At 44.7% G+C, this 288,358-nt stretch overlaps 3 protein-coding genes and 2 long non-coding RNA genes across 9 annotated transcripts; 2 read left to right on the top strand and 3 right to left on the bottom strand.

The window, feature by feature from the left end:
* Positions 1-48,794: 48,794 nt before the first annotated feature.
* LOC112668241 (uncharacterized) lies at positions 48,795-57,513 on the bottom strand. Its single transcript, XR_003141604.3, has 3 exons — positions 55,442-57,513; positions 54,329-54,437; positions 48,795-48,948 (listed from the first exon to the last, which is right to left on the bottom strand). It is a non-coding gene; the product is annotated as an uncharacterized LOC112668241 (long non-coding RNA).
* Positions 55,852-90,186, top strand: ZSWIM2 (zinc finger SWIM-type containing 2). 4 transcript variants are annotated; one of them, XM_049106306.1, is made up of 10 exons: positions 55,852-57,214; positions 60,896-60,972; positions 62,980-63,020; positions 63,976-64,041; positions 68,882-69,092; positions 75,764-76,015; positions 79,422-79,506; positions 80,185-80,297; positions 87,875-88,028; positions 88,942-90,186. In XM_049106306.1, the coding sequence occupies exons 1-10, from the start codon at positions 57,209-57,211 to the stop codon at positions 89,752-89,754; spliced, it is 1,818 nt and encodes a 605-aa protein (XP_048962263.1). In that variant the 5' UTR covers positions 55,852-57,208; the 3' UTR covers positions 89,755-90,186. The 4 variants fall into 4 exon arrangements, with proteins under 4 accessions (XP_048962263.1, XP_035554234.1, XP_048962262.1 ...); XM_049106305.1 differs by lacking the exon at positions 55,852-57,214 and adding an exon at positions 59,805-60,012; XM_035698341.2 differs by lacking the exons at positions 55,852-57,214; positions 63,976-64,041 and adding an exon at positions 59,096-59,259.
* Positions 90,187-115,745: 25,559 nt separating this feature from the next.
* FAM171B (family with sequence similarity 171 member B) lies at positions 115,746-178,400 on the bottom strand. Its single transcript, XM_025460435.3, has 8 exons — positions 178,169-178,400; positions 143,659-143,892; positions 136,663-136,755; positions 133,292-133,450; positions 130,271-130,441; positions 126,491-126,607; positions 120,735-120,858; positions 115,746-120,490 (listed from the first exon to the last, which is right to left on the bottom strand). Exons 1-8 carry the CDS (start codon positions 178,383-178,385, stop codon positions 119,146-119,148), a joined length of 2,460 nt encoding a protein of 819 aa, XP_025316220.3. The 5' UTR covers positions 178,386-178,400; the 3' UTR covers positions 115,746-119,145.
* Positions 178,401-191,096: 12,696 nt separating this feature from the next.
* Positions 191,097-275,362, bottom strand: ITGAV (integrin subunit alpha V). Of its 2 annotated transcripts, none has more exons than XM_025460433.3 (30): positions 275,149-275,362; positions 265,914-266,044; positions 245,310-245,401; positions 243,648-243,762; positions 237,778-237,839; positions 235,788-235,833; positions 232,928-233,053; positions 232,301-232,345; positions 231,071-231,114; positions 230,914-230,970; positions 228,621-228,673; positions 228,047-228,249; positions 226,021-226,212; positions 223,212-223,257; positions 221,875-221,982; positions 219,586-219,644; positions 217,940-218,094; positions 209,941-210,078; positions 207,761-207,828; positions 206,958-207,105; positions 206,319-206,411; positions 205,387-205,466; positions 204,196-204,276; positions 203,571-203,676; positions 202,796-202,954; positions 201,881-201,991; positions 196,034-196,147; positions 195,822-195,929; positions 195,145-195,267; positions 191,097-194,854 (listed from the first exon to the last, which is right to left on the bottom strand). In XM_025460433.3, the coding sequence occupies exons 1-30, from the start codon at positions 275,337-275,339 to the stop codon at positions 194,759-194,761; spliced, it is 3,150 nt and encodes a 1,049-aa protein (XP_025316218.1). In that variant the 5' UTR covers positions 275,340-275,362; the 3' UTR covers positions 191,097-194,758. The 2 variants fall into 2 exon arrangements, with proteins under 2 accessions (XP_025316218.1, XP_025316219.1); XM_025460434.3 differs by having other exon boundaries at positions 265,914-266,041.
* LOC125754465 (uncharacterized) lies at positions 196,577-236,227 on the top strand. Its single transcript, XR_007408791.1, has 3 exons — positions 196,577-196,701; positions 222,678-222,886; positions 236,117-236,227. It is a non-coding gene; the product is annotated as an uncharacterized LOC125754465 (long non-coding RNA).
* Positions 275,363-288,358: the final 12,996 nt, after the last annotated feature.

The following is a 288,358-nucleotide window of genomic DNA, read 5'->3' as shown; positions in this document are numbered from 1 at the left end:
GATCTCTGTGCCTTCCTTTCCATTTTGCTGTAAACTTGAAACATTTCTAAACATTTGTCTTTAAGAAAAAAGAAGTGAAGACTGAAAAAAGTCATTTAATATGTCTGGAAATGCTTACTATTTTGTTTAAAGCAATAAAATGTTTTCTATATTTTGAATGTGACTCAACCTAGAAAATGTTTAAATGTGGTGGCTGCAGTCTCAAGTTCATTTATAAACCGGGAAAATCATCAAATTGTGTTAGATTTCTGAATAGTAGAAAATAACAGACAGAAACCATAGTTATATTTTGTGTCCCCTAATCCCTAACACTGACACAAAATAAAATCCATTGATTGACTGAGCAAACCACTGACCTCGGAATTTCCTCCGCATTATGTCACAGGTTTGGTTTGTACCTGCAGCTGCCCTTTGCAGAATCTATTCCTATTACTTGATAACTCTCATCACAGTAAAAACCCAACATCACTACACAGTATACAGAACCTGTTGACCCAGCCCTGGCCGGCCCGTCTGACTCGTATTCCACATCCTTCCCCAGAATATGCTTTACTCTCCAACAATTCTAAACTATTCTAAGGATGTCCCTCAACACACCTACCTCTTCACATTCCTCACTTTCACACGTGTTCTTCCGTCTGCTAGAATCCTTTCATCGTTTGCTCCACCTGATAATTCCCTACTCATCCTTCAAATCCCACTGAAAAGCTATGGCTTCCCATAGTGCACTGAGCAACATGGGCTGCTGTTCCTCCTTGGCTCCCCCTGCTACTGTAGGCAGTCTCCCATTGTATAAATCGCTGTACTGAATTACAGTAATTTCTCAATTATTGTCTCTCTGCCTAGACCCTAAGATCCTAGAAGACAGGAGATTTGCTTTTGTTTCTTTGTATTCCCAAGCCCCAACTGAGTGCTTTGCCCACCGTGGGCACATAAAAATGTCTACTGCAACGTAGGTACAAAAAAGCCAGGCAGCTCTTAATGGGGAAAAAGTCAATCTTGTCTGTTCTTCCATCTTGGGGCATCTCTTAATTTTGTACTTCAAGATGCCCTGAAAACTTGACCAGTATTCCTTCCTTAGTACTTGCAGAACAATGCACAGTGGTCAACTACACTGTCTGTGAAGCTCAAGAGCTCAGATTTTGTATTCTAATGCCAACCTTTATAAGATATATAACCTGAAGTAGGAATCCAAACTATTTAGTCAGTGGAATAGGGATAATATTAATTGCCTATTATTATTTACTACGTTTTAGGCATTGTTCATACAATAATTCATTTAATCCTCCCCAAAAGTCTGTGGGGTGTTATTCACCCTTACTCTCAAGAAAGGAAACTAAAGCACAGAGAGGTTAGGTGACTTGATCAAAGTCACAGAGCCCATACGTGGTAGAGTCAGAATTCAAACTCAAGCAGCCTGGCTCCCAAGCCCATTACTTACTTATGACCTTGAACTGCCCCTTCCATAGTATTGCTGTCTGTCAGGACTAGAGGAGATTTTGCAGATGCAGTTATGCTTATTGCCATCATAACAATTCACCTTTTGTTTCTTAACTACCATACCAGGCATTGATAATTCTGCATTTTTATTTATTGCTAAAAACGATGTAGTTAGAAATTGCTTAATATAAGGTTGGCCTTAAAAGGCTTAATATTCACACATGCACAGCATTAGAACTATGTCCAATTCGTGCAGTTCAATCAAATATTAATAATTTAAATAAAAAGGCTTAAGTCAAAGCATGACTGGTTCTGTGTCAGACTTTTTTCTTTTCTATAAAGGTAAGAAGATCAAAAAGTAGTTCCTCACAGTGTCTGTAACAATTTAAATTCGAATTCTAGAAGTATTTCAACTGGCAGTGCTGAAACCCTAACTTCCTCTCTAAAACCATTATCATAAAGTTTTTCCAGAGTTGATTTCAATGATGGCTCAGAATTAGAAGGTTCATGTTATTCAAGGTTAGAGGTGAGATAATTATCTAGGAAGGCGCATTGAAAAACAAGTGTGGCTGGAAGTGCAGCAGGAGAGGGAGCACTCTTGAGCTACATTACCAGAGTCCCTGGAGAAATCAAGCAATCCAATAGCCTCATCTAATATAATTGCAGCACTGGAGTCTCTGCCCAAAAGAGTTTTATTCCCACACTCACAGGGTGTGCCCTCTTGGAACAGAATATATGAAAGCAAAGGGTAGAAATAGAACCAGGAATCCCTTTCGCAAGCACTTGTATGGTAGGAAGGAAGATATGAAAGATAGAAGCATGACTACAACCTCAAATTTAAATTACTGACTGTATTAAGTGACTGCAACCAGATTATCAGTACTATTTCAGAGATTAAAAGCAAAGCATTTCAAAATATTTTATGTAGTAGAAGATACGCAGAACAGTTTGTTATTGTGTGAGCAATGTATAAATACATTCTCATATGAAAACAAATTAATTGTAGATAAGAAAAGTAAGCTACTAGAGGAGCTGTATAAAGGTTTTGAGTTTTTATAGACTAAGGTAATTAAAAACAGGATTTAACTTTTAAACAATTCCATGGGACTTATCAAAACATAACAGCCAACATTTATTTATTGAGCATTTACAAATGCCAGGTTGGTTATGCAGTTTAAATAAAAATTACATAAAGCAAGTGGAGACATGCAGTTTCTAAAATAGCAAAGCAGGACATTTTTATTGGAAGGCAGTGAACCAAAAGCCACTTAGATTCTGATCCCAGCTAAGTCACTTAAAAGTCTACATCCCCAAGTGGTTGGGTGGCTCAGTTGGGTAAACATCTGACTTTGGCTCAGGTCATGATTTCAGGGTCCTGGGATCCAGCTCCACATCAGGTCCATTGAGTGGGGCGTCTGCTTGAGGATTCTCTCACTGATGATGTTTGAAAATCTCTCTCTGTATATTACATACTTAAAAATACCCAATAGTCATAGGCTTAGAAATCACAGACCTCATTGGGTGTTTTCATATGTATGCAAAGGAATACATGATTTTTTTTAGTAAAATCTTAATTTAATATGAATTTCTTTCATAAGTAATCACCAAGCATAGTATTAGTAAGGGAATTTTACTATATATTTAATAGAAATATATATTTTGCAATAGAAAATTAATGAGCCTAAGTACATTTTTGATATTTTTTTTCAACATGCCTCCTAAGAGGAAGGCTAAGGGAACACTGCATTGTTTAACCAGATGAATTCATTTATCCAGTGCTTTTTATGAGTATCTTTGAGCACATATTAAATACAAGGCACTGGAATAGATATTGGAAATAGGACAAGTTCGAAGATTATCTTTTTAATGATTTCTGTTATCAAAAATGTTTAGAGGGGTGCCTGGGTGGCTCAGTCATTAAGAGTCCAACTCTTGCTTTTAGCTCACATCATGATCTCAGGGTCATGAAATCGAGCCCCATGTGGGACTCTGCCCCTGTCTGCCTGTCCCTCTCCCTCTGTTCCTCCCTCTCAGTTCCCTCGTGCTCTCTCTCAAATAAATAATTTAATTAATAATAATAATTAATTAATAATTAAATGTTTAGAATTCATAAGGATATTGTTTGTGGTCTGATCAAATAAAGAGTAAGGAGGTTTCAAATTTATTTTGTAACAAATTTTAAATCACAAATTGTGAGTTTTAATCCAATGAACATCTAGAAGCGAGATAGAGAATAGTTTGAAAGGGACAAAACCAGCCAGGAAGTACTGCACTAGTTTAAAAATAAAGCAGCGAGGTCCTGTGGCTGTGGAATGACATGTTAATCATGGGAAGACTATGACCTATAAAGCCTTTTTTATCATTGTATGTTATTGAATACGAACAAAAATCTTTTAATTTCTCAATGTAGGCATTTTCCCTGGTAGGAATTTTCTGTACCCACAATACTTTGACTTCACCCGTATCATAAATTTACTGTGTTGTATATTAATTATGCATTTATGTGTTTATCCCCTTAGCTAAATCACAACTCCTTGGAGAGCATGAACTGGGTCAAAATAATTTTTATTAAGTTTTTAACTTTAATTCCACTATAGTTAACATACAGTGTTATACCAGCTTCAGGTGTACAATATAGTGACTCAACAATCCGTACATCACTCCGCGCTCATCATGGTAAGTGCCCTCCGTCATCCCCATCACCTATTTCACCCATCCTCCCACCCACCTCCCCTCTGGTAACTATCAGTTTGTTCTCTATAGCTAAGGGTCTGTTTTTTGGGTTGTCTTTTCTCTCTTTTGTTTTCCTTTTCCTTAATAAAATTTGTTTTATTTCTATGTTATTCAATACATGAGTGAAATTATATGGTATTAGTCTTCTTCTGACTGACTTGCTTTGCTTAGCACAATACTCTCTGGCTCCATGCTCCATCCATGTCATTGCAAATGAAAAGATTCCATTATTTTTTATGGTTATGTATATTATATATATATACCGCCTCTTCTTATCCATTCATCTATTAATGGACACTTGGGGTACTTCCATAATGCTGCAACAGACATAGGGGTGCATGTATCCTTTTGTATTTTTTTATTAAATACCTAGTAATATGATTACTGCATCATAGGGTAGTTCTATTTTTATCAAAATCATTTTTGAATCCCAATGCTTAACATGTGACTGCAAGAAAGTAGTAACTCACTGTGAAAATATGGTTGAGGCTAGTTTTTAAAATTTATTTATGACCTGAGCCAAAATCAAGAATCACGGGTTGACTGAGACACCCCAGGAGTGCCGAGGCTATTATTTATTAAATTACACAGTGTTGTCCCTATGAGAACCCAAAGAAGAAATTCAGTTTGCTCCCACTATCATAGTTGTACTCTATTGAGAAATTGATTATTTTTTGTTACAGGGAATAAAATTTGTGTGTTTCCTTCTTTCTCATTAGCTGTTAGAAAATAAAAAATCAATTTTATACTCTCCAATAACAACTGCATAGAATGTCAGGACACTTATTTTGTATTAAATTCCTCTTCTATCTTATATTTGCTCATTATTTCTACTACTTTCTTCATCTCTTCTTCTAATTTCAAACCATTTCTCTTCCTCGATTATTCACATTTATATAAACCACTTTAAAGCCACTTTAGAACAAACTGGATTAAAATGATTAAGCAAATGGCAGATGTTCAATAAATATCTTTTCAGTGATTGAAGAATGGAATACATTGTTGGATTTAAAATTAAATTGACTTTTCACGTATACCCTTTAAAATTCTCTTGCTTTACATTAGGTAAATCCTTAGGTGTTCTTTAGCTTTCTTTTTTTATTTTTTTGTTTTTTGTTTTTTGTTCTTTAGCTTTCTATCAATACAAACTCAGTAACAAGAGCTACAGATATAACAAAGACGAAGTGCTAGGACTACTCTATAGGTCTTATGCTCTACATTTGTAATACGGTACATGTGATGAAACTGTTTCAAGAAGATAATTTTAATTTAGCAATTCACTAAATCATATGAGACTTTGGATTCACGTTATTAAAGTAAAAGTATATCTTGTATTTTCTCATGTAAAATAAGCATGATCTAACTGCTTTGTGGTCATGTTTTTAAAGTCATTTCTTTTTAATTTTACTTACAAATGACCCTTAGTATTCATACTTTCATAATTTTAAGCCATGTGAGGGAGAAAAAAAAAAAAAAGAACTGTGGGAAACTTTAAGGAGTAATGGGTGGAGTGGGGAAGCACTGTGTTTCTTCAGGATTCCCAGAAGTTTGCGTGGATTTAGCTAGCGCTTGTAATAGCTAAGGCATTACAAACAATAACAAGTGCTTCTTTTGCAGTTCACAGAGTTTAAAGATGAAAAGTAGGCAGCAAAAGTCTTCAGATGGATTGAAGCAGAAGTGACTTGTAGCCAAACCTGACAGTTTTAAAGAGATTTTATTTATTCATCTGAGGGGGGGCGGGCAACCACAGGCAGGGGAGGGTGGAAGCAGAAGCAGACTCCCACCGAGCTGGGAGCCCGACGTGGGGCTGGATCCAGGACCCACGACCTGAGCCCAAAGCAGGTGCTTAACAGGCTGAGCCCCCAGGTACCCCAAGTCCCATATTTTTATTCAATAGTTTCTATGGGTGTTTCAAAGGACAAAATTCCTGGGCCATTTAATATCTATATATTTAATGAAACATCTAAAAAGGATTAATGCATTAAGCTGCATAATTTATTTCATGTAAGTACATATCTTGCTCCCCACGTGTTATCGTTGTGAGCCTTTCAAACTGAGGGAAAAGCCTGTGGCTTCCGGAAGCCTGAAGAAATATGGGACAGCATCAGGTTATCGTGGCGCCTGACCTATACTCATGAAGCAAAGCACGCGACCCTGATTCAGTATTAAGTTTGGGGAGTTCTTTGCTTAAAGAGCCCAAGATACTTGGGTACTTTCCTATCGAGGTGGCACGAAGCGGTCCTCAGCGGAAGCTATATTCATCCTGTCAAAGAATGTGAGGCAAGAAGCCATGTGACCTTTTGGAGGCCTAACCTCTCAAGACAAAATTGCACAGATTTTTCTTTCTTAAGAACATTTTCAAAGGTCAGCGATGTTGCACTTTCCACAGCAGATATCTTACATTTTTTTACTCTAAAAACTGCTGAATAATCTGTGGAATATCAAGCTGGGTTAAAGACGGAGTGTGCTTTAGCACATAGCCTTTTAAAGGAAACTAGAAAATCAGAAGAGAAAACAGCAAATTGTCATAGGTTAGAGACATTCTAGGAAAGGAACTTCAGATTTTCCTCTAAAAGCTCTTGTACTTTTGCAACATATTTCATCATCGTGTTGCATCACGATCAATAAAACACAGCTTTGTTTGCAATCACTTCAGTGTTGAAAACACGGTGGCTGACTCAGACATGTTAGTCAAATAGTGTTTTTAAAAAATTACATTCAGCCCTTTTCAGACTGCTTGAAAATGATCCTTTACTAGACATAAAGATTCTCATAGTTGTATGAATTTAGCTCTTATTAGTTGAATACAGTGTTATATCAGTTCAAAAATTAAAAGCTGACAAAATTCCTAGACCAATTAGGGGTAAGAGAAATCATTTTGTCATTAAAACTCAAGGGGATTCTTTTCCTACAGCTTATCTTGGAAAAAAGTTTGAAAATATGTAATTTTTAGCAGTGTTCTTACTCCCTCTTGTGACCAGTAAATGAAATGTAAATGCTGCATAAAAGGTTCCATAGAGCTTTTAATAAAATTCCCCAAACTAGATTATAAAGAGCTAGATTATAGAGCTAGATTATAAATGCTCATGGAATTCAATTAATATCAAATACGTTGCACATTTAAAAAGAATTCATGGCAGACGCCTGGGAGGCTCAGTGGTTGAGCGTCTGCCCTGGGCCCAGGGCGCGACCCCGGGGTCCTGGGATCGAGTCCCACACCGGGTTCCTGCAGGGAGCCTGCTTCTCCCTCTGCCTGTGGGTCTCTCATAAATAAATAATTTTTTTATCACTTAAATATTATTTAAAAAATCTTTTTAAAAAATTAATAAAATAAAAGTAATTCATGGGAATTCATGAATTCGTCATGACGGGGCAATACCAAAAATGTACTTTTTTGCGTGTTTTGTCTTTTATATCTTATTTCAAGATGCCTATTTTTAAATGCCTAAATTCCTTGATAAATAAAACTAAATCAGAATATAAAATAAAGGCAGCCAAGTTCTCTAGATTGATTTAGCTAGACGTGACTTGTAGCCAAGGCTCACATTTTTATTGAATAATTTCCACAGGTGTCTGTACTGTGACGTGGCCCAAGAGAGGTGGTGGGAGTAAAGGACTGTTGTCCCCAAGACCTCAAAGGTCCCAGATGCACAGCCATGCTCCTGGGTGCAGAGACCAGAGCCTCGAGGTAACTGCCAAGCCACTTAAAACCGCCCTGCTCTAAAATCAAAAGAAGTTGAAGCTCAGCTTAGATGCGCTCTTCCGGCTCCACGGCTCTGCTCCTGCCCCCTCGGCAGCCCTCGCCCCTCTCTTTGGCAGGAGCCCGAAGTTCTGCAGGGGCCTGGGATGAACATCTGCGCGTAGACCTGCCCTTAGTCCAGGTCCCCTATTCCACACCATCCCTCACACGTGGCAGAAGTTCAGGTGACACCTCACCCACTCCTTTTGTGACTGGTCTTCCCTATTCGATCACCTTCGAGATGAACACACACGTTAACTGAAACTAAAAGGCACATGTTTGCCTCATATCCTCCATTTGCTTGTAACAGGGGATCCCTGGAGACGTGAACCTTTACCCCAAAACAATACAGCATTTTAGGCATGAAGTAAAAGTACTGAGTACCTAGGTTAGCAGGTCCTATAGTTGGCATTTTATATAAATTATCTCCTTTAACCCTCATCATATCCCTACGATGCCAGTTCAATTGCATTCAATTCATAGATGGAGAGACTAAGACTCAGGAAGTAACTCACCGAAGGTGACCTTGTTAATCGCGGATCCAAGTTTCACGCCAGGCTGGTCTAGCTCCAAAGTCTTTGTCGCTCACTGTTAGCAAATAATGACCCTAAAGATTTTGGCCCTAAAGATTTTTCAGATACTTTCAGACCTTAAGTAAAGGTCGTCGTCTTCCCCATTGTCTTGTGACCTTCTGCTGAGTTGTGAATTACGCTCAGTGTCTCAAATATGGAAAAAGTTCTCAAAACCAAACATATGAATATGAGATCACTAAACTGATTTTCGCTCAAGTCCCGGGATTTTCATTATTATTATTTATAGTCCTCTGTTGGGTATTTTATTGCATTATGAAATTCTGTGGAGTCCTAGTCGAATTTTATTATACATCATTAAAAGCATTTGAGCATTCAGTTAAATTTATCCAGCAATGACTTATCGAAATCTACTAAGATCGAAACCCATTATGTTATGTTATGTTAAAACCTGTGCAAATGGTAAAGATGATTGTCATGGTTTTAGTGGGGGATCCATAGAGGAAAAAAAGACTTTCAAAGCAATGGAATAAGCGCTAGGATGGAAACAGAAGAACAAAGAAGAATGAAACAAAGGGGAGCCAATCGTCCCAGACAAAATTAGAGGATGGCTTCCAGAGAAAACGATGCCAGACTGAGCAAATGAAAGAAGGGAGGAAACAGTGTTTCAGAGGGAGCAGCACGGAAAAGCAGGCAAATATTTAAGATACGCAAACAACAGGACTTTGTGAGATGTTTGATAGGAGGCAAAGAGAAAGCTGGATGGAGGACAGACTGTGGAAGACTTTTAATTCAGGCATCGGGACATCCTCCAAAGGGCAACACTGATAAACCGAGGAGAGAGAGAATGTTCTATGCATTGAGACATAATCACTCTAAGCAACTGCTGGGAGAGAGGCCAGGAGGGGAGGGAGACCCCGGTTCCAACAATCACGAGGAGTGAGTGGTTGCTTGACCCGAGGTCACAGCTGCAGCAATACGGAAAAGCAGACCAATTTGTAAAACATACAAAGTCACAGAATTTTTGATATATTGGATGTAAACAGGGAGGGGAAAAAAAAAAAAAAAAAAAAAAGGCCGAAGAGGGGATATTCCTGTTTCTGCCAATCGAATGAAAATACCGTCTGCGAGCTACAGAACCCTAAAGGAGGAGGTGCCCATGAAGGGAGAACGAGAACGTTTGATATTTCAGGACAAAGGAAGTTTGAATTCTTAAATTCTCAGATAATCCGTAGTTTGAGGAAAATGAAGCACAGCGTGAATAAGTATCGTAGAGGATGGGGACAGGGAATGAGGAGCAGAAGGAGGCAGGCTGGCCCGGGGCCCCCAGAACTCAGGTGCCGCTGACAGGAAGGCGGTGCTGGAAGCATCTGGGCCGGGACGTGAGGCCGGTGGGTCCCTGGGGCAGGTGCAGGACCGAGGCCACCAAGGAATGAAACACAGCGAGGGCAGGGCAGGAAGGTGGCATATTGGTGTCACCTGGGAGGCTTTATCGATCTACCGATTCTGGACTCACACACTGGTAGAGATTGCAGAAATTCTGATTTAAATCATCCAAGATGGGGCCTAGCCTGGGCTCTGGGAATTTTTTTTTTTTTTTTTTTTTTTTAATTTATGATAGTCACAGAGAGAGAGGGAGAGAGGCAGAGACACAGGCAGAGGGAGAAGCAGGCTCCATGCACCGGGAGCCCGATGTGGGATTCGATCCCGGGTCTCCAGGATCGTGCCCTGGGCCAAAGGCAGGCGCCAAACCGCTGCGCCACCCAGGGATCCCTGGGCTCCGGGATTTTAAAATTCTCTCCAGGTAGCGCTAATGTGCTGCGGGCATTAGAAGCTGAGAACCACTGAGCTTGAAGGATGTAAGACTGAGAACCGGTTTGTCTTGGTTTTTGTCTTTGTCTTACTTTAACCTGTGAACGGGGAAGAAGTAGTGAGTGATGAAAAGGTGGAGGATAGGGCCGGGGAATGGTGGCCTCACGTGCTGCGGGAGGACAGGTGCCTCCGGATGCGGGATCAGGGATGCGGGCAGGGAGCCGAGGGTCATCCACGTGGACACTGACAGCGCCCGGGCCGGCGGGACACCGGGAGCAGTGGCCACGGTGAGTCACAGGCTTCATTTAAATTATTTTTAGATTTTTCAAGACAAGTATAAACCAGGTGTGCATGATTCACATTATACATAATATAATGTAACTCCTGAAATGAACCTAAAATCATTTTCCATGTGTTTATAAGCCATTGATATAGTCTACATTTTTATGTATAAAATAACTTAATCCAGAACATTAAACGTGTGGTATTAATAAAATAAATTCAGATGACTCATTGACCTCTCCGGGAGGGGAAAGGATAACTGTATTTACATCACGTGTCAGTGACGGATGAAACATCATCTTCAGGAAAAAAGCAGCTTTCAGCAGAGGCCAATGTCCTTGTCTGAGTCTGAACGTTGACCCGGATGGGTGTGCCTGGGAGCGGGGCAGGTGATCCTGCTGTTCAAGGTCAGCAGCAGGAAGGCAGATGATCCTAACAATTTTACCTGGTTCCCACGAGTTGGCCCAAAGGAGAAAAAAATCGTATGTAACCCTAGATATGATCTGACAGGGTTAGGAAGGCGACTGGTCCTGGTTAGGTCAGAATGGACTGTAGGGCTTCACAGAACCACGGCGGCCAGCGGGAGGGGGGTCAGCGGGAGGGGGGTCAGCGGGAGGGGGGTCAGAGGGAGGAGGGTCAGTGGGACGAGGGTCAGAGGGAGGAGAGTCAGAGGGAGGAGGGTCAGAGGGAGGAGGGTCAGAGGGAGGAGAGTCAGGGAGGAGAGTCAGAGAGAGGGGGGTCAGCGGGAGGAGGGTCAGAGGGAGGAGGGTCAGTGGGACGAGGGTCAGAGGGAGGAGGGTCAGAGGGAGGAGGGTCAGAGGGAGGAGAGTCAGGGAGGAGAGTCAGAGAGAGGGGGGGTCAGCGGGAGGAGGGTCATAGGGAGGAGGGTCAGTGGGAGGAGGGTCAGAGGGAGGAGAGTCAGAGGGAGGAGAGTCAGAGAGAGGGGGGTCAGCGGGAGGAGGGTCAGAGGGAGGAGGGTCAGTGGGACGAGGGTCAGAGGGAGGAGAGTCAGAGGGAGGAGGAGGGTCAGAGGGAGGAGAGTCAGAGGGAGGGGGTCAGCGGGAGGAGGGTCAGAGGGAGGAGGGTCAGCGGGAGGAGGGTCAGAGGGAGGAGGGTCAGTGGGACGAGGGTCAGAGGGAGGAGAGTCAGAGGGAGGAGGAGGGTCAGAGGGAGGAGAGTAAGGAGGGGGTCAGCGGGAGGGGGTCAGCGGGAGGAGGGTCAGAGGGAGGAGGTTCAGCGGGAGGAGGGTCAGAGGGACGGTGATCCAGACGGGGGTGATCGGGCCGAGGGTGATGGGGAGGAGGGTGATGGGGCGGGGCGATGGGGCGGGGGTCGGCAGGACCTGGTCAGTGGGGGCACGTGGGCCCCGCCCGGCCTTCCCGTCCGCCTGTGACCACGTGGCTGAGTCTGGTACCAGGGAGTGGAGCAGCCCCCGTGCCCGTCCGCGTCCTCCCCATCCCCCCGTCCCCCATCCCCCCGCCCCCCATCCCCCCGTGCACCCCTTTGCCCGCATCCCCCCGTCCCCCCAGGCGGCCCGGGCTCCTGCTCCCCGCTCCGCAGCCTCCCCGGGCCGATCCCCACAGGCCCAGGGCGGCCCCGGGAGCCCCGCGCAGGTGAGGCCGCAGGAGGGCGGCGCGGACCAAGGCCCCCCCCCCCCGGCAGGGAGCCCGGGCCGGGGGGGCGTCCACGGGGTCGGGTGCCCGGTCGGCCCCCCTGGACCCTCCGCCCTCCGCCCGCCCGCCCTCGGCTCACGTCCAGAGCCACACCCCGAGGAAGGGGACAGGGGTACTTCCCTGCGGAGATGCTTCCCCACCCTCAGGGCGAATCGGCCACTTACTCAAGCATATTCCCGGGGACTTCCTGGAAAACCACCTTCCCTGTGGGGCCCCGCCGAGCCGACTGTCGCGCTCCTCCTTGTGCAGGAACACGGGGCCCTCTGACCTAGGTCCTCAGTCTCTTGTGAGTTGAGCCGCTGTGAGTCCCCCAGCGCACCTGACGGCTGGTCGGGCCGGAGCCCTTGCGGGTGCTGAGCCGGGCCGCGGTGGAATCCCCAGTGTGCTCCCACCTTGTAGGACTTGGGGCCTCTTGCAGTTGGAGCAGCTGCCCTCCCCCCCCCCCCCCCCCCCCCCCCCGGCCTGCACCTCTGCAAATCCCCGCCACGAGCTCCCGGTTGGTAGGAAGACAGCAGCCAGGACGCGCGAACAGGAAGGCATCCAGGTGTGTCGGTGTCAGCAGGTGCCACGAGGATGGCAGCTGACCCTAGCCACCGAGACCCTCCTGCCATGATTTGGGCCAGCGCTCCCTGGACAGTTTGCTGGTGTCATGACCCACGCAGGGACAGGTGCTTGCCACCCTGCAGAGCGCGCTCCCTGCAGGTGCAGGTGCAGGTGCAGGGATGGGGGATGCACATGGGGCCCGGGAAGCAGCAGCCCAGGCCCTACAGCCCGGGGCCCTGGAGCTCGGGAAGGAGCCCATGAGGTCACACGGACAGCCTCCCTGCCAACGAGACCCCAGCCTGCCTCCCTCTACCCCCCCACCCAGCCTGAAGAGAACCTGGGCCCTAACCTGGGCCCTAACCACTCTCCCCACGGCCAGAGGGATGAAGTGGAGATAAGGAAGTGGGGAATTTTCCCTGGATGCACTAACTGTATGATTTCATGGAGGAGAGAACAGTGTAGGCCCGTGTCCTTGAAGGTCCAAGGCCCATCCCCACACGACCATGGCCAACGGGTGAAGGGGAAGATGGGTGCCCTGGGCTGTGTGGTCAAGAGAGGATGTAGAGGCAGGGGTGACACAGAGAGTTCCCTGGGGTCTATGGCGGGAAGGGCAAAGCCACCCACATCGGAAGCAGATAAATCTGAGTTTAATTATCAGCTTGTCCCCAACTAGCTGCGTGGTTTCTGTGTCATCCCCATGTTCTAGCTTGTGAGACGTGGATAGAAATTTTTACCGGGGACATTGGGAAGCTTAAGTGACTAAAAGTAGTTAGGGCGCACAGTAGGCCCTCCATGAATGCGGGTTGTCATTATTAAATATTAGGGGAAACATGTGTAAACCATACACGCTTTGTTTAAAAGCGAGTTTATCTGAAAGATAGAGGCGGATCCCTGTCGTCTGTTACGCCGGGTAACCATTGATTTGCCATTTTCATCTCTACTGAAAAGAACTTGAAAATATTTCACTTAAGAATCATTTTATCAAAAAAAAAAAAAAAAAGAATCATTTTATCTCCACGACTTGCCATCCAGATGACCCAGTAAGAACCTCATTTCTAGTCTTCTAAGAACCGAATTGTTCCCTCACATGCATCCATTTCCATCAAAAATAAGAGTTTCTAAGAACGTTTGTCTCACATCCACCTAGACACATACTAAATGCATGTTCGACGTGCATTTGTCTAGATAAATATTCTTGGTCCCTAGATCATTTATTTCCTTGTCAGGGAATTATGTATGTGGCCTTTTTTTTTTTTTCATTTTCTAAAAATTAATTTTATTCAACATCTTCATCCCCTGGGATTTAGAGTCATGCCAAAGGTTGCATCGCATCAGATTATTTCATCATGGAATTGTGAAATGAAAAATTGTTCTGCCAGAGGTTCTTGGTAGACAGTAAATGGTGAAATCCAAAACTCTCTTACCAGCGTATGTCCTTAGCAGCTTGTTTTCAACACGGCACCGCAGAAGGTTCCTGCATGATGACCCCGGAGTCAACAGTGATTCACATTAAATTTCACCTGACTTTCATTCTTCTTCTTCTTCTTTTTTTTTTTTTTTGATTCATTTTATTGCGACGTAATTGACAGATAGCATTGCAGCAGTTAAGGGTAGAGGCCCTATTACCGTGACACATTTCCGTACTGCAGTGTGATTATCGCCACAGCAGGGGCTAGAACCTCCATCACGGCCCGTGAGCCTCATGTCCTTCTTGTGGTGCGAATAGTTACGATCCAGGCTCGCAACAATTTTAAGTCTATAATGTACTATTGTTATCTGTAATCACCATATTTTTCATCAGATCTCTAGAACTTATCTACCGACTAGTTGAAAGTTTATACCCTTAAACCACATATTCCAATTTCCCCACTCCCGATCCCTGATAATCAACCTTCTCCTGTTTTTATGAGTTTGGCTTTTCAAAATTCCATGTTTAAGTAATATCATGGAGTATTTGTGCTTCTGTGTCTCTTAGCATAATGTCCTGAAGCTCCATCCATGTTTCACAAATCCTTCTTTCTTGTGGTTGGATAGTACTGCATGGGCTACACACCCCACATCTTTATCCATTCATCCATTGCCAGACACTTAAGTTGCTTCCATATTTTGACTTTTGTAAAAAAAAAATTAAAAAAAAAAGAAAGAAAAGAAAGAAAAAATGCTGCAATAAATGTGGAAGTATGCTTATCTCTCAAATATCCTATTTTTTTATTTCCTTTGGCTATATACCCAAAACTGGCATTCCTAGGCATATAGGGGTTTTATTTTTGATGTTTTGAGGAACCTCCATGCCGTTTTCCATAGCAGCCAGCACCAATTCACATTCACACCGGTGGTTTACAAGTGCCCTTTTTTCCATCTCCTCACCAGCACTTGTTCACTCTTGTCTTCTCCGTAGTAGCCCTTCAAAGGGTGTGACGTAACAGCTCATTGCGATGTTGTTTTTCATTTTTCTAATGGCTGGAAGACTGAGCATCTTTTCATATACCTCTTGGCCATTTGGGTGACTTATATGTGTTCTTTATATATATTAGCTATTAACCCCTTCTCCAAGATATAGTTTACAAATATTTTCTCCCATTCCACAGGTTGTATTTTTATTTTGATGAATGAATCTTTTGCTGTGTTTTTTGTAGTTTGATGTAGTCTCTTTTGCTGTTTTTTGCTTCTGTTGCTTAGGCGTTTGGTGTCGTATTTATAAACTCATTGCCCAGACCGACATCAAGGAGCTTCTTCCATGTTTTCCTCTAAGAGTTATTATTAACATAGAGACTTTTTAGTCAGTGGTTCAAAACTGGATCAACTTCATTTTTCCGCATTGGTTGTCCAGTTTTCCCAACACAGTTTGTTGAAGAGACCATCCTTTCCCCCACTGAATTTTCTTGGCTCCCTTGTCAAAGGTTAGTGGTGGTTTATTTCTGTATTCTCTATTCTTTTCCAATGGTTTATGAGATATAAAAATATTTTTATGGGCAGCCCGGGTGGTTCAGTGGTTTAGCGCCACCCTCAGCCCAGGGCGTGATCCTGGAGACCCGGGATCGAGTCCCGCATCGGGCTCCCTGCATGGAGCCTGCTTCTCCCTCCTCCTGTGTCTCTGCGTCTTTCTCTCTGTGTGTCTCTATGAATGAATAAATAAAATGTTAAAAAAAATTTTCTTATGCCAGTAACTATACTGTTTTAGTTATTTTCGTTTGGTAGTGTCATTTGAAATCAAGAAGCGCGATGCTTCCAACTTTGTTATTCTTACTTACAATTTCCTTGGCTAATCAGGGCATTTGGGGATTATTTGCTCTATTTCTATTAAAAAATGGCTTTGAGTATCATGAACCTGTTCACAATATTAATTCTTCCAGTACATATACATGAAATATCTTTCAATTTATTTGTATCTTCTTCAATTTCTTTCATCGAGATCTCACCGTTTTCATTGTACAATTTTTTATTTCTTTGGTTATAAATATCCCTTATTATTTTTTTGCATGAGATAAAATTGACAGATGAAATTGCATTATTTTAGATGTACAGCTTAATGATTCAATATATGTATATATTGAAGAATGAGGACCCCATAACATCCATCACCACAGGTTACATATTTTTTCTTCTTGTGATGAGAACTTTCAGATTTACTTTGTTAGCGACTTTCAAATATACAATACAATATTGTTAACTATAGTCACTGTGCCGTACCTTATGTCCCAGGACTTACTACTCGTATTATTGGCAGGTTGCAGCTTTTGGTCACCTTCACCCATACTGCCTATCCCCCATGCCCTGCTTTTCGCAACCACCAGTCTGTTCTCTGTATCTGTAACTCTATTTTTAATTTCTTTTCCTTTAAAAAAAATTTTAATTGAAATATAGGTGATCCAATTAGTTTGAAGTGAACAATATAGTACTTCAAGCAGTCTATATTTTATGCTACGATCATGGCCAAGTGCAGCTACTCTCTGTCACCGTACAAACTATTCCAACACCACTGACTATATTTCTCAACGCTGTTGCTTGTATCCTCATAATTTATTCATTCCATGCCTGGAAGCCTTTGTCTCCCACTCCCCCTCACCCATTTCCCTATCTCCCTCACCCCCTCCCTTTGGCAAGTCTCAGTTTGATCTCTGTATTTATGGGTCTGTTTCTGCTTTTTTGTTTGTTCATTTATTTCATTTTTTAAGATTCCATATATAATGGAAATCATATGTTTTTTTTTTCTTTCTCTGACATTTCACTTAGCATAATCCCCTCTAGGGTCACCCACGTTGTTGCAAATGGCAAGATCTCATTCTTTTTATAGCCGAGTAATATTCCATTTCATGTTATTTTTATCCATTCATCTTGCTTCCATATCTTGGCTCTTGTAAATTAGCTGCAGTGAACAAAGATAAATCTTTTCAAATTAGGGTTTTCATCCTCTTTGGGTGAATATCCAGAGGTGGAATTACTGGATCATATGGTATTCCTCTTTAAAATTTTTTTGAAAAAGATCTTGCATGGAAGATATTTTTCCACAATAGTTGCACCAAATTGGATTTGCACCAACAGTGTAGGAGGGTTCCTTTTGCTCCACGTCCTCACCAATACTTGTTATTTCTTGCCTTTGATTTTAGCCATTCTGACAAGTATAACATGATACCTCTTTGTGGTTTTGATTTGCATTTCTCTGATGATTAGTGATGTTAAGCACTTATTTTTTTAGTTTCAGGGATAGAATTAAGTGATCCATCAGTTAATTTATCAGTTGCATATAACACCCAGGGCTCATCACATCACATGCCCTCCTTAATGCCCATCACCCAGTTACACAAGTCCCCCATGTCTTTGGGAAAATGTTGCTTCAGATCCTCTACCCATTTTTTTAATTGGATTTTTTAGGGTTTTTTTGCTATTGCGTTATATAAAGACTTCATCTTTTTTAGGTATTAACTCCTTATCAGATTTGCAGATATTTTCTCCCATTCAGTAGGTTGCCTATTCCTTCTGTTGATGGTTTCCTTTGACGTACAGAAGCTTTTTAGTATGACATAATCCCACTTGTTGATTTTGCTTTTGTTGTTAAATCCAAAAAAATCATTGTTGAACTGTAAAGGAGTTCCCCTCTATTTTTAATTCTAGGAGTTTTATGGTTTCAGGTGTCTTGTATAAATCTTTAAATCTATCTGAGTTTATTTCTGTACACGGAAGAGAGTGGTCCAGTTTCATTAGTTTACATGCAGTAGGCTGGGTTTCCCAATATTGTTTATTAAAGAGACTGTCCTTTTCCCATTGTATATTCTTGGCTCTTTTGTCTATTGATTAACCATATATGTATGAGTTTATTTCTGGGCTTCCTATTCTAATAATCTGATAATTCAATAATCTAATACAATACTATTTTTAATACTGCAGCTTTGAAATATAGCATGAAATCAAGATGTGTGATACCCCCAGCTATTTTTTTTCCTGTCTAAAGATTGTTTTAGCTATTCAAGGTTTGTTGTTCCATACAAATTTCAGGATTTTTTTTCTATTTCTGTGAGAAATGCCATTGGAGTTTTGATAGGGATGGGATTGAATCTATAGATTGCTTTGGGTAGTATGGATATTTAATAATATTAACTCTTTCAATCCATGAGCACAGGATATCTTTCTATTTATTTGTGTCTTCACTTTTTTTCATCGATCTTTTATAGTTTTCAATGTACAAGTCTTTTACTTTCTTGGTTATATTTATTACTAAGTATTCTATTCTTTTTAATGTAAATAAGGTTGTTTTCTTAATTTATCTCTCTGATTAGTTCATTTTTGTGTATAAAAATGCAACAGATCTTTATGTATTTGATTTTGTATCCTGCAACTTCACTGAATTTGTTTATTCAAATTTTTTTTGTGGAAATGTTAGGATTTTCTATATGTAATACATCATTTGCAAAAGTGATAGTTTTATTTCTTCCAATTTGGATACTTTTTTTTTTTTTTTGAAACCTAATTGCTATGGCTAAGAGTTCCAATACAACATTGGGGAAAGAGGGAGCATCCTTTCTTGTGTGTGATCTTAGGGGAAATGCTTTTAGCTTTTCACCACTTAGGATATATGATGTTAGCTGTGGACTTGTCACATGTGGCCTTTATCATGTTGAGGTATGTTCCTTCTGTTCCCACTTTGTTGAGAGTTTTATCGTAGTGGAGTTTGAGTTTTATCAAATGCTTTGTCTGCATCTAATGAGATGATTACATAATTTTTATCCTTCATTTTGTTAGTCTGGTATATTCACATCCTTGGAATATATCCTGGTTAATCAAGGTATATGATTCTATGATGAGAAAAGAGTCATTTTAAGTTACTGTGTAACTGGCATAGAGAACTGCCCTTCCTCCACCCCTTACTGCACCTCCCACACTTTCCTGTAATCTATCAGTAATAGTTTGTAACTTTTCTTCCTTTTCGTGAGTTTATTGAAACTGCGCCTTGAATCGACTCCCTGAAGTTTTCACTTCCCCACAGTGGGAGCTCACATGCTGAGAGAGCTACCTGCCTCTTCTGTTCGCCTTCATTCAGTAGGTCAGTGTCTGCATATTAACACACCAGCTATGGGGCCCCCAACACAGTTTCTTTTGATGTATTGTTAAATTCTGTTTGCTGATATTTTGTCCAGGATTTTTAAATCTATAATCATCAAGAATATTAGCCTATAATCTTCTTTTTTAGAGTCCTTGTCTGGTTTTGGTCTCAGAGTAATACTGACCCCCTAAAATGAGTTTGGACATGCTCCTTTCTCTTCTACTATTTGGAAGAGGTTGAGAAGGATTGATATTAATTCTTTTTTTTTTTTTTAATTTTTATTTATTTATGATAGTCACAGAGAGAGAGAGGCAGAGACACTAGGCAGAGGGAGAAGCAGGCTCCATGCACCGGGAGCCCGATGTGGGATTTGATCCCGGGTCTCCAGGATCGCACCCTGGGCCGAAGGCAGGTGCTAAACCACTGCGCCACCCAGGGATCCCAGGATTGATATTAATTGTTGATGTGTCTCATAGAATTCACCAGTAAATCCATCTTGTCCTGGACTTGTGTTTGTTGGAAGGTTTTTGATTACTGATTCAACCCACATACTAATAATTATCTGTTAAGATTCTCTGTTTCTTCATGGTTCAGTCTTGGTAGGTTGTGTGTGTCTAGGAATTTATGTATTTTCCTCTCTGTTGTCTAATTTGTTCATGTATAATTGTCCATAGTAATCTCATGGTGTTTTGTGTTTCTGTGATATTATTTGTTATTTTGTGGTTTGTGGTCTTTTTGTTATTGTTTGAGGGAAGAGAGAGAGAGAGAGTGGAGGGAGAGGGAAAATCCTCCAGCAGACCCCACACTCAGCATGGAGCCTGACCCAGGACTTGATCCCATGACCCTGAGATCATGACCTGAACTGAAATCAAGAGTCATATGCGTCACTGACTGAGCCATTGGGCGCCCTCTCTGTGGCATCATTTATAATGCCTCCTCTTTCACTTATGATTTCATTTAGTCCTCTTTCTCCTTTCCTTGATGAGTCTGGCTAAAGGTTTGTCTACTTTATCTTTTCAAAAGCTAACTCTTAGGTTCATTGATATTTTCTGTTACCTTTTAAATCTCTATTTCATTTATTTCTGCTCTGATCTTTGTTATTTCCTTCTCTGTATTACTGTTGGACTTTGTTTTCTTTCCCTAGTTCCTTGAGGTATAAAATTAGATTGCTCATTTTAAAAATTTGTCTCTTAAAGTAGGCATTTATCACTAGGAACTTCCTTCTTAAAACTACCTTTGCTGGGATCCCTGGATGGCGCAGCGGTTTAGCGCCTGCCTTTGGCCCAGGGCGTGATCCTGGAGACCCGGGATCGAATCCCACGTCGGGCTCCCGGTGCATGGAGCCTGCTTCTCCCTCTGTCTATGTCTCTGCTTCTCTATCTCTCTCTCTGTGTGACTATCATAAATAAATAAAAAATATTTTAAAAAAAAAACTACCTTTGCTGTATTCCATAACTTTGGGCATATTATATTTCTATTTTCACTTATCCCAAGATGTTTTTTAACTTCTGTTTGATTTCTTCTTGGCCCATTGGTTGTTCAGTAACACGGGTTTAATCTACACATATTTGTGAATTTCGGTTTCTGGTTTATACCACAGTGGTCAGGAAAGATACTTAGAATAATTTCAATCCTCCTAAATTTATTAAGACTTCTTTTCAGGACTCACATATGATCCATCCTTGAAAAGGTTCCCTGTGTGTTTGAGAAGAAAATATGTTCTGCTGCTTTTGGACGGAATGTTCTATAAATGCCTAAGTCCATCTGATCTAACATGTCATTTAAGTCCAGTGTTTCCTTATTAATTTTCTGTCTGGATGATCTATTCATTGAAAAAAAGTGGGGTGTTAAAGTATTAACACCCGCTTCTCCCTTTTGTTTGTTTTATATATTTAGTTGTTCCTATGTTGGATGTATCAACATTTACAAATGTTATGTCCTCTTGTTGGATCAACTCATTATCATTATATAATGTCCTTTTATGTCTCTTATTCTATTTTTTGTCTTAAATTCTGTTTTGTATGATATAAATATAACTACTCCAGCTCTTTTTTGGGTTTCATTTGCATGGAAGATCTTTTTCCATCTCTTCGTTGTTGGTTTGTGTGGGTACTTACAGGTGAAGTGACTCTCTTGTAGGCAGCGTATAGTTGGATTTTGTTTTTATTCATTCAGCCACTCTCTACCTTTTCACTGATGAGTTCAATCTATTTTCATTTGGAGCTATTATTGGTATGTAGGAACTTACTCGTACCATCTTAATCGCTTTCTGATGGTTTTGTCTTACCATTGTTTCTTTTTCTGTCTGTTTCTGCCTGCCTTTCTAAATTGGTAATTTTCTAGCGGTATGCTCTGTTTGCTTTTTTTATCTTTTGTGAATCTACTCTGGGTCTTTGCTTTGTAGTTACCATAAAGTTTACATAAAATATTTCATAGATAAAACAGTCCATTTTAAACAGAGAGCTTAAACTTTAATTTCCTACAAAAGCGTCATACTTTTACTCCCCCATTATATATTTTTGATGTATTATTTACCTCTTTTTATATTATGCATTTAACAAATTATAGTAGCTCTAATTATTTTTAATACTCTTCCCCTAGTGACGACAAACTCTCTCAGCTTTCGTTTGTCTGGGAAAGTATTTATTTTCCTATTTGTATTCGAGGGATAACTTTGTTGGATAGAATGTTCTTACCTAGCATTTTTGTTTTCTTTCAATGTGCTGAACAGGTCATTCCACTCTCCTCCAGCGTGCAGGATTTCTACTGTGTAATCTGCAGGGAGCCTAATGGGGGATTCTAAGTTTCAATATTTCTTTCCTCCAGCTGCTATTAAGATATTCTCCTTAACTCTGATTTTTGACAGTTTCATTTTTTTGTGTCCTGGAGGTTTTTTGAATTGAGGTTAATAGGATGATCTGTTAACTTTGTGAACTTGGATGTCCAAGTCTCTTTTTCAGGTTTGGGACATTCTCAACTATTATTTCCTTAAATAAACTTTCTGACCCTTACTTCCTCACTTCCACTTCTGGAACCCTAATATTCTAATTTTTTAATAGAGTCCTATACAACCCATACACTTTCCTTGGTCTTTTTCATTATTTATTTTTCTTTGTTCTGCCCAACTTTTTTCAAATTTCCTATCCTCTAGCTTACTTATTCTGTCTTCCTTTTGTTCTATTCTGAATTATTTTTCATCCATTGAATTCTTCAGCTCCAAATATTTTTTCTTTATGATTTCTATCTCTTTGGTAAACATCTAATTTCATTCATATTTTTTTCTGATTTCATTGAATTGATCTTCTGAGTTTTTTTATAGCTCACTGAATTTCTTTAAAACAGCTATTTTGATTTCTTTATCAGTGAGTTCTCAAACTTCTGTGCCTTTGGGTTCAGTTATAGGAGAATTAGTGTTATCTTTTTGTAATAACAAAAGAATAACAAAGAATAATGTTTCTTTGATTTTTTGTGTGTTTCCTGTAGTTTTGTGTTATTGCTTTTGCATTGACAAACATCAGACACTTCCTCATATCTTTACTAATTGCCTTCAGATTAGATACACTATCAATTGGTGCTGTAATATTTGGGTGTTTCTCTGCATTTTGGTTTTTCCAAAAGGTTGTGCTATAGCTTATGTTTGTGGTTTCTCCATTACCCACAGATGTTGTTCTTTTTTTTTTTTTTTTCTAATTGCACTCCATTTACTGGACTTGGTTTTGCCATTACACTCAGGAGCACACACAGGAAGCCAGCCATAGAGCGGAGGAAGGTGTGAATTTAGCACCAGGGAGTTGGAGGTGCTTTGGACCTGGTGGAGAAATCCTCAGGTGAGGAACTCTCAAAGACTCATGTGGAAACTTGATGCAGTCAACAGGAACCATGACCCCTTCTTTTTGTTATTCCTATTTGCCTCTTTCCTGATCTCCTCCCTTGCCCCAGTCATGGAGGTCCCACCTAGTACTGAGTGATTCTGGAAGGATCTTTTTCAGGATCTTTTTCAGCCATATCCCACTTAATGAGGGTAACCAGCCCCTCACTTACCACTATCCTTTCTCCCCAAGGGAAAGGTCACCATTGGCTGGACACCTCAGCCCAAGGCAGAGTTGGCTTGGGGATAGGGAGGGACAGTGCAGGAAAAATTCTCCTTACCATCTTCCCTTGGGGAGACTCTTGCAAATGCTATCTGGCCTGTGGATATCTGCCCCAGGTCAGAATCTCCAGGTTTGTTCCCTGGAATGAGAAAAGTTGAGGCAACTTCTCAGGCACTGCTGGTTCCATAGCCAACACTGAGGTCTGTCTGCCTATTACCAGATGCACATGTGGGCAACACTTAATCCAAATCCCCTGGCATATGATACTGGATCCCACAACTCCCAAGATACCTCTGTATGTGGACAGATCTTTTGTTTGTTGTTAAAAGGGGAAGACAAAAAGGAGGAACATCTTGCCACTATGATGCTAATATTACTCCCCTTCTATCCTTTATCATTGTTTCTGTTGCATTTGCATTTAATACAGAGAGATCCTAAAAGAAAAGTCTATGGGGGGGAGGGTCACAAGATTTATAATAAGAATATGTGAGACTCACTCTCTGATTCCAACAAATTCCAATTTTGTGACTTTAGGCAAGTTCCTTAAATAATACTCAGCTTCGGTTTCTCATCTGTAAATGTAAATAATGTATACTTTTAAGAGCTGTGGGGAGAATTGAATAAAACATCTGTAAAGCACCTTGTCTATAATAGATACCCAACAAATGCTCGCATGTATTTTTCCTTCTTTCTTTCCTACTGTCTTTTCTCTCCTTTCAGTAAATATAATAACTTCTCACCTACTTTATAGCTACTTTTAGAATATGAACAACATGGTTAATTGACAGAAAACCTAAATTAAAAGCATTTTTGCTAATATCCAACAATTTTCATTCACTTATAACTCTAATATCAGTCTTGCTACAGAGAATATTTATATATCTCAAATGGTTGTGAGAATAAGGTGAGCACCTTCAAAATACTATTAGCTCTTTGAAGCATCCTGGTGTCTGGCATTAATTAGTAATCAATAAATATTTGTTTAAAAATGCTATTAAAGGCTTAATGAACAAATGAAAATAAATGTGTTTGGTAAATTTTATTTCCCAAATGCACACAAATGTTCATCAATTCTCTAAAAGTCAAAAAGTAAATCAATTTGGATGAGTCTTCCTATCTGTTCCCTTTTGGTTTGACTTGAATAAGTTTATGGAAAATGAAACGTTATCTTAAATTACACACACAGTTTCAAAGGAGAAGACCTATCACTAATAAAATAAATCTTTAAGCCCCATTCTGAGAACATAATTGTGTTTTTCCATTTATCAGTACAAGAATATTTAAACAGAATATGAATTGCTAGAAGACTACCTAATGCTTGGCTGTGAGTACAAAGCACCGGGACTCTCAACACAGGGCTGGCTTTACTCTGGGGCTGATCATCTCAGCCCTCCTGCCTCTCCCTCAAGGTGAGCACTGCTTGGCCACAGCTTCCAGATGTTTTCACAAGCCCTTCTGGTCAGATGGGGCCCCAGGAGCCACGGTGGGCAGGGCTGTGTCTCAGCTGCTTGCCTAGGTATCGGCAAATCAAGCTGTAGAGCCAGAAAAAATGCTCATTTAAGAATCCAGTGAGGTCGATCTAAACTTCCTGATCAGCACCCCCAGCTTGGTTCTGCAGATGAGCAAAACCACAGGTTGGGATCAGTACTTGGGCCCTGCCTGGGCTTGGTCCTGCCAAGATCCATGTACTGGTCACAAGTACGCGTGTACTGGTCCCTCCCTCTTCTCCATCATAGTCAGGTTCTCACTGGTTGAGACCCATAGATTTCCCTGCAATCCCTCTGGTGTATCCGAGTAGGGACTCCCATAAAATGACTAAGGGATGCTGGTTGTCCCCACTGGGTTTTCTTTTCCACTGGAGGGATGGGGAGCAAGGGGAGAACTCTGAGTGGTGCTCTGCTGTCTGGAGAGGGCAATGTGGTCCATGCGCACTTCTCTCATCCTCTTAATGCAATCTGTCTTGGTGTCTGTGGTGCAGGGGACGCTTCTGCCTCTCCCCCATGTCCTGAGATCCTCCAATGGTGTCCTGTGCATGAATACTTATTAATTGTTCTTTTCGTGTCGGGGGTGGGCAGCAAAGTCAGGAATGACCTATAGCACCATCTTGGTGATGTCACTCTCCCAATGCTTGACTCATAGTTATAAAATCAGAATTCTATTAGATTAAATCATATCTACCACAATAGCTTCATAAATGTCATCGATGTTCCTGTTACGTTTTTGAGTATAAGAATACTCAAAAGAATACTTATAGCAATAAGAATTGCTATATTCTACTCTTCCTGGCAAAAAAAAAAAAAAAAAAACCTTAGAAACCCAATAACATCATTGCATGTGAAAATTTTAATCTGATTGTCAAGTGTCTTCCTTTACTGGGAGGGGGAGGAAGAGGAGGAAGGGGAGGAGAAGAAGGCAGCTAGTAGACAGTGATAATAAAACATAATGTCTTTAGATCCAAGAGGGCACAGAATAATGTTCCTGGGGACAATGATAGCTACTCTCTTACAAATTGTTCTTTGAACTTGCAAGATTAACCTTGTCCTCAGAACCAGGTCCCTTAAGTACTGAAACAACTACTCCATGACTCAAAGAAAGTTAGTGGCAAGGATTATTAGGAGGGATTCAAAGTATATTTTTTAAACAAGGAATAAGTGAGGGTTTTTTTTTTTACAAGTACAATAATCAGCAGTCTAATAGGTTATCTGTAAAACTAAATTTAAAAATTAATATTGCAGAAATGGAGACTTTTTTTGAACTGACAACTAAGTTGGAAGCTTGAAAGAAAACTATTGATACAACATTTGTCATTAGATTTTTTTTTTTTTTTGTCATTAGATTTCTAAAAACAAATGAAACCTTGGCAAACTGCCTGATAGCCACAAACTACACGTGTGTAAGACCAAGAAAAGGCTTTAACATTTAGGGTGAACAGATCAAGGTTACCAACTACTAACCTCAAGGAATTATTTTTGAAGTTTCTCAGGACGGGGGCAGGGGAAGAAATAGTATACTATTGACTGTCACCATCAGACCTAGAGCTCTGAGTATAAGCACTCCACCCACACACAGCTGCATGGCCCAATTTAAGCATGTGATCTTCACAGGGAAAAGTTGGAAAAAAACAGAGTCAGAGATTGCACAAGTCAGGAGATTTTTGCCAAAGTGCTCCCTAGTTTCCCTGAGACACCCTGGACCTGGCTCTTAGACATGCTGAAAGGGCTTTCCTTGATCTCCACCAAGCCAGAAGCAGGGCCTCTCTAGCAGCCAATTGATTCTCCTGGGTCAGTTAAACCCAAGTTGAACAGCCTCGTAACATCTGGGCTGCAGCAGAGAAAGACTCTTCTTCTCTTTGTTGCTGTGTCCAGCATCAGCCCAGCACAAAATTAAACTAGCTAAATAATGCTGTCTATCTTTTGATATTTCCATGTGTAATTTTCCCAAATAAAAATAATTCAGAGTTTGGTTTTTAATCAAGCTGTGTTAGTAGGCTTCTTTATATTTATATATAATTAGATATTTTTATATATTTTATATATTATATATATATATATATATGGCAGTTTATCAAAAACAATTCCTTGTGAAAAAAATGAAAGATACTCATCCAATGGTAAACTATGTGGAATCATGGCCATAAATAAGAAAAATGGAATTTTCCAATGGTAAAAACCTGACAAAGTCAACACAACATTAAAGATAAATATAATTATTAAAAAATCATTATTACCTTCGTTATTCCATGAAGGTAAAAATAACCCTGTATTCCATGATATATCCTCTAAGGCAAAAAATAGTCAACTGCTTCAGTATATTTGATTTCTTAAAAATCTGGTCGTCAAGTCCATTCCCTTAAATAAAAAGAATGGCGAGGGGAGAACAAAAAGAAGCAAAATTTAGGGAAAAATAAAGTATGAAGCAATAATAAAATTTCCTTTAGTATCAGAGGCCCTATAGTAATGTTTCAGGGCATGATGGCAAGTACCTAAAGTGCAATGTGCTTTAGGACTTTGGTACTTGGTTCTTCACAAGCAATAGCCAGAGAAGACAATCAATGTATGACTATTGGTATTTTCCTGGGGTCTGAAAAGCAAAGTGCACAACCAGCATAGTTTTCCAACACAAATAGGTATATAGAGATCACATATGCCTTAGTGTGGCTTGTAAGACATCCAAACAAAAAACATACTTTAAGACACTTGGGGGGGATTATTTTTACTTATTAACCCCAATTTTGTCTCAAACATGAGTTTTCTCTGTCTGTACTTTGGCAGGGGACCAGCTTAAAGGATGATAGATATTTTAAGCCTCTTTAGCAGTCTACAACCTTTTCTGCTTGAATCCAAAGTAGAAATGGCTCCTACATTTGTACGGAACCATGACCCTTCCTATGCAACACCCCTGGAGACAATTAACTTAATGTTTTAATATTTAACACTTTATTCTAAGGACATGTGCATTATAACTGGTCCATTAAACCCAACAGTTGATCCACATGATATGGGTCTTCCTGGTCATGTAGATAAGAAGATATAAGATATAGGGAGACACTGTCCCTAGAGCAACCAGAGATTTGAAAGAGTCCAACTAAGATATTTGTGTATCCCATGCAAATGTTCACTGAATAAATAAATTATGGCTTGTTTAATCATGAAACCTTATGCAGCCATTTAAACGGAAGATTATAAAGAATACAAAAAAATGTGAAAATGTATGATGTAATATTGATTTATAAGAAAAAGTCAAACAGAATTACAAATATGTAAATGCATTTGTATGTATGTATGTGTGTATACACATTTGACTGCAATCTTAAAAATGTACTGAAAAATATACATGGAGAGAAAATGAATCAAAACGCTGATAGAGGCTATGTCAAAGTTTAATACTATAGATTATTATTATTGTTTCATCTTCAAAAGTTTTTATAATTCACTTTGTGATCTTTTTTAAAAGAAGGGATTTGGAAATCATTTTGCAAAACTCTTCAGGTCATTTTCTTAATGAAGTTAATATGGTATTGGTAGGTATCACTCAAATACATCCACCATTAACAAATCCAATGTGATACACAAAACTACATTGGTAGATATGACTAGAATATGTCCACGACGACTCTTTAAAGCCAGATTCATCCCCCAATTAAAACTTACAACATAAAATCCATGAATGAAATGAGTTCTTTAGTTTCCAAAAGGCATGCATTCTTTATTTATGACAAAACTTTAGCCACAAAATGGAAATCCCCTTTCTTTTGATGTACGAGAATTAGAATTTTTATCATACAAAGCAGAGGGAAACAATTTTTAAGTTATTAAGAAATTGTCTAATTGTATGTTTTGAGAAATTGTGTCATTTCCTGACTTAACTATTTTTAATTTAACTGTCATTTTCCTATCAATAAAAAAATGGGTCATAATTCCAGAGTGAGGAAAGTAAAATGGCTACTCTCTAGTTTTAGAGGTTTAAGGATTTCTAAGTACTTTATAAGGCTGAAATCTAATAACACATCTCCAGTTCTGTCAGAAATATTATTAGCATAATATTCTCTTACCAGGGCCCTACCAGCTTTTAACCTGCTTGACACTTTTCCTGTATTTGTGCTCTGTTTAACACAAGCTAGCCCGCAGCTTCCTGTGTGATGGTGATAACATATGCCTGACTTTGTTGTTGGCTGCTGGAGTGAAAGGGAAGACAATGCCCTTTAACCTGTGAAGTAGAATAAAGCTTATCAGATCCTCCCCAGATATCATTAAAGGAAATGGGCTGAGAAGGCTGCCTCTGGTAGGAAACATATATTTTAGAAAACTGTCACTGCTAATCTTTTTTGTTATGGCACCAGAAAATCACTTCTATGAATTTCAGTCCTTCTAGACAATGAAACCCTACCCAGATAAACTGAAGAAAGTACCAAGAAAAGCATAACAGGCAATAAATTATCTTCTTGCAACCCCTATGGCAAATGCTCTTCACCAAAAGAATTAACTCACTATCATTGGAAATGGAGCCTGAAATCCATTAAGTGCTTAAAAGGTAAGAACTAATGCAAGATGGTATTAGACTTGTTCACAAAATACAAATATATAATATTACTTACATTTAAATTGCAACAGGTTTATTCCCAACTAAGTGTTTTCAGGCTCTCAGGAGGTTCAACCAGGTGGCATACTGACGGTCACACATTCACATCTTCTGGCCCCCTCCCCACCTCCACTTTCACATACACAAGAAAACTGTTAGACCCAATAAGCAAATGCAATAAAGCTGCAAGGTACAAAATCAACTTACCAAAATTAGTTGTGTTTCTGCACCCTGACAATAAGCCGTCTGAAAGAAAATTAAGAAAACAATACTGTTCACAACAGTATGAAAAAAAATAAAATATTTAGGAATAAACTTACCAAGGAAGTGAAAGACTTGTATCCTGAAAACTACAAAGCATTGCTGAAAGAAGTCAAAGGAGACATAAGTAAATAGAGATCCCATGTTCATGGATTAGACGACATAACGATGTTAAAATGACTATACTACCCAAGGCAATCTATAGAAGCAGTGCAATCCCTTTCAAAACATCAATGGCATTTTTCCAGAAATAGAAAAAGTAATCCTAAAATCATATGGAACCACAAAAGACTCTAAAAAAACATAATCTTGAGAAAGAATAAAACTGGATGCCTCATACTTCATTATTTCAAAACCTACTATGGAGCTACAGTGATCAAACAGCCTAGTCCTGTATTTTTTTAAAGAAAGTAAAATAAATAAATAAATAAAATAAAATAAATAAGAAAGTATCATAGTAAGTTTTTAATAGTGATTATATGTTGAACTGAATATTCTAAGATACTGAGTTAAGGAAAATTTTTACTCATTTCATCCTTCTTCAGACGAGATTGGGTGCATTCAGGGTGGTATGGCCGTAGACTCATTTCATCCTTCTTCATTTTTTAAAACATTCTTTTAGAAAATTAAAATCACATCCATGGCTTATGTTATATTTCTATTGGATGGTGCTGCTCTAAAGTAAAAGCTAGCAAATCATGCTTCGCAGGCCAAATCCTGCCTACTGCATCCTTTTGTATGGCCTGTGGACTAAGCAGAGTTTTTACATGTTTGAGTGGCTGACAATAAATCAAAAGAATAATGATTGGTGACACATGAAAATTGTATGAATTTGAATTTCAGTGTCCATAACAGCGTTTTATTGAAAAAGAGCCATAATCATTTGTTTCTAGATACCTATGGTGGTTTTTGCCCTCCCGCAACAGAGTTGAGACATTCCAACAGAGACAACCTGGCTCATGGAGGCAAATATATGACCAATGAAACAAAACATAAAAAAGAGCCTAGAAATAAATCCATACCTCAACTGATCTTCTGCATAAGTACCTAGAATACACAATGGGGAAAAGATAGAGTCTTCAACAAATGGTGTTGGGAAAACTGGATATCCACAGGCAAAAGAATGAAATTAGATTCTTATCTTACTACACAGAAATCAACTCCAAATGGTTTAAAGACTTAAACATGAGACATGAAACTATAAAACCCAGAAAATAGAAAAAACACTTGTTGATAAAGATGTAGAGAGACTGAAACACTTGTGCAACCTTGGTGGGAATGAAAAATGGTGCAGCCACTACTCAGACAATATGGAAGTTCCTCAAAAAGTTAAAAATGGAATTACCGTATGATCCAGAAATCCTACTTCTCAGTATTTACCCAAAAGAATCGAAATCATGATCAGAAGGAAGCATCTGTACTTTCATGTTCATTACACCTTTGCTCACAAAAGCTAAGAGGTAGAAGCAACCTAAATGCTCATCAACAGATGAATAGGTAAATAAAATGTGGTTTATACATGATATGGAGTATTATGCACCCATAAAAAATTATGTCGCATGCTACAAAATGGATTAACCTTAAGGACATTATGCCCAGTAAAATAAATCAGTCATAGTAGAACAAACACTACATCAGTTCACCTATATGACGTATCTAAAGCAGTCAAACTCATCAGAGCAGAAAGTAGAATGATGGTTGTCAGGAGCTGAGGGAAAGGAGAAATGTGGAGTTGACATTCGGTGCACCTGAAGTCACCATTACACAAGATAAAAGGATTCTAGAGATCTTCTGCACAAGGTCTTTGTGCTTATAGTTAGCAATACTGTCCTGAACACTTAAAATTTTTAAGGAGTAAAAAAAAAAAAAAATAGTATTCTACTTGCATAGCACGCAAAGTCACTCTACTTGATAGGGTTGTAATCTAAGGATGTAATTCAAGGACTATTTGTGTCAACATGTCCATTTTTTCTTAAGAGTTACTCGGGTAAGTTGTGATTCTCTCTGTGTCATGTAATATCTACAACAAATTTTGATCATCTTAACAAATGTCAGATAATAGCACGGCCCTCTTTTTTTTTTTTTTTTTTTCCAATTAAAAACCCCATACAGCTGACACAGCACTCCACTCCCCAGCTCTTTGATTCCAGAACAGTTTAAAATCCTGAGCCTGACTCCAGCACACATCCATTCTCAGAATTTCTAGGTTTTCAACATCAGGTGATTTCTCTTTGGGTCATTCTATCCATCTCCGGCCTTGTTTCTGAAATCTGTATTTCTGACGTCCGGTAGAGGTGGCCTGTGTTACTACCTCGTCTGCTGTTGTGCATGCTATGTCGTCAATAGCTCCGGGAGCCTGTTGGTAAACCTCTGTACAGTCCCTACCCTCAATTCCCAATTTCCCAACAACTAGGAAAGCTCCTTTGTTGTTAAGGAGCAAATAGCTCACGTAAAAAGGTGGAGAAGGAGGTATACAAAGAATCTCACAGAATCACAAAGCATGAAGAAAACCAGATTCAGAAACCAGAAAATTATTAATACCAGGCTGCTCTCCATATTTCTGCTTCTGTCACTGCTTAGGAGTGTAGGCCCTGAGTCAGACTACCTAAGCCTAGAGTCTTGTTCTGCCATTTGCTAGCTGTATTACTCCGAATAAACCACTTCCTATATTTAAGCCTTATCTTCCCCATCAAAAAAAAAGTAGGGGAGACAAAAAAATGCCTCTCTGGGGCACCCAGGTGGCTCAGCAGGTTAAGCGTCTGCCTTCTGCCCAGGTCACAGTCCCAGGGTGCTGGGCTCCCTGCTCCCTCTGTCACTCCCCCTGCTTGTGCTCATGCTCTCTCTCTCTGTCAAATAAATAAATATGTTTTTTAAAAAAATACCTTTCTGATAAGGATATGATGACATTAGAGATATAAAATTCTTAGGCTAATATTTGTAGTATGTAGTAAGTACTGCATCCGTGTAAGCTGTCAAATTATTATCTTTGCTTCTTTGTCTCCGCCAAGTCACTCAGGCTCATCGTGGCTGCAGCCCAGCCTCTATAAGCACCACCCCCTGGTCCTTCTCCCCAGGTGGTTCCTCATCTTATTTGAGAACGCAACACAAACAATATAGCTGATACTGGGTCGACTGCCCTCCGTGGTTTAAAGAACTGTTGCCCGTAGCCAGGATTTTGCGACTCGGAGGGTAGCACCGTCCAGGAGTTGTGAACACGCCAGCTTCACACAGAGGACCTGTCCTGGACCCCGTGGCCCCAACCTATAAATTACATACTCTCGGTAAGTTACTGTTCACAGGTACAGTCATTTGTCTGCTGCTGTTCCCAACACAGTGGTGGCACATACAGGCCTAGACCAAAGGGGACTGACTTCTACTTGAGGACTTTTTCTTGTATCTTATGTGTCAAAATAGCTGTTTTGTGCTAAGTAGTTTATTGTACCTCTCTGATCACTGGTTTTCTCAACTGTAGGATATCATCTACATAGAACAACGTTTCTCAGACTCTATCCCCATGCATCTGTGGCAGACAGCCGCTCACCCTTCTAGGGACTGTGCCATAAATTGGATGGACAATAGAGAATGAGGAAATCCTAGAACTCCTTCTGTTAGTTTACCCTTTTTGCTCCAACTCAAAAAACATATATATCAGTGAGTAAATCAGGACACTTGGAACAGCATAAACAGATGATCTCTAAAACCTCTTCAGTTCCAAAATTTACAACTCTAAGAAATCTCGAGACAATTCAAAGTAGATCCTTTAGATAATATAAAGTAATGTAAATTTGCTATATTTCTCCAGAATTCTGTAGACAAAGATTTGGGTAAGTATTCTCAAGAAAGAGTATTCCATATGCGTTGGGAAAAAAAGGAAAATGTTTATACCTGAGACTGGTTGAAGAGCTAATAAAGCCACAAAATCATTTCTTATCTACTAACTTTGCAGAATTATTTTATGAAATATTGATGAAGGCATATGGAGTTTATTATTCAGTTCCAAACATAGCCTACTTTCTTATTCTTAGCACTAATTCAATAAATAATTCAATGAAATATCTTATATAAAAAGAATAATTCATTTTAACATCTTTCGAGTGTATTGGGGGGGCATAGTTAAATATAGTACTTCTATCAGTCAGAAACTTTGGCCATCTTTGCTAAAGTGTTTGACATAAAATAGTCTTAAATCTAACATTATCTTCTAACCTTATTGGGACAAAAATAGTTTATTAACAAAAATATTTATGAGTTTTATATTATCTTATTCCAATATTTCGCAGGGCTGATTGCCCTCTGGGGCTATTCCCAGCGGGCACATCCCTTCATTAATGGCAGAGAGAACAATTCTTTCAGGACAGGATTTCCTGGTAAGTGACTGTAAAATTATAAAGATGTTAGTTTGGAATAACTTTGATCTAAATACTTAATAGTAAGTAATAATAGCATGTATTTGACAGACCCCAGATTAAAATGTGGGGCCTACCTACAGAAATAATTTTCATTTGTTTTCTATTTTGTTTTAAAGACATTAATTTGTGTTCCTTTAGTTCTTCAAAATAAATATGTTCTATTTTTTAAGATTAATGTAATATAATAAAGTGGACCAGTTGAGCAACCATTATGAGTCTACAGTAATGGATAGCATGGCCAATACATTCCTATCAAGGATCATTAGATTTTCTGGTTAATTCTCTCTTCTTTTCTAGAGATTGATCTGAACAAATCATGCTTAAATTTTACTCTAGGGATGCCTGGGTGGCTCAGTGGTTGAGCATCTGCCTTCAGCCCAGGTCGTGACCCCGGGGTCCTAGGATCAAGTCCCACATCGAGCTCCTTCACAGGGAGCCTGCTTCTCCCTCTGCTTGTGTCTCTGCCTCTCTGTGTCTCTCATGAAAAAAAAATTTACTCCAGAAAAAAATTGCAGTATCATAATCAGTGAACAATATAGTTTTCCCAGTTTTGCAACCAGTCCAGAAAATACTGGAGCAAGCCTACTAAGTGGATTCCAAGGCAAATCATAATGGTGTAGCATCATCATTGTTTAAGTGAACTGATGGGTTGGGGTTTTCCAGGAAAATGTTTAGGTGCCAACCCATTTGATGTACAACAGGGAATTACTATAGAAAGGAGTAGTGGAAATTTTTCTGACCATAATAATCAGAATCACAGAATTCTAAAACTGAGTTCCAATTCCAACCCAAACTGGTTTCTAGACTGGATGACACTTTCTTAACAGGGAATGTCATTGACTACAAATGACATGATAAAATGGTATAAATAACAAGCACATTCAGCCGTCATGCCGACTAAGAAATCTGAAGATGGGCAGTTTAAAGGTTTGTTGACAAGCTAAAAATGACAGGGTCCTGGAATCCTGTCTCTACAGGCCTTTCGGCCTTTCCTTCAGGCTTGCAATATGGGTTCTGTAGTTCCAGATATCATGGAATCTGGAAGGGGTAGGAAGCACACAGTGGAACCTAGAATATAATGAATTTGTGATCCTCCCTCTTTTTTGTTATCACAGTGTGGATTAAATCTTTCCTAAACGTTCTCCAACAGATTTCCCCTTTCTTCTCAATTGTCTACAGAGTGTCATCTTTTTTTTTTTTTTTTTTTTTACAGAGTGTCATCTGACCATCACTGGGCGTGCAGGGTTACGGGAAAGGTACCACTTGGCTAAGGAAAATGTGAATGCCAGACCACAAATGGTTGGTCCAGAGCACTTTGAGTCTGCACAAATTAGTGATCCCATTAGCATTAAAAGGAGGCTAATCTCAGAGGGAAAAAAAAAAAAAAGGAATAAACTGATACATGCAATGACATGGATAGATCTTAAAAGCCTTATGCTAAGTGAAAGCATTATGCCAGATTCAAAAGACCACATACTATAGGCTTGATTTTATGACATCCCAAAAAAGACAAAACTATAGGGACAGAAATCAGATCAGTGGTCTCCAAAAGTGGGAAAAGGGATTGCCCACAAAGAAACATGAAAGAGATTTTTCAGATAATGGAAATCTTTTCTATCTTGATTGTGGTGTTAAACTACTATATAAATTTGTCAAAATTTATTGAACTGTACACATAAAAAAGTCACTTTTTATTAAGTATAAATCATATTTGAATAAGCAAAAAAAAAAAAAAAAAAAGATTTTGCTTACAAAGGCCAAAGCCAGTATATATGACAACTCCACCACTATTTCTCCCTGAGACCTTGAGCATATTCTGAAACTCCTTATAAAGGTCTAGAATTACATCAATTCACTTTAAAATTGTACCCCAAAGTAGCCTAGACCTGGAAAGCCATTTCAGTAGAGACTAGTTAATTAAAAAAAAAAAAAAAAAAAAAAAAAACTCCAGGTGTGCCAGAAAGTTCCTGGAATAATCTTAGCATTTGTTTTGGCCAAAATCTGTTTCCCATGGTCAGCAACAACATGTGGAGCTGGACTTTGCCAGAAAATATTCCTCTGGCTGCTTTCTCTTTGCACAGCATTCAGAACGTTGTGTGCCTTTAGAGAAGGGCTAGTTAACATAAAAATGCGATCAATTACACATAACAGCAGTTATATTTCAGCATAAAAACTTTTAGAAAATGTTCATCTTACAAAATCCCTTTATTTTTTAAAGATTTTATTTGAGAGAGAGAGAGAGAGAATGAGCAAGAGAGGGGCAGAGGCAGAGGAGAAGCAGCCTCCCTGCTGAGCAGGAAGCCCAATGTTGGGCTCCCTCCCAGGACCCGGGATCGAGACCTGAGCAGACGGTAGATGCTTAACCCACTGAGCCACCCAGGTGTCCCCCCCCCCAATTTTTTTACATGGGAATATCTTACATAGAAAAAATTGGGACGTCTGGGTGGCTCAGGGCTTGGGTGCCTGCCTCTGGCTCAGGTCATGATCCCAGGGTCCTGGGATCGAGTCCCCCATCGGGCTCCCTGCGGGGAGCCTGCTTCTCCCTCTGCCTGTGTCTCTCATGAATAAAGAAATAAAATCTTAAAAAGAAAAACATTATTTTATCCTCTTTATACCTCTTCAATGATATCAATAATTTACTTAAGAAAGTAAAATATAAAACATTAAATATTTTCTTTTTTTAAGATTTATTTATTTATTTGGGGAGAGGGGCAGAGAGAGAGGGAGAGAGGAAGAGAGAGTCTGAAGCAGACTCCATGCTGGCCGCAGAGCCCGATGCAGGGCTCCATCTCACCACCCTGAGATCATGATCTGTGCGGAAACCAAGAGTTGGCTGCTTCACTGACTGCAGCACCCCGGTGCCCCCCTAATGTTTTCTCACAGTGGTTAAGCCTGTTCCCTAATGCTGTTAAAAGAGACACTTTAGCTTCCCATTTTTGGCTTAGATGATACTTCTGAATTAACAACTGAAATTATATTGGATTAAAAAAAAAAGAAATTATATTGGATAAAATTCTAAACATATTTCTATTTTTTTTTCTAAACATATTTCTAAATGCATATTAGCCATTAGTCTAATGCTTAAATGAAACGGTGTTGGCACAATGAGAATTGAACAGAACAGTCACTAAAACTAGGTAACAGGGACTAAAAAGCTTATAAATGACTTTCCTACATCATTATCCCCTTTGGCCTTGTTCACATGGTTCTTTACAGTCACTAACTAAATATACTAAATAAACATACATAACAAATATGAATAAAATCTGAGAAATTTGATCTTTTTCTATGATTTAAAAAATCCAGATATTTAAAACCACATAGACTAAGCATTCAAACATTTGAATATCCCTTCTTCACGTTACCTAAATGTTTTGACTTTTTAGAGCAGGAAAATTAGGAGGAAGAAATAATGGGACTAAAATGAACCAAGCAGAAATTTTTCCTTTGGGTAGATTTTGAGAAACAGCTGATAGGCATTTGAATGAATATTTGTACTTTTCAAAACAGTGGACAATCTCCAATATCCATTCTAAAATTTGAATAGTGATTTCCTACTACCTTGCCTCCAATCTTCCAATGTGGTTAATCTTGAGAGGTCATTCGGAGATCAAGAGTCCTCTGTTTGTGTAGCTGTAAAATGTACAGCAACTCCCACCAAATTTCCCAAGCTTGCTTCGGTGGGATGCATGTTTCCTAGTTGCAGAATCGAACATAATACCCTTATAAACACAGCAGTTCTGCTGAGTAACCAAACTTAACCTCTCAAAACAAAGCATTTCTATTAAAATAACTTGTTTGGCACATCATTAGGGTTGTACTATTATTAGTTCCAGGCAAACAGATGTCTTCCTGGATGAAATCCAAGCCAGGCATCTTTTCCTTCTTTCTTTCTTTTTTTTTTTTTATTTTTTATTTTTTTTTTGGCAAGTTGGTGATATGCTAAATTATACTTTTTCTAGCTCAATAAGCTTTTAGCATTAGGAAGAGCTACAATCTTGCAATTCCATTTGACTTGAATTTTTAATCTATTTTATAGTGCATATTATAGCAATTTGATTCCTTACAAAAGCAAGATAGTCAATTCCATGTTTTCTAAAAATGTAGATATACTGGTCAATGACATAAAAACATCCAAGACCAAAATACTTGTAATGTTAAGAGTATCAACAATATCCATTCTTTTACAAAAGAAAAATATGTGTTAATATTATTACTGAAATATCCATAGTAAAAAAAATAAATAAATAAAAATAAAAAATAAAAAAAAAGAAAATATCCATAGTAATGTTAAATATCAAAGCATCCTTCAATAGCACCACCATCTGAAAGGGACTTTAAAATGTACTAAACACTTATACCAGAATTCTTTCTTTTACTATAAAAAATGAAAATTCCCTTTTTTCTTTTCCCATTTAAGTACATGTTTTAGCAATGTTTGCATAGTAAAAGTAATTTAAAAATTTAAGAACCATTGCAGAGACAACTACTTTTCCCATTATACATTTTCACCTTCTTCCTTATGGTAATAGAGTGCCCGGAACACCTTGTTACCCAGGTAGATCCCATAATTACCAGCTTCCCCTAACACCACAAATGGTCCTATGCCTGTGTTCTGGCCAAGGGGACATGATCAGAAGTGATGAGTGGTGCTTCTGGATCATTTCTTTAAATAGAAGTTGCAAATAAATAAATAAATAAATAAATAGAAGTTGCTCTCTCTTTTCTTTTCTTCTTCAATATCCCCTTGCCCCCTTCCTGGGGACTGCTACCAATGAGCTAGCGTTGGCAGTTGGGAATAAGAATCAACAAAATAGAAGGAACCTCAAATTCTGACTGACCTTAAAAGCCACCATATATTTAATTATTTATTATAGCTGTTTAGCCTATTTGGTGCATCAGTTTTTATGATGTGGTTGGTTAATCAGCACAATATAAAATGCAAAAAGATTTCAGATGTCACATCATCGTGTCTGGTGACATTCTGGGGGGGATTTTCCATCCGCATGGTTCAGGAAAGGAACACCTCTTCACCGATCTTTTCTACAGAGACACAAAAACTCAAGATCTGATCACGCAGAGTACGGCACTGTGCTAACCATCGAGAAGGCTTCATGACTGGATACGTGGCCTGTGTCAGGCCCATAAAATCCTCCCCAGCTTTTTTTGTTCAAACTATCAGCAGAAAGATCCATCTTCTCCTTCAGAGTTTAAAAGCACTAAGTACTAAGCAAGTTTGGATTATTGATGTGCTCTTGGCCACCCAAGTGGGAAAATCTGCTTAGAAATAAATGCAACAGTAAGAAAACAAAGCCAAGAGCAGAAGAAAGAGGGGGAATCTTGATGATATTATTTAAGTTCCTGCATCCGGCTGTGCTAAAGCCACATGCCTTCTGGGCCTCCCACTTTTCTGGGCCAATAAATTCCCACTGATCATTAAAACTAATTAAAGTTGGATTTTTATAATTTGCAGTTAAATAACTCTAGTCATAGCTGTTAATTGTAGTCATTTTAATTGACAGAAAATATCAAGACTTTTAATCTAAAAGTAGTTCTTAACTTCAAACTCATCCCCACGTTCCCAAGCACATCAGTTGGAGGTTGTTGCTAGTCTTCTTATTTTACATGATCATTCTGGCTTATTAAAAGCTAAATCTCTGACATTTTCAAACCGGTGACACCAGGTCTAATTTGCGGTTCTAGCCTGTTCTCTGTGCTGTCATCCAGACATATAAATACTCTTTAACACATATTGCCATAAACCAATAACGATGATATATATAAAATATAACTTAATAATGCTATCATTTGAATCATATTTTTTTGGTAACTTGCAGCCCCTCTATCCCTCATTTTAGGTAATGAAAGAGATAGGAGATTTATTTGGAAGAGAATTTTCAAACGGAATTATATAAAACATAAATATGTAACCGGAACCTATTTTTGCTCTCATCTATATGGAGTGAACAAATAATATATAAGTTCAAATCGGCTTTACTGCAAACTGGCAGCACCAATTAGCTCCACTAAGTCGAGGCTCAGGTCTTGGTTTCCTCCAATCACTGACAGCTCATTCAACAGAAAGTATGTGAGCTCCCTATGCCAGGCAGTTCTCCAGGCCTCAGAACACTGCATGGAAGAAAAGTCAAGTTCTTATCTCTGAAGTGGTGAACTGAGTTCTCCTACCTGAGTGAATCTCCTTAGCCCTCCTGACGGGAGGGTTCTGTCCAGGATTCATCCAGTCACAGTCAACGTGGGTTGGAATGTCTTTCTAAATCATGAATCCTGAGGAAGAACTAGCGCTCAAGCGGGCAGCACATATATCAAAATAATGGGAACAACGCTGAGGAAGAACCAGAGTTACAGACAGTTGGCCTCATTGGACTACTCGGATCACCTGAGGTCTCTGCTAGGGTCCACTTAAAACCTTCAAGCGTAGGGACGTTAACCCCATTATGTCATATTTATCCAGTCCAGCATAACATTCACACCCTTTGCTGACCTCTTCTTTCCTCTGATACTACCCAACGCTCCAATGCTCTTGTCTTTCTGAATGCTTTCCTTTATGCACTCCGGAATTCGCCTTTCTTGTTTTGTTTTGTTTTGTTTTTAATCAGTTTACGTAACAACAAATATTATTTGTGGTAGAAGGCATTAATGAGCATGGATCTAAATCTTTGTTGTTGTTTCACCGAGCAAAATTGTTGCACAACTGTAAAATGGGACAGAAGGGAATGGGAAGTTTCGGTATTAGCAATATAAATCGACTATTTGTCCTCTTTTCAAGTTCGTGCCCAAAAATTACATGGGGATCTATTATCAAAAAGTATATTTCAATGATCTGTTAGCTGCTTCAATTGTTTTGAAAGCAAAGAATTAGAAATGCCTTATCTTTCAAATGAATTTGTTTTTGAGCCATTAAAGACGTTCACTTTCTTATCATCGATACAACTTTTCCTTTAGTTTGGTGTCCCAGGGACTTTCACACCATGAGGGGAGGAACACCAGATTGGATGTGAGATATGATTTTGTTTTCTAAAATGAGAGAGGTATGGTTACAAAAGGAAAGTGGGGGAGGAAAAACAAGCATGGAGTTTTAACTGAAGGTCTCAGGCCAGTTAATATTAGGAAACAGTAAGTATGGGAGTTGAGTAGGTGGACATTGAATCTCTTAAAATTCTAAGCCTGTGAACTTTGCAAAGTCTTTGTGGACTTCAAGAGTGTATATATTAGTTTGAAGATTGTTGATCCACTGCCCCATAAAGTCCCACCCTTAAGTCGGATGACTTTAGCAAATACTGAGTGACATATTCTCTTCTTTATTTTTTAATATCAATAGTGCATCAAAATATAGTCCACAGTCTATATCCATTAACTTTACTTTCTTACCTCCTATTTATTTCTCAATCATACAATAAGTATAAATAGTAATTCATCCACATAACTCCACTGAACTAGCCCATGTAAGAGTCAGACAATTTCCTAATTTATAAATCCATCTGCTTCTTTTACTGCTCAAATGGCATGATTTATTTGAAATATTTGACCTTGGTGACCACTCCATTTTCTTGAAATTCACTACTCTCTGAGCCTGCTGCTTTATTCCTGCTTTTCCAGTCTGTTTTCCAAGACCCTGTTATATCGTTGGTCCTAAAATATTATTCAGCAATGCTTCTGTTCTTTCTCTCCTCGTTGAACAACTCCACCTGGATGGTCTAGGCCACCCCTCTGACCCCTCCTACATCATAACTTCTGTATCCCCAGCTCAATGTTTTCCACCACATGCATGCGTTTTACAGCCAGTGCTTGTCAGACAGCTTCGCTCTGCTATCTGCTACACTGTCTCGAAATGGTAAAACCTGAACTCATTGTCTTTCCAGCCAAACTTGTACTTCTTCCTGGAGTCTCAAATTTTAATGAACGTCACCACTAAGCCTTCTACAGGTATAGGAAACCCAGAGTCCTTCTCGGTTCTTCACACTTCACTTCCATGAGTGAACAAGTCTTATTGACCAAATCTCTTACACACATATCTTCTCAATTCACATCTGTTCATTGACCCTTTTAACAAATATTTACTATACACGTATTATGTTCCAGGTACTATTCTAATCATAATGAGCAGAATGTAGAGCCAGACCTATTCCTTGTATTTTTAGATATGTGTGTGTGCATATACACATACATATGTATATATGTGTACATATCCTCCACTTTAGATTTGTAACATAAAATTTCTTCATACTAAATTTCTAAAAGATTATTTGCCAAAAAACAAATCATAAAACAGATCAATGAAATCAGGAGCTGATTCTTTGAAAAAATTAATGAAATTGATAAACCCCTAGCCAGACTTATCAAAGAGAAAGGACCCAAATAAATAAAATCACAAATGAGAGGGGAGAAATCACAACCAACACCAGAGATATAAAAAAATTATAAGAGAATATTATGAAAAATCATATATCAACAAATTATACAATCTAGAAGAAATGGACAAATTCCTAGAAATGTAAAAACCATCAAACCAAAATAGGAAGAAATAGAAAATTTAAGTAGATTGATAACCAGCAAAGAAATTGAATCAGTTATCATAAGTCTCCCAACAAACAAAAGTCCAGGACCACATAATTTCATAGAAGAATTCTACCAAACATTTAAAGAGTAAATACCTATTCTTCTCAAACTATTCCAAAAAATAGAAATGGAGGAGAAACTTCCAAATTCATTCTGTGAGGCCAACATCACTGTAACTAACACCAAAGCCAAAGATTCCACTAAAAAAGAGAATCACAGGCCAATATCCGTGATGAACATGGATACAAAAATTTTCAAATACCAGCAAATCAAACCCAATAGTACATTAAAAGAATCATTCAACATGATCAAGTGAGATTTATTTCTAGGCTGCAAGGGTGGTTAAATATTTGCCAATCAATCAAAGTGATACACCACACTAATAAAAGACTGGACAAGAACCATATGATCCTTTTAATAGATGCATAAAAAGCATTTGATGAAGTACAACATCCATTCAGGATAAAAGCCCTCAACAAAGAAGGGTTGGAGGGAACATACCTCAACATAATAACCACCATACATTAAAAAATACCCACAGTTAATATCATCCTCAATGGGGAAAAACAGAACTTTTCTTCTATGGTCAGGAATAAGATAGGAATGTTCACTCTCACCACTGTTACTTAACATGGAACTGGAAGTCCTTAGCCTCAGCAATCAGACAACAAAAAAGAAATAAAAGGCATCCAAACTGGTGAGGAAGAAGTCAAACTTTCACTATTTGCAGGTGACGTGATTCTCTATAAAGAAAATTCGAGGGATCCCTGGGTGGCGCAGCGGTTTAGCGCCTGCCTTTGGCCCAGGGCGCGATCCTGGAGACCCGGGATCAAGTCCCACGTCGGGCTCCCGGTGCATGGAGCCTGTTTCTCCCTCTGCCTATGTCTCTGCCTCTCTCTCTCTCTGTGTTACTATCATAAATAAATAAAAAATAAATAAAATCTTTAAAAAAAAAAATCCGAAAGAATCAGAGAAAGTCAATCATCATATGGTTTCACTTATGGAATATAAGAAATAGTGAAAGGGATTATAAGGGGAAGGAGGGGAACTGAGTGGGGAAAATGAGAGAGGGAGACAGACCATGAGAGTCTCCTAACTCCGGGAAAACCCTAGAGACTCCACTAAAAAGTTGCTAGAACTGATACAGGAATTCAGTAAAGTCACAAGATACAAAATCGATATACAGAAACCTGTTGCATTTCTGTACACCAAAAATGAAGCAGGCGAAAAATCAAGGAATCAATCCCATTTACGACTGCACTAAAACCATAAAATACCTAGGAATAAACCTAACCAAAGAGGTAAAAGTTCTGTACTCTGAAAGCTATAAAACATGAAAGAAATTGAGGATGACACTAGGAAATGGAAAGATATTCCGTGCCCATTAATTAGAAGAACAAATATTGTTAAAATCTCTATATCATCCAAAACAATCTACACATTTAGGGCAATCCCTATCAAAATACCATTAGCATTTTTCGCAGAGCTAGAACAAACAGTCCTAAAATTTGTATAGAACCACAAAAGACCTTGAATACCCAAAACAACCTTGGAAGAAAAAAGCAAAGCTAGACACATTGCAATTCGAGACTTCAAGCTGTATTACAAAAGGATCAAGACAGTGTGGTACTGACCCAAAAACAGACACATAGATCAATGGAACAGAATAGAGAACCCAGAAACGGACCCGCAATTATATGGGCAATTAATTGTCAACAAAGCAGGAAAGAATATCCGATGGAAAAAGAGTGTTTTCAACAAATAATACTGGGAAAACTGGAGAGCAACATGCCAAAGAGTGAAACCAGCCCGCCTTCTTACACCACACACAAAATAAATTCAAAATGGATGAAAGACCTAAGTGTGAGACAGGAAACCATCCAAATCCTAGAGGACAACCCAGGCAGTAACCTCTTTAACGTCAGTGTAGCAACTTCTCACTAGACATGTCTCCTGAGGCAAGGGGAGCAAGAGCAACAATAAACTACTGGGACTTCATCAAGATAAACACTTCTGCAGGGGAAAGAAACAGTCAACAGAACTAAAAGGCAACCTATGGAATGAGGGAAGATATTTGCAAATGAAATATCTGATAAAGGAATAGTATCCAAAATATAAAAAGAACTTATAAAACTCCATAACCATAAAACACATAACCCAGTTAAAAAAAAAGGGGGGCCAAAGATGTGAATAGACATTTTTCCAAAGAAGAATCCGGATGGTGAACAGACACATGAAAAAATGGTCAATGTCACTCATCACCAGGGAAATGCAAATCAGAACCACAGTGAGATATCCCCTCGCACCTGTCGGAATGGCTATAATTACCAACACCGGAAATAGCAGATGGTGTGGAGGATGTGGAGAAAAGAGAACTGTCCTACACTGGTTGGGGAAGGCAAACTGACGCAGCCATTCCAGAAAATAGTATGGAGTTTCCTCAAAAAGTTAAAAATAGAGCCACCCTCCAATCCAGCAATTGCCTTACTGAGTGTTTACTGATTTGAAGGGATTCAGTCGCCACGATGTTTGTAGCAGCATTATCAGCAATAGTCAAATTATAGAAAGAGCCCAAATGTCCATCAACAGACGAATGGATAAAGGAGACGTGATATAGATGCATAAATATATACACACACACACATATATATATGCTTTATATATATAGTAAATATATATATATTTATATTTTATTATATATATAATAAAATATATATTTTATTTTTATAAAAAATAATTTATTTTTATAAAATATAATTATATATATTTTTTTTTTCTCAGCCATAAAAAGAAAATGAAATCTTGCCATTTGCCACCATGCGGATGGAGCCAGGGTGTATTATGCAAGTGAAATAAGTCAGTCAGAGAAAGACAAATACCACATGATTTCACTCACATGTGGAATTTAAGAAACAAAACAGATGAATATGGAGGGAACAAAAGAGAGGCGAACTGAGGAACAGACTCTTACGGAGGAAGAACAAAGTGATGGTTACTGGAGGGGAGGTGGGGGGGGGCTAGATGGGTGACGGGGACCGAGGCGGGCACTGTGGGAGCACCGGGTGCTGTAGGTAAGTGAGGAGTCCCTAAATCTACCCCTAAAGCCACCATATCGCTATGTGGTAACCAACTGGAATTTAGGTAAACACTAGGGGGAAAAAAAAAAAAAAACTATTTTTGCCAAAAAACGTTAACAACTTTATTAAGCAAAAAGATAAAATTTGGGCATCCTAAGGAAAACAGGAGTCATATTCACGAATGTTCACCTTTCTGGCCTGTGAAGCCCTCACCCGCCGCACGTTTTCACTGTTTAGTAGAAGGTGAAGCTGATGTCCTCATGAGCCAAGGTCGCGCCCACACAAGGCCAAAGCCTCTGATGCTGCGCTGGGCCGTCAGAGAGGGAGAAATAAGTTAAAAGAATCTAATTTATGAATTACCCAACGCGTTGTCTTAACAAGAAAGCTGAGGCGTCCACACGGCCTGAGCTGGGCCGTCATTGCTCCTATTTTCCTCCAAGGCCAGTTCATGACCCAGATACCTGGAGGGGGAGGCCCTATACTCTGGGTCTTCCTGTGGGCCCAGCATCCTCATGACTCGGTGGAGAGGAAGGCCAGAGACTGAGACCCCAGATCAGGGAGGAAACAGCCCCACTGCTGAGGCTCCCCCTGATGGTTTTCTCCTTCTGTCCCCTCCAGAGCTCGGGGACTCCGGCAGCTGCTGACCGTGAGCAGGTCCTACAGGGAGCCTTTGGGGGGACAGCGGCTGCGTAAGGCCCCGGAGCTCCCAGGATGGAACCTGGGGGGCCCGGCCTCCTCCTGGGGGAGGTCAGAGGGCGCAGGGCCAGCGGGACCCAACCTGCCAACACCACCCAGTCCACGGGGCCGGCCTGACACCTAGTGGAGGGACCTGCGACCCGGGCTGCCGGGCTCCCCGGAGGCTCCGCGACCCTGCAGGCTCCGAGGCCCCGAGAAGCCGCAGCCCGGGGTGGGGGCCCCGAGCAGGGGGGTCTCCCGAGAGCCTCCGAGGCCCTTAGGGACACTTGCGCGAACTGTGAAAGTGAAATTGCTCAGACCTAAGCCCCGGAGTTTGTTCTGATTTGGCTCCAAGGTTTTTGGTTTGTTTTTTTTGTTTTACGTACCAAACACGTTTTAGACTTTTATTTGCGTATCTCGAGACTGTGTGTTCCTGTAATAGAAATCATACGAAGGAAGCCACGGCCCCGACTGCCTGCCTGGTGCAGCCGCCCCGGGAGGGGTGCGGGGGGGCAGCTGGGTGTCGTCATCCCTCCTAGGACCCGGGGGGGGGGGGGGGGAAGCTGGATGTCGTCATCCCTCCTAGGACCTGGGGGGGGGGCAGTTGGGTGTCGTCATCCCTCCTAGGACCTGGGGGGTGGGGGGAAGAAGCTGGATGTCGTCATCCCTCCTAGGACCTGGGGGGGGGGGAACAGCTGGATGTCGTCATCCCTCCTAGGACCCGGGAGGGGGGGGCAGCTGGGTGTCGTCATCCCGCCCAGGCCCGGGGGGGGGGGCGGAGGGCGATGGGGTCCTTGGGGCCGCTGGAATAAGGGAAAGGCCAGAGGGTGGGAAACCCCAGGGGCAGGTCCGAGGGCGTCAGTACCTGGACGGGTCCCACTTGGCCGCAGGTGCCCCAGCTCCCCCCCCACGCAGTCGTGGCCCCCGGGGTCTCTAAGGCCTGGCTGGAAGGGTTTGCCGGTGCGCTTCCCGGGTTTAGTGACCGTCCGGCTTGCAGACACCTGCCCAGTCGTGGTCACCAGGAGCGCCCGCAGCAGAGGGAGCAGAGGGCCCGAGGGGTGGGCGGCTCAGCTGCTGGCAGCCTGCACCTGTCTTAGGAAACAGGTGCCTGGGGCGGGAGGGGGGGGGGCCTGGTGGGGGAGCCTCCGCCTTTGGCCCAGGGCGTGACCCCGGGGTTCCAGGACCGAGTCCCACGTCGAGGTCCCTGCATGGAGCCTGCTTCTCCTTCTGCCTGGGTCTCTACCTCTCTCTGTGTCTCTCTCTCTCCCTGTCTCTCTTTCTCTGTGTCTCATGAATAAATAAGTAAATCTTAAAAAAAAAAAGAGAGAGAGACAAATGCCCAACGGCCACCAAAAGAGACTCACTGAAGCCAATTCAAGCAAGAAGATTTAGTGTAGTGACTCTTAAAAGAGAAACTGAGGCAGGTGACCTGAACCCGGCAGCACCAAGCCGGGGAGCTGGGGGCCTCTACTCCGGGCGCCAGGAGGACAGGCGCTCCGAGGGCACAGAAGCAAGGACTGTGAGTGGCTATAGCTGGGCCAACCCTATTGGGCAAAGCCTTGTTGGCTCCGATGGGCTCCTCGGAGGCCTCCTTTTCTCCGAGCTGAGGGCACGGCCTCCGCCTGAGGTTCTGGTTGGTGTCTGGCCTTGTTGTCCAACTACTGTGACCTGAGTGGGCGGGGAGTGACAAGAACCTGGAAGAAGGGCCCCTAATGGGGGTGGCCCTCTGCGATGCTGGGGCTGGAGAGTAGGAGACTCGCCGTAGCTCTGAAGACTTGGCAGCAGGATTGCCCCGGGCCCTCCCCTCGTTCCCTGCCATCGGTGTGACCGTGCAGCACCCTGCAGATCTGCTTATTACTATCCTCTCCAGAAACTTCCCTCTGAGTATAAGCTCAGTTTCTAAAAAGGGGAAGAAGCCTGGACCACCTTCATGAGCCAGGCCAGTGTCCGCTCTGCCCAACAGCTGTAAATAAGGGTGCGGTGACCTACGCTCCCTCCATTCACTGGACACGCCGGCAGGAGAGTCACTGCGGGGTAGACACGGATGTGCAGTAAAGCCCTCGCTTCTTCTTTTTGCCTTACTTCTGCTAATACTGCCTAGAGATACCCAGAACTGCACGGTGGAGTTCTAGACCTAGTGGAGGAAACAACTTTGGAGACCAAAAGATGGGATAGTATCCACGGGACTATTCGCTCCAGGGCATCATCCCACATTGGGATTTTCCACATGGCTTAGGTCGAAGCACCATGGGGTTTTTTTTTTGCTGACTATGAACACATGCACACACACAACATTTTCATTCATTTTGTTTAGAAATGTAATATTTTTCTATCTTTTAATATTCTTATGGCTTTACTCTGAGAATGTCAGGTGTTGTCATTTGTTACAAAGGTAATTTCCAATAATATATTCATATTATAGATGAGATGAATTCAGTTCCTACTATGCAGTAAAGAATGGTGCCAAGATGACATCAGAAAAATTACCATCTGGAGGGTAAAGAGAAGAAACAGGCTGAATGTATTTTCCAAGTCAATAATGAAACAATTAAGACAAAACAACATACTTTTAAAATATTATTTTTTTTCATTTACATGGACCCTGTGAAATATTTAGCCTGGTGATATTACAGCCCACGAGGTCCACAAGAAATATTCTCCAATGAGTAAGATATTTATATTTACACATCAAATATTCAAAAGTTTTGTGTATGTTTACAGAACTCTCAAAATACTTTCATGTTGATTTTCTTTTAGTACGACAACTAAGGTAGTATTCCCATTCTCCTATTTATAGGAAAGATTCGTGAGCGCTACTGAAAATTGTATAAAAGATCTCATATTAGACATAGGTTCCATCAGCAAGTGAATAGTGAGAGGCAACTAGTTCAAATAAGCTTTAAAACAACATTAGTCTGCGTAATTACGGACTCTAAGAAAGGCAAAATGTCCCTCAGAGGATATTTAGGATAATCTTTCATTTCTGCAAGCCAACCTGCAGCGCTCGTCGAATATGCCAATTCAGCATGCCTTCAAGCGTCTTCTGTGATGAGAATCTTCCAACATCACCAAAGAGGCTTTCATTCTTGGACAGTGGAACTCGCCCAAATGTTCCTTCTTAATTGAGCCAGTGCGCCTAATGCATCAAGCCCCCTTGGATGGTGGAGATCAAAGTGATACCTTTTCACACGCGTGCCTTTTAGAAGTATTCCTTCTTAGTGCTCCAAGACCCTCTCCTAAGATGTGGTGCCTGCAGGCTTCCAGATGCAGCTAGTAACTGAAACTAAAGCAGCTAGCGCTTTTGACCCCCTTACAGCATAAAGATTAAGTAAATGCAAAACGGTGCAAGAAAATCTGGAACACGGGTCTGCACTATTTGCAGAGAACTATACTAGAGGAGCCGGGGGGGACGTACCTCGTAGACTATACTGCTGACCAAGGACCTGGTCGATGGCTCTAACTCTGACTGCACGAGCTGCAGCAACAGCAGGGAGAACAAAACGACCTCAAAAACAGCTGCGTCGGAAGACCAGAAACAAGGAAAGCGCACCAGATACGGTATGAGTGGCATTGCCGTAGAGTTTCTTCCTTTAACATCAAGGTTCTTTGACGCCACGGGGAACAGACTTAGAAAGGAGCGTGGACCACACTGGCCTACAGTGATAACAGGAGGATTCTAACAAATCCAAGCAGATACCGAGGCAAAACAAGATGACTCCATTTGTTCCCTGCTTGAGGCAAATACTAAGACTCTAAGAAATTACCACCTTTACTCATCAAGGATGAATAAAAAGAAGAGGGCAACTTAGAAAAGATTCTGTAAGAACAGTAAAAAAAAAAAAAAAAAGGCACACTTTTCAAGAGGTGGACAAAGGACACGCTTTTAAGAAAGACACTTAAACCTGGAGAGAGAAATGGACATCCACATCCATGAGGCCCAAAAGACCTCAAATAGTTTGAATCAGATAGGGTTAACCTGAGGCACATTATAATTAAATTTTGACAGTTTTGACAAGTCAAAGAAAGAATTTTAAGAGCAGTAAGAGAAAAGATAGAAGTTGTATACAAGAAAAACTCCCATAAAACTAGTGGATTTCTCAACAGAAAGTTTTCAGACCAGGAGAGAATGGGATGACATATTCAAAATACTGGAAGAAAATAGCTGTCAACCAAGATTTCCAAACCTGGTAAAGCTGTCCTTCAGAAGCAGGGATAAAGATTTGCTCGAACAAACAAAAACTGAGGGAATTCATTACCACCAGACTGCCTTATGGAAAATACTAAAGAGGGTTCTTCCTTACAGGAATGCTGAAGACAGTTCTTTGAGTGGAAGTAAAAGAATTCTAATTGACATCATAAAAACTCAAAAAAGTAGCATAAATCTCACCAATCATAGTAAATATACAGTCATAGCAATATGGTACCATATTGCATATTACCATAGCAATATGGCAGTAGTGATGCATAATTCATTTACAATTCTATTTTAAAAAGAAAACAAACCATAACTACAATAATCTGTTATTAGTTACACAATAAAAACATGTCGATTGTAATAGCAAAAACCTAAAATCTGTGGGGGAGGAGAGGTAAAACTATAGTTTACAGATTCTATTGAAGTTAAATTGCTACAGTTTAAAAATAAGGTGCTATAAGTTGAGATATGCTCTGTAAGCCTTATCAACCACAAGGAAAAAATTCTGTAGTAATTATACAAAAGAACACGATAAAGAAGTCACAGTATGCTAATACCAAAAGACATCAAAACACACCAAAAAAGACAGCAGAAACATGGAAAAAAAGATCTACCAAACAAACAGAAAACGATTAACAAAATGGTAATAGTAAATTCCTACCTATCAATAATTAAAGACAAACTAATTAAATTCTCTAGTTAGAGGATAATAGAATGGCTGAATGGATAAAAAGAAAATACAAGGGCAGCCCCGGTGGCTCAGCGGTTTAGCGCTGCTTTCACCTGGGGTGTGATCCTGGAGACCTGGGATCGAGTCCCACGTCGGGCTCCCTGTGTGGAGCCTGCTTCTCTCTCTCTGTCTCTCATGAATAAATAAATAAAATCTTTAAAAAAAAAAAAAAAAGAAAATACAACAAGATACTGCCTTTACGAAACTCACTTTAGGTGTGGGTGGCTCAGTCAGTTAGGCATCTGACTCGATCTCAGCTCAGGTCTTGATGTCAGGGTCATGAGTTCAAGCCCAGCATTTATTAAAAAAAAATATATATATATATGTATATATATATATATATATATACTCACTTTAGCCTTAAAGACATATAGACTGAAAGTGAAGGATGGAAAAAGACACTTCAGAAAAATGGTAATTTTTTTAAAAAGCAATGGAAGCTAGGTTTATAGCAGATAAAATAGACTTCAATCTAAAAATGGTAAAAAAAACAAAACCAAAACCAAGTCACTATATAATGATAAATGGGTAAATATATCAAAAAGATAAAACAGTTCAAAATATGCACCCAACATCAGAGCACCTAGAAATATAAATAAAAAATTAACAGAGCTAGGGATGCCTGGGTGGCTCAGTAGTTGAGCTTCTGCCTTCAGCTCAGGGCGTGACCCCGGGGCCCTGGAATCGAGTCCCACATCGGGCTCCCTGCAGGGAGCCTGCTTCTCCCTCTGCCTGTGTCTCTGCCTCTCTCTGTGTCTCTCTTGAATAAATAATAAAATCTTTTTTAAAAAATTAACAGAACTAAAAGGAGAAATAAATAATAATACAATATAGGTGAGGATTTTGTATCCCATGCTCAACAATAGATAGTTCATCCAGAGAATCAATAAGGAAATAGTGGATTTGAACAACACCATAGACCAAATGGCCCTAACCAACATATACAGAGCACTCTACCCCAAAATGGCATAAAACATATTCTTCTCAAGAGCACATGGAAGATTTTCTAGCATGTTAGGTCTGTTTTCTAGGATATTTCTAGGCTATGTTAGGCCACAAAACAAGTCTCGGAAAATTCAAGAAGATTGAAATCATACCAAGTGTCTTCTCTGAACACAATGGCATGAAACTAGAAATCAATAAGAAGAGGACAACTGGAAAATTCATGAACTCATGGAAATTAAATAATACTCTCCTGAACAACCAATGGATCAAAAAATAAAGAAGAAATTTAAAAGTTTCTTGAAACAAATAAAAATGAAAACACATACTAGGACTTATGGGATGTAGCAAAAGCAGTTCTAAGAGGGAAGCTCAAGGCAACAAATGACTATATTAAGAAGCAAGAAAGATTCTAAATAAACAACCTAACTTTTTGTCTTAATGAACTAGGAAAAGGAAAACGACATGAGTCCAAAGTTATCAGGAGAAAGGAAATAATAGAGAAAAAAATAAGTGAAATAGAGAACAGAAGAATAGAAAAGATTACCCAAACCAAGAGTTGGTTTTTTGAAAAGATAAACAAAATTGACAAACCGTTAGCTAGACTAAACAAGGCAAAAAGACAAAGGACCCAAGTGCCAAATCAACAAAATTGTAAATGAAAAAGGGGACATTGCAATTGATACCACAGAAATTCAAAGGATCCCAAGAGGCCAACAAATCATACAACCCAGAATAAATGGAGAAGTTCTTAGAAACACAATTTACCAAGACTGACTCAGGAAGAAATAGAAAATCTGGGTAGAATTGGTACTATCACTACAGAAAATCCTCAGTCAGTATGGAGAATCCTCGAAAAATTAAAAGTAGAACTACCATGTGATTCAGCAATTCCACTTCTGGGAATACATCCAAAGGTGACAAAAGCACTAAATTGAAAAATGCACTTTTGTGTTAATAGCATTATTTATAATAGCCAAGACATGGAAACAACCTGAGTATTCACTGATGGATGAATGAAAGAGGTTGAAGGATACAGATACAATGGACTATTATTCAGCCACAAACTGACAAAAAACACAAAGAAATCCTCCCATTTGTGACAATATGAATGGATGGACCTGGAAGGCATTACGCTAAGTGAAAAAGTCAGACAAAAAGAAAAATACTGTATGATCTCACTTGTATGGGGAATCTTAAAAAATAAATATATATCAGACCTCAGACCTGTGGTTAACAGAAATGGGGAGGTAGGTGGATAGGAAATTGGAGGACGGTGCTCAAAAGGTACAAACTTCCAGCTGTCAGTCAGTACTAGGGATATGACGTACAACATGATGATGACAGCAAACACTGCTATATGATACATAGGACAGCTGTTGAGAGAGTAAACCCTAAGAACTCTCATCACAAAGAGAAAACATTTTTTCCCTTTTTTCTTTTTTTTTCTTTTCCTTTTACTGTGTCTATATAAGAAGATGGATGTTAGCTGAATTATTATTGTGGTTATTATTTCAGAGTGGACATAAATCATCATGGCATATGCCTTAAACTTATACAGTCAGGTATGTCAGTTATGCCTCAGTGAAACTTGGAAAAGTAGAGCTCTGCCAGAAAGAAAAAGAAAAAAGTTGAGGGGGAAAAAATGATGATGGGCAGCCCGGGTGGCTCAGCAGTTTAGCGCCTGCCTTCAGGCCAGGACGTGATCCTGGAGTCCCAGGATCGAGTCCCACATCAGGCTCCCTGCGTGGAGCCTGCTTCTCCCTCTGCCTGTGTCTCTGCCTCTCTCTCTATCTGCATCTCTCATGAATAAATAAATAAATAAATGATGAAAGAGTAAATAATAGATAAGAATGACCAAAATCAAGCAAATAAAACCAGATACAAAATATAGATGATTGGTATTCTTTAAGAAGAATCTGAAGCAATGGAACAGAAACAGTAATGTCACGTACTAAGACACTGGGTTGATCAAGTGCCAAAAATATTAATGAAAAACTCACGAAATGATCCTGGTTGAAGTCTTAACTATAAAGATTTGTTGTTAATGTCAGCAACACATAGAGAATAAAAAATTAGATTCAGGATTATGCCTTCGATATCACAGATCACCTGCAAGATATATAGCAATATTTTTAGAGTTAAAGGAGAAAGATTTTTATCCAAGTATTTTATAGCCAGCCAAACTGTCATTCACCTGTGAAAACAATTGTAAGATAATTGACGTTATTCAAGACTACATTTCATTCACATTGTCTTCCTGCAAAAAGTATTCAAGAAATTATTCAAACCAACCAAAGAATGAATCAACTACATAAAGAAAACAGAGAAGCTATGTCATAAAAGGACAGGTGTTGATTAATAGGAACCATTTAAGCATAAAATTAAACAACAAAAAAAAAAACATAAAATTAAAATGACCCTGACTTTTCTGATACGTGTCCTCTAGTTCCTCTCTCATTCATTAATCACTCATGGGCCATATGCCGAGTCCTACTTAGTTTGATATAAATGCAAACAAAAAATCGATGCTTACCTAATTTTTGCCTCTTTGTATCTATATTTTTTTATTATTCTGCAAACAGCGTTTCTCATTCTCTTTAGTATTCTGAAATTTATTAACTACATATCCAAGCATGGCAATAATTGCAATTAATTTCATCCTGTAACATCCGATAAGCTCTTTCTGCTTGAGGTACATATCCCTTTGTAGTGGGAACTTTTTTGTTGACGATAATTTTTAAAAACAAGAAGCTCTTTCCGATTCTCTGCTCCTTTTAGCTGGCCATCTATTTTGACCTCCCTCTCTTAGCCATTTTTCACCCGTCCAGTTTTTGTTTTTAACCATCTTTCCATAGTTCCCAGGTTTTTCTTTCTTTTGGCCTCTAGATTGTAACACATTATTACTAGCTTCTGCCCAGACCTGAAAAGCAAACGCAGAGCTCTTGAGACCATGAAGCCCAGTTAAAAATTCCAGATATGAAGTTCTTTGGTTTTCTGCAACCACAGTGGAGGCACTGAGGTCTGGTCCCTAGCTTCTTGGGTGACTCAGAGGTATTTCCACTGAAAAAAAAAAATCTCATGGTATGAATGAGCAATTTTCCTGAGTTCCTCACCTTAGTACATGGTCAAAGCCTGGTTTCTGTGGTCTTACTGAACATTCTGCAAACCTCCTTATGTCCTGTAGTACATGACTTTATACTTGGAACCAGCCAGAGTGATTCTCTTGTCCAACCCTGTGCTAGCAGATAACAAGGGGTAAAACTTTCACGTTCATATTTTTACTTATTCCCCCGAGACGGTCAGTCAGCACTCTCCATTCATATTTGTTCCTCTAACAGTTTCTGTAAATTTGTCAATGGCCGCATATGCACCTGCTAGTGGCCCTGTATATTCCTTTTCTATTGATATTTTAAAAATTCCCACAAACAGTGACTTAAGACAACACTCATTATGAGGGCACAGTTCCGTAGGTCAGAGGTCAAGGCGGGCCCAGCCGCGCTCTCTGGTCCGGGTATTGTGAGACCCAAGTCCAGAAGTCAGCAGGACCTACTCTTAGCCGGAAGCTCCAAGGAAGAATCAGATTTCAACCTGACTCGTGTCGCTGGCAACATCCGGTTCCCTGCTACAGGTGTACCCCATTACCTTTCTGGTGTCAGCCAGAGGCCACTTTGCTCCTCCTGAGGCCCCCAGCCTCCCTTCCAGGTGGCCTCCTGCACCCTCAGTGCCAGCAAGGAAACTGGGTGCTTCGCTCCGGGCCTGGCCCCCTGCCCGAGCCAGAGACGCTGCTGTGATCTTACAGGAGTCGTGTGTGTAGCTCAGGACGCCCCGACTGACCTCAGCAGCAGAGCCCTGGGCCCGCCCTTGGGTTTGCTTCTGTCGCATGGACACTGCTGAGTCTCCGCGGCCCCAGCCAGACGCCGGGGTGCGGCCTGCGGCCCTGGGCCGTGGACACACACCCCTCTCCGCAGAAGCAGCCCCCTGACCCGTGTGTCCTCAACTGGCCCCTCTATGTGCGCCTCCGGGAACACTGGGCCAAAGGCCGGGGCTCCCAGGAAGCTGCACCGCCCTGACGCCCTTCCCGAAGCAAACATCCGGAGCCACCCGCCTTCCCTGGGTGCCCTCGGTCCTCCCAAACCCGCCTCAGCGTTTCAGTCCGTGCCTGCACCTGCTGCCACCCTCACCCGGCCCAGTGCACCCTGTTGTGAGCAGCGCGACTTCCTGCACCGACCTCTGTGCACCGGCTTCCTGCACCCCACGGCCTTGTCTCCCACAGTCCAGCGACCCGGCATTCCAGGCCCCACTTTTTCTCTCTTAACCTAGGTACTTAAGATTGATTGATAAAATGTATTGGTTCTGGTCTTTATGGTGTATGTCTTTCTGGTGACATACAGCTAAACTGTCTTGCCGAAGGGACAACAACTTAATTCATGAAACTCCAGGCTTAGCAACGACTCCTTTCCCGGTCTCACCGCCTCCCTCGTCTCTGGGGCAATATGCTTCCCACTATGACTTGGAAGGGAGCACAACAAGCTGAAGGGAGAAATTTAATTCCCTGATTTACTATTTGCAAATATTACTCATGTCACACAGTCTCAAGAGATGAAGCAAACATATGGGACAGTCACCTGGCTATGAAAACGTTTGAAAGTCTCAACTGACAGACATAAAAACAAACGTCTTACATCTAGACCGAAGTTCTGTCTAACAATCTGTGCTTTCTCTTTTTAACCTCCATGAACGCATGAATATTCCGACTTTTATCACCCCCCAAAACGGAATTTGTGAGCTTTCCTCTAGCTTCCATAAAGCCTCGTGCGCCTTGAACATGTGGCCTTCCCGGAAATGACGCCTCGCACTTACAGGGGAGCAAGCTGCATCTAATGACAGTGAGTGAGCGTTAACAGGCCTAACAATTATTTGCTATTGTTCACTTCTTAAAGTTCTCTTCAAGGTTAATTCTTTAACTATATACGCTCCATATGTATGGAATGTATAGGGGAATATATATTGTCCATATATGGAGAGAGAGGGAATGACAGTTGAGTGAATGCTTTGCTCTGAAGCCCAACTCGTTCTATAGAAAGTGGAGACTGTCACTCATTTATCTGGATTTTTTAAAAATTGTAAGTGTGGATGATCTAAGTGAATTCAGTTTATGATTTCTGTGGGTCTGAATATGAGGTTACCGCGGATGTAGGGTATTTTGCCGCAACACCCGGAGCTCACCGTGGCCGGGTCGCGGCCCTAGTCTGCTCGGCGGCCGTCGTGGACGCGGGAGGGTGGAGCCGGCAGGTAAGTGGGCGCCTCGGACCCCGCGGAGGGCGCCGCCCCCGTCCGCAGCCCCGTGGCCGCCGCCCCCCCCCCCCCGCCTCCCACTGTGGGTGCCCCCGGCTCTGCCCAGGCTCGGCGGTGACCCGTCTCGGTTTCTCGGAAAGGCCGCGGGGGCCCCGGAGCGGCGCCCGACAGGCGTCCCCGAGGCCGCGGTCACAGGCCTGGGCCGGCTCAGCCCCGCGGTCCGGGGAGGTTGTCGCCCGCAGCGCAGGTCCGCGAGTGCACGACGCCCAACAGCCGCCAACACGCGGCCTAGATGCTAGATGCGCCTCGCGCCGCCCGGCCTCGGACCCGGGCCCTGGGCTCCTGCGGGGGGGGGGGGGGGGGGGCGGGCGGCACCGGGGGCACCTGGGCACGGCGCCGAGGGAGGGGTGCTGACGGCAGGGGCGGGGGTGCTGGGGCCACGGGGGAGGGGGGAGGCCGCGGGGGGAGGAGGAGGCCGCGGGTGAGAGGAGGCGGCCACGGGTGAGAGGGGGAGGCCGCGGGGAGGCGGGGGGAGGCTGCGGGGATAGGGGGGAGGCCGTGGGGGAGGGGGGAGGCCGTGGGGAGAGGCCGCGGGGAGAGGGGGGAGGCCGTGGGGGAGGGGAGAGGCCGCGGGGGGAGGGGGAAGGCCGAGGGGAGAGGGGGAGGCCGTGGGAAGAGGGGGGAGGCTGCGGGTGGGGTGCTGACAGCGGGGGCGGGGTGGGAGGCCGCAGGGGACAGGGGAGGCCGCGGGGAGAGGGGGGAGGCCGTGGGGGAGGGGAGAGGCCGCGGGGGGAGGGGGAGGCCGCGGGAGGAGGGGGAGGCCACGGGGGAGGGGGAAGGCCGAGGGGAGAGGGGGAGGCCGAGGGGAGAGGGGGGAGGCTGCAGGTGGGGTGCTGACGGCGAGGGGCGGGGTGGGAGGCCGCAGGGGACAGGGGAGGCCGCGAGGAGAGGGGGGAGGCCGCAGGCGGGGAGGACGTGGGGGAGGGGGGAGGCCGCGGGGGGAGGGGGAGGCCGCGGGAGGAGGGGGAGGCCACGGGGGAGGGGGAAGGCCGAGGGGAGGGGGAAGGCCGAGGGGAGGGGGGAGGCCGTGGGGAGAGGGGGGAGGCTGCGGGTGGGGTGCTGACGGCGGGGGCGGGGTGGGAGGCCGCAGGGGACAGGGGAGGCCGCGAGGAGAGGGGGGAGGCCGCAGGCGGGGAGGACGTGGGGGAGGGGGAGGCGGGACGCCGTGGGGTCCCGGGTCCCTAGAGACAGGTGTGGGGGGGGAACCCTGACGCCGGGCGGAGGGGGGAGGCCACGGGTGGGGGGCGTTGGCCGCGGAGGGGGAGGCGGCGGAGGGGGCGGCCTCGGCGGCGGTGGGGGCCTCGGCGTCCCGGGCCCTGGAGACAGGTGTGCGGCGCCCTGACGCGGGGGGCGGGGGCTCGGCTGCCGTCACCTGGCCGGGGCCGTCGTCAGGGAGACGCGGGCGGGGCGTGTGGGCGGCGGGATGCTGCGGCCGCGGGGCTGCGGGGGCCGCTCCCGGGAGCTGGTGGGCGGGCGGCAGGACCTGGCCCTGCGCGGCGGCCTCTACCTCCTGCGGCAGATGGGCCCCACCGGCTTCCTGCTCCGGGAGGAGGAGCCCGAGCGCGGGGACTTCCGAGTAATCACCCCCCTCGCCTCCGGTCCCCCTGGACCCCGCCCTGACCCCCGGGCCCCCCTGGCCCACCCCCGACCCTCCTGACCCCCCTGACCCTCCTGGCTCCCAGATCCTCCCGACCCCCCGGAGCCCCCTGGCCCCTCTGACCCCCCTGGCCCACCCCCCTGACCCTCCTGACCCCCCTGACCTCCCTGGCCCCCCCGGCCCACCCCCCACCCCCCACCCCCCACCCCCATGACCCCCTGTCCCACTTTCCTGACCCTCCTGATCCCCCTGACCCCCCTGGCCCCCCTGCCCCCCGGCCCTCCTGGGCCCCCCGACCCTCCTGACCTCCCTGATCCCCCTGACCCCCCTGGCCCCCCTGGCCCCCGGCCCTCCTGGGCCCCCCGACCCTCCTGACCTCCCTGATCCCCCTGACCCCCCTGGCCCCCGGCCCTCCTGGGCCCCCCGACCCTCCTGACCTCCCTGATCCCCCTGACCCCCCTGGCCCCCCTGCCCCCCAGCCCTCCTGGGCCCCCCGACCCTCCTGACCTCCCTGATCCCCCTGACCCCCCTGGCCCCCCTGCCCCCCGGCCCTCCTGGGCCCGCAGGGGATCCAACCACCCTCAGGATCCCTGCGGATTCTCACTGCCACACCCACGCACTGCGAGTTCCAGCCTCTAAAGACCCGCAGATGGCACAGGGATATAGTATGTGTTAGAAATGAGTGAAAAGTTTCGTGTTTGGAAGTCAGGACTCCAAATTGCATCAACTCTTGTAAGGTCACGGCCCTCGCCTGATCTTTAGGCTTGAAAATATGAGACGTTTTATTTAAATATAGGGTTTGTGTTGCGCCGGTCTTGGGTCCTCACGTACCTGTAACTTACTAAATCAATAAAATCGGTTTTTCTTTCTCTTTAGTTACTCTAAAACTCCAAGGAGATCCTTTGAAAGTGCTGTTTAGATGACAATTCCTTGGGAAGGCCTTAATAAAAATTATTTTTGATTTTTCTGAAAGACAACAATATTTTATATTTGCATATCCCACTCTTGCCCCTCAAAAGTCAGCCAGGTGTTGACTTGGAAAATTTTAATTCAGTGTCCTGCATCTTAAGCACCGAGTACAAATTACTAGCCTATGCTTATTTAAGATATCCTTTTTTTTTCCTTTTACGTTGTCCTTCATAACACTTACTGTAGTTAGTAATTTGTTTTAGTCAATATACACTTGGTGAGTAAAATTATTCTTCTCAAGTAAAATTATATGCCGATTTAAATGTGCAAAACGAAAATCCAGGATGAGCTACTGTATGAAAGATCTTTAGCTCCCCTGCAAGGCAGAAGGAATTTTCAGTAAGAAATGTGTAGATTTTTTTTTTTTTTTTTTTTTTTTTTTTTTAGCTCTCAAAAAGTGAGTGTAGGTCACCTAAAAACAGTCTTAGCTGATGATGCGGATCATTAACCCGGACAAAGAATATGAAGAGGCTGGTGTCCAAAGTTAAGATGTCTCCATCCACTATATGCAACCTTTGGAGTCACCTAAACTAAATTACCTCTTGAAAATCTCTTTTAATTCTATTATCTATTAAATTAGTTTTATTCTAACTCTAAAAATTAGCTCAAGAGTTTTTTTTTTTAAGTATGCATTTTTCTTTTAAAGGTTTTTTTAGGAAATCCTCATGTTTGTAACTGTTCCACATTTCTGAAAGGAGGGGAACTTTGTAAGCATATATGCTGGTAAGTAACTGTAATAAAGGTCGGCCTCAAGGGGACTTCTTACAATATTGCCTTTTTTGTGATTTGAGTACCAGATTAAAGAAATTTGGCATTGGGAGAATATTAAGGTAAAATGGCTGTAGTTTTTCAGTATATTTTGCAGTATTTTATTTCATCTTGAAAATTAAGTAAGGTCTAACTTGAGAAACATATGACCACCTCTGCAACTTTTGAATGTTTATGTTTTTATTAAGAAAAAAATCACTTCTGAGGGTCTCATTATGTACATACAAATGTGAAATCTAACTATAAAAAAGAAAAACCTCCCTGATTCATTCACATCACTACTGTTACTTATGTTCTGACTATAGGATTTCTATTTGTGGTCAGTTAAAAATAAATCCCTTCATACATTTTAATTTTTATTCTAACTGATGAATTGTTTGTTTTCTTTGTAAATACAGTACAACAAATGACTTAAAACAAAAAAATCCATTTTGATTTTTTCATTATGATGTATTTTTAACGTATTATTTTTGTTTTCAATAAGCGTTTACTATGACTCAAGACGGTAGTAGGACTCCACTGAAGGTTACTTCCGACGAACCTGAAATTTCTCCTCTAGTCTGAGAAGCTATTTGTAGAGGAATCCTAGGAATGGAAATTTAAAGACTCTTTCCACTTAGTGTTTGGAAATAATTTGGAATTTTTTCCATGTTTTTCATTCTTTCAAACTCATTTTGTTTTATTCACCTATATGTACACAAACAAATCATGAAATATACTTTTATAGAAAGTCTGATTGATCTTTGAGAGTAAAACAAATCAAACAAAAAATTGAGAGGAAAGTGTATCCCACATTTTGAGTGCTTTTCTTTATAGGTTGAACAAAACAAAACAAAACGGTGTGTATTTGTCATTTCCAAAACTTTCATTTACCTAGTTTTTGTTGTTTTGATCAGTTTCTATCCAGCATTGCTAACATAATTTGCTTTAGTTAGCATAGAAGATATAAAATATGAACCTTTCAAAACTTGCAGTTTGGTTTTATTATTAAAAATAATTACATTTCGGGATCCCTGGGTGGCGCAGTGGTTTGGCGCCTGCCTTTGGCCCAGGGCGCGATCCTGGAGACCAGGGATCGAGTCCCACGTTGGGCTCCCTGCATGGAGCCTGCTTCTCCCTCTGCCTGTGTCTCTGCCTCTGTGTGTGTGTGTGTGTGTGTGTGACTATCATAAATAAATAAAAATTTAAAAAATAATAATAATTACATTTCTTAAAATAGGTGTTTTTTTTTGTTTGTTTCTTCTTTTTTTTTTTTTTTTTTTTTTAGTGCTAGCTTCCTCGGGGCAAAAACCTTCTGTTCTCATTTTTATATAATGTAACTCGTTTTTTACAATACATTAATCAAACTAAATGGAAATATTCAAGTCCTTATTATACTAAATATATTTAATATGTTTAAGAATTTTAAATGTATTTCTCACTTTAAAAAAAGCCATAGTCCTTTTTAATTGGTGATATTTTAAGTATTTTTTCTGTCATATGTTAAAGTGCTATATGTAGGAAAGCAGCCACTTGGTACTCTCCAGAAAATTACTCCATTTCCGGGCGTAAGAAACTTCTAGGGAAGTTGAAAGGAAGTACTATGAATACCTCAATTCCCTCACTAGCCTAACTCTGTGAACATCTGTATTTCCTAGAGAAATACATGGACTGACTGGCAAATCTCTTTATTATAAATGTTTTTATGTTCATTCATCACACTTTTTTCACAATGCTTACTTTAAAACATGTATTTAACTATTATTTTTGTCTGAATTTTTTATTTTAATTTCAGTATAGTTAACATATTTGCCTACTATCATAACAAAATCAGTAAGTGTTAAGTTTATTTATAACGCTGTCAGCAATATAAGTTCTGTAATGCTGTCCCTATCCTAAAATTAAAACAAAATACATCTTTTTAGGTTCTGTCAGAAATAAATGTTTTTGTTTGTTTGTTTGTTTTTGGCCTGTGAATATTAGGGTCTTGTTGAAAAAATTCAAGCTTCCAAGGAATCATGAATGTAAGTTGTGTTTTTTTCTTTTATTATTTTGAAGTTAACATTGTTAGTAATTTTTTGTTTGGACATATTCTAAATTTAAAAAATTATTCTCCTAAACAATCTGACAACTATCTATAGCTCAATTTGTTACATTTAAGACAGTTGGAACAATTTTCTTCCTTAACAAAAAAAATGTAACTTTATCATTTCAAATTCAGTAGGACTTTTAAAAGGGTGAAACAATGACTAGTTATTCAGAAGGCAAAATTTCCCTCATGCGTTGTAAGCAAAGATTCACAGTGGTTTCTGTATTTTAAATTATTTTAATTACAGGAAAAATAAGAAATGTAATTTTTTAGGTCCCATCAATAGACAGTTGACATGGCACATAATTTCATTTAAAAATGTCTACTGACTGAAACTTGTATGCAAATATGTATATGTAAATCTTTTAAAAAATATACAAGTATACATATTTTAAGGATAAAATATTTTTATGACTACTTAAATTGAGTTTAGAGTCAAGCATATAGCTGTGTAACTTTAAGTTCTGGGGTCTATCAAAATTAAAAGAGAAAAATAATTTTGTTGCAGGTCATCTGGATTTGCAGATTTTATAAAAAAAGATATTGTCACGATGGAAGGGTTGCTCTAGTCATGTGCTTATTTGGCCTACAATAAACCCATCTAAGAATTGCAATGACATTTTAAAATTTATTAGCAAATGTTTATAATATTCGTAAAGATTAAAATGATAATAAGTGTTCGATTTTTTTTTTTTAGTTCTAAGAGTATTGTTTTTTTTTTTTTTAGTTCTAAGAGTATTGGTTTTATTTAGCCAAGTTAAATTCCCCTCAACTATCACATAAGAATAATTACAATAAACCTTTAAAAGTTGTACTAAATAGTAAATTAATGTCAGTGTTTCACAGAAGTTTATTTTTACTCTTCTCTCACTTGACACTTTCTGAGGAAGGTCTCCCATTTTCCGCATCTGCTGTTTCCTCTGTACCAGTGATTTCAGGGTCTTCTCAACCAAGAGGTATTTCCAGCTGCCTTCGGGGCAGATCCGTTTTAGAGGTTCCAGAGGTAGATATTTAAATATCAAATTTCTTCCCATTTGTGCTCCCATCTTGTACTCCCCACCCCATGTATTGGCTTTGCTGCTTCTTTAGTCTCCAAAACCAGAAAGGAGGGGACTTTTCCTGCCCCAGTTTCTTCCTTCGTATCTCTGGTCGGAGCCAGGAATCCCGTTCACGCTGTATCTCGCCTTCTTCCCCACGGGGCTCTCATCTCTCCGCCCTCTTTCTCGCTTTTCTCCAACCCTCAGGAGCTCTTCATAGTGCTGCCAGTAGCCTCCTCCTCTTCAGGGCCTGCACTTCAGGGCTTCCTCCTTCACATTGTAGACAAAAGGTTCTTCCTGAAGTGTCCCTTAATTCTCTACTTCATCCTCTCTCCCAACCCCTTCATACACCATGATTAGGTTCTATGATCTATACATATTGTTTTCTTCTCTATTCCTTCATTTTATCCACCTGAAGTTAAATGTTTTCATCCTCTCCAAGTCTTATTTGTTCTCCCCACTGTTGTACAAATCATTTCCGCAAGCGTCTATGCTAGTGCTGTCCAACGGAGACATCATGCAAGCCACGTATGTAATTTCCTAGCAGCTGCATTAACAAAAAAAAAAAAAAAAAAAAGCAAGAAAAAGGGAAATTTAATTTCAATCATATGTGTTGATTTAATTCAATACATCAAAACATTATCACATCAAGAGGCGATGAATATAAAAATTATGCAGTATTTAGTAGGCTGTCCTCAAAGTCTAGCAGGTATTTTATACTTACAGAGCATCTCATCTCAGACGCTACATTTTCATTGGAAATATTCGCTCTGCACTTAGATTTCAAAAAGTAATCAGTTGGTGAAAAGATTCATATGACACCCAAATTGTTGCAAATATAAATTTTTTAGTGACTATTATCAGTTTTCAGTTTCAATTTAAATGAAGCAAAATTAAAAATTTAGTTTTTCAGCCACGTGAGCCACATGTCAAGTGCTCAGTAGCCACATGTGGCTGGTGGTTGGCCAGTTAGACAGTGCCCCTCTGTACCACCAAAGTCAATGAATATTCACTGTACTGTGCATTAACCAAGAGCCTCTGCTTGGTCCTTTATATAAATCAAAACCTATGAATACTAACATTTCTGGGTGTTACTATTTACAAAAAATAGCAATTTGATATGGATCAACATAACATTTAACATTGTGTTACCCTTTGTACTTCTTGAGGACAGAAACCATGTTTTGTTCCATAAATATGAGTCTACCATAGTAGGGAATTTTTTTTAATGTTCAATCCTTTATATTCATTTTGAAAAATGAATGCTTCCTACTAAAATAAAAGATCTCCCATGTTTCCTATATTTAAAAGAAGTTTTAGTCAACTTTGAGAAAATCCTATTTGCACACCTTAAAATTTATCATGTAAATGGAAGCTAGAACAAACATCCATGAAAATTAATTTAAAGAAAGCTATAAACAGTTATTCATTAGGATTATGTGACGTATGTACATAATGGAGGAGATGGTTACTAGTGATGAGGGAAGAGTGTTCTGTTTTGTTTTGTTTGGGAAGAGTGTTTTGAATATCATTCCCAGATTCTTCTAAAACACATCAGAAAACAAATATTTGGACCCTAGTGTTGCATATCAAAAATATGACTTATTTTTGAAGACTTACAAAGATGATTATGCAGGAATTGTATTACAAAGATACCAGGCTTTGAGCATTGGACATTTCTTTTTTCTTATCGTCCAACAAATGTTTTTTTTTATTTTTTTTATTTACTTATGATAGTCACACAGAGTGAGAGAGAGAGAGGCAGAGACACAGGCAGAGGGAGAAGCAGGCTCCATGCACCGGGAGCCCAACGTGGGACTCGATCCCGGGTCTCCAGGATCGCGCCCTGGGCCAAAGGCAGACACTAAACCGCTGAGCCACCCACGGATCCCCAACAAATGTTTTTAAGCAAAACCTACATTTATCAACCTAATAGTTCCTTCTAAATACAATGTCTGCTTTTTGATAGTTTACTTTTTAACAGAGAGCTGAGGGACAAATAACTAAGAGCCAGAAACTTCTCCTCCTCTTCATTTTACAAATGTTGGCATAGAAAGACTTTTAGTCTATCCGGCTCCCCTCTCCTCTTTATAAGGGGGATTCTGAAAGGTCCACTGCTAACAGCAGACAGAATGCAAAGTATAAACCAGACTTTTTGAGCTCCTCTCTTCTCCCTTTCCTCTATTTCTTGTCTACTAAATACCATCTGTTCCTTTTTTAATAAAATATTTAGATAAAGTAAAAACCACATTTAAGGGAATTTTTTAAAATTCCCACTGCAAAGATATCATAAACTTTTATGCTTTCTTATTTCCTTTTTGAGTTTATATTTATGCAAACCCAGTACTCCACGGGCACCTTGTCTTCTGCTTTTTTTATCAAACACTGTTGCTTTGTAAACATTTTCAATGCTGTGTAATCTATGTAATTAAAGTCATCAATGGCTAACATTATTCCACAGAATATAGTAAATCATAATTAGCTAACATTCTTCTACCGCTAGTCATTTAGTTTATTTCTAACTACGGTTATATTCCTGGTACATGAAGCTGTCTCTTCCTTCAACTATTTCTTTAGCCCAAAATCTCATGAATTGGGTTTTAGAGTAGAAGTATTGATATTTTTAAGTCTGCCGCCCATATGGATTGCCAAATCGATCTTTAAAATACTTTTAGTTGGGATCCCTGGGTGGCGCAGCGGTTTGGCACCTGCCTTTGGCCCAGGGCACGATCCTGGAGACCCGGGATCGAATCCCATGTCGGGCTCCCGGTGCATGGAGCCTGCTTCTCCCTCGGCCTATGTCTCTGCCCCTCTCTCTCTCTCTGTGTGTGACTATCATAAATAAATAAAAATTTAAAAAAAATAAAAAATAAATAAATAAAATAAAATACTTTTAGTAATTTGCAATTTGAGCGGTGTATCAATTTTCTGCAAGTTTTGCTTTGGAATTCATGTGTTAGGTACATATTATTACTTAACCATAGTGTGAAAGGCATGAACAGAACACTTAAGTCCCCAAAGAAAATAACTTAAAAATACACAGAAATACTCTGAAACATTAATAATATTTCCATAGTTTTAGAAAAAAAAAAGAGGCTAGCCTACAAAACACGAAAAAATGCCAGATACAAGGTCCATGATAATCGGTAAATTTGCATAAGAAAATAGTTTCCATTCTCCCATGTATCTAACACACCCTTAGAAGATCTAGAATGCCTTCATATGACTTTTCTAAATATGAGAAACATTAACATTTCATTTATTTGTCATTACTTATTCAGTAGCAATATTCATTCTGTGTCTGTGCCTCATTCTTATTTCAACTCACTTGTCTTTGATGTTTAATGAAATTGAACATCTTCCATAAGGTTAGCTGTCTTGCTCTTCTCTATAAAAGAATGTTCTTTCCTAGTCTCATACATTTATTTTTTCCAAATTGATCTCAGAAGAGTTTGTTTCTCCCTTGTATCTTCCAATTCATATTACACCACATAGGACAGCTTCTGGCCAGCTCCTTTTATGAATTCCTATATTCAGTGATTCTGCTGCCCTAGAAAATCTCTATTCCCAAAAGCACAATTTTTGTTCTTCTTTTTCCTCCCCATGTTTTGTTGTTGGTGGTGGTGGGTTTTTTTGTTTTTGTTTTTGTTTTTTTGTAGAGAGCAGATGTTGCTCCGTCTCTGTGACAAATAGCCATCATCCCCCAACGTAATGGTTAATTACAGTATGTTACCCTCTTACATTCCACCTGCCACCCCATGGCATGCAAAGAACAGAGATTTCTGTACTGAAACGTATCTATGATGTTTTCAGTATTTTTAGTGTCTAATCAAGAGTCTTTCCAGAAAAAAATGAAGCTTTTCATGACCTTGTGAATGTTTTAAAAATTTATTAAAGGATGTTCTAGATATAATACAGGGTATATAACAGGAGTAGAATTCAGGGCACCAAAAACAGACGGCATTTAAATTATGGCATGTTACAGAGAGAGAAAAGGAAAAGAGCCTGAGATGAGCCAGGGAATGAAGAATCTAAGATACCCTGGTCAAAACCATATGTATTATTAGAAAATAATTTCTTATCAGGACAGCAAGATGGAGAAAATTCATAACTCAAAGGATGCATATCCCCAGGTAATAAGCAACATAGTTCATAATAGATTGTCCTGAGGAATACTGACCAAATCTGTGAAAGATGTGGCTACCAAGATCCTCTGACAGACCCTCTCCCCTCTTAAACCAGGACGGGAGAGTCGGCACCGTCAGCTGAGTCTTGCTCTCCCATTATCCATCCATTCTTTACTCATCCAGCAGATACTAATTTTACTGGCTTCCCAAATATCCCTGTTTCCCCTTTCTGCATTTGTGCCTGTTTTTGTTTTTGTTTTGTTTTGTTTTGTTTTTAATTCTATGTTGTATTTGTTTATGGAGAAGGTGAACAGGTCAGATTGTAAGATCGTGACACCGATCCAAGGAGGAACACGATCATGTAATCAGTGTAAAACCTTTATAACCCTATATTTGCACTCTTTCCGGTCACAAGGGGAAAAAAAGATAACTTTCATTCTTCTTACAAATGACTCTTTCCTGCCCTTTTGGTTCGGAATAAATACAAAAAGTGGTAAATGTAGGTATAAAAATTCAATCACAACAGTCTTTCCGATATTTGGACAAAAAATTCTAACTTTCAGCATAATCTGTTACATTTCTGTATCTCCAGTTTTGCCACCGAATTTTAATACTTTGGAATTTTTCACTAGCTGCTTTGCGGTTAGGTCTCGTGGAGAGAGAAATCAGTGACTTGCTCCAAGGAATACATCGAGTTCAAACTCCCCAAAAAAGAACAAATGGCGAAGCTGTGCACATTGAGGAAGACGGGTACATCAAACAGAAGGAAATTGGCTCAGATGATATGTGCTCTATTTGTCAAGAGTTACTTTTAGAGAAAAAGCTTCCTGTCACATTTTGCAGGTGACAAATGTTTCTTTCTTTCTCTATTTTATTGAAGTATAATTAAAATACTGCATTTATATTAGTTTCAGGTGTACAATGTAATGATTCAGTAATTCTGTACATTACTTAGTGCTCATCAAGGTAAGTGTACTCCTAACCCTATTTCCCCCGTTCCCCCGCTCACGTCCCTTCTGACAGCAACCCTGACGATTTCTGATCTTGACCATCTCCCTGTGTGTCTGTCACCCTGGTGTGTGACTGCTTTGGAAAAATGTCTATTCAGATCCTCTGACCATTTTTAATCAGATTATTTAGGGGCTTTTTGGTGTTGAATTGTATAAGTTCTTTATATATTTTGGATATTAACCCTTATCAGATAAAGCCCTTGCAGATATCTTCTCCCCTTCCGCAGGGTGCCTTTCGGTTTTGTTAATTGTTTCCTCTGCTGTGCAAAAAGCATTTAATTTTTAGGTAACCCCAATAGTTTAATTTTGCTTTTGCTTCCCCCTTGGCTGAGGAGACAAATCTAGAAAAATGGTTCTATGGATGATGTCAAAGAAATTACTGTCTGTGTTTCTTTGGAGATTTTTATGGTTTCAAGATCTCACATTTAGGCCTCTAATCCATTTTGAGTTGATTTTTGTAAGAAAGGGGTCCAGTTTCATTCTCCTGCCAATAGCCGTCTAGTTTTCCCGGCACCATTCATTGAAAAACTGTCTTTTCCTTGTTGTCTATTCTTGCCTCTTTTGTCGTAGATTAATTGGTCATCTGTGTATGGGTTTCTCTCTGGGCTCTCTCTTCTGCTCTATTGATCTGTGCATCTGTTTCTGTGCCAGTGCCGTACTGTGCGGATAACTGCAGCTTCGTGTGTATCTTCAGATTTGCAATTGTGATACTCCCAGCTCTGTCTTACTTTCTCAAGTTTGCTTTGGCTATTTAGGATATTTTGTGGTTCCATACAAATTTTAGGATTATTTGTTCTAGTTCTGTGAAAAACGTTGCTTGTATTCTGATAGAAATTATATTCACTGTGTAGGTTGCTTGGAGTCGTATGGACATTTTAACAGTATTGACTTTTTTCAATCCTAGAACACGGACTCTCCTTCCACTTGTCGTGCCATCTTCAATTTCCTTCATCGGTGTTTTAGAGTTTTCAGAGTACAAGTCTTTCACCTCCTTGGTTAAATTTATTCCTAAGTATTTTGTTCTTTTTGATGCCATTCTAAATGGGACTGCTTTCTTAATTTCTCTGTCTGCTACTTCGTTATCAGTGTAGAGAAATGCAGCAGATCTCCGTATGTTGGTCTTGTATCCCATGACCTTACTGAATTTATTTATTAGCTCTAGTATTCTTTGCTAGAGTCTGTAAGGTTCTCTATGTATAGTATTATGTCATCTGCAAATACTGAATGTTCTATTTCCTCCTTACCCATTTGAATGTCGTGTATTTATTTTTAGTCTGACGGCTGAGGCGAGGACTCTCAGTAATGTGTTGAATAAAATTGGTGAGAGTGGACATCCTTGTCTTGTTCCTGATCTTAGAGGAAAAGCATTTAGTTTTTCACTATTGAGTATGATTTTAGTGTGAGTTTTTCATATATGGCCTTTATTATATTGAGAAATTATTTCCTCTAAACCTATTCTGTTGAGAGTTTTTATCATGAATGGATGTTGTACTTTGTCAAATGCTTTTTCTGCATCTATTGAGATCACTTTCTTTGGTCCTAACTCTTGCTAATCTGATATGTCTTGTTGATTGATTTATGAATATTGAACCACACTTATATCCTTGGAATCAATCCCATTTGTTCATGGTGAGTCATTTTTCAATGTATTGTTTGATTTGGTTTGCTAATTATTTTTAAAAGATACTATTTATTTATTCATGAGAGGCACAGAGAGAGAGGCAGAGACACAGGCAGAGGGAGAAGCAGGCTCCATGCAGGGAGCCCGACGTGGGACTCGATCCCAGGACCCTGGGGTCACTCCTTGAGCCAAAGGCAGACGCTCAACCACTGAGCCACCCAGGTGTCCCAGGTTTGCTAATATTTTGATGAGGATTTTTACATCTATGTTCATCAGAGAGATTGGCCTATACATTTTTTTTGTAGTATCTTTATCTGGTTTTGGTCCCAGGATAATGCTGGCCTACTAGAATGAATTTGGAAGCTTCCCTTCCTCTTCTATCTTTTGGAATAATTTGAGAAGAATAGATATTCTTTAATTATTTGGTAGAATTCACCTGTGAAGCCATCTGGTCCTGGACTTCTATTGGGAGTTTTTTCATTACTTATTCAGTTTCCTTGCTACTAAATGGTCTGTTCAAACGTTCTATTTCTTATTGGAAGTAGATTCAGTTTAGGAAAGTGTTATGTTTCTAGGAATTTATCCATTTCTTCTACATTGCCCAATTTGTTGGTATACAATTTTTCATAATATTCTCTTTTAATTCTTTGTGTTTCTGTGGCATTGGCTGTTATTTTTCCTTCTTCATTTCTGATTTTATATATTCGGGGCCTCTCTCACTTTTTCTTGATGAGCCTGGTGAAAAGTTTATCAATTTTATTGATCCTTTCAAAGAACCAGCTCCTGGTTTCATTGATCTATTATAATGTCTGAGGAGAGGGTTTTTTGTATCTTTTCATTTATTTCTTCTTTAAATCTTTATTATTTCCTTCCCTTTACTAGCTTTGGGTTTTGTTCTTTTTCTAGCCCCTTTAGCTATAAGGTTATGTTGTTTGTTAGAGATCTTCCTTGCTTCTTGAGGTATGTCTGTATTGCTATAAATTTCCCTCTTTGATCAACTTTTGCTGCATCCCAAAGATTTTAGACCATTGTGATTTCATTTTCATTTGTCTTCACACATTTTTTTATTTCTTTTATATTTTGATTAACCCGCCCATTGTTTAGTAGCATGTTATTTAGCCTCCATTTATTTGTGGTTTTTTCTGACTTTTTTCTTCTGTTTGATTTTTAATTTCATAATGTTATAGTCAGAAAACATGATATGATTCCAGTCTTTTTGAATTTATTGAGACGTGTTTGTGGCCTAACATGCAATCTATTCTGGAGATTATTCCATGTGTTCTTGAAAAGATTGTATATTCTACTGTTTGGGGATGGAATATTCTGAATATCTATTAAGTCCATCTGACCCAACGTGTTGTTGAAAGCCACTATTTCCTTGTTGATTTTCCATCTGGCTGATTCATTCATTGATGTAAATGGGATATTAACATCCTCTACTATTATTGCATTACTGTCAATTTCTTCTTTTATGTCTGTTAATAGTTCCTCTATGTAGTTAGGTGCTCGCATGTGAGTACACAAACATTTACAGCTGTTATATCCTCTTGTTGAATTGTTCCCTATATATATGTAATGTCCTTGTTTTTCTCTTGTTACAGTCGTTGTTTTAAAGCCCATTTTGTCCAATATAAGTATGGCTACTCTGACTTTCTTTTCACTTTCATTTGCATGGTAAGTGGTTTTCCGTCTCTTCATTTTCAATCTCCATATGTCTTTCAGTCTGAGGTGAGTCCCTTGAAGGTGGCATATAGATGAGTTGGTATTTTTTATCCATCCACTCACCCTGCCTTTTGATTGGAACATTTAGTTCATTTACTTTTAAAGTAATTATTGATATTTAGGTACTTATTGCAATTTTGTTACTTGTTTTATGCTTGTTTTTGTAGTTCTTCTCCATTCCTTCCTTCTCTTGCTCTCTTCTGATGTGGTTTGATGGCTTCCTTTTGTGTCATGCTTGGATTCCTTTCCCTTTATTTTTTCTATATAATTTATAGTTTTTTTAAATGTATGATCGCTATTAGGTTCATATATAACATCATGGATATAAAAGTCTATATAACGGGCACCTTGGGTGGCTCAGTTGGTTAAGTGCCTTCAACTCCGGTCATGATCCCAGGGTCCTGGGATGGACCCCCTCTTTGGGTTTGCTGCTCAGGGGGGAATTTGCCTCTTCCTCTCCCTCTGCCTCTGCCCCAATCATGCTCTCTCACTCACCCTCACTCATGCACTCTCTCTCATAAATAAAATAAGTAAATAAATAATATATTTTTTAAAGTCTATATAAAAGTATATATTAGGGCTTCCTGGGTGGCTCAACAGTTGAACGTCTGCCTTCAGCTCAGGGCATGATCCCAGGGTCCTGGGATCCAGTCCCACATTGGGCTCCTTGCATGGAGCCTGCTTCTCCCTCTGCCCGTGTCTCTGCCCCCCCCCCCCCCGCCCGTCTCATGAATAAATTTTTAAAAATCTTAAAAAAATAAAAGTATATATAAGTTGGTCACTTAAGTTTGAACCCATCTAAAAGCACTACCAGTCTTGTAGTTGGGCAGTATTAGTGGTCACACTGGATGCCTGCCCTCATCCTACCTGTTGGGACTGCAGTCACACTGAACTCAGGGCACTCTCCTGTGTTGTCACTTGAAAGACTTTCATGGGTGGATGGGGCCAGAAGTCAGACCTCATGCCTGCCCCCAGTCTGCGAGCCAGCACTGCAGTTGCACTGGCTGGCAGGGTGGTGTCTAAGCTGCCTGCTGTAAGGTTTGGCTGCTGAGACTGTGGGTACACTGGTGTGTGTAGTTAGCTGCCTCTCTCCCCAGGGTAGGCGTCACTTTGCAATGGTGCTGGTCCCTGCTGGGACAGCTTGCAGAGTGTGTTAGACCAGGAGCTACTTTGGTGGGACACCTGCTAAGTGGGGCAAGTTGGTTGGTCTGGCTCCACAGGATAATGTGGGGGCAGGAAGCACTGTGATAGCAAAATAGGTGGAGAGTGTGTATGCTGGTTCCTGCAGGTATCTGGCTATCTAGCCTCTGGGATGGGGAAAGATAGAAATGGTGCCCACTAGCTCTTTTGTTCTTGGAGAAGTCTCCTAGTGATCCTTACTCCTCTGAGGCACGTTCTGAAATTAGTAAATCAATCTCCTTCATGATAACCCCAGTGCTTTTCAAACTGCTGCTTTTTTGCTGTATTTTGGCTGGGGCTGGGTTTTTGTTATGCTGCTCTTTAAGGGTGGAGGGTCAGTTTCCTATCACCCTGTGGCTCTCCTGGAGCTAAGCCCCGCTGATGTAAAAACTGGTAAGCCCTACTGGTTTTCAAAGCCAAATGTGGTGACTCCTCTTCCCCACATGTTCCCTGTGCCTTGGGTGCCTAGGGTTGGGGCCCATCCTGCCAGTTGTCCATGCTTGTGGTGTCCCTCGTATTTGTAGTTAGTCTCCCCAGGGGTTTAGTTCCTGAGCCTATCTCTGCTCCTCTTATACTTTTCAATGTTAAATTCCCTCCACAATTAACTGTGAAAAGCCCGTTCTGCCCATGTTCCAGGTGAGAGTTAACTGCACTTAGGTGGCTCTTGTGTCAGTGTGAGTGTCTGTTAGTCAGGACAAGGTGAGCTCAAGATTCTATTTTGCCATCTTCTCACACTTCTACATGTTTTTCCTTTGGATATTTGAAGCTTATGAAAAAAATTCTAATTCAATATGTTTGTAACTGATTCTTCTAAGACGTATTGATAAACAACAAAAAGCTTTACCTATTGCTTATTATTTAATTGTCCTTCTTTTGTTTCCTAACATAGCCATTGTAGAAGGTCCTGTTCTTATTCTAAACATTTCTAGGCTACATTATAAAGGGCGAAAATTAAAGCCTAACTCCACTTCACTCCCCTCTCTACCTTAAGTTATTAAAGTAGGATAATTTTCACATTTTTGTTTTATACACATGAATAAATGTCATGGCTTAGACCAGTTACAAAGAATTTTCTGAGAGTAAAGACAGTACTTTAATATTATAAAAATTCTTTTCAGTTTCTCAAAATTCTATCTTTAAATCTAAATAATTGAAATTTTTAGCCATACAAACATTTGTTAAGAGTGTCATATTCATACTATTCTTTGAGGCACTATAAAGTTGGACTTGGATATTTGGGTAACTATTTACTATTGAACTTTTCATTTTCTTACTCCTGATTATTTGTCAAAATTTTCATTCACGTAGTTTTTTTTTTCATGTAGTTTTTCACATGGCTGCTTCTACTGCATATTTTTAAGTTGCTAACTATTTTCCAAAATATTATTTCTCTCAGTAGATATTTGTCAGGTACTACTACATACTGTGTGATTTCTAGGAAAATAAGGTAATACCCCAATCTCAATGATGCTTTTTATTTAAAAAACAATAATTATTGCTATAATTTTCCTTTTGTTAAGATTATATTTGTTGTCTCTTTAAAAATGAAAAATATTGGGGTGCCTGGCTGGTTTAGTCAATAGAGCATGCAATTTTTGATCTTAGAGTTGTGGGTCCAAGCCCTGCAATGGGTGTAGAGATTACTTAAAAAATAAAATTTTTTTAAAAATGACAAATATTTTGATGATGCAGAATTGTTTACCACCATTTCATCAGAATGGGGGAGAGTTTATTAGGAATCCTAATGCATTAAATTAAAGATGATAGATTGGGTAGGTAGATAAGATAGTGGTTATGTGTATAATCAAGCTTTATTTGGAAAATCGGTTCAGAATCTATTTTTATGGGAAATAATGATGGTAGCACTGAAAGTGCTATATATATAGCACTTATATATATATAACTTATATATATATATATGTATATATATATATATAACTTTGGTGTATACAAATGGTAAATTCAGATTTTATTTCTGACAGGTTTGGCTGTGGCAATAGCATCCATATAAAATGCATGAAGATCCTGGCTAACTATCAGGATCCGATTTCAGATACTTCCATGTTGAAATGTCCTCTGTGTAGGAAAGAGTTTGCACCATTAAAACTTGTTTTAGAAGAATTCAAAAACTCTAGCAACCTTGTGACTGCAGCTGAAAGAGAGCGACTGGACAAACACCTTGGAATTCCCTGTAATAACTGTAAACAATTTCCAATTGAGGGGAAATGTTATAAGTAAGTGTCATCAGTAAAATTATAAACATGTATTCTGACCTTTTTTGAACTTTAGGAAACTTGGAGCACTAGGGTACTAGTCATTGAGACGGCCTCTTTCCTTCAGTGTGTGTGTATATATATAGTATGTTTGCCTTACGTGATGGTTACTTATTTAGGATTTCCAGACTGGTGATTTATGTCAGCCCAGTACCTCCAAAATTCTGATTGTTTTATTTCTTCGCTTACACAAAGACATTGGCTTTGTACTCCAGCGTAGATTGAGAGTCTGAAGTAGCATCCTGCCCTGGAAGCTCTGGACACAGGCCTGTTGCTTTGGCCTAAATGAGTTTCCAAATTCAGAAGCCTCAACTTCCAGATCTCTCAACTTCTATGACTTTCTTTGAACCATCAACTGCCAAAAGCTCCTAGGATTGAACTGGAGGGATATTGACCAGATGGACTGAATATTTAATCAAGTTTCACAAACTCAAAACTGCAATGAGTTCATGCTTTTTTCTTTAATCCTATGCCTCAACAACAATAAGATAAATATTAGAGAAATCAATTTTTGTTACTTTTTAAAGTAATCCCCAAACTTTCCCCCAGTTGCCATACTAAAACAGCAATTAATTGCTATGCTTGGGAGATTGCATTTTAATTAAAATTTTAGCTTAACTGTATGTTAAGAAAATATATTCTTCTTTTTTTTCAGTCTTCCTAGAAAAATACATTAGGATGAGCCCAATTAATATATATTTTTAGAACCCTCTCATAAAACCAAAAAACTGTTTTTATCACTCTCATCAGCAAATGATAACTCTTCTGCTCTGAAGTGTTTTAGTTCTGTTTTCTCTATGTGTCACATGGGATAAAATCAACTGGATCACTATAAGTAAAAGTATTGGAAAATGAGTGGCCTGAGAAGGCTCCAAAGGAGCATTTTAAATTGAGGAAGAAAGGAAGAATTTTGTAAAGGTTTGGCAGGTGTTCAGCTAAAGTCAGGAGTGTTGGTTAAATAGAGTTCTTGACAAAGGAAAGACTTGATCTTCAGTTTTAGCAGCCATTGCTTTTAAGAGGTATGGATTCCAACAGTAAGGAGCCAAGATAACGTGTGGAAGAGGGATTAGGAGGAACAGCTGTGGGGGATAAGGGCAAGAAGCGGCCATGGTGCAAATTTCTCCATCCTCATTGTTGCCTATTCCTCAAATGATCAGTGTGTGGCTTTAGTAGATTATTTCAAGTCTTATTTTAAGTCTTTTGTTGATGGCAGTGCACTCCACCATCACTCTGAGCTCTCTGACTGCTCTTTGTGTCTTAGTGGATGATTCTTCTTACTACCTCTTGCTCAGGAGGAAAAAATTTTCTGTAACTTTCTAGGTTCTTCTTGTTAGTCTGTTACTGTAACTGACATAAAACAGATTAATAGCAGAAAAAAATTAAACTTGTTCCTGTGGGAGCCTCCCATTGACATGAGAAGTTCACCTGAGGCTTATAAGCCATCTGGAGCTAGAAGGAGATAGGGGTCTGAGGCTTCAAAGGGAAAGAAGACTATGGGAAGATGGAAAGAGCCAATGTCTGCCATGCAGAAACAATGGAACACAGAGGGAAATTTGGACAAACAGGTCCTGCTGAGCTCCCTCCAGCTTTCCACAGTGAGCTCACACTTCTTTGCAGTTCTCTCTCCTGAAAGGTCTCTTTCTGCTAAATTCCTTTAGCAGTTGAAGGGGAGGCAAAAAAGCTCCTCCTGAGTCTTTTGGGCCTTGATGACTTCAGCTCAAAATAATCCGCATGCCAAAGTGGCACATTCTGGGGAGAATCGTTCCAAACTCAGGCTTTCTCCACTGTTTTGCTCTCTGCCCACTGCTCTACACCCTCCTTTGAGAATAACTTCTCCTCTCTAGGTTTAGCTCACAATTATTTACCTCTATATCAGTCTTTTTTACAAATTAAAGAATGTATTTCAACATCTGTGACTTCACCCTCATTGCGTTCCCTCAAATACTGACATTTAGTCATTAGACTGAAAAACTATTCCTAGTAGTTTTAGGAATGGATTGAGTAGGAGACAAACTAGAAAGCTTTTCAGTTCCTTCTTCATTAGAGTTTCACAATAGAGCTAGTTATCTTTTAAGTAGCTAATTTCACTATATATATACATATATAAAATATTTTTATAAAAATATAAAATATTTTTTTCTTGCCTAACAAAATTTGGTGTATCAAATAAACTGCACCACTGCTATGATCAATTGATGAGGATTTCTAAGAACTTTCATGGACATATAAATAGTAATAATAAATAAATTCGTGCTTGTGCCTGTAAGATATCTGAAGGATATATTTTCCCAAATTTCTCATGGAAATAGTTTTCTAAATCTCTGATAACTTGAGTAAGAAAATAAGCTCATTTGATTACTGCTCAGAATATGATTTGTCTCATGAATATTGCTGCAAGTAAATTAAAATTATCTGCTTGTTGCAAAATATTTATAAATGTAAGTTTTAGATGGAGCTTTTGTGGAAAGTGATGTTTCTGTTTATCAGCTTAAGAACTTTTTATACATACACCTTTTTTACATGTTGTGAGCAAAGAGAGGGAATATAATTCCTGTTTTCAAAAAGTATTCTGCTAAGTATAATTCTTGCATCCATGAAACAATTGGAAAACACTGGATAATCAAATGATACAATACCTAAGAGGTTACAAATCCTACAGGAATTTAGAGAAAGAAATAAAAGGAAAGCTGAGGTAATAGGGGAACACATCCCAAAGGGGATGCATGGTAGGCAAAATAATGCCCTCCCAAATATGTCGTCTGCATTCTTATCCTCAGAACCTATATATTATGTTACGTGTCATAGAGAAACGAAGATTGCAGGTGCAAATGAGGTTGCTAAACACTTGACCTTGAAATAAAGGGATTATTCTTGATTATCTGGGCCCCGTGTAATCACAAGGGTTCTTAAAAGTGGAAAGGAAGCAGAAAGAGAGTCAGAGGGAAATGTGACTTTGGAAGAAAGGCCCGAGACCAAGCATTCCTTGCTTTGAAGATGGAGGAAAAGGCCACGAGCTGAGCCCAGGAAGGTAGACGGCCTCTAGAACATGGAAAAGGCGAGGGAACGGATCCCCTCTAGAACCTCCAGAAACGAATACAATCCCGCAGACCCCTGGATTTTAGCCCCTTGAGACCCGTGTTAGACTTTTATCCTACAAAACTCTAAGATAATAAAGTTGTGTTGTTTTAGCTGCTAAATGTGTTATGATTTGTTACTGTAGCAGTAGGAAGCCAAGATGGGTGAGATAAAATGGGCCTCGTCCTATTTGCCTAGTTCTCAGGAAATTCTGGCAGGAATTGTTCACCAAAACCACCAAAAATGACTGGATTTGTGTTCTTGTCTATGTCTTGGTCTTCTGTGTTTGTAGGTGTACCAGATGCATAGAGTATCACTTATGCCAGGAATGTTTTGATGGCTGCTGCCACCTTTCTCACCCATTTGCATTTCGTGAGGTACCGTATCCATCTTGAATTTTATATGGCGCTTGTGTTTGTGCTGTTGGAAATCTAAGTGAAGTCAATCTAAGAATAGATAACACTTTCAGTAGAGCTGATTGTTTTTTAATAAAAACCTAAGACCATATTTTTACGAGAATTCTTTTTCATAGGAATGTACAAGGCAACCAGTTCTCACATTGGTAGTTTATAAAACTAACACAGTAACAAAATCTGGTGATATTATACATAAATCAGGAATTACAGCTACTAAGCTGGAAAAGTCATTCAAAGAAAAAAAAAACCTCAGTGTTTCAAATTGATATAACTTATTGACGACCACTTGTGGTTTTAAAATTTCTGACATCAACAACAATGAAATTTTATTACAATCATTTGAACTGTATACTTAGAAGTTAGTATCTCCTGTTGCTGAGATACTATTTGTTACACAAGATAAAACATCCACAATTACCATTGTTGATTAACATTTTTACCTTAAAAGTCAAGTTACAGTAGCTATGCAATCGTATATTAGACTCACTAATAACTTGTAAATTTTTTAATATTGAAAAAGGTATATTTTCAAATGAGTCTTTGTTATTCGCACTATGTTGTTGCTATGCAACTGATTTTAATGCACGAAATTAAAATTTCCGTGATTTGCAAAGTAACACCAATTTTTACCTATTACAGAAGAGAAATCAAAGATGGAGATCACTAGAAAAAAGATCAGATGAAATTGTAAAATGTGTCAATATTAAAAATGAGATAGAAGAAAAGATGCCACGTTTTCAAGGAAAGGAAGGGTGAGATTCTCAGTCAAGCTTACATTTCATTTATGATATGAGACATTTAAATAATTTTTCAGTTTGAATAAGTTTTATTCTTTCCTTTTTCAGTAAGTATGAATCATCTGCTGAGTAACATTATTATACAAGCAAAGATGAAGGCTCTAGAGTCAGATTGCCTGGATCCAGATCTTGTACAAATTGGCTACAAGTGACTTTTGGGCTCATTACTTCACTTCTCTCTGCCACATTTTTTTCATCTTTAAAATGTGAATAATTATAAAACCAGACTCATAGGAAGTTTGTGAATATAAAATGAGTTAATACACACAGTAAATATTCAAATAATGTTGTCTATTATTATTAATCCTATCAGAGATTCTACTAGGTGTTAGGGATATAGTAGTTCCCTCGGTAAATAAATGGTTGTCTAAATAAATGCAAAATTAAAACTGACATAAGTTATTTTTAAAAAGTGCAGGGGGATCTGATATTTGCTCTGAAGTGATTGACCTCTAGGGGAAGCCAGTCTTGCTCCTGATGCCCCCACTGTTTCGCCCTCATGGAGGAAGAATGCTGAGCAGATTGGTTGTATTTCACGACACTGACGGGGCTGTTTATTAGTGGATAGGCCTCCAGATTCTTTTGTCATATTCTTTATTAAAGAAAATTAAATATGCTGTGTATTATTAGCCTATTAGGTACACTATAAAACATATACAAAAGAAGATCATTTTGAAAGGACAGGATAAAATTAATCTTTAAGAAAATAATTTCAGTGAGTTATCCAAATAAAAACTGTGCTTGTTCTCGGAGCATAAAATACGTCGTGGGTGTATAATAAACCTACAGGATAAAATTAATCTTTAAGAAAATAATTTCAGTAAGTTATACAAATAAAAACTGTGCTTGTTCTCGTAGCATAAAATATGTCGTGGGTGTATAATAAACCTACGCAAAGCTCTCCATCTCCATTTCCTCTGGCTCTGGCTAGGTATCACGCCAACCCACGAGAGCGACAAACTGTATAACTAAAGGTTTTGAAGAATTTATAGGTGAAAGTGAGAGAACATTAGGGTAGAAAAGAAAAGCATTCTAGGCAGAGAAAGTAGAATGAATAAAAGATAATTTCAAGATAAAGTATGGTTACCACCTTAAATAATAAAAATATACAGTTCTTTTTGGGGGGGGGTCGACAATTAGACGACCTTGGTAAAAGCAACCGTTGTAGTGTGATGGAAGTATATCTGTAGAGTGATAAGAAATATAAATGCTTCTGAAAAATATAAGCATACCTTGTTTTTTTTTTAATTTTTTATTTATTTATGATAGTCACAGAGAGAGAGAGAGGCAGAGACACAGGCAGAGGGAGAAGCAGGCTCCATGCACCGGGAGCCCGACGTGGGATTCGATCCCGGGTCTCCAGGATCGCGCCCTGGGCCAAAGGCAGGCGCCAAACCGCTGCGCCACCCAGGGATCCCCATACCTTGTTTTATTGTGCTTGACTGTATTATACTTTACAGATATGCATTTTTTTTTTACAAACCAGGGGTTTGTGATAACCCATATCAAGCAGGTATATCGGTGCCATTTTTCCAACGGCATTTGTCTCACTACATGTCTCTGTTAACATATTTTGGTAATTCTTGCAATATTTCAAACTTTCTCAGATAGTTATATTTGTTATGGCGATCTGGGATCCGTAATCCTTGACATTACTATGTAATGTTGTTCTCGTGCCTGCGAATACAACATCCATTCTTCACCCTGTGAATTAATGAATAATTTTGACTTCAAGTCTTATTATTATTTTTTTATTTATTTATGATAGTCACACAGAGAGAGAGAGAGAGAGGCAGAGACATAGGCAGAGGGAGAAGCAGGCTCCATGCACCGGGAGCCTGACGTGGGATTCGATCCCGGGTCTCCAGGATCGCGACCTGGGCCAAAGGCAGGCGCTAAACCGCTGTGCCACCCAGGGATCCCTCAAGTCTTACTATTTAAGAAATACATTTAAGTAAACCTCTGATTCTGGGAGAGTCAACATAGAGCGTTAGCTATGTTAGTTTCAGGTGTACAATAGTCTGCACTGAGCGCTGAGCCTGACGTGGGGCTGGATCTCAAGCCCCTGAGATCATGACCCAAGCAGAAAACCAAGAGTCTGAGGCTCAACCGACTGAGCCACCCAGGCACCTCCTACCCATTTTCTAATTAAATTATTTGATTTCGGGGGATCCCTGGGTGGCTCAGCGGTTCAGTGCCTGCCTTTGGCCCAGGGCGTGATCCTGGAGCCCCGGGATCCAGTCCCACGTCGGGCTCCCGGCATGGAGCCTGCTTCTCCTTCCGCCTGTGTCTCTGCCTCTCTCTCTCTTTCTATGTCTATCATGAATAAATAAATAAAATCTTTAAAAAAATTATTTGATTTGTGTGGAGTTGTATAAGTTCTTTACATATTTTGGATACTAACCATTAATCAGATAAGTTATTTGCAAATATTCTCTTCCATTCAGTAGGTTGTCTTTAGTTTTGTTGGTTGTTTACTTTGCTGTGTAGAAGCTTCCTACTTTGCTGTAGTCCTAATAGTTTATTCTTGCTTTTGTTTCTCTTGCTTCGAGAGACGTATCTAGAGGGGCCCCTAAGTGGCTCAGGCAGTTAAGCATCCAGACTCTTGATTTTTGGCTCAGGTCAGTCCACTGGAAGTTCTCTCTCCCTCTCCCTCTGCTTCCCCCTCCCTTGTGCTCACTCTCCCTCAAATAAATAAACAAATCTTTAAAAAGAGAGAGAGACATATCTAGAAAAAATGTTGTTACAGCCAGTGTCTGAGAAATTACTGCTTATACTTTCTTCTAGCACTTTCATGGTTTCAGGTCTCACATTTAGGTCTTTAATCCACTTTGAGTTGACTTTTGTGCGTGGTGTAAGAGAGTGGTCCAGTTTCATTCTGTTGCATGACGCTGTTCACTTACCCAAACACCGTTTATTGAACAGCCTTGTTTCCAGTGCATATTCTTGCCTCTTTTGTCGAAGATTAATTGGCCATATACGTGTCGGTTTATGTCCAGACTTTCTATTCTGTTCCATTGATCTAGTATGTCTATTTTTCCGCCAGTACCATACTGTTTTGATTACCACAGCTTTGTAAGACAGCTTGAAATCTGGAATTGTGATACCTTTAGCTCCTTTTTCAAGATTGCTTTTGCTATTCAGGGTCTTTTGTGGTTCCATTCCAATTTTAGGACTGTTTGTTCCAGTTCTGTGGAAAATGATGTTGGTATTTGTATAGCTCTATAAAAATCTAGAAAAATGCATTAAATCTCTAGATTGCTTTGAGTAGTGTGGACATTTTAACAATATTTGTTATTTCGTGAGCATAAAACGTCCTTCCATTTGTTGTGTCATCTTCAATATCTTTCATCAATGTTTTCTAGTTTTCACCCCCTGGTTAAGTTTATTCCTAGGTATTTTGTTCTTTTTGGTGCTGTTGTAAATGGGATTGTTCTTAATTTTTCTTTCTGCTGCTCATTATTAGTATATAGAAATACAATGGATTTCTAAATGATTTTATATCCTATAATCTTACTGAATTCATTTATCAGTTCTAGTAGTTTTTGGTGTAGACTTTAGGGTTTTCTGTATATAGTATGTCATCCGCAAATAGTGAAAGTTTTACTTCTTCCTTACTCATTTGGATGCCTTTTATTTGTTTTGCTTATCAGATTGCTGTGGCTGGGACCCTCAGTACTCTGGTGAATAAAGGTGGTGAGAGTGAACATCCCTGTCTTGTTCCTGACCTAAAGGGAAAAGTTCACAGTTTTTCACCATTGCGTTTGATGTTAGCTGTAGGTTTTTCATATATGACCTTTATTATGTTGAGATATGTTTCCTCTAAACCTACTTTGGTGAGAGTTTTTATTATAAATGGGTTTTGTACTTCGTCAAATGCTTTTTCTATATATATTGAAATGATCATATGATTCTTATCCTTCATCTTGTTGATGTGGTGTCTGATGTTGATTGACTTGCAAATATTGAACCACTTTTGCATCCCAGGAATAAATCCCACCCGATCATGTTGAATAATCTTTGTAATGTATTGTTGTAAGTGGTTTGCTAATATTTTGTTGAGGATTTTTGCGTCCATGTTCATCAGGGATCTTGGCCTGTAGTGTTTTTTTGTAGTGACACTGTCTGGTTTTGGTATGTGATTGATTCTGGAGAATGTTCCATGTGCACTTGAAAAGATGTATTCTGCTCTTTTAGGATGAAATGTTCTGATTATATCTATTCGATCCATGTGACCCAACGTGTTATTCAAAGCCACCGTTTCCTTGTTGATTTTCTGTTTGGATAATCTATCTGTTGATGTAAGTGAGATGTTAAAGTCCCCTACTATTGTATTACTACCAATTATTTCCTTTATGTTTGTTATTGGCTGCTCATGTTGGATTCATAAATGTTTATAATTGTTATATATATATTTTTGGATTGTTCCCTTTATGATTATATAGTGTCCTTTGTCTCTTGTCACAGTCTTTGTTTTAAAATCTATTTTGTCTGATAAAAGTACTGCCTTCTTTTCACTTCCATTTGCACGATAAATGTTTTTCCATCCTTCATTTTCACTCTGCCTGTGTTTTAGGTCTGAAATGAGTCTCTAGTAGGCAGCACATAGTTCTTGCTTTATTATCCATTCCATCACACTATGTCTTAATTGGAGCATTGAGTCCATTTACATGGAAAGTAATTATTGAGAGTGTATATTGCTGTTTTTTAACTAGTTTTATGGTTGTTTTGTAGTTTTTCTCTGTTCCTTTGTAATCTTGCTCTCTCCTCTTATAGTTTGCTGGCTTTCTTTAGTGATATCCTTGGATTCCATCCCCTTTATTGTTTGCATATCTATTACCAGTGTTTGATTTGTGGTTACCATTAGGTTTATATATAACATCTTGTGCATATAGCCATCTATATTAAGGTGATGATTACTTAAGTTTCAACCTATTCTAAATGCACTAAATTTTTACCCCTCTCCCCTCTGCATTTTAGGTGTATGATGTCATACTTTATATCCTTTTATTTTGCGAATTCCTTGACTGATATTTATAGATATACTTAAGTTTACTGCTTTTGTGCTTCCTACTTTTATTACTGCTGCTTATGGCCTTTCCTTTTTACTCAAAGAATCCCCTTAAGCATTTCCTGTAGATCTAGTTTAGTGATGATGAATTCTTTTAACTTTTGTTTGGGAAACTCTTTATCTCTCCTTCTATTCTGAATGATACCTTACTGGATGGAGTATTCTTGGCTATAGATTTTTTTCTTTTACCACTTTGAATACATTATGCCCCTCACTGCAGTGCCTGGTTTGGGGCCTGGCCCTTCCCCTCCCCACACTAATGGCATTTCTCCCTCCTGCAGACAGTCTCACAGGTCAGTTTGGCTCCCAACTTGCATCTCTGCCCTCCCTACCCTCTTTGATGTAGTCTTCTATCATTTAGCTGTTGAGAGTCTGTTCTGCAAGTCTTCAGGTCATTTTCTGGGTTATTTAATCTGCTGTCAGTTTACCTAGGTGTAGACATGGGATGCAGTGAGCCTGGGATACTCTTGCTCTGCCACGTTCCCTGGAAATGGAAATTCATTTTGTAAGGCTCTGGTTGTCATAATGAATCTTCTGGTGGATCTGGGCAAAGTAAATTAAAAATCTTCTGGAAAAAATTCACCATTCTAGATGCTATTAAGAACATTATTCAAAAAAAAGAACATTATTCATGGAACAGATCATAATATTAATATTAACAAGAGTTAAGAAGAAGTTGATTCCAGCCCTCACGAATGAGGGATTCAATATTTCAGTGAAGGAAGTAACTGCAGATGTGGTGAAAACAGCAAAAAAACTAGAATTAGAGGTGGGCCCTGAAGATTGACTGAATTGCTGTAATCTCATGATAAAACTTTAATGGATGACGAGTTGCTGCTTATGAATCAGCAAAGAAAGTGGTTTCTTGAGATGGAATCTACTCCTGGTGGTGAAGATGATGTGAAGATTGTTGGAATGACAACAATGGATTTAGAATATTATATCAACTTAGTTAATTAAAGTAGCCACAGGGTTTAAGAGAATTTACAAATTTTGGGATGCCTGGGTGGCTCAGTCAGTTGAGTGTTTGATTTTTGGTCAGGTCATAATTTCAAGGTCATGAGATTAAACCCCATGTCAGGCTCTGAGCTCAGACAGGAGTCTGCTTGAGATTTTCTCTCTCTCCTTCTCCTTCTGCCCCTCCCCCTACTCACACACACAGACACACACACAGACTCTTTCTCTCTCTCTCTCTCTCTCTCTCTCTCTCTCTGAAATAAATAAGTAAATCCTTTTTTTAGAAAAAGACTATTGACAAATTTGAAGGAAGTTCTTCTGTGGGTAAAATGCAACCAAACAGCATCACATCCTATAGAAAGGAAGCATCAATTGATGAGACACTAGCTTTGTTGTTGTCTTATTTTAAGGAATTGCCACAGCCATCCCAGCCTACACCAACTAGTACCTTGATTAGTCAACAGTCATTAACATTAAGGCAAGACCAGCAAAATATTACAACTCGCTGAAAGTTCAAGTAATGTTAGCATTTTTTAACAGTACTGTTAGCATTTTTGAACAGTACTCTTAGCATTTTTTAGCAATAAGGTATTTTTAGTTAAAGCATGTACATTGCTTTTTCAGAGATAATGTTTTTGCATGCTTAATAGACTACACTATAATGCAAATATGACTTTTATTTGCCCCTGGGAAACCAAAACATTCACTTGACTTGCTTTATTGTGGTTCTCACTTTATTGTGGTGGTCTGGAGCCAAGCCCACGATATCTCCGAGGTATTCCTGTATTTGAACTTTGCTCTCAATGACTTTTAAATGATAGGAATGTGTCTAAGCTTTAATCAAGTTTTGTTTTTAAATATTTGTTTTATCTGCTTTATTAGTTGTTAATGGCATCAAAAAGCAGTTAATTTACATTAATCTCAATTTGGTTAGTTGCTACTTAATGGTACAAAAATAGGGTTGGTACTTCTAGAGTAATATTAACATAGTCTAACAATACTAAAGTAGTGAGCATATACTCTAAGGGAAAATGAGTTTCCTCCTAGATTCTCATCTACCAATTTATCACAGTAGCCCAGAGTATCTAATGTGGCTTACCATGCACCAAATGGCATCATGAATTGGATTGTATTTTTCTAAACACAAGGCGGAAGTGTTGGGTCAGACTGAAAAAATTTGAGTATACGGTTCTCATTAAAATATTGTTCTTGTTTCATAGACATTAAAAACTACAAATAAAAAAATTTCAGTTTAGTATTTTTATTTGAAATGACTAAATTTTGTTATTTATGAAGTTGGTGTTGAAATTGGATCCATCTTGTTCAACATCAATACAATAGATTTTTTTAACTTCATAATGTATGAGATTTATTACCTTCAGTTCAAGAAAATATTGAATTCATTTACATTATTTATATGGAGGTTATTTACCTGTGCTATTGATTACTTCCTGATCGATAAACACATATAAGTATTCATGTCTTTCTGCTCATTTTCATTCAGCCCAGTTTACACACCAAAACAAGTGGTGAAGTCACTGCCTCTCTTACTTATTACAAAGAATAGTAAGATGCTTGCTCCAGGCTATCAGTGTCGACTCTGTTTGAAGGCATTTCATCTCGGTCAACATACAAGATTACTACCATGTACTCACAAGGTAGCAGTCACATCATATTAGTTTGACTTTCCTTGTAGGGCCAGTTTTTGTGAATTAATTGACAATTTAAGTGTCTCTTTTCACTTTTTATTTGTGTTATGTGCAGAGATGTTCATATTGAAGAGTGTGTAAGGTAGAGCTGCAGCAGAGACCATTGAGAAGGCAGCTCTGTCCCTTATGGATGGATTTCTATTGGTTAGGACTCATTTCTGTATACTCTATCCAGGAAAGACAAAATAGCTCTTCAAATTAGATTATCTACTTTATCTACTTTAGTTACCCACAGAAAAAAAAAAAGCTTGCAGAATAATAAGGTGTTTTTGTGACTCTTTGGATGAAACAGAAATGTTTAATTTGACATAATTATTATTTCAAGTGAACTCACTGAAATTAAAGTCTAATGTTGTTCAATGACTATTGGCAACCAGGTTTTTTCTGAAATAAAGTTACTTTAAATAAGTATTTATAGCTCTAGAGTCACCTTTACTTAAAATGTCTGATAGTTTGCTTTCTTCCCAAGAATGTGATTTATTATTTTACACCTTACCATCATCAGATCCATTTCCAACTCTAGTTGGTTGTGACTATTTTTGTCATTTAATAAATTTAATTCATTAGAAAGGAACAGTGAAATTAATGGCTTGAATAAGTAATGGGATTTAATGAGGTTACAAAAATGATGTCCATAAAAGCCTTTCCATTTTAAGGTTGAAAATGGAGATCAGTCCATAACCCATTCCATTTTTCTCTTCAAATTGTTTCCATAAAACTTGATAAATTATAATTATCTTCCATTCTTGCTAAATAGTTTTAATAGTAACACAATAATGAAACTGGGAGAAACTTGCATAGATAATACACATCATAAACAAGATAATTGTATCTCTGATTAATTTATAACCTTTTTTTTAAGTTTCATAGGAAATGTATTGACAATTGGTTATTCTACAAGTGCAACTCATGCCCTATTGATGGACAAGTTATATATAACCCTTTAATCTGGAAAGATACAGCAGTAAATGGACACGCACATCAGTCCACTTCAAATGCAAGCATCACTCATCTGTCAAAACAGGAAGAACCAGAACTTTTTATTCCTGGTACTGGATTAGGCTTAAAACAAAATAGACTTGGAATTTTACCAAGCATACCTCAATGTAATTCTGGAAAACTGGATACACCTGAAAGTTCAGCAAATACCTATCAGAATATAACAATAGATGATCAATTCTCTATCAAATCAGATGATTCAAAGTCAAGGAAATTAATCTATGAATATAAAATTAGCCAACATTTTCCCAGGTATCTTCAAGATTTACCAACTAGAACTGTTGGAAAAATGTCATCTCAAACATTTCTTCCTTCTATTGCTCACAAGAATATGGTATGTTCCACTGGAATGGAAAGCCCATGTATCAGTGAAAAACACTACACTGGTCAAAGCCAGAAGATGGCCAAAGACTGTAAACGTATTAACCACAATCCAAAGAAGACTCTTGGTACTAGAATAAAAGAAGAGAAGAAGAGATCAAGTACTTTCCTCCCAGAAGATTTAAATCTTGATGTCAATCGGGGTACAACTAAGATTAGTTCGCCCAAAAGATGCAATAATTGCATGGGAAAAATTAGACAAAAATGTAGTAATCTGTCAAGAAGGCCTGAATCTCATCCTCTAAAGACAAAAAGTCCTGAGCTATCTTTAATATTGGAAGGAATTCAGTTATGAAGATGTATTTTTATTAACATCAGAAAATATTTGAATATTGAACATAAAAGTGCTTCATTTGTAGAATATAAATACTGTATACTCTTGACAAATGTACATAGACTTATTTGTCATCATTTTACCTACTTGTCTATAAATTACTAACTACTCTAAAAGAAATGACCACATTCTTTATAAGCCTTTAAGCATTAGGTGTTTTGGTGAGTATATTCGGGATGTTGTTAATTATGAATAATTTTTAGAAATTTTATTTCATATTGATAAAAATAATTATTTTTACTTAAATTAAGGAAATAGATTTTCCTTGCATTGAGCCACTGTTTTTAAATATTCCACTTGATAACATGTAATATAGAAGAATTCTTTTCAAGATCTTGTATATTTTTTGCATCTTCTTATATTAATATTCACCATAAACCTTAAGAAAATCCAGAGGGTAGTTGTCTTTTTCACTTTATTTCTCTAAAGGTATTGCTTATACATTAAATGAAAATAAAGTATTTTATAATGCTATAAGTTATGCCACATTTAGAATGGTTTTGCTGATTTTAAAAAAGATAGAAGTATAACCAAATTTCTACTATTTGTACTATTTTTGAAGCCTGAATACAATTACTTAATCCCCTCACCCCCCTTAAAATATATTTGGGGGCAAGGACCTCATTGTCTAGTTCACTGCTGTATGGTCGACATACAGTGCTTGACAAACATGGGAATTCTATATTTGTTGAACTACTGAATCAAGAAGACAAGTGGCCACATAGCAGGGAGGCAAAATGAAAAAAATACGTGATATTAGAAAACCAAAGAAAGAAAATGTCTTCAACTAGGTCAGGTAAGATCAAGACTGAAGAATGCAATTTTGCTTTAGCAATAAGGAAAATAGTCGTAACCTCAGCTAGGAGAGTTCAGTGGAGTGGTGGGAGCCAAGTCTAGGTCAGATTGCGTTGGAGAGAAAATGGCAGGTGAGCACATGGAAACAGGGAGTATATACAACTCAGCACAAGAGATTACGAAGGAAAGAAAAGTAACTGGAAGATGTTCAGGGTTTGTTTGTTTTTTTGCTTTTTTTGTTTTTGTTTTTTAAGCTGAGACTTGAACCCTTTTATATGTCACTAAAAATACAGCCTGTGTGTGTGATAATTGGTATCAGGCAGATAGTGCTGCTGATCATTGGTAATAACAGAAGGGCCCAGAGCATAGGTGTCAGGAGCCTACAGTAGGATGGAGGGACAGATCCACTATAACAAGGGAGGTTGCCGTCTAAGTCAGCAGACAGTGAGTAAAAAAGAAAGAGATTTGAGGTCACTGGAAAAGGACTCAAGAAACTGTCTTCTGAAGGGAAATGGCAAGTTAAACTAGTGAAACATGATGGCAATTCAGGCCATTTTGAAGTCCTTTTAAGTTTGGGGGCTACGGATCTATGTAATGTTACCAATCTGACTCATTCGGATGATGTTTAGCTGCAAAAACAGACTCTACGTCCACGGTAGAGAAGATGGAGCTTTACATTCATCATGGTTGCAGCTCTGGGGGGCAGTCACAATTAAAGGAAAATGAACATGCCAAGTTTGGAGCCTCAACAAGGGAGAGGTCGAAGACTCAAAATAGACTCAAAATCTGAACAAATTAGAAAAGATTTATAGGAAAAGTCTGACTCTAAGGCAGGATGAAGGAGTAAATGAGTCAGAAGACCAAGATTGGCCAAACAGGAGCAGTAGGCAGGCAAGCTGCAAAAATAGGAAGTTGGGGTCAGAGAAAGTAGTACCTGAATAAGAGATTTCAGAGGGGGGAGGCTTCAGAGAGGTTCCGGGCAGGTGGGTGGAATGGCAGAGGGAACCGACGAGAATGAAACGTGAGGGGAAGCGAGAGGCGATGGAATAACTGGGTCAGACATGGACAGTAGCATCCTTCTTCCTAAGAGGGCTGGGGAGGGAAGGAAGTGTGTGGGTCTATTGCCAAACATCCTCCGCGGTGGTGTCTAGGAGGTCTAAGAGGAAGGGGAAGGAAAGGAGAGGCAGCAAAGGAAAGGAGGTGACCAACAAATGGAAATTAGAGGCGCAGTGAACAGGTCATTTCAAAGACTGAGTTTCGGGTGCTGCTTGGCTGTGGCCAGGTGGCTGCGGCCTCCAGCCGAGGCCGCTCCTCACCTCAGCCTCTCCGTGGCGGGGGGCCAGGGTCCCGGCAGCAAAGGCAGACAGTGAGGCGAGTCTTCGTCGCGGGGGGGCTGCTGGGCGGTGGGCTGCCCACTGGTGTAGGGTCACCACAGCTCGGGGGTGGGGGACGTGGCTGGAGGCTTGGGCCCAAGGAGGCCGGAGGCTGGCGGGGCTCGAACCCTTTGTCCATGTCCCCCAGCGCTTCAGCAGAGGCACAGTGTGCAAGAGCTGAATGCTTGGAAATCCTGGGTTTTATCTAAACGAGGAAAATAAAGTGTAAAGGGCTTGCATATCTCACCCAAGGTGGGAAGCCAAAACAAGAACAGAAATGCACATTTTCTTGCTCCTAGTCTGACGCGAGAACGCAGTGCTGCTCCTTCTCAGACTCTTTCCCTGAATTTCGCTCAGCTCCCCACTGAGGGAGTATCATATCATCCCATTTTAAACCTTTTTTTTTTTTCCTGATTCTGGCTAGAGAATGCCTTCTGGAGCTTGCAGAGGCAGAAGGCTGTTCTTACCAGTGGAGTGTGGCCGCGGAGTTGGTGTTACACTGAGCAGACACCTTCGTGAGTACGATGGTGACTCATCGCCACGCGTGTAATGTGTTGCTTGTACACACGGTGATAAATATTTTATTCAAAGCAGGCATCGTGATGAAATATTCAGAGGTGGGCATTTGCAGGAACATTTTCAAAGGCGATTAGAAGATTAAAAACTGATGAACTGTTTTCTAAGTGATGTCTACTGGGAAACAAGTTCTACTTCTAACACGCTCCTTGAGGAGGAGGAGGACCGATTTTCTTTAGGCTAAAAGGTCATGACGGTTGGATGAGTGAATGATCTGATCTCGCCGGGGCAGAGGCAGCATTTTTCAAGTCGGAGATGGAAACATTGATTAGTGGAAGACAGTCTGGCCTATCAGAGGAGTGTAAGTCACTGGGGAGGCTCTCGTGTCTGAAAGTTGGATTTCAGCTCGTGAATAAATTGTACTGCTTTGCGGCCATCTGTTCCACCCTGGAGCACACGCGCACACGTAAGCTTGTTCAAACGTTTGAGATCCTGAGAGTAAGGATTTGTGCTTAAATCGTGCTTCAGACACAACTCTAACTTGGTGATGATAGGCTAGTATGTTATTCTTAGTACAAAGGAGCAAAGTAGCAAAGGACACTTAAATATTTTAAGCAGTTGCTTTTATTTAAAAAAAATGTCAGCAATGGACCAGAAGTATGTTTCAGTGAGATTTCAGTAGTATCTGGATAAGACTAGCACGGTATGCTGACAAAATTTCCTCTCTCAAAAAATACCATCAGGAGCTCCCAGCTGGCTCAGACAGTAGCTCTTTGGGTTGTGAACAAGCCCCACGTGGGGTGTAGCGACTACTTAAAAAAAAATTAAAATTAAAATTAAAAAATAAAGAAAAATAGATAATATGAATTGAAACTTTCGGAGAAATATGTGCAAGCTAGACATAATAAAATAGATCTTTTTTTATACTTTATAAAACCACTAAAATACGGCAAAGTTAATTTTCCAAAGTTCACACACCCATGTAACTGATTATTTAAAATAAGAATAACAATTTCCTCATTAGCTTTTCATTATTATGGATAATCGATGATTTTGAAATGCTTAAATTCTAGTGTTCGCTTCAGCAGCACGTATATAAAAGGCTAAAATTCTAGATGTTCATTACACAAGAAAAAATAAGACTCTAATGGTCATGGTTATCAACTACAAAATTTCTAAAAATAAGTCATTTTGAAGAAAAATCAAAATTATTAAAATACTTTGATCCTGATTGTTTCAATATATTTCGTAGTATTAAATATATAATTTTAAATAACATAATGAGGGGTGCCTGGGTGGTGTGGCTGGCTGAGAGCCGACTCCTAGTTTTGGCTCAGTTATCTCAGGGTCCTGATCTCAGGGTCGTGGGATCAAGCCCCAGGCAGCACTCCACACTCAGCACAGAGTCTGCTTAAAACTCTCTCCCTCTCCCTCTCCCCCCTCACCTGCTTGCAGCTATCTCTCAAATAAATAAGCCTAAATTTAAAAAATAAAGTAAAATAAATAAGGAAACCACATTAAATGTGGCGTAAGTTTTGAAATTAAAAATACAGTACTAGCGCTGGTTTACATTATTTTCTTAATAAAAATTTTCTTTTAACCAATATAATTTTCAAAAATTCCTTTTCCTAATTTTACTATAGACTGTAGAGGGCTAACAAATCATGTATGAGAAATAAGACAAGAATATAATAATGATAACTCTCAAATGTAATATGTATAACCTTCAATGTATTATTTTTGACAATAGGAAGCTTTAAAATATTTTATATTGTTACCAGGATAAAATTCACTCAAATTCCTTCTGAATAATATTTTATATGATCTTAAAAGAATTTAACGGGCACCTGGGTGGCTCAGTGGGTGAGCATCTGCCTTTAGCTCAGGTCCTGATCCTGGGGTCCTGGGAGGGAGCCCCTCATTGGGCCCCCTGCTCCATGAGGAGCCTGCTTCTCCCTCTCCCTCTGCTCCTCCCCCTGCCTGTACTCTCTCTCTCTGTCAAATGAATAAATAAAATCTTAAAAAGTATTTCAAAATTAAGTCTGAAGTGCATCATATCTACATGTATCCTTTAGCTTTCCAAATGCCTTCGTCATTTCAAAGGATGATATAAAAACCACAGTACCTTATTCCCTAGAAAATAGTCATAGAACTGAATGAGGGTATTCCATAATTTAATGAAAACGAATATTTTCTAGAGAAAAAAAGTGACCAAAAGAATATGAAAGAACGTATCTTTAATGTTCTATATGAGAATTTATACAATTTTTTAATAATTTTTTTAAAGAATCTGAGAGAGAGAGAGAGCGCGCACAAGCAGCAGGAAGGGGCAGCCGGAGAGGGAGACGCACAGTCCCCACCAAGCAGGGAGCCCCGGGCAGGGCTCCACCCCAGAACCCTGGGATCATGACCCAGGCCTACGGCAGATGCTTAACTGACTGAGCCACCCCGATGCCCCCGGCTATATAATTCCCAGTAGATCTCCACACAATGTACTAAAGACTGACTTTTTTTAGTTTTATTGAAGTATAATTAAATGAAACTGTACTTGAATGCGCACATCATGGGGATTTGATACATGCACACATGGTGAAAGGATCCCTCCTATCCAGTCTGCAAGTTCTAGTCTTTGAGCGAATTTCAATTCTGTAAAACAGCGCTACCAACTAGAGTCGCCGCCCCATGTCATCCTTGACGAACCTCCACACTCTTCCATACTGGTTGCACCAACTTCCAAGCCCAGCGTGACCCAGTCTAGTGTTGGTCCCCACCCCCCATCCTCACCGATGCTTGTTATGTCTTGTCTTTTTTCCTTTTTCTTTTCTTTTTTCAGTATAGCTGCACATTTTAAGTACGACTCAGTGACTTGACAAGTGTATTCATTATGCTGTGTTCACCCCACGTCGAGCTACCGTCTGTCCCGTCCCATCGCTGTTACATCATTGACCGTTCCCCATATGCTCTGCTTGTTGTTCCTGTGACTTACTCATTCCAGACCTGGAGGCCTGTGTCTCCCTTTCCTCTTCATGTCACCCAACTCGCCCCTGACCTTCCTCTCAGTTCATTCTCTGTATTTACAGTCCTGATTCTGCGTTTTCTGTGTTTATTTTAGATTCCATTGAGGAGTGGAATCACATGGTATTTGTCTTTCTCCGTCTGACTTACTTCTCTTGCCATGATACCCTCTAGGTCCACCCATGTTGTCCCAAATGGAATGGTCTCACCCTTTTTGGTGGCGTGTATATTCCGTCGTGTACGTATACCACATTTCCTTCTCCATTCATCTATCGGTGGACATGTCAGCTGCTCTCATGTCTTGGCGACAGCAAATCCTACAACAATACACATAAGGAAGGGTGCGTATATCCTTTCGAGTTACTGTTTTCACCTTCCTGAGGCAAATACTCAAGAGTAGAATTATTGGATTATTCTTTTCCACAGTCGCTATACCAACCCACGTTCCTCCCGGCAGTGCACAGTGGCTTCCTCTTCTCCACATCCTCACCGACACTTGTTATTTGTCTTCTTGATTTTAGCCACTCTGACAGCTGTGAAGTGATATTGCAGTTTTGATTTGCGTTTCCCTGATGATTAGGGATATTGAGCGTCTTTCCATGTGTGTCAACCATCTACATGTCTTCTTTGAAGAAATGTCTATTCAGGTCTTCAGCCCATTTTTTAATCAATTATTTGATTGTTGGGGTTTTATTTTGGGGAAGGTTGGGGCTTTTTTTGGTGTTGAATTATATAAGTACCTTATATATTTTGGATATTAACCCCTCATTGGATATACTATTTGCAAATATCTCTCCCACTGAACAGGTTGCCTTTTGGTTTTGTTGATGGTTTTCTCCATGGTGCAAAAGCTTTTAGTTTTGGTACAGTCTCAATATTTTATTTTTGCTTTGCTTTCCATTGCCAGAGAGGATATATCTAGAAAAAAGTTGCGAAGGTCAAAGTCAAAGAAATTACTGCCTATATTTTCTTCTGGGATTTTTATGTTTTCAGGTCTCACATTAAAGTCTTGAATTTGGGATCCCTGGGTGGCGCAGCGGTTTAGCGCCTGCCTTTGGCCCAGGGCGCGATCCTGGAGACCCGGAATCGAATCCCACGTCGGGCTTCTGGTGCATGGAGCCTGCTTCTCCCTCTGCCTGTGTCTCTGCCTCTCTCTCTCTCTCTCTCTGTGTGTGACTATCATAAAATAAATAAAAATTAAAGTCTTGAATCCATTTTGAATTTATTTCTGTATATGGTGTAAGAAAGTGATTCTGTTTTATTCTTTTGCAAGTAGATGTCCAGTTTTTCCAACACCTATTTGTTAAGGAGACTATATGTTCCCCATTGTATATCTTGCCTCCTTTGTCACAGATTGACCATATAAATTTAGGTTTATTTCTGGGCTCTCTATTCTGTTCCACTGATTTGTATTTATTTTTGAGCCAATATTTTACTGTTTTGATTACTACAGTTTTGTATATATTTTCAAATCTATAACTGTGGTATCTACAGTTTTTTTTTAAGATTGTATTTATTCATGAGAGACACAGAGAGAGAGAGCTCGAGAGAGAGACGCAGAGACACAGGCAGAGAGAGAAGCAGGCTCCCTGTGAAGAGTCCGATGGGGGACTCGATCCCGGGACCCACCCCATTTTTGCGGACCCCAATATTTATTTATATTTATATATTTTTATTTTATTTTATTTTAGGGAGAAAAAGTGTGCACAAGCCGGGGGAGGGGCAGAGTGAGGGAGGAGGGGAGAAGCGGCCTCCCTGCTGTGGAACCTGATGCAAGCTCAATCTCATGACCCTGAGATCACAACCTGAACTGAAATCAAGAGTTGGATGCTTAGGGACACCTGGGTGGCTCAGAGGTTAAGTGTCTACCTTCAGCTCAGGGCATGATCCTGGAGTCCCAGGATCGAGTCCCACATCAGGCTCCCTGCAAGGAGCCTGCTTCTCTCTCTGCCTGGGTCTCTGCTTCTCTCTCTTTCTCTGTCTCTCATGAATAAATAAATAAAATCTTTAAAGAAAAAAAAAAAGAGTTGGATGCTTAGCTGACTGAGCCACCCAGGGGCCCCCTTGTGGACTTTTTAATATTAATTCCTTCCATCCTAGAGCGGGGAATATCTTTCCATTTGTGTCATCTTCAATTTCCTTCACTGGTGTTTTAAGATTTTCAGAGTACATCTTTTTGCTATTTACTCCTAGGTATTTTATTCTTTTGGGTTCAACTGTAAGTGGAATTTTTTTTTCTAATTTCTTTGCTATTTCATTATTAGCGTATAGAAAAACAGCTCGTTTCTGTGTACTGATTTTGTATCCTGCAACTTTGCTGAGTTTACTTATTACTTCAGAAGGTGTGTGTGTGTGTGTGTGTGTGTGTGTGTGTGTGTGGACTCTCTAGGGTTTTCTACGTATAGTACCATGTCATCTGTGAATGGTGACAGCTTAACATCTTCCTTACCAGTGTGGATACCTTCATATTTCTTTTTCTTGTCTGATCAATGTGGCTAGGGGTTCTAATATGTTGAATAAGAGTTGCAAGAGTGGGCATTTTTGTCTTGTTCCTGATCTTAGAGGAAACACTCTCAGTTTTTCACCAATGATTATGATGTTAGCTGTGGCTTTTTTACATATGTTACCTTGAGGTATGTTCCTTTAAACCCCCTTTGTTGAGAGTTTTTATCCTAAACTGGTTATGAACTTCATCAAATGCTTTTTCTGTACCTATTGAAAAAATATGATTTTTATCTTTTGTTCATGTGATGTATCACATTGACTTATTGGCAAATATTGAACCATTCTGGCATCCCCAGAATAATCCCCTTTTGATCACGGTGAATGACATTTTTAATGTATTTTTGAATGCAGTTTGCTAATATTTCGTTGAGGATTTTTGCATCTATGTTCATCAGGGATAATCATATTTTTAAATAAATATTTACTAATATAGTACGATTAATACTATTAGGAATTACTGCAGGGGAATTAAGCAAATTGACCTGGATCAATTCACAAAAGAAGATGACATACCTAAGGTCACATGAATTGATTCTTGTCACCATTACATGTCAAACAGTTTTGACCTTTGTTACTAAAGGGAAACCAACTGACGTTGAGTCGAGGTAGATCATGCACGACGTTAGGAAGTTCAACATGCTGGAGTCTGGGGAACAGGTCGGGAAAAAATACAAGAGGTGAGACTACCAGTGAGGAGAGCGTTGCCATAGCCCAGGTGAGGCGAGAGTCAAGGTACAACATGGCACAATTAGCAAGCCCAGGCACTGGCTTCAGAGCGACTTTAGTTCCGATGTTGGCTCTATCACTTAGCAGCCATGTAGCTGTGAGGGGTTCGCTTCTATTTTCTCAGGGTCAATTTTCATTATTATAATGACCTTCTTTTCTGTTATCACTTTCTCCTAGAATCTCTAAGTATAACCCTCTCAGCTTCCTTCTAGTTTCCATTTGCATGAACAGCTATCTCCATCGTGATGCTTTTAGCCTGTGCGTTCCGTTGACCTATGTATTGGTGTCTGGGCCAGCACCTGCTGTTTTGATTACTCTAGCTCTATGATATAGCCGAAGTCAGGAAGTTGGTGCCTCCTGCTTTGGTTTTCTTTCTCAGGATTTTGTTGATTCTGTCTGGATGATCTTTCCATTATTGAGAATGAGCTGTTAAAATTCATATTATGGTATCACTATTTCTTTCTCCTTCCAGATGTTAGTTTTTGCTTTATATGCTTAGGTGCTTTGTTATTGGGTGCATAAGTATTGACAATTGCCATTTCTTTTTGTTAGTTTGACCCTTTTATCATTATAAAATGACTTTGTCTCTTTTTACCACTTAAAGTCTATTTTGTCTGAAGTAAGAGTACTACCCCTGCCTTTCACTGAAGGTCATTTACTTAAAATATCTTTTTTCCATCCCTTTGCTCTCAGTCTATGAGTATCTTTAAGGCGAAAGTGAGTCTGTCATAAGCAGCATATGGTTGGATCTTATGTGTAATCCATTCTGCCATTCTCTATCTTTTGGCTGGAAAATTAAATCTACTAAAGTATAAAGTACTTTATACTTTATATTAGCAAACTGATACATGTGGACTTGCTGTCGCCATTTTGTCAATTTTTTTCTGGTTGGTTTGTATATCCATTGTTATGTTACTGTTTTGGTCCTGCAGTCTCTTTAGATTTGGTGTCTTTTACTACTGGTATGCTTTAGCTTATTGTGTTCTTTTGTGTAATTTCTACAGGTTCTTTCTTTGTGGTTTTTGTGAGGACTGTATGAAATAGCTTAAAATTGTAACACCCTATGTAAAAATGATAAATTCAATACAATTCCTAAACTTTACACTTTTGCTTCTCTTCCAGCTCACATTTTAGGTTGTTGATGTTACAGTTGGCATTTTTTTTAAAGATTTTATTTATTTATTCATGAGAGACACACAGAGAGAGAGCGGCAGAGACACAGGCAGAGAGAGAACATGGGACTCGATCCCAGGCCTCCAGGATCACACCCTGGGCTGAAGGTGGCACTAAACCACTGAGCCACCCGGGCTGCCCTAGAGTTTGCATATTTTTCATATCGTGTAATAACAGATTATTGTAGTTATGGTTCTTTTTACTATGTTTGTTCCTTCACTTTTAACCTAGTTTCAAATGGACTGCATACCACCATTATAAATTATAGGATCCAGTTTTGACTATGTATTTACCATTATCATAAGTTTTACATTACTTAAGTTTTTGTGATGTGACTTAGCATACTTTTATTTCCATTCCAAGAAATTCTTTTAGCATTTCTTATAAGGCAGGTCTAGTGATACAAACTTCAGCTTTTGTTTGTTCAAGAAAGTCTTTATCTCAGGGCACCTGACTGGCTCAGTTGGAGGAGTATGCAGTTCTTGATCCCAGGGTGATAAGTGCAATCTCCATGTTGGGTGTAGAGGCTACTAAAAACAAATAAAAAATTTTAAAAAAAAGAAAGTCTTGACCTCTGGACAAGTTTAATGTGTATAGAATCTATATTGATAGTGTTTTTCTTTAATATTTTGAATATATCATCCCAATCTCTCCTGGACGGAAACATTTCTGTTGAGGAACACCCAATTGTCTTATGTGGGCTTCCTTGTATATAATTCCTTTTTTTCCTCTTCCTACTTTCAAAACCCTTTCTTTGTCTTTGTCTTGACAATTTAATTATAATGTCTCAGTGTAATCTTATATGAGTAGAATGTATTTAGGATCCTTTTTGCTTCATGGAACTAGATGTCCATTTCATTCCATGTTAGCGAGGTTTTCAGCTTTAAATATATATTTCTGTTCCTTTCTCTTCTCCTGGAATTCACATAATGTGGTTATTCTTTTGATTGTGTGCCATACATCTTATAGGCTTTCTTCACTCTTTTTCATTCTTCTTTCTTTCTGCTTCTCTGACTAGATAATTTCAAATATCTTCTAGATTATTGATTCTTCTGCATGATGAGTCCTCATGTGACGCTCTCTGTTTAATTTTTCTTTCCAATCATTGTATTTTTCAGCTCTAGGATGTTTGTGTTTCTTTGTTTTTGATCCTGTTTCTTTGTTGAAATCATTCTGTTCATGCGTTGTTTTCCTAATTCTGTTTAGTAGTCTGATTGTTCTTATAGTTCAATAAACTTCTTTAAAAGGATTATTCTAAATCTTTTGGCAGTTCACAGATCTTCATTTCTTTAGGGTCAATTATTGGAGCTTTATTAGTTCCCTTTGATGCTGTCATGTTTCCCAGATATTTAATGATCCTTGATTCCTTAAATTAGTATCTGCATATGTATGCAGTCTTCTCATCTAGACTTTACAAGTTCACCTTGGCAGAGACAGTTCATCAGTCAGTGCAGTGTGGGTTTCTGGGTAAGTCTGCTGATGATGTCCTTGGTCAGGTGGAGCTTGCTAATCTTGGTGTTTTGCAGGGCAAGGTAACTGCCCAAGTTCTGAGGTTGGAGGAGTAATACTGGCCTAGAACAGTTGGCTAGGACCTGTAGCTTGGTTCCAGCCTATGTGAGGCTACAGCATGCGTTCGGTAGTTGCTTGGGTTCCTCGATCAGGCTTACTAGCTGGTTAGAATTGGTACTATACTCAGCAGCAGGGTTCGGTTATGAATTGGTTTTCTTGCCTTGGCTGGGCAGCAGAATGTACCTCAGGGTCTGCACAAATCTGGGAAGGGTGACCCAAATCTGGCAAGACTGTCTACTGAATCCCTTGGCCATATGGGGCCATCAGTTTTGCTCAGAAGGGGAAAGCCATGGGCTGGGCTCTATTCAAGTGCCACTTGAATGGAAGGCTAATATAGGCTGCAATATAAGGCTGTTAGGGCGGCTGTACGGCCTCCCCAGGGCTCTGATGGGTTCCCTGGCCCAGGTACCGATAGCTATATTCAGCAATGGGTGGTGCTGTGAATTATTTTCGCTGCCTAAGCGCAGTGGGAGGACGAGCTCCAAGGCCAGTAAGGCTATTTGTGGCCTAGACTCGTGCCACTCTGTGTCCTAAGTTCCCTGGCCAGAGTCACTGGTTTTGGTCTGCAGACAATCGTCTCTGCCTGCTGGACTCAATTCAAGCATTGCTGGCATTTTGGCCGGGCTCTTTGGTTGGGTGGGGCTAAAAATTTCATTGAGCATTGGGTGGGAATATGAATTTGTTTCCCACCTGGGTGGGGTTGGGGAATCCTCCATGCCTGCCACTGGCTTTATTGGTGATCAGCTCTGCCTACGCTGTTTAGGGTTTGCTTGGCTGTGCTGCTTCCAAATGTTCCTGCCAGACTTTCTGGTGGGTCAAGCTAGGAGCTTTCCTCAGCAGTATGTGAAGGTTTTGACACAGCTTCCCTGTGGGTGCTGGGGGACGAGCCTACGGGACCAGCAAAACCCTACAGTTGAGGACCAGGATCAGAGGACTGTTTTTGACGGTCCTCTTCTCCGACTGTGCTACTGACGTGGGGCTGCCAACGAGCAAATCTGCTGGTTACAAGTACTGCATGGGTGCCGCAGGTAGGAACTCAGTCTACCAAGATCTGAGTGCTGGCTACTGCAAGCCCCTTCCCTTCTCCATCACAATCATATTCCTAATTTTAAAGCCCTGTGGATTCTTCTGTAATCCTTGTGGGGGAGACCAGAATCGGGGCTCCCAAGAAGTAAGCAACAATGCTGAAGGAGCTGGTTGTCCACCCTGGGCTCTCTTTTCTCAGGGGAGCTGTCTCAGGGTGTTGCTGCACCCTCCTGGGTAGAAGGCAATATAGTCAGCGTGTAGCCACTCCCCTTACCCTTCCAATGCAGGCTGCCTTGGTCTTTGTGCTACAGGGAGGTGCTTCAGCTTCACCCTGTGTTCTAGGATTCTCTTGGTGGTACCTTGTCCATGAATAATTATTAGTTGTTCTTGTGAGGGTGGATGAAGCCAGGAACAGCCCGTGTTCCCATCTCGGTGACAACACTTTCCTGTTGAGGATTTCTGTATCTGTGTTCATTAGGGATATTGGCCTGTATTTCCTTTCTCGTAGGATCCTTGTCTGTTTTTTGCATCAAGGTAATGCAGGCCTAGTAAAATGAGTTTGGAAGTATTTCTTCCTCTTCTATTTTTTTGGAAGAGTCTGAGATGGATTGGCTTTGTTTCTTCTTTGAATGTTTGGAAAAATTCACCTATGAAACTGGTCCTCGACTTTTGTTTGTTGAGAGGTTTTCAATTATTGATTCAATCTCCTTCCTGGAAATCAGTCTGTTCAGATTTTCTACTTTTTTCATGATTCAGTCTTAGTAGATTTTATGTTTCTAATAATTTATCCATCTCTTTTAGGTGGCCCAGTTAGTTTAGTAGTCTCTTATGCTCCATTGTATTTCTATGTTATCAGCTATAAATTCTCTTCTTTGATTACTAATTTTATTTATTTCAGTCATATCTCTTTTTTTTATCTGGTAAGAGTAGCTAAAAAATTTTCTATTTTGTTTACCTATTGAAAAATCCAGCTCTTAGTTTTATTTATGGTTTCTAATGTCTTCTTAGTCTATTTCACTTATTTCCTCTCTGATACTTGTTTCCTTCCTTCTACGAACATCAGGCTTAGTTTGGTCTTCTTCTAGTTCTTTGAGGAGTGAAGTTAAGTTGTTTATTTGAAATGTTTCTTGCTTCTTAAGGTAGGCATTTATCACTATGAACTTTGCTCTTAGAATCGCGTTTGCTGGATCCGATAAGTTTTGGTATGTTGCTTTTCCATTTTCATTTCTCTCAAGATATTTTTTAAATTTCTCGTTTGATTTTTCCTTGGCACATTGCTTATTCAGTAGCATGTTGTTTAATAGCTACATATTTATGAATTTTCTAGTTTTTTCATGTGATTTCTAGTTCCATTCCACTATTGTCAGAAAAGATGATTGATATTATTTCAATCTTCTTAAATAACAAAATGCATGTGACCTAACATATGCTCTATCCTGGAGAATGTTCCATGTGTGTTTGAGAAGAATGTATGTCCTGCTCCTATTGAATAGAATGTTCTGTAAATGTCTGTTAAGTCCATCTAGTCTAATACATCATTTAAGTCCAATGTTTTCTCACCGATCATTTCTTTGGATGAAATCTCCATTGATAAAACTGAGACTGAAGTTCCCCACTATAATTGTATTGCCATTTTTCCCTCCCAGTGTATTAATATTTGTTTAATATATTTAGGTTTTCCTGTGTTGTTGCATAAATGTTTTTGAATATTCTTATTGGATTGGCATCTTTATCATTGTATATTGGCCTTCTTTGTCTCATAACAATTTCTGGCTGGTAGTGTATTGTGGAGAGGTACAGAGATTTACCATATACCTCTTGCCCCCGTGCATGCATAGCTTCTCCAATTATCAACATCACTCACCAGAATGGAACCTATTTTATCAAGATGATCCTATATTGACATATCATAATCGTCCAGAGTCCACAAATCACCAAAACCCATAAAAATGAAATTTAGGGTTAATTCTTGGTATTGTATATCTGTGGATTTGGACAAATTTAATAATATATATCCTTCATTATAGCATAATATAGAATATTTTCACTGTACCAAATGTCTTCTGTGCTCTGCATTTTTACCCTCCTCACCATAACTGGTCTCCAAGGTTTTGCCTTTTCTAGAATGTCATATTTTTGGAATCACACAGTATGCAGCCTCTTCAGATTGACATCTCACTTAGTAATATGCACTTAAGGTCTTTTTATGGCTTGATAGGTCCTTCTTTTTAGCTTTAAATAATATCCCACTGTCCATTTTATCCATTCACCTGCAGAAGCCATGTAGGACATCTTGGTTGCTTCCCAAACTTCCTCTTTATACAAGATGACATTTCCAAGAATTATTTTAATTACAAAATGGGTTATTTGTGGTTACTTTGTTTCTCTTAATTTTATAAAATTTTTGCCGTGGTTAGACCCTTTCTATGGATTCTGAAGGGTTTTTTTTTTTTTTAGAGGTTTTATTTATTCATGAGAAATACACAGAGAGAGAGGCAGAGACATAGGTGGAAGGAGAAACAGGCTCCCTTCCTGGAGCCCCATGAGGGACTCGATCCTGGGATCCCAGGATCACGACCTGAGCCAAAGGCAGATGCTCAGCCACTGAGCCACCCAGGTGCCCTAAATTCTGAAGGTTTAAAGAGTTTCTCTTCTACAAATATTATTCCATTGAAGATCTATTCTTTTTCTTTTGAAAAGGCACCTCAAATCAGACAAAATATTTTTTTCCAAAAATATTTTTATTCAATTTATCACACCTGGGTTCTAAGCTTTTGACACTTAGAGTCCAAGAGACTGTGTGTGTATATGTGCGTGTACACAGGTATGTATCTTTTGAAAACTTTACTTTGAGCTTTCAGGAAATTGTTAGTTTCAAGAAGTAAACGAGTAACTACAGAAACAATTCAAAGTTGATATAATTATTCAGAAAACTAATTACTCACTATGTTTTTGAATTTCTGCTCCAAGGGACAGCGAAGGTCCTCATCCTCCAGAAGCTTAATATCTAAGGTAGATAAGTAGACAACCTAGGTAATTTTAAACATGAAAACGAACAAAACAGTAGGAGCAGAATCATAAGGTGGAAGCGTCTAAGGATTAAGGGTCAGAAGCCAACTCAGATGGGGTAAGAGAAGGTCTAAGGAATTCAGCAGAGACCTTTTTATAAGATTCATTTATTCATTTATTTCAGAGAGAGAGAGAGAAAGCACATGCATGGGTGTGCATGTGTGTGCACAGGGAGGGGGGCAGAGTGAGCCCTCCAGCAGACTCCCCGCTGAGCGCACAGCGGGGCGGGGCCCCATCCCAGGCCCCTGCGACCTTGACCTGAGCTGAAATCAAGAGTCGGCGGCTCAATCGCCGGAGCCACCCAGGCGCCCCTCCGCAGAGACCAATGTTCCAGAGACAGAAAGGCAAATGCAATATTCCAAAGCCAGAAACATCTTAGAAATTTCAAGGAATTAGATAGGGCGGCGGAGTGGGGGGGAGGGGGTGGTGGACAACCGTGAATTTAAAATACACTGTTCCGGTGTGAGGAGCAGTAGTAGGAAGAAAGGTTTTTATACGGGCAAAGGGGAGGACGGAGCACAGAGGCGCAGCACCTTTTCCAGGTAGTTGATGAGGTTCCCGTAACATGTAGTTCAGATCCTCAAAGATTTTACTTAGCAGAGGTGAGTATTGGGGTTGTGCTTCTCAAGACGCCGGGGGGGCTCGGGGGTTGAGCACCTGCCTTGGGCTCAGGGCGTGACCCCGGGGTCCCGGGATCCAGTCCGAGGTCGGGCTCCCCGCAGGGAGCCTGCTCCTCCCTCTGCCTGTGTCTCTGCCCCTCTCTCTGGGTCTCTCATGAATAAGTAAATAAAATCTTAAAAAAAAAAGAGTCTGTGCTTCTCAAACTGCATTGCTTACGCATCGCCTGGGAGATCTTATTAAAATGCAGAGATGAGGTAAGTGTGTCTGGGAGCAGCGCTGCAGGGCCTGCAGTTCAGGGTCGCAGGCGCTGCTGGAGCTGCAGGTGTGGGGGCCACATTGCGTCGGGGGAGCGTGAGGTGTTCCACCTGTGAACCCTGCTCATCGTCGAAATCACCCGTATCTGCTGGTGACCGTGTTTGTAGTGGACGTGGACTCGCCCCCTTGGAATTTCTGATAAGGGGACCCAAGAACGGGACGACAGAGACAGAAGTCCCCGGGTGGGCCAGCTGCAAAGCTTGCAGGGACCGACGAACTACGACAGGGCCGGGGAGCAGCATCGGTGACGGAAGGTGTGTGCACAAACCGAAGGCTAGAAGCGTCCGTGGTGACAGGCTGCGTCGCCGTGTGGACTCGGTCAGACACCCTCCGGCAGCAGCCAGCCAAAGATTACGTTGAAACGGGACGCTACGAGGCCCTCCCAGCTGCACCAACAACCAGATCGACGTGAGGCAGGTTCACGGGAGAAGACAAGATGCAATGGTGTGCGTGGGGGGCCTGGGCACGCGTGGGAGCTCCAGGCGGTCAGGCAGAGCGAGGCCTACGGTCCTGGACAAGGAGAGCGGCCTGGGGGCCTGGGGCTCAGGGGCAAGGGGTGCACCTCACAAGGTGACAAGAGCAGGTGTCGGGTAGGGAGGTGTCCGTCCTGCCACACAGACGGATCACTCGGGGAAGAGGTGTTTCTGTGCCCAGCGCCCCTCCGGGGAAAGGCCTCCAGCCCTCCTGCCTCTGTGGGGTCAAGGGAGGGACACAGGTTTCTCTTGAGCCCACGAGGCCTCAACCGCCTTCAACTCAATATTTCTGTGAAGACGAAGGGTGGCCCGTTGGGGTCCTGCTGATGACAGTTACAACCCATGCACCCTCCGTGTGTGTCCTCCACTGCGGACATCCCCAAGCTCCGCCAGGGACCCTCCCAGTCCCACCCAACGTACTGGAAGGAAAACCAGTCAAGTCTCCACCAGCACAGAAGGCGACGTGGGGGGACGGCTCCCTCCGCAACCCCCACCACCACCCCCACCCCCAGAAAGGTCTCGTGTGCTTCCCGGTCTTTCTCTTATATTAGCAGGATCCGGGGCGGGGGGTGAAGTCAGCCCCATTCTGCTGAGGGCAGGGCCCGACGGCTGAGCATGCTGAAGGCACGGGCGGACTCGAGTTTCCGGGCTGGCAGGGAAGCTCCTATATTGCGATACATTCTCTTAGAAGTTTAGAAATATGTGCAAAATAGGAGTAAAGACATCAAGAAGAAAATTCTCAAGGAGTATTTTCTTTGTTTCTGAAGAAAATCATGTCATTAAACATACTTTAAAGTTGTAGGACTTACACTTCGGATTAATAAAAATTTAGAAAACAAAAACAAAAAAAAGGACTGGGGTGAGGGAATGTCAAAAATTACCCGGGTCTCCCTGATCCCGCAGCCGCTGGATACCAGGCTCCCCGGAAGGTCCCCTGGATGCCCTCGTCCGGCCTCTGGTCCAGCCGTCCTGGAGAGCGGAGCCAGGCCTGGGGCTCCGGGAGGCTGAGCGGCTCCATCCCAGCAGCCCCCCGCATGACACCCATCGACGGACCATGTGTAACTTGGGGAGGCTGCGCTTAGGCCAACGGGCTTGAGCACTGGATCGCAGAAGGGGCCACGGAGCCCCGCTCAGGCGGCGCCTCATCCCCCCGGGGGCCCTCGGCAGCCAGTGGCCTACTGGGCCCGCTCCCCCAGAAAGGAGAGCTTCCACATGCAGCCCTATGTCCCCAGCTTCTCCCTTTAGGAACAGCCCCGGCCCCGGCCCCCTGCAGATTATCCCACTAATTTTATCTCCTTTGTTCGGCCTGCGGTGAATTCCTTCACGGCCTGTGCCACCCGTCCCACTCGATGGTCACCCTCCATTTGGGGCCCCCCACCCGATCAAGAGACACCCCCATTCGGGCACCACGTAATCGACTCACAGGAGGATATCAGGCTGCGACAGGGGTCCAGGGGTCCCATAGCGTTGAGCACTGTGGAACCGTCACCCCCGTGGTCCCATTCACTCTCTACCACGTCGTTAGAATACGGCTGGGCACCTGTGCTTCTGCCTGGGACCCCTTCACCTGTCCCCCCCCAACCCCATGCCCTCTGGCTACCAGAACTTGATTCTCTGATCTGTCTCTGCTTTGTTTGTTTTTTAGGTTCCAAGTGGGAGCGCAACTGCACAGCCTTCGTCCCCCCCTCCCCGGGGTGAGAACTCAGCAGAACGCCCCGAGGGGTCACGCGTGCTGTCACAAACGGCAACACGTGCTTCTGTGTCGTGACCCATCTCCCCCCGGGTGTGTACGGATGTCTCTAGCCATTCGTCTAGCGACGGACACATTCCATCAAACCACGGCCGTTGGAAAAATGCTACGGAGAACATGGGCTCCGTGGACGGGTTGAATTAGTGTTTTCATGCTCATTGAATAAACATCCAAAAGTAGATTTCTGGGATTATACGGTATAAGTGTAAGGTTAGTTTGGGATTTTTCTGGTTTCTTCAGCTAGGCCTCTATCACTATAAACTTCCCTTTTAAGAACTGCCACTGTTGATTCTTTCAAGTGTTTTGTTTTTTTTTTTTCATTTCAGTTGTGTTCAACTCTGATTGCTCCTTTTTAAATATATTTTCTCTTTGTTGAAGTTCTCACTGAATTCCTCCACTCTCCTCTCCAGTCCAGTGAGCCTAGTTATGATCATCACTTTAAACTATTTATCAGACATATTTCTTATCTCTATTTCATCTAGTTACTTTTCTCATGTTTTATCTTATTCTTTCATTTGTAGCATATTCTTCTGTCTCATTTTGCTTGTTGTTTCTATGAAATAAGTAAAATAGCTACTTCTCCTAAACTTGAAGGAATAGTTTTCTTGATGGTCATCCCCTGTGTATACTACATGCACCTGGTGACTTTGGCTGGCTGGAACTGTGGCTGGTGTGGACTGGGGCCCAGAGTACTTCATGCTGGGGGTGCCCTTGTAGGATGGCTGGAGCTGAAGTGGACATGCCTCAGGTGATCCTGAGGCTCTTCTCATAGAGAACGCCCCGTCAGGACAGCAAAAGCTGAATTGGGTATAAGCCCGGGTCCTGGGGTGATCCACACAGGGTATCCTGGCAGAGAGACTGGAGCCAAGCTGGCATGCAGGCCAGGGGCCACAGAGTGCTCCGTGCAGGGGTTGCTCTGGCAGGGCAGCTGGAGCCTAGGTGGGGCACCAGCCAGGGGGTCCTTGGGTGTCCTATGCAAGCAAGACAGCTGCAGTGGAAGTGGGTAGGGCAGGGCAGGGTGTCCCAGAGTGCTCTGTGCCAAGGGTGCCTCGGCACAGCAGCTAGAGCCAAGGTGGAGCGCAGGCCAGGGTATCCCAAAGTGCTCCATGCAGGGTGTGCGCTGGTGGGACAGCTGGACCAGAGGAGGACACAGGTTATGTGCAAGAAGCACCCTGGCAGCGTAGCTGGATCTGAAGCAGGCATGAGCTAGGTCTCAGAGCACACTGCACTGGGGGTGCCCTACGAGCCAAAGTAGAGTGGGCCTGGAGTATTTCAGGTGCTTTGCCCGCGTCACCTTGGCAAGACGGCTGGAGCTACAGTGAGCACTGACCAAGGGCGTCCCGGATGTGTCCTGCTGAAGTACCTTGGTGGGATGGCTGGGGCTGGTACGGGCTGGTGCCCGGAGCTCACTGAGGCAGTAGGCCAGCCAGGGCCCCCGGCCCCTGCTCCTGTCCATGTCATCAAGGAGAAGAAATGTAAACTGTGGTGTCTCCAACCCCTCCAACCTGGAAAGAGTTCCAGCAGCTTCCTTATCTTTGGGGGGGGGCGGTTCTGGGACATGGTTCCCTTCCTTGCTGTGTCTTTGTCTCTCTTGCCGTCCTCTATCTCTGTGCGGTCTCTCTAGCTTTTGTTGTTCAGAAGCAGTCCAGTCAGCCCTCAGTTCTCCTTCAGGAGGATTGTTCTCTAAGTAAGTGTAGGTTTGGTGTGTCCATGGAGGAGGTGAGTTAATTTACCTTCCAAGATGGAAGCCCACTTCCATCTTGGAGGGGAACCCACATCTTCTACCTTTTATTTTTTTTTCCTATCTTTTAATTTTATGTGTCTCATGTATTCTTTAACTATCATACTTTTTAAACTTTACTAATTTGTCTCTTACCCTTCATACTGGCTTTATAAGTGGTTGATCTACTACCTTTGTTTATTTACCTTAATAAAACTTAATATATTTTATTATTAATTAGCGCCTTTTCTTTTTAGCTTAGCTTTAACATTTCTTGCAAAGCTTGTTTAGTGGTGAAGAGCTCCTTTGGCTTTTGCTCGTCTGGAAAACTCTTAATCTCTCCTTCAATTCTGAATGGTAGCCTTGCCTGGGTAGAGACTTCTCCGCTGGCAGTTGTTCCCTGTCAGCACTCTGAATATGTCGTCTCTCCCTTCTGGCCTATGAATTTTCTGCTGAGACATACACTGACACCCTTATGAAAATTCTCTTAGCCATATGTTGCTTACCTCTTACTGCTTTTAAGATTTCCTCTATCCTTTACTTTTACCATTTTAACTATATCGTGTTTCATCATGTTTCTCTTTGGGTCCATCTTGTTTGGAACTCTCTGGGCTTCCTGGACCTAGATGTCTGTCTCCTTCCCCAGATCAGGAGAGTTTCCAGGCATTATTTCTTCACATAATTTTGCTGGCCCTTTTTCTCTCTCCCTTTTGGGACATCTATAATGTGAATGTTATTTCCCCTTGATGTTGTCGCAGAGGGTCTTTAATGCATCGTCACTTCTTTTCTTTCTTTTTTTTTTTTTCAGTTCGCTGTTCTGTCTGGATGTTTTCCATTGCTTTGCCTGCCAGTTTGTTGGTTTGTGCTTCTATTTCATCTGTTCTACTGTATTTTTCAGTCCGGTCATGACTTCTGTTTGGTATTTTCTTATATTTTCTATCTCTTTGTTGAAGTTCTTTCTGTGTCCATCCAGTTCTTCTCCCAAGATCAGTGAGCATTTTTATGACCATTACTTTGAATCCTTTATCACACAGGTTGCTTATTTCCAATTCATTAAGATCTTTTTCTGGGGGTGTGTCATGTACTTTGGTTTGGAGCATATTCCTCTGTCTCCCCATTTTGCCTGTTTCTCTGTCTATACTATCCGGCAAAATGGCTACCCTCTCTTAGCCTTTAAAGAGTGGTCTTGTGCCGAAGCTGTCCCATGTGGGCCAGAAGTACAATCTCCCTTGGTCACCAGAGCCAGCCATTGCGTGGGCATCCCCATGTGTTGCATGGTGGGGCTCAGGATGCTCATCCAGCTCACTTAGGGCACAGGGTAGGCCGACCATGCTCTGGTGCTAGCAGGTTAGAGGGAGGAGAGCGCCAAAAATTATGCCCTTTGGCTCTGTCACCAGCAGGTTAGAACAAGATTATAAAAACGGTATCTTCCAGAACTTCTGTCCCTGAAAGTCCCTGAAGATTCCTGCCTCTCCAGCAGCTGTTTTAAAATTAGTAAGTGGGTCTCCCTTGCTTACGGCTTAGATACTTTTCAATCTGTTGCTTTTGTGGCTGGATCTCAGGGAAAATGAATTCATGTACAAGCCTTATAAGGGTGGGATTTCTGTACCCTATGATTCTCCTGATTTTTATTGCCTGGATTTTCTTTTTTTTTTAAGATTTTATTTATTTATTCATGAGAATACACAGAGAGGAGAGAGAGAGAGAGAGGTGAAGTCACAGGCAGAGGGAGAAGCAGGCTCCATGCAGGGAGCCTGACGTGGGACTCGATCCCAGGGCCCCAGGGTCATGCCCTGGGCTGAAGGTGGCGCTAAACCGCTGAGCCACCTGGGGTGCCCTGCCTGGATTTTCAATACCAGACATTTTGGGGTCTCATCCTTCCAATACCAGCTCAGCGAGTTGGGTTGCCTAGTGTGGGAAATAGTCCCTTCACTCCTCAAAAGAGAACTACACATTTTGGGGATCCTTCCCAGTTGTGGGGTAGCTACGTCAGCAGTGGGGTCCAGAGCAAGGTCATGTCTTTGCCTCTTTTATTCTTCTTAGTGCATCTCTTGTCTTTTGTTGTGAATATATTGAATTGTTGTAAATACATTGTTCATCTAATTCTCTAGTTCCTCCTTTTCAGAGGAAAGGTATACTATAATTTTCCTTACAAGCTGTTAAGTTTGTTGTGTTCCTGAGAAGAGGTAAGTTCAGGGTCATCCTACACCACCATCTTGGATCCCTTCCTCCCTAATTTTACTGGTCCTCTTTTTTATCCAAAACCTGGTGATCCTAATGAAAAAGCACAACAATAATGGCTGTAATAATTCAGTTATCAAAGGCAGCCTTCAAATGCCAGTTAGTTTGCAGTGCTGATCATGAGTTCTTAAATAGAGATACATTTGGTTAACAAGGTTGAAACATAAAAGCAACCCCTTATCATTTAAATTCATCAAATTTAGTGTCAAAAAACAATAATATTTGCCTAGCCTGTGTTTTTCCTCTATACCACCTTAAGTTTTCCATCAGCCATGTAAGGGAGGTACATGAGAAATCTAGATGCCCCACTGATCCTTAAAATTCAGAATAGCTAAAAGAAAAGGACTGATCTCCCCCACTCATCCCAATAATCAGTAATAAACCTAAATGAAAACAATTAGTAACAATAAATTATCTATTAAAGTCCATGTTAATAATTAAGCATTTCTGTATCTAATGGACAAAAATATCTGGATATTGGGGTAAATTTAAGCTGAATAAATATACTTTTTAAAAATGCTTTCCATGTAAAACAAAAACTTATTTTTCTAGACTAAAATATATAACTATGTAAAATAAAAATTATTCCTAGCTATTTATTCCATGTTGTTTAGCAGCCACAATTACGCTTTTCAACATTGTATGTAAGAAAGGTTTTTAAGCTTTTCAAGTGGAATAAGCCCAGAGACTCCTGGGAATGTAATTATCTGGTTTGTTTTGAATCAGACTGTGTACAGTTAGTCTAGTGTTTTAATAAGGTCTCTAAGGATTAGAATCAGTCAACATATGAATTATGAAACTTCTAGTCAATCTGAAGTACAGAAAAAAAGGCTAAATCATGTAGGAAATTGGGTGTCCCTACAGGACTGTGATATGTTAGTTACAAGTGAGTATAGGTTTGAAAACTAGGAAATGTAAAATTCAATCAGGAAAGGTCACTGAAGGGAAAAAAGTATCATATACTTCTCAACTTGTAAACTTCCCCAACAGAAGCAGATAGGTATTTATCTACTATAGCTAACAAAGTGGAAAGAAGTGTTATTGCAGTTTTGACAAACCCAGGTAACTTTAAAATGTGATCTCTAAGTTTATCTAATTTAAAAAGAAAATTATCACCATTCTCTGCCTAAGAAATTGGCCATATATATTTTAGTGAAATTTTTTTCCATCATTTGCAACTTTTGGTATTTCACATTTTAAATTGATTATAATCAATGTATTTATTTCTAGATGACTTTTTTCTAATCAAACTCTGAAAATGTTTTTATTAAAAAAAAAAAAAAACCCAGTTGGACAGAAGTCCACAGACCCAAAATAAAGGAAAAAAAGAAGAAAGTCAAGGAAATAATGTATTTTGATGGAGCAAACAAATCCAAATTTAAGACAATAGAAAAGTTCTCAAAAGAATTTAACCCCACTGTTGATTCAGAGAGAGCTTACTGATAGAATTAATCTATCTCCCTGGAAACTGTACTAGAGAAATCTACCTATAAAAAGGCCAAAGTGATTTTGAGAATCCTTGATAAAGCAACACTGTGGTATAGTTTTAACTAGTGCTATATCAACAGCATGTAGTTTAGGGAAAGGTCTTTAATTAGCTGATAAGTAAATCGCTTCTGATAAATTCATTTTAAAATCTAGCTCCATCCGACTATCTTTCCTATAGTTCTTACCTATTAGTCTTCCCCTATTAATTTCCCTTCTGAGATGAGAATGTGATGACTGGTTCATGAACATCATTGTTTGGCAACCATGTTTCTGATCGTGATTTATGAAACCTATTTTCTATTATAATCAGTTCCATGTGAGCTTGGATGAGTCCAGAAACTACATTATCTCTGTCAAGACTCTGGGCTATCCGAGTGGGAGACCAGGCCCTGGAACAGAAGTAGCCACACAGCCTGGCTTCCATTCTATAGGGATCCAAATGGGAGTGTCTATCTCAAACAACAGTGCTGGGGTCATAATCTGCACTGTATCTGTAAGCGGATTCAGGGCCCAATTCCCATTAGAACTAACCACAGATATTTCTACTACCATATTAATTTATGTAAATTATACAAAATGTCTGAAAACACAGCAGCCAAGCTAATGGCTCCAAAAAGTATCCTAGGGGCGCTTGGCTGGCTCAGTCAGTAGAGCATGCAACTCTTGATCTCAGGGTTTTAGTTCAAGTGCACATTGGGTATAGAGATTACTTGAAAATAAAAAAAATATATGGGCATGTGGGTGGTTCTACTGGCTGTGTCTGACTCTTGATCTCAGCACAGGTCTTGATCTCAGGGCTGTGAGTTCAAGACCTGCAGTCTGGGCTCCACCTTGGGCATGGAGCTTACTTAAAAAATAAATAAAATTAAACTAAATTAATAAGAGGTATTCTAAAAGCCCAAAATACAAATTGCCTGAACTTGAGTATGGTTCAATTAGGTGAGCAGAAGGGCTCTTGAAGGAGATCTAGCACTCTAAGTGTGAACAGCCTTTGTGTGATTATATTGTGTTAGGTTTAAAGTCCAAATACTTTAAGTGGAGGTGGGGAGAGGATATTGTATCATTTTCTCACTCAGGTATTTTGAGTACCACAATTTTATTTTACATTCTATCACATTATCTTAACAAGTCTTTTCATTGAATGGAAAAATAATTTGTCTATACTCAGCTTTAACAGTAAAAACGTGAACTTTGGAGAATATGAAATACAGAGAGAAATCAAGTTTATTATATAAACAAAGGGTATGCAAATAATATTCATTTTGCCACCGGGAGTGTAATAATGGAAAAAGTAATCATTGATTATTTATTAGATTAAATGACAGTTTAGGCAGGAATTTTTTGTAGTTTACCCAAAATTAAAGAATATATTAAGGGGATGCCTGGGTGGTGGAGTTGGTTTAATGTCCGACTCTTGGTTTCCACTTGAGTTGTGTTCTCAGGGTCATGGAATCAAGATCAGAATTAGGCTCCAGGTTCAGCATGGGGTCTGCTTGGGATTGTCTCTCCCTCTCTCTATGCCCCTCCCTCCCCTCTAAAATAAGTAAAAAAAAAAAAAAAAAAATGCATCAAGGACATTTTTAGATTTATTATCTTTAATGAACTATGTTTAACATTTTACAAATCTTCAGATTGTTACAGTTTTCAGCAGTAAATATAGTAATAATGGCAATAAATACAGTGAAATGTGAGATTCCTCTGTTGAAATACAAAAGATAGAAATACTTAAAAACAAGAGGGCAATACGTCAACTTAGGGTCTGAGATGGAAATCAGCATGGTCAAATTCTTTACGGTGCCAATACATGGGTGAACGCAGGACTCATTCCCTACAAGTGAATACGAACTTTGAGCTTCACCTTTGTGGGAAGTTTTGAGGGACAGTATTTGACCCACGGATTCCTAAAACTCTGTATGTATTGATATCAGAGGATCCAAACACAGAAAGTGATCTGAAAATGATTGCCAAAGCAAAGAAGTGCTTTTATTCCTCAACATTTGTGACCTTCGTGGTATACTGCATATTATAAAAGGGCGTAAACCCTATACAACTGCATAAATGCCATAAAAATTGATTTTATAAAGTCTCAAGATCATAATATGTATTCAAAAATACATATAGCTGTGCTTTAGTAAACGAATCCATCAGTTAATTGAGGGATAATTTTGCTTTTAAGATATATCCAAAGTATATACAAAGGATCCACAAATGTTAACAATTTGTGATCAAAATTCCCAAGAGTTACATTTGCAAAAAACTGTTGGTTTTCCATTTAAAAATTTAAGAAAGTTGTGAACACCGTCGGCTTATTATTACTTGGGTTAAGAAAAAGTAGATGGCTTCAGCTTTTTAACAGGAAATTTGTGAACTACTCACAAACGAGAAGTTACACATTTTTGATCATTAAAAAAGGTAAATTGCCGATACTTCCCCATTGAGAACAGAATGTGCAGCGTATAAAAGAAAGTAAGATTTTCTCCTGAAACCAAAAAAATTTCTAGCAAAGACCCTGGGGATACATCTTCTCGTTTCCTTTATAGGAGAATGAGTACGTGGCATAGTTGAACGGTATACCCTTCTATCGTGTGTATTCCATTACCGAGCTAAAAGGTGGAACAGTTTTATTTAAAGGTGGGGAAAATATAAACTTAATATATCGAAGTACAACATTTTACTCTATAGTTTCTAGCTTCATTCCACCATAATTCATCAATATAAACTGGATCCAAAAAAAAAAAAAAAACCCACAAGCGTTACCTGCATGCAAAATTCATTGTTCCAACATGAAACGCGAGGTCTGTATTTTTTAATGAACAAAAACTGCACATCCGCTTAATTTGGCCAACAGAAAGAAAACGCACATTAAAGAAAGATGCTATCATATCCTCCGATAAAGCAAGTCTGTATCAAAGGCACTTCAGCAGAGCACTAACTCCGTAACCTTTTCCAAGTCATCGTCGTGTATGCCACTTTTAATGCCTCTTTCTGTAGACAAATAAGAAACCTCCTCCTCAAAAAACTAAACCTAGGTATTACCCCAAATATTTCTCTCTTCTATGGATTGGGTAAAATATGGCAAACTTTTACCTAGGTTTTTAGGTTCTTTGGGTTAATACAGAAAGGAGTATGATCTGACAGGTTTGGTGTTATAGGAAAAACTGAAGTAATTCTAGGAAAAAACTGGCTGAAGTCTACTATCCTGGGGGGAAAAAAAAGCTGTTGTCTTTCATGGACTATCCAGGTGTAGTTTGACTAATGCTAATAGGACCGACGTTGATTCTCTCAACTTGTTGATGCGCCTTGGTTGTCTATGTTGAACGAACACGGGTTCCCATGTTGAATAGAAGAAGATGAGAAAGAAAGTCATTTAGTTTTACTTTTCCCCCCAAAGGAAAGGGGAAGCTGCTTCAGATATTTGCCTTCATGGACATTTTAAGGAAAATGGGATGAGTTGATTTTAATTAACAAAGAGCTTTATTTTTAGGACGTATGAATGATGACTCAGAGTTGAAGACAATTATAATTAAAAACAGCTGTTGAGTGTGTTCATTCTGAATCCTTTGCTATGGTGAAAAGGACATGAATATATTACTTCTAAAACTAGGAAGAAATTTGCAAATGCTAAAAGTGATTTTAAAAAGACTTTTTTTTTTAAGATTTTATTTATTTATTCATGAGAGATGCAGGGGGGTAGAGAGAGAGAGAGAGAGAGAGAGGCAGAGACACAGGCAGAGGGAGAAGCAGGCTCCATGCACCGGGAGCCCGACGCGGGACTCGATCCCGGGTCTCCAGGATCACGCCCTGGGCCGAAGGCAGATGCTCAACCGCTGAGCCACCTGGGCGTCCCTTACTTCTCCATTAAATTGAAACATTTTCTAAAACATCTTTTAAGAACGTCAAGAGAAAAACATCTGGATACATACCTAATATTCTGAAGGTGTTTCTGAGTCTCAGGGAAATAGAATTTCTTTTCCTGCTTGTCGACATTAAAAAAAATAATAAATGTTTATTTCCTTTAGTTTCACGTGTTTTGTTAATAAACTGAAAGGTCTTAATGAACACAAAAGTATTAATTTTTTAAATGAAGTTTAAAAGTCTTTAAACAGGTGAACTGGGGGTGGGGGGGAGGAATAGAAAAAAATATCTTAAAGCTGATTTTAGCCTACATGTACCAGTGACTGTTAAATTCAAGATACGGTGTTTGATTGTTGTTTTTTTTTTTTTTTTTTTTCAGATCGATAAAAGTTTTCCTTGACGGCTAAGCTCATTTCACTATAGAAGCAGGGAAAAATAGAAAATTCAGGATGACTTATAAGTAACAAGTTAACCCCTTATCATTTATCCTGTGAAGTCATATCCCAAACAACCAAAGAGCTGGTGTTTCCCTCTCTGACAACCGAGTTGCTTCTTGCCCATCTTGCAGGAGTTAAGATTCGTTTGGGGGGTGACACACATGCTGTTCACACAAAGCAGGGAATCGTGGTTGGCCTTTACATTCTAGGGCAACATCAATTCAAAACACGTGTGGTTACTTCCACCTGCAGGCAGAGGAGCACACGGGGCAGCGTTTCACGGTGACGCTGCCCGGAGCGCAGCTGCGGTCCCGAAGGGTCCGCGGGGGCAGCATCGAGGCAGAGGCCACCTTGGGAGTACACACTTCACGGTTATTCTTAAGAGAGGGCTACGTTGGCTACGTGAGCAACATCTTCAGAGAACTAACGTCTTGAAACTATTTTACATTTTGAACTCCTGGATCCTTCCAATTCACCCCGCAAAAATAAACGAACAGGCCAGAAAAAGCATCCCTTGGTATCTTCGTCTGTCATCAGTGAACTGCCAGTTTGCTATTTACTCCCCTTGAGACATGTCCAGGGCCCACGGGACGGCTCGGCCTCCACGTCCTCCGAGGCTCACCCAGCAACGTGCAGGAAGCGAGACCAAGCGAGGCGGCACGGACACGGCCACCCTCGCGACGGGCTAATTTATGGGAATCAGGGGGCGTTCCTCCCGCCTCTTCCAGATATTAGTCTTGCTGTCTCTTTTGGCTAGTGCTGGTCTGCCCCTTCTTCTGGTGGGGGAGATACTGGCCTCAAGGTCTTCGACGGTGCCTCTCCTTCCCGGAGACTCCTCCCCGGGGTGTTCCAGGATGGCTCCACTCCCTGCATCGAGGATGTGCCTTAACGCTGGGTCCTCGGGGGAACACACGGTAGTCCCACTCTCACTACTGCTCAGGTCTAAATCTTCTAAGTAAAGGATCTTAGGCTGATGCATGCTCTTGATGAAAGTCTTCTCCCTCTCGAGCTTTCTGCTTGAGTGGTGCTCATTCATGTCCACCCCAGAGTCCAAACTCGTGTCGTTGCTCTGGGCTCTCTTGCCCTTTTTCAGGTCTATAAAGGAATGTCTCACTTGTGCGACCGGTTTTCCATCGAGAGACACAAACCACGCTCTGGGATGCGGGGACGGCTTTCCCCTGGACAGCTCCAGGAGGGTCTGCTCCGAGATCCCCTGCAGCTCTGATGAGAAGGGAGTCATCACAACAGCCTCGTTCAGCGTTCCGGGAACAGAAACAGATTCGAGTAAGCTGCTGGAATACCGGCTCCAATCGGAAGTCTGGGATGGCAAGCTCTGCTGGCCTTCCAGTGGGATCTTTTCTTCCCTGGCGTCCGGGGGCTGTGCATGAGAATGCACCGGCATTTTGGGTAATGTCTGTGTGAAACTCTCCCTACTGACCGGTTCCATCAACTGGCCATAGACCAGCTGTCCCTTTCGTGGCAAAGTGGCTGACTTGGCCGTAGGTAACTGCTCAGGAGTGGCGAAAAGGTCCGACGTTTGAAGGATGGCAATGGGTTGGCTGTAGATATGCATAAGCTGTTCGGGGATGTGGGAATGTCCGTATCCCTCTTCCTTACCTGTGAGATACCGCTTTTCCTCCTGAGCCTCACCTAGAGATGAAGCCAGATTGCTGTTAATAGGTCTCGGCTGTTTGGACCCTACGCTGGGCTCCAAAGACTGTGCTGGGCTCCTCGAGTAACTGTTTGGATTGGCGGATAGAAATGAAACATCCTCATTGTAGATCTTAAAATTGTCCCGAGTCTTTACCATGGAAACTCTTTCTTCCGCTTCTGCCTTCAATGGTTCCTTTTTCTGAGGGCTATAGGAGGAGTTTTTGGCATTAAATAACTGTGACTTGTCCTCGGCTTTTAACGCGACTTTGACCGAACTGATGTGATTTATGTGTGTTGTTGAAGTTGTCTGGTCTCTCTTGAGTACTTCGAGTTTAGTGATATTTCTTTCTCTTTTCTGTGGAGTACCACACTTATCCCTGGAGTAGAAGAGGTGGCAAAAAGTGTTTAAAACTTACGGTCTAGAAGACTCATTTTTTTAAGAATCTCAAGATACGCGTGTATATAGGCAATGCCACTGTTGAGTCTATCCTCTTTTATTTCAATCTACATCTTGAAAAGATCCAAGTACTGACTTTCATACTTTGTGATTCCCAGAACACACAGACATGAGGCTGTAATTGGATAGTTTTCTGTGTTTATACATAGTAGTATTTTTCTTACCTGCAATAACAAAGAAGTACAGCAAAGAATCCAATGACAATGACGATTGTTCCTCCTAATATGGCTGTGAGAAACACCGTGTGGTAGGCAGTTATGTCCCTTGAGTCTCCATTTATACCTGAACCTAAATATTTCAATATAAACAAATGGAGAAAATACATTATTTTATTTTTTTTAATTTTTTAAATTTATTTATGATAGTCACAGAGAGAGAGAGAGAGAGAGAGAGAGGCAGAGACATAGGCAGAGGGAGAAGCAGGCTCCATGCACTGGGAGCCTGATGTGGGATTCGATCCCGGGTCTCCAGGATCGCGCCCTGGGCCAAAGGCAGGCAGCCAAACCGCTGCGCCACCCAGGGATCCCAAAATACATTATTTTAGATCAAATTTTCAACCAGGTCCTATTCTGGGAAAGGCGTATGTGTACACAGTTGTGTTTGGTGGTTCCCATCCCAATGGCGGGCTTCCCTGTGGGTGGAACGTCTGTTCCCTACGTTTTGGGCTTCATCAGTTGACTTGTGCTCAATGAAATGTGAGCACCTTAACCAAGGCTGCATAACACGGCCCTGCCATCTTGCTGAGATCCTCTAATTATGGACAGTGTATCCCAAAGTGCTGCCCTTCCTTCAGCCTATACGTTCTGGAAGGAGAACAAATGATGCACAAAACCAGGCCAAGCCCAACAGTCTTGATATTGGCTTCCAGGCCAGACAGTGAGGGAAATTTGCTTCAGGAGGCAGCAAAACTGACCCAAGTTGTACGGTAGCAAAATATCTGGCAGAATAAAGTAGGAGAAAATATTTCTGTGCAAAGAGGTTTTAGAATAGAATGTTAGTAGGGAGGGTCGACTCATTAGCTATATGCAATTTATTATTTTTTTTAAAGATTTTATGTATTTATTCATGAGAGACACAGAGAGAGAGAGATTGAGAGAGACAGAGAGAGAGAGGCAGAGACACAGGCAGAGGGAGAAGCAGGTTCCCTGCAGGGAACCCAACGTGGGACTCAATCCCGGGTCTCCAGGATCACGCCCTGGGCCGAAGGCAGGTGCTAAACCGCTGGGCCACCCAGTCCTCCCAGCTATATGCAATTTAAAAATAAGTTATTTTTAAAGATTTTATTTGAGAGAGAGACAGACAGAGAGAGAGAGAGCACAAAGGGAGAGGGAGAAGCAGACTCCCCGCTGAGCAAAAAGCCTGACCTGGGGCTCAATCCCAGGACCCCAAGATCATGCCCGGAGCTGAAAGCAGAGACTTAACCAACCGAGCCACCCGGGAGCCCCTAAAGAGATGTTTTAAAGATACATTCAAAACAATTTGCCAAGGTAAGTAGGTAAGAAAGAAAGAATCCAAATGTGGGGGACTTGAAGGATTCGGGGTTTGCTCTTCCTTCAGCCTGGCCTGCAGATGGAGAAGACGCCACGCCGAGGCACAAAGGACCGTCTACCTTCCCGTGTGAGAATTCGGATACACACTGCGGCCGTCGTCTGCCGAACTGCAGTAAAGGCAGGTTAGTGCACTGGGGCGATCAGCTGCAGGCTATTAAAGATTCTGCACGTAAATAAAGGCAACTAATGAGGAGGCAGCCAGTTTTGGCGTCACCAAGACGGCCCCCGTGTACCACAAGGCTACCGATGGTTCTCAGCCCGAGCCTAGGACGTGCTCAGGATGATAAGGTGACGAGAACGAGGAGACAACTGGATTTCTAGCAACCTCTGCCGTGAGAAATGTCCAGAATGAGGCTTTCAGCTTCACCAGGGACACCAGGAAAGACTGAGGATCACAAGGTCTTCAGATCCTTTAGCTTTTGCATCATCCAATTTGATAAAAGTAAAGTACTAATGGGAGTTGTACGGGTTTGGGAGAAGCAGTGTTTGGTTATGCAACAAACTCTGGAGCCAGAATCCTAGGCTCACTCTTCTTTTTTAAGAGAAACTTAATAGTAAAGTTTAATTTTCTTTAAATATATACCTTTCTCCCACCTTCATCCCCCTCTGGGGAGGAACAGAAAGCGCCCCCCTGCTCCATGCAGGAGACTTCATGTATAAAGCCTGATGTGGTGGGGAGGAAGGAGGAAAATACTACCGACAGAGGGGAAGAAGGTACGTGCTGCTACCTTAGCCTTCAGACCCCCCCGCCCCCATCCCCACGTGACCCTTCAGCGCCTTGAGGAGCCTTTAGGAAACGTCCCTGGGACTTCACGTGAGTGTAGAGCAAGCCCTTCCTCTAGAGAAGCACCCGAACCCCAACATCACCACTTATTTCTCTGTAACTTTCTCCTTTTTTTTTTTTTTTCTTGGGCAAATTGGTGTCTCGGTTCCTGTCAGGTCTCACCTACGGGGGTTGTTGCAAGGACTGAAAAGGTAGCACAGGTGCTCAGCACATGAGAAGCAGCCGGAAGGTGTCCGCTGTAGGAACACCACTGCTGCTGAATGAAACTGGGAGGTCATGCAAGAACAGGCCACACTTTCCTACACAGCCGGGAAGTGGTAACAAAGGGCTCATCGTGTCTGATGGACAACCGGGGGCCGCGCTGAGCAACAGGGCATTCCTTCAAAGAGAAAAGAAAAAGGGGAACAGTTCTATCTGCAGATCCTTACTCAGGATCCAGAGCTGCAACGGAGTGAAGTTTGAGAATAAGTGGGTGAAACTCAACTTCTCCTAAGGGCACATGAACATATGTTTCCCCGGCAGAGAGACGCTAACAGCTTTTCACTGCACAGGATTCCAATGGAAATGTGATGCTGATACTGTTGGGTTTCCCCCCAAATTTTATATGTATGACAATAGCAAAAAGTACGCATCTCCGTGTGTGTGTGCATGCGCGTGCATGCCTAAAAAGAGAAAGGCAGAGAATTATATTTTCACTTAAATATATTTAAGTGAAATATATTTGAAAATGTGTATTTAAATGTGTATTTAAAAACAGTCGTAAGTACCTGTTTATTAAAGTCTACTATAGCAATCTATGAAAAACTACTTGATTTTAATTTCTTCTACTTATTTTCCAAGGAATTCTGTTCAAGATTAACTTAAAAAACAGATTTAGTATATTATCAACCGAATTTTAAGTAGCTCTAGCACAACAGACACTAGTCCATCGGAGGACCAATTTTTATTTTACAAAATGTGATTTTACTCATAATCTAAAATCGGGGGGGGGGGGGCGGGGGATATTAGAGATCATCATACGCAACTCCTCAATTTAGAAATAAGAAAACTAATATTACAATGGGTAAGTACCTGTTTTCAAGCTCAGCCAGATATTTACTGGCAAAGCCAGAGCTACAATAAAGCTACCTATATTTCTAGTATAATGTTCATCTGACCGTGATGCACTTGCAGGTGGATTTTTCAAAAGCATCACCAGAAGCTACTTAATTCACATTAAATGGGAATCCCACACTTGCAGTTTAGTACTCTGATTCACACAAAAGCTCTTCTGACGTATAAGCTAACACAAAACTTCCACCTGCTTTAGAAAATTATTTAGCTTTTGTAATTCATAGTCATCTTTTATAAATTGGTTTCAGGTATATTATATATATAAGAACTTTAATGTAATTTATATATATATAATGCAATTACATGTAATTTGATAAAATGTAATTATATGTAATACTATTACAGTATATGTATATGCAATAGTATATGTAATACTATTATATGTAATACATTTACAATATATGTAATATGTAATAATGTAATTATATGTAATTTAACTTTAATGTAATTTATGTATGTATATATATAAATTATATATATATATATGAAATGCAAATGTTCCTTAGGTTATTTTATTAGAAGTGAAATCACTTGGATTTAGTTGAAGTATTAAATATTAATTGCTCTTATTCATCAATATTTCATTACAGTTGCAAATCTAGAATGAAATAAGGACAGACAGCTGGCACGACTGCAGGATATTTTGCATCATGAAGAACAAAAGTAACCACCCTCTGGTTTCTGAATAAATAATCTCATAAGCACGAAGTTCAAACAAAAACCGGGACAACGTCCCTGTTATGATCCTTGATCATAATGGTTAAGGGCTCATGTTTCTTCTATCAGAATACTAAATTTTGGTTTCACTGAAATAAGAAAACATCTCATTACCTGGCATCGTTTAAAATTCAGAGGTTGCCAATATAAAATGGAAAAGAAAAGAAACTATTAAAAAAGACATTTTCAGAAAGAACTGAGACCCTTCAAATTATTAACAGGCAGCCATACAGTTAGAGGCTAGAACGCTGCAGAGGAACGAACGTATGTAAAACGTCACCCACATCCTGGGTCAGGGGGTGCAGGGGGCTGTCCCCGACCAGCACAAAACAGCCAGGGTGCAGCTGCCTCTCAGACAGGAGCCAAGACCCTCAATAAACCAAAGGAAATTTCTTGACACGTGATGAAAGATGTAGGAACTGGGCGGCCCGGGGGGCTCAGTGGTTTAGCGCCGCCTTCAGCCTGGGGTGTGATCCTGGAGACCCGGGATCAAGTCCCATGTCAGGCTCCCTGCATGGGGCCTGCTTCTCCCTCTGCCTGTGTCTCTGCCTCTCTCTCTCTCTCTCTCTCTCTCTGTATTCTCATGAATAAATAAATAAAACATCTTAAAAAAAAAAAAAAAAGATGTAGGAACAACACACACATTCAACCCTCACTCCCCCAACGCTTCACTAAAGTGAAGGTTTTGCTTTGTTTTGTTTTGATAAATAAACCAACTCACAGGTTAAAGGAGAAAAGGAAAATGAGATAAAAGAGCAAGAAGATGCCGAAGGCTGCAAAGTGGGTTTAGCAAAGCCGGCAACAGGGAAAGCCAAGAAGCAACTCAGATGATGCCTTCGAGCGCCCAAAAGGCCCGTCAAGCGGTAGCAGGCCCGTGCCGTCACCAGTCCACACCAGCACAGGTTAGAAGACCTTACGGCATGCGATGTCCAAGTATTTTGGGAGTTTGAGAGCTTTATACAACTCAAGATGCAAGTGTGATTTCCTTATGACAAATCCTATAGATAATCTGACAGCGTGTTAAATCCAGGAAAAATAAAATATTCATTTGTCCTAGAATACGAACAGATCATTGCCAGCGGACAAGTCTTAGTCTTCGCCCACCTTCAGTTCTGATGTCAGGCCAACCTTCACTTGGGGTATCACATGTCCTATCTTAAAAACAGTATGGGGACACAATTTTTCAACAGCCCCTACCCCAGGGGAGAGCTCAAGACCCAAGTCTAGGCCAACCTAATTCTTCATCCCTAAAACAAGGGAACAGTGTGAGGAAAAGACCGCAAAACGTAGTCAGCCACGTGCACAGCAGCAATCTTGCAAAGACAGTCAAGGAGGCCTGCTGCCTTGGTTCCCTAGGACCCCTGCCTTTTAGAATCTAGTTCTTCAGCCTTCCTTGGGATCCTATGAACTCTCTATATCCTAATATATTTCATGTAATTATCCAAGATCTGTTCCTGTTGCTCGCAACCCAAGGCTCTAACTGATGTGGGTTGAATCCTTGGAAAGTTAAGACATTCGACTTGAACAAAAATCTATACTTTACAGATTCATCAGACATCATAGGTATAAAGGACCTTAGAGTTCACTGAGCTTAATCTTTTCCTAAAGCTGAGATCAAGAGACTAGAAGCTTTTCTAGCATTATCCGGTTGGTAAGCGGCAATGTTTAGAATTAAAATCAAGACCTGGTGATATCAATTCCAGTTTGACTATGTGGATTTTTTTTTCAAATTGCTTTTGTTTCATCTTTACAGTACCTCTAGTTCCTGGAAGTGGAGCTGCTATCCAATAACCCAAATGTGGTGCATCGTACGTCCAAATTAAGTGATTATTATATGCCTTGACTGTTCCCCGGCCATGATTCACCCAAGCACCTAAAATGGCAAGTAAAAAATACCAATCAGTTAGATTATATAGCTTTAGCGCTGACAGATAGGAGTTTGCTGACGTTATGTATAGAATACTTTGTGGGACTCTTCCAAAAATCATGAAAACTCTGGAAATACATTATCATGGGATAATATACATTAATATTATATCATAATACAGTGCATATTGGGGCGCCTGTGCGGCTCAGTCGGTTGAGCATCCGACTCTTGGCTTTGGCTCAGGGTTGTAAGATAGATCCCCACGTCAGGCTCTGCGCTCGGCGTGGAGTGTGCTTGAGCTTCTCTCTCTCTCCCTCTCCTACCTCTCCCCCATGTTCACACGTGTTCTCTCTCTCTAAATAAATAAGCAAAATCTTCAAAATATACATATAGTGCATATTATAATACCTACAATAGAATGGTTTGAATGTTTGTTATGACTAAAGGAAATAAAATCATTATAAATAAACTAAGAAAGGACACATATTTGGGAAAATCATGATGCTCCAAATAATGTTTAAATTGGGCATATTGGGATAAGTCGTAAGGATGTGTATAGTGAAATCCAAATTTATGAGTAAGTGGTTATTTGTCACCTGTCCTGGAATTCTGATTAAACGCATAATGTTTGCTTTACAGTCTCATTAATTTTTTATTAAATACTCTTCCGGTCTATTACTGTGGGCATGGCTCTTTTAGAACCAGATTCTTAAGAATATTTTTAAAGATGCGATCTGATCTGGGGTGCTTGGGTGTCTGGGTCGGTTAAGTGTCCAACTCTTGGTCTCAGCTCAGGTCTTGATCTCAGGGTTGTGAGATCAAGCCCTGCATTGGCCCAGGGTGGAGCCTACCTAAAAAAAAAAACAAAAATCAAAAAAAATAAATTATATGCTATCTGATCTAATAAAATGCCATCCATAGAGAAAAGAATTCAGTAAAACCCAGATCTTTCATAAAGTTCAGCATGACAAAGCTTTTTAGAAGTTCAGTGTATATTTGTACACTGGTTTATCAATGCACAGTAAATCTACAACATGTACAACAGTGTTTTTAATAAGGAAGACAAACTTGATGGAAATGGATCAACTTATTGGTTTTTAAACAGTCACATTAAAATTCAGCATTACCTATACCTGATAGATGAATTCAAAAAACTTGTTACTGGAAGGTACATTAGAGACAAAGGCCTTTGTCAGGATGAACAATCATAAATCAGAACTCAAAACAGATATTCTTTGAAGTGTTTTAAAACAACTCCTTTATTCAGCAAATTAGGAAACTCAGGCCCAAATAAATGATTTGTTCAGAATCACACTGCTGGTAAATGGACTAGACTCTGGGACTTAGAGCTTTTAATCTAATGATTGTAATATACTGTATGTGGTCGTAGACCCTAGTCCTGGCACAGAGCTTCTAAAATCATTGGAGTTTCCTTGTGATAAAAGATGGAAAGGGTGCTTCTTGTGGTTCCTAACAAGCCACTTTCAACCACACCTGAGTCTATATTAACCAGGTGATTTTTGGAAAGTCCCCTGGGAGGGAGGGGGGTGCTGGTTGCCAGGGAAACCCCGTGTGATTAGAGGGTTGGAACTTTCACTTTCAGCTCCACCCTACACACTCGGAGAGAGGAGGGAGATGGGTTGAAGATTAAGTTCAATCACCAATGGTCAATGACAATGGATCATGTCTATATAATGAATATATAAAATATTATATATTTTATATATATAATATATATAAAAATCCCTGAACTACAGGGTTCAGAAAGCAGTTAGTCAACACGTGGAAGTGATGGGAGGGTGATGCACCCAGAGGAGAGGATATCCTTTTATATCCTTTAATAATAAACTGATAATCTAGTAAGTAAATTGTTTTCCTGTGAGCTGGTCTAGCAGATATCAAAGTTCAGGAGACGGTCATGGGGACCTCCAATTTCTAGCCAGTTGGTCAGAAGCATGGATGACAAACTGGACTTGCAATTGGCCTCAGAGGTGGGGGTAGGCGACAATCTTGTGGGACTGAGTCCTTAACGTGTGGGATCTGATGCTAATCCCAGGTAGATAGTATGTAAATGGAATAGAATTTTAGGGCATCCAGCTCTTGGAGAACTGCTCGGTGTGAGAAAAACACGCCCTGCATTTGGTGACCGGCAGTGAAGTACTGAGTGCAGAATTGCATGGAGAGGAGACATTTTCCCCTACAACTATCTTTTTTACTCATATAGTTTCCACTCTCTCTTAAAAACGTGTGTATATTATTATTCACTTTTTATAGCGAACATTTATTTGGATTTTTTTTTTTTTTGTTTTGGGTTTTGGTTTTTTTGTTTTTTTCTGACTACCCTTCTAATTACAGTGAAATCTCATTCCAAATCTCCTTTAAAGGTTGATGGGCTCCCTATTTTCAATCCCCATTAGTGTGGGGCTCCAACACACAACCTTAAGCCTAAAAACCAATCTGTACCTTTTTTCTTTTCTTTTCTTTTTTTTTTTTTAATGAATCTGTACATTCTGTTTGCAGAACACAATGGCTGGTTCTGAGATGGGCATGAAAACTCCATTCTAAAACTGCAGTTAATCCAAGAGTTTGTGCAATCGCTACTAGGAAAGGATCTTGCTTTCCACTGGGCTTTAACCCCGGTGGGTATAAAAGCCTGAGCACTTCCACCCTTCTTGCCACTCTGAAGGCAAATCCTATCCCAGAAAGGTATTAACACGGAGGAAACAGATGAGAGGAATCAAGTCCTGTGAAACTGTCTGGGCTCTGTATCTTGACTCACCCAAAACATTTATGGAGCATATCCCTTTTTGGAGGGGGTTACAAGTAACTTAAAGACTCGCATCTTATTTATATAGAGACACAAGAACAATATCAAGAGAAGCAGAGGAGGAAAAAAGTACGTCTACTTAGGAGGCTAAACAACTCAGGGGTCAATAATGGTATCTGGGTTTTTTGTTTTGGATTTTGTTTTGTTTTTTTAAATAACCACTCTGTATCTTAATAACATGATGTTATTTATTTTCATGAAATTAACATACGTTTCTCGGATTGCCTTAACCAACCTTGTAGATACAAGTTCATGTTGCCGATCAAGATCCTGAGGGATTATGAGCACTGGGTGTTACTCTGTACGTTGGCAAATTGAACACCAATAAAAAATAAATTTATTAAGAAAAAAAAAGATCTTGAGGGATGTTTAAAAAGGCATGGAGGGAGAGGGGGGGGCTGTCTGGCTTAGTGAATAGAGCACTTAACTCTTGATCTCGGGATTGTGAGTTTAAGCCCCATGTCCAGCATAGAGCTTTAAAAAAAAAAAAAAGGAAGGGAATGTGAGTAAATAATGCTATTTTTTAAATGTAATATAATTAATATCATTTTCCCCACAGTTACATTAATCAAAGCGGGCCAACTTTAGTCATTTTAAAGTGCTTAAAATTGCAACATTACTGATTTAATGCTCTACTGAAGATAAAACATTTAAATATAAATGACACATTTTAACATATTTTAAATAAGACCCCTTAAATTTTAAGGCTGTGATAAACATTAAAGGTTGCCAATTATACCTCAATAAAGCTGAAAAAAAATTAACAGTAATACAGAAACATATTTCTTAGATCAAACATTCAAAAGGGAAATATTCAACACGTTTTCACGTAGCTTACATACCTATGTCCATATCAAACGTCCAGGCAGGTACGGGATCCCCTGCAATTACGCCATTTGTATGTAGAAGCGGGAGGGACACTTGAATAGAGCCATCCACCTTTAATTCTTTTCCTCCGGAATATATTTTCACACATACTGCAGCAAGAGGAGTCAATTCAAGGCTTTCAAAACCTAAAAAGGAAGATGGTTTATTAAAACCGTATGTACAACAGAGGCTGTAGTTACATATTAATAACAAAGCAATACGGGCCTAAGATATCCAATTCCTTTAGTCACCTAGGGTTGCCCATTTCAGTATCACATAGATACTGGATCCTCATTAAAGAATTTTACAACATATCCTAAGTAGAGGTTATACAACCCGACAAATCAATATAAGCCTAGAGACCTAATTCTTTCAGAGTCATGTGATTTAAGGTCACTGGAATCTAATTCAACGTTTTAAAAACCAACAAAACAGGGGACCCCTGGGTGGCTCAGCGGTTTGGCGCCTGCCTTAGGCCCAGGGCATGATCCTGGGGTCCCGGGATCGGGTCCCGCGTCGGGCTCCCTGCATGGAGCCTGCTTCTCCCTCTATCTCTCTATCATAAATAAATAAATAAATAAATAAATAAATAAATAAATAATAAATAGGTAGATAGATAGATAAATAAATATTAAAAAAACAACAACAAGACGAGAACAAAAGCACATCTCAGTAGTGTCCTACCCACAGGAAGGTTCTACTGTATCGCGTCCTCAAGGCAGACAGGAGCCTAAAACCCCATCTCTCCTGCCTCCGAGAGCATCTGCTTCAAGTCCTAGAACCCCAGACCGGGCCCTACTCCTCTGAGTTACCTTGTGTAAAACACATTCTCACTCAAAATGCAAGTTTTCATAGGCCTGACAAAAAATGAAACAAAATCAGCGATATCTTCAGCTGGTGTAAAGGTAATAAGCTGTGATACACGTCTGATTAACAGCATCACCGAAAGAATGAATGAAACTTGGACTCCTATGTGTTTACAGCATCACTTAGATTTCAGAGCTTGGAAATTGAGGAAAGTGGGATTAATAGACCTGGTCATACTGTTTGCCTAAGGTCTTATTTAAAGTATGATTATACATATGATTTATAACATGCCTTTTTTTTTTAAGATTTTACTTATTTATTCATGAGAGACACAGAGAGAGAGAGAGAGGCAGAGACGCAGGCAGAGGGAGAAGCAGGCTCCATGCAGGGAGCCCGACGTGGGGACTCGATCCTGGGACCCCGGGGTCACGCCCTGGGCTGAAGGCCACGCTCAACCGCTGAGCCGGGCTGCCCATGGCTTTCTGGGGTGACTGCTTGGACTCCACCCCGACCCCCAGCTCCACGCCGTCAGTGTCTTCACGGGGTCCACGCAGCCGAAGCTGATAAGAGCACCACGCCAACACCACTTGGGATGAGGCCAACTCAACGAGGAAGGAGAGGAGGAGGGTACAAGGGGAAAAGACGACAAGACCATGAGAAGGAGGCCGCTTTAACCACCACATTCATGCTCCCGGAACTCCAGGCCTAAGCCATCCAGGACAGGACCACCTGCACCATGTGCCGCCTTAAACTCCGAGGAAAGGAGTGTTTTTGCTCCTGGGTGCACTAGTCCCACTCCCGGAGCCCAACGGGCACGTGCGGCAGGAGCTGCCATATGACACCATATGTCATAGGTGTCCATATGACCTGATGGACAGAGCACAGGAACACTCCCATCCGACAGCACTGCTCCAGAACTTTTACAATGTCAGTGGAACGCTCGGGATAACAGAAACGTCCCCGAATAAAAGCAGGTGGAAAAATAAAAAAAATAAAAAAAATAAATTAAAAAAAAGCAGGTGGAACGCTGGAAGGGAGGGTATCTAAGGTCCCCTTTTCACTGAAGCGAGAGTCTCGTCCCCATGAAGCCTCCGGGGCAACGTAAGCCTCCTCGGCCACACGGTCTGCGGGTCCCCCTCTCGCACACGGTTTTATTTGGAGCATCCTGTAACTCGCACCTGGAGAACTCCGGCAGGGATCTTCCATGGGCTTCCTCAAGAAGCTGACCTTGAGATGACAGCTTGGGGGTAAGTCCCCAGTGCTGAGGGGGTGGGGGAGCACAGCGAGCAAGAAGGAAGCCAGCAAAGGCTGTCCCAGGGAACAGACGTGCACTCTTTGTGCTACAATATTTACAATATTGTAAGAATACAGTACGTAGCACGTAGGACACCTATAAGTGCTAATCGACTGTCACTGCTAAGGCTGCTGGTCCACAGGCTCTTAGCAGTTAAGTTTTTGGAGAATCAAAATTTAACACCATTTTTTAACGGGGTGGGGAGGCAACCCTACATCGTTCAAGGGTCAACTGCTCTAAAATACCTATATATCATTTTACTCTCAGGAAATATCAAATACATCAGAAAAACTTCAAATATCAAATACAAATAGAAAAACTTCAAATTGCTTGACCTATAAACTTTTTTATGTCCGACAATTATTCATTAATAATTGACCCGGGGGGATCCCTCGGTGGCTCAGCGGTTTGGCGCCTGCCTTCAGCCCAGGGCGCGATCCTGGAGTCGCGGGATCGAGTCCCACATCGGGCTCCTTGCATGGAGCCTGCTTCTCCCTCTGCCTGTGTCTCCGCCTCTCTCTCTATGTGTCTATCATGAATAAATAAATAAATCTTTAAAAAAAATAATAATAATTGACCCGGTAAGACTGAATAGAAGGTCGGATTATCAAAACACGTATACGCTTCTTTCAATCAGATTTTCATTTTTTAAATACATCATTTAACTTGCAAAGTTATACAACGTATCACTATCGTCTATACCTCCTTTACCTCCCTTGGAAAGAAACATCCTGCACATTAAACTTTCCATTCACCCGATAGAAGGTATGCAGCGTATTCTGGTACAACTTTTCTTTCATTGGGTAAAAGGGAATCGCCTCCAAACATCTTAATAAGCAGCCCTACTACGTAATCTTCCTTGTGAATACAGAGCAGGTAAAAAATGAGATAATACCTGATTTATTGAGGGTAATTCCAGTTGTATACAGGAAATTGTCCACTTTCAAAAACTGTTGTAGGACTGTGAGATAGCCTGTTACGTTGTTAATGTGGTGGTTGTTGGGTAGTTTAATTAAGGCTTTTGAAAACTGAACACTTGGTTGAGATTTGGCATCTGGAAAAAAGGAAACTTCATTAACAAACAGACAAATGCGTATTAAGCAGAGCATCATTGCTTTAGGACGCCTTCACATCTCATAAGTATCATCTTAGATTCAGAACGGAAATAAATAAGAAATCCTCCTTCCTTTAGATCCCACAAGGAACCTTTACCCGAGAAACCGCTTCATGCTCCTGCACAGAACTTCCCCCTTTTTTGGGGTGTCCCAGTAGGAAACCACATACTGACGTCAGCCCGATGGTTCACTGGGGTCTCATTTCTGTCACAGGAGTCGAGTTAACGGCGCCTGCCAGAAAGGGCTGCAACCGACCAAAAACGGCAGGTATTCGATCCATAAATGTTATTTCACGTTAGTAACGTCAACCATCCTTTAATTGAACTCGGTGAGCATACTGATGCTTCCATAATCAATGCATTCTGAACAATTCAGGGCCAACTCTCAAATCATTAAAACTTATCAAAAACATCAACTATTGCTTTGAACCTAAGGTCACTTACTGATAAAGACAGAAGCAAAAAAAAGAAAAAGAAAAAAAGACAGAAGCAATCAGTTAAATTATTAGAATTTTAAATGTAAAGTTTCTAGTTACTGGACAACACATGATAAATGAAACATAAGATAATTTCTCAAAATCAGCGTATAGTTTACATACGAAGCTAGAAAAATAATACCTGGGAAATAAGGGCTGTAAATAGAAACAACCCATTTATATTTTTCTTGTTTGATTAAACTGTTTGAGGCTATAATCTTATACCTTCCAACCCATCGCTTTACAGATACCAACTATACCTGATCCTTTTAAAACAGGTGTCCTGAGTTTCACATTAATAGAGGCTGAGACAGGGATCCCTGGGTGGCGCAGCGGTTTGGCGCCTGCCTTTGGCCCAGGGCGCGATCCTGGAGACCTGGGATCGAATCCCACATCAGGCTCCCGGTGCATGGAGCCTGCTTCTCCCTCTGCCTGTGTCTCTGCCTCTCTCTCTCTCTCTCTGTGACTATCATAAATAAATTAAAAAAAAAAAATTAAAAAAAATAAAAAAATAAAAAAATAAACAGATCTATTTAAAAAAAAAAATAATAGAGGCTGAGACATGAAAACGGAATGTAATTCCTGACCTTTCACTGGAATGGGAAAAAAAAAAAAAAGTCAGTGGACAAAACTGGAAGTGGATGGTTAAATTATCCCATCAACATTAATTTCGCTGCCACGGCCTTTTAATATCCCTATTCTTAGGCATTGCTTGCTTAAGTCCTGAGAGGTAAAAGGCCACGACACGTGCAACTTCCCTCCAAATGGTTCAGGAAAAAAACAAACAGAGCCGAAGCACACCCAGAGCACGGATACACACGGTAAAGCAGATGGGATCAAGTGTTCTCAACGGGGGAATCGGAGTAGAGGGTCTACAGGGGTGACTGGTCTCTTATTCTTGCAACTTTTCTGTATTTTGAAATTATTTCTGTATTTGAAGCCATTTCAGATACAAAGTCAAAAACTTAAAAAAAAAAAAAAAATATATATATATATATATTATGTGCCTTAATTGTGCCGAAGCCCCCGATTTCTTAACAATGGAAAACACGTACACTAAGTGAAACGTGTGGCTAAGTTTCCCTAAGGTTCTGTACGTTCCTGAGGTTTCTGATGTCTCCTGCTCACTTCACCACAAATACACTCAAAACCTAACGCATTTTTCATCGTGCAAACCAGACACCTTTCTGGTCAAATCCTGGAAGAAAACATATAAACACTTTAGGGAAGATGAGGGATTGGGAAGGGGGTTTCCTGCGGGTAGACGGCCCTGCACAAACAGCCCGTCCGCGGCGTGGCTTCCCCCGGGCTCACCTCCCAGGGAGACGAGGCGGGAGGAGGAGGGGACTTGTGAGACCTCAAGAGGACGCGCCTCCCCGACAGGTGTCCCCTGTGGCCTCGCGAAATGCAGAGGGCGGCACGTGCACACGTGCGTACCCGCCTGTTTCATATATTCTGGGGGAATCACAGTTGGAAATGGGCTTCGAAGAGGACAGCTCGGGAAGGGGAATGACTCAAAACCGAAACAGACTGCAAGGGGGGGGGGGGGGGGGCGTGGTTTCCACCAAGGCCCAGCGGCTTGGCCCGCAGCCTCCCCTGCAGCCAGGGGCTGCCTCCTCCTCGGGGCTCCAGGCCCCGGCCCCGGCCCCAACGGCCACCGCCCAGCACGCCCAGCGGCTCCAGGTTCCGTTAAACACATTAGGCTTCTAGAGCAGGGGAGTCGGTTCCTGTCTTCAGGAAATGACTCCAAAATTAAGCATGCCCAAGTCTAATTTTTTCCATGGGATAAAGTATTTTAATACTTTTTTTTTTTAACTTTTTTGAAACTTTAGAAATAAACGAGATAGCTTCTGAGCACGAGCCTTCCCAAGCAAGTCTTTTGGCCACGACGCTTACTGGACTCCACTTCGAACATTTTCTGCCTCTACCGGTCATTCCTACTATGCTTTAGGCCTAACCATTAATTCCCCAATACAAAAAAAAAAAAAAAAAAAAAGAAAAGAAAAAAGAGAAATCGTGGCCATCTGTAGAGGTTTTATGCAAAGTGCAGTAAGAGTGACACGATGCTAGGGCCCCCCTAAGGACCACCGAGGGGGGCTGCGGCTCTTTCTCGTGGCTCGTAAAGCCAAACGGGAGGCGCGGCCTGAGCCGGACCCCAGGTAAGGCCCCACCGCCCTCCCTGCGGGCCGTGCAGGGCTGTGCAGGGCTGTGCAGGGCAGGCAAGTCCCACCTGCTGAGCAGACACCTCGAGGTCTCGGGCCTCGGCCACTCGGGCGGCAGGTCTAATGCCAGAGGCAGGGACGTGGTGGCCGCAAATCCGAGCGCCCCAAAGTTTTCCCAACCTCGGTCGCCGCTAGAGCCCTGGGAGCCGTGTGGTTTGGAAAGAAGCTGAAGCTGAGCATCTCTGCGACGTGTCCAAAAGCCAAACGTTCCCATTCAGGCAGGGGTGGGAGGTGGCGGCGCCCCAACGGCAAAGAGCGATCCCCGCGACACAAAGCCCGGTCCCCACCCCTTCAGACCGGCTTACAGCGGGGCCACCCAGCCCTGACCACTTGGGGTTTTCTCCGCGTCGTACCCAACACGGACTCGTTCGTGAAGCAGGACAGTCCCGCAACCGAAGGGCTCGCCACGGTCACCCGAAGGTCTTCCTTCCCCGCCCAGGAGTGTCGCACTTACCCGCTAGTTTTCCGGTGATTAAGACGGTGTCTTCAAACAGCCATATGTTTGCTTGGCTTTGCGGGAACAGTGAAAGAGTCACTGATGAATATACTGCAAAACAGAGCACAGTTGGAGTGTTTTACCAAGTGTGGGGGGCGCTGGGTTCAGAATGGTCTGTTCCGCAGCCCGAGAAGTGGGGGCAGGGGAACCTACAGAAACAAGGAAAAACAGGGGTAAAGTATGACAGGGGAGGAAAGGGGGGATACCACAAAGTGAGAACGAAAGGTCAGCCATCGCTCTTTTCTTTTACTAATTGTATTTCACTATTTCCTTTTACTAATTGCATTTTCCAGTAGTTGATAGCAAAGTGACTAACGATGTTCTCTAACCCCAGATATATATGGTCGGGTTAAATGCTCGAATAATCCTGAATAATCCTCTATTTCCTCCATAGTATAGCATGTATAGTATAGTATGATGTAGACAGTACTACATATACTATACTTGGTATTTCTTTCTAATGATTTAAAAAATAATCTTGGGGAAAGCCTGGGTGGCTCAGCGGTTGAGCGGGGTCCCCGGGGTCCCAGGATCGAGTCCAGTGTCGGGCTCCCTGCATGGAGCCTGCTTCTCCCTCTGCCTCTGCCTCTCTCTCTCTGTGTCTCTCATGAATAAATAAATAAAATCTTAAAACATAATAATCATCTTGGCTCCACAATCCAAGGCTCCCTGAGACAGACACCACATCCCGGGTTGGCTCTGTCAAACGTCCTGCCGGAGGGTGCACTGGTCTTCATCACGCAGCAGGTGTGCAGGCTCCGCGTTGGCCCAGCGGGAGAACAGGTTAACCCAGAGCGGGACAAAGGGTCCCGGCGACCACAGGAGGCCAGATGTGCCCCCAGAAAGAGGCACCCTCTGGGACCGGGGGGCTGACCTGGAATCACGAAATTATTTCAAGATTCATGAGCAAGAACAGATCATCTGAACTTACTACACGTGGGCTCTCGCTTGCTGGCTCTCCTCCATGCGACGGACGCCTTTAGACTTATTAGCAAGAAATTAACAGAACAAGTGGGTCTTGACCTTAGGACAGGGTAAGACCCACTTGCACGGGAATACTTTCACGCTTCAAGATCCTGCAAAGGGCTGTGAAGGAAACGTGGAAGAGAGGACAAGACACAAAAAGATACGCAGGGACGTATAATGAAATACCCCCTCTTCCTTCAAGGGGCAAAGAGGGCTGCCGAAGCGAAGCGTAATTTCAATTCAGGATGCGTTAGGGAGCCGGGAGGGAGGGAGGCAGTGGCTCGGGCCTCGGGAGGAGGGTCACGAGCGCCCTGTCCCACGCGCGGCCACTCTCTCCGTCACACGTAGCGTAAAGGGGGGCAGCCCTGACGGCCTAAGGTTACTAACCCTACAGAGAATCTTCTGAACCCCAGTAAAACGTACCCGTAGATTTCCCCTCACTGACAAAATGTGCCTCATCATAAAGGGAATAAATGTCCACTCTGGAAAAGTTGAGACGTACAGACAAGAACGCAAAGATAGGGATAGTCGTCACAACCCCAGCACAAAGACAATCTTTATTAAATACATCAGTATATGTTTTTCCTGGATTTTTTCCTGTGATTTTTTTTTAAATAGTCACACTATTATATACAGATATTATCTTAAATGAAAACGGGTGAAAATATCTGCGCATAATATGGTGTCCCTCAATAGAAACTTTTCCTAACATTTGCATGGTCACATACTTCATTTTCTTAAGTATCAAGACTTACTGAACCACTATACTAATATATATATATTATATATAAAGATTTTATTTATTTATTCATGAAAGACACACAGAGAGAGGCAGAGACGCAGGCAGAGGGAGAAGCAGGCTCCATGCAGGGAGCCTGACGCGGGACTCGATCCCGGGTCTCCAGGGTCACGCCCTGGGCTGAAGGCGGCGCCACCCGGGCCACCCTATACTAATATATATTTAGTGTTTTCATTTTCGCTGTTATGGCAAAAAAAATAATAATATTTGAATCAACATCTTTGTGTACGAATATGTGTCAATTCTAATTATTTGTCGATCTGATTTTAGGACAGAGCCCCAGCAGTGGAATACTGGTCAATGGTCATGAAGATTCTGAAGGCTTCGGACACACATATCTCTGATTGTTCTCCAGGTGCTTTTGCTGACTTGTACTCCCACCAACCCGGCTTGAGAATGCCCATCATACCTCACTTTGTCAATACCGAGTATGTTCAACTTTTCTTAAACTTTTCTAAGGTGAAAAAACTCTAAGAAATAGGTATGTCGGGCAGCCCAGGTGGCTCAGTGGTTTAGCACCGCCTTCAGCCCAGAGTGTGATCCTGGAGACGCGGGATCGAGTCCCACGTCGGGCTCCCTACACGGAGCCTGCTTCTCCCTTTGCCTGTGTCTCTGCCTCTCTCTCTCTCTCTCTCTGTGTCTCTATGAATAAAAAAAAAAAAAAAAAAATCTTTAAAAAAAAAAAAGAAATAGGTATGTCTTTAGTGTACAAATCTGAGACTGTTAGGAAAATAAAACGTTTTGTCACGTTTAGTGACAAATCATTAGTTTTTTCTTGTTTTGAACATCGCCAGGCCGATTTTGTCCATTTATCTCATTTAGCCAGGGCGTTGGGTGTTTTTTCACTAATTTGTATGAATTATTTGCCTATTAAGAATATTACTCCAAGGGGGGCCTGGGTGGCTCAGTCGGTGAGGCATTCAACTCTTGGTGTGGCTCAGGTCGTGACCTCTGGGTCCTGAGATCGGGCCCCACAGTGGACACCAAGGTCAGCATGGAACCTGCTTAGATTCTCTGTCTCTCTCCCTGCCCCTCCCCCTCCTCCTGTGTTCTCACTCTCAAATAAATAAGTAAATAAATAAATAAATAAATAAATAATAAAATCTTTAGAAATATGTTACTCCTTATTGTTTCATATTTTTCCTTAGACATATTTCCTGAGATATAATTGACACGGAACTTATTAGCTTCAGGGGTACAACGTAACGATTCAATATTTGTATATGTGGCAACATGATCGCCACAGCGTCTAGTTAGCATCTACCACTATACGCAGGCACATTCTCCCCCCGTGATAAGAACCTCTAAGATCTACTCTCTTAGCAACTCCCAAATATACAGTATGGTATTATTAACTATAGTCACCATGCTACACTGTACCTTTTTTTAAAAATAGTGAAAGTGAAATCTACTTTTTATGATCTCTTACATTGCTTTAAAGTTTAAGTAGACCATCCTAATAAAAAAAAAAAACAGTAGTTTTTATTTTTCTTATATTTAATATGATTTGATTTTCCACATTTGAACTCTATGAGCAATATATTTAGAATATAAATCCAAATTCATTTACTCCAAATAGTTAACCAAAATATCCTAACACTACTTACTGAATATTGAATTCAGCCTTTTCTCTCTGACTGATAATGGTACCTTATCATAGATTACATTTTCTAAAAAAAAAATATATATATATATATTACATTTTCTTCTACATGCTACCATCTGATTTGTACCACAGTATCACAGAGTTTTAGTTGTGTAGCTATATAATATTTTAATTACTTGAAATGGCAAATCACCTCTAATAAATATTCTTTTAAAATTATTTCCAGGCATTTTTACACATTTATTCTCCAAGGATTATCCTGCTACATTTTATTTTTTTTTAAATGCATTATCTATAAATTAGGAAGAATTGAAACTTTTACAATATTCGGGTTTTCTAAAGAACTATAACATTTTGCCATTTATTTAGATTTTTAGTTCTTTTTTTAATTTTTTTATTTATTTATGATAGTCACAGAGAGAGAGAGGCAGAGACACAGGCAGAGGGAGAAGCAGGCTCCATGCACCGGGAGCCCGACGTGGGATTCGATCCCGGGTCTCCAGGATCGCGCCCTGGGCCAAAGGCAGGCGCTAAACCTCTGCGCCACCCAGGGATCCCTAGATTTTTAGTTTTGTTAAGGTTTTTTTTTTTTTTTTTTTTTTTTATGATAGTCACACACACACACACACACACACACACACACAGAGGCAGAGACACAGGCAGAGGGAGAATCAGGCTCCATGCACTGGGAGCCCGACGTGGGACTTGATCCCGGGCCTCCAGGATCGCGCCCTGGGCCAAAAGCAGGCGCCAAACCGCTGCGCCACCAAGGGATCCCTGTTAAGGTTTATCAGTAACATTTGGTCGTTTTATTTTCCCTAACACATGGTTATTTCACACTTTTTAAAGATTTCCCTGCATATTTTGTTTGTTCTTGTTCTGAGAGGCATTTCACGTCCCATAACTGGTAACTACTTCTGGGATATAAGAATGTGTACTGATTTGTACCAATGCTTATTCCACACTCAGTAATTCTGTCAAATTCCATTAATTTCGGGAGTTTTAAGATTCATGCTTTGTAATTCTCCAGGGATGTGATGATAACGGAAAATAGTAATGGTCTTGATTCTTTCTTTCTCATAGCCATTCCCCTTTTCTGGTCTGTTGATCTATTTTTGCTGATAAGAACTTGTATAATGTAAGATTATACGGACATCTGTGTTCAGCTTATTTTAGTAAGATCATCTCTAACATTTTACAGTTAAGTATGATTTTGAGATATTCGCATGTCAAGGAGATCTTTGTGGTCCTAGTTTTCACGGAGCTTTTTCTTAGGCACAGATGATGAACTCACGAGATGCACTTCAGACAGTTGTCGATGTTATCATCTGGCAGTTCCACTGGGATCTAATAGGGTGTGTAAAGTTAACAGAGTGACACATTTGGCATCCTTATAGTCCTGCAAAGAAGAAAGATCCTACTTGGTCTTAACAGAAAGCTATATTTAAATGTGGTGAGATTCTTTTTTTACTATTCTGTTAAGGATTTTTGTACTTAGAATATAAGTTAGATAGATTGGCCTACAGAGGAGCATTTGTGTATATGACAGAGAGAGGGCACATATGAGAGCATTTAATTTTGCACTACCTTTGTTAGGTCTCAGAATCAAGGCTGCACTGGTTTTATAAAATGATTTGGAGTACCTTTTTTTTTTTTTTAATAGCCTTTGAATCAAGCTATTTTTACTCAGAACATTTTATCCATGGCTATTGGCCTACCTCATCTAAAAACAACATAGTCATTTATATGATCGCAAAATTGTTTACTAGGTTTTTTAAGATTATTATCATCCAATTTGATAGGGAACCAATTTGATCAAAACCAATTTGATATGGTTTAAAAGATTTTAGAGGGTGGCCTGGGTGGCTCAGCGGTTTAGCGTCTGCCTTCAGCCCAAGGTGTGATCCTGGAGTCCCAGGATCGAGACCCGTGTTGGGCTCCCTGCATGGAGCCTGCTTCTCCCTCTGCCTGTCTCTGCCTCTGTCTGTGTCTCTCATGAATAAATAAATAAAACCTTAAAAAAAAAAAAAGTTTAAAAAAAATAAAAATAAATGAAAGATTTTATATTTTTTCTTCTTGTACTTCCCTATTTGTTCAGATTAACGAGATACACACGTAATTTATTTTATCTCAAAGAACTAGCATTTTGTCAACGATCTCTTCTTTATATTTTCTAATTAATGCTCATCTGCTTTTATCTTTATTTCCTTTTTCCCATCTTACTTTTGGTTTCTTTCATTATTCTTCTAACTTTCATTTAATGAATAATTGTGCTTGATGTCTGTCTTTAAAAAAAAAAAAAAAAAAAAAACTAAAGCATGGAAGACCACGAATTCACCTCAGACATATCCCCACTAGATTTCTGAGTCATGATTTTATTAAATCTTATTCACATGAAGCTTGGTTTACCTAGTTCACTTTTTCATTTTCTTTCTCATTCTAAACTTGAACGATGTCTCAAGAACTCAAATGTTTCCAATATGAAACCAAATAAAGCATCTAAATCCTAATTTAAAAATGAATTAACATAACTAAACATAATTTAAAAAATTAACCATCACAATTTTTAAAAAAAGCAAGCAAGCAAGCAAGACTGACTACCTCATGTATCACACTTCCAATCAGCCAGACCTACATTCTAGGATTACAGATCTATGGTCTGTACCTCCCAATATCCAAGCAGTCTCCCTAAGTCCTATTAATTCTTATTTTTCCCTCAAATTTATTGAGCTATAGCTGACATGACAGTGTAAGTCTGAGGTGTGCATGATGATTTGATAAGTGTTTATCCCGTGAAATGATTACACAATAATTACCAATCCTTTCCTCAGTGAGTCTCTTGCACTCACCTTCTCTTCATGCCTCTCTCGCATCAGGCTCTCGTTACCGTCCACCAGGAGCACGAGCAGGGCTTTGGAGCAAGGCTCCCTGACTCCACCGTAGCCCTGCTTTTGGCCTAAATGTCATACACTGTGAAGTAAATCCAATTTCCAAACAACTTACAGTTTTTGCACTCAGGAATCTGTGATAACTGCCTTATTTTTCAGCACATAAATCTAAACTTTTTGTCTCCTCTTTTGAGAACATCCTTTGGTCATCTGGCCCAGCCTGCGTCTAACCCTCCGGCATGCCAAGGCCCCTCCGCCACCTGCAGACAAGCTTTGTCCCTGAGCAGAGCTCTTGCTCAGGATTCCTTCAAGCCTTTGTGGGGAGAAAAAAAAAAAAAAAAAAAAAAATCAGGGCCCCTGGCTGGCTCAGTGGGTGAGCATCTGCCTTCAGCTCAGGGCATGACCCCGGGGTCCTAGGATCGAGTCCCACATCAGGCTCTGCAGGGAGCCTGCTTCTCCCTCTGTCTGCATCTCTGCCTCTCTCTGTGTGTCTCTCATGAATAAATAAATAAATAAAATCTTTTTTTAAAAAATCATGTTTTCTTCAAACTGGCTGTCCTTCCAACGTCTCTGTATTGACTTCACATAGGTTTTCTCAGTTTCCGTTTACCAGAATGGAATGTTTGCCATTACATCTACCAGAATGTAAACTCCATTTACATTTAGTAAAGGCAAGACCCTACGTAAGTGCTTACTTGGCATTTTTCCAGTCTTCCAAGGCAGGGGAGTCAACACGTAGCCATCTTTGTGAGCGATAATGGTTAAGCTGAGCCCTAATTTGTAGGGTACTTTAATCAACACTGCTCCATTGTCCGTAGTTACTGCGGAGTTTGTTTTCGTGTAGTTCACAAACACTTCTACGACCGCCTGACTCAGGTACTGACGGCTGATGATGTCATTCACCTGCACTTTCAGCATAAAGACAGACACTGGAAGAGGAAAACAAGCCAGAAATGGCAGCGTGTTAGATCCCAGAATGCTGTGTGCTATCACTCAAGACATCCGAATAACAGCCCCAAACTGCTGATAAAATCTGGAAATCCATATATGTATGGATGGATTGCTAGGACGAGGTATAAAAACATCCCGACTAATTCATTATTCCTCCTAAAACTGAATAAGTAAAATTTGAATTTATTGTTAATAAGACAGTATTCCAATTTTTTTCTACCAATGAAAATTATAAAAATAAAAGGAAGCAGGGAATAAGGGGACCACAGAGGTTCTCTCTTCAGAAAAACACACTTTGACTTGGCCTCACTAATTTTAATGCTATCCATTAACGAACTCAAACTATAGTCCACGGTCCTAGAATAAAATGCAGTCTCCCCAAACCTAGTGCGTGGCTAGCTCCTTTATTTTGTGCTGTTGCCTGGAAAGCAAAGGGACGTGTTTCAAATGACAAGATATCAAAACGACATCGTTAAAATATCAAGAAGCCTTATCTGTTAAATAAACATAACAAAGTGTAGTAAGGTAAGAAATTGAGAACAATCAAAACCGACTTGTTTCTAACTTAAACCTCCAGCTTCACAGATCTTGATAACACGCTCGTGAGTTTCCCAACACTGAGGTCTTGTTATAAAAGAACTTGTGGGGATCCCTGGGTGGCGCAGCGGTTTGGTGCCTGCCTTTGGCCCAGGGCGCGATCCTGGAGACCCGGGATCGAATCCCACATCGGGCTCCTGGTGCATGGAGCCTGCTTCTCCCTCTGCCTGTGTCTCTGCCTCTCTCTCTCTCTCTCTCTCTGTGACTATCATAAATAAATAAAAAAAATAAAAAATAAAAAAATAAAAGAACTTGTGTCACCACGGAGATGCCTTTGCAGAGCCTGCATCACAACACCTTTGCCAAAGATGCCTTCTCTTGCACCATTAATGGTGCAAAAGCCATCCCTATAGACGTGACTTGGGGGCAGCTACTTCTCAAAGGCCCTTTGCTCCTCTGTAAAATCAGAACAGTCAACTACTTTGAGGTTGAAATGAAATCATGCAAATAATGTGCTCAGCACAGTGGTTGGTTGTCACTTAATATCATTATTAATAATGATAATCAGTCCGTAACTGGAGACCCTCTCAACACACATCAGAGGCATCAGTAAGGAATCACGAGGGCAGCCCGGGTGGTTCAGGGGTTTAGCGCCGCCTTCGGCCCAGGGCGTGATCCTGGAGACCCGAGATCAAGTCCCGCATTGGGCTCCCTGCATGGAGCCTGCTTCTCCCTCTGCCTGTGTCTCTGCCTCTCTCTGTGTGTCTTTCTTGAATAAATAAATAAAATCTTTTAAAAAATAAAAATAAAAATAAGGAATCACGGGGGGCGGGGGGAGGGACACCTGGGTGGCTCAGTCGGTTAAGGGTCTGACGCTTGGTTTCCGCCCAGGTCACGACCTCAGGGTCCTGAGATGGAGCCCTGCATCATTACTATTATTACTTTTTATAGATAAATTCAGGAGTATCAGGTATGCTAAGCCTTGGGCTTTAGCACCTGCTGTTCCTTAAATTATTTAGCTATTTTCTCATCATTTTGTAAGTTTAGCCCATTGCTCAAAAAAAAAAAAAATGTTCGTAACACTTAAAATCAAAATATGAAGAAGGACTGGGGATAAACGCGTTCCTGATGCCAAGCCTCGCAGGTCTGTTATCACAAAAATCTCACTGTACCTGTGACACCTGTGATATCAAGTCCGCTTTGCCAGTGAAAGCATGAGAATCCAGACGGGTCACGCGGACCCACCCAAGCCTCACACATGGTCGAGGCCTTGTCAGCCCTCAGTGTCCCTGCAAACGACTGCGAAGGCATCTTCAGGCCCTGCAACAGGGAGTCCTGGGGTCCCACTACTCAAGTCCATTCACGGAATACAGCGTTGCAGCTGCTGAGCAAGGCTTGCGTGACACCAAGTACACAGGACAAAAGGGCGCTTGTTCCCCAAGGCACAGGCTCAGGCTAACCCGCGGCCTCACACTCCAGTGGGAAACGCAACTGGGGTGAGCGCATCGGTAAATGAGAGGTAGTACTCCATGCCCCACGACGGCTGCCCGGGGCCCAGCTGTGCGGTGGGACGGCCAGCAGCTGCCCCTTCAAAACCAGTCCCCCAGCCATACAGCCCCTGCCCCGGGATGAGGCCAGCAAAGGGGCCCGGGAGCCGCCAGGAGGTACCCCTGTCCCTGGGCGCCCCGGCTGGTGCCTTCGCAGGCCTGCGGGCTCCGGGGCTGCGGCCCGGGCCTCTGCCGTGGGGGTCGCCTTCGGGGTCACGGTCAGGGTCACGGTCAGGGTCGCCGTCCAGTTCCTCCCCCCACCGCAGGCCCCGGCCCCCGCAGCCAGAGTCACACAGGGCAAGCACCTGTACCTGCACCCGCACCTGTGCCAGCACCAGCACCTGCACCTGCACCCGCACCCACACCTGCAGCCACACCTGTACCCGCACCTGCACCCTCATCTGCACCTGCACCCGCGCACCCACACCCGCAGCTGCACCTGCAGCAGTGTGGGGGCAGCCACACCCGCACCCACACCCGCACCTGTAGCCACACCTGTACCTGCACCCACACCCTCATCTGCACTTGCACCTGCACCCGCACCTGCAGCCACACCTGTACCCACACCCGCACCCTCATCTGCACCTGCACCTGCACCCACACCCACACCCACACCTGCAGCCACACCTGTACCCGCACCCACACCCTCATCCGCACCTGCACCCGCACCTGCACCTGCAGCGCCGCGGGGCTGCCGCAGCCACCAAAGGCCGCTTCCCGGCCCCGTCCTCCCCGGAGGCTGCGGAGGGAAGGGTGGGCTTGGAGCCAGGACAGGACCCGGGGGGGCGGCGCCCGAGGGCGCGGGCTTCATGTGGGCACCCCCCCCGCCCGCGGCCCGGCCGCCCGGCTCCACAGCACGCAGCAGCGGGAATCCTGAGCTACTCGTCTGCTCCGAACACCCGCTCCCGAAGTTCTCAGCCTCGCAGCCCAAGCCCGAGCGCAGCAACCGGAGCTAAGCGCCTGCGGCCACCCTGCGTACCCGCGGCCCCGTCCCGCAGGAGGGCCGGCGGCCGAGGCCTCCCGAGGGCGGCTGCTCCCGAATGTTCTCGGCGCCCTGTAAGCCCCAGTGGACGCTTCTGCTGCTCCTCGGCAGCCCCATGTGCGGGGCTCAAGTGGATGAGGAGTCGGCCGGTCAAACCCGGGGGCAAGTGCTCTGCAGAGGCCCGCCCAGGCCCGCACAGCACGGCGGCCCCGAAGCGACGCTGGCCCAGCGCGGGTCCCCCCACAGCGCCGGGCCCCGGGGCGGCCGGGAAGCAGAGGCCGCCCTGGCTCCGAGCGGGCAGACGAGGTGTCGTGCTCACGCTCGCGCCCCCAGGCCCGGTGCTGAAATGTGACGCGTGTTGTCCAGGGTCACCCCAAGACAGGCCCGCACCCCCGTCCCCGTTTTACGGCCGGGAAACCGGCTAATGCACAACTCGGGAAGCGTCGGGGCAGGTCACAGGCTCCTGCTACTCCAGGGCCCAAGCACTCCAGGGCCCCAGCCCGGGTGGAAAAGCCTCAGGCGGGGGTGCCGCAGGCCCTGGCCTCCCGGGGGGGTGCACCTGCCGCCCGCGTGGCCTTGCCCCCGCCCCCGCCCCCACCGGCTGTTGGGTCCCAGCCTGAGCAACAGCAGCAAAGCAGCATTTAGGACAACAGACACAGGGGCGCCCGGCGGCCCAGCCGTTGAGCTCCTGCCCCTGGCCCAGGGCGTGACCCCGGGGTCCCAGGATCGAGTCCCGCGTCGGGCTCCCTGCCTGGAGCCTTCTTCCCCCCCCTGCCTGGGTCTCTGCCTCTCTCTCTCTCTCTCTCTGTGCCTTTCATGCATAAATAAATAAAATCTTTGAAAAACAACAACAAAGACAAAAAGCCTCAGCGGGAGGCCTGCCCACTGCAATTCAAGGAGCCCGAACACTTCCCTTTCCTCCAAATGAAGGGAAAAGTCGTCCAGAACCGCCTGCCTGTGACTTAAAGAGGAGGCTGCTGAGTCCAGGAGGCAGACAGGGCTGGCGGCCAGAAGGTATCCACGTACACCCACCTCTTACCTCTCTGCCTCCGTGACGATCCGCACCCCCCCCCCACCGCCCTGGCCCAGGCCTCTCCTCCAACAGAAACACTTCGGCGTTTAGATGGGGCAGATTCTGTGATTAAATATATAATCCTCAGCCACAGGGGCCCCGGCCTCCATGAGCCACCCACTCTCCACTGCACTCTGCAGCTTTCCGCGCACTTGGTATTTTCCCTGTCACTTAATTATAATCATTATGTGTCGCCCACATAATCTTCTTCTCAATATGTCACTGTTACTTTTTTTTTAAGGTTTTATTTATTTATTCATGAGAGACAGAGAGAGAGAGGCAGGGACACAGGCAGAAGGAGAAGCAGGCTCCATGCAGGGAGCCCGACGTGGGACTCGATCCCTGGTCTCCAGGATCGCGCCCTGGGCTGAAGGCAGGTGCTAGATTGCTGAGCCACCAGGGCTGCCCCCCCAGGGCTTTTAGGAGCGGTTCGGTATCAAATGATTCCAGCTGAACACCCAGCAAACACGTGATCTAGATGCTGAGAGAAACAAAGGAAAGCTAAAGTACCCACGGATGAGGATGAGGATGAGCACGGTGCTCGGGCCGCCGGGGAAAGTCTAACCCTCACACGCTCCAAACGCCCGTTAGGTAGTGAGAACCACAAAATCCAAGAGGCTGCTCCACACGTGCTCCTGGAAAAGCACGTTAGAACAAGACTGCATCGGGATCCCTGGGTGGCTCAGCGGTTTGGCGCCTGCCTTTGGCCCAGGGCGCGATCCTGGAGACACCTATTTTCACGTTTCTCCAGGACAAAACTAGCCCTGCTTCTTTTCCATTATATTTCAAGCAACTACAATGACTTCGTATGGAATGATCTTTTTTTTTTTCTTTAAGGAATATCATGCTAAAAACCTGCTAGCTTTATGAAGAAGCTTTTGTAGACGGATCACAGATCAAATTTTATCTAGCAGAGACTCTAACGAATTTTAAGGTTTCAGTGAGGTTTATTATGCACGCTCATGAGAACTAGAAATGAAAAGCATAAAAATTAAAAAAAAGAAAAGCATAAAAATATACTGGGATGAAGTGGTTGGTGGGGGACGAGTGGAAATATTCACCTACGGGGTCACCTGGGGGCTCAGTCTGTTAGGCGTCTGCCTTGGGCTCGGGTCATGATCTCAGGGTCCTGGGATCGAGTCCTGCATCGGGCTCCCTGCTTCTCCCTCTGTCCCTCCTCACCCAGCTCATCATGTTCTCTCTCTCAAATAAATAAAATCTTTAAAAAAACACAAAATATTCACCTACATTATCTCATCCATCAAATATTCATAGCCCACTTCGGGCTAGATCTGCACTAGCAGGTATTGGGGACACAAACATTAAAAAGACACAGTGTTGGGACGCCTGGGGGGCTCAAGGGTTGAGCATCTGCCTTCGGCTCAGGTCGTGACCCCGGGGTCCCGGGATCGAGTCCCACATCGGGTTTCCTGGGTGGAGCCTGCTGCTCCCTCTGCCTGTGTCTCTGCTTCTCTTTGTGCCTCTCAGATAAACCTCTTTAGATAAAATCTAAAAGAAAATAATATGTCCATCCTGAAAAGAGGTACCTGTACCCCCAGGTTCACTGCAGCATTATTCAGAATAGCCAAGATATGGGAAGAACCTAAATGCACAACAGTGGATGAATGAATCAAGAAAATATCTATACGTACAGTGGACTATTACTCGACCTTAAAAAAAGAAGGAAATCCTGCCGGTTGCTACAATACAGATGGACCTGGAGGATGTCATGCTAAGGGAAATAAGGCGGACACCGAAAGATAAATAACATTATGATCTCGCGTATACGTGGAATCCAGAATAATGAAGTTGATAGAAGCAGAGAGTAGGATGGTGATTGCCAGGCCTGAGGGGAGGTGGACGTGATGCTCAAAGTACAGTAAGTTCCAGTTTTATAAGATAAATAAGTTCTCAGGATTCGCTATCCAGCACAGTGCCTACTGCTAATGATGCTGTATTACATATTTAAAATCTGCCAAAAGGGTGAATCTCTAAGTGCTCTTACCACAAAAAAAAAAAAAAAAAAAAAAAAAATGACAATAATACTAATAATAGGGATGGGAAGAAACTTTGCAAGGTGATGAATATGCGTATGGCCTTGACGCTGGTGGTGGATTCACGGGTGTAAGCCCAAACGCGTGGAGTGTGTACATGGAACATACACAGCTTTTTAATGTGTCAGTCATACCTTGATAAAGGTGGTTTTTAAAAATATCCAAAAACGTGAATTTAATATTTACTTTAAAATCAGTTTGCACCATCATTTCTGAATGGGGACTATGTCAAACATTTTTAGTCCAGCGCCTGCCCATTCACTCTCTCCGGTTTTCCATAATCTGACTTTTTTGGTCCATTACAGTAGAGACTTTGTGGTGAGAACCCAAAAGATGACAAATTTCTGGCCACGGCCCAAGTCAGGCTTTGTTCATTCTTCACCATTTCCCTACAAGATACCCAGTCACAGAAATCTTAATTTAGAGCTGACCATGCAAATACTTTTAAGACATAAATGGAAAACATCCGGCCCCAAACTTAAAGGCCCGTGTATTTAAGACCTTCAGGAGAGACAGACGCAGTCGTCACGGTTGCCTGCGGATGAGTCTGAGGCCACAGTTCCCAGTGAGAGATACATGATCACACCGATTACAACCACAAATAACTATTAAAATTCCTTTTTCCTTTTGGAAATTAATACTTTGCCTTCCTCTTCGTAAGAACATTTAACTTGGAGATTTGGACTAGAGGATAATGCTGACGACGACGACGTAGCAAAACTTGCTAAATAAATATAAGGCAACTGTAGTACAGCAAAGATCAAATGTAGAATTTTTACTCTTACTGTTACAAAGCGATACCGACTCTTTCTCCCAGGGTCCCCAGCACCATTTCCCTATTTTAATTGGAAGGGTCGAAAGTTGAGGAAAAAAGCAAGGACGACAAAGAAGCTTATAAAGACAAAGGACCATATTGTTCCATATTCTATAAAGCGGAGCGGAAGGGGCCAGGGCTGCAATGGTTTGGTCTTTACAGCTCTTCACATATGGACACACGGCCTTCTTCCTTTACAGGAACAAAAGAGGATCCCCGGGTGGCTCAGCGGTTGGGGATCGGCCTCCAGCCCAGGGCGTGACCCTGGGGACCCCGGATCGAGTCCCACGTCGGGCTCCCTGCAGGGAGCCTGCTTCTCCCTCTGCCTGTGTCTCTGCCTCTCTCTCTGTCTCTCATGAATAAATAAATAAAACCTTTAAAAATTAAAAAAAAAAATAAAGGAACAAAAGACGGCTGAATTAAAACAAAACGAAACAAGCAAACCTCGCTAAAATAGAAAAGCCTCCTTTTCATCGCTTAAGTACCAGACTGGGTCCATGATTCTCAATGGCTCTGGAATTGAACAGAAAAAAAAAAAACAGAAACAAAAAACAAAAACAAAAAAAACAAAAACTGTTCCTGCTTGAAGCAGAAACAAATTCGTTTGCAGTAAATTAGTATTACAGAGAAAATGTCGAATCTAAGAAGGAATCAAAGAAAGAGAATAAGGACATTATCTCCAAAGGTGACACATGTTACAAAGCAAATAAAAAACACATTTTCTCCATTACGACCAGAGGCTTATTAAGTGAGTAGGAATCTCCAAAACGAGTGGCGTGGGTAACAGGAAAGAGTCCTTCTGACTTAAGAAGAAGCACACAGCGCGGGCGCCTGGGCGGGCGCCTGGGTGGCTCAGTCGGTTAAGCAGCCGACTCTTGATTTAGGGGCTCAGGTCCTGATCTCAGACTTGTGAGTCCAAACCCACTTGGAGCTTCATGCTGGGCAAGGGGCCTACTTAAAAAATAAAAAATAAGGGCAGCCCGGGGGGCTCAGCGGGTTAGCGCCGCCTTCAGCCCAGGGCGTGACCCTGAGGTCCCCGAATCGAGTCCCACGTCGGGCTCCCTGCATGGGGCCTGCTTCTCCCTCTGCCTGTGTCTCTGCCTCTCTCTCTCTGTCTATCATGAATAAATAAATAAATTCTACGGGCACCTGGACGGCTCAGTTAGTTCAACGTCTGACTCTTGAGTCGGGCTCAGGATATGACCTCGGGGCCCTGGGACCAAGCCCCCCTCGGGCTCCAGGGTCAGCAGGGAGTCTACGTGTGGAGTCTCGCCCTCTGCCCCTTCCCCACTCGCATGCATGCTCACGCTCACTCTCTCAAACAAACAAATCTTAAAAAACAAGAAAAAAAGGGGGGAAAAACAAGAAAAGCAATTATATAAAGATGAGGTTCCACCAATTATTACTCAACTTTACATCATCTGTTGGATAATACTCTCGTTAATTAATCACCAAGAAATCAAAATTGGAGTTGGAAATAAGACTGGAAACACGTAACAGAGATGAAAACAAAGCAAAAGCTGCTATCGGGGAGAAAAAAAAAAACCCATTTGGGAAAATAACGAAACATTTTTAATATAAATAGTATTTTGTGAAATCCACTGCACAAAGACTTGTGTGTCTTGGTGAATCGCTATTAAAAGGAATAAATATCCATGAGGAATCTTTGACTAGTTCGTGTTTTCCCCCGGGTGTGTCAAATATATTGACGAAGGCGCATGGGAGAAAGGGGGGCCCTGGAGAGCCATCGCTGCTGCCTGTCACCGACGTGGCGCCGGGAACTGTGCGGGCCGTGCGGGGTGTGCGAGGCGGGGCTCGGCGGCCGCTGGAGGTTCCCTTCGGTCGCTTCCCTCGGACGCACAGAGCCACAGCCTCCTCTGCCATTTAGCGGCTCAGCGTCAAGCACCCCAGGTGGTGGATCTCCGAAGCCTGGAGGGGACCAGCCGTCCAGGGAGAAAGGGAACCCACTCGGTGCTATGTATAAGCCGCCCGGAAAAGGATTCAGCCACCAAACTAAGAATATCCCCGAAACACCCCCCAGAAGTCCCTCCCCCCAGGCTCCCAGCCAGGATGCAGAAGCTGCAGAGGGCCCAGGACCGCCCCCTGGGCCGCCCAGCGCCAAGCCGGGGACCCGCAGCAGGAGAGAACGCACACGGCGTCCACGGCGCGGGCCCCCAGCCTGGGCTCCGGGTCCCCACCCGGCCCTGCCAACCGCCTGCAACGGGCCCTGGTCCTCGCTCCCGCAGGCCGGGTCTCCCGAGTGCGGCCCTGCGGGGCACCAGCGGGGCACCTGCGGGGACATGCAGGGCACCTGCAGGGCACCTGCGGAGCACCTGTAGGGGACCAGGGGGCACCTGCAGAGCACCTGCGGGGACCAGCGGGGCACCTGCAGAGCACCTGCAGGCTGCCGTGCACCCAGCTGCCCCCCCGGAGCACCTGTCTCTGCCGCTGCCCAGGGCTGCGGGGAGGAGCGTGCACGCAGGCCGGGCCCCAGTAGGGGACCACCCGCTCCAGGGCCACCATCACCCCGGGGCGGCCCCAGCACGGCCTGACACAGGAGGCACCAAACACCAGGATCTGGGCCCTCAGGTCCCGAAGTGCTCCCCGGGCCCCAACAGGCCCTCACGTCTCACGCAGGCACCACAGTGGCATCCGCGGACCTGGCGCGGCCCGGGACCCGGAAGATGCACGGTGCTCCCCTCCAGTCACAGGCAGGACATCACCGGGCGCGGGGGGCAGCGACTGCCCGACACCAAGCACAGGCGTGAAAACGGAGGAGCCCCGGGTCACTGTGCGGAGCCCCCGGGTCACGGCGGGAGGCACGAACGAGTCACACGGGGGCTCTGAAGGCACGCCCTCCTACAAAGGGCCCGCTCCCTGAGTTGTCTTAGTCTCAACACTCCCAGAAACCCCTGGTTTTCAAAACACAAGGGTGGCAAAGCCCCCGTGTCCACTTGCCCCCCCTCCCTGAGCGCGTGGCTGTCGGAACGGACATTGGGTGAAATAGTAAACGAGCAGCCCGCGAAGCCTCAGCAGGGTCAGCCTTCCCAGGACCCCACTCCCCGGGCCTAGGGCAGCGGCTCGCAACCTGGGTAAACATGAAATCATCTGGGGAAACCTTTGCTAGAGCCCAGCCCCTACCCCGGTCCAATTAAGTCAGAATCAGCGCAGATGGGGTCCGGGGAATCACATTTTTTAAAAGGTCCCAGATGATGCTAATTCACAGTCAAGCTGCGAACCACTGACCCAGGATTAAAAAAGCAAGCACGTCCCAGGGGGAGAGGGAGACGACCTAAGGCCATCCTCTTTGGCTCCACTGTCCTGTGTCTTTTAATATAAAAGGATTTAAATTACTTATGTTGGGGCAGCCCGCGTGGCTCAGAGGTTTGGCGTCTGCCTTCAGCCCAGGGCGTGACCCCAGGGTCCCGGGATCGAGTCCGCTGTTGGGCTCCCCGCAGGGAGCCTGCTTCTCCCTCTGCCTGTGTCTCTGCCTCTCTCTCTGTGTCTCGTGAATAAAATAAATCTTTAAAAGACAATCAAAAACTGAAATGTGTAGTTTTTGTAATTAGAATAATTTATTAGGGGATCCCTGGGTGGCTCAGTGGTTTAGCGCTGTCTTCAGCCCAGGGCCTGATCCTGGAGACCTGGGCTTGAGTCCCACGTCGGGCTCCCTGCATGGAGCCTGCTTCTCCCTCTGCCTGTGTCTCTGCCTCTCTCTCTCTCTCTGCATCTCTATGAATAAATAAATAAAATCTTTAAAAAAAATTTTTTAAAATTACTTATGTTGGACGGCAGTGGGCTCGGTGGCGGTCCCCCCTTTGCTGGCCCCACAGGCGCGAGCACCCCAGGGAATCAGAGACGCAGGACCCGGGCACGAAAGAGCCCCCACCTCAGGCTGCATCTCCTGATAGTCGTTGCCACTGGGTCTGTCTGCGTCCTGCTATTTAAAAGGGGTTGAAAAAAATAAAAAATAAAAATAAATAAATAAAAGGGTTTGGCTTCACTCAATATTTTTTAGTAGTTTTTATTTTCTAACATATATAGAAAATTTAGAAAATAGAGGGAAAAAAATAGAAGAAAAATAAAAGCTATTTCCTAATTCAATGTCTCAGAAGTAACTCGGATTCCATGTGGTCCTTTGTTATTTTTTTTTTTTGGTTGTTTTTTTTTTTTATAAATTTATTTGTTATTGGTGTTCAATTTGCCAACATGTGAGACATGTGGTCCTTTGGAAAGCATACTGGGAAAAGGAATAGATTCACCAAACTAAGATTCTGTTGCGTGTACGTGTCACTACGTATATGGTGATGCAAGCGTGACGTTAGGCGGGAAGGAAGGTCAGCAAACTGATACTGGCCCCATCACCCGGGTCGGGGGTCAGGGGTCAGGGCAGCAACAGGACGCGCTCGCTCGCGTTGCAGGTGGGAGAGAAGCGGCCGACGGAGCCGGTCACGAGCTGCGTGAGACCACGGGTCCGTGGTATTAAATACTCGTGAAAACTGCCACATTTTATTACTGAAGAACCTTCTCTGGTTCTTGGACTGTTCGTTGGACCTTCTCCCATTAGCGTTCGCTCAGTCGCTTCTATTTCTCACGTTTGCCAACGATGCTCTACTTAGAAACCCAGGCACCTGCACGCTCCTCTGAAATCTCGACTATTTCCTTGGGAGGAGAAATAACAGGTCAAGAGTATAAACGGTTGAAAGCGTCTCGACTTGTGTCACTGAAACGCCATCCAGAAAGCAATTCCGGTTTATACGGTGAACGGGGCAGCCACGGCGGGCAGGTGAGCAGGTGTGCCCCCACCTGCCCAGGGAGCTCGCGCGGGAAAAACCAACCTTCAGCAAAGCTCCCAAATCATCCCAGTTTCCCTTAAACAACCTTCAGCAAAGCTCCCAAATCATCCCAGTTTCCCTTAAACAACCTTCAGCAAAGCTCCCAAATCATCCCAGTTTCCCTTAAACAACCTTCAGCAAAGCTCCCAAATCATCCCAGTTTCCCTTAAACAACCTTCAGCAAAGCTCCCAAATCATCCCAGTTTCCCTTAAACAACCTTCAGCAAAGCTCCCAAATCATCCCAGTTTCCCTTCAACCAACCTTCAGCAAAGCTCCCAAATCATCCCAGTTTCCCTTCAACCAACCTTCAGCAAAGCTCCCAAATCATCCCAGTTTCCCTTCAACCAACCTTCAGCAAAGCTCCCAAATCATCCCAGTTTCCCTTAAACAACCTTCAGCAAAGCTCCCAAATCATTCCAGTTTCCCTTAAACAACCTTCAGCAAAGCTCCCAAATCATCCCAGTTTCCCTTAAACAACCTTCAGCAAAGCTCCCAAATCATCCCAGTTTCCCTTAAACAACCTTCAGCAAAGCTCCCAAATCATCCCAGTTTCCCTTAAACAACCTTCAGCAAAGCTCCCACGTCATCCCGATTTCCTTCCTGCTCCCGCAGATTCCCGACTCACGCGCTGCCCCGTCCGGCCCACGTCGCAGGCGGGAGGGCCCCGGGGAGGCCACCAGGCCCCGCAGCGGCCCGACCTCGCCCTCTCCTCCCGGGGCCCTCCTGGCAGCGAGGGGCCCGGAGTGGCCGCAGCCCCTGCCCGCCCGGCCCAGGCGGCCCTCCCGGGCTCCGAGGCCAGCCTTCCGCAGCCGCGACCCGCATCTGCCCCACGCTTCTCGCCCCCCGTGGTGGACGCAGCCTCCGTCCTGCAGCCACACCTGAGGGGGTCAGGGGCCCAAGCCGCAGGACACGCAGCCGCCGCGGGCCGGGGAAGTGTAAGCACCACCAGCCTCTCATTAAGTTATGGGGCGGGGGGACGGTGAAAAAGCAGCAGGAAATGGGGCGATGGAAAGCTTCTAGAAGACCTACCGTATGGGAGGATGCGCAGGCAGCAGGGCCCGTAGGAGAGGAAGGTCCGCGGGTGGCGCTGCCGTGGTTCCCAGACGTCAGGGATCGATTCCTTCACTCGAGGAAGCCTCCCCTGAGCACAGGTCACTGATCTGACCTTTCTGGGGATTCTCTTCTTTTACTCTAAGACGCTTACAAGAAGTCTGTTTGTGGGAAACTAAACCGCCTCAAATAAGATATTTTCACGTGAAAGGCAAATTATATAAACATGATGGAATAGAGTAAGTGATACCGGCCAAAGAGTCTTAGAGCAGATTTTGATGAATGATCCACACTTGTGAGTTGCCAATTAGAAAAAAAGACTTCGTTTGTCTTTATCGCTGCTGTTCGGCAGGGGGACGTATCACACATTTTAACCTCCACTTAACGGATCTGGAACGACGTGGGTAGAAAAGGAAGCCCAGTGCAAAGAAGAGACTTCCCGTGTTCAATAAACTGAGCAAAACACAGTCGGCACTGGGCGCCGGCGGGACTGCCCCGTTCTGAGCTTCTTGTCTCTCTCGACTCATCTCAAGTCCCACAAACCCATTTAAAGTATTATTACTCTTCCCATTTTAAGAATGAGGAGACCGGATTTTTAAAAAAGGAAACTGGGGGTTCCTGGGGGGCTCAGCGGTTTAGCACCTGCCTTTGGCCCAGGGCGTGATCCTGGAGTCCCGGGATCGAGTCCCGCGTCGGGCTCCCTGCATGGGGCCTACTTCTCCCTCTGCCTGTGTCTCTGCCCCTCTCTCTATGTCTATCATGAATAAATAAATAAATCCTTAAAAAAATAATAAAATAAATAAAATAAAATAAAATAAAATAAAATAAAATAAAATAAAATAAAATAAAGGAAACTACCCAACCCTTCGTGGTGAGAAAGTAGTGAAGACACTGTGGGGCTCATTAAAGATATTATCCTTTCTCAAGCAGAAAGTTGAGGCGTCCAAGAGGTGATATCAGCCATCATGGAAGATTCCAGAACATTAGATGAGCTCATTTGGCCTTCTCTTCCCTACCTCAAGCCATGCCAAAGCCGTACAGAGGAAGATTAATGACCAAACTCGGCACACTGCTTTTTGCCACCCCCAAATCTGAATACACGTTTCCCCGAAGAAGCTACATAACCCAATTTCTGAAGCAGTCAGCGCTAAAAACAAAGCGTACATGCAAGAATAAAAGGGATAGCCTCACTCCTAGGACGGGCTGCTCGGTAACCAGGGTAACAGGTAGACACGACAAGAATTAAATAAACATGCTTAATCGACATCCGGCTCTACGGCCTTAGAACCATAAAACAGGTTCGAACCTCCTTTGACCCATGAATCCCCGACAACCTGCTCACTGCTCTCCTCTCCATGGGGCAACCACTCAGCGTCAAACATCAGTCGCCAGGCGGGTCCCCTGGGCTCACAGCGCCTGCAGCAGCCACCCAGGCAGGTGGCCTGGGCTCACAGGGCCTCCAATAGCCACCCAGGCAGGTCCCCTGGGCTCATAGGGCCTCCAATAGCCACCCAGGAGGGTCCCCTGAGCTCACAGGGCCTCCAGCAGCCACCCACGCAGGTCCCCTAGACTCACAGCACCTGCAGCAGCCACCCAGGCAGGTGGCCTGGGGTTGCAGGGTCTACAGCAGCTGCCAGTCGGGTCCCTGGGACTCATAGGGCCTCCAGCAGCCACACAGGCAGGTGGCCTGAGCTCATAGGGCCTCCAATAGCCACCCAGGAGGGTCCCCTGAGCTCACAGGGCCTCCAGCAGCTGCTAGGCAGGTCACCTGGGCTCACAGGGCCTCCAGCAGCCACCAGGCAGGTCCTCTGGACTCACAGCACCTGCAGCAGCCACCCAGACGGGTCCCCTGGGCTCACAGTGCCTGCAACAGCCACCCAGGCGGGTCCCCTGGGCTCACAGCACTTGCAGCAGCTGCCCAGGCAGGTCCCCTGGGCTCACAGCGCCTGCAGCAGCCACCCAGGTGGGTCCCCTGGGCTCACAGGGCCTCTAGCAGCCACCAGGCGGGAGGTCTGGGCCACCAGACGGGTCCCCTGGGCTCACAGGGCCTCCAGCAGCCACCCGGGTGGCAGAAATCCCAGGAGGCCAGCTCTGACCCTCAGGTCCCCATCACCTCTGCTGAGAGCTCGCTCCCCAGGCTCTGAGCTCAGGTCTCAGCTGGAAAAACTCTCTAAAAGTTCAGCCTCTGGCTCTGCCGGGAAACCTGTACCTGCCAGCCAGGCTGTCCCTACTGGTCAGCAAAGGAGCCCGCACTCGCTCGGTCCTTTGTTTCCGAGGTGAACTGGTAGTGTCCCCCCGACACCCCGCACGCCCCGTCAGCCTCAGCAGACCCGGAGCACAGCATCGCCCACAGTAGAATGATTCGCTGACATCCTTCTAGGATAGTCCTGCGGCGTCCTTCACACCTGTATTACATCGGCAAGGACCATTTTCTTTCTTTTTTTTTTAGGACCATTTTCATCTTAAAAGCTTTGAAAGCAGTATTACTGTATAAATAAATAATTCAGGAGAAAAGAACACGTATTTAAACCAATCTGATGCATCCAATACAAATTCCTGTACATCCTGCATTAAAGTATAGCTACTTTTTAAATGTTCTAATAGTTCTTGAAGCCCACAGTGAACTAAAAACAGAATAAAGAATGTAATGTGTACAGGTATTGAAGGACATTTGAAAAATTGATATTATTTCGTCTATGTCTATACCTCACTCCTTACACAAAAATAAATTCCAGATAGATTAAACACTTAAATAAGAACAGGAAAACTTTTAGAATTAAACTCAGAGGGTTTTTAAAATAACATTAGATTAGGGAAAGAACTCGTAAGCTGGATACATAAATGCGACGAATAAAAAATTTCGCTACGTCAAAATATCGAAAATTTTCCACAAAAAGACTCTAAAGACTCTAAAAAAATATTGGTAAAAGACAAGCCAGACACTGGGGAAAGGAATCTGCAAAAAATATAAACTACAAAGATTGCTGTTCTAAAGATATGGGAAAAGTACAAAATCTAAGGAAGAAAAGGGAGAAAAAGAAAGAAAAGAAAAAAGAAAAAAGAAAAGAAAAGAAAGAAAAGAAAAGAAAAGAAAAGAAAAGAAAAGAAAAGAGAGAAAAACAGACCATGCCTACAGAAAAGACATCTCACAGAGAAGAAAAGTAGAAGAAAAATTTGGAAAAAAAAAAAATGTTAGGCGCCTATATCATCAGGAAAATGCAAACCCTACAGCTACGTTCGAGAAGCACTTGGACAGACCTGGAAACAGGGAAAGTGCACGCCCATCCCATGTGGCGATTCGATTTCTCTGCACGAAGAACATATAAATTCTTGGACTCGTGTGCAAGCAGACACCCGCTAGCCTGAGCCCCGTGCGCTGCAGAGACAGCCTTGCCGGGCGCCAGCGTGCCCTTCTGCTACCGCCAGGTACCGCGCAGCAGGTAAGCCGGCCTAATGGTGTTCATGTGCCGACAAGTCCCCCCAACCTGCTGTCACATGAAAAAGAAAAAATCAAACTGCAAAAGATACGTATGTACCTACGCCTGTTACGGTTTTCTGAACAAACAGATGGACACTTCAGGATAATTGTGATAGGACATATAAGACCTGATCATAATTCTGGATAATGTGGATAAAAGGAGGAAAGTGGGGCTTGATGCACCCTCCATTTCTATTCCTTAGAGAGGGAGAGGAAAATCCGAAGCAAGTGCAGCCCAAGGCTAATACCCGGTGAGCTGGGAGGGGAGCGGGACGTGCATCCTACACGACGGCGCGGCCGCGTCTGAAATGGTCCGTGATTAAGATGAAAGTGTCTTAAACCAAAGCGGAAGCAGGAGAACCTATTCGTACCGTGAAGATGCGAGTCACTTCAAAGGCACCAACCCCGGGATCCCTGGGTGGCGCAGCGGTTTGGCGCCTGCCTTTGGCCCGGGGCGTGATCCTGGAGACCTGGGATCGAATCCCACGTCGGGCTCCCGGTGCGGGGAGCCTGCTTCTCCCTCTGCCTGTGTCTCTGCCTCTCTGTCTCTCTCTCTGTGTGACTATCATGAATAAATAAATAAAATCTTTAAAAAAAAATAAAGTCTTTAAAAAAAAAAAAAAAAAGGCACCAACCCCAAATCCTAGGCTGTGTGTCCCGCCCCGGGTTCCACGAGCCGAGCCTCCTCGCAGGTGCACGGGGGACGGCGGCCACACCTGCCCGGGCCCGTCTCCGGGGACCCCACACCGGGGCCAGGGGCCACCGCGAAGGAGCCCGCGTCCTCCCCTCCGGGCCCAGCCCCTCCAGGGTCCCGGGGGCACCTTGCGCTGCGCTGCACATGGGGCCCGGCCCGGAGCAGCACCTGCCTGCGCAGCCTGGGGGCCTCGGGGGGCCAGGGAGAGCCCAGTCGCTGCCCCCCCGCCTCGGGCTGCACCGCATTCGGGCTCCGGGCGTCCCGGACCCAGGAACACCTCGTGTAAAGGCCCATTCGCGCCTGCGGCGGAGCCCGCGAGGCTGGCCCAGGCCGCCAGGCCGAGGGGGGTCCCAGCTGCCAGCCGGCGCCGCCACTCCCGCCCGCCACTGCTGCCCACGGAGGACGGAGGACGCGATGCCCACCTGCTCGCCCCCTGTCGGCCCTTGTCCTCCCAACCGCCCGCGGCCGGCGTCGCCAAGGTCTGCACACGGGCCGCCCATGGCCAGGAGTCTTGGCAAGGCCCCGCAGCGCTCCACCTGCCCTACCTGGCCCAGGGCTCCCCGGGCCCCCACCGGCCAACGGGCGCGGCGAGGACTGCGGAGACTCGCTCCTGGCGTGCGCTCTGCAGCTCCGGCCCAGGGCCCCCGGGGCTCACGGGTGAGCGGCTGCCTTCGCGACCCCGGGGTCCTGGGTTCGAGTCCCGCATCGGGCTCCCCGCGTGCAGCCCGCTTCGCCCTCTGCCTGGGTCTCTGCCTCTCTCTCTGGGTCTCTCATGAAAGAATAAATAAACTGTTTAAAATAAAATAAAATAAAATTCTAGTCCAATCTTTCATCCCATCTTTTAAGGATAGATGCTTAAATGTGTTTTATTCGGGAATGTGGCTGACAGCAGAAGATTCTGAACCTGTGCCGTGCAACTGCCCTACCAACTCCAGAATTCAGTCAGCCTCGGGTTTCACAGAATGCGATCCTCTAAAACCAATCAATAGGTTAATCAATCAGCTGCTTCCATTAGGATTAGGATGTGAATGACCCTCTGTGCTGTGGAGGAGCACCTGGCCTGGGGAGTACCTGGCCGGGGGAGTACCTAGCCGGGGGAGTACCTGACCTGAGGAGTACCTGGCTGGAGGAGTACCTGGCCAGGGGAGTACCTAGCCTGACAAGTACCTGGTTGGTGGAGTACCTAGCCTGAGAGTACCTGGCCTGAGGAGTGCCTGGCCGGGGGAGCACCTGGCCGGAGGAGTACCTGGCCGGGGAGTACCTGGCCGGGGGAGCACCTGGTGCCACTAGAGGAAACACGATTTACGCCTCCTCTCTATAATCAAAAATACATAAGATTTCGCCTGCCTCACAGCAGAGGCCTTTTCTGAGGAGAACGTTCGCGGACACCGTTCGACCGGACAAACACTCCTCCCCGACACCCGCAAAACATTCTCGCTCCTTCCATAGAGAAAAAACACTATCCAGTGAATACAAAGTTTTCCGAAGAACCAGAGCCAGTATCATCGGCCTGTTGCACCTGAGCATATTCTCACTCAGGCTAAGATCTCTGGACGGGAAAAAATAATAATAAAGACTAGTGTGTGAGTTCAGTCTTTTTTTTTTTTTTTTTTTTTTTTATGATAGGCACACAGTGAGAGTGAGAGAGAGAGAGAGAGAGAGAGGCAGAGACACAGGCAGAGGGAGAAGCAGGCTCCATGCACCGGGAGCCCGATGTGGGATTCGATCCCAGGTCTCCAGGATCGCGCCCTGGGCCAAAGGCAGGCGCCAAACCGCTGCGCCACCCAGGGATCCCGTGAGTTCAGTCTTAAAAGCCAGTTTGTCTTCTCAGCGGAACGGCGACAATTCGGAGCTCGCGGCTGAACCGCTCGCCAGGCTTTGCCCACTTGCTCGAGGACCTTCAGGGGACACTTGTCGCTCGGCTGGTGTAACGGGAAAGCGGTGACCTTACCCCACGGTAGGCTGCAGGACTTCCCATGACAGAAACACTTAGGCGCGTGGAGAGCCGGACTGACCAAGGAACACGAAAGCCCATCCTGCCTCGGTCGCTAGGCGGGTCGTGAGGGCGGCAGGTCGCCGTCCCCGTGGAGCTGCACCCACGGGAGCACAAACGACAGCAGGCACCCCGGCGGCCCGGTGCTGCCGCTACGAGAAGTGTCCTCCGGGAATCACGCTGCCGGACGGGCACCCGCGGGCCTCCAGGAACGTCGCACGTGTCACCAGATACTTGGCAACAGCTCTGCGGGCGCACCTGCGGCCCGGGCCACGCACACGGCATCCCCCGACAGGGGGACGCGAGGCCACACGCACCCTCTGCCCCAACCAGGGACGCGGGGCCCGGGCGCAGACCCACCCTGCCCCAGCCTCATCACCCCCCGGTCCCAAGGCCGCCCCACCGGCTCTCCGTGCCCGGGATTTTCCAGGGCAGCCCCCCTCCCACCCTCCAGCCGTGAACTAATGTTCAGCTCATCATCCGGCTCTTTAGTGCCGACAAGCGGGTTTGGTGTCGGGCCCTCTGGGACAGACGGCTTCCGCTGGAGGGTCTTCGAGGCCACAATCACTGAGGGCTCTTGTTTGCCAGGGCGACTTAGAAACCTGTTTATCATCAGTGGCCGCGGGGCAGTATTTTGAGGAGATGAGAAGGTCCCTTCTGCAAACCAGCGCCTGAGCGAGGGACGCGAAGGTGGGAAGAGGAGCGGGGGCGGGAGTGAGAGGCATGAGAGTCTCATCATGGTGCAAACTGTGACAAAACAAAGTGTGAGAGACAAAAAAAAAAGAAAAAAAAAAGTAAAAATGGAAGGAAACAGAAATATAGGGCAGGACAGGCCGGCCTCTATAGAGGGCCCAGGTGTAAGCAATCCACTTCGGTAGGTCAGTAGCTTGACTGCGCGACGGCTCTCCATCCTAAAGCATCACAGCATTTCTCAATTCATCCGCTTCAAATTCATTTTAATACCATCAGCATTTATCCCAAACTCCTAAGTCTAAGAACAAACACACACACACACACACACATATATATATATATATATATATATATATATTTTTTTTTTTTTTTTTTAACAACCATACGTTTTGGGAGTGCCGACTACGTGTCGAGCCCTGTGATGGGCATGAGGAGTAGATACACGAATAACGAAAGATACTCGGATTTCCTTCGATGCTCCTGTCAATAGGTACAGTCAAAATGACACTATGGATCAACACACTTTCCCTGAGCGCTTCCTGAGCACGAGGATTCCGGGGCAGGAAATGGTGAATGCACACATCTGTGCCCAAAGGGAGTTCAGAAGCTCAAGAGAAAGACAAAATAAGCGCACCGGGAACAAGGACAGACTAAAGCACCAGGTTATCAAATACTGTGTCTCCAAATAGAGGCCCGAAGTGATCTAGAAGGAGAAAAATAAGCATGGCCTGGAAGCTCTGTGGAGCAAGTGGAGCTCAGCCAGCTGGGCCTGGGGGTAGTTAGAGGTGACAGAGGGAGGCAGGACAGTGCCCCTGGGGAGAGAGATGCCAACACATTTAACATCTGCGTGGAGCTGGGACTCAGGGCAGGAAACAACATTCGGGGCCTGCTCTGGCTTCTTGGTGATCAGAAACCCAACCAGAGCCTGCTGAGGCAAAAATGGGAATTTATCAACTTACACAGGGAAAGGCAGTGCAAGCCAAACACGAGGGTAACAGCTCTGTGGCCAGGCGCGGGGAACACCTGGACCCGGGAGCTCCACCTCCGTGTACGGCTTCTCGTCTCCGTGCACACGGCGAGGCGCAAGGCTGACGAGAACGCTTAGGCCTCACGTCTTCTCATGCCCACCACCAAACGTGGACGGATGCGGGCAGCGGAAGAAACGGGAAGAGATGTGCCAGAGAATTCTACGTTATGACCTCGCCGAAGTTACTTGTAAACAATCGACTCTGGCTGGAAAGACATGACCAAAGAACAAAATGAACTGGAAGCCTCGTAGAACGTATTCCGGGGAGTCACGGACGACAATGCTACCTTCCCGCGAGGCACAGGCGTAGCACAACGAGGTGCACCTGTAGTGTAAATAGAGCGTTACCTGCACAGATGTAACAAGCCAACCACACAGAGCCCTTAAAACTTTGCCACATACGGTCTATAAGATTCACTCATTCGTTACTTGAAGCCCTACCGTCTCCTCGTTAATTTTTATACAGTTCACTAAAAAGTCGTTACCTATTTTACCATTTCCGAAGGATTACTGCTTGTCCAGTGACCTACATGTTGAGAGAGGCAGGCTGACACTTGCAGGGATCAAAAGTCAAGAGCCACACGGCTACACTTTTTTATTTTATTTTATTTTATTTTATTTTATTTTATTTATTTTATTTTACTTTATTTATTTATTTATTTTTATGGCTACGGTTTAATTGGCTCCTCAACACCAAGTGCGTGCACGTGCATGTGGGTGCGTGTGCGTGTGTGTGCGCGTGCGCGCAGAGATAAAGAAAATTGTAACAGAGATAAAGCAAATACGACAAAATTTTGACAACCGTTGCATGGTGGTGAAGGATACGCAGATATTCATCCTACTATTTCAATTCTTCAGTACATTTCAAAATATTCATTACAAAAAGTTGGAGGGAAGTGGAAGCCTGTCAGAAGACTTCACATTTGCATGACAATACAATGAAAAGCTTAAGAAAGCAAAGCTGCAGGAAGAGGCCCAGCAGTAAGGGATGGTCTGAGTGAGAGGGAGGAAAAGAAGAGGGAGACCTAATGAGTCACTACTACAGACCCAACATATGTGGGGGGGGGGGGGGGCGGTGGCGCTGGGCAGAGCAAGCGGCTGTGAACAAAACTGAAGCAATGGATATTAAAGACACTGTGGTGCGTACTTGAAAGACCTCACGGAGTGACAGGTGAGTGTAAGGGGGGGATGCCAGCTTCTCCAGGTCAGGTGATTACAAAAAGGACCGAAGAGATTCAATGAGCACCATGGGGGTGGGAGGGTGGATCTGCTGGGTTAAGACCATGTCTTCCATTTAGTAGATTTATAAGTTGCCTCTTCCATGTAAATATAGTTCACATTCTGAATGGCGAGGCATGTGGCACGATGGGTAAACGAGAGCCCCGAGAGACAACACACCACACAAGAGCCCCGGGAGGCAGGCAGGCTGGGGCTCTAGCCCAAGGGAGAACAGCCACGGGAGGCCCATATGCTCTCCCTGGTGAGCCACCTGTTTCAGCGTCTCAATTCCCCAGCCTGGAAGAGTGACAAAATTTCAGGAGCTTAAAAAAAAAAAAAAAAAAAATTAAGAAACTGCATTACAGAAGGCTTCAGTGGTAAGAGCAAATTTCAACGATATCCACAAAAATACATCAGTGCCTATAGCTTAAGTCACGGCGAGGCCCTTCCTCCTGCTTCGGTAGACTTCAGCTAAATGGCCTCTTGCTACGAGCACATCTCTAGATTAACCTTAACGGAGAAAAACTCCCTGAACACATAAAATTCCTATCTATTAGGGTTTCATAAACTTTCTAATTTAGCAAGACAACAAGCAGCGGCTTCGTGTAATTACATTTTGTAAAAGTCTCAGTTTGGATGGTCAACCATCGTTAACAAGATATGGGTTAAGTCGCTTTTTTTGGTGGGGTGTGGAAATGGAATTTGGGGCCACTGGAGGGGGAAGAAGAGGAGCCAGGGTGTCTTCATGACAGATTTGGGGAATGGCCACCAGGTTGGCACAGATGGGAAAGAAAGACGTTATAGGAGGCGTCAAGACACATCGGGCCTGGGACGCCTGGGCGGTGCAGCGGTTTGGCGTCTGCCTTCGGCTCAGGGCGTGACCCCAGGGTCCCGGGATCGAGTCCCACGTCGGGCTCCCTGCATGGAGCCTGCTTCTCCCTCTGCCTGTGTCTCTGCCCCTCTCTCTCTCTCTCTCTCTCTCTGTGTGTGTCTCTTATGAATAAATAAATTAAAAATCTTAAAAGAAAAAAAAAAGACACATCTGGCCTGCACTCTGTTCATATTGAGGACGGACATATTAAGAAAACAGCACAATTTGGCCAAGGTGGTGACACGCCATCTGTTTTAATGGCAAAGTATTTGTGCTATCAACATAAATGCAAAAAGTACTGATTCCTAGGTCACGGCAAATCTACACTGGAAGAAACGGGCTTAGGCTTGAATTCTGAATTCCATTCCTCTATTTAAGAGACAAGAGTGTGTCATCAGTCTGGTGTCTTCAAGAAATTCATGCACACTGTGGAAGAACCTGCCTTATTTTTTTTCTCTTTTCTAAAAAAAAATCTCGAAATGATGAGTCATAAAAGCAGGAAATAAAATTCCAGAGAATACCAAAGATAAAAGGGAACAGAAAGGAAAAAAAAAAAAAAAAAGGAACAGAATTACATTGTTATCACAGAAAGAAATGGGGAAAAAAAAAATCTAAATCAGATGTAAGAAAATCATCTCCTTCATTTGCCTTTTTACATCACTTTGAAACGCACTTGCAGAGTGCTTTCTTCCAGGAAACAGACCAAACGATTTCCCCTAAACCTGTGTCTCCGCGGTATCCTCTCCACGCCTGCAACACAGCACTTACCACGCTCTATTCTCATCTACAGTCTCTTGATCTAGTCCCCACTGGGTGTCCTGTGCAATCAGTGGTGAGGGAGCACCTGGCTAATAGTAGGTACTTGGTGAGCTTTATTTTTTTTAAAAAAAAAGGATGAATGAAATCAGTCACTGTAGGAATCCCATATATTACCTCTGGCCCCATATATAAACCAATATACATTGTACTGAATTGGAGTACACACGTTTCCTTTTCCCATATATATACTTTCCAAAGAGGCACTCTCCTGATCCCAAACGTGTAAACCTTGGCCAGTTCTTTCCAAAAGCCCTACAGCCTCTTCCCTATATGATGCCCTTTCCCTTTATATCCTCTGTAGAGAAGCTACCTCAAGCATGGGAATGAAAGAAGAATCTAATTAAATATTTCTCTACATGGGGTCATCCGCTTATTCCATAAATATTTACGCGGGACTACAACCCCAACCAAAACAATTATTGCACCTGGTCTCATCCGGCTTCTAATCTGGGGAAGGCAGATATGGAAATCTGGGGTGGGTGCCTGGCTACAAATCAACCGCCTACATTGAACAAGCTTACGAGAGCACATCACCGAGGAACCCAGCTCAGTTTGGAAAGTCTAAGGAAACCTGTTTAGAAGAAGTAGCATTTAAGCTGACATCTGGACTTTGGGTGAATTAGCCAGGTGAACCCCGAGCGTGTGTGTGTGTGTGTGTGTATGTGTCAGAGGCCCCGAGGTCTCACTCAAGGGGCGGAGAACTACAGCTGAGACTGGAATAGTAAATCCTGCAAAGCTTCGTAGGGCACGTCCAGACCTTTGACTTGGTTCTCAATGTCCTGGGAATCTTGATCAGATTTGTATTTAAAAATAAAACGACCCCTACGGGGTGGGGAGCAGATGATCCCCGTGGTTGCTCTGGGGAACGTGGATTTAGAGCATCAAGAATGGACACTGGAAGGCCATCCGTATGCCGATCTGAACTAAGGCTGAAGAATAAACGGAAGCGGGGCAGGGGCAGGGGCAGTGAGGACGGGGAACGCGACCAGGGGAGGAGGACTCGGAGACAGGCGGGGTCTGGTGACAGGCAGATGAAGGGGGAGGTGCAGGCGACGGCAGGAGGGTACCCCGGCTCTCCCTCGCGGCCCAGCGAGGCGCTGCATTGGTTTTTAATAACAAGAAGCAAGGAGGGAAGGTTGAAGAATGTGGTCAAAGTTAAAAACTCCCACTTCTAAGAAACATAAATTCCAAGGGATTATAATTAAAGAAAAGAATAAAAGAGGAGATTTTTCTATTCTGGAAGGTGTGGGGGGAAAATGCAAGTGTCTAGTTTTAGACGCGCTTACACGGAAACACCTGTGATATACCCACAGAAAGGTCAAAATAAGTGGCCGATATATACGGGGTGAGCTCTGGGGAGTCTCAGCACGGAGATGGCACCTAAAGCAATGTAAGGGGTGAGACCACCTCGTGAGACAGGAGTGAGAAGACCGTGAGAAAGCGTTAAATGAAATGAAACCATGAACTATCTTTTCCTATTGTTGTGTCTTGGGATGTAAAGATATTTTAGCGACCTATATATTGCGGCATCAAACACTTCATGATTGCGATATTAGTCCTCGAGCATTAGTTCTTAAAAACAGCATAATTCTTGCCTAGCAAATCAGCCAAAGCCATAGACGCGATGCTGTATTACCGGTAGGAGACGCCGGCGGAGGGAAGGGCAGTGCATGGGTCAGTACATCTTCGTCCGCCTCCGTCAGGCCGACCTTTAAGCTGCTGGATCCGTGATGCCCCCCCTGCCCCCCCACCCCCCAGCAGCCCCTGCAGAGCTCCGGACCCTGAGCCGGTCCTTACGTCCACGGAGCGGAGCGGTCACAGGGAGACCTGCGTTGGCCAGCGGTGCCTATTTCTTTTTTGCAACACATGCTGCTGTCCCTTTGGAACATCAGAATGTGTTGAAACACAAATCTCTCCAACCGGATTTTCAAATGGAAGGAAAAAATTCTGCGATATAAAGTCGTCCCTCAAAACAAACTCCGCACTCTGCTGACCCACTCTCCGCAGCATCTAAACTTGCCCAATGTAACCAGTTATTCGTGAAAACCAGGGGAGGCATGCGTCAAAAAGGGTGAGTAGGAAAACCAGACAGGTTTCCGCGGGTTTACAAACACTATTAACTCAGAAAGCCCAGAGCAGCTCTGGGAACGGAAGCAGCAAGTCCAACTGCCGGCGGACTTAAGGCATTATAAGCCGAAATGACTATTTTGACCCCAAAGGTGTTTAAAGACCAAAGATTAATACATGGTTTTTTTTTGGTGGGTGGGGAAAGGCTTAGGATTTTATAAATGCCTTCTTGGGGAATTACGAACCACCAGGGTAGGTCCTCCTCTGCTAAAACTGATTGAGGTTTAGAATCAGGCCTAGAGGGATTAGATGACTCACAGAATCATCAGAGCCCTTATTAAGACTATTGACTTAATCTCAGTGACCCCATCCCTCAGTGGAAAGGCTAAAAGCCAAGATGCAGAGGGTTTCGGGGCTGACAGGCAAAGACTCGTGAGCGGAGGATTTTTTCGGGTATAAGGCATCCCACCAGTTGACCATACAATGGAACGTGGACATAAAGCAACGCGGAGCCGTGCGACTCAGCCCAAGGTGTCTGCTGCGCATGGGTGGCCGTTCCCCAAATGGGACGGAGAAGCCAAGGGATGAAAGGGGACTGCCCAAGGCACGTGCATCCGAAGGCACCAGCTGTTTTAAGGGGTAAGGCCTCCCGGCAGGACCAGTCACACTGCCGTCCCACTCACGAACCGGACCGGGTGCAGAGGGCAGTGAGCCCCCCCCACCCCCCGTACACCCAGGAGGAGGGACAGCCACAGCCCGTGAGCACCTTCCACTCCCCGGACCCTCCCTCGTTCTCGTCCTGGGGAGTCAGACCACTCCGGACTCCTTTCTCTCCAGACCCCAGGTTCACACCCCGCACTCACCCAAGCTCGGGCAATCACGACCCCTTCCCTGGTGGAAAGACAGTGGCCCGGAAGCAGCTGTAAACCACACGTTCTCTTGATTCTCCTCACTCAACTCACAAACGTGAATCCGTTGACGGGGAAAGTTTAGCGGATTTAAAAATCACTCATCTTGGTCATATTTTTCAAGGAAATCATCAAATTATCCTTGCTTATCAGCCTTATCAGACTCTGTACCTGCCGGGGGGCACCTCGACGTCTGTTCTAGCTCCCATCATATAGACGTGGGTGGCCGTTCCATCCCCGCCGGGCAAAGCACTGGGGGCCCGGTCATCTCTACCTCGTCCTAGTTCCAAGAGCAGAGGATTTCAAAAGGGCTTATTATAATCTGCAGAGTGAAAAATTCGTATTCTTAACTATCACATATATATTTTTTAAGATGTTATTTATTTATGCATGAGAGACACCGAGAGAGGGGCAGAGACACAGGCAGAGGGAGAAGCAAGCCCAATGCAGGACTCAATCCCAGGACCCCAGGGTCACGGCCTGAGCTGAAGGCGGCACTAAACCCCTGGGCCACCTGGGGATCCCCTACTATCACATATTTTAATTGATATTAAACACTGCTCCACTCTAAATAGCACTGGAAGTTCAGATTAGCTGCTTCATACCTTAGTATTAAACAATTTTCTTAAAAATAATAAATAAATAATAAATAAATAATAATAAATAAATAAATAATTTTCTTGCTCGTGATTATGAATGAGAGTTAAACTGATTAATTTGGGGAGTAGTAAATCATAGCTTTGCTGCTCAAAGTCCAAAAACTAATAGCACAAGTACATTAGAAGTTATACTCTGACAAGTACTTATTTTATGAAGAGACGTCTCTAAATGCAAATATCTGGAACACACCAATTCATTTAAATACAGAAAACAGATAGATATTTTGCAGTATGTTCAAAGTGTTGAAGAAATAGAACCCCCTTAACGATACTGAGCATATTTTGACAACTTAATTTCTATCATTTCCAAAAACAGGAGAGCAAGCAAGGGTGGAACAGGTCACAGGATCCAGTTAGCCGGCGATTCCAAGACACCTGCGACTTCTCATCAACTCCCAGGCATAGTTAGTCCATCAGGAAAAACAAACCGTCCACGCGTCCATCCTGCTTCTGTGTCTGTTATAGAGCAGCGGACGAGGTGGGTGGGAATAAAACCACGGATGCTGGATGTATTTTATCTCAGAAAATCCAAAGGATATGGAATTCGACAACATCCCCGGAGTACTTGCCCCAGGGATAAGCCAGGGCCCTCACGACGGGAGCTCCGCGTTGAGTCTGGGCATTTCCCCCAGCTTCCAGCTAACTGGTCCCCTAAAGCCAGCGAGCATTCAGCTCCACACACGAACTGGTATTGCCGTCGCTGAGTAAGCGAGTCCTAAAGGTCGGCAGAGCTAACAAGTCAATGAAAACGACGTCGTTCTTGATTCCTATTTCTTTACTGAACGGAAGCAAACCTGAACCAAGTGCGATAACTGATCGTGCTAATGCATACTGGCCTCTCAATTATTTTGGTTAGGAAAGCTCCTTTGGGGGATCCCTGAGTGGCGCAGCGGTTTGGCGCCTGCCTTTAGCCCAGGGCGCGATCCTGGAGACCCGGGATCAAATCCCACGTCAGGCTCCCGGTGCATGGAGCCTGCTTCTCCCTCTGCCTGTGTCTCTGCCTCTCTCTGCCTCTCTCTCTCTCTCTCTGATTATCATAAATAAAAAAAAAAAAAAAAAAAAAAAGAAAAGCTCCTTCGGAAAAGAAGTACACGAGATAGAAATCAAGTTCTCGCTCCCGCAGATTTAAGATTTCATAAATTAAGACTTAAATCTTAATCTGTTTAAGACATAGAACCTTAACATGGAGATCTCTATTTAAGGTTTTTGTATTTATTTACTTGACAGAGAGCGCGAGCACAGCAGGAAGGGGAGCAGTAGGTGCAGAGGGAGGGGAGGCAGGCCCCCCCCCACCCCGAGCAGGGCGCGTGATGCGGGACTGGACCTCAGGGCCCAGGATCCTGCCCTGAGCGCTGCAATGCTACCAGGCCTCAGCAAGCCTGGGCGTGGGTGCAGCGGGACCCACCGGGCCGGGACACTCTGGTTGCCTGGATCCCAGCGGCATGAGACATGGTGGCAGGGACACAAAGCGATTACCTCATCCTGACACAGGTGACCCGATGTGGAAGGAATCCCCTCCCGGGAATCACAGGGCGCCCAGGAGCTCCGCAGGCCTGGGACCTGGGACCTGGGACCTGGGACCTGGGACCTGGGACGCCGAGGCACAGGGATGCTGCTCACGGGGATATTGCTCGCAGGGTGCTGCCTTCAAGAGGCATCTCCCACGCTCTTTGAAGCCCACAGCAGCCCTGAAAGCTTCTGATGCACTGCCATACAACACCTAGCTTTCAAAGTTCCAGAATTTTCCAGGTAAATACTGAGGCATACCTCTCCCCGAGCTGATGGAAAGCACCGTACCCACTTCCCAGCCAAGGCCACAGGGTGCAAAGGAAATTAAGACGCATGACACTAAGCCACAGGGATGGGCATGACAGGGCAGCTGACCCAGTTCGCCGGTTGCTGGAGGAGAACCCAGGTCAGTACTCTGAAGGAAAACCTAGTTCAGTACTCTAAAGGAGCAGCCAGGTCAGTACTCTGAAGGAGCACCCACATCAGTACTCTGGAGGAGCACCCAGGTCAGTACTCTAAAGGAGCACCCAGGTCAGTACTCTGGAGGAGAACCCAGGTCAGTACTCTGGAGTAGCACCTAGGTCAGTACTCTGGAGGTGCACCCAGGTCAGTATTCTGAGGTAGCACCCAGGTCAGTACGCTGAAGTAGCACCCAGGTCAGTCCTCTGGAGGAGAACCCAGGTCAGTACTCTGAAGGAGCACCCAGGTCAGTACTCTGGAGGAGCACCCAGGTCAGTCCTCTGGAGGAGAACCCAGGTCAGTACTCTGAAGGAGCACCCAGGTCAGTACTCTGGAGGAGCACCCAGGTAAGTACTCTGGAGGTGCACTCAGGTCAGTACTCTGAGGTAGCACCAAGGTCAGTACTCTGAAGTAGCACCCAGGTCAGTACTCTGGAGGAGCACTCAGGTCAGTACTCTGAGGTAGCACCCAGGTCAGTACTCTGAAGTAGCACCCAGGTCAGTACTCTGGAGCAGCACCCAGGTCAGTACTCTGAAGTAGCACCCAGGTCAGTCCTCTGGAGGAGAACCCAGGTCAGTACTCTGGAGGAGCACCCAGGTCAGTACTCTGGAGGAGCACCCAGGTAAGTACTCTGAAGGTGCACTCAGGTCAGTACTCTGAAGTAGCACCCAGGTCAGTCCTCTGGAGGAGAACCCAGGTCAGTACTCTGAAAGAGCACCCAGGTCAGTCCTCTGGAGGAGCACCCAGGTAAGTACTCTGGAGGTGCACTCAGGTCAGTACTCTGAGGTAGGACCCAGGTCAGTACTCTGAGGTAGCACCCAGGTCAGTACTCTGGAGGAGCACCCAGGTCAGTACTCTGAAAGAGCACCCAGGTCAGTACTCTGGAGGTGCACCCAGGTCAGTACTCTGAAGCAGCACCCAGGTCAGTCCTCTGGAGGAGCACCCAGGTCAGTCCTCTGGAGGAGCACCCAGGTCAGTACTCTGAAGGAGAACCCAGGTCAGTACACTCAACTGCAGGCGAGCTAGAGCTTTGTTCCAAAAACCCTATTGGGTCGTTCCTCCTCGGCCACATTAGAAACATTACAAAACCTGCACCGACGCAAACTGAGCTCCAATTCAGCACAGAGGCACGTGCTTCGCAGCCAGTAGCCAAGAGCAAGCAAGAGCTCCCTTGGGTCACTAAGGTCCTGGAAGGAGCCGGGATTGCCCCGCCCGGGGTGATTAGGGGAATTCGAGCAGTAGCTGTGTCTCGCTGCAGGCCAGGGCTGGCCGGGGAAGGAGGCCGGCGGGGACCTTCTACGGCCACGTGCAGGGGGTGGTCACGGAGCCGATCCGCGTGCCAAAAACACAAAGTAGTACAGTTAGGGTGCGTCCACCTCAAGGCTGTCAGTCCTCCCCACCCCGGCCCCCCAGAGCCCGCAGTGGGTCTGGCTGCACGTGCGGGGAGACAGCGGCGCGGGGGCTCCCAGGCGGCGCTTCTAAAGGCTCCTCTACTGACCGGTACATCCGACGGTCTCCAGACCCGAAAGGCCACAACACGGTCAGTGAAGCGTACGAACGTTTCACACCACGCATCTCTGTCTCTCCAGAAGCTTCTTCTGCATGCAGAAGACCTTCACAAAGGTTCGAGGAGGTGCCCCGTGTCTGTGCCTCACGCGGAGAATCGGAAACGGGGCTCGTGATTTTCTCCAGCTCCCCTCGCCCCCCAGCAGGCCGCCCGCCTCAGGGGCCGTCGGAGCGGGCAGGATACGGTTTCCAGCTACCGCCGGCGCCCAACTTAATTCTGCCCCCTGGTCTCTCGGTATTTATTTCTAACAAACGCTGGTGCCGGTGGGGAAACCCGAGCTGCCACGTGCAGCGGCGGAGCCACCGGGCGGCCCCCAGCCCTGGTCCCTGCGCCCACCGCTCTGCAAAGACGGCGTCGTACAAGGTAATGAGAAAACAGACAATTTTTTTAACCCGCTGATTATTGTAATCCCATATTCAACTCCTTCACCCCCACCTCTAACTGCTCAGCAACACGGACATAGAGCACAGGAACCTTGAGACTGCGGGAACCCAGGATACGCAGCCCCGTCAACGCTCAGCTCCTCCACGACGCCCCGACGAGGCTCACACACCGGTCACTTTTCTGAGTTTTGCCCGTGACAAGGCCCGTCGTTCTTCACGTAACACGTCCAGAGAATCAGAAGCACCAAACGGAGTCGAGGAATTAACTCAAGTCCCTGCCAGGTATTTGGAGGTGTATTAATACCTCCTGGGTCAGAAGAGGATTGGAAGTGCCCTCGGGTGAAGACTGGCGACAGGCCGCGCTCAGAGGAGGATAAACACGAAAGTAGCTAAAGATCTAAACTTCTTTTTTTTTTTTTTTAATTTTTTTTTTTAATTTTTATTTATTTATGATAGTCACAGAGAGAGAGAGAGAGAGAGAGGCAGAGGGAGAAGCAGGCTCCATGCACCGGGAGCCCGACGTGGGATTCGATCCCGGGTCTCCAGGATCGCGCCCTGGGCCAAAGGCAGGCGCCAAACCGCTGCGCCACCCAGGGATCCCTGTCTAACATTTCTTTACTTTTACATCATCCCCTGCTGACCCCCGGGACGGAATTTCACAAGCTACCCCAGCAGCACAGACTTGATGCCGGCAGCTGTGCGCGTTCACTTTACTCACTTGTTCAGCCGACTGAGCCGAGCCTCGGCGCAACCCGCGCTCTTCCAAGTACTTGGAACACGGATAACCGGACGGACCGTGAGCAGGGCGCGGGCCCGAGGGCTCCCGACGTTCCGGGAGGAGGAGGCGGGCCCGCAGGACAGGCTGCAGGTAGCCAGGGCCCCGGGAAGAAGCCACGCAAAGGGGTAGCGGCGCTGCTCAGGAAGGGCGACTTCGCCACAGTGACAGCCAGCACGCCCGGGACGTCAAGCCTCGGAATTCCAGAGAAAATGGCAGGTGCAAAGGCCCCGCTCGCAAATGGACCACACGGAGCCCGTGTGCTGTGGCTGTTCCGGACTGAGACCGGGTCAGAGACGGAGGGGGGTGCATAGGGAGGGTCTACGCCTCGGGGCCTGGCATCTGGTGTGAAGGGAAAGGGCGGCCCCTGGAGGGCCGTGAGTGATCCTATGTCCCGTTTCTCAAAAGGTCACCAGCCGTGAGGGAACCGCAGGACAAAGGTTGCAGAGAGACATCTTCACTCGTCTATTGCTTGTATCTCCCTATAGGACTCATCGATGGACACCGCAGGGACCAGAACCCCAATCAACTGAACGGCTCCCTTGTCTGCCCCTGGCTCTGGGGAGTTTGTGGTTCAGGGAAGAGCCCAAGTCACAGTAGGTCACTCCGCAGGCCCTAATGGGATCTACTAGAGAGTGATCCCTTTATCCGGGTTGAGCTAATACATAAATAAGACAAACATTGGGACAAACATTGGGACGCCCCGGTGGCTCGGCGGTTGAGCGTCTGTCTGCCTTGGGCCCAGGGCGTGACCCTGGAGACCCAGAATCGGGGTCCTGCACTGGGCTCCCTGCATGGAGCCTGCTTCTCCCTCTGCTTGTGTCTCTGCCTCTCTCTCTCTGCCTCTTTCATGAATAAATAAATCTTTAAAAAATAAAAATAAAAATAAGACAAACACTGCCAGGCTGTGGAACAAGGACGGTTTCCAGAGACATTTTCACAGGTGTCCTCATCTGCAGCTCGGTGCCACAGTTCTCCCGCCGTCGCAGTTTTTCATGACCCGCATCTGCACACAGACCCGCGGGGTCAGACCCGGGGTCACGGATTACGGTTCCTGGGGGAGGCCGGGTCAACACGGGGTCGCTCAGGGGTGCGGGTGCCTGGCCGGGGTGCCCCACGCTGGGGCTGGGCCTCCTGAGCATGCTCTGGGGTCCTGGGGTCCTGGGATCCGGGCGGGAGACCCCTGGGGGGCTACGGGCCTGCAGCGCGCGGGCGGGGGGGCTGGGTCACCTGGGGGGGGGGGTGCTGAGCTCTACCCTGCAGGCGGACGGGGGGGGGGGGGGGGGGGGGGCTGAGCTCAACCCTGCAGGGGGACGGGGGGGGGGGGCTGAGCTCGACCCTGCAGGCGGACGGGGGGGGTGGGGGGGGGCTGAGCTCGACCCTGCAGGGGGACGGGGGGGGGGGGGGTGGTGGAGCTGAGCTCGACCCTGCAGGGGGACTGGGGGGGGGCTGAGCTCGACCCTGCAGGGGGACGGGGGGGGGGGGGCTGAGCTCGACCCTGCAGGGGGACGGGGGGGGGCGGGTGGTGGAGCTGAGCTCGACCCTGCAGGGGGACTGGGGGGGGCTGAGCTCGACCCTGCAGGGGGACGGGGGGGGGGGACTGAGCTCGACCCTGCAGGGGGACTGGGGGGGGGGGGGCTGAGCTCGACCCTGCAGGGGGGCGGGGGGGGGGTGCTGAGCTCGACCCCGCAGGCGGACGGGCGGACTCCACCCCTCCGGCCCACTAGCAGCACCTTGCGCAGGACCAGGCAGCAGGATGTTTGCACAAGAAGAAAGGTGGGAGCGCGGGTCGCGGTGCGGGAGCCGGGGCGCAGCGGCCCAGCCTGCCGGAGCCCTGATGCTCGCTCTTCCTCCTCCCCCCGCGGGCAGGCGGCCTGGGCGGGCCCCCTGCTGCCCCGCAGCCCGCCCCCGCCCCAGAGCCCCGGCACCTGCGCGCTCGGCGCCGCCAGCAGGGGACCAGCAGGGGACGGCCGCGGGGTCCCGACGGCGCTGAGGGACGCGGCCTCGCCCCCGCCCCGCCCCGCCCCGCCCCGTCCTCCATCTCCCGGGCTGTTCCATCGTGTCTCTCGGCGGGTCCGTGGAAGGAGGCCTGCGGGCCGACGTGCAGCCTCCCGGGAGGGGCGGGGGGCGCGGGGGCCCCGGCAGGTGGGCGCGCACCGGGCGGGGCGGGGCGAGGCGAGGCGAGGCGGGCCGGGCTCCCTCCCCCCTCCCCCTCCCCCTCCCCCCCCCCGGCGGCACCTACCTGCGGCGGGCGCGGTGGGCGAGGGCGCCGGGGGCCCCGGCCCGTCCCGCGCGGCCTCCTCCCGCTGCCGCTGCCGCTGCCGCTGCTGCTGGATGAGGCTCAGGTCGGAGCGGCCGAGCTCGGCGCGGGCGGCCGCGGGGACCAGGCGCGCGCTCAGCAGCACCGCGGCCAGGCCCAGCAGCACCGCCCCGGGCACGCGCCGGCCGAGCCCCGCCATGGCCGACAGCCCGCGGGCCGCGGGGGCATATTGCGGGCTCCGGCGGCGGGGCCCGGGCTGCGCGCTCCCGCTCCCGCCCCCGCTCCCGCCCCCGCTCCCGGCCCCGCTCCCGGCCCCGCTCCCGGCCCGCTCCCGCTCCCCGGCTGCCTCGCTCCCTCGCGCTCGCGCTCGTGCAGTCTGCGGCACCCAGCCTCGCTGGGAGGAGGAGGAGGGGCGGGAGGAGGGGCGAGGAGGGCGGCGAGGGCGGGGAGGGGACGGGAGGAGGGAGGGAGGGAGGGAGGGAGGGGAGGGGAGAAGACAGGCGAGGGATGGAGGACAGGGTCTGCAGGAAGAGGGAGGGGTCCGGGGAGGAGGGGGCGGGGCTTGTGGGAGGAGGGGAGGGGTCCACGGGAGGGGGGGGGGAGGGGAGGGCGGGCGCTGGAGGAGAGGGTCTGCAGGAAGAGGGAGGGGCCCGCGGGAGGAGGGGCGGGGCTTGCGGGAGGGGGAGGAGCCCGCGGGAGGGGGGAAGGGTCCGCAGGAGGAGGGGAGAGGAGGGCGGGCGCTGGAGGAGAGGGTCTGCAGGAAGAGGGAGGGGCCCGCGGGAGGAGGGGCGGGGCTTGCGGGAGGGGGAGGAGCCCGCGGGAGGGGGGAAGGGTCCGCAGGAGGAGGGGAGAGGAGGGCGGGCGCTGGAGGAGAGGGTCTGCAGGAAGAGGGAGGGGCCCGCGGGAGGAGGGGCGGGGCTTGCGGGAGGGGGAGGAGCCCGCGGGAGGGGGGAAGGGTCCGCAGGAGGAGGGGAGAGGAGGGCGGGCGCTGGAGGAGAGGGTCTGCAGGAAGAGGGAGGGGCCCGCGGGAGGAGGGGCGGGGCTTGCGGGAGGGGGAGGAGCCCGCGGGAGGGGGGAAGGGTCCGCAGGAGGAGGGGAGAGGAGGGCGGGCGCTGGAGGAGAGGGTCTGCAGGAAGAGGGAGGGGTCCGGGGAGGAGGGGCGGGGCCCGCGGGAGGGGGAGGAGCCCGCGGGAGGGGGGAAGGGTCCGCAGGAGGAGGGGAGAGGAGGGGTCTGGGAGGAGGGGAGAGGAGGGCGGGGCGTTGAACGAGACGTCTGCAGGAAGATGGAGGGGTCCGGGGAGGAGGGGGCGGGGCCCGCTGGAGGAGGGGGCGGGGCTTGCGGGAGGAGGGGAGGGGCTTGCGGGAGGAGGGGCGGGGCCGCGGGGGAGGGGAGGGGTCGGGTTCGCAGCGCGGCCCCGGGGTGCGCGGATGGGGCGGGGCGGGGCGCTGCCCGGAGGGTGGCAGAGAAGGGAGAGCCCCGGGGGAGGGGGAGGGGAGGGAGGGGAGGGGCCGCCCCGGGGGCGCGGACGCGAGCGGGGCCCCGGGGCCGGGCAGGTGGCTGCGGCGAGCGGCGAGCGCGGCTGCAGGCGGCAGGTGCCTCCACGGGGCCGCACGGTCGGGAAGGGAGGACGGACGAAGGCGCGCGGGGCGACGGCGCGGAGGTGCCGGGGGAGGCGGGAGGCGGGAGGCGGGAGGGCCCGCGAGGCGGCTCCAGGCCGCGGGCGCACAGGTGCTGGGGTCAGGTGGGCGCGCGTGTGCAGCCGGGGGCGGGGGGTCGCCTGGACGCCGCCCCGCCCCCCGTAAGGTCAGCCGTGGTCGGTGACAGCCCGTCGTGCACCCTCGGGGCTCAGGTGCCCATTTCCCTGATTGGATCGCCCCTTTGCACGCTCAGCATCTTTCTGCATGTAGCTCGCGATACTGACTCCCTGGGAAAAAACCCAAACAGTTGTCAGTAGCGACCACGTCCGCTGCGCTGCAGGGTATGAACCTACATGACCGCAAAGGAAGCAACACCAGCTGCGGGAGCCACAGGCAGGCAGCTCTGTCCCACCCCCCCCCCCGCCCCCCTGTACCCTCAGAGCAGACCCCACGGGGAGCTCGCAGCGTCCTACCACGTGGTCCCCGGGGAGCAGCGCGGCTGCGGCCTGCCCGACCCTGCCCCAAGTGCCTCCACCTCACCTCTCTGCACCGCTGGAAACGTGTACTCACGTTTGCATTGCTTGTTAGTGATTTTTAGACAAAAAGGAATTACGTGAGCTTCATAGGTTTGGGGAAATATGCCCAGGTGAGGCCCCTCACACTGAACAGCACTGCAGCCCCCCGGCTCCGCCTCGCTTCTGTGGCCAAGAGCTCCCGGGTGGGAGGCTGAGTGCACAGGCCCCTCGTGGGCCCATCAAGCTGTTTCCGTTGCATTTTCTTCCCCGTTGCCTCTGCTCCTGGAGGGAGGAAGGGGGAATGGAGACAGCTCCAGGAACCTGCGGGGCAGACCAGAAGGAAGGGAATGCGGCCAGGATTTCTGTCCTCTGCCTCCGAGTCTTCTGGAGTATGTTAGAAACTGACCTTCCAGAGGCAAAACCGCTGATTCCATGGCCCCAGTCGAGCGTGGACATCAAGTCTTTGGACACTATGGACCGTTTAAAAAAATAAACTTTATCAAGATGGTTTTCAGATGATTTTTAAATGCAACATTACTCATAGAGCTTAGGCCCAATTTCAGTGCAATATGCAAAAGCCGTATTATCTGATGCAACCAGAGCCAGTAGTGAATCCAAAATAAGAGGCCAAAGAAATAAATATATCTTAAATATGTTTTTTTTTATTTTATTTATTTATTCATGATAGAGAGAGAGAGAAAGAGAGAAAGAGACACAGGCAGAGGGAGAAACAGGCTCCATGCAGGGAACCCGACATGGGACTCGATCCCGGGTCTCCAGGATCAGGACCTGGGCCAAAGGGAGGCACTTAAACCGCTGAGCCACCCAGGCTGCCCCTTAAATATGTTTTAGACTGCTTATTTTACCTTAAAGTAGGCAAATGGACATTTATTTACCAAACTTCTAATGTAGGACCAAGGTTTCTTTTTAAGTATCTAGCCACAGCCTAGGGTTTGAAGTCATAAACCACAATCATAATACACCTCTGTGATTTGCAGTTTAAATAGAAAGTTCTTAAAGCCTCTTGACAAGCAATCCGAGGGCTGAATCTGTTGAAAGTTTTCCCCCAAATTTTACAATTTTCTCACCCACTTAATATTAAACTTTGCTTTCATAGAAAAATACACTGTTCAAATTTATATTTCATCCATTCCTTAAAATACATAGAACTGGCAAAAACGACGGACTTTCGGCACACACACAAAGCGACCCGGGCGAGCAAAACCGAGCAAGCATTCAGGAAGGTGTGTCCTGCTAACCGCCTGTGCGTTACCCGCCAGCCAGCGTGTTTTACAAAGGAATGGCAGGTGCCAGCACCATCACGCAGCAAAGCACACCACCGTGTATATATCATGTAATCATTCTGCCCTCCCTGAGATCTACTGGTACCTCCCAACTGCTCTTGGCACTAGGTCCATAATCCCTGATAGACTTAGAAAGCCATTTACAATCTGTCCCCTAACTACCCAGGCTCACACACACACACACACACACACACACACACACAGCTCTCCAGAGAGAGAAAGGGGATTTGTTTTATCACCTTAAAGCTAGACTTATTTGACTTGCCCCTGGACCTTCACATATTGGCTTTTTGCGCCTGAAACTCCAGTCCTCACCTCTTTAATTGATGAACTCCCAGAGAGCCTTAAGGGTTAGTTTACACCACATTAACAAAATGAAGAACAAAAATCATACAATCATCTTAGTAGATGCTTTAGAAAAAGCATCTGACAAAATTCAACATCCTTTCATAAGAAGAAAAAAACCTCTCAACAAATTAGATATTGAAGAAATGGACCTCGATATGATAAAGGCATATATGACAAGCCCACAGCTAATATCATATTCAATAGTGAAAGCTGAAAGCTTTTTCCTCCAAGATTAGGAACAAAACAAATATGCCCAATCTCGCCATTTTAAATAAATATAGTACTGTGGGGGAATCCCTGGGTGGCTCAGCGGTTTAGCGCCTGGATCAGCCCAGGGTGTGATCCTGGAGTCCCGGGATCGAGTCCCGCATCAGGCTCCCTACATGGAGCCTGCTTCTCCCTCTGCCTATGTCTCTGCCTCTCTCTCTCTCTCTCTCTCTCTCTCTGTCTCTGTGTGTCTCATGAATAAATAAATAAAATCTTTTTTAAAAATTTAAAAATAAAATAAATAAATATAGTACTGGAAGTTCTAGCCAAAGCAATTAGATAAGAAAAGGAAATAAAAACCAAGCCAGAGAGGAAGAGTAAAATTATTTGCAGATGACATGAACTTACATATAGAAAGTCCTGAAGATTCCATCAAAACTGTTTGAACTATTAAATAAATTTAGGAAAGTTGTAGGATACAAGATTAACATAACAAAAATCAGTTGCACTTCTATACACTAATAATGCACTATTCAAAAAAAGAAATCAAGAAAATTCCATTTACAATAGCCTCAAAAACAAAAGCAAACAAACAAACAAAAAACCTTAGGAATAAATTTAACCAAGGAGAGGAAAGATCTGTACACTGAAAACAGTAAAACATTGGTGAAAAAAATTAAGACACAAAAGTGATGGATAGATATCCATTGTTCATGGATTGAAAAAAATTAATATTGTTTAAATGTCCATACTCCCTTCAGCAATCTGCAGATTCAATGCAATACCTAATGAAAATTCTAGTGGCATTTTTCACAGAAATAGAAAAAATAATCCTATAATTCATATGGAACCCTAAAAGAATATGAATTAGCCAAAGCAATCTTGAGAAGAAAAAAAAAAAAACCAACCTGGAGACATAACACTACTGGATTTCAAAATATGCTATGAAGCTATAGTAGACCAAACAGTGTGGTACTGGTGTGAAAACACACTGGGCAAAGGGAACAGAATAAGGAGCCCAGAAATAAATCCAAACATTCTTCAATAAATGGTAATGGGAAAACCAGTTATCCACATACAGAATAATGAAATCAGACCCTATCTCAGTCTATAAACAAACAAAAAAAAAAAAAAAAAACAACTCAAATGGGTTAAAGACAGGGCACCTGGGTAGTTCAGTCAATTAAGCATCTGCCTTCAGCTCAGGTCATGATCCTGGGGTCCTGGGATGGAGCCCTGCATTGGGCTTCCTGCTCAGCGGGGAGTCTGCTGCTCCCTCCCCCTCTGCTCCTCCCTGCCACTCATGCTCACTCTCTCTCAAATAAATAAATAAATAAATAAATAAATAAATAAATAAATATCCAAAATGGGTTAAAGACTTAATTACACTACCTGAAACTATAAGACTACTGGAAGAAAACATAGGGGACAACTTCTTGATATCACTTTTGTCAATGGTTTATTGGACATGACACCAAAAGCACCAGCATTAGAAGCAAAAAACAAGTGAGACTACATCAAACCAAAAATCTTCTGCACGGCAAAGAAAACAATCACCGGAGTGAAGAGACAATCTATAGCATGGGAGAAAATATTTGCAAACCACACATCTTCTAAAGGGCTAATATCCAAAATACATGGGGAATTTAAACAATAGCAAGAAAACAATCCAATTTAAAAATGGGCAAATAAAATAGCCCAGAAATTGACTATGCAAAAATTGTCAATTAATTTATGACAAGAGACAGGAATATGCAACAAGGAAAGGACAGTCTCTTTAATAAATGGTGCTGGAAAGGCTGAACAGCCACATACAAAAGAATGAAATGACTGTTATTTGACACTATATACAAAAACTAACTCAAAATGGATTAAAGAGAGGAGGGGCAAGTGGCTGGCTCAGTCGGTGGAGCATGCGACTCTTGATCTCACGGTTGTGATTTTGAGCCCCATGGTGCGTGTAAAGAGTACTTAAAATATATTTTTTAAAAAAAAAGATTGAAGACTTGAGTATAAGACTAAAACGCCTAGAAGAAAACCTAGGCAATAAGTTCCTTGACATGCACCTTGACAGTGAGTTTTTGACTTCTGAAAGTCAAAAGTCTTGTGAAGTTTTGCTTCTGACTCCAAAAGCAAAGGCAACAAAAGCAAAAATTACAAAAATCTAAGTACATCAAACTATAAAGCTTCCACACAGCAAAGGACACCCATCAGCAAAATGAAAAGGCAATCTACGGAACAGGAGAAAATATTCATGAATAACATATCCAATAAGGAGTTAATACCCAAAATATATAAAGAACTCACAGAAATCAGTAGCAAAAAAATCCAAACAGTACGATTTAAACGTGGGCAGAGGATGTGAACAGACATTTTACAAAGACGACAGGCGGACGGCCACCGGGCGCGTGACGAGGCTCACCGTCATGATCCTCAGGGAGACGGGAGCCAAAACCACGGCGAGCCTTCACTTCACACCTGCTAGAATGGCTCTTCCCAAAAAGACAAGAAATAATACGTGTTGGCAGGATGTGGAGAAAAGGGACCCCTCGGGCACCGTTGGTGGGAATGTAAATTGGTGCAGCCTCTCTGGAAAACAGTGTGGAGGGTCCTCGAAAAACAAAACAAAACAAAACAAAAATAGAAATACCGTACAATCTAGCAATTCTTCTTCTGGATCTTTACCCAAAGAAAATGAAAACACGAATTCGAAAAGACGACCGCACCTCCAGGTTCTTCGCAGCCCTGTTTCGGTAGCTAAGATACGGGAACAACGTGAGTGTCCTCCGGTGGATGGATGGACAAAGAAAATGTGTTACACACACACACACACACACACACGAAGTACAATACATTTTAACCATAAAAAAGAATGAAATCTTGCCGTTAGTGACAACACGGATGGACTCTGAGGGTGTCATGCTAAACAAAAGAAGTCAGAAGGACGAACGCGTGTTTATGGGGAATTCAGCAGGAACAACAACAGGGCGAGCTCTCGGTACAGGGAGTGGGTTGGTGGTCGCCTGAGGCAGGGGATGGAGGTGGGAAGAACAGGTGAAGGTGCCAAAAGTTCCAAACCTCCAGTTACAGCATAAATAAGCTGTGGGAACGTGCTGTAGCGTGGTGCCCGTAGCGCAATGCTGCGTTGAGTCCCTGAAGGTTGCTAAGGGAGCCGATCTTTACATGCACGCGTGTACATGAAGCGTATACAGCGACTGCTCATGCTGACGGCCATTACCTAGGCCGAGTGCGATGATCATTTTGCAATATATGCAAATATCCAATCATTATGTCATACATCTGCAGCTAATAAACATAATGCTAAATGTCAAGTATACCTTAATTAAAAAAAAAAAAAAAAAAGAAAACACAGAACTCTCCAGACTGATCCACAGAATCAACGCCATCCTTATCAGAACCCAAGATGACTTCTCTGGAGAGACCGGCAAGCCGATTCTAAAGTTCCCGGGAGATTGCAGGGGAACTGTGACCCCATTACAGCCGCGACGACAAGCAGCGGCTGGGCTCGCCGGCGTCCCTGCTGCCCGCAGAAGGCCCAGATGGGCCCGGCTGCAAAGCGTTTGCCTGAACCGAGGAGACGTGTCTTCCAGGACCAGCCCCGCAGGACGTCTGACCCGAGGGTGCGCGCCTAGGAGAGAGGAGCAGGGCAAGGCTGGGGGGCCCTGAGAGGCCTGAGCAGGGCGATGGGCAGCGCAGCCCCTGCCTGCCGGGAGCCTCACTCCGGCTTTGGGATCTGGCGGGTGCCTTTCAGGGTTGGGGTGTATGGAATTCACGGATGGGTGAAGAGCAGCCAAGCCCGAGGCAACGCCCGGGAGCAGTGGGACGGGGTCCCCAGCAGTGCTCTGAGTGTGGCAGTGAGCGGGGAGAGGGGGCACGGCACATGAGCAGGTGTGCTACAACCCCCTGGGGCACCAGCTACAGCAGCTACGGTCGCTCACAGAGCACTCCAAGCACCCCGAGCACCCCGAGCACCATGAGCACCACTAGCACCCTCAGCACCCCAAGCCCCACGAGCTCCACGCATACCACAAGCACCCATGAGCACCCTGAGCACCACGAGCTCCATGAGTACCACGAGCACCCTAAGCACCACCAGCACCCTCAGCACCCTGAGCACCAAGCACCCCAAGCCCCACAAGCACCCCGAGCACCACGAGCACCCCGAGCACCATGAGCACCACCAGCACCCCATGCACCCTGAGCACCACAAGCACCACAATCTCCACGAGCACCACGAGCACCCTAAGCTCCATGAGCTCCACAAGCACCCTGAGCTCCACGAGCACCCTGAGCACCCCGAGCACCACGAGCACCATGAGCTCCACGAGCACCCCGAGCTCCACGAGCACCCCAAGCACCATGAACACCACGAGTACCCTGAGCACCACCAGCACCCTCAGCACCCTGAGCACCACGAGCACCCCAAGCCCCACAAGCACCCCAAGCATCCCGGGCACCATGAGCACCACCAGCACCCCATGCACCCTGAGCACCACAAGCACCACAAGCTCCACGAGCTCCACGAGCACCCTAAGCTCCATGAGTACCACAAGCACCCTGAGCACCCGAGTACCATGAGCTCCACAAGCACCCTGAGCTCCATGAGCACCCTGAGCACCCCGAGCACCATGAGCACCATGAGCTCCACGAGCACCCAAGCACCCCAAGCTCCACGAGCACCCCAAGCACCACGAGCACCACACAGACGTGACGAGACGGGATAGCGCACCCAGTGACCCAGTGCCACAGTCGCCTGGGCTCGGGGGCTGCCAGACGCCCCGGGGAGGGGGGGGGCGTTAAACCAACGACTGCTGGTAATCAGCCGTCCCTGAAACTCTGGCTGTCTCTGCTCTGCTGCGGCCGCTCATCTGACCGAGAGCCAGCCCATCCGAGTTCGAGAACCGACGGACCGACCACTGGCGAGCATCGACCAAGGTGGTTGGTTGCTTGCCCAGTTAGGACCATCCACGTCCTGGACACAGGGACGGTTTAGGATTATTAGCCGAAGGGGATCGTGTGATTGGAGCAATTACTGAATCTGAGGTGTAGAGGCCTCGTCAGGGAACGGGCCGGCAAGTCCTCGGGTGGCCGCCCGCGCCTGGGTGACCTGCTGTGCACGGGAGAGCGGGCGCCGTCTCCACGGCATCGCGGGTGGCCCTGTGCGTGCAGGCCCGCCAGAGCCACTCCTGTGTTTCTGGGCCTAAATTGCATACATTCATTAAATAAGTATAAATTTTAAGAGAAAGAGAGAGAGAGAGAGAGAACTCGGGAGACCGGGGCTTTACGACCTGGGAAATTCTCAGCATCTCCGGGGTGAGAGGACGCCAGAGTGAAGAGGTTCCCCGTCAGGAAGTTGGCTGTGGAGGGGACACGGAGAGCCCAGAAAATTTTCTTTGAAGAGACTTAAATATGTGACTCGCAGATCCCCTCACACATCCCAAAGGAAGCCCCAGGTAGAGACGGGATGGTTGCGGCAAGGTCCGCGGGGCAGCGACCGGGGTGGCGGGTGAATCTGCCCGACACACGCGGGACGCCCGCAAGGTTCCCGCAGGTCCGTTACCAGCAGAAGCACCGTCTAAGAAGGACGGGGCACAACCTGGAAAAGCACCCCGGGCCCCCACACCGGCCGAAATAAGTCAAAAACACCCCTTAACTGCAGACATGTGCTACGTGTCATGGTGGGGGGCTGGGGGGGCGGGTAAGGAAAACTCAGAGGGTGGAACCCGGAACCCCGAGCCACAGGGAGTTGTCGCGGTCTCTGAAACCAGGTGGAGTTTCCCCAGCTGGACTCTGAAGGTGCTTGGGGCCGGTGACTTCTTTTCTTTTTTTCTTCTACTTTTTTATTCCTTTTTTTGAACCAGAACATCTAAAATTATCATACACCCTCCCCCCCCCGCCCCCCCCCCCCGGCCAAGGTGGTATGTTGGGAGCAGAGGACCCTGTTTCTTTAGTTTCAGGGTCCCCACAGAGAGCGAATCCCAGGAAGGCCTCGCTCACACCTAACTCAGACGATGATGAGATTCGGGGCATTGGCCCTGATGAGTCAAGGAGGGATTTGGGGACTTTGAGTCGATGCTGTGATGGCTTGACTTTTGGGGACTTTGGCGCGGGTTTCCTGAATTTTGTATGAGGCTGAAGTGAATCTCTGAGGGCCAGAGGGGACTGTGGTGGACCTAATGCAGCAGCCCTCCCCCCGCCTGCACACACACAGAAAGGTGTCCTTGACCTCAGCCCCTGGCTCCCGAGGTCACGTTACCCTTCACCGCAAAAGGACCTCACGGTAACGGAAGACTAATGTATCATCTAGGCCGCGATAAAATAATGGGGCTCATGCAGTGACCGAGCCCGAAGGGATCTAGGAGAGGGTGTGGAGCGGATACAGTGAAGAACTGGATTTGAGGGATTTAGGGTGAGAAGAGGAGACCATGTCTGCAGGCTGGGCCCACCACGTTCCCAGGCCTGCGGCTGAATCACGGCTGCTTGTCGTGCAGGCGCTTTCAGGCTCCCCTTGAGCGGCCAGGGCTGCCCGGTGGGAATAGGGTGAAATTAGTTACCACCGTGTCACCTCTGTCACCTGGGGATCACCCAGTACCTGTGAGCTGAGGAAAGGCTCCCGAGGTCCCTTGGTGCCAGTAATGTACCAGCACAGGTGGCAAGTGCTTGGCTTTGGTGTAAGCGGTAAAGGTTCAAGTCGAAGCCGATGCTGATGTCACCGTGAAGGAGGACATTTGCTTATTCTTTAATAACCTCTTCCCTTTCATTTCCTCACTGACGTGTCCTGAGAAACTCAAAACCATCCACCTGCCTGCCAGCTAGGCGATGATATTCCTGAATTTTGAAGGCATCTATGTCACCCGTCATCTCGAAAACAACTTCAACTGCACTGTTCAGAGATGAGAAAATTTATAAGCCACCAACCCTCCTGTCTCCCACGGGACATTTACCACAAGTACCTTCCACAAGATCAGGAACAATGTCTGTGACTCAGGCGGGACCCCGACTCTGAAGTCGGTACTAATACGTATCATTCAGCACCGTTGACGAAGAACCTTGTAGTAAGTAACGTTCTGAGCACGAAACTGGCTAAAGAGTAATCCCTCAAGATGCCATTTCCACACTCAGAAATGGCAGAGAAGAAAAAGAAAGAAATGGCAGAGAATATTGAGGTTGATTATTTTGAAATCAGTTAGTTTTTTTTTTCTTTTTTTTTAATATCATGAAGGTAAGTCACTGTGTAGAGTTTGTGTTCAAAATCTACACGCTCCTTTGCATAAACAGCCCCAATTTCCGAGTCACTTCTCGGAGCAGGGCTGGCACGGGATGGACCGGGCCGGGGTGCTGAGGGAACCTGGCCAGGGCCCCAGGCAACCGCATGGTTCCCGCTGGACCCCAGTGGTGCTCAGGGGGTCCCCTGTTGCCACGGCTGCTGCTCAGGCCCCGCAGGCCCCCCTACAAGGGCATGTCCCGGGCCAGGGGGACGGAAGTGAGCTTGGGACACTGGCCCCGGTCCCGGGGGTGGTGCAGACCCTGGCTCCAGAGGCCCTTGGGGGGGGGGGGCGAGTGTCCTGTCCAGGCTCCGCTGAGCCTCCAGAATGGCTCGGTTGCTGCATTTACAGCCCCCGGCCCCTTTCTGGTCTGCAGTCAGCCCCCCATTTCTCTCTCCTGCCTCCTTCTTTCCCGCCCAGACTGACCCATGGTTGAGGCTGTTCATCCCGTGACCCGCACCTGCTGCAGTGAATCCGGGGCCCCCGAGACTCACCGGCTCTTCCTTGTCTTCTGTGCACTTGGAACCCCCTCCCATGAGTGTGATGCCAGACTTTGCATGTTTTTGAGTCCTAAGGTTCCCACCGGAGTCCTTTACTCACTTCCAGTCTCTCCTGAAGTGCCCATCATTTTGCATCTTCCTAGAGTCGCCAACATAGTGGTCACGGTGACGTGAAGCTGCGTGTGCTACGGTGTGTGCGGGGCCCTACTGACTCCCCGTCAAGCTAGGAGTACGGTCGCCCGGTCTCCCCATGTGCGCCGACACCCACGTGCACTGTGCGTGGCCGTGGCCGCCCGTGGGAGCAAGGGGCTCCCACAGCAGGACCCGGCGTTACGGCCTGCTCTCCAGCCCGGGGCGGACACGGTGGCGGCCAGCACTTGCCCTCGGTGCGGCCTCCCCGCGGCCTCCTGGGTGACCCTCTGACCCCGGCCCGTGCCCCGGCGGCCACTAGCTGGACGCCCGCCCGGCTCCCCCACCTCCCACGGCCGGTTCCTCCGGGGCTCCTTGGAGTCTCGCTGCAGGACCAGGGTCAGAACAGGGTCGGGGAGGCGTCCCTCCGGCCCACAGGGTGGCCCCTTCCCTTCGTCGTTCCCACCGGGCGGTGGGCCCGTCACTCCAGGACACCAGGGCCCCTGGGCCCGCGCCCTCCAGCGACACCAAGCAACTCCGGGCGAGAGGGCGCTGCCCTCGTAGTAAGGCTCACATCCCCTCCAGTTTCTGCCAGCTTTGGGTGACCTCAGTGTTTCCAAAAAGGCTTTCTGTGCCCCCTTATTTTGTTCATCGCTCGCCACTGTCACCTGATAAAAGCGGCCCTGCCATTATCGGAACTGGAAACCCCTTTTAAATCTTAACAGGTCTAGGATTCTGGGATTTGTGACCGGTGTATTTTAACATTAGCTTCCTTTCGCTCTTTTTGTATTACTTTTTTTTTTTGTTTTGTTTTTTGTTTTTTTTTTTGTATTACTTTTTTTTCAAATAACTATCACTCGTATTTCAAGAACTCAGACATCCAGAGGTACCTCTTTGAGGGCATCCTCTGGGCGCATTACTGAGGGCTCGCGTGATTAAAAAGACGACGTCACGGGGGAAGATACAAGGTCCGCACACGAGAGTGGCACCATATGCTCAAGTTTATTGAACAGACACAAGCTACACAGTGGAAACGAAGCCGTACCGGTTTTCACTAACTCCAGTCAAGTCAGCAAATGACAAGTTTTAGAAGACGCGCGCTTTAGGTCTCACCCAATGTGGGTGATCATAAGAGAAGCTAAACAAAGAAAACCACTTTCTATGTTATTAGGCAGCAAGTTAATTCCATATATATATATAGCTTCCAGGCCACTTCAAGATATTTCAAAAGTGTTTCAAAACTAGTAGGTAATAGTTCATGCCCTGGAATAAAGCGTAGAACGCACCTCTTAGGGGTAAGTAACTTCATTCGTTCATCCATAGCAGAATCACTCCTTCCTACGAACCAAAATTTTAATGAATCTGTTTAGTTTAGGTTTACTACGTTAATAGCGACTCTGAAAATGCACGAGGTTTGGTTATATTGTTATATTGCACTTGAGAACAATGACAACAGAAATCAAGGACTTGACGCCTCCCCCAAGAAGTTCATTACAAATCAGAAATCGCAATGAAATACAAGCGTAGAGGCCTGGGGTGTGTTGTTCAAGCTAGCTGACCGACAAGGTAAAAGGGCTGGTCTCCAAAACACTGAGCATTAGGTTATTTATCTATTTATCTATTTATCTATTTATCTATTTATCTATTTATTTATTTATTTATTTATTTATTTTTGCCTTTTTTGAGCCTATAATCAATTTTTGAATTTCACATTTGTTGTTGACCAAACTAACCGCACATACAAACCACCCAAGGGTACAGACAGAGTGACATTAAGATCGGCGAAGGTCGTACCCGGGTTTCAAGAAGGCCTTCCTCTTCTCCGAGGTTGGCACGCGACACCGGACCGTCTATCACCTCGGAGGTCGCCTTATAAAAAGTAGCTGATCTCTTATATGCTCTACTTTTGCCACTTAACTCTCCCTCGGGGCCATCACTAACCATCACAAACCTTCCGTGGCCCTCTTAGGAAGCCGGTAGAAGGGCAGTCTCTTCTACAAATGCTTACATTTTCACTTTATATGAAGTATTGGTGAAAATTCGCTACGAAGCAGTAGTTCCAGAACACAGGTAAGACTGTGGGACGCAAGTTTTAACTGTTTTACACTTTGGAATTATGAAGACCTATATGACGATTATAATAATGATTCATTACAAGAGAAAGATAAAGGGGAAAAGAGGGAAAGAGTGTCCCTCTCTCAAGCTATCAATTCTGGAATAAATGCCTACGTGAGAAATTGACAAGAGTATCAATATTTCTTACCAATATTACATGCTTTAAATACTGTTTTTTAAGACTCATCAGGTTATTCAAATTTTACTCAAAATGCATTTTAAATCTCAATGAATCACAAACACAGTAGTATTTAAAAATGTTAAAAATGTTTGAAAATTGTAAGTTTTCATAGAACTGTTGCTTGACGTTTTTAACCAAATACGTTCACATGCTGCTTTGGGGTAAAAATAATCCCAACATTTTTTCCCAAACATTTTCCTCGAAGTGTAAGCTTCCAAATCATACTTCTACCATAGTTCCGTAGAGATACACGTTTTCATTTTTTAAAAGAAAATACTATTGCTCAAAACTACATTTCATAAAAGGGAACTTAAAACATCATGCTTCCAACACCAATATCCTTCAGTCTCCCACACACGATTATACCTTGAGCTACAGGCCACAGGAGGAACAGACCGTGCAAAAGCAAACTAACATTTCTTGTGAAGAGTGGATTTCTATCCAACATCTACTTTCAGGGATGACTACCATTCAGTGGGGAAACAGGTATAAAGTGAAAGTCGTCAACTTAGTGACTGTTTGGTGAAGATCCTAGGATAAAAATATTTTTTCTTAAAAAACTTTAGACTTACTGGTAATAAAAATAGTTATTGCATATGACTAAGATCTTTTGAGCTACTAGCAAAACCTATGCTACAAAATCTATTAATTTTGAAATTCATCTAAGCTGAATACAGGGTCTTGTCACGTTCTAACGTATATAACTCACGTTCCTCTGTTTTACAAATATATTCTAGCTTAGCCCCTTGTGTGAGGAATTCGAACACAAGACATGGCACGATAAATTTCAATTATTTTTAAATCATAGAAAAATATTCAATTATTTAAGGGAAATATTTATCCTTGCCTAATGAGGACAGCAGTTAAAAACCTATTAAACTCTCAATTTCTAAAGCACAACATGATGTAATTGCACAAAAATAGGTATAATTAATAGTCGTTCCCAGACCTTGAGGAACTGTGACTAAATCACATTATTCCTCTAGAAGAATCATCACCCTCCAGGCAGATAAAATTACAATGTGCTACCTGTGCAGCTGTTATATAAAAATTCTAAAAAAGTAATTTATGTTAATAAAACTATAAAAGTTTTAAAAGGCTCCCAATAACTTGTATTGCTTATAAAAGTCACTACTCTACGTTATTTTGGTAGCTGAGACTGGTTTTACAGATGATACCCTTGCTAAGCTAAGGTAATGTCCGTGTGAGCATCATGCTATTATTGCCGGAAGCAAACCAGCAAGCTACTTTAAGAATTTCAATTCCACGCATTTCTCATGGGGTTGGAGGTCGGGTGCAGGTTCCTGCACATTATAAAGATTCTTCATTGATCTTAACCCATTCTCAGTAAAGTTTTAGAGATAATAAGGAAGATTACATATATAGGAAGAAAATAAATTAATCTAGACTCAAAATTCTTGCTCTAAGAGCGTACGATTAATAAGCAAGTCTATCAAAGAACTACAGTCTTTTAACTTAAATGATATATATATATATATATTTTTTTTTGTATTGCAGATAGCCAGACTAATACAATGGAATTTCTGTACTTCAGAAATGATTTCCAAACGCATATGGCTTTAAGCATGATGATGAGTAGCGGAAATTAAAACTATTACACAAAAGAGGCATTTTTGATCATAGAGTTTTTAGTATAGGTTGGCTTAAAGGATTTGAAATAGAACCTAAACGTATACAAACTGAAATGTAAGGAAATGGAGTGGATTAAACAAAAATAAAAACACAATAGCATGTACCCAACTTTCATATTAAAATACTATACCTTTGCTATTACAGGAAAGAACCTGGATGGATCATGCTTTTTTTTTTTTTTTAAAGTTCTACGACACAGGTAATATTAAAATCCAAGTTCATGCAGTTATAAAGTTAGTAGCTTAAAAACTCAACTGTAGTGTAATGTGTATTAACAGTAAGCTCCTGTACAAAAGATGTGGCTCCTAAGGTCCAAATATGGATTGCCTTAAAACCACAAAAGCAACAACACACAAAATCACACAAAATCAGAAATAATCATCGTAGGAGGTCCTGTCTTATAGAAAGTGGTAACTCAGGTGCTCCTTGTCTTATGTACATTGAAGAACGACTATTGCTTAAAATTTCATTATTTAAATACCTAAAAACGCAAGTCAGTGGTGTGTATTACACGTACGTTTGAACTTAGTAATGACAAAAAAGTTGACACCCATTGCCCTTGTTGTGTGGTTAACACCAACGGGCACCGTCAGCAGTACAGTCTTGGAATTTTTATTCCTCGCAAAGGAAACTGAAACCTATGATGAAGTCGGAAACTCTGACGGGTCAGAGCGTAGCATGACTTAAAAATGACCGTTAAGTTTCTGAGTTTCCTTCGCCATTTTCATGAGGTTGAAGCTGTTCCCTTTCTTGCTCTTCCTGCGGTGGCCGGACACGTTTAAAAAAGCCCATCTGAAAAAAAATAAAATATAAAAAATAAAAAATAAAAAAGCCCATCTGTCAGTCGAAGAAAAACCAACATTACTGAAGCAGATTACAAGCACCGAGGGCCTGTCCGACCACCGGGGGAACGTCAGTGCACCGTGTGCAACTCTTCTCCTTCAGATACGTGATGCTCATCACGCACTATTAAAACCGCGCCCTCCCCTCCTTCCCTTCTTTTCTGTTCCTCCTCCCTTCCCGTCCTCCCTCGCCCTCTTCCTCGGCTTCGCCTTCCCCTGCCTCCCAAGCCCGCCACTTACCCTGTGCATCACAAACACCAGGACAGCCAGCAACAGCAATCCCGCCAGCACCGCTAAAATGATCACCCACACGGGCACGGGCATGGGTGCGGGCTGGATGCCCCAGGTGACGTTAGTGGTAACCTGGTGGGGGGAAGTTCTGAGTTTTAAAAGCAGGTCGCTGACTTACCCGGCAAATGTCTGAATGCCCATTACATTTTGTTTTAACGGTATTCACGTTTTCTTTTCTTACATGTGGTCATTTGTGACGATACACTTGGTACCGACAGCATGCAGCTGCCCAACGGCAGGTGAACGTCAAGGTACCTCTGAGGTGATTTTTAGATAATCAAATCCAACTGCGATGTGTCTGTCCCATTTTTTAATCCTCAAATTATAGATCTTTAAAATCTTTAGCCTTCACCTATTATAGCTCATTTCCAACTTTCTAAACTTTGCGAAGAAAAATTCCCCAAGCTCCCTCCCCTGGAATCTCTTCCATAGGGATGCTAAAGCAAAGGTCTACCTTTCCTAATTGTAGGGCGAGGGAGTAAAATGATATTAAACTAGGTTATAGGCCTGGTAGGTACTAAATTATCAAAATAGTTAAGGTGTCATTATTTAAAGTAAATTTTTAAAAAATATCTACGGCATGGTACTGGGTGTATTTATTCCATTTCCCCAAATCGGTGACTTACTAATGTGGAGTTGAAGATATCCTCAATTGGAAGGTTCTTATAAGGAAATTCAATGACATTGAAAGAAGCAGATGACTTCAGAGAATATGAATGGTTCTGGTTTTCTTTCTGTATGGAAATAACAGTAAAACGATTTCCTAGATGTGAGGCCTTTTTCATGTCTTGGAGAAAATGGATAGACTGGCAAATGCTCTGTCCGTCTACCTACTTACGTTCATAAAGGTCTCCGTCCACAGCAGGGACTTCACATACAAGATGGCACTCTTTCCTCGGTCCAGCCGTCCAACCTGGCAGACGATCTTCAGGCACTCAGCAATGCCACAACCCTGCCGAAACAAGTTTTTTGCTTATAAGAAAAGATCTATCATCTCCTGAACGCAGGAAAATTAGGCATTTTAGTTGTTTTATGGGAAGGCTGAAGAGCTGATAGAGGTCCCTTTGCCTTCTAAGAATAATGAATAGGCTAACCATGGAATCTATGAACGCTTTCTGTGAAAAGCGGTTGCTTTTAGGGGCGTCTGGGTGGCTTAGTTGGTTAGGGCGCCTGATTCTTGATCTCAGGGTTGTGAGGTCAAGCCCCATGTTGGGCTCCAGGCTGGGCAAGGAGCCTACTTAAAAAAATAAAGTCAAAATAAAGGGGTTGGTTTTAACGTGATTTGTTAGATAAGGATAAGATCTATAATATTAAAAGATGTTATTTTTGTGGCCAGAAGTCAATTCTCTTGGAACATTCTAGGATTCTGGAAGTCAACATTCTTCTAGAGGTTGACATTCTCAGGTAAACCCAGAGCACGATGCTACAGTAGGACCGAAAAATCAGATCACAATATACCTGCGAAAAGGAAGAAGAACCAGGATGAATCTTGAATAGCCAATCCAGGTCAGACCTATAGAAATCAAGGGGCATGCTGATGGTCTTTGCTACACTCTGTGTTTTTATCAGTAACTTGAAGGCAGGCGGGTAAAGATAGGAGATAATAGCCACCTTGTATGTGTTGGTCAAACCGTATTAAACATGTCAGTGCTATCTAGTAAGTGGCACTTCCAGTCAATGACAAGGAATAGCCAAGCTTTCTTGACCTAAGGAAGGGCGTCTGTGAACAGCCTGTGACGGAGATCATACTTAATGGTGAAAGGACAAAAGCTTTCCCCTAAGATCAGAAACAAGACAACAGTGCCCACTCATCACGCTATTTTTTTTTTTTAAGATTTTATTTATTTACTCATGAGAGACGGAGAGAGAGAGAGACAGAGAGAGAGAGAGAGGCAGAGACACAAGCAGAGGGAGAAGCAGGCTCCATGCAGGGAGCCCAACGTGGGACTCAATCCTGGGACCCCAGGATCACGCCCTGGGCCGAAGACAGGAGCTAAACTGCTGAGCCACCCAGGCTGCCCCACTCATCACACTTTAATTCAGATTGTTTAGAAGGTTCTAGGGAGTACAATTAAGCAAGGAAAAAGATAAATAAATAAAAAGTATCCCAGTTTGAAAGGAAGAACTAAAACTGTCTGTATTCACAGATGACAGGCTCTTATATACAGAAAACACTAAAGAATCCACAAGAATACTAGTAGAGCTAATAAGTACAGAAAAGGTACAGAATACAAGATTGATATATAAATAACTTGTGATTATTTAAATACATTTAAAGTTATACATATTATATTTAAAGCTATATATATTACACATTTATATATATATAAAGTTACATATATTATTTTATACCAGTAATGAAGATTCTGATAATGAAATTAAGAAAACAATTCTATTTAAAAGAGCATCCCAAGTAAATACATAGAAGTAATTTAAAAAAAAAAAGAAGTAATTTAAACAAGAAAGTGCAAGACCTGCATACACTTAAAAGTACAAAATATTTTTGAACAAAATCAAAGAAGACCTAAATAAATAGAAAGATATCTCATGTTCAAGAACTGAAAGACTTAATGTTTAGACAATACTCCTAAATTGTTACAGATCCAACAAAACTGCTACCAAAATTCCAACTACCTTTTCTGTAGAAATGATCAAGCTGACCCTAAAATTCGTATGGAATTGCAAAGAACCTCAAACACCTAAGATAATCTTGAAAAGGAAGAAAATATTGGAGGACTCCCACTTCTCAATTTAAAGACTTACTGCCAAGCTATAATAAAACAATTTGGTACTGGAACAAGGATACATGTATAGATCAATAGAAGAGTCAAAAGTATAAAATTTAGGAAACCAAAAAACTTAGGTGTAAATTTTCAGGATCTCAGGTTCGGCAATGGTTTCTTAACTGTGACAGCAAAAGTAGAAGCAACAAAAGAAAAAAAAAGACTTGACAATCTGAACTTCTTCAAGTTTGACAACTTTTTACTATCAAGAAAGTGAAAAGACAACTTACAGAATGAGAGAAAATATGTGCAATAACAGCTCTGAAAAGGGAAGTATCCAGAATATATAAGGAACTCCTTAGGAATTAACGACAAAGGCAAACAACCCAATTTAAAAATGGGGCCCTTGGGTGGCCCAGTTGGTTGAGTGACTGACTCTTGGTTTCAGCTCAGGTCATGATCTCAGGGTCATGGCATCAAACCCCCAGGTGGGCCGAGTGCTCAGTGTGCAGTCTGCTTAGGATTCTTTCCCTCTCTTTCTCCCTTTCCCACTTCTCCCTGCTTTCTCTTTCTCAAATAAATAAATAACATTTAAATAAACCAACAAAAAATAGGGCAGACCCAGTGGCTCAGCGGTTTAGTGCCGCCTTCAGCCCAGGGTGTGATCCTGGAGACCTGGGATTGAGTCCCATGTCAGGATCCCTGCATGGAGCCTGCTTCTCCCTCCCTCTCTCTCTCTCTCTCTGTATCTCTAGTAAATAAATAAAAAAATCTTTAAAATAAAATAAAATAAAACTGGGCAGAGAATTTGAAGAGACATTTCTCAAAAGAAGCTATAACTCAGAAGATGCTCAACACCATTAGTTGAAAATACAAGTAAAGTTACGATGAGGCAGCACTTCACACTGACAAGGATGACCATAAAACAAAGAGAATTTTCTTTAAGGCGATAGCAAGTGACGGCGAACCTGGAAGAACTGAAAGACTCATCCAGGGCTGGCTGAGAATGTCGAAGGATGCAAACACTTTGGAAAAGTTTGGCAGTTCCTCAAAAGTTAAACAGAGTTCCCATATGACCCGGCAATTGCACTCCTAGGTTTGTTCCCAAGAGAACTGAAAACATGTCCACATAAAAACATGTACCTGAAGAGTCCCAGCGGCACTATTCAAAATAAACAGAAAGTAGAAACGATCTAAATGTTTGACAACCAATAAATAGGCAAACAAAATATCACATATCCATAGAATGGAATATTATTCAGCCATAAAAATGACTGAAGTACTACGACGTGCTATGACACGGTGATGCTGAAAAATCACCGCACAGAGTCAAAGAAGCCAAACACGAAAGCCATGCACGTATTGTATAACTTCATTACATGAAGTGTCCAGGACAGACAAATCCTTAGAGACAGAAAGCAGACTGGTGGTGGCCAGGGACTGGAGGCAGGGAAGGATGGGCAGCAACTGCATAACGGGTACAGTATTTCTTTTTAAAATAATATAAAAAATAGATAAAATAAAATAAAATAAAATAAAATTAAATTAAAATAAATAAATAAATAAAATAAAATAATAAAATAAAATAAAATAAATAAAAAAATAAAATAAAATAAAATAAATAAAAGAAAAGAAATAAAATAAAATAAAATAAATAAAATAACAAAATAAAATAAATAAAATAAATAAATAAATAAATAAAATAAAATAATAAAATAAAATAAAATAAATTAAAAAATAAAATAAAATAAAATAAAATAAATAATAAAATAAAATAAAATAAAATAAATAAAAAATAAAATAAAATAAATAAAATAAAATAAAATAAAATAAAATAAAATAAAATAAAATAAAATAAAAGTTTTGGAATCAGAATGGTGGTGGTTGCACAATGTTGTGAATATACTAAAAATCACTCAATCACACACTTTAAAATGGTGAATTTTATATTATGTAAAAGTTTTATCTCAATTGTTCTTTAAATGTAGGTTCTGTAGGAGGATAGAGAAGAGGGTCAAAAGGGGGGCGAGGGCTAAAAGTAACTTCAATTTCACACGGGTGGGTTAGGGGAAGTCCTGTCATAATCTGCCATTTAAGGACACTGGCAGGAGATGGGGACATAAGCCACAGGGATATCCGGACAAACAGCATTTCACCTAAAGAGCACATTCCAGGCAGACAGACAGTTTTTGAGGCCTAGATGTAGAAGCACGTTTGGGAATGTCCATTCAATGAAAAGTAAGGTGGGCAAAACACGAGGAGCAGGGTAAGGAGAGGAAATGCAGCCAGTAAGCTGTAAGGGCCTAGATGCTGTAGGGCTTCGAGGCTTTGCATGCTCTGGTTTCCTGTGATGTAGACGGGAAGGCCCTGGAGCAACATGACCCGTTCTCTATCTGAAAGGATTACCGTGGCTCCTATGTGCCAAATAAACCAGTGGGCACAAAGGCAGGTATGGAACAAGCGAGAGAGGAAGGTGGCCTGGGTGAGGCTGTAGCAGTGCTACAGCTGCTGAGAAGGGGCCAGATTCAGGATGTTCTGAAAGTGGAAATCGACAGAATTTGCTAATATAGAGGACGTGAAGTTTAAGGGAGAAAGAGGAGTCCAGCACAGTTACCAGGTTTGGGACAGAGAATGGGACTGGTTATTCGCTAAACTGGGGAACACTGCAGAAGGAGCAGGGCTGGGAAAACTCAGGGGTACCTTCTTGGGATTAAGGTTAAGACTCCTATTAAATATTTAAGAGGAGTTCCAGGAGGCAGCTGGATAATGGAGTCCAGAGCTCAATGCATAGGATCAGGTTGGAAATATAAATCAAAGCCATCTCCACAGAGGGAGTATTTACAGCCCGGAGAGTGGAAAATGTCCTCTAGTGCAGCAGCGTCTGATTACAGCTTCCTACAAGGATACGACTCACGAGTACGGAGCTAGCTCTGCTGCCCCAGGTAGCAGCCACCAGCCCCGGGTGGCTCCTGAACACTTGAATGTGTCCGGTGTCTCTAGTATTGGACAGCACAGATCCGGTGAAGGACTGTTCGTGGAGCAGCTAAGAAACCTGAGATGTGAGCCCGGCAACACTCTACAGAATTAAAGGTCTGCGAATGGAGATTAAGAAGTAGCCGGTCGTTGGAGGTGAAAAACCAAGAGAATAGTGTCTTTAAGAAAGAGAATGAGGGGTGTTCCACAGAGGAGGATGTGCTTAATCGTGCCTGACGTCCCTGGGGGTTGAGGTGGATGGAAACTAAGAAGCCCTATGGAATCTGGTGACGGGAATGTAACTGGTATTTGCTAATGAGCATAAACACAACGCCGGATTCTCCACCAGCTGTTGGGTTGCAGATCTGTTAAATTTCAAAAACTTATTTTTTTTTTAAAGATTTTATTTATTTATCTGTAAGAGACACACAGAGAGAGGTAGAGACACAGGCAGAAGGAAAAGCAGGCTCCATGCAGGGAGCCCCGATGTGGGACTCGATCCCGGGACTCCAGGATCACGCCCTGGGCCAAAGGCGGGCGCCCAACTGCTGAGCCACCCGGGCATCCCAAATTTCAAAAACTTAAATGATAAGCCGCTTGATAAAACTATAGTCCTTACACAGGCTGCCTCAACCAAGGTTGATCACAATGCTGATTATTCTTGTAATATATTTTTGTAGTGGCCTCCTGGGTTTATCTTGCAAGAGTGCACCAAGGCCTCCAGGATTAGGATGAGGTCAGTTAGAGTCCAGCCGGAGAATGAGTGGGAACATAAATATTTTTATCAGCAATCTATAAAGACCATTTGAAGAAAATCTGGTGTTAATTTGACTAAGAGCAAGGAAAGTAAGAGGAGTGAAAAATAGTGTAAAAATATATGTAGCTCTCCCAGGCACAGCTGTTGTTATTTTTGAAATGTTCTCTGGCATCGGTTCTATAATCACATATTTTTAAATGTTGAAAGTGCTTGTTGTCGAGGTGGCGCTTACCAAAGTGTGAACGTCTCCTTCACGGAGGGTGAGATCCCGCTTGGTGATGACATGGTTCCGGTCACCTTGCCCAGCAACGGTGTCATTCTTTTCGGTTTGCGAATTTGAGATCTGGGGAACCGAGAAACGGGTGGGGAACGGTGACGGAAAACATCCTGCCTTGGCATTTTGGCATCGACTGCTATCTCTGATTAACACAGGGTGACTGAAAGCGTGTTGTGACAAATTCACCACTTAATTCATGGTGGAAAGTAAGCACAGAGAATAAAGATTCGAGTCCTTAATATGTGGAAAAGGGTCACGTCTGCCTAGCCATGACTTTCTCCCTCGCACAGCCAGAGAGGAATCTGATAAAACACAGGGAAACAGCCTGAAATCTCGCGGTGCACAGCTGTGACGAGTGTCAGTCAGGACTATACACTTTTTGTTCTGTTTTCTTAACTTTCCTTACTCCACATTGGGCAATAGCTTCTTATCCAAATACATGCGCTAGGATGGAGAGGACTTAGGTCCAAAAGTACAAAATTCCACAAAATGACATTTTTCTACGTCGCGGAAGTCAAAAGAGCCAGGTTAAGTAAAATGTTAGATCTTTAACCCGGGACAAAAATTTCAACAACCAAACACGCCTGACACAACGTCGTAGGTGGATAAGCCACAATGCAACAGAACCAACGTCAAACCGGGTCACCCCATAAATACATGCTTCAGTAGGACTTTGCGGGGTGAAGAATTAATCCTCAGTCGTCATACAAACAAACGATTTAATCCTTAGTGTAGTGGGTTAGGAAGTAAAATAATTTCGTAGAGTGGATTTGTATCTTAATTGTTTTAACTTCATGCATTTCTCTCATAGATTTAGAAAGAAAAGAAAGAAATATCATCATAATAAAGAGTTGCTGTGGAGCACCTCACCTTAATTCTCAAAGGGTTGATCTCCATATCCGAAGTGCAGTTCATTGGCCCATCAATATCATATTGAAGGATGTATAACAAAGTGTTATTGTTATATTTGTAAGGCCACTGAAGATTTAGCATTGCCTTGCTGAATGAACTTGGGCCGTTGTTTCTCAGCTAGGGGGGAAAAGAAAATGTAAATACTCTGAGCAAAAATCTATTCCATAATCCTCCTCCTACATCAACGTTAGGAATCACCAGCAAGGGGATGTGAGTAACGGCAGTTTCCATAGTTACTCTGACATTACAACATGATCATTACTAGGCAAAGGAGCTCAAACTCAACATCTGTCTCTAGTGTAGGGCCATACATGTGTCAGGATGAAAATGTGAACAGGAGGGAAATATGAAAAGTTTTCAGTGAAAGATGGCAGAGGCAGAAAATTGGGAAGATCTGCTACAGGCACGTTCCATTTTCAGTCAGAACTGCAAAATGTCCCTAGGAAAATACTCAACGATGGCCTATTGCTTTTATGCAAGTAGAACTCAGTGGTTTTAAGGCAACAATTCGTATAAAGTGCATTCTTTAACCACTTGAAGCTACTCGTCAAAAAAAAAAAAAAAAAAAAGGAACTTTTGAATAGGGAAAAAATTCAAAGACATCTCTGATACGTCTTGAAACTATGCAGAGTTTTCATAATCATTGATCAGACTTGTTTTTTTATAAGTCGCCTTGCTGTTCTCCCCTTTAGAGGCTCTCTACCATGCATCGGTTAAGCTAACAACTGCAAACCTCATAGATGTGCTGAACAACTGGCCCAACATCTTCTTCAGTCTCAGGGTTCTCCTTATGCTCCCAGTTTGGAATTGGAAGAAAGATATGATCAGGACTGGAGACTCTAAACAATGACCAAAGAAAATCGACCATGAATACCAAAATGATATGGTCAGTTCATTTTCAAAAGTACCTGTAACTAAATAAATAAAATCAAAACTATTAAAATACATATATATATATATATATATATATATATATAATTTAAAAGAAAAAGAAAAAGCCACCTGTATACATGAACAGGCACATACACCTACACGCAAACTACTCTTTATTGAATCTCATGCCACAGTGAAGGGGTAAATGAATTTGCATAAGAAATCAACACACTTATTTTGTGCCTGCCGTTGCCACGTCTGGTTCATTTCCAGAGGGTTACCAAGTAAAGATCTGGGGGCTCTGGAATGCAGCTACGAGCTTCTTTCCACAGAAGCTATAGCCCTAGCAAAACTACCGTGAAACTCGAAGGGATACTCCCCAAAAACAAGTGACTGGGCCTAGTAGCTGCTTTTAAAAAGTAATTGCATTTTAAAGCAGTTTAAAACTCCCAAGAATGAGACACTCAAGTCATAATCATACTGACCCTCTTATCTCAACAGCAGCTAAGACAGCGAGGTCAACTTTGTAAGACACAACTGGGCTTACTTTGTCAAAGAGATTGGAGCTGAAAAAGAGAAATACATATTTAGGCCTGAACGGAGCATGCTCATCCTCATCATCAAAGACATACAGAGGCAAGTGCAGAGAAACTAAAAATGAACGAATTAAAAGCGACAAAGGAAAAACTTTCTGAAATAACTTTCATTAGCACTTCATTCCAAGAAGATGACCAAATTTTACTTCTTTACTTTTGTTTTACAAGCATGAAACTAACAAATTTTTCTTATGATAGAAATGCTGATTCTAAAAACAGTATAATGAAAAACATATTTTCTACAAGGATATTCATCACAGTTTGAAAAAAAAAATTAGAGGCAGGGGCGCCTGGGTGGGTCGGTGGCTTAAGCGTCCGACTCGATTTCACCTCAGGTCATGATCTCATGGTCACGAGGTCAAGCCCCACGTTGGGCTCTGTGCTGAGCACGTTGTCTGCTTGACAGTCTCTCTCTCTTCCTCTCTCTCTGACCCCCTCCTGCTCATCTGCTTGCTTCCTCTCTCAAAATAAAGTCTTAAAAAAAAAAATTAGGGGCAACTTAAATGTCCACCGATAAGGAAATGGTTAAACATACAGAGATGTGTTCAGGTAAAAAAAGAATTTTATTCTGTAAAAGAAATTGATAATAATAAACAACAAAATGTTCACAAGAGTATGGGTAATTATTACTTTCTGTATGTTTCTAGATTTTCCATATTTTAAGCATTTACTTCGTTAATATTTATACAGAACAATGAATGTTGTTTTATTTTAAAAAATGGTATAATCATGGGGCAGCCCGAGTGGCTCAGCGGTTTGGCACCACCTTCAGCCCAGGGCGTGGTCCTGGAGACCCGGGATCGAGTCCCACGTCAGGCTCCCTGCATGGAGCCTGCTTCTCCCTCTGCCTCTCTCTCTACCTGTGTCTTTCATGAATAAATAAATATTTTTAAAAATAAATAAATAAATAAATAAATAAATAAATAAATAAATAAATAAAAAATAAAAAATGGTATGATCAAATACCAAAATTTTAGCCTATTCTCTTCCATAACATTCAGATTATATTACATTGTATGTTTATGAACAAACAGTATTTCCTCAATAGTTACTACAAGCCAAGAAAAGTCGTTTTCAAACCTTTGGATTTGTAAGTCGAATTTCACGGAAGTATCCATCTCTGATTGCTGGTGCACACTGAAACGAAGCCCAGCTAGGAGCTGCAGGGGGAGGAAGAAATAGTGATGTTCATTAAAACAATGTCCAATCAGTGAAATCTAAATTCCATGTTCAAATTAAAAAAAAAAAAAAATTTGTTCCAAAATCGGGTTTTTTTGAGTTTGTAATAAAACTGAAAGCACTCCAACAAAGAATTAAATCTGATCTTCTATTGCATCTCTTTAAGATACGTGGGCCAATCCATAAAGGGGCCCTATTTAACAATTATTAACAGATTGTAATTTTATCTCCCCATAATAACACCCCATATTAATTTTATTTAAAAAATGCCAAAGTAAATATTTTTTGATTTAGTGAAAAGTACAGCAATTCTGCAGACTGATTTGGTGACAGGAACTTAACAACTTAATGGAGCAGGAAGGAATAAGTGATTGGGTTTAAAGAGCGAGAGAACCTGACTACACAAGGCAGGAGAGGAAGGGCTACCACCCGAACGAACCTCTCCACGCCCATCACAACTCTTCCGACCACAACCATCCCAACTCCAGCAGGGGAGAACTGTTCTTAAAGGAAATCACTGAACTAACAGAGTAAGAGAAGGCAGGGCTTCTGGAGGTCATTTAGGAAACAGGATCCTTGTCCTTAGTTTAACCCGTGTTCCCAACCCCTTTGGCAAGTTGAAGACCGTGTAACGGCACAAGCCATCGCTGGATCATCTTAGTCAAAACCAAACAAACTCTGCGAATCATCACATTCTAAACCAAAACCAACTTAACAAAGACATGTTCTGAAGTATTTATAAAGATAATTTCTCTGGACAAACCTATAGAAAAATATGCGGTTTTTTTTTTCTTTAAAAGAAAAATAAAATCCATTTAGTTTAAATGTCTTACTTGAGTTCCAGCCTTCATTGGGTTTCCAAGGTCACATACTACCTGGCGGGTTTGGTTTTCCGTCTTAAATGCGCAGGAAAGTCTCGCTAAGGCCTTTGATAGACAAAAAAAAAAAAAAAAAAAAAAGACAAAAACAAACAAAAGATTGAAAGGAAAATAAATTAATGACAAAAAAAAAAAAAAAGAAGAAGCCACACACTATAAAATTCCTAGATAATATAATGCAACTTTATAGTTCAGTTTCTTGTTTTATAACTTCATCCATCTATTAGGGCAAATAGGGGGCAGGTCTGAGAGAAGCCTGAACTGTGTACAGGGCCACATAGGAGGATATTTCTGAGAGATTCCTAGGGGATTTAGATAAATAACCTTATTACTCCTAACAAATTATTTGATGGAGAGGCACAGGGACTTTATCTATCTGACCTCGTTTCAGGCACTTAGCTGGCAATTCTAAAAATGTCCTCTCAATGCATTATGCAAAGTATTAGGCTTGAGAGGAATTAAGCAAGACAGCCACTGCGGCCCAGCTTTCAGCCTTGAGGAGACCAGCGGGCCAGCGGACTCATTAGGGCTGACTCATTAACGTTAACGAGACCCCTGAGTGCATTTCGATTTTTAAAGAGGCAGCCTGCTTACTTCGCTATTGCGGACGACCCCGATGAAATCAGCCTGCGGGGGGATGGACACGATGAGCTCAGCTTCGTAGGCACCTTCTCCTTGATTCTGGGCCTTGACGATCAGGGTCAGAGGATTGTCGTCCCCGATGTAGATCTTCTTTTGATCACTACGAGTGAACACGAATCGACACAATGAAAGAGGGCTGCGCGGGGAGGGCCCGGTTGTTCAAAGAAACAAGAGAAATGCACAGGCAGCACTGACATGTTCAAGATATTTTAAGACCATTTCGCAGCTCAACAGAAAACTGGAAACAGCACGCTGGGTGCAAATCCAACGCTCCTCTCGGTAACAGAAAGCTCTCACGCCACTAATAGAGCAGCCCCAGTCATAGGATGACTCAAGTGATTTTGTATCTCTTGGCAGGTGCTGATTAATTCTCTCATTTTTTTTTTTTCCTAAAAGCTGAACTAATCCCTGCCATGATTCTCACAATGGTCATGGAGATTTATAAATCATAAAATACTAATCGGATTCCTGTAGTTCACGAGGTATCTACAATGAAATAGGCCTTTAAGAGGATACGACGTTTACTATGCTAACATTACTCACCCCGCATGGAAATGGATCTGTCCACCCAGGCAACGAGTGAAAACAGCATTTATTTTTCTAAAGTCCAACACTGATAGTTTTACTACTACAGACGTCATGAATCATCCTCCAATAGAACTAGTTCACATTAAAATATACTATTGCTTCGCATAGAAGAGTGTGTTCCTCCATTTAAATCTGTTGGAGTGTTTACTGCTTGGAGTAAGGCTTACCTATCTACGGAAACCTCCAATTTGGGTTTGCAGATGTTGTCCTCACCGCAGTCTAGCAGAATATGGGCCTAAAAAAGAAGAGCATTTGTTTGCATCCCTGAATATAAAAAGTATCATGGCTGCTTTAAAAAAATTTTATTTTAAAGAAAGTGCGAGCACGTGTGGGGTCATGGGGGGGGTGGGGAGGGAGGGACAAAATCCTCCAGCAGACTCCCCACTAGGCACAGAGCCCAACGCAGGGCTCCATCCCAGGACCCTGCACCCTGCGATCATGACCTGAACCAAAATCGGGAGTCGGACGCTCAACTAACTGAACCACCCAGGAGCCCCATGGCTGCTTACTTTTGAACAGGCCAGTGCAGCTAGTCAAGAATGGATAAAGAAGACGTGGTTTATGTATACAATGGAATATTCCTCAGCCATTAGAAACGACAAATACCCACCACGTGCTTCTACGTGGATGGACCTGGAGGGTATGATGCTGAGTGAAGTAAGTCAATCGGAGAAGGACAAACATTATATGGTCTCATTCATTTGGGGAATATAAAAAATAGTGAAAGGGAATAAAGGGGAAAGGAGAAAAAATAAGTGGGAAATATCAGAGAGGGAGACAGAGCATTAGAGACTCCTAACTCTGGGAAACGAACTAGGGATGGGGGAAGGGGAGGTGGGTGGGAGGATGGGGTGACTGGGTGATGGGCACCGAGGGGGGCACTTGATGGGATGAGCACTGGGTGTTATTCTATATGTTGGCAAATTGAACACCAATAAAAAATTAATTTATTAAAAAAAAGAATGTAAAAGAAGAAAAACATTCATAGGCTATAATGCAATTAGTTGGAACCTTTTAGTTCTATCTCAAATTAAGGCGTCATGATTTTAGAATGAAGTGCCCTATAGACGGGAAACAAAGTTAAGAAATGAGGGTTTAAAAGAAAAAAGAAGAGAAGTGAGGAGTCAGCCTGAACCTGCTGCTGCTAAGTTGTGTGATCTTGGGCAAAACAAATTTCCCTTTTAGAATTTCCTGTTACATACGATGCCTCTGCCAACATCATGGAAATAAAGCTGCAGAGCGTAAAAGAATAAGGAGCAACGGGTACCCAGCAGCAATTGTGCAGGAGGACCAAAGGGAATGGAAACTGGGCGTGAGCCCGGCATATGCAAGGCCATGAGGAAGGCGATGAAGGAAAAGGGACGAGAAGCACTGCAGTCAACCACCCCAGGGCAGGGGAAATAGGCAAAAACCGGAATTTTCTCCCTTTAGATCTGGAGGCTGGGGCAGCATGGAAAACCCAAAAGAGAAATAGTGGGAAGTAGCAGAAGATGTTGGGCGGAATGTTAGAGAAAGAATCTAAAAATTTTCTAAAGAAGAAAGAAAAACGGATGCCTGGGGAGCTCAGCAGTTGAGCATCTCCTTTTGGCTCAGGTCATGACCCCAGGGTCCCGGGATCGAGTCCCACGTCGGGCTCCCTGCATGGAGCCTGCTTCTCCCTCTGCCCGGGTCTCTGCCTCTCTCTCTGGGTCTCTCGTGAATAAATAAATAAAATCTTTATTTAAAAAAAAAGAAGAAAGAAAAAAAAAAAGATGAGGCCATTCTTGGTTTGTCTATTGTTAATATTCAAAAAGCTTCAAGGCCAGGGGCAGACAACAAGAGAGAACATGATTTAAAGGGGGAAAATAAAGAAAGGTTTAATTTACTCTTCCAAATCACACGGTATATGCAGCTACACTGAGTAAAATTACAGGATACAGATCTTAAATGTCAATTTAATTAGAATGAAATGACGACATACACGAATTGGTTAAATGACACAGATTCAGCAGCTGCGTATGTGCACGCATACAGCGTTCTCTACAATTAAAATGTAAATCAGAGAAAACATAGATATAAAGCTTGTTCATCAAAATACTAAAATACTAGGTAAACACACTGGCACTTTGTTCTCCTTCAACTATGTCACTGTTTCATGTGTGTGAAATTCGACTCTCTCTTCCTCTGCATGTAACTGAGCGGCTTCAAATAACTCTGCCGCGAAAATTCGGATTCCCTCCCCGCGGGCGTCTTTGACCGGAAACCCAACATTGTAAAAGCAATCCCTGATGATACGTAAAAAGATGAACCGTAAGACTTTCAAAAATTAAAACATAAAAGCAGCGGTAAGTGGGAGGTAGCAGAGTACCTGTCGACTGACGTTGGCCGGAGTGAACTGGTTAAGAATGGGCTGCAAGCCTGTCGCATCCGCAGCCGTTCTGTAATCCAACCGGTACTCCATAAAAACAGTAATCGGGGTGAGTTTGTCTCTGAATTCAGATTCATCCTAAGAAACAGAGAAGCTTCCCATCAACGAGGACCTCAATCTATGACGTCAAACCACCCAGAGGAATCTGTGAGCGCACCACACAAAGCCAGCCGCGTTCGGGCCTGGTCCAATTCTACCGGAACCCTGAAAGGCTGCACTTACGTAAGAGCAAGAAGAGCATCCGGAAACGCTGGTTTCTCGGGGAGAACCCTTAACCCATTTTGGTTTATGATAAAATACTTGATTCATACAAAAGTACACAAGGCACGTCAATAAGACGGGCACGCCGCGCTCAAAATAACTAGAACATTCCCCATGATGCTTAAGCTCCCCGTGTTCCCTTCTCGTCTCTTGCCCTGGCCTTCCTTCTCCGGTGACCACCGTCCTAAATTTTAAGTACATCAGTGTCTTGTTTGTTTTCGGTAGTTTTACTACATCATATATTTTTCCTTAATTTATTTTTCAGTTTGCTCTTCCTTTTCCGTGTCCTTCAGAGTGAGGTCATATGTATGCTTCTGGGATTTGCTTTCTGGTCAACACTCTTGTTAAGATCCGTCCGCGATGTTGCAAGCAACTGATGTTTTTACTGTGGAGAAATATTTCATTATATATTGAACCCACAATGTATTTATTTATCCATCCTCCTGTCAAAGGTTATTTGGCTTGCTTGGGGATTGATTTTTACTATTATTAGTAAAAATTTTCCTATTTTTAAAATTTCACTTTTTACTATTATTAAAAAAATAAGAGAGAGATCATTCTACATACTGGTAAATAGCTTTCTGAGGTCTGGAAGATCGCAGTCTTCACGACGTACACTGCCACCAGCAATGTGGAAGAACTCCATTGATTGACATCTTGACCAACCAACAGGTATTGGCGAGCTTTGTTTGAATGTAAGAGGATGGTGTTTGTTCACAGTTACAACTTGAAGCTTGTTTATTTTTTCAAACATTTTTTTAGAATTTAAATTCAATTAATTTAACATTAGTGTATTATTAGTTTCAGAGGTAGAGTTGGAGGACTCATCAGTCTTACATAACCCAGGGATCATCACATCACAACCCCTCCTTAATGTCCACCACGCAGTTACCCCATCCCCCCACCCCACTGGAGGGCCAGGAACACACATTTGATTCCTATGATTAAGAGTTTCTTATGGTTTGTCTCCCTCTCTGATGTCATTATGTTTTATTTTTTTCTCCCTTCCCCTATGGTCCTGCTTTCTCAAATTCCACATATGAGTGAGATCATATGATAACTGTCTTTCTCTGATGGGACTTATTTCAATTAGCATGATACTGGGATGCTTTTGTTGTTGTCTGTCTGATTGCTGAGGCTAGGACTTCTAGGACTGGGCTGAACAGCAGCAGTGAGATGAGAGTGGACATCCCTACCGTGTTCCTGACCTTAGGGGAAAAACTCTGTTTTTCCCCATTGAAAATGATATTCACTGTGGGCTTTTCATAAATGGCTTTTATCATATTGAGGTATGTTTGCTCTACACTGTGAAGAGTTTTAATCAAGAATGGCTGCTGTATTTTGTCAAGTGCTTTTTCTGCTTCTATTGAGAGGAACATACAGTTCTTGTCCTCTCTTTTATCAATGTCCGTGTATCACATTTATTGATTTGCAGATGTTGAACCACCCTTGCAGCCCAGGAATAAATCCCACTTGGTTGTGGTGAAGAATAATCCATTTAACGTACTCTTAGATCCTACTGGTTAGTATCTTTTTTTTTTTTTTTTTTTTAGATTTTATTTATTTATTCATGAGAGACACAGAGAGGCAGAGACACAGGCAGAGGGAGAAGCAGGCTCCATGCAGGGAACCCGACGTGGGACTCGATCCTGAGTCTCCAGGATCACGCCCTGGGCCAAAGGCGGCGCTAAACCACTGAGTCACCAGGGCTGTCCCTGGTTAGTATCTTGATGAAAATTTTGGCATCCGTGTTCATCAGGGATATCGGTCTGTAATTCTTCCTTTTGGTGAGGTCTTTGTCTGGTTAGGGGATCAAAGTAATGCTGGCCTCATAGAAAAGAGTTTGGAAGTTTTCCTTCCATTTCTGTTTTTTGAAATAGCTTCAGAAGAAGAGGTATTAATTCTTCCTTAAATGTTTGGCAGAATTCCCCTGGAAAACCGTCTGACCCTGGACTCTTGTTTGCTGGTAGATTTTTTTATTATTACTTCAATTTTCTTACTGGTTATGGCTCTGTTCATCAGGTTTTCTATCTTCCTGCTTCAGTTTTGGTGGTTTATACATCTCTAGGAATGCATCTCTTTCTTCCAGATTACCTAATTTGTTCGCTATGTTGCTCAGAATATGTTCTTACAATAGTTTGGGAAGTTTGGCCAGGAGTTTATCCATCTTACTAATTCTTTCAAAAAACCAGCTCCTAGTTTCATCGATCTGTTCTACTTTTCTTTTGGTTTCTATTTCATTGATTTCTGCTCTCATCTTTATTACTTCCCTCTCCTGCTGGGTTTAGGCTTTATTAGCTGTCCTTTTTCCAGCTTCTTTAGTATAAGGTTAGGTCATGTATTTGAGATCTTTCTTTTCTCTTGACAAAGGCTTATATTGCTACATCCTTGCCTCTTAGGGCCACCTCTGCTGCATCACAAAGGTTTTGAATGGTTTTATTTTCTTTTGTTTCCATTATGTTTTTTTTAAATTATTCTTTAATTTCCTGGTTGACCCATTCATTCTTTAGTAGGATGCTCTTTAACCTCCATGTATTTGAGTTCTTTCCAAACTTCCTCTTGCAGTTGAGTTCCAGTTTCAAAGCATCATGGTCTGAAAATATTCAGGGAACGATCCCAGTCTTTTGGTCCTGGGTGAGACCTGATCTGTGACCCAGTATGTGATCTATTCTGGAGAATGTTCCACATGCACTCGAGAGGAATGTGCATTCTGCTGATTTAGGATGGAATGCTCTGAGTTTTCTGTGAAGTCCATCTGGTGCAGTGTGTCATTCAAAGCCCCCTGTTTCCTTGTTCTGCTCTGATGATCTGTCCACTGCAGTGAGTGGGGTGTTAAAGTCCCTTACTATTCCTGTATTATTATCAGCGTGTTTAATTTTGTTACTAATTGGGTTATATAATTGGCGGCTCCCATGTCAGGCGCATAAATATTTACAATTGTTAGACCTTCTTGTTGGATAGACCCTTCAATTATGACACAGTGCCCTTCCTCATCTCTTAGTAGAGTCTCTGGTTTAAAATCTAATTTGTCTGATAGAACCATTGCCACCTCAGCTTTCTCTTGATGTCCATTAAGATGATAAATGGTTTTCCACTCTACTTTAAATCTGGAGGTGTCTCTGGGTCTCAATGAGTCTCTTGCAGACAGCATATCGATGGATGTGGTGTTTTTATCCAATCTGACATGCTGTCTCTTTTGATTGGAGCATTTAGGCCATTTATATTCAGAGTAACTATGGAAAGATACGAATTTAGTGCCATCACATTACCTGTAAAGTCACTTTCTGTATGTTGCTCTGTTCCTTTCGGGTCTGTTACTTTTGGGCTTTCTGTTCGCTAAAGGATCCCTTTTAATATTTCTTGTAGGGCTGGTTTAGTGATCACAAGTTCTTGTAGTTTTGTTTGTCCTGGAAGCTTTTTATCTCTCCTTCTATCTGGAATAAGAGCCTGGCTGGATAAAGTATTCTTGGGTGTGTATTTTTCTCATTTAGCACCTGAATATATCAGGACAGTGTTTCCTGGCCTGCCTGGTCTGAGTGGACAGGGCTGTTGCCAGTCTAATGTTTTTACCCTTTTACGTTACAGGCCTCTTTTTCCCCTGAGCTGCTTTCAAGATTTTCTCTTTGTCTCTTGAGATTTGTAAGTTTCACTATTCTGTGTTGGTGCATTGTCCTATTTTTACTGATTTTTGAGGGGAATTCTCTGTGTCTCCTAGACTTGGAAGCCTGTTTCCTTCCCCAGATTAGGGAAGTTCTCCAGTATAATCTGCCTCTCTCTCTCTCTCTCCTTGCTCTTCTGGGATCCCAATTATTTTGCTTTATGGTATCACTTATCACTCGAATTCTCCCCTTGTGATCCAGTAGTTGTTTATCTGTCTTTTTCTCAGCTTCTTTATTCTCCATCATTTTGTCTTCTAGATCATTATTCTCTCTTCTGCCTCATTTATCCTAACAGCTAGATTATATATTATTGCATCTCAATAATAGCCTTTTGATTTCAACTTAATTGGATTTTAGTTCATTTCTCCAGAAAAGGATTCTCTAGTTCTTCTATGTTTTTTTCAAGCCCAGCTAGTATCTTATAACTGTTATTCTGAACTCTAGTTCCTACCTCTTACTTATGTCCATACTGATTAGGTCCCTGGCAGTCAGTACTGCCTTTTGCTGTCTTTTCTGAGGTTAAGTTTTCCTATCTTGTCATTCTGTTCAAAGAACAGGTGAATGAGAACAAAATACTAAAATGGCAACAAAGACCCTAGAGAAATATACACTAAACAAATGAGAAAAAACCTGAAATCAAAAATAAATGAATAAATAAATAAATATTAAAAAAAAAGAGAGAGAAAGAGAAAATATAGATAGGGGAATGGAACAGAGCAATACACTGGATCCTGTGTGTATCTAGAAAACTAGATCCCAAAACTGTAAAGAAAGAAAAACTTGGGATCCCTGGGTGGCACAGCAGTTTAGCACCTGCCTTTGGCCCAGGGCGCGATCCTGGAGACCCGGGATCGAATCCCACGTCGGGCTCCCGGTGCATGGAGCCTGCTTCTCCCTCTGCCTGTGTCTCTGCCTCTCTCTCTCTCTCTCTGTGACTATCATACATAAATAAAAAATTAAAAAAAAAAAAAAAAAAGAAAGAAAAACTTAATATACGTATGAAAATAAAATCAAATACAATGAAAGGATAGAATGTAAGTGTAAACATGAAAATTAAAAAAGACTTAAAAAAGAGTTAGTAAAATAAGAAATTGGTTGTAAAGGAAAGAGAAAAAAAAAAGAAATTGAGAGTCTACAGAATCATGAGAGTAAAACCCGTGGCTTTTACATACAATCTTCCCCTAGGGCTGGAGTTTTGCAGTTCTGTGGGATCAGTACAGTGAGGCTTAGCCAGATGCCCCTGGTGATCTCCTGGGGAAGGGGCCCACTGCGCTGGTTCTCAGACGTCTTTGCCCTGGGGCAGAACTGCACCAACTTTGCCAGGAGGCTCGGCTAAGAGGCCCCAGATTGCTCTAGGTGGCTTTCGAGGATGAGAGTGAAAATGGCAGTCTCCCAATCTGCAGCCCCAAGAGCCCCAACTCCTCAGTGCACCCTCGGGGAAAAGCAGTCAATCACTCCTGTCTCCTTGGTCTCCCTCTGCACTCCACGCTCACCCAGCCTGTGACCGAGCATTTCTGTCTCAGGTCTCCAAACCCTACAGACTTCCTGCAGCCTGCACCTGTGCCGTTCCTCTATGGGGAGGAATGGGCCTCACCAAGGTTCTATGCTTTCTGGGCCTCAGCTCAGAAAGCGGTCGCCTGACTGTGCTTCAGTTCATGGCTCATGGCCACACTGAGCTGAGGGCCCCCTCCTGGGCTCGCTGATTGCAGCTGCCTTCCCCGCTCCAATGCCTGGGAACTCTGCTGCCCCCAGGCACCCCTGTTCTTTCTGTGACCCCAGGGATCCTGGATACCACACTGTCCCACTTACTACTCCATCCCACGTCGCCACCTGGGCAACTTTCAGGCAGGAATGTCCCTCATAGAGCAGACTTCTGAAAGTTCTGGTTTTGTGCTCCGCTGCTCTACCACTTTCTAGGAGCTGGCTTATACAGGCTCCCTCCCCCTGCAGTTTATCTTCCCATATATCACCTCAGAGTCCCTTCTCTGCACCTCTGCCTTGCAGAAAGTGGTCACATGACTATTCTTCTCTTGCATCTCCCACTAAGTTCACAGGTGTTCCAAATGACTTGACGGCTACCTAGCTGAATTCCTGGGACCAGACAAAACTAAGCTCTCCTACTCCTCCACCATCTTGGAAAACTACCAACTTGAAGCTTGCTGAAATCATGAAGAGTGACTTAATTCAAATTAATCAAAAGCTTTTCCTTTATTTAAGACGTTCCTATCTTTTTCTTCAGTGTATTCATGTGTTAAGTCATACTTCTATATTTTTAAAGTTAACCCATCCTAGAACAAACCGAAATGGGTCTACTTATTTTATCTTTTGTTTATGAACTCTTAAGATTTAGTTTGCCTATATTTGATTTACTAATTTTACATCTATGTCTTTCTGAAAGACTGGCATGAAATTCCACTTAGACTATCCTCCACCAGTCTGGGTATCAATTACACTGGCTTCATAGGAACAGTATTAAGCTGGACACATTTTCTATTCTTCTATTGCTTCCAAGAGCTTAATATCGGAATATCTCATTCTTCATAGTTTGGTAGATACCACCTATAACACCCCCTGGGACTTGTGTTTCCTTTCTGTAAAGATTCTTAACTGTCAACTTTATTTTAAAATGGTTTATACGGTTAAATGGCTTATTCACATTTTCTATTTCTTCTTATGGCAGTTGTGTTATGATTTTCTAAGAATATCCTTGCTTTGTTTAAGTTTTTCTACATCTTAGCACAAGGTTATTAGAATATTCTATTACTGTAATCTCTTCTTTATGTCGCTATGTCCCTTTCAATTCCTTATTTTGTGGAGTTAAATTTGTTTTGTTTTCCTACAATTTTTTTTCTTGATCTATCTTTCATTGAAGTTAAACAGCACTTAAGGTTATACATTTACTTTACTTTCTGCTTCTGTGATAGCCCACACATTTTAGTAAACAGAATTTTCATTGTGATTCATTTCTAAGTAAATTTCCATTATGATCTCTTTTTAGATCCGTGTTATTTAAAATCACAATTCCTAATTCCCAATTTATCTTTTTGTTATTACCTTCCAAAAATTGCACCATGATCAATGTATCTTCTAAGATTCCAACTTTTTGAAATTTGTTTACGATTCCTTTATGATCTATATATGGCCAGTTTTTGTATTCTGTACAGGTCTATCAAGTTGAGGTTGTTATTTATGTTGTATTCTAAATCTTCACTGATGTTTCTGTATTTTATTTAAAAAGGTTTATTCTCTCTTTAAACATTTTATAAAAATTCATATTTTGCAACTGATAATTCAAACATCTAATGCCTCTGCAGGTTTAAAATTTGTTGTTTCTTCTAATGGCTTATTTCCTTGTGTGTTTAGTGCTATTTTTCCCTCATAATGCCTTTTTTTTAATGAATTATTATTTCACTTAAGTTAACCAGTGGAAATCATGAGGGGCCCATACTAGATTATTCCATATAGGCGTAGCATTTTGCTTTTGCTGGAGTTAGGAGACACCTTTTTCCTGGGGCCACTTTAGCCTCAAACAAGTGTCTAGACCTAATGTAGCCATCAAGTCAGACCTCCCAGCTTGCAAAAGTCCCCGGAGGGAGACCAAATCCCTGTGCTGAGGTTGGCAATTACTGCTCATCCTTTCCCCAGCTGCTCTGGCTCACATCTTCGTATACAACTCATAAGTCAAATTTTGCCAATGTAGTTTTTTAACTGATCACTTATTTTCTTGGGCCCTGGAGATTACTTTTATGTCTTGAGAATCTAGCAATATTTAAGAAATGTATTTGTTACAATTATTCTATAGCACCATTTTAGAACAGCCATTTGGAAAATCCAGTTTGCCAGGAAGAAAAATCCATTACTCAGGTTTGATACTTTAAAAAGCCAGATTTCCTCAAGTGTATTCTTCTGTGTTTTCTTTGTGATTTGATACCAAAATATTTATACAAAGTGAAAATCACACAGATTTTTTAAAACATAGCAAAAAGTAAAAGATAATGAAGCAGAAAAGTATCTCTTACCCGCAGATAAGCTACTAGTTCCTCACACTGCATCTGTCCTCCCCTTGAAATAGTCATGTTCTTAGAGTGACCTGGAGACCGGTTATGGAGAAACAGTGCTCGTCGAATTGCTCCTTTTTGCTTGAGTTTATCCAAAAGAAGCTCCACCTGGAAGTCTATACAAACCAAAGGATATATAACAACCTTTATCGACACCTATCTGTCCTAGACACCTAGAGTTTTCATGTAAACAGAGATGTTTATTACTTAGGAAGTAATTTCCTTGCAATTCACTAAAAATGTCTATATAATGTAGTAAGACTACAACATATTAATTATGGATAAATATTTAAGAATAATCAACGATCCCCAAAGTAATGCCATATATTAAGGCAGACAATAGAGAATATAGTAGTAAAATAACTACCAGATAAAAGGGAAATTTTTTCTTTGAAGCTGAGAGGAAGAAGTTTGGGGCATGAAGTGTACATGAATTATGACTTCCACGGTTAATCTGAGTAGCAGCAATTTCTCGCTAATAGGCACCCATGCCATTTTATTAAACACAAGGATGAATAAACAGTTTGCATCACCTGCAACTGCTACTTCTAATGAAGCCACCATATCGGATGGTCAGATAAATATATATGTCCCTCATGAAGCAAAGTTGACTGGATCAAGAACGATCTTAAAAGGAATGTGCAACGCACAGGCTGACGCCATCTGTTAGGGTGAGTTCCTTCTAAGACTCAGTTCTTCTCTAAGTAGTTTCTTCCGAGTGGGTAAGACTGCAGACCTTAAAACCAAGTTTCTCTAAATGTTGGACTTCACGTCAACGTGGGTGAGAATGCAGGGTGACTTTGCTTCCAGCTGGAGTCCACGCCCCCACTCTGCCCTCCTTGTGTTTCTCAAACACACTAAGCAAACGCCTGCCTCAGGCCCCCTGAACTTGCCATTTCCTCCGTGCAAAATACCCTCCAGACATCCCCTCGCTCCTTCAGCCCCTTCAGGTCTTTCCTGAAAAGTCATCTTCCAGTGACACCTTGCCTTGCTCCTCTCTCTGATATTCCACGCACAAACACCCAACAAGACGCAGTCCTCCTCCCTTGCTCTACCGTTACCTCTCAGCACTTGTCACGGACATAATGACAAATCTTGGCAACAGTCACTTAGCTCTCCCACCCTGCTCCCTGGACCACATAAACCGGGTTTTGGAAAGGAGGAGTCAAGTCAGGAGTTTGCCAAGTGGTTTAAATTTAGTGGCCCAAACGTCTTCCACTGTGTCTAGAGCACCCCTCCCTACTCCTGAGATTGCTGGGGACTTCTCCAAGGAAGAAAATACCAACTCTTCAGTAGGGCATCTATTTATAAACAATGATACTCATTTACCCTAGAGTTCATTTATCTCTCATTGTAATTGTTTAACGTTCTGAAGGCCGCATTTACCATTCAGTGGGCTGTTCTGTTCACATTGTCAGTAAATATGTATTGTATCTGAATTGACTTAAGAGTCAACAAGGTAATTATGTTGCAATGTTAAGTGTCTTTAAGCACAAATATCAAAATAAAAAACAACAATAACAGCTATTTGAGTATTCAGGTATCTTAAAACACTTTGAGTGCTATATGTGCAGAATCATTATATGATTTTTCCACAGAATACTTACTAAGCTTCGTGGGAAGTGCTCCTTTGCCATCTGCCTTTAAACAGAACTTGACATTAAAACTGTAGGAAAATAAAAATATATTAACAAATCCTATAATCCAGTTTAGACAAAGTTTTGAATATCACCCCTAAATCTCGCATTTCTAATACACAGTTTACATAGTGAAGCCTTCTATATCTCTCATGTCTTAATATTATTCATGAAATATGAAACTACACAGAATAACCTAACTCATGCTTCAGTAATTTAAGCACATTTCCTTTCATGGTACCTTGATGGTAGAAAAAGAAAAAGAAAAGAAATCTTCTAACCTCTTCTCATGTTTAGAGAACCTACTGATAAATCTCAAGGAGGAAAAGGGCAGACCAGGTTCAAAATAACATCTCATTGGGACGTCTGGGTGGCTCAGTGGTTGAGCATCTGCCTTGGGCTCAGGGCGTGACCCCGGGGTCCTGGGATCGAGTCCCACATCGGGCTCCCTGCATGGAGCCTGCTTCTCCCTCAGCCTGTGTCTCTGCCTCGCTCTGTTGTCTCTCATGAATAAATAAAATCTTTAATAACATCTCATTTACTAAAAAGCCCCATCAAAGCTCCCTTTAATTAGAAAGCTCCTCTAGAAGAGTGTTTTTCACATTTTATTAATGGGTCATGAAATTAGTTTAATGGGTTGGGTTAGCCACTATCTTAAAAAATAAACCAAATAAATAAAATTGACTGAAGCGTAGGATTTCATGGAACTTTTAATTACATACATGTTTTTATTGGCTCATGATGCAAAATATATTTCATACTACGTGCCATAATCAAAAACATATGAAAGCTACTGCTCAGTGTCTTCGAAACCTTTGAATTATTAGCAAAATTTTAAATAACTATTAGCAACTTCACAAGGGTATGCAAAGTAAAGGGAAGAAAGACAGTAAAACTTAAAGCCAAAATCTGAAAACAACTTCCCTGACAATCAATATAGATTAGGATAAAATGTTAGTAAGTTTTTAATGCAAGCCAATGAAAGAAATAAAATTGTGAAAAACGTTTTTAGTAACTATGTAATTCAAAAACAAAATCAGGAAAAATATTTTTTCATTAGTTCCTCTGAAGTAAAATCTCCCCAGCTTCCAATCATTCCACCGTGCATTTGTCAGAAGATCCCTGATTTCTCCATGTAACCAGGAACATAAAGAACCATGTTCCCCACAGTGAGGTACTCATGGCATTTTTAGTAATAAATGGGTCAAGATTTTCCTTAATCTTATCCTTATTTTGACACGTATGAGAAAGATGCTGGGTTTCTCTAGCTTATTTTAAAATGTTTTTAAGTAAAATATGAATCAATTTAAAGAAAAAAAAACTGTAGGGGCGCCTGGGTAGTTTTAGTCAGTTAAGTGTCCAACTCTCGATCTCAATTCAGGTCTTGATCTTAGGGTCGTGAGTTCAAGCCCCATGACGGGCTTAAAAAAAAAAAGAAGAGGAAGAAAAAAACTTTAAAAAATTATACATATAGGTAGGATGAAAATATACTAAAAATCATATAATGTAGCAAAAAATAGCATGCAAATAATGGAGAATTGAGAAATACTGGGCTAGAAAAGAATTCAGACATTACACTTACCAAAAACTTTATATTTTTCTTTAGAAATTAATAAAGGAATAATTGGAAGAATAAGTATATTATACTGGTAATATATTACTTATAATATATATTTAATATATATAATATTTTTCATACAGCTAGCTATTCACAGATACTAAATCTGGAAAAGATCATATCTTTTTTTAAAAGGTTTTATTTATTTATTCATGAGAGGTACAGAGAGAGGCAGAGACACAGGCAGAGGGAGAAGCAGGCTCTCTGCAGGGAGCCTGATGCGGGACTTGATCCCAGGACCCCGGGATCACTCCCTGAGCCCAAGGCAGACGCTAAACCGCTGAGCCACCCAGGAGTCCCAACATCATATCTTTTAAAAATTAATATGTTCATAGGCCTGTTTAGAATTAAATATAAATGAGTTATCAGATCTTATGAGCTTTTTCTTCTTTTTGAATATGTTCACTGAGCATGCATCAATTTTTAAAAATGAAGTTCATACTAGTTTGCAGCATATTTCTAGAGACTTCTACTTATCTACTTTGCAATAATATTTCCATAATCCAACCTACGAAAAGAGAGGACACTCACAGAAACTGTTTTAGTAATGTGTCAGGTCCCCCCCACCCCATTTCCAATTGTTTTCAAAATGACTGCAACAATAATCACAATGATAACTATTATTAGCCCGATGCCCTTACCAGGAAACTTTGAGCTCTGTCCCAGGGAGTGGGCAGGTTTTATTGTCTTGATTTAAAATGCTAGGGTATACTTCAAGGCCAGCATTGACGGTTATAACTGGTCTGGCTCTGTTGTAAAAAAAGAAAAGAAAAGAAAAAAAGTTATTTGAAATGTCCGTTGACCTAAACACCTTAGGTTTACATTCACCGCATATGCAAGTGCAATGTCCACTAAAGCAACTCTTTATCGTAGCAAAAATAAAAACCAGCTACACAGAGAGTGGCCCAGTACTCCTGTCTGCCGGGGCCTGTGGCTTAGCACTGGAAGTCCCATGACCTGGCAAATCCCTCAGTTCCAGGCAAAGCCGGACAACCGGCCACCGGATCTGCGGTCAGTCCGCCCGAGCAGGATGGCCCAACGCGTTGTGGGGCTCTCCGTGACGCAACGCAATCCGGGAGAGGAGAGGAGCGACATACGTCCACCGTGGGGACGTCAGTTCATCTCTAAGATACATCCAACATGTAATTTTTATATGAGAGAAAATATAAACCGCGATGTACAAAGGATGCACACCCCACACATCTACTTTTTGAGTGCACGGACTGTTTCTGGTGGCGTATATACCCGTAAACCAGTGACCGGCATGAGAAAAAGCGTCTTGTTTTGTTTATGCCCTTTCTGTGCTATTTGAGTATTTACAACACACATGATTAATTCTTTGATGACCATTTTGAAAACCCGAAATAATAAATTAAAATAGTCTTCCAAAGTTCAGATGCACAGATTTAAACCCTGTATAAGAAATATACTATTTTCTTCCCAGGATCAATCCTGGAATCTATATGGACACACAGGTGGTCTCGAGCTGACCAACACAAATTCCATTACACAGAACGAATGTTGGTTATCCTGGCACGTATAAACACAGCCCATGGAAGTGTAACCTACTTGGGATTCCAGATGATAGCCTAAAGCATGAGGAATTGGTTAAATATAAATAATCGGGAACATGGATGAAGCTGAGAAATACAGGTATGTGGATTTATACATATTGCTCTAATAATAAAAATATGGATTTGGGGAGTCATTACATACTGCCCCTGTGGTCACAGAATGCTGGGGCATGAACACCAAGTTTATTTCTTGCCTCTTTAGAAGAGAATGTAAACTCATGTAAATTTTAAAGAGAGATTTAAAACAGGAGAATATATTGAACATAATTCAAAGAACCAAGAGGGAAAAATCTGAATGCTTTTCCAAATTGAAAAAAAAAAAAAAATCTCTCCATCTCTCTCCTTTGAGATTTCCCTGTCAATTCAGAATATTCCTATATTACAGGGTATAGAATCATGCTCACCTGTATAACACAGCTCTATCTACACCAAAAGCGCCTACAATTAAGTCTTAAAAGAGAGGAGAAAAACATGTTAGTAATAATCAACAATGCTTTTTTAAATTCACACACCATTCTATAAAACTTTCAGTGTATGCAAGAAAGACTTAGACATAGTTTCAAAACTATTCTTCATTAAGTGGTTGTAAGATTATTTCTATAAGGCAAAAACCTATGAAAACTCTAAATAAGGGGTCATCAAATGGCAAACACTCATCATAAAGATAATCGTTCATCTGGTAGACAAGTACCTTTTTAACGAAAACTTTATAAACATCAACAACAATACGGAAGTGCATAGAACTCAAATACGTATGCCCCTCAAAGGGAAAAGTTTTATAGAGGTGCCTGTAGATTTTACAGTCTCATTGCAAAATTCATTATAAATTTAAATTTCATTATGGGATCCCTGGGTGGTGCTGCGGTTTGGCGCCTGCCTTTGGCCCAGGGCGCGATCCTGGAGACCCGGGATCGGGTCCCACATCGGGCTCCCGGTGCATGGAGCCTGCTTCTCCCTCTGCCTGTGTCTCTGCCTCTCTCTCTCTCTCTCTCTGTGACTATCATGAATAAATAAAATCTTTAAAAAAAAAAATAAAAAAAAAAATAAATTTCATTATAAATTTTTTTCACTTTCTTTCAAAAACAAAACAGAACCAAAAAAGCACATTACATATACGCACAATACTTAGAATGATAGCTGGCGGCATTCAAATGAACAAGAACACAATGCATTAATTTTTATATGTAGCTGGTACAATGGGTTTGCGATCAAGAAAAAAACGAAAGAAGAGCTCCATCTCGTAGCATACCCAGGGTAAGTCTGAGGAAACCCTTTCTAAGCAGAAAAGTACATGAGAAATCATAAAGATCCATAGATTGGGTTCCATAAAAATTAAGAACTCCTTTATGCACAAAAAGCAAACATAACAAACAGAAATGTATATTTATATATATTATATATATATATATGTTAAGGAGTTAGAATCTTCAATATTTAAGGCACTGCCACAAGTTTAAAGAAAAAAAAAAAAGAAAAATAACATTCCAATAGAAATAAGCAAAAAAAAAAAAAAAAGTAAAAAGAAATTCACGGAATATATATTCACGGAATATATATAAGAAATTAGAAGGGATCCCTGGGTGGCGCAGCAGTTTGGCGCCTGCCTTTGGCCCAGGGCACGATCCTGGAGACCCAGGATCAAATCCCACATCGGGCTCCTGGTGCATGGAGCCTGCTTCTCCCTCTGCCTATGTCTCTGCCAATCTCTCTCTCTCTGTGGCTATCATAAAATAAAAAATAAATAAAAATAAAAAATAAAAATTAAAAAAAAAAGAAATTAGAAATAAGCAAAAAAAAAAGTAAAAAGAAATTCACGTAATATCTATATAAAAATGCTTTTATATACATATAAAATAAAAATGCTTACCCTCCCTGATTAAAACTATGAAGTAGAACAAAGTAACATTTTCCACCTATCATATAATTTAAAGTTATTTTAAAAGAAACAACAGATGATCCTCAGTATAGACACAAATGTCTGGGTGATGATCACTCTGGTGAGTGCTTTAAAAAGTTGCAAAATCTTTTGGAAGTAGCGGGATTGTAACTTGACGATACATTTCAACAGACTTTTTTAAAAAGTGCCTATCTTTGACTCAGGATTCTAGAACTCTGTCCTAAGGAAATAATCAGAGGTATGCACTGGAATTACATGCAAGGACATAAATGCCCCAAAATAAAGTTAAATAAGACACAATACGGACATTTGATGGAAGGGGAAATATAAAACTCATGTTTAGAAGAATCATGAATAATACAGGGGAAGATTCTTGACTTTAAGTGAATAAAATATGCTATTATCGGTGCCTAAAGCATACCTCTATTTTGCTAAAAAAAAAAATATATTGTGTGAATGCATTGGAAAAATGATTGGAAGATACACTTTGTTGTATTTTCTAAAATTTCTAAGACATCTATACTGCATTAATAACCAAAAAAATCTCTTGAAATAACACTAACAGGTAAGAATCAACTTTCTGCCCTATTTCCCAAAGCATTCCCACACATTTGTATATTGGGCTCAAATGAGCGGTTTCAACAATAAACGTAACCCAAATCTTCCGCATTATATTTCGTTGAAAGAATGGACCCGTTCTGATCCAGATCCATCATAATGCGCCAAAGTATATAAGCGCTAGAAAAAGGCCTCCCCCTTCCTGTGCTGGTTCAAACCAACCGGCAACCACCTCGGACAAATCCCCTCCTTCTGTTTCTTTTCTCACCCGTCACAGGGTGCGATACGGAGCTGGGCTGGCCTAGAGTCCTCACCGGCCTTCCCGGGAGAATCACATGCGATAATGCATTTTTTTTTTTTTTAAATCACAATGATTCGTCAAGCCCGTGAAAATGCTAGACCATTAAAAACAAACCAACCAAAAAGACACTTTAAAAAGTTAGAATGACTATTCAGCGTTTTGTTTCGAGCTCCTGCGACATTGTTCTCTGACGGCGCGATACAGACTTCAGGTTACAGACTTGAGGACAAAAGGCGAAAGGAAACGTAGAGGGCGTGGGTCACACTGGAAACTCCCAGCAAGTAGACTGCTCTTGGCTTCAGTGATAAGAGCTGGGCCTTCAGCACAGCAGGTACAAACAACACCTGAACTATGTCCCCGAAATGACTCATAACCTCCATCAGGAGAGCGGTAACTACAACCCGTGCTATCAGGCCCGGAAAACCTAAGGAACGCTTATGTGTTCCTAGCAAAGCACCTGGATATCCATTTCTGTCTATGTCCGTGGCTCCTTTCATTGAGTAGCCGAAGCTGGGCGGCATGCTCCGAGCAGCCCACTTCCCTTCCAGGATTTGAGATGGGACTGCGTTCAAGCCTGTTAGTCTTCCATTGAAAATATAAACAAGTCCCTTCTGATCTTCACCCCCATACGGTGCAGCAATCGCAATATCTGTGGGGGGAAGAAAAGGAGGAGAGGGGGGTTTGGAGAGAAATGAGGAGGAGAAGGGGAAGGAGGAGGAAAAGTAAGGAGGGGGGGGCAAGAACAGAGAGAAAGTGGTGTTAGTACTTATTATCTACACGGCAAAGGCCTAAATGCAGGGATCTTCTGCTTTCCAAAGGTCTCCCCCCTACACCCAGCCGCGGTTAGGTAAGTCCTGCATTAGGACCTGTCCTTGCTGCCTGAAAGAAATCTGAAGAGGATCCGCTTTTACCAAGAAAAGCAGAATCAGCGCTCAGCATCTGTTTTTGCAAAAAAATGAACCCCGGTGGAGGCTGTGCGCGCCCGGAAGGGCAAGAGTGGCGCCCACAGGCTCCGTCCCCGGAACTGCACCCAGCATCTCAGCCCAAACCGGCACAGCACGGGCAGCGTGAGCATCTGCGCCGTATCTCAACTTATTTCGTGCAAGACGTGTCCCGAGGTATCACGAGAGCCTGAGAGTTGCTTCTTCACCTTACATCACTTCTGCTGATGAACGTTTTCGGTTTCCTTTTTTTTTTTTTTTAAGTTTTTATCTATTTATTTGAGAGAGAGAGAGAGAGAATGCATGTGCGAGGCGGAGGGGCCGGGGCGAGGGGGAAGCAGGCTCCCCGCGGAGCAGGGGGCCCCATGATGCGGGCTCCATCCCCCGGGGGATCCCCAGCTTGGGAGTTTTCCCAGGAAGGCTCTATGTCCGGTTAGCAGGGGGAAACCTATATTCGTACAGCCCGCTCACCGCAATAAATACTGGTTTAAAGCGTAGTAGCATATTCTTTATTCAAAAGCAACAACCTTGGGATCCCTGGGTGGCGCAGCGGTTTGGCGCCTGCCTTTGGCCCAGGGCGCGATCCTGGAGACCCGGGATCGAATCCCACATCGGGCTCCCGGTGCATGGAGCCTGCTTCTCCCTCTGCCTGTGTCTCTGCCTCTCTCTTTCTCTCATGAATAAATAAGTAAAATCTTTAAAACATAAAATAAAAATAAACTGCTAGGGACAGCCGGGTGGCTCAGTGGTTTAGCGCCTGCCTTTGGCCCAGGGCGTGATCCTGGAGTCCCGGGATCGAGTCTCACATCGGGCTCCCTGCATGGAGCCTGCTTCTCCCTCTGCCTGTGTCTCTGCCTCTCTCTCTCTCTCTCTCTCTCTCTCTCTCTCTCTCGTAAATAAATATCTTTAAAGAAAAATAAAAATAAGTTGTTAAATAGGGCTATTATAAAACAATGAGCTCGTATTTTTTACTTGCCCCCCAGAAGGGAAGTTATGGCCTCCTTCTGAATTTCTTAGATGCCACAACAAAGTCAGGGCTTTAAAAGTAGGAACAACAAATCAACAAATCGACAAATCAGCAAATCGGCAAATCGTACCTGTAAGAGATGCAGTTAGGGTCACATGGCCTCCAGGGGGTGCCTGGGTGCATTTTTTTACATTTGCATCCAAATGGGACAGTAGAGGGTGCTGCTGCTACACAGGATGGAGAGAAAAATCCCCACCTGACCCCGGGCTCCCTGGGAAAGCAGATTTCTCTGTAGAAATTAACCACTCACTGCAAGACTCTTAAGATAAGGCTATATGAATAACGATTCATCAGAATCCCTTTTTCTTTTTAAATTTGTTCTGACTTTAAAAAATAAAAAAAAAATAAAAAAAACTTGTTCTGACTTTTAAGGAAAAAGAGCAACTGTCGTTTGACCCGGTGTGTCGCTGCCAATCAAATGCTTCCTTCCAGGAAGATCTGCTACTACGACCTCCCGTCGTCGAGGAGGGTGGACACGAAATCAGGAACCCACTGCTGTCGAACCCGGATCTTACCATTGAAGCCATCCTGGTCCAGGTCGCCCAGAGGGGCGATGGCACTGCCGAACCTGGCAAAGACCTCAAACCCGTTCAGCTTGGTCGTCTGGAAGTCTCCCGAAGCTCTCTGCAGAGACACGGAAACCTGCCCCACCTCTTGGAGTTTGCCGTCAGAACCACGATCCATGAAGAGAGGCGCTCCGATGAACACATCTGCGTAACTGCAAGAACCGGATGCTCGTCACTACGGCAAGATCACGTTCCATCTATGAGCAATGACTTTTCTTATGAAAACTCAGCCTCTCCTCTCTCTCTCTGTCATGACCAGATTGAAGCATAAAGTCATTTCAGACTGAAACCTTCCTCCAACTCCTTTAAGAAACCACGAGTGGTTCACAAACATGACCTTATCCCTTCTTATCGCAAAAGCTACTGGAATCATGAACTTTTCTCGTATTTGTGATAAGGTTGGTTCAAATGGTTTCTTTGAACAGAAAGATCAGCAGGAAGGGGACAAAGAAACAAAAGAAAGACTGTTTAGTTTTAGCAACGCATTTATAAACCGTTCCCGGAAACATCGTTTTAGACTTACTCATCCCCATTAATGTCAGTGGCAGCAACAGAAAATCCAAAATATGCAGCCATCTGGATAAAAAAGAAGAAAATGAAATATTTACTTTTCATTCAACTAGTGTGGACAGTTAATATTCTTGGTGTATTCATCACACAAAAGGGTCTTTTTTTTTTTTCTCTCTCTCTCTCCATACAGAGCGCTTCAATCTTGATTTCTTCTCTTAGGTTTCTTCTCCCAACACAATCCGGTGATGATGCTTTTATATTTTCCTGGATTTAAGGGCAAAATACGTCCCTGCATATCAGGTCAGTGTCTCGCACGCATCCCACTTGGGCCCAAGTGTGATCAATACTCCTTCCCAGGCCTAACCTATCACCGCCCTTCCTCTCCACCGCCCAGCATGCGGCAGACGCAGACACACCACCAGAAGGACAGAGTCACAGACAGTTTTCCACGAGCCCAAGAAGCCATCAGTGGGGGTCTGTGTAGTGAAGATAACAGACGATGATCATTACCAGGTGATAGCTGGCTCTCCCGAAGATAACGGGACGACTGTTAATAGGTCCTCACCGGCCCTCCCTAAGTGAACACGCTGCTACTCTCAAGAAATCACTGCTTAGAAAGACCTCGGAATGACTCTGTTCTTGTCTCACGTCTCAGCTGGTTGGTTGCCCAGGGGCGTTGCTTTTGGATCATACACAGGACAAATGTTTCTGGACGTGTTACAGGATTACGTGGAAGGAGAGAGACGGTCCTTTCCTCCAGGACACGGGACCGCCCCGGACCGAGCAGTCTGGCTGGAAATGAGCGTGAAAAGGAAAGTTCTACAGGTGGCGTGTACGGCGTGTGTGTCTGCAATTTCTGTATTTCCTTAAAAAACGAGCCACGTGCAACGAAAAATGAGCATGCAGAAGCGAAACTGAGAGAGGGGACAGTTTAAGGATGGACCGAGGTGAGGAATGGGTCAACACACCGGAAAGGAGAACGTCTGCAAAGCTTCCACAATGCGATCAGTGGAGCCGCCAGGAGGGAGTTACGGGGAGGCCTGCGCCATCTGGTTTGGGGTGAATGAGCGTGAGGGAAGACAGCGAGAGGGGCCCCTGCACGCCGTGGCCGGGTCCGAGCGGGCGTCCGCCGTGCAAGCGCAGCCTTCGGGCCTGGTCTCGCGGGCCCTCTGCCCCGACGTGCAGAGAGAAGCCGGGCATTTACGGAGACAAGTTTTATCCTGGGCACCAGGACGGAAGTGCCTTCCGGTGGTTGTTGCTACGACCCCATAAGGAAGCCACCTCTGTCCCTATTCTTTATGAGTGACCCACCACATTCACGGTGGCACGTACCTTGTGTTACGCAGTAGGACCGTGAACCCAGAGCCTAGGTCTGTCCTCAAGCGAAGACCGCCCGGCACCCCCCGGCACCCAAAAAAACGGCGGCGGAAGAGGAAGAAAGACAGCATCATGCACTGTGTGCGACAAGATCCAGGGACACACTGGGCATCCCCCAGGACAGGCTGCGTGAGGCCGGGGGGTCACGGGTGCCCGGAGGGATGCGCACCCCCCGCCGCCGCTCTGACCGCCTGTCGGCTGCAGGCCGCTCCATGCCGCGCACCTGCCCCGACTCTCACGCTTGGGGAGTCTATGCCGCGAGCCTGCCGATCCTCCTGCAAAGCCATGCACGGCGTCTCCGGAGCAGGACGTGGGCTCGAGTCCCCGGCCCGCAAACCGCGAGACGCTTCTTTTTCCCGGGCCGCCAAACTTCCCCTTTGTCGTCCCTAAATTCTCTGATGCAAAGAGTAGGAAAGGCCATGAAACGCCTGCACCTGCAGAGAACGTCTGGTACCTGAGAGCACTACCTCCCACCTGAAGAACGCTTTCTCTCACGTCCTCGGGCGAAGTGCGCTCACGACACCCGTATTGTAGGCATCGGCGCCACGCTCCGTTTTGCATCCGGTAGGACTACAAGGCACGGAGGACGCCTTTACGGGGAGTTCAGTGTCATCAGCAAAGAAAGAGGAAGTTTCTGTGCTTTGGCGTGTATGGCGTGTGTGTCTGCAATTTCTGTATTTCCTTAAAAAATGAGCCACGTGCAGCGAAAAATGAGCGTGAAAAACGTGCAATTACAGAAGCCCTTCCTTACACAGAGGACTTTGGCCGGAGGTGAACCCTCTGAAGCCTGCTTTACATTCACCACAGTGACTATCAAACCAATATATCCATCTCACAGTCAACGCAAACCATTAGATCATCCGTAAGTCTACGACGTTAGGAATGCAGATGCTACAATACCAGACGAACAAAGCAGTCTAAGAGCGTACCTGGTCACCGGTGAAGTTGTGCAAGGACGACATGTTTTTCCCATCATAAATATAAACCTGTGGAGGAAAGACAAAAGCATATGAAATACGGTCGTAAAACAGAAGATAACCCAGAATTTTTTTTTTTTTTTTTAAAGATTCCTTTTAATTTTCCTACCATTCCCAAAGTCCTCGCCGCTCTCGGGACACCTGAAACAAAGTCTGAAAGGAAAAACATAATGACTCATTTTTTTTTTTAAGACTTATTTCATTATTTATTTATGATAGACATAGAGAGAGAGAGAGAGAGAGGGAGGCAGAGACACAGGCAGAGGGAGAAGCAGGCTCCATGCCAGGAGCCTGACGTGGGACTCAATCCCGGGACTCCAGGATCGCGCCCTGGGCCAAAGGCAGGTGCTAAACCGCTGAGCCACCCAGGGATCCCCATAATGACTCATTTTCAAGACCAAGTATTGAGAACTGCAAGAAGAAATGGATTATTTACAGGAGGAGCGTTAGGTCCTGTTTTGTTATTTCAGCAGAAAAAGAAGGTAAAAAAAAAAAAAAATCTTTGAAAATGGTACTCCACAATAAAGGGCCAGAACATTTTTTTTTTTTAACCACAAATATCAAATGTCCACAAAATAGAGAAAGATTCTTGAGAACCTTCAGATAAATGCACGTGCGCCCTTAGGCTTTTGTCATCTTATTAAAAAGAGAAGGGTCAGGATAAAGTGACCCCAGAACAAAACTAAGTTGTATCTACAGTGATGAAAAATAATACAGAGTGAGATGGGGCGGAGGCGGCAGGGACACAGGAATGGGGTCAAGATCAGGGGAGTGTCTGGTTCCTAGACTGAGCTCGGTGGGCGGGGGGCGGGGGGGGGGGGGGGAGCGGGCAGAGGACGGAGAGAATCGCAGGGCGAGGGCCCAGAAGTCACAGGCGGTGCCTACGAGCCCTCCGACAGGACCCGCTCCACCAGAGCAAGAAGAAGAAACTGAAGAAAAACTAAAACGTCATGGGCTGGAGGGGGGCGCACGGGAAGACGCGGGGCCCCAGCCCGGGCGGCACCGACCCCTCGGCCCGTCCCCGCCACGCTCCACGCCGCCGGCCCAGACCCCGTACCTGCTCGGGCTTCGCAGTGTCGCCTGTCTCAAACCCTTAGGCTCTATCTTTTCAGGACGATCACACAGGGGGGTGCCGGGGGCTCCGGCCAAGCGGCTGCCAGGGCCCAGCTCGCCACCCCGGGGCCGGCAGCAAGGTCCCCCCCCCCCAGCCCTGCTCCTCCCTCTCCTCCCGGCGGGGGCCCCCTGAGGCTACCTCTCGCTCTGTCTCTAAAAAAAAGGAAAAACTCTTGGAAAAAAAAGAAGAAGAAGAAGGATTAAATACAGTTTACACGCATCATACCATCTACGCCATCACCGTTAAAATCTCCGACAGCCACGGAATAACCTAAAGGAACAAAACGGGAACCGCCATCAGGGCACAGTCAGTCCCCTGGCGCGCACCTGCCGAGCAGGCTTCCCTCGAGCGTACTTTCAAGTAGAACAGACTCTTGAACAGGGGCTCGAACTGCACAGGCAGGTTTTTTTTTCAATAAATACAGTATCGCACTGTAAATGCATGTTCTTGATGGTTTCTTGATATTTTCTTTCCTCCAGCTTGCTGCATTGTAAGAGTACAGCACATGATACACACGACACGCAAAATGTGTGTCGCTCCCGCCCTCCGCCTCAACCCGCCCCACCTTTGTCATGCACTTTCAAAAAAAAAAAAATTAAAGACTTAAAAATTAGTTTAAAAAGTTATTATTAATCATTGTATAAATAACCACTCTTAAATTTCAACCACTGAAATGTAACCTATGTACCCAATAATAACCTGAAATTATGTGCCTATTCTTTAGATTAAAAAAAAAATTCTTTTTAATCTCTTTCAACATAAATTATTTTCCTGCTCAAAGTAGCATACACAAATACAGGACAAATAACACTGCAACTCCATAAAATGAATCCATATTTTGGTTTAACTCACCCAAATAACTGTCATCAAAAATAGCTTGAGCCGTCCGAGTTGCTAACTGGTTATTATACTTGATGCTGTAAACTTTGGGGTCATATTTAGATACGATTTCTGCCACTTGATCTGAAATGAGCTGACCTGAAAAATATATATAAAATCACTTTTTAATGGGAATTTATGATGCAGAGGATAGACGGCACCTGCACACACACATAAGGATAGCACTAGAGATTAGTGTTTGTAATTATTAGCCTTAAACAACTCTCCATAATAGTAAATCTGAAATTTGATATTTTTATAGTCACAATTACTTCTCTTCAAGCTAGTTCTTACAATTAGTCACAGCGAGGAGACAAAAGTTTTATAAATGCAAGATCTGTCTTAATGCACAAAAGAAATTGATGCTAAATAACTGGAGTAATAAAATCAAGAGCTGTTTCCCAAATAAATCCATTAGAATTTGAAAAACCTACTGAAATGACTAAATATCTTTTTTACTTTTACTAATTCTTTTCCCCCACAAATCATTTGGATACCTTTATGGAAAGGCCTGAATGGGTGAGTTCAATTCTTTTTTTTTTTTTTTTTTTCAGAACCTTAAAGTTATCAGGTAGACAAGAAATCCTGAGCAGTACACAAAAATCAGATTGTGTTTCCTACCCCGAGAAAGGCTGGCTAATTTATCAAACATCACCTCCCTACATGAAGAAAATAATCTCTTCATTTCTGCCGTTTCAGAGACAAGCTCATAGCTAATGTTTCTCAGTCTGTCCCAATGGTCCAGTCACAAAGGTTGAGTCCGCAGGGTAGGAACACGCTCTGCTGCGGCCATTGCTTCATCCCCTGGGCCTAAACAGTACCTAACACGCAGCAGGAATCCAAAAAATACTTCTTGAATCAAAGAACATGGGAAAATCCCGTCATCTCTTTTGAATAAAATATAACTTTAACTATTTGTACAGAGATAACTCTGAGATCTATGGAAAAGATTCACTCTGACATACTTACTCATTCAGGGTAAAAATCTGCTGATTTTAATATTATTAGAACAAAATATTCTCTGCCCAACCAGTGAGTCTTTCAGTTCCATACCCTAGGAAATTTTTAGGAAAATTCCAATCAATACCGTATCGATTGTCTGCATCTGTCCTAACTTTTAAAGAGAAATGAACAGACACTGTGTAATACTCCAGGTGTTAAAAGAACTAGTGATCTAGGGGCGCCTGGGTGGCTCAGTCCATCAAGCGTCTGCCTTCAGGTCGGGTCATGATCCCCGGGGTCCTGGATCGAACCCGTCTTGGGCTCCCGCTCAGCACGGAGTGTGCTTCTCCCTCTCCCTCTGCTGCTCCCCCTGCTTGTGATCTCGCTCTCTCTCTTTTCTCTCTCACAAATAAATAAAATCTTAAAAAAATAAAAATAAAAAAAGAGGAAGAAGAGGAACTAGTCCTCTAAACATGTTCACAGCTGAGTCTCTGAAAAAGGCAGAGGTACCGAGTGGTCCTGACTGAGGTCACAGAATCCACCTCGGGCTCCCAGGCATTCTCAGCAGACATCGCCCACCCCCCCCCCACCCCCCACTGAATGACATAACTAGCACCAAAGGAAAAAAATAAATAAATTTGTGTTTTCTATCTTACTAGAAAATATTAGTATCTTCTATTTTAATCCTGGATGCAATTAGAACCGCTATTTCTGCTTTCATTTTAAAACTGTGAAACCCAACACACTTTTCCTAGATCATTCCATTTTCCAATAGATGTATATAATTTGTAGAAATTCAAATTCTTCTGTTTCGGTTACTATGCTGATCCACCTTTCCCTTAGTTTTCCCTTTTCTTTACTCTCTCCTTTGTCGTCCCTTTCACGTTTCCATTTATTCCCATTTCTCATCCCTTCTTATTTTCTTTACTATTTTCCTTCCATACATCTTTCTTTAGTTTCCCTTTCTACAAAGAAAAAGCAAGCATGGGCTTTCCTACAAAAAAAGCAAGTAAGGGAAAGCATAGTGTAGAATTCAGAAGTAAAATTCGGAATTAGAAAGTACTTGCACATCAACAGGGTCATAGGTTTTTCCAGCTCCTCCAGATACTGGTAATGCTTAAATATCAGAATAACAAGGAGCAAAAGTTCTGACCTTGTAAACAGCACGTTTTTAGCAGGAATCTAACAGGTGAATATACCGACTAAAGAAAATGTGTCTACCAAGTGATAAATGAAGCATAGAGCAAGTAAGCACATTGATTCTCCTGTTTCCAACTGTCCGCAAATAACCAAATAACGATGTTACGCATTTGTACAAATGGTTATTTTGTTGGGCCTCCCAGGATGACCCAGGAACAGGTTTTATTTTTAGATTGATGCCAGTTTAACTACATTCTTTTCTGAATGTATCCTCTGTTTTTAAAACTCCCGAAACACAAAGAAATCATTCTTGATGGCAGTGATTAACAAGAAAATAACCATTTAGCTATTCTAATGTGTAAATCTGAAAAACTTTAAAACCCCGAGCTTTCAGAATACCACAATTTGTGGTATTCCTGTCACTTCCGAATGCTTACATAAAAAGAAATCGTCTTCAATTACTTTATACATTTACTTTATAAATTACTAAAAGCATTGTTTATTTTTCTACTAGGAATATATATTAGATGTATTTCAACACGCCACCTATTTTATGTTCTATACATATTACATATAGGACACTACAGTCCTTTTTAAAAAAGAATACTGTGTAACAGACAGTGATTATACATCGAAATTGTATTTTTTGATGTATTTCTTTACAATAGTTTGAAAAATCTCACAGGCACAGAAGCTAAGTGAACATGAAACACAATCATTACTGAGTGATTTAAAAACTCTATTAACCTACCTTGCCAATAAAAACTACCAGGACCACCAAGAAGTACTCTGTCAGCCTAGATTAAATCAAACAAAAAGGTACGTATTTAAAAACAGGTGGTTTAGAAACTGAAAGCAATGCAATACACAGACAGCTAACATTCAATACACATGAAAGCTATACACACACACACACATATATATACACATCGAAGTCTTAAATCTCAAACACTAACTTATTTTCAGTAAATTTTCATTGCATCCTTTTCTAAAAGGCAAAAAAAAAAAAAAACCACAACAAAAATTAAAAAAGAGTTATAATGCATGTAATATATGAAAATGCACACATTGATTTTACAGATGCGGCTGCTGCGCATGCTTGTTACGAAGCAAAACTGCGAAATATTTTTGAGGCACAATGAAGACAAAAAGTCATTGATTTTGTGTATTCCCTTTGTGACTACATAGGCAACTTTCTAATAATCATTAAAAATTATTTGGCTAATGAAAAATTATTTTTTTAGTGTCTTGCAGATCTAAACAAATGAAATTAGTGGGTAAAATGAAATTTCAGGGTAAGTTAGATGCACAAATTACACTTGACTAGCTCTTCTTGTATCTGTGACAAACTAAGTATCTAATTCGAGGTAACTGTATTTAGTGTTTGAGCACATTTTGGAAATTTCTTCCTTCTGGATGGAAAAAAAAAAATTGTTTTCCCCCTTCAAACATACAGATAGCCCTTTCCAGCTTTCTACAATGTCCTGCCCTGACCATGTAAAAGACACTTCTAAGCTGTCTGCTTTAAAGGGAGACCTTTTTTTTCAGAAATGAGTTGAAGAAAGTAAACAGTTAATTTAGCAATGAGTATTCATCGTATGAGAGTATTTCTGGGGCTACAGCGCACAGGCATAGGGACAAAAACCTTATTTCAAAACTTATTTCATATTTTCAAACTCCTATTTGAAAATATGACATGAAAGTGTAAAGCCAATATTTATGAATATACTTTACCTGTTTTGCCTCAAGGTCTGAATTATGAGAAATTATGAGTAAATTCTGAATTATCAATTTCAAACTGAGTGATTTAAATCAATGATGTAGGAAAGTTAACGAGAACCATAGTCCTAGAAAAAGTTTTTTAGTAAAATAAAGATAAAATACAAATTTTTAATAAGAAAAGGCTTTACTGATTTTTTTGAATTACATAATTATACAGATTCTATTGTTTTAATAAATTTAAGGCATTTTCTAAGAAAGTCATAATAAGCTTTCTAAGGAAGCTCCACTTTTAATCAATATATATAAGATTTCTCTAGGAGTAATTAATATTCTCAATTTGAATTCAAAATGTTCACAGATGCTATCCAAAAAAATGCACACACACACAAAAAAATAATACAAAGAAAAGTACTTTAGAAAATTCTCCTTTGAAAACACCGAATTGTTATTTTAGAAAAACAGATTAAAAACTATCCACTCTGGAGGGCATATTAGCTCTATTAAAACTACACAGAGCCGTAGATATGAGGTTCTTTTCTTTTTTCTTTTTTTTTTTTTTTGAGATTTTTTACAATAATTAAGTTGCTTCAGCTTTACTTGGTGCCTGTAGGCACATACAGGTGGCAACATGCATGTTTCTCAGCTTTTATGTAACTGAACTATGATTTTGTAACAAAGCTCCCATTGACAGAGTTTTGTGAAAAATCACTTTTAGTCAAAAAGAGAAAATTGTAATGCTGTATCAATCTATCTAGCTGGAAATTTTACTTAAGTCATAATGGCTATCTACATCTACAGGAGACTGTCCACTGTCCTCCCTTCCCATTCTGATGTCTATGTGAGATAAGCAACACCTGCTAGGGAGAGAATACAAGGCAAAGAATATCAAAATGCATGGGTCATTTTTATTAGCTGTTTTCATAAAACAGGTAATAGTTACAGAGAAGCAATTAACTTTTAACAATGGTTTAGATAATGAGGTAGATCTGAATCTCATTCAGTCTTAAACAAGGACTTACTTTGGTAAAATCAATGCTGAATCCTCCTTGACAAAATCCCTGTCCATCAGCATCAATATTTTCTAAAATAAAAAGATTGGAAATATACACAAACCCAAACATAAACAAATAACATAAAACAAAACATGAGAAAAATCTGTATCACTATAATCATAAGGCAACGTACTACGAATTGGGAATGTTCATTCACTCAGGCACTTAATGAGTTATTACCATATTCTAAAAAAAAACGAGTATGCATTTTTATCAGCACCATTTTCTCAGATATGGCAAGAGAGATCAAAGTTCCTGGGATGGTCACCAGGAAACAGAAACATCACCTGAAACAGTAGATTCAAAACTTATTTTTAACCACAACCCACAGGCAAGATTATTATATGTCATAACCCACACCACCCAACACGTACATAGTATATGTGTGTATATCACAGATAGGTAAGTAAGATAAAATGTCACAAAACAGTATCACTATTACCGTGTCCGGTATATTCTGATATTTTCCATTTTATTTCGTTCCATTTTTAAAAAATGACTGGTTACGAGCCACTATCCTGATTTTATAAAACGAAGATGAGTTGTGATCTACAAGTCAAAAATTCCAATATCAGAGATGCTTCAGTGGCTCAGCAGTTAAGTGTCTGCCTTCGGTCCAGGATATGATCCTGGAGACCCGGGATCGAGTCCCACATCGGGCTCCCTGCAGGGAGCCTGCTTCTCCCTCTGCCTGTGTCTCTGCCTCTCTCTCTGTCTCTCACGAATAAATAAACAAAATCTTAAAAAAAAAAAAAAATTCCAATATCAAATTACTATTATTGCTGCACAGTTGCCAGCCTATGGTCTTCACGAATTTATTACGAATACTAGTAAAGAGAAATATATATTCCTAATACGTATTTACTACACATACATTCTGTAGCCAACAACTATAAAACGTCTATTAAAAACGTACTTCAAAAAAATAAAATAAAATAAAATAAAATAAAGAAAAAAATAAATAAATAAAAAAAATAAAAACGTACTTCAAAATCTGGAGAGAGAGCTAAAAACCCTGACTTGATGTTTAGCAAAGAGCAAAATATGAAACCATCTTCATGATATATTTAGAACCTCACACAGTCTAATGAACATGAACATCTTCAAACTGGACCCTTTCAATTATTTTCCAAATGATCACAGACTCAGACTCTCTTTAGTCCCCTCTTATTTTGTTGTTCTCACAAAAGGGGACAATTTCTGGACAACCAGCCAATTAAATTAACTCTAATCATGAGTGATCCTGGACCTAGAACACAGGTTAAGGATGAACCTGAAGACTCTCCCTTGATTTATTTATCTCCAGGGTAACAAGGAATAATGAAACGCTCCTCTTCAGTTACCAAGGAATTCTTGTAGCCGATATTACAATATATAAATAATTATGCTGCAGTATTACTGAACCGGCCACCTACACACAGCAACCAAAAATACCTATTTTCAGTACAATTGAAAGAACAATTTCCAAAAAATTTTGTCAAATACTCTACACACAGCAACCAAAAATACCTATTTTCAGTACAACTGAACGGACAACTTCCAAAAAATTTTGTCAAATACTCTACACACAGCAACCAAAAATACCTATTTTCAGTACAACTGAAAGGACAACTTCCAAAAAATTTTGTCAAATACTCCCATCAAAAATTTCTTTTTTTTTTTTTTTTTCCCATCAAAAATTTCAAAAAAAAAAAATTTTTTTTTGGAACATATTTTAAAAACCTGGGAACTGCCCCAAGATGACACACTTAATAACTAAATTTAGAATTTTAGAAAACAGCCTCAAGAGCGTATTGCTACCCCAATGTAAATTCTCTTTGACCAAGAGGGAATGGGAAAACGTGGGCTGGGGTTTCCAGCGCCTCGTGCATCATACTGAGCAAATCCGCTCTGACCTCAAGTCAGCTGGTTTTTTCCTGCATTCCAGTGGCATTCAGGGGAACTCTTTCAGGCTATTTATAAAGACATCCCCTTTTCGATCATCATACTCTATCTGCTTTATCAGGTTTCCCAGAATGTCCAGCCAGAAAACACGATCGTCCTGTAAAATTCTCTCAACAGGCACGAAGTAAGCCGAATTAAACTCTACGTTTATGCCGACGTCAAGAACTGTACGCTAACGACAGGCTATTTTGGTGAAGGCTTTGGTCTTTATTGCTACACATGAATACCATTCCTCCCACTGGCCAAGCGACAGCGTTATCAGTGATGTTGCCGATTACAGCCACCGGCAAACCACCAAGCCCCTCCTCCGTGAGCCGCGTCCTGCACGGAAACGTTGGTTATCTTTCTAAATCTTTTTTTTTTAAGATTTTATTTATTTATTCACAGAGACACAGAGAGAGGCAGAGACACAGGCAGAGGGAGAAGCAGGCTCCATGCAGGGAGCCAGACGCGGGACTCGATCCCGGGACCCCGGGGTCACACCCCGGGCTGCAGCCGCCGGGGCTGCTCTGTCTTTTTAAATCTTAGACGCGATCCTACCAGAGACACTACTGGTACTCACAATTTACAGGTAAGGAGCTCAGGCTCAGAGGAATTAAGCAACGAGCCAAGCAGCTGGCGAAGAGGAGAGCGCGGATCTGAGCCGCGTGTCCACAGCATCACGCCGCGCGGGCACAAGGACGCCGCACCTTAGCGTCTGAGCACCGGTCAAGGGGAAAGGGAAGGCAACGAGCTTGCACAACTGAGAAGGATCTCAGCGCGAGGAAGGCCCGTCAGGAGGCAGGTGGAGCAAAGGACTCAGCCTGAGCGAGGACCTGGGAGTGTGCGAGCTCTGGGATGTGCGGCTCCGGCACTTTTAGAACAGGACGCCCGGGGGATCCCTGGAGGCCCAGCGGGTAGCGTCCGCCTTCGGCCCAGGGCGTGACCCCGGGGTCCCGGGAGCGAGTCCCGCATCGGGCTTCCCGCCGGGAGCCTGCTTCTCCCTCTGCCCGTGTCTCATGAATAAATGAAATCTTAAAAAAAAAAAAAAAAAAAAGAAAAAGAAAGAACAGGACACCTGCCCCTGTGGAAAGCCATCAGGTGGCAGAGGGTTATGAAAACGCCAAAAGCAAACTAACCGACGGCGAGGGTTCAGGCCCAGGGTGGCCCCACGGGCCACGCCGAGAGCAAAAGCAACTAAGCGACGGATCCCCACGAACCGCCACGAGCCCACGAGCCCGGGGACCGAGCGAGCGGCGCTTCGGAGCCCGCACCCCGTGCACGATGCGTCGCTGGCTGCCGGGGACGCAGAGCACGACCCCCGGCCTCGGCTGCTTTCATGCAAGTCAGCGTGGCACCAACAGCGGAGCAGAGCCCGGGCGGGCGACACGGGGCCCACACGCGTCCTGCCCCACGCTCGCGCTCCCCGGCCACACCGCCCTGGCCTTCGGGCAAAGGCCGAGCCGAGGAGCCCGTCCCTCGATCAAGGGCCGTGACCCAGACGGAGAAGGGCGACCGCGTCGGTTCCTGCGACCAAGTGCTCGGCTTCTTCTGAGGCTTGAGGCTCTGGACCTGATCAGGGGTCAGCGCACGGTTTCCGTCAAGGACCAGACGGTCAATACTTTAGGCCTCGGGGCCGTGTCCCGGTGGCGACCACTCGGCCTCCCCGAGGAAGCAACACGTCGAAGGGGTGGGGGGGAGGGCTGCGTTCTACCGAGACCTCAGTTACAAGAAGCAGCGCCAGCGGCGTGGGCACCTGCTCGGAGGCCACTACCCCAGAAGGCCAGGTCTGAAGGGACCGTAGGGCTTCTGTGCCTAAGCAAGGACACGAGCAGCACGCGACAGGTGGGCCGGCCCGGGTGCGGCAAACTGGACACGGTGCCCCGCGGCCGCCGGAGGGTGCCCGGTGGTGGCCCGCGTGCTGCGCGAGGTCCCCAAGGGCCCCTGCGCCTCCGGGCCCGCCCAGACTCGGATTTGCGAAGGGACGACGTGTGGCTGACGGAGAAGCCGTGGGGAACACCGAGGCGACCGAGGCACAAGGCCCTGCGAGGAGGGAGGCCTGGGTTCAAATCCTCCTTCGACGCTCACTGCTCTGAGAGGGAAGAAACCCTCGGGCTCCGCTGTCCGTCCCGCAGGCGTCGGTGGCAGCGGCCCCGGGGAGCCAGCTCCCGCCTCCACCCTCCTGCACGCACCCCCGGCCACCCAGGACAGCGCCAGGCGGCCTGACCCACCCGTGGACGCCGCCCCTCCCTCGCACGGTGCAGAGCGCCGAGCTGGTGGCTTCAGAAGTAAGGGTCAGGGCAACCATTCGGGATGTCTTGGGGGCTCAACCGCTGCGAGTCTGGAAGACCCAACACTTCCTCCGGCCTGGTGTCAAGTCGCCCGGCGCGGAGGAGACCCCAGCGGCAAAGGTCCCCACGCTCCACTCCTGCTACTAGCTCCCTCCCCCAAGCTAACTGGCTAGCGAAGGAAGATGAAAAGCAACTGCCCTGCCCGAGGGGGCGCTGGGGCCTCAGCGGGGGAGCACCTGCCTTCAGCTCAGGCCGTGATCTCAGGGTCCCGCGGTCGAGCCCCGTGTCAGCAGGGCGTCTGCTTCTCCCTCTGCCCCCCGCCCCCTCTTGCTCTCAAATAAATAAAATCTTAAAAAAAAAAAAGTAATAGTCTGAAAAATGCTTTATTCTTTTATTTTTATAATTGTATTTTTTTATTCATGAGAGATGCAGAGAGAGGCAGAGACACAGGCAAAGGGAGAAGCAGGCTCCCTGCAGGGACCCGATGCAGGACCCGATCCCGGGACCCCGGAGTCACGCTCTGGGCTGAAGGCAGATGCTCCACCACTGAGCCACCCGGGCTGCCCCTGAAAGGTGCTTTAGATATAAATACCACAACACGTTTCAATAAGCGAGGTTTCTTGTATAAAGAGAATCTCGAGTGGTGGCCATTTAACCACAAAGGAGGGCAAAAGCACTGGTGTCTCCCGGGGCACCCGGGTGGCTCTGTCGGCTACGAGTCTGCTTTAGGCTCCGGGATCTCAGGGTCCTGGGATCGAGCCCCGCATCCGACTCCCTGTCGATTCCCCTGCCGCTCCCGCTCTCTCTGTCCCTCTCTGTCTCTCAAATAAAATCTTCAAAACACAAAGCAAAACAGAACTGGAATCGCCTTTGGAAAAGCAAAGTAAAAGGGCTGAAAATCACCTTTGGCCGCAATATGAATTTCATCTGAAATTTCAGATAATATGAAGTCAACCGAGTGAGAGCCTCTGAACCATCAGAAGAGGGGTGAGCTTGGTAACAGACTCACAGGGAAACTCTGATCTACAAGAAGGAAAATTCAGGAGAAGCTGGCTGGCTCGGTCGGTAGAGCGTGCGACTCTTGATCTTGGGGTTATGAGTTCAAGCCTCAGGCTGGGTATAGACGTTACTTAAGAGTATCTTAAAATTTAAAAAAAAAAAAGTTTATTTTTTATTTTAAAAAAATTAAAGGAGGAACATTCTGACTCAGAGTCCTGAGCTCAATGTTTCACCTTCTTAGGTAAACTCTGGCTCTTTAAGACACATTTTTTTCTCCTTTTACATTCAGCATCACTATTAATACAAAGCTCTGGTTCTTATGCTCTGGTTTCCGTTAAATCGCCTTGTAGAGTTTCCTAAAAACGCAGGTGCCCAGGCCTGACATGGACCTACTGCGTCAGAGGTTTCTGTTTTAGGAAGTTCCCACATTTATGTGAGAGATGCTCCCTTGAGCATCTTTTGACTGACACACAGTCGTGCCTACACACACACACACACACACACAAAATTCTGAACAAAGTAGGCTCCCCAACCATCTTTTAAAAGCTGGCACAAAAAAAAAAAAAAAAAAACTAAAAAAAAAATAATAATAAAATAAAAGCTGGCACAACTCCCTGCACATACTTGATCTGCACGGAGCGTACTCCACAGTCTTCGCTCCGTCCTGAAGAAAGCAGGTTCCCACGGGCTCTCTCTCCTGTTTCATTTCAGTCCTCCAGTGGTACAGCGGGGCGCAGGCCTGCAACCAGAGGGGGCGGCCCACAGCGTGAAAATCCCCGTGAAACGCAGCGTTTTGGATCATCCATACGACTCCAGAATCCAAAAACACGTCGTGAGCATGAATAAAGATTAAACCCGTCTTATACCAAGAATTCCCCATGACGACAGTGGATACAGATAAAGAGTACTTTTCTCACATCCTTTTTTCCCCCCAAAATAGCAAAATTATTTCACACGGCAAAGGTCTCACACGTTCCACTAATTCTGAAAATTACTGTGAAAATTATTTTCACTCTTCTTGATGTTGCGACCGTCAGAGATGGAATCGGCCTTTTAACAAAGTAACATTCTCCTGCGTATAGGATACAGGCTACTATGATCCATCATTTATTATTAAGCATATCATAAATGTTTATTTAAATATAAACAGATTCATATTTACTATTAAGCATATAATTTACTACTAAAAGACTTGGCAGGGCTTGTTTTTATCTACTTTCCAGGTAAGTTGATGACCTTTTTGTTTTCAGAATTCTAGATTTCAACACCAGGTATAAGCAGCAGAGGGAGGCATATTTTAGTGACACAGTAATTTAGCAAAATGTGACAATTTAATTTGCTGCAAAACAGTTCAGTGCATTTTCTGTCAGGTTTTTTTTTGAAGCAAAACACATGGACACAAACCCCGCAGACATCAACGGAAGGTTATTTTACATTTTCCCTGAAAAAAGTGGAAGGAGAGGATGATGGCCACTTGTCCGCAGCCGCTGGGTGCTCCAGGCACAAGGGTCCCTCACTCTTCCGCAGGTTCGTGTCCCCACCTCCCACCTCCCATGTCCCCCACTCTCAACCTCGTCCTCCACTTCCAGTCGGAGTGGAAGCTCCTCTGAAATTCCAGCTCCCCCACAGATTCTTCCCGGACGGCCCCGTCGGATCATCAGACGACAGCAGCAGATAGGGAAGGGTCCCCGAGGACATGAAATCAGAGCCACAGTCAGGGTGACAAGGAGCTGACCAAGTGACCCCGAGCATGGTGGAGGCAGAGGGGCCAGGGACGCGGAGGTGCCGACCACGGTGGCCGGTCACAGGGGGAGGAAGGATCCGTCGCTAGAGCGCGTGGGGCGGGGTGACGGGTGCCAAGGGGACCAGGCCAGCGGCCCGCTCACCACGACGCCGAGGAGCTGGCGGCAGCAGGGCTGTCCCCAAGGCAGAGGGACACCCCAGGGAACGGGACGCTCGCTTCGGGCTGGCCCCCCAAGGACACGGGTCGCTGTCGGGGCAGGAGCGGGGGACGGGGAGGCCACTGTGGTCGCCCGGCTGGCAGCCCCCTACATGGGCTCCCAGGTGGGCTCGCGGGGCACAGGACGGGCCAGACCAGAGGGCCGGTTCCCCGCAACAACCGCAGTCCCTGGGCCCAGACTCCCTGCCCGACGGGGGGCACCGCGGGCCCAGGCCCACCCACGGGGTACGGGAGGCGCCCCGCGGCCGGCTCTCCAACACAGCATCTCCCGGTGCCACATAAAGCACCTCAACTCACCTACGAGAGGAAATATCCAGAAGACTTACCAAGATCTTATCCTGTTTCGATCTCACAGATGCTCCAAACCACTGGTGAGACTTGAACTCCAATGGATCATCCTTGGCATAATCTCTATTGCCTAAGAAAAATATTGTGAGGGGTGAGAAACAAGATATATATTCTTCATATAACAGAGTTTATTACAATCCAGCCAAGGTCTAAAAACAGCGTGCTGTTAATTAATCAAATACCACATTAGCTGTTTACCTCGTGTACTTTATAAACGTCAGGAACTTTCAACCAACAACAAAAAAAAAAAGAAAAAAAACACACAGGATGACGAGAAGTGTCTCAGGGTTGTTGTGAAGCCCTGTTAACTATAATAATGCAGATGTGAAAAAGTACTAAGTTTCCCAACTGCTAAACTGTAAAGATCGTTAACTATCAAACAAATACTTACAATTACCTACTGTACTCCCAGAAGTTCCAGGATATAAAGATATTTATGAAAACAAAAGGCCACTGCCTTCATAAAACACCAGTAGTAAGAGACCACAGTAAAACACACCAACACAGGGCGAACGACATAAAACAGGAGTTGGAATCTAGCCGGAGGGAAAAAGAATCAGATTTAGCACACTACGTGCAAATATTTGTTTTCAGTTTACATCATTAAGAAAATCATTCCCAATATGCCAGCCGCTCAGGAAAAGTACTGGAAAGGAAGAAAAGAAGAAAGAAAAGAAAAGAAGAAAAAAAAGAAAAGAAAGAAAAGAAAAGAGAAGAAAAGAAAAGAAAAGAGAAGAAAAGAAGGAAAGGAGAAAGGAAAAGAGAAAGGAAAAGAAAAAGGAAAAGAAAAGAAAAGAAAAAAAAGAAAAAGAAACGGAAAGGAAAGAGAATAGAAAAGAAAAAAAAAGAAAAAAGAAATGGAAAGGAAAGAGAATAGAAAAGAAAAGAGAATAGAAAAGAGAATAGAAAAGAAAATAGAAAAGGAAAGAAAAAAGAAAAGAGGAAGGAAGAAAGAAAGAAGAGAGAGAGGAAAGGAAGAAAAGGAAGGAAGGAAGGAAGAAAGAAAAGAAAGAAGAAAAAGAAAAAAATAAAGAAAAAAGGGAAGAGAAGAGAACAAAAAGAAGGAAGGGAGGAGGGCAGGAAAGAAGGAATACTTTCCATTGAAAGCTATTAAATTGGTCAAGGAAAAAATTATGGAAACATAACCATAAAGCATTTGGGGAAAGAGAGACTATTTTTTGAGAGAAATAGACTATTTTTAAAGTCTAGTCCGTTCCTCTCAACCTATTTATGATGATCATCCCCTATAAACCTACATTCCAAGGGGAAGGCAGTCACTACCCTCCGAGGGGCATCTGTAGTCCCGTCTCCCTGCAGCGCTCCTCCCGAGGGCCAAGAGAGCAACCGAAAGGTCTGCTGACAGGTGAACAGGAAATGCGGTTTTACATCCAACAGAAGAGTATTAGCCCCGAAAAGAAGAAAATCCTGCCAGCGGAGAGGACACTGATGGATCTAGAGAATATTCTATTAAGTGAAAGAAGTCAGACACAAACACTTCATTCTATCCCTCATATATGGACTCTAAAATAACCTACTTGTTAAAAAATAAAACAACAAAAAAAAAGTAGACGTGAATCCTCCGTGTGATTATTTCCCCCCATCCGTGAGGCCGAACGGATGGGGAATCGCATGAATCAAGCAGCTCAGCCCAAGCTTTGAGTCTACAGAAACAGCAGAACGACCCACACTAAACGACAATGAGCAAGAAATGGCCTTTTTCTTTTTTCTCTAAGTGAGATTTGGGGTTTTGTTTGTAAATAGAGCGTAACCCACTACGGCCTCGGCCCCGCACAGCCTAACACACTCTGCTTTTTCCAGAGGGGCCCGACCAGCAAAGCAGCGTAGCTTCTGGGCCGACCGGGTTCAAATGATGACTCTTCAACGATTTAAACCATAAAACTTCATGGTTACAAGGGACTGAATAGAATCTTTGTATTTCACTGCAAGCGAACGAGGCTCCCGCGGAGCGACAGGGTTTCCAACCTGTTCCTTCCTACAAAGGAAGCGAAGGCCTCTGCTCCTTACGTTGAACACAGTAGGACCGTGAAGCGGCTGGTGCCCGGGAGGACTCGCTCCCGCTCGCCGTCGCCGACACCCACAGATAAACCCAGGTAATCTCAGCCCCCGGAACCGAGCGTACGAGCTAATACTGCATGTGATCAAGAACCGCCACACTCGAACTGCTTTCATTTAAAAAGAAGCCTTTTCAGCAACTCTGAAGATGTCCAAGCAGAACCGAAGCTCTTCTCTATTAGGGGAAATATTTGGCTGTTCCGCATCAGAAAGGTTCAAATTAAGCCTCCATGTATTTCCTCCTAAGCTCTAAAACTGACCATGTGGCAAACAAAATGGCACAGAGTCAAAAAATCACTATATTCTCGCCAATTATTCCTGCCCTACAAGACCTGATACACATTCCGCAAGAATGGCAATGTCGAGAAAGACAACACAGCAGGGAAGACTCGAGGTTGAAAGAGAAGGAGACGCAGGAACCCGACGCAAGATACGATCTTTGAATCTTGTGTCTAAAATTCTTCCAAAAGTTATAAAGGACTTTGTTAGGATAATTGTGGACATTCAACTCTAGACCCTATGGTCACCAATAGTGTTGTCATAATGACATGCTTCTCGACCGTGATAATAGTGTCGTGGTGATGTAAGGGAAGAGCCTGGTTCTTGGGAGGTACGTGCTCTGGTACTTGGGGGTAACGGGGTACCGCACCTGCCACACTGGCTGAATCTAAGGGTATAACGTTCATTGTATTACAGTTCCAAATTTTCTGTAAGTTTACAAATGTCTAAAAAAAAAAAAATGTATAGCGACGGACAAGTTACACACTCTATGTGGCACAAGGCCCCTACGGGGGTATCTTCTATTTCTCGTTATTTGAACTCTTTATGGTATTTACTTTGATGATAAAACATTACAAATTAAGACATAAAACATATAATAAAGCCGCACGTGAAGATGAATCTAAATTCTACAATCCCCCACAAAGAAATGATGTCTGCTAACATTTTGGAGCCGATCCTAAAGACTTGTCTCATGAATACGTGCGTATCCTTTTATTTGTAGAATAGATATATTCTATATAGATATATATTTTATAAATATTTATAAAACGTTAAAATTGTGACTATATATAAATGTACAAACCATTTCCCCCTTAACAATACATCAAATAAAGTTTGACTACAGCATCATAGCCATTGTGTAGAACATCACGATGTAGCCATACGGCGGCTTATTTAACCGATTTTATCTCCCTCAGGTTCAGATTTAGGAATATTTCTATTTTGATTTAAAAGACCTACACATTCCCTCCAAGTCCTCTCTCCTCTCTCTTCCAATATACATAAGCAGCACAGCATGGCGCTATTGTTGGGGTCAGAGACATGGACTAAGTGCTAGATTAACCCGATAAACCCTCCAGAAAATGGTATGTAACGTGTAATATCATCCTAATGGATGAAATTTTTTTTCAAGGTCCCAAGATATACTTACTTTTATTTATTTTTTTTTTATACTTACTTTTATACGTAAGACTTTCCTGACCCTCAACCACCAGTTCCTGAAACAAGTCACACCCACTCCCACCTGCAGCCCTTTGTAACCACATCCTTCTGGCCGGGAAAACCTCATTCCTTCCGTTCTTGATTCAAACCCTTAAGTCGCAGTTGTCCATTCACGACCCTAACGCAAGACGAACCCGGAGTTTGACCCTGAAGGAAATACCCAACAAGGAACCATGGCGGACCCATGGCAGAGGATGTGTGAAATGGTCTGGGAAGTCGGGGGCAGAGGACAAGAAAGGGAAGCTTTCTAGGCCAAGGGGAACATCCTGAGGCAAGAAATGCAAGAGCAGATATGCTTGAATTCTTTTAGAAGCCTGAGTCGTTGGCCATGACTAGAGAGATGGGTCACGAGGAGCGTGGTCGCCAAGAGCTTTGCTGCTAAACTTCGCCAAGACTGCGTCTGGTGGAGTCTTTGAATTGCTCTCTATGCGAAGCAATTTTTCTTTAATTCTATTCCCGGAAGGTGGAAGACGGGGTTTCCTCTCTTCTGTAGTATTATCCAGGTCTCCACTGAAAAACTATCTCCATGACCTTTTTTTTTTTTTTCCTGAAGAAATAGACTTTTCTCTAAATCCGCACGTCGTAGCAACAGGACACTGCTCTGCGCTGCCAGGTGGCATCTGCGTCTCCGTCACTACCACGTTCTAGTTCCTGCTTTCAGCAGGCATCAAGAACATTCGCTGCCACAGTGATTATGACACCTGCCTTTGCGGATAACAGGCTCAGCCTAAGCTAGAAAATGTCATGGAAACGAATTACAAATTTCACAATTTTTTAAATTTTATTTTCACTGTCAAGTATCGCGGAGTGCAAAAATCCACAGTTGCTTCCACGTGGCAAGCGACTTCCGATAGTATTTAATAAGAAGGAAGGACGGACGACCAGTCAAATGTGAAAAAAAAAATCAAGCTGTGTGGTTCTTTTGGATTAAAGCAAGTACATTTGAAAAACCTGGAGCTTTACAAAAACTTTGACATGCCCCCCCCCCCAAAAACACAGTCATGTCTTAAGTAGCACGTGATTAAATGTGTTTTCAATTACGTCGCCAAACAAAAGTAAACTCTATTGGGCCTACAAGGCATTGCCACACACCGGCATCCACGACTGAGGCAAGAGTCTTCAAGGAAACACCTACTGCCCGTTGCTTTGAACGCCGTCAGTTTCCACAAGGTCACAACCTCAGATTACCGAATTTTCAAGAAGTTTCCTCAACAGGAAGTTTCCCTTTACCAACGGGCTGCTCACGCCATGCCCCCAACCTTGAGAATTAGACCCAGGCAACGGCAGGAATTGTAGCCCAGAGAAAGGCCTCCTCGGGCAACAGTCAAGAAGGAGCAACAATTTCATTTTTTCTTTTTTTCTTTTTTTTTAAAGATTTGTTTATTTTAAAGGCTGCAGAGGGGCAGAGGGAAGAAGAGTCCTGAAGCCGAGTCCCGGCTGAGCGTGGAGCCTGACACAGGGCTCGATCCCAGGGCCCCGACGTCATGATCTGAGTTGGAACCAAGAGCCAGATGCCTAACCCACTGAGCCACCCAGGCGCCCCAACAACAAAGACTTCTTTTTCCTTTTTAAGTTCAATTCGTCTACATGTAGCCTAACACCTCATGCTCATCACACCACAAAGGTTTCTACCCGTCGTTCCGTAAAACACTCTGGAAGACTCGCTCTCATCTTCAACGTGAATCAAAGGGTCTCACAATTGTAAAAAACGAGAAGACACTGCCCCGCGTCCCATAAAGGAGCATAAAACTCTGTACTGTCACTTTGACAAATTCCTAGAGGAAAATGTTGCTAGAGAAAGTTGATGTTGGTTAGCAAGCAAGTCACTGGAGGGTCGAAAATTTAATGTCTTTTTTTTTTTTTTTTTTTTTTGCCTTTGCTTTTAATTTGTAAGCTGCCAGTGACATGCGATCGCCCTCCCACGACTGAAGACTTCAGGCCCGAAGCCTACGGAACGGAGCAAAGTGCCACAGCCTTAGACTCTGCCCCCGACGAACAGCCACTCTTCTCGTTTCTTCTCATTTCCTCGGAGCGTTTCCAAAGACACCGTCAAATATTCAACTTGCTCTATGGGAGATTTTTTTTTTTTTTTTAAAGACAAGTTACCTTATTACCCTAAAGCTATATTTTTGTTTCTTCTTTTTCATAGCCTTTGGAGCAGCAAGGCTATGTTATCTGTTTTGGAAACGCCAAAGTCATGAAGAATGCCGAAGCACGAGAAAACCAAGGCAGGAAACCTCTATTTGGAGGATACCTGTGTTTTTACTCACTTGGTTCCTATTCATGATTATATGATGCTGTGGATAAAGACGTGAGGTCCGCAGAGCGCTTACCCCTCGTTCAAGTAAGTGATGACTTAAACGGTGTGACCTACGGCATCGGGGTGGCTACAGTTCATCATACTGGACTGTGTATATCCAAGCTGCTAAGACGGTGGCTCTTCAAAGTTCTCATAACAAGAAAAAAAAGTTCTGGAACCACGTATAGTGACAGATGCCAACTAATCCTGTTGTGATCATTGTGCGACATAAACAAATACCAAAATTGTTATGTTGTGCATCTGAGGCAAACGTCGTATGTCAACTGTACCTCGATAAAAACCAAACAAAACAGAGCAGCCCGGGTGGCTCAAGCTGTTTAGCGCCGCCTTCGGCCCAGGGCCTGATCCTGGAGACCCGGGATCGAGTTCCATGTCAGGCTCCTTGCATGGCGCCTGCTTCTCCCTCTGCCTGTGTCTCTGCTTCTCTCTCTCCTCTCTGTGTATTCTCAGAAATAAATAAATAAAATCTTTAAAAAAAAAAAGATTTTAAAAAAAACAACAAAAAAAAACAAAACAAAACCAACTCCAGGGTCATTCTTTAATAAAGCAGACCATTCACGAGCGTCTGTGAGCAGCTTTTTACGTGAAACATAACTTTTGCTCGGTCACACTTCATACAACGAATTTGCCTCAAAGAAAAATCTCCCAATAGCGCTTATTTATTTATGTGAAAATTAACAGTCCAGAGGAAGAGATTTCTTTGATCATTCGGTTAAATAAATAAATCATGGGTACTTCCCATATCTAAACGCAGGGAGCATATTGCAGTAAATGAGGCAGATAAGGTCCCTGGCTTTGAAGAGAGAGAAATAATAAGCAAATAATTATAGAAGATATTTTCAGAGAGTCACGAATGCTATAAAATGCTACACTTGAGCGAAAACAATGAAGACGCGGTCAAAGTGCTGGTATTTGTAACCTAATGCTATTGTGAAATGACGCATTTCACTGATTCGGAGCTGCAAGAATTAAGATGCTGTTAACATCTTTGAAATCTGAGTATTACAGTCAATGGTTACTTAAAATCAGCATGTTTCAGTAATACATAGAGTACATTTCAACATCAATGGCACAATTACGTTCACAGCCAATTGAGTTTTGGAAAAGGTGCCAAGAAAATCCAACGGGAAAGAAATAGTGTTTTCAACAAATGGTGCTGGGACAATTGGATATCGTTACACGGGCAAAAAGACCAATGAGGAACCCTATCTCAAACCATACAGAATAAAAAAGATCACAGACTTAAATGTAAGAGCTACAAAACTATAAAAATGCTTGTAAGAAAATAGCAGTAAACCTTCAACTCTAGATTAGACAAGATTCATGAAACCAAAGCCCAAGATAAAAGATTGATAAACTGGACTTAATCAAAATTTAAAACTTTTGAGCTTCAAAAAGCATCATAAAGAAAAGTGAAAAGAAAACCCACAGAATAGGAGAAAATATTTGCAAAGCTCATATTCAGTAAGAGATCTGTATCCACAATGAACACACACACACACACACACACACACACACACAGCCCTCCCTCCTTGCAACTCAAGAATGAAGACACCCAATAAAAACCAGGCAGAGAATTTGAATAGATCTCATTCTGGGGATACACACATGGCCAGTAAGTACATGCAAAGATGCTCAACATCACCGGCCACGACGTCTACACAAATCGAAACCACAATGAAGAATCACGCACTAGGATAAAAGAAGATAAAAAAACGCATGTCCACTAGGGTGCGAAGAACTGGAATCCTCCCATTACTTGCTGGTAGGAATGTAATGGTGCGGCCAGGTTTTAAGACGGTCTTGCAGCTCCTTAAGAAGCTAAACACAGAGCGACTCCCCTCCTAGGTACCCCTCCAAGAGACACGAGAACGTACGTCTAGACAAAGACGTGCATGCGATAGACAAAGACGTGCCCGTGAACGCTCACAGCAACGTTATATACAATGACCCCAAACTAGAAACCAGCCGAAAGTACGTGTGCCGGCGAAGGAATCAACAAGGGCTCAAGGGATGCTGCTGGACGAGAGGAACGGAGCACGGGCACACGTACAGCGCGGCGAACCGCCAGGCGCAGAGGGCGACACGGTGTGCAATTCTATTTCTGCGCGATATCCAGAGAAGGGGAGCTCAGAGACGCGGAGAGTGGATTTGTGGTCGTTGAGGGTTAGGCGGACAAATGGGAGAGTGACCATGAACAAGAGGGTTTTCTTTTTAAGGTGAGGGAAATGCTCTGGAATTACATTATGATAGTATCTGTAAAACCATACTTATTATGGTAAAATTCACTGAATTGCACACTCAAAAGTTGCACACAGGTGAATTTTATGGCAAATTATGTCTCAAGAAAGCTGTTTTAAAAAAAAAAGGACGGGACGCCGGGGTGGCTCAGCGGTTGAGAGTCTGCCTTCAACTCAGGGCGTGATCCTGGAGTCCCGGGATCGAGTCCCACATGGGGCTCTCAGCATGGAGCCTGCTTCTCCCTCTGCCTGTGTCTCTGCCTCTCTCTGTGTCTCTCATAGATAAATAAATAAAATCTTTAAAAAACAAAAACAGAAAAAAACAGATGCATTAGTAGGGTAACAGATCAAGTATAAGAACAAATAATACCAAAAGAGCAGAGTAAACATATGAGAAAATCAGAAGTACAAATTAAAACAAGATAAATACTTCACCCGCAGGACGAAGCAAGACTAAGGTGAGTTTGGTTCAGGGACAGGTTATATCATTTTTTTTCCCAGTTAGCAAATGTATATTAGAAGTATGTCAAAAAATACATCTTGTTGGCTTCTAAATTGCATTTTTAGGAATCCTAAATAAATAAAAATATGAACAATGATTGAATAAGCATGCTCCAACCTTTGTTACAATAGCTTTAAAAAAAAAAAAAAAGCAGCAAAATGCCCAGCAGAATAGGAGATGGACTGAGTGAATTATGATTCTCCACATACACACGCACACAGAGAAGTATATACACCAGGTACATACGAAAACATAATATTACCCATGCATACAAATATATCCTATGGCCACTAGTTTTCCCAGTGTTGGGATTCAGAAGATTTTTCTTTTCTTTTCTTTTCTTTTCTTTTCTTTTCTTTTCTTTTCTTTTCTTTTCTTTTCTTTTCTTTCTTTTCTTTCTTTCTCTTTCTTTCTTTCTTTTTGCTTCTTGAGGTTTTCTCATTTGTTCAATCAATGAATATTTGTATATTTTAAAAGATGAGGAAAAAAACCTAGTGTGGATACGTTATCAGCCTTTACATATAAAGGTTTTGGTTAGAAGCTTCTATATATCCTCCTTTTTTTTTTTACAGAGGGAGAACCCAGGCTGGGTAGGGGCAGAGGGACAGGAAGCAAGAGGCTCCAGGCTGTTAATTCAAGAAATTCTGATAGATAATATGGAACGGTTAGGTATCCATATTAAAGGCTGATTTGCTCTATAAACTTCAAAATGCCTTTAAAAGTCTCTAGAAGCATGAGGTGCATAGACTTGAAATGACACAAGATAAAAATCCCTAAGCTCAGAGCGTCTGGAGTTGCAGAGACACGAAAAACTAATTATTTGTGACTGTAAAAGTGAGTTCTGAAATCACAATCTATGAACATGAGAAAGTGTCACCAAACCACATGGGGTGTTGAGAAACATCTCTCATGTAAGATTAGATTGTTTTCCAGAAGTAAACAAGGGTCAAAAGCAGAGCCAGAAGGAAATACGATGAAGCTTGTTCCACTGTGATTTTTTAAATTTATTTACTGAGTTCCGACTGCCACAGGGAACAGAGAATGGAAACCTCCTCCTTCCTCCATGAGCAAGTCTGGTGGTTCTGCGGGAGCCGCACAAAGAACACAGGCCCAGTGAAAACATCCACCGCTTTATCAACGCTGGTTTGTTTCCTCCTAGCAATGAGAAGGAAATGACCCTGAACGCATCTCACAGTTTCAGACAAGAACTCTTTACTGAAGATTCAAAGAGGGGTGGGAAAAAAAAAAAAAAAGAAAAAAAAGCCAAGTCAAAGTTAAGCCTTAAAATACTGGGTATGAATCCAGTCAAAACGGGCCAGGAAAAAGATGGGTTTTAAAGGAACATATACATGCAGTTCTGATGAAACATTTAAAGTGTTAAGATAACAACTACCTGCATGTGGATTAATTGGCTAGTCATAGAGAAACTGGATTAATTGGATTTACTAATTTCCAGGTTGCCTCCTAGCTCTCCAGCTATAGAAAGCAATAAACCAAAAAATTTTTTAAAAAATAATAAATAAATAAATAAATAAATAAATAAATAAAGAAAGAAAGAAAGAAAGCAATGCACCAAGGAATGATGGGTTATAGCAAAAGAAACAATTTCATTTAAAAAACAAAAATTCCTGGGGCACCTGGGTAGCTTAGATGGTTAAAAGCATCCAACAACCGACTTGATTTCAGCTCAGGTCACAATCAGGGTCATGAAATCAAGCCCCATTTGGGGCTCTGTGCCGGGCGTGGAGCCTCCTTAGGATTCTCTCTCTCCCTCTGCCTCTGCCCCCCTACCCGCAGCCCCTCTTGCACCCACACATGTGTGATTTCTCTCTCAAAATAAAAAAGTAAATGTCAAAAATTAAAAAAAATTCTGGGGGTGGGGGTGGGGGAGGGCATCAGGCTGGCTCAGTAGTCAGAGCACGCAACTCAAGGTCATCACCTTAAGCCCCACAATAGGCCTAGAGTTACTTAAAAAAAAAGAAAAGAAAAAAAAAACCACCTTAAAATACATTTATTTTGTATTAACCGGGGAAGAGAGACTGTTTTTGTCATTTTCACTTCCCGATCGGCAGTCGTGTCAGAGCGGTAGACACACCCGGGCACAACTGTGGAAGAGCCGGGGGAGGGCCAGGTCGGACACGGGCTTCGGGGCGGCCGGGCCAGCGCCTAAGCGCAGTGAGGTAGGCGCTGGGCAGCGCGGAGGCAGAGCGGCCAGGAGTCTTCCACATCCACGAATACAAGATGCGGAGGGTCGGGCGAACACCCCGCGGTGCCTCCGGGGCCCAGAGGGCGGCCCCCAGCCCAGCCGAGCCCGTGGGCAGCGGGGGGCAGCAGTGAGCGCCTGCTGGGGGCAGGCCCGGAGGGGCCCGCTTCTCGGGCCGCGGCCTCGGTCACAGACCGACCAGCTGTCCCACAGACCTGCAAATCACGCCAGAAAGCCCGTGTCGCCCCACAAGCTTCAGGCAGGGGCTCCGAGTTCCCCGCCCTCGGGGCAGGTCCCCAGTCCAATCTTTTTGGGAAAGACTCATCCCTGAGAAGAGTGGGCAGCCGTCAGGGTGTCGCCACACCTGCTCTACGGGCGGCGAGACCACACTGCAAGGACAGAATGCTCCCGAAGGTCACCACTGGTCACCGCCAGGGTTACAGCGCGAACGCAGATGTGAGCCACTTGACAACGTGTACGATCAGCTCCGTTTCTTTCGCTCCGGAGCCACTCGCCACGCTGCAGCTGTGCCCTGGCCTCCAGCGCCGCTGCCGCCTCCTCCACGAAATACCTCAGGGCGTCATCCCATGTGAGCCCCACAGAAAGTCTGCCTCAGGGGAATGGGCCCTGTTGATCTAACAAATGGGAAAATCGGACGCTGGCAAACCAGCCACTGGCCAGGGTCCTACGCAGCCAGGTGAGCCATGTCGTCTCCGTGGCTCTGCACCCCTCACGCTCACAGGACCAACACGGGAGCGGGGGAGGGAACAGCTCGCTGTCGCCGTAGAGTCGCTCGCAGTGTCGCCCCCGCCCGACAACAGATACAGAGAAGGGTAACGGAGAAACGTCCCTGTGCACAGAGCACCACGGCCTCACCCCCAGAACCTGTGACCGGGCCCCTCCACGGCAGAAGGAAGCTTCCAGCTGTGACCAGATGAAGGATCTTGAGGTGGAAGGTTACTCTGGGTTATCTGAGCAGTAGTCACAGGAGGGAGCAGACGACTTCGCGTCGGATGATGCAGGGTGACAAAAACCAGCGAAGCCACCACCGGCTTCTAGGATGGAAGGAGGAGCCGCGAGCCCAGGAAGTGGGTGGCCCCCAGCAGCTGGAAAAGGGCTGAAAACGGGTTCTTCCGTGGAGCCTCCAGAAGGAAGGCAGCACTGCCAAAACCCTGATTCGAGCCCAAATCACATTCTGGACATCTGCCCTCCAAACTGAAGATAATCAATCTGTGCCACTTCTAAGCCTCCAAGTTCAAAGTAACCTGCTATAACAAGAAGAAACTAACCCGGGAATGGAGACAAAACCAAGCAACATACGACATGCACTGGGCTACTCGAATATTCTCGATACTGTTTTCCATCCCAATACATTTTAGAATATTTTTACGTCCTAAAATACACTAGTCTTCAGTTAAAGTACCTGTTAATCTTAAGTCCTACTTTCCCACCTCCACATTCAGATAAGTTAACTATGCTTTTTTCATGCCGATCATCATCACATCTGGCAAACAAATTACACGCCAAGATAATGTTTTCATTCTCACTGAGTCCATAGTTGCTTAAGTTCCTATTATCCTGTCAATTGACGGAAAAATCCATTTCGGCCATTATGTGGGCCTTGGTTACAACCTACCAATGCTGTGCGGTCATTAGATCAAGGGGTTTTAAAATCCAAGAGGACAGCTACGATTTCAAAGCACGTTGACCTATTAGAGTCATTTTCCAAATAAGTAAACTAAGTCACTAGGCTTTCCCTTCGACATCCCAGCTCTGGCTCTGCTTACATCTAACATCACGGAAATCTGCAGGGAAAGGAAGAATGGAGAAGTCGCACAAAGGGACACAAGTAGAAATGCAATAAAGGTCGTGTTTAGAAGTTAGTAACGACAAAAAAAAAAAAAAAGATGGAAACCAGGAGTCAGTCGCCTGAAAGAAAAATAACACGTGCTTGAGAGCGGAGTTTCACGACTGCAGAAGACCAGAAATTTTAGACTGAGGTGTCCTTCTGCTCCTGCAGGCTTAGCGGGAAACACCCTTCAGAAATCACAGCAATTAAGCTTCCATCTCACACCGAACTTCCTACCCCATTAAACTTTTAATCACAGAACCCTCTATTTTCCCTTATCGTACAGTATTTTGAAGCTGAATCCGTGATGATCTCCAGTATTTCATCGCATGTACACGCTCCCGCTCAAAGTAACGACCAGTAAAATTGATTAATTCGGAGCTGAAAGCGTCATTTTCTCTGTGACGTTCATGTCGAATCTACGTGGTACGGAAAGGACCGAGGTGCATCCACGGAGCCCTAGACTCGTTTATCTCAACGCAGTGCTCCCTGGGGGTTGGGGTCAGTGACCCGGGTTTGGGTAGGCTGCTAGTGTACGGTACCTTTCTCAAATTCACTTAAGATGTTTCTTCTGCTTATTTCCACCTTCATTTCTTTCTTTCTTTAAAGATGTTATTTATTCACGAGAGACACACAGAGAGGCAGAGCCACAGGCCGAGGGAGACGCAGGCTGCCCGCGGGGAGCCCGATGCGGGACTCGATCCCGGGCCCGGGTCTCGGCCTGGCCCCCAGGCGCCCCGCCACATCACGCCAGGCCCGCGGTGCCCTCCTCGCTCACACTGTGTGGACGCGTGGTGCTCACACAGTCCGTGCCCACGGGTCACACGGAGTGACCTGTCACTGGCCGACCTGGGCGCGCGGTGCGTGTCCACCTGGGCCCCCTCCGCGCGGCCTTCCGGGGGCTCGGGCAGCTGCCACCTGCCTGCACGGCCTTCCCCACGGGCACCGCCTGACTCCCAAAGCCACGCATTCAGCCTTCTGGGGGCCGCACCGGCGCATCTGTGTCCCCTACGTGGAGGTACAGTGACGCAGATGCAGGCGTTTCCCAGACATTCTCGAAATCTTCCCTCCTCCCCCAGGACCCCAAGTCGTGCCTCGGGGAGGAAGGAGCAGTGCTAAGCATGCTCGGCTTCCTCAAGAGCTTCCTTAGCTTCTCAAACTCCACGTTAGGCCGCCTTGAAGTCAGCGCCTTGAAGTCAGCGCCGACTTCTTGCTTAGCTACTGGCAGCGTCCACGCCCGGAGCCAGCGCCGGGAACTCGGCCTCCGGGGTCTACACAGCCTGACGCCGGCCGTCACTGGCCAACACCAGCGGCGCAATCAGCCCCGATCACGTACGGATCAGTAATGGGCGCACCGCGTACCTGTAGACTGCTTTCTCCCTGTTACCTCATTCTCTGGCCCAAAAAGAGAAAGATGCACCCTCTTGCTCCCCTACGCTTCCTTCTTCTGAAGGGCACTCCAAGTTTTATTTCCGGACACAAGCTGGCGATCTCTCGTTCTTCCATTGGGCGACGTAAGCCGGGCTTCTCCCAACGGGCACGGGCACAGGCACGACACTCAGACTCAGCCCATCGGAAACCGCCACACGGCCCCGGATCCCTGCGGGGGACGCCGAGGCCAGCAGGCACGCAACCCTGCGCCCGGTGCCCCGCGGATGGTCGGCAACGCCAGCCGCGGTGGGACACGGGCCAGGGTTCCTCTGCGGCCTTCTCTGGCCCAGTTCTCAGAACACCAGGGAGTCGCCAATACCCTCCTAGTAAATTCCTGTTCAGCTAACGTTAGCCGAAGTCCGTTTTTATCACTTTTCACAAAGAACCCAACACCTACGTGGAAAATACACGCCTATGGCAGGTGCCTGTCCACGCACTAGCAGGCAACGGGAAGCAGGAACACATTCAGCCCCCGGCTTGGAGAGCTGGGTTAGCTGGAAAACAAGCCTATCATGACACCAGAAGGGAGGGAGGAGGGAGGAAGGAGGGATGGAGGATGGAGGGAGGGAGGAGGGATGGAGGATGGAGGGATGGAGGAGGGAGGGAGGGAGGGAGGGGGGAGGGATGGAGGAGGGAGGGAGGGGGGAGGGAGGGGAGAGGGAGGGGGGATGGAGGGACGGAGGGAGGGAGGGAGGGAGGAAGGCGGATGGAGGGAGGGAGGAGGGGGGGGGAGGAGGGGGGAGGGAGGATGGAGGGAGGAGGGAGGGAGGGAGGGATGGAGGGAGGGATGGAGGGGGATGGAGGGAGGGATGGAGGGAGGGAAGAAGGGAGGGAAGGAGGGAGGGAGGATGGAAGGAGTGAGGGGGGAGGGAGGAAGGAGGGATGGAGGAAGGAGGGAGGGAGGGATGGAACAACGTCCTAAATGGATTGCTCAGGACAAACCAAGAGCTGGTCTGTCCGTCTCCCGCAGGTCAGCGTCCACGCTCTGTCCTGGCTCGGGGGCCCGGGCTCGTGGAGGCCGTCACCTTGCGCATGGCCCCCGGTACGGGGCGGGCGGTGCCACCCACCCCAGCCTTCCTCTCGCATGTTACCGGCACAGAAGGCACAGGAGCGGACCTACCTTTGAAGGTTTCCCAGTTCTAGAAACGGGACACTGAAGAACCGTAATGTCTACGGCCTCGCATGAACCAGCACTAAGTCAAATAAAATGACTTTAGGGATAATGTTATTAAAAGCACAAGGCGAGAGCCCTTTCACGCACGAAGTCTCTTGTGCAGCCACAAACAACAAAGTAGCCCACCGGCCGCCTGACTGCGGTGCTTGAGGCCCTCCCGGGAACGCACCCCAGGAGGGCGAGGGCGCAGGGGACTTCCCCAGCAGCGCCCGAGGGCCCGTCCTCCTCTCAGGACCATCACAACAAATATAAAGGATGAGAAAAGAGCCACGGGAGCATCAGGAAGGTCAGGGAGAGGAGCAAATGTGACGGCTCAGGGGGCTGACACTGTTTATTCTAAAGATTTTATTTATTCATGAAAGATGCAAAAAGGCAGAGAGAGAAGCAGGCTCCATGCAGGGAGCCCGATGCGGGACTCGATCCTGGGACCCCGGGGTAACACCCTGGGCCGAGGGCAGGCGCTAAACCGCTGAGCCCCCCAGGCGTCCCCAAGGCAGAGACTTTAAAACCAGGGAGGAACGGTCACTGGGTCGGAAGGTCCAGTGATGCGAGGGGCCCACAGGATCCACCGAGCAGCAGCCACCGCGAGACGAGGTGGCTGGACCCGGGCACGAGGCCCTGGATGCGAAGGCAAAGGGAAGGATAATGACCAAGAGGAGATCGTGTCCAAGGGGAGGCTTCTCTGGTTCGTTTCTCAGGTAGAAACAAGTCAAATTTGTTTGAAAGTGAAAAAAAAAGGGCGGGGGACAAATGTAAAGCAGAGCCAGAGAGACAGGAAGGTCAGGGGAAGTGGAGGGAGCAGGTGCTGACGCAAAGCAGCTCTTATGTCCGGAGCCGCTGCCCTGTACCCAGCACCAAGCACCCAGCAGCGGGAACCCAGCACTCAGTACCCAGCACCAAGCACCCAGCAGCAGGCACCCAGCACTAAGTACCCAGCACCCAGCAAAGAGCACCCAGGACCGAGCACCCAGCGGCAGGCACCCAGCACCCAGCACCTCCCATGTCTGAACTCCCCCCGTGTGACACACACTCAGGTTTGAGGGGACGCGGCCCCAGGGACAAGGCAGGAACCTGCGCAAACGCCGAGCCCAGCCGGGGCCTCCTGAGGACGCCCTCACCCCCAGGGCTACGGTCTCCGTGGGCAGGTCCCCAGACGGCACAGGGCGGCCAGAAAGGCCACCGTGTCCCTTGAGAGGCCAGGAAAGATACAGACGCCTGTGGGGCAGGGAGGCCTCGGCGAGGCCGGGACGGCGGGGCGGCCTCGGGGAAGCCGTGTAGGCCGGGAGGGAGGGGCCTCCATCACAGGCATCGCTTCCTCGGTCAACACGCGGCCTCACGTGCTCCTCCTGGACACGCGGCACCTTGACGGGCTCTGCAGACGACCCCGGCCTCCCTCCTGCGTGGACGGGACTCTACACTGACGTCTTCGTTCCTGTGCTCTTGGCACTACAAGTCTTGGAACTTTCATGAACGATCACAGAAATATCACAGCGAGACAAAGGAATCGGACCGAGAACACGTCCCTGTGGACACGTCCCCGAAGACCTTGGTCCCTAACCGGAACGGGCTGCTCCAGGCCCCGGTCCCCTCGGTGGCCGGCTGCGGGCCTGCTCCAGGCCTGGGCTCGGCGGGGGCCCGCTCACCGCACCGCACAGAGCACGCACCCTCACGGGCAGGCGTTGACCGCACAGGGGACCCCACGCGGCGACGCGCCTACTCTGGGGGAGCAGTAAAGCAACGAGGGGACAGGGCACAGGGCAAACGGCAACGGCGACTACCAGCCAGACGGGCAGGAGGAGATAAGAGACTGGCCAGGCGGCGGCAAAGCATGTGCCCCGCGGGCGCCCCAACGTGAGGCCACAGCGCGGGAGACAGAAGCTACCAGCGGGCCGGGAGCAGGGTCCCAGCGGCCACCGGGGTCCATGCGTGGCCTTCCAGCGCCCCAGCCTCCCGCGGCCCTGCCCTCCGCGCGGGGCGCCCTGGGGCTGTGGTGCCCTCCCGGGCCAGCTGTCCCCGGCAGGGCGACGGCTCCTGGCCTGCGGCTCTCCCCACCGAGCCCTCCACCCGGCCCCACTAAGCGCTCCCTCTCCAACCCCCTCAGGCCCCACGAGGCCTCGCACACATCTCTTCGTGAACGGTCCCTTTCCTAAAAGCCCCTGGCGCTGCCCCGATGTAAGCTGTGTCACCTGTTCCCTGGCAGCGCCCTGCGAGCCCAGGAGTCCAGGCAACAATCCAGGGGGAGCAACGGTGGCGTGGACCAGGGCGACAAGCAGCAGTCAGGTGTCCATTTGCTGACAGATACGAGCTCAGGCATAAATCCAGATGTGGGCCCAAGAACCCAAGGGGTGGGAGGCCATCAAGGAAGATTGATTTCTTAAAAAATCACAAATCGACGGAAAATGTGCACAAATGCATTAAAAGTGGCATGCAAGGAAAGGGATACCGTGGCTTGCAAACACAGGCAAAGGTGCAGGCTCTTACCGTTAAAGGAACGCAAATTAATACGACCACATAGCACGATGCGACATATATGACACATGATATTTAAAATAACACGCGAGGGGATCCCCAGGTGGCTCAGCGGTTAGCGCCTGCCTTCAGCCCGGGGTGTGATCCTGGAGACCCGGGGTCGAGTCCCCCGTCGGGCTCCCTGCGTGGAGCCTGCTTCTCCCTCTGCCTGTGTCTCTGCCTCTCTATGTCTATCATGAATAAATAAATAAAATCTTAAAAAAAAAAAAAAGGATATACACGTGTGTAGGGATAAGAAAATTCTAGAAACATCTGCACAACTGCTCGCAGCGAGTGCCTCTGCGCAGCCTGAGGTCACAGACTCCTGATGTGCGTACAGACCCTCTGTGGACCGCTGGAGACTTTCCGACCAAGCACACGTGGTATCTCCTCAACAAACAAAATAGCACCTGAAGGTCGAGCTCAAGGACAGCAGCGGACCACCTCATGCTGCATGCAGACCTGGGCGCCGAGCCCGGGAACGTTCCTGAGCGGGACGACCCACCAACACTGACCTACGGTTCCACGTCACTGTCGTTTCTAGTTTGTGAGAAAAACCTAAAAGCCCTGACGGTGGTCAGCGTGGCGAGGCCCCGGGCCTCCTCGGTGCAGGGACGGAGCCAGCCTGCGCGCCCTGGGCACCTCCCGAGCACCAGCCACACGGGGACGGTGGCGACGGGCTGTGCGCGGCTGGCTTCGGATGGCAAAGGCCAAGCACGACCCGACTTTCTACCACGAGTCAGGTTAGTGCCGGACCGCCGGGCGGGCACAGGTCAGGACGCCGGGCACGGTCCACGCCGCGACTCCTGGGCCGTGGCCACCCCTCGCAGAACCGACGCCGCTGGGAGCTGGCGGGACGCGACGATCCGGGGGGGACCGGTGACCTCCAGGCTTGCCCTAAATAGTCCGTCAAAGCCCCGTGAACCCAAATCCGTCACAAAAATTTGGAAAGACTCTTTCGCCAGAACAATGCTGCGTTCTTTCTTTCGGGAATTCTCCTAAGTTCTCACAAACGTGGGCAGACACGCATGCAGCCGCGGACGGGGCCACACGCGCGTCCCCTCGTGGACTCAAAGTCAAGCCCCTTAGGTCTTCTGATCCGGCTCACGGGAGCCCTCTGCGCCCCACAACTCGGACCCACACAACATTCCCCGCAGGTAAGGCCCGACGGTCACCCAAGCCACAACGCAGGGCTCACTCGATAAACCTAGGCCTAGAAGCTTCCTCCCTTCAGCCCTCCCCCGCCCCCGGGGCAGGACAGACCCCTCGACGGGCACTGGCAGCGCGGCCCAAGGCTTAGATTAATTCACCACCGGGGACGTGATCTACCACAAAAACACCGCGGCAGATTTTCCCCGGATTTTCCCCGGATTTCTACAGACTGGCACGAGGAGGCGGAAATGGAAGCCGTCCCAAACGGAGAGCACAATGGATTGCTGAGGCTTTTATGCAGCACAAAGCTGCGGGGAGAAAGGAACAGGAGCCTTTTGTTCTCATGGAACTTTCCCCGGGGATCTGAGCTGCTCATATACATTGTGTTTATTAAGTAGTTCTGTTTAAGTTAAAAGTTGTTTCAAAAATTACACGATCACGGGGCACCTGGGGGGGCTCAGCGGTGGAGCATCCGCCATGGGGTCGGCCCAGGGCGTGACCCCGGGTCAGGGGATTGAGTCCCGCATCGGGCTCCCTGCGTGGAGCCTGCTTCTCCCTCTGCCTGTGTCTCTCTCTCTCTCTCTCTCTCTGTGTGACTATCATAAATAAATAAAAATTAAAAAAAATAAAAATAAAAATAAAAAAATAAAAAATTACATGGTATCAAAAAAATATCAAATGGGGGGAATGAAGGGATTCAGGACAGCCCCCCCCCCACCCACCAAATTACCACTTTGGCATATGGATTATTTTGAGATCCTGCAGGCCGAAGAAAAACGTTTATTCTTCCCTTAACCACACCGAGGCAGCTAAATTGAGGGTCTTTCCCAGAATAACAGTTATTAACAGAAATAAGTTTTAGCTGAGTGACCCATCTCTAGGGTAGGGCAAACATCTAATTATCTAACATCTGCTCTTTTTTTTTTTTTTTTTTTTTTAGGGTGTGATTTGTTTGAGAGAGAGACAGAGAGCACGAGCATGAGGAGCGGGGAGGGGCAGAGAGAGAGGGAGAAGCAGAGTCCCCAGCTCTGGGCCGGACCCCAGGACCCTGGGTCACGACCTCAGCCGACTGAGCCACCCGGCACCTCAAACATCTGCTTGTCATATGACCCCATGAAGCGCGTTCCTTTTCCCTGAAACCCCAGACCCTCAGCCCCTTTCTCCTTGGCTCACACGGAGCATCTTTGGAATCTCCACGTCTCCGTGGTTTCCCGGTGTCTACACCTATTAAACCTGATGCTCGGGGGATCCCTGGGGGGCTCGGCGGTTTGGCGCCTGCCTTTGGCCCAGGGTGCGATCCTGGAGACCCGGGATCGAATCCCACGTCGGGCTCCCAGCATGGAGCCTGCTTCTCCCTCTGCCTGTGTCTCTGCCTCTCTCTCTCTCTCTCTCTCTATGTCTATCATAAATAAATAAAAATAAATAGATCTTTAAAAAAAAAAAAAAACCTGATGCTCTCTTGTTAATCGGTCTCAGATCAGTTTGATTCTTACCAGCCAGAAGGATCTTCGGAGGAGACAAGCATTCTTGCTCCCCACACCCCCGCGACCAACAGGACGGAAGGGAAGAAGGGGGAAAATATCAACTAATATAAATTGAGGAACGGGACCGGCGCTCCGACCTTTACCTGTTGCGTCAAATTCAATTGGCTGGCACCCGCGGTGAGCAGACCAGTCACACTTGAGGACTTGTCCTCCTTCCACAATCCCAGGCTGGGTGGTGTTCGCTTTGGGCGCTCCCACCAGGAGAAACATCCTGCTAAAAGACAAGACGGAAGAGGAGACTTTAAAATGATGCAAAAGCAAAAACATAAAAAATAAGAAAACTAAATGATGCAAAAGCATAAACGACGACGTATGACCTGCGGCGGGTCATCACTCTCTCGCTTTATCCGCGGCGATGTTTGAGGCGCGGGCCAGAGGGCACACTCCGAATATGAACCGTTCGCCGCGTGTCAATCACATCTCAAAAAGGCTGTAAAAACTACGCTGGCCAGGGTCCGGGGCCTGGCGCTGTGACGCTCGGTTTCGTATTTTGCGTTTTGCGGAGGTTTTTGTTCGCTGGTCTGTGTCTGTCGCCTGCTGTGGACTTCCTAGATCTCGCATGCCAACTCAAAAGATGCACACGTACCTGGTTCTAAAGTACAGGGATGCTAAACCTGAACGTTTCTCCTTTGGGGCAACTTGTCTTGTTTCAGAACCATTACGTCCCATTTTAAGCGACTAACAGATTTCTCTCTTCAGAGGGCTAATGTCATCAACCCCCAGCCAAACCCCCAGCATCGGTCTTCGACCTCTCATCAGAATAAAACGAGCAGAAGACAAAATAATCAAGTTTTTAAGCAAAAGAGACTTTTTCCCTCAGGCTTTGTTTTTCCTGTTCATTCAGAAGAAAGAAGCGGCTCGAGTGTGTCCCGCACAGAGGCGCAGAGCGCAGCGCTGGGCACCGGAGACCCAAGGCGAGCAGCGCAGCCTGGTTCCTGCCTCGGAGGGGTCGCCTGCTGACCCGGAAAATCAGGCTCGCTTCCCGGGCCGCGGAGGAAACCACGACCGCTGGCAGAGGGTGTTGGGAAATAGGGACAGGAAGTCCTCTTTGCACAAGGAAGCGAGCTGTGAGGAACGGAGGGGAAAGGCCTCCCCGGGTCAGGGGAAATCGCAGGAGGTTTGCCCTGTAAAGAATGCACAGCGGTCTCGGTTACATGAAGTAGCACGGGCGCCTCCATCTCAGGAAACGGAGGGACACACGGGGCTGGAGGGGGACCTCGGGGGTTGGCGTGCCGGGGGCGGGGGAGCAGGTGCAGGAGCTCGGCCCCCAGGAGCCTCCAGGAAGGAGGCTCAGCGGAGGCCAGGAAGCCCGCTGAGCGCGACGGGACGAACGTGGGAGCTCGCGGCGCTCCACGGGGGGCCCTGGGCCACGGTAATAAGGTCCGTGGGAAGCCTTGGAGGTTTTTTTTTTTTTTTTAAGCAGAAGAATGACACAATCCAATAAAGAAAAGTAGATGTGGTGCCTTTGGGGGATCAGATCAAGGAGGGAGGGGAGCAAAGTGGAACAAGGAGAGCGAGAGACGGTGGGCGGCTGGGAGGGCGGCGGGTCACCGCAGGTCACCACGGGTCGCCACAGGCGGGGGCGAAGACCGAGAAACGCCAGCGGCCTTTCATTCGGGGGCGCACGGGGCGGGAGAAGCGGCCACTGCACCTGAGGGGCCCCGGGAGCGGGGAGGCAGGCGGCGGCGGTGCTCACGGGACGAGCAGGGGCTGCACGCTGGCCCGGGACACCTGCGCGGCTCCCCGGGTGTCCTGGAGGTCGGTGCTGAGCCCAGGTGGGTCCAGAGGGGCGCCGAGGGGCCTCGGAGAGAGGAGGGCCCAGGAGCGAGCCCCGAGGAGCCAGGGCACTCGGGTCGGACAGGGCGTGTGAAACACAGGTGGGAGCGAGGGAAACACCGAGGTCTGAGGGCGCCGGCGCAGTCGGAGGCACGAGGCCTGCAGCAAACGCCGGCCCGTTATTTCGTTTCCCTGTTAAACACCTGGTCGCTTACGTCCTCGCAAAGGACAGTCTTCGGTGCCTTTCACGGGTCTGCACAGTCGTGAGCGGCCCCGCTCTGGAGCGTGGAAGGCCCCCCTGAGCTCCTGCACCCCGTCTGCGCTGCACGCGTCCTGCGTGGCACCTGCCGAGTCGCTCCAGAGCCGGCCGCCCGGACGGCCGCCTGACCGGGTCCCGCTTCCCGGGGTTGATCGCAAGACCCCGGCTCGCGGGCAAGGCTCCCAGGCAGACCCCGGCTCGCGGGCAAGGCTCCCAGGCAGAGCACCGCCTGCTGCGCGAGCGGCCCGCGGCCCTATTCGGCATCAGCGCGACACCCGGGCCGGCGCCCTCTGCTCGAGCTCGAGGCCGACTCGTTTTCCTTCAGGGGGACGAACCCCCCGGCTCTGAGCAGGAGGGCCCCAACCCACGGACAGGGGCACGAAGCTCCTGGCAGCTCCTCCGGGACAGCGGCCACCGCGTTACTCAGGTACATACGCACATGCGTGTAGGCACATACGTGTATATACACAATTTTCCACTTCAAGTCAAAACTTTGGCCCCCGAAATCACACTGCTTCCCCCTCCATCCGGATGAAGTGATTTTTGCGTGCACGACAGAGAAGAGAGGATCTCGGACTCCGAGGCGCACCCTCCAAGGTCTACACCTGAAAAGGCCCCGGATCCGTTCCTGCAACAGTCCTAAGACGCGCAACAGGAGCCCAGGTCCACACGGGATCCCCGCGCTGCGGATCACAGCTGGGGTCCCGGTGAGGACGGGTCGCCTCTGGGGCCGTGGCTCGCAGCAACCCCACGGGACAGCTTGCAGGGGCTTTTGGAGCCCGCCCTCCTGCGCAGCGGCCAACGGCTTCCTTCAAAGCAGGGCGACTCGATTCATCTTCGCCGACATAAGCAGCGTTCAAGGAAAGTCACTTAAGTTGACAGGTAAAAAAAAAAAAAAAAAAAAAAGATGGGATCCCTGGGTGGCACAGCGGTTTGGCGCCTGCCTTTGGCCCAGGGCGCGATCCTGGAGACCCGGGATCGAATCCCACATCGGGCTTCCGGTGCATGGAGCCTGCTTCTCCCTCTGCCTATGTCTCTGCCTCTCTCTCTCTCTCTCTCTCTCTCTCTGTGACTATCATAAATAAATAAAAAAAAAAAAATTAAAAAAAATTTTAAAAAAAGGACAAAAAAAAAGACAAAAAATAAATAAAAATTAAAAAATAAATAAAAATTGACAGGTAAAGGGCAGTCCGGGTGGCTCAGCGGTTTAGCGCCGCCTTCAGCCCACTGTGTAATCCTGGGGTCCCGGGATCAAGTCCCACGTCGGGCTCCCTGCATGGAGCCTGCTTCTCCTTCTGCCTGTGTCTCTGCCTCTCTGTGTTTTCATGAATAAATAAATAAAATCTTTTAAAAAGGGGGAGGGCCTTCTTTTTCCCGCTTCCTCAAAAGACCACTAATTAACTAAAATGCAAGATCTCAACAGACCAAAAAAAAAAAAAAAAAAAAAAAGGAAGAAGAGCACCAAACAGGGAACTTGCAACATTTGCTGACACCAGTGAGGAGCTGCAGAAGGAAAGGGGGGGGGGGAGTGGAGACTTGCAGAGATTTATTTCACTGCCGAGCGGTGAACACGTGACGCTGGGCAACTCGGGCCCGCAAGCCTGCAGCCTTCTCCGGACTCAGTCCCTCTCCCTCCAAACCGTGGACCCGAGAACGGCATCAGGATCCCCATCCTCACCATCCTCCTCAAGTGAGACATTTCCATTACCTGCCCTCGACCTGATGGTCTACGCACACGAGCGCACTGTTGAGGGACATCACGCCAATAAACTCTACAAGCTAAAGGGCTGGGGGCGGAGGGGTGTAGCAGAAAGAGGTAGAGGGAGGGGGCGGAGGGTGGAAAAGCAGGAGGGGAGAGAGGACAGAAAGGGGAGACGGGGATGGGGGAAGGAAGAGGACGGACCGAGACGACCCGGAGGGCGCCCGCGGGCCCGTCCCAGCAAGGTGTGCTTTCTGGAAGGGCAGGTGCTTCGGAGCGTGACCTCACGGCCAAGGGGACGCAACCAAACAACGGCCAGGGCGTTTTTTAAAACCGTCCAAATGAACCAAGTTATTTGGCTGCTTTGGGCACCGACTCCTCCAACATAAAGCAGGTTTTGTGCAGTTGGCGGACCATGGGCTGAGCAATGAATGAGCCTCCAGCAACGTCAACCTTTGAAAAACTATCACATACATCTGTAGAACACAGCGTGTTTACGCAGCACCAGCAGGTTTCCTTGGCTCTAATTCCAGTCTCAGGTTCGCTTTTCATTAAAAAAAAAAAAAAAAAATGAATGCCACAAAGTCAACAGTTCTATGATATAGAACAGGCACGGTAACCGTGACCTCTGCACGTTCTCTCTTTTCGAACGTCTTATAAAGCTCGGGCGTCATCAGGCGTAAGGCACGTGGACGAGAAGGCCGTAGCGTGCACCTGCCGGTCACTCACGGTAAGAGCCAAGGGCCACAGGGCCAGGGCCCCGGGGCGCGGGAATGAGCTGGAGTCACTGCCCTGGAGGTGGCCGGGGCGGAAACAGCGCACAATGGCCGGGAGCTCGCGGGCCTCAGTGGGCCTCAGTGGGCCTCGGTGGGCATCAGCGGGCCTCAGTGGGCATCGGCGGACACGGCAGGCCTCGGTGGGCATCGGCAGGCCCGGCGGGCCTCGGTGGGCATCGGCGGGCCTCAGTGGGCCTCGGTGGGCATCAGTGGGCCTCAGTGGGCATCGGCGGACACAGCGGGCCTCGGTGGGCCCGGGAGGCCGCGGGCAGTGTCAGGAGGCATCAGAGAAGACGAGACCCACGAGATGCTTCAGAGAGATGCAGCCGCAGGGCCCGCAGCTCGGAGGCCCGATGAGGCCCCGCGGAAGGAAGGGGGCCCACGGCGAAGTGGGGCGCAGAGGGGAACGCAAGGCCCGGGGACGAGGGAAACTTCTGGGACCTTCTGTCCTGTGACTAATCGCTGACGAGGATCGGGGGAGCACAGCAGAGGCCCAGAGAAACAGAAGACGAGAGGGAGGACGGCGCAACTACTCCCCGGGCGACCGAGAGCAGGCGCTAGCGGCGCAGGGCCCCAGCCGGTGCCGGAGCCGCGGCGGGCAGTCGGCCGGGCGGGCAGGAGCGGGCCGCGGGCCTGAGGCGCAGCGCTAGCTTCCGGCGGAGCCGCTGCCAGGGCGGCTGGGCATGGGTCATGGAGAGCCCCGCGGGTGCCGAGCGGGGGGGGGGGGGGGGGGGGGGGTCCCCGACTGTCCTGCCAGGCCCCCGGCGGCCTGGCCGCGCCCACCCCCTTGTCCCCGCTCAAGGGAGCACAAATAAACTGCAAATAAAGCTCCACTAGCACCTGTTTTTCTAAAGAATTCATTTTAAAAAAAATAAAATTAAATTAAAAAATAAAAGTTTCATCTATTTATTAGAGCAGGAGAGCGGGGGCGGGGGGGGGGAGCAGAGGGACGAGAGCCGCCGCCTGGCCTCCGGGCTGCAGCCCCCGAGACCCCACCGGAGCAGGAACCAGGAGTGGGTGCTCCAGGGACGCGCCCGGGGGTTACCTAACCCCGTGGCGGGGGAGACGGGGGCGGAGGGGGGGGCAAGAATCCCAACCGGGCGCTGCTGGTCAGGGGGGAGAAGATGCAGATGTAAAACGAGACCGCGAGAACTCGCGTGTGAAGAACGAACAAGAAAATCGCCCCAGTACTTTCTTCCTAAAAATTTAAAACTTGAATAGGAAAATTAAATGGAACTTGAATTCCATGCCCTGTCTTGGATCCCGCCCTGCCTCCCACCCCACACCAATCCACCCTAACAAACAAGGCCTGAAAATCCCTGTGGCCTCAGTGACCTTAATCCTAATACAGAGCTGATCCGTCCCTGCTCCCCCCAGGGCTTTGCGCTCCAGAGCCAAGTGTGTGAGTAAAAGGGACCGTGAGTTTCGGGAGAGCGCGGCACGGCACGCCAACGAGACGGCGCTCGCAATTAAAGCGAGGGCGCAATTTTTAATTTCTCCAATTATTCCCCATAAGAAAAACGTTGACTTCACTTCATGGCCTATATGTGATCTTTAAATTCTATGTAAGTTTGGCAATCTAGTCATCGGAAATCAATGTATACAAGAAAAAAAAAATTATGGGACGCTTAGTTTTCAGAATTTTTAAATCGCAATTTTTGTGACTTTTCATTTTAAACCTAGGACTGGAGGAATTTCCTTGAGGAATCCCCTTAATGTTTTTCCTTAGTAATTCACTTTCTGTTTTCTTTAATAAGCAGTGATTCAGGGGCACCTGGGGGGGGCTCAGTGGTTCAGCACCTGCCTCCGGCCCAGGCGCGATCCTGGGGTCCCGGGATCGAGTCCCGCATCGGGCTCCCTGCAGGGAGCCTACTTCTCCCTCTGCCTGTGTCTCTGCCTCTCTTTCTGGGTCTCTCAGGAATAAATAAATAAAAAAATTTTTAAAGAAACACACACAAAAAGAAACAGTGATTCTTTACTTTTCACAACAATATGGAAATAATATCGATTTTTTTGAACAAAAATGAACCTAAGATAATACCTGTGGGAACTTAAATTTTTTAAAGATTTTATCTTATCTTAGAAAAAGTTGGCATGCAAGCAAGCAGGGGGAGGGGAAAAGGAAAGGGAGAGAGCGAATCCCAAGCAGAGTCCCGCACCGAGCACGGGGCCCGACAGAGCGCTGGATTTCACAACCCGGAGATGACGGCAGGAGCAGGAAGCCAGAGCCAGGGCGCTCGGGATACAGGCGCCCCAACGGGCACCAAGGAAAATGAGAGGCCATAGAAGTCTTCGTTACTGTTGCTCCTCATTAATCCAGGAATTCTTCCTTCGGAAGAAAGGAATCTTTTTTTTTTTCTTAAGATTTTATTTATTTATTCATGAAACAGAGAGAGAGCGAGGCAGGGACACAGGCAGAGGGAGAAGCAGGCCCTGCGCAGGGAGCCCGACGCAGCACTCGATCCCAGGACCCCGGGGTCACGCCCTGGGCCGAAGGCAGGCGCTAAACCGCTGAGCCACTCGGGCTGCCCAAGAAAAAAACCTTTAATTAGCAAATACTTTTTTTATGATGTGGATATTTTTTCTTTTAGAAGTTTATCATCACACCAAATAACAGCAACAATAAACGCAGCTGCTAATATAAATGGATGCATCCTCAGTGCTTAAGTTTAAAAGTATCTTTTACAAAATTAAGCATAATTTTACATGAATCTTTGCTAAAATCTGAAAAGCTCAGTAAGCAGAAGTCTTTGTTTAAATGTAAAAAAAAATCTTCAAGATTGATGTGTATTTTTTTAAGGTAGGCTACATCTAGAGCTCAGCTGTCCATCAGTTACAAAGTCATGGGTAAACGTTTCAAAATATTCTATGGGATCAAACCAAGTTCAAGATCACCTTACCCCTGAAGGCCACCCGGAGGTCATGAAACCTGTCGGTTCCTAATATATTCAAGGACCAGAGCGACTAGTCAAAGATCAGGCATCCAGCCTTGTAATCAAAAACAGCACAGGGCAGCCTGGGTGGCTCAACGGTTTGGCGCCTGCCTTTGGCCCAGGGCCTGATCCTGGAGACCCAGGATCGAGTCCCACGTCGGGCTCCCTGCATGGAGCCTACTTCTCCCTCTGCCTGTGTCTCTGCCTCTCTCTCTCTCTCTCGTGTCACTCATGAATAAATAAGTAAAAAAAACAAAAAAAACCAGCACACATCTCACCAACAGTGCAACACTACTGCGTTTTCCTTAGCGACCACACTTGACCTTTATCGTGTCCTTATCTTTACCCTGCTGAGCCCAGAGGGCTGCCCAGGATCACTCCCACCATTTGCAAAACATTCCATCCACTAGAGCATGTAAGTGCTAACTCTTGCTAATTTAAGTACCGACTCTTGATGAAACACAAAGCGTATTTTCAAACCTGTAGAATTCCTGCACAAAGTACACGTAAGGGGGCCTGTACCACGCGGGCACACACCTAAAAACAGCTGGAAACACACAGGCTTTCAGGTACCAGGTAAGGCTGACAAAAATGATCAAATCGAACGAGAAGGCTCAAAAATGCTGCCCAAGTTGATTGTTTTTTCCCCCCGTTCTGGAACATGTGCGCTCAACGGAAAGCCCTGAGAATGGGGACAACAAACAAAAAAACTGAGCTCGCTACAGAAAACAAGGTCTGGTTTCCAGTAACCGCTTCCAGCCTCCTCCCTGGTGCGGGGGTCGGCACCGAAACCGAAGGACGATGCACAACAACAGGCCCGACAAAGTGCTTCGATCCTCCTCAAATCGGGCAGGAACGGGTCGGGGGCCGGTGCCCGGCGCGCGCTGAGCATCCAGGCATCCGCCCTCCTCCCCGGAAAAGCGCCGCCTCCACCGGGCGCGGGGAAGGAGGCGGGACTCGGCACCACCGAGGCCGGAGCAGCTTTGCGGGTGGAGGTGCAGACCTCGCGGGGCGGCCACGGGCAGGGACCGGTGTTCCCCGGGCTCCGGGGGGGGGGGGGGGTGACGTCAGCGCCCGCCAGTGGGGACCAGGTGGGGGCCAGGTGGGGGCCAGGTGGGGGCCAGCGCGGCTCCAGGACGGAGCTGAAGTCTCAGCCCCGCAGGGTCCCGGCGACCCCCCGCGACGACCCCAACCACGAATCACTATAAAGAACACCTGGCACATTCCCTTCGTCGGCTCAGCCCCCCCCCCAGGTGTGCAAAGGTCCCAGGTCCCGGGGCAGAGAAGGTACTACGCCAGGTGGGGGGTTGGACGGGAGGGGAGTGGGGGTGGGGGCTCGGAGGTGGGGGGTGCTGGGGGCTGGAGGTGGGGGGTGCTGGGGGAATGGGAGGGCGTAGGGGGATGGAGGTGGGGGGAGGGGCGGGGGGGACGGGAGGGGAGTGGGGGTGGGGGGGAGGAGGTGGGGGGCTGGGACGGGAGGGGAGGGGCAGGGGCTGGAGGTAGGGGGAGGAGGTGGAGGAACGGAGCGGGAGTGGAGGTGGGGGGCTCGGACGGGACGGGAAGGGGCTGGAGGCGGGGCCCGTTCGCGGGCACAGGGGTGCAGGCGCGGGGCGCCCCGAGCGGCGGGGCGGAGGGAGGCGGGCCGGGCCGCACCTGGACCCGCACCTGGACCGCACCCGGACCCGCACCCGCACCCGGACCCGCACCCGGACCCGCACCCGCGCCCCAGGTCGGGCCGCAGCGGAGGCGGCGCGGGGTCCCGCGGGCCCGGGCCCGGGTGGCTGCAGCCGTGGGCGCGGAGGGGCGCGGAGGGGCGCGGCCGGAGGGGGGGCGGACGGACGGACGGACGGACCGCGGGCCCCGGCGGCCACTCACGAGGACGCGCTGGGCACGAAGAAGTCGACGGCGAAGCCGAAGTAGCTGCCGCGGGGCCCGGCGAACTCGGCGGCGCCGTCCGCGTCCAGGTTGAAGGCGCGGCCCGGGCGCGGCAGGAGGCCGAGCGGCAGCAGCAGCAGCAGCGGCAGCGGCAGCGGCAGCGGCGGGCGGGGGCGCGGCGGCCGGGACATGGCCCCAGGGGAGCGCGCGGGGCCCGAGGCCGGACGCCCTCCCGGGGCGCGGGGCGGGCGGCGGGGCGGGCGGCGGGGCGGGCGGGGACTGCGGCGTCGGGCCCGCCGGCCTCCCGCTCGGCCGCTCGGCGTCTGGGCTCCGGCTCCCGACTGCGCGGGGCGGGGGGCGCCGGGCGGGCCTCGGGGCGCGGGCGGGGAGGGCCGGGGAGGGCCGGGGCGGGAGGGCAGGGGAGGGCCGGCCCGGGCGACGCGAAGGACGGGGCGCAGGGAGGGGGCGGGGGGAGGGCGGGGCCCGAGCAAGGCCGGGGGGGAGGGCTGGGGGAGGGGAGGGAGGGGAGGGGAGGGGAGGGCCGGCGCGGGGGGCGGGCGCTCGGGCCAGGAGGCGCCGGGAGGCGGGGCGGGGCCTGAGCGCGGCGGGCGGGGAGGGCTGGGGACGGGAGGGCCGGCGGGCAGGGGCAGGGGGAGGGGCTGGGAGGCGGAGGGCAGGGGGCGGGGGGAGGGGAGGGGAGGGGAGGGCCGGCGCGGAGGACGCGAAGGACGGGGCGCTCCGGCCCCGGGGCGCAGGGAGGGGGGCGGGGCCTGAGCGGGGAGGGGAGGGAGGGGAGGGGAGGGGAGGGCCGGCGGGAGGGGGCGGGCCCGTCGGGAGGAAGCGGAGGAGGAGAGCGCTCCGGCCCCCGGGCGGAGGGGGGGCGGTGGGCGGGGCCTGAGCGCGGGAGGGGGAGGGGCAGGGGGAGGGGGAGGGGGCCGGGAGGAAGTGCAGGGGGCGGGGCGCCCGTGGGAGCCCGGCGGTCGGGGCGGCGCGGAGCTGCGGCTGCCCAAGGCCCAGCGCCCGGAGCCCCGGCGGCGGCCGCGCGGTCGGACGGGCCCCGAGCCAGGTCCGGGGGCGGAGGGGGCGGAGGGGGCGGAGGGGGCCCCCAGCATTCCTCCCGCCCGACCCCGCGCCCCCGCCCGCGCTCCCCTCCCCTCCACTCCCCCGCCCCCCGCACTGCCCCCCCTGCACTCTCCTCCCCCCCACCCGCGCACTCCGCCCCGAGCTCCCGAGGCCGGAGGGGTGGCAGGAATAGGGTGGCAGCAGGGGTCTCCGGCGGCAGCCCCGCCCCGCCCCGTCCCCAGTCCCCAGTCCCCAGTGCACGAGCCCACGTGTGCGCCGCCCAGTACGCGTCGGGGTTTCCACCGAGGGGGGGCACCTGCACCCAGGGGTGCGGCCAGGGCCCTGCCGGGGCCGTGCAGCTCGCTCCTTGCGGTGCGCTCCCAGCTCTCGTTTCCTCCCCGAAGGAACAGGACCAAAAGGGAAATGAAATGCCCAATCCGAACTCCTACTACTTAATTGCATTAAATTTGACTGGATCTATTAAATTCAACTGCCTTGAATTCGACTGAAAGCTGTGCCGCGAAACCCTGGGCCGCGTGTCACAGAGCAGGGCCCGGCAGGCAGGTCCCTAAAGGAGTGGCCGCGTGGCGCCCTGACCCTGACCCTGCCCCATACCCGGGAATGGGGACGCCCCTTCCCGCCACCGCGTTGCAGGTGCACCGGGACGCACCACCCCGCGGGGCTTCTGGTCCTTGAGAGCCGGGTCAGCGCCCTTGGAAGTCGGCCCGCGCAGGAGGGGCCTCACCGCCCCGGCAGGCAGGCCTCGCACCAGGGATTTCTCTGGTCCGCGTGGGCCCAGGCAGCGGGGATGTGCCCGAGACAGGGAAACCCGGGTTGCATTCCATGGGGGTGGAGCTGGGCCTCTCCCTCCATCCGGTGACACCCCTTAACTGCTTTGTCACACTTTCCCCACTTACCAGACCCGGATAACAATACATCTGCTACCTTCAGGGTAATCACTTTCTTACAGACCCAATAAAATATCAGTAGAAAAGGATCCTGACTTGGGGTTTTACCCCCTACCAATGCCGTCCTTTACTTAGAAGCTCGATTCCCTTCGTTTCTGTAAATGCAAATGCCTGAATTCAATTCCTGGGTTCGTTCAGTACTAGCTCTGTGAGCCTCGGTGGCCTTGTCTCTAAAATGGGATGGATGATGGCACCTACCCCTGGGATTGAGCGCTACTCGGCTACTCGTTGCCATCCATACCCCTAGGACTTAGTAGGGCCGTGATAGTGAATGTGCACCGACACTAGGCCTGTATTCTCGCTCTTGGAGGCCTAGGACCTACCCAGCAGTTCCTTCACCAACCACAGCCCAGCTGGCCCCCCCGGGGCTTTGTCTCTGTGCACCCCAAAGCACACTCCCATTACTCCAAAATAATGTTAAGAGGAATTTCAAATGTTTATCTCCCAGCACCAAGGGGGACTCGGTTCATGACTCGGGAAGCCCGTCTGCAATCCCGGCTTCCTACTCTCCATCTCCCCAGAGGCTCGAACCCACTGAACTCAACTGGGGAGGGTCCCCCCTGCCTTTGTTGGCTGACTCTCTCCTGCCTCTCCTCCCCCAGCTATTAATGAGGGACATTTACTTGGCTTCTCCGGCTTCCATCCCCACTCCCCCACCCACCCCGTGTGCTGCATTATCCTATCTGAAAAGATAAGAAAAGATTCCCAGCCAGCTGCGGGGAAACTGGAAGTTTCCCCGAGATTGACATCTTGGTTCACAGCACTCTAGCTTCCTAGAAAACACTGGCCCTCCTCTTGGACCACTTCCCCAGCCTTCTTCCGCCCACCACATGCAAACCTACACCAGGTCCTCCATCGAGCTATTTCCTACTTTTCTTTCTAGATGTGTGTCAGGCGTCCTCAGGTCCCCCAGGAAGCCCATTAAGAACCATGCTTTGCTGTTTTTGTATCCTTAGCATTCAACCCTGGACTTAATGGCATTAATCCTACTGTCCAGAGACTTAACAATTGCATCAAGCTTACTCATATGCTGGACACTGTGCTAAGCATTTTGATACGTACTAAATCACTCCTTAGTCATAAAATCCTATCAGATAGGTTCTATTAGTAGTAGCCCAAGTGGAAAGACAAAGAAACTGATTCTCTAGGAGATGGAATGATTTTTTCAACATCACAAATCCTTGTGGACAAGGAAGGGAATTAGTGATGGTCGCCAAGGCCTTCCCCGTGCTTGAGAACCTGGGGCGTCTGGGACCTCCTCAGGCCAGCTGGCGTGGGAGTTCATAGCCCCAGGAAATGAAGTCACCTGGGCCTCATTCAGGTATCTTTCCCGCCGCGAGGCAGAATGAAGATGCCCCCTGAGGATGCACTGGCTCATATCCATGAACATTGGAAATGAAAAGGGGAAAATGGTCCCGGTCCTCATTTACGGGTCTAATCCTCCCCATAACATTTTCATATCAGCAGGAATCAATCATCTGTTGCCTTCAGATCAGACCTCCCTTCCCTATACTAGCAAAAGTTAGCCACAAACTTCGGGTTCAGATAAATGGTGGGGAAAATGTGGAAATATCTTAGTTCTCCTGTTGAAAGAGCAAGACAAAGGTGACGAATCTTTCGAGGTGTCAAAAACAAATACGCGACTCTCCTCCTGTCTTGTGTTTGGTTTTGTCTTTAAATGGTTTTAACCTGAAAAAAAAAAAAATAAATAAATAAATAAATAAATAAATAAATAAATAAATGGTTTAACCTTTATAGCTTATTGCTTAACAGAAATATTTGCTATCCAAGAAGCTTCTTTTGATTTTTTTATCCCCTGAAGACTGAAAATACTCACTGTCTCGTCTCTAGCTTAATGAATAGAAAACATTTCACTATCTCTTTTCTCTCCAACGTGCTTTTAGTTTTCCCACTTAACCTGGTCCTGATATGTTCATCTCTTCCTTTTAATACCATGGTTTACTTTTACCAATAGTAAAACTGAAATAACCATATTGATTGCTTTTGTTTAAAAATCCTAAGAATGTAATATGTGTAAGCACCCATATTAAAAATTACTAATGATATCACTCCATAACCTCAAATGTAAAGAGAAAGTAAGTGGATTAACAAATTATGCATAAAATATATTGTTTCCACTAGAGTCAAACTTACATTATAAATATCCAGCCATGGGCAGCCCGGGTGGCTCAGCGGTTTAGCGTCACCTTAGGCCCAGGGCGTGATCCTGGAGACCCCGGATCGAGTCCCCCATCGGGCTCCCCGCATGGAGCCTGCTTCTCCCTCTGCCTGTGTCTCTGCCTCTCTCTCTCTCTCTATGTCTCTCATGAATAAATAGATAAATAAAATCTTAAAAAAAAAAAAGAAAGAAAACTGAGACTCAAAACACCAAATCAGAAGTCCCAACACACAAAGTTAACTTTAAACCTTGGAAACAGAAAAACAAGCCCTTTGGAATTCTGTGCCCGGAGGGAGCAGAGCTTGGGGGGCAGGAAGCTTGGGTAAGGTAAGGACCCGGCAGGTCTCCTCGGATGCACCATGCACACCCCTTCCTCTGTGCCTCAGGTTCTGGGGTGGTTTTTATTTTTATTTTTATTTTTGTTTTTTTTTTTTTTTTCAGTCTGGAATACCTTCTTTCACCTTCTCTCCCACCCCAGTTCCACCCAGACCTCTGCGTTCACCTCAAGGCTCATCCTTCTGGGAAGTCTTACATAGCTTCAGTTCCTCCTTTCTTTTTATTTATTATTTTTTAAAAGATTTTACTTATTTATTCATGAGAGACCCAGAGAGGGAGGCAGAGACCCAGGCAGAGGTTGAAGCAGGCTCCACGCAGGGAGCCCGACGTGGGACTCGAACCCGGGACCCCGGGGTCACTCCCTGGGCCCAAGGCAGGTGCTCAACCACTGAGCCACCCAGCGATCCCCCCCCACTTTCTTTTTAAAATAACTTGTACTTCCAAATCTAATCCACTCACAACTTAACATTTAATTATTCTTGTACTTATTTCCTGGTGTTTCTGACAGCATTCGAAAGAAATCCTATTGAATATTAATTCTTGATGTTTTCAGGCATCTCTATTTTTTTTCTCAGTGAAATGGTCAGTTCCTTAAAAATAAGAGCTGTGCCTTCTTAATTTATATAACCTCCCATAATGTTGGCATTTCAAAGAAACCACTAAGATCCTTGCTGAAGAACTGTCTGTACAATCCCGCGGGGGACGCAGCGTGCTGCCCCCTCAGCCTTACTGAGGCATGCCCCACAAACCTGTAGGGAGCTTGCTGATCCTACCTGCACCCCTAACTGTTCAGAGCCCAGCAGATTCCTACTGAGCTGCAAGAAACCAAGAAGTATTTACTGAAGGAGAGATAAATGAGGGTGAGAGCAAAAAGGCCACGGTCGCCTTGACAAACTGAACACGTGAAGGTAATAAGTGGGTAAGTATTCTTGCGTAAGTGAATGAACGCGTGTGCTTTTCAACGAGTAGAAAAGCCCAAGAATATCTGGTACGGTCATTGCATGGCTAGGGAAAGAAAAGGATTTTAAAAGGATTTTGACTTTATCTAGAATTGTGTTTCTGAGATTCGTAGCTGCTTTTCATTCCCGGTTGCATTTTGGGATTAGGATTTGGGGCTTATGAAAGAGATAAAAATTAATCACGGATGACGAGAAATGTCCTCTGCGTTGCTGGAGTTCTCGGCATCTCGTTGTGAAGCACTACTGCGCCCTCAAGATAGGCATTTTTTTTTAAGTTTATTTATTTAATGGGGACTCACACTCACCACCCCAAAAGCAAGAGTCTCTCGCTCTTATAACTGAGCCAACCAAGCGCCCCTCGGCATTCTCTACTTCTGGTGGCTTTCAGAATTTCCCTTCAAATAATCAACGTGTTGTGAAAATGTAAAAGGAAAGCTGTGTGTGTTATTTTATTTAAATTAAAGATTACAGTGTCCTAAAAAAAAAAAAAAAAAAAAGATTACAGTGTCCTTTTACGTTATAACCACCGAAGAGGATTTCGCTTGTTTTAGAGGCTTGAGGTGTTGATGTGTGCTGAGGGACAGGCTACATTTCTCAGTAAAGCCCTTGTCGTACAAAAAAAATCCATGTTTGGAAAAGGGTAATGCTGTCTAAATTACTCTTCTATTGCTGAAAAGTCAAATTGGAGGCTTAGCTATAGAAAGCAGAGTGTCTGTGATATGTTCAGAATTAGCAGACACATTTCTAAAGATAATACACCGAAAAAACACAGTTTCAAAAGAACACTCTGCTTTATTTATATCATGAGTCATAAAAGGAATCATGGTACAATTTTAAATGTCTCTGGCACCTGATAAATGATTGCTAATACTTTCCTCCTACTAATCATTTTGCGTAAATGTAGCCTTGCCTTGACTGGAGATTATAACTCAAAACTTCTAATTCTTTTTCCCCTCAGATGGATGATAAATATAAACAGTCATAATCAGAAGACCTTTAAGAACTACAGTCTACACACTTGGGCATGTATTTATTTTTTCCTTGGAAAAAAATGGCAAGAAAATGTCATTAATGACAAAGCACACCATTTTTAGACTGTGTATGTATATTCTGGGTGTATAGTTCCTGGAATTCTTCTCCTTAGATACATGCTTTGGTCTTACTGTTATTTAGTGATATGTCACCCTAGGATCATCGAAATTTTTTTAGTAAGTAAAAATAAATTCCATATATCGAAAAGGCATAGCTAGGCATATGTCTACAAAACACGAGTTTTCGGGAGAAATTTTGATATCAAGAACATAAGAGGGATCCCTGGGTGGCGCAGCGGTTTGGCGCCTGCCTTTGGCCCAGGGCGCGATCCTGGAGACCCGGGATCGAATCCCACGTCGGGCTCCAGGTGCTTCAGGAGAAATTTTGATATCAAGAACATAAGAAAGTGATATTATCATACCCATGTAATACTATTAAAGTATGATACTGTATAATGCGATCATAGAATCCTATATCAGTGAATGTTACTGAAGTTACAGAACTTAGTATACACCGGCATCCACCCTTACGTGCCCTATTATATAAAGAGCTATGTAAATCTGGTTTTTAACACAAATCAAACATAAATTTATTCCTATGACTATTGCATTGGTTTTCTTTCGACTCATTCCATTTACACTGGCCTTATCAAAAAACATGTTATTTGGGGGCACCCAGGTGGCTCAGCGGTTGAGCATCTGCCTTCAGCCCAGGTCATGACCCCAGGGTCCCAGGATCGAGTCCTGCATCGAGTTCCCTGCAAGGAGCCTGCTTCTCCCTCTGCCTGGGTCTCTGCCTCTCTCTCTCTGGGTCTCTCATGAATAAATAAATAAAATCTTTAAAAAATATATGTTATGTGTTCATTTATTCATTGGATCCCCTATATGCCCCACGCTGCCATCAGAGCTTGAATTACCAAGACGAATTAGGTATGACACCTGCCAGGAACTTAGAGTTTAATGAAACACATACTTAAGTCAATAATAGCAGCTTCAATTTATTTATTTATTTATTTATTTATTTTTCAGCTTCAACTTATTAAGGGACATACTTTACTATGTGCCAAGTGCTCTATTAAAATGCTGTATGTGGATGATGCCTCTTCATAAAATGCAATTTCTGCACGTGGGTGACTTTACCTCATTTTACAGATGAGAACATAAGGATGGTGATGTTAAAATACGCTCCCTTGGGGAGCACCGGGCTGACTCAGTTGGTAGAGCATGCAACTCTAGATCTCAGGATCGCGCGTTCAAACCCCACATTGAGCCTGAAGCCTACTTAAAAAAAATTAAAAAAAAAAAAAAAAACAGTTTTAAAAGTTTAAAGTATCCTCCCCTCAGGGCACCCCCCGGATAACTCAGTCGGTTAAGCGTCTCTTTTTTTTCTTTTTTTAAATTTATAACAGTCACAGAGAGAAAGAGAGGCAGAGACACAGGCAGAGGAAGAAGCAGGCTCCGTGCAGGGAGCCCGACGTGGGATTCGATCCTGGGTCTCCAGGATCACGCCCTGGGCCAAAGGCAGGCGCCAAACCGCTGCACCACCCAGGGATCCCAAGTGTCTAACTCTTCATCTGGGCTCAGGTCAGGATCTCAGGGTCCTGCACTAGGCCTGGAGTCGGCTTGGGATTCTCTCTGTCCCTCCACCTCTACGCTGCTCCCCAGCTCGTCTCACTCTTTCTCTCTCCATCTCTCACCCTCTCTTTCTCAATCCCAAATAAATAAATAAATAACATCTTAAAAATAAAATAAAATACGATCCCTTCAAGACGTGGAACAGAACTTCCCATCTCTGGAGAGTGGGCTGGATTTCGTGAAGGGCGTTTAATGCCGAGGGTGCCGAGGCGACCACGCGCTCCTGTGGACTAGGTCAGAGGCGGCACGTGGCTTCCTTTGCCCTCTCTCCGCTGGGCAGCCGGATGCCCTCTGGGAGGGACATCCAAGCCCAGGGAGCGGCCCATATGGCTCCCAACAGCCACCTAAGGGAGTCGTCTTCAAAGCGGGTCCCTCTCCCCAGTCTGGCCTTCCTTTGATCGCACCCCGGCCCCCTCTAAGCTCAAGAGCGCCGGAGCTAGACGTTATCCATCGAAGCTGCTCTTCAAGGACTGATGCACAGAAACCTGGGACTTCTTCCTCGGAGGGAACTTCCTCCAGTCCTTCCAGAATGACAATTCTCCAAGCGTGACGCTGAGCGTGTGATCCCCTCCTCCTCTCCCTCCTCCTCTCCGGGACGCTGACAGAGCCAGCATTGCAGGCAGGAAGATGCCAGAAATTATGCAACAAGAAGTGAGGTGTCATTGACCAGGAGCCGGGGTAGGGGCAGCCCCCTCCAGCCCCCCCACCTGTCCCAATTCTAATTTCATGCAATAAAAAGGCCGAACTTTTTATTCCATAAAACATGAAGGACAAAACTCAAGATAAAAATGTATTTCTTTTTTTTTTGTTAATTTTTTTTATTTTAAATTTTTTAGTTTTTTTTTTTTTTATTTATGATAGTCACACACACACACACACACACACACACACACACACACAGAGGCAGAGACACAGGCAGAGGGAGAAGCAGGCTCCAGGCACCAGGAGCCCGACATGGGATTCGATCCCGGGTCTCCAGGATCGCGCCTTGGGCCAAAGGCAGGCGCCAAACCGCTGCACCACCCAGGGATCCCTAAAAATATATTTCAAGTCCAAAAATTTAAAAAAAAAAAAAGGCGTTTTAGGGGATAATCTGTTGCTGAGTGACATATAACTAACAGGACGAGCTTAGCGAGGTTATGCCAGTTTGCCACCATCTGCCATGAGGGTCACAGAGCCGGCAAGTGCGACATACGTCCCCGACGGTCCACATAGCCAAGGTGACCACATAATTTATTACCCAACTGGGACACTGTAGAGAGTAACAGGAATACGGATAAGGATTGTGTCGATAGGACAGTTCTGTCCCAGGGAACGTCTAGGAGCAACGGGCCCTAGGGTCAGCCCCGTCCCAGCCCTTGCTCCTGACGGTCACCCGCCCGCTTTCCCATGTGAAGGAGGGGACCGATGTGACGGGCCAGCCGCAGGCGGAGCACCGGGGCAGGGCGGCCGGACTCCCCAGGACGCTCGGGCCCTCCTGTTGCTCAGCAAATCCTTGCGGCGTGTGGCGGCCACAGTGTGTAGCTGGAAACAGAAATGAGCCACTGAAGCCGAAAGCATTGCCCAGCTTCCTTACAGGTGACGGGAAGACGTCGGGGAGTCGTGGGCTGGCGGGGCACCTGGGGCTCAGGGGGCGCCTGGTTTGGCTCAGGCCGTGGGCTCCTGGGCCCCGGGACCGGGCCCCACCGTCGTTGGGCTTCGCCCTTGGGTCCGCGTGGAGATTCTCGCCATCCGGCCTCCCTCCACTTTCTCTCTCGCTTCCGAGTACAGAAACACATCTTAAAAAAAAAAAAAAAAAAAAGACAGACTGACAGACGGAAGCGTGGTGGCGCTCCCAGCTCTTAGAAGAGGCCCGCGACCGTGGGGCCAGCACTCCTTCCCTGCAGTTTCTGTACAGTTGATGCGGGGACACGGACGGGCTGCCCGAAGGGACACGAGGACGCACGCCTGGCAGCTCAGGGCATGGGCCGAGCCTCCCAGCACGTCCGGCTTGCTGACGACCCTGAACCCACCAAACACGCACAGTATCCTCGACGGCACAAAACTAGGCCTCCCCTTAGTCTAAGCAGGTGCTCCAGGGGCTCCTGGGGGCTCCTGGGGGCTCCAGGGACACCCGGACTAACCTAACCCCAGCAGATATTTCCCACCTTAATGCCTCAAGGAATAAATTTAAATTTTGAGCACCAAATATTTGTGTTTTTACCCGATTTGATAGAAATGATTCTAGATATATTGGCCACTCCTCCTCTTTGTTCAAGGAGCTAAAACAGAAGCGTTGTCTGACAGTTTTCTTTTTTCTTCTTTTTTTTTTAGAGAGAAAGAGTGAGCGCCTGAGGGGGGTGGTGGTGGGTGACGGAGGAAGAGAGGGAGAGGGAGAGGGAGAGACTCCCAAGCAGGCTCCGTCCCGCTGCGGAGCCCGGTGTGGGGCTCGATCGCATGACCCTGAGATCCTTACCTGAGCCAAGGTCCAGAGTTGGACGCACAACCCAGGGAGCCCCCCGGGCGCCCAACAGATTTCCTGGTGATCCAAATCAGTTCACTTTTTAGTGTCTAATAGGGTCTTCTAAGTTCCCGGAAGCTCTGTCAAGTGTGGGTGTTAATAAAGCAAATGTGAGTTAAGGTCTTGTGAGCAATTCTCTGGGATCAGCCGGTGCCTTTACCAGTTTGGTTCCTTTTAAATGATTCATTTGGGGGGTTTTCTAAACTCTCCACTCTTACTTCCTCTAAAAGCTTAAACCCTAATGAAGGATTTCCACCTTTCAGTCATTATTGAAAGGTCTGCCAGGGGATTTTCACCAAATGTTGACTATTTAGATTTAATAGGAAACGATTACATTCACTAAGCAGTCACAGGCAGAGCTCTTAATCACATAATTGCATTAGGCCTCGCTCGCAGAAACGTAGGAGAGTTAAATAAAAGGCTTGGTGCATGTTCAGCATTGTTGGGAAGCCTAAAGGTATTTCTAGAGGTAGTTGTAGTTGTTTTATTTATTTATTTTTTTTCCTTTTCAGTATGAGAAATAAAAATGATTACCCTTATGGAGGTGGTTACAGTAATGGTGCTCTGAGCCGAACGAGATTCTTTAGGAAACCAGGCTAACTTTGTTTTATCCTATTTCCAGCCACTTAATCTATTGCAGTTTAGGATTCCCTTATCATCGACCAAATCTTCAAACAGTTACTGTAGGGGCGCCCGGGGGGCCTGTGGGGTGAGCATTCGCCTTGGGCTCAGGTCGGGATCCGGGGTCCTGGGACCCGAGCTCAGCAGGGAGCCTGCCTCTCCCTCTCCTCTCCACTCCTGTTCTCCCCTCTCTCCCTCTCCTTTTCCCTCTTCCTCAAATAAACAAAATCTTTAAAAACTGTGAGCTAGGGTGGGGGGGGGGTGGGGATGGCTTCCCTGGGAGGCCGTGGACGTGTGCAGGGATGGGCGCCTCTACTGCTGGAGCGTCTGTCTCCGCGTGGGCTCCAACCTGCACCAGCTGCGCGTGGCTGTGGGGCCCCTGGGCTGGGGCTGGGTCCTGGGAAGGCAGGTGCGCAGGCCCACTTCGCAGTCCCCGGCCTCACCTGCTGCAGCCCGGGCAGGAGCGGATAGACCCGGCTTCTAAACGCATCTGCGCCTGCCACCCCCGCTCTGAGGTCTACACTCCATCCCCGAGGGCATCACAGACCTGCAGGCGCCTAGACCACTGGGAAGGACAGATTCCCAGCACACTGACACTCGTGGGTGCCACCCCCTTCCTTCCTGCATGAGGCCTCCCTCTATTTTAATTTTTACAAATTTTTTTAAAAATATTTTATTTATTTATTCATGAGAGACACACAGAGAGGGAGAGACCCAGGCAGAGGGAGAAGCAGGCTCTATGCAGGGAGCCCGATGCAGGACTCGATCCCGGGACCCCGGGGTCACGACCTGGGCCAAAAGCAGATGCTCGACCACTGAGACACCCGGGCGTCCCCTTATTTATTCATTTTTAGAGAGCGTGCGCACAGCCGAGGTGGGGGCTGGGAGCGGGGCTGAAGGAGAGAGAGAACCCCAGCAGGCTCCACGGCCAGGATGGAGCCCCCCGGAGCTCGATCTCACAACCCTGAGACCTTGACCAGAGCTGAAATCAAGAGTCGGGCGCATAAGTGACGGAGCCACCCTGTTGCCATTGTGCCCTAAATTCTTAAATTTTGGTATCAGTCAGTTACCTAGATTAAAAAACATTGTCATACCCCTTGGTCCTTCCTACAGTTCTGTAAATCTGGTTTCGTTAGTCTTAGATCAGTTGTGAAAATTATTTGATCGTTAGCATAATTTTTTTTGTGTGTGTAGTCACGATGGGATGTTGGCTCAAAAGGTTTTCTCTGGATGGTACGTGATAAATTTGTCTTTAGATATTGTGGAAACTATGTCAAATGTGACAAGTCATTTCCTCAGTTATGTGACTGCAATGGTCCGAAAATTGCTTCTTGGTTTAACCATGCTTCGGTTGCTACTATATTTAGAGACAACTTATTCTAGTCTCCCCCCCCCCCCCCCCGCACAGAAACTTACTAGTTTTATAGGAATTTCATGGGCTAGAAAGCATAATTTGTGTTATTTTCTGCTCATGCTGTCATGGTATACAGAGAAAGAAAGAAAGAAAGAAAGAAAGAAAGAAAAAACCTTATGTTTGCAATTTTTTTTTTTTTTTTTACTAAATTTAGCTCACATGCCAGAAAGTGAAATACAAGCTTTCGTTGGGTCAAGCCACTGAGATTTTTGAGTTAATTTCATAGATCCTAGGCCATCCTGACAGATACGGACATGAACACAAGTAATCCCAATTTATAAGCAAAATACTCTCAAAAAAAAAAATACGGGATCCCTGGGTGGCGCAGCGGTTTAGCGCCTGCCTTTGGCCCAGGGCGCGATCCTGGAGACCCGGGATCGAGTCCCACATCAGGCTCCGGTGCATGGAGCCTGCTTCTCCCTCTGCCTGTGTCTCTGCCTCTCTCTCTCTCTGTGTGCCTATCATAAATAAATAATAAAAAAAAAAATTAAAAAAAAAATACTCT

The sequence above is a fragment of the Canis lupus genome, chromosome 36 (assembly GCF_003254725.2).
Source record: "Canis lupus dingo isolate Sandy chromosome 36, ASM325472v2, whole genome shotgun sequence".
NCBI lineage: Eukaryota > Metazoa > Chordata > Mammalia > Carnivora > Canidae > Canis > Canis lupus.
This window is presented reverse-complemented; position numbering and strand designations above follow the sequence as displayed.

Bases quoted from the DNA above. Each gene is read 5' to 3' on its own strand.
- ZSWIM2 (XM_035698341.2), top strand. From the start codon at position 59,107: ATGCTGCGGCCGCGGGGCTGCGGGGGCCGCTCCCGGGAGCTGGTGGGC. The intron at 63,021-68,881 runs GTAAGTTGTGTT...ATTTTTCACTAG, and splicing joins GCTTCCAAGGAATCATGAAT to CTGCTTTGCGGTTAGGTCTC. The intron at 88,029-88,941 runs GTAGCAGTCACA...CTTTTTTTTAAG, and splicing joins TACTACCATGTACTCACAAG to TTTCATAGGAAATGTATTGA.
- FAM171B (XM_025460435.3), bottom strand. From the start codon at position 178,385: ATGGCGGGGCTCGGCCGGCGCGTGCCCGGGGCGGTGCTGCTGGGCCTG. The intron at 126,608-130,270 runs GTATGTAAGCTA...TTGCCATTTTAG, and splicing joins GACGTTTGATATGGACATAG to GTGCTTGGGTGAATCATGGC. The intron at 120,491-120,734 runs GTAAGAAAAATA...CTTCTACTCCAG, and splicing joins GTACTTCTTTGTTATTGCAG to GGATAAGTGTGGTACTCCAC.
- ITGAV (XM_025460433.3), bottom strand. From the start codon at position 275,339: ATGTCCCGGCCGCCGCGCCCCCGCCCGCCGCTGCCGCTGCCGCTGCCG. The intron at 218,095-219,585 runs GTAAGTATTCTG...TGGTTTGTATAG, and splicing joins AGCACTTCCCACGAAGCTTA to ACTTCCAGGTGGAGCTTCTT. The intron at 196,148-201,880 runs GTAAGCGCCACC...TTGTTTCGGCAG, and splicing joins AAGGAGACGTTCACACTTTG to GGTTGTGGCATTGCTGAGTG.